Genomic DNA, 287,500 nt, shown 5'->3' on the forward strand with positions numbered 1-287,500 from the left:
ACAGAGAGAGAGAGAGACAGAGAGAGACAGAGAGAGAGAGAGAGACAGAGAGGGACAGAGAGACAGAGAGAGACAGAGAGAGAGAGAGACAGAGAGAGACAGAGAGAGAGAGACAGAGAGAGAGAGACAGAGAGAGAGAGAGAGAGAGAGAGAGCGCGCGTATGCACGCCAGAGAGGGAGAGAGCGCCGCGCTCGCGCTCCTCTTTTTATAAGTTTTCTTCCCCGTGGGCCTGTCCTATGCAAATTGGGCTCAGCCAGGAGTGCTGTTTGTTCTACCTGAAGTCCTCACTCAGGTCCTCAGACCTTCCTTTGACCTTCTTCTGTTCTATTTTTTCGGGCTTTTCTCTTCCTTGTCTTTTAGCCACCATCATTTTGGACTTCTTTTCCCTATTCTAACTACCTAACATTCCCCCCTCAAGAGATGGGAGGCCCAATTCTTTGGGAATAGGGCGTCAAGGTCTTTCTGGCTACTTCCTACTGACCTGCCATGGCAAGGGGCATTGGGCCTCCCCCCTCCTGCTAGTCTCAACCCTCAGAGTCTCATAGCGGGATCCATCTAAGGGTGAGTGACATTTTCCATGGTCGGCTGTAGTTGTATCTTTGTTGAACTGGCATTGCATGTTGTAGCTTGTTGACCTGAGCAGAGACAAAACAGGTTAGACAATTGATACTACATGGAACAATCATAAGCAGCATCAGTATGGTGTAACAAGGACTAGTAGGGGCATTAGCCAATTCTAAATTCACATCGCCAGGATGGCTCAAGTCCCTCCATTGTTCAGGGATCAGAAGATTTATCTCCTGTCTGTTTTGGAGTACAATCTCCCGTCAAGCCATGTTGGCTCTTTAGAGTTATCCTGAGAAATATTATCCCCTGAAACCAGATTTTGGGTTTGTTCATTAGAAGGGCACTCATTTGTAGTTCTGAATAGGTAGGTATCTGAGACCTCCCAGGGGCTCAGAGGTGGATTGAGTGTCCTCTTCTGTTTTCTTCCATGGCTTGACTCGTGAGTAGTGAGTCCAGGAGTCATGTCCTGGCACCTTGACTGCTGTGGAGTAGAAAGTATTACAGGGTAGGGGCCCCTCCATGTGGGCTGGAGTTGAGGCTTTGGGGACCCATCTTTACAGACTTTAATTAGGGCTTGAGTCCCTGGGGCATATAGTGGTGGCTCTTTAGAATCTTTTGGGTCCTGGTTGACACTACAAGCATATATCTGTTGGAATCGCCCAATGGCCACGGCATAAGACTGGAGGTCTGAATCTCTGGATCTAGGAAGAGGTCATTGACATAAACAAAAGGTCTCCCATATAGCATCTCATAAGGACTAAGACCAACCTGTCCCTTGGGGCAATACAGGTGCAGAGGAGAGCTATTGGTAAAACCTCCTTTCATCCAGGGAGGTCTCCTGGGTTATCTTTTTTATCACTGATTTTAAGACTTGATTGGCTCTTTCTACTTTTCCTGAAGACTGAGGCCTCCAGGCACAATGGAGACAATAAATAATGCCCAAATGGTCAGGAGGGGCGCGGCCGTGAGAAGATATCCCTCATCCAGGTAAGGAGCAGTGGCCGCCCTTTGCTGGAGCAGCCGTGAAGAGATACCCCACACCCAAGCTAAGAGAAACCCAAGTAAGACAGTAGGCATTGTGAGAGGGCATCAGAGGGCAGACACACTAAAACCATAATCAGAGAAAACTGGCCAGTCTGATCACAGGACCACAGTCTTGTCTAACTCAGTGAAACTAAACCATGCCATGCGGGGCCACCCAAGACGGTCAGGTCATGGTGGAGAGTTCTGACAGAATGTGGTCCACTGGAGAAGGGAACGGCAAGCCGCTTCAGTATTCTTGCCTTGAGGACCCCATGAACAGTATGAAAAGGCAAAAAATATGACACTGAAAGATGAACTCCCCAGGTCGGTAGGTACCCAATATGCTATGGGAGATCAGTGGAGAAATAACTCCAGAAAGAATGAAGGGATGGAGCCAAAGCAAAAACAATACCCACTTGTGGATGTTACTGGTAATAGAAGCAAGGTCGGATGCTGTAAAGAGCAATATTGCATAGGAACCTGGAATGATAGGTCTATGAATCAAGGCAAATTGGAAGTGGTCAAACAGGAGATGGCAAGAGTGAATGTCGACTGATGATGAAGCTGAAGCTCCAATACTGTGGCCACCTCATGCGAAGAGTTGACTCATTGGAAAAGACCCTCATGCTGGGAGGGATTGGGGGCAGGAGGAGAAGGGGACGACAGAGGATGAGATGGTTGGATGGCATCACCGACTCGATGGACATGAGTTTGAATAAACTCCAAGAGTTGTTGATGGACAGGGAGGCCTGGTGTGCTGCGATTCATTGGGTCGCAAAGAGTTGGACACGACTGAGCGACTGAACTGAACTGAACTGAACTGAATGCTTTAGAGACCTTTGGGTGACCTTAGAAGTAAATGATGTCCCATTGTCACTTTGTAATGACCTGGGCAGACCAAATCTTGGAATGATTTCATGGAGCAGTTTTTTTTACTACCTCCTCAGCCTTCTCAGTCCAGGTGGGAAAGCCTTCAATCCATCCTGCGAATGTATGTATCATGACTAATAGGTATTTATACCCTTGAGAAACTGTCATCTGGGTGAAGTGCATCTGCCAGTCCTCTCCTGGATAGGCCCCTCGTCATTGGACGGGCTTGGCCAGCTCGAAGGAGGTCTTTGAGCTCCTTGAGGGTTGTTTAATTGGCAAGTGGGACAAGAGGAGATCACTTGTCTTATCGTTGTTTGGAGGCCTGTTCCTCTGAAGGACCTTTTTAGTAATCCTTGGAGGGCCTTTTCCCCTAAATGAGTGGTGACATGTAAGGAGTTAACCAACTTCCATTGGAGGTTCCCAGGCAGGAGAAGGAGTCCCCTCCTTTTGCAACCACCCTGTATGATCTTCTTGAAAGCCCTCACTCTTAGCTTTAAGAGTCTCACCTTCAGTATATGAAGGAGTTTCTGGCAAATTAGTGGAACTAGGGTGGCAACCCCTATTAGGTCATTGTTCTGTAACGCTGCTCTCTTTGCTGCCTGATCAGCTGCTTGGGTCCCTTGTGCCACTTCCATGCCCAGTTTTTGGTGCCCTTTACAGTGGGAGACTGAAGCCTCAGCGGGCAGATGGACTGCCTCCAAGAGTCTAAGGATTTGATCACCATATTTGATTGGGGAGCCTCGGGTGGTCAAGTGGCCCCTTTCCTTCCAAATAGCAGCGCGTGCATGTAGCACCAGAAAGGCATACTTGGAGTCAGTGTAAATAGCTATTCTTTTTCCTTTTCCCAGCTCTAGAGCTCGGGTCAGGGCTATGAGCTCAGCCAATTGGGCTGAAGTACCTAGTGGCAGAGACTTAAACTCTATGGTCTCAAAATTGGAGACTACTGCATACCCGGCTCTTCTTTTTCCATCCAAGACAAAGCTGCTTCCATCAGTGTACCAGATTTCCTCAGGGTTGGTCAGAGGATCTTCTGACAATCACTCTCGGGGTTTTGTCCAGTGGTCCAAGGTTTCTAGACAGGAGTGAAAGGGGAGAGAGCCCTCGGGGGTAGGCAGGAGGGTGGCTGGGTTAAGAACCTCACAAGGGGATATAGTGAGGCCTGGATTTTCCATCAGCATTACTTGATATCTGAGGATTCTTTGATCAGACATCCATAAATTGAGTCTCCCATTTAGGAGTTGTTTTACTTGGTGGCTGGTAAAAATAGTTAGTTTGAAAAAAAAAAAAAATAGTTAGTTTGCCCCTAAAGGAGAGTTTTAAAGCATCTTCTATCATGATTGCAATAGCTGCAAGATTTCGAAGGCAGGGGGGCCAGCCTCGGGCAGTTGGATCGAGTCTCTTGGATAAGTAAGCTACAGGCTGGGGCTCAGACACCAGCCTTTGAGTTAACACTCCCAAGGCTATTCCCTCTCTTTCATGGACATAAAGTTGGAATGTTTTTTCTGGGTCTGGCAACCTCAAGGCAGGTGCCTGAGTTAAGGCCTGTTTTAGTGTAGCCTCTGCCTTCTTCTAAGGAGTTCCCCACATCAGTGGCATTGAATCATCCCATCCCTTTAAACTTTCATATAAGGGCTGGGCAATTAGACCATAGTTGGGTATCCAGATTCTACAATACCCTGTTAGCCCCAGGAAAGCTTGCAATTGTTTTTGAGTCGTGGGGGAGGGCAACTGGGGGATTCCTTGTACCCAATCAGAGGACAGCCTCCTGGACCTGTGTGTAATCTGAACTTCCAGGTGAGTGACCTTTGTCTCGACCATCTGTGCCTTAGCACGGGAGACTTTATATCCCCCTTCTGCCAAAATGTTTAGAATCTGAATTGCATTTTGTTGGGCATTTTTCTCATCTGGAGAGCAGATTAGTAGGTCATCTACATATTGTAATATTTTCCCATTAGGTCTCAGGTCCAGATCTAGGAGATCCCGGCTAAGGGCCTGTCCAAACACGTGGGGGCTATCTCTGAACCCCTGAGGTAATACTGTCCAAGTCATCTGTTGGTGTTTTTCTCCTGGGGCCTCCCACTCAAAGGCAAAAAGAATTGGGATTCTTTAGCCAGTGGTATGCAAAAAAAATGCATCTTTGAGATCCAAGACTATAAACCACTTGGCACTGGGTGCGATTTCTCCCAGGAGTACATAGGGATCGGGTACTGTGGGATGGAGGGGGACTACAGCTTCATTTATGATCCAGAGATCTTGAAACATTCACCAGGTTCCGTCCTTTCTCTTTACTGAGAGGACTGGGGTGTTACATGGCGAACTGATGGGACCAATAGCCCACAAGCAAGGAATTTATTCATTAAAGACTGTAGTCCCTCCTGAGCCTCTCTTTGAGGGGATATTGTTTCCGGTTAGGAAACTAAGTGGGATCTCGGAGGACAATGATGACCGGTTCAACTTGGTGGGCTCGTCCAGGAATCCCCTGGTCCCACACCTGGGGGTTAATTTTGTCCTCCCATAGTCTTTGTTCTCTCTCTATTGGAGAAGGTGTAATGGGTTCCTCAGTAGTAACCAGAAGCTGTAGGGCCCTAGGGGCTGAAAAGCTTCCCATCACAAGGGTGGTCCCCAGTTTAGTGACTATGTCTCTTCCCATTAAGGAAGTAGGACACTCAGGGACCACCAGGAACTGGTGGGAGAATATCTGCCCATCCCAGCAACAAAGAAGTGCTTGGGTGAATCTTCTAGTAGTTGCTTTTCCTGTAGCACCCAAAATGGTACAGGTTTGGGAGGAGAAGGCTCCGGAGTAGGAGATCAAGACAGAGTAGGGAGCCCCTGTGTCAACCAAGAAATTCTCGGACCTACCTGCCACATCCAGTCGCACCCTTGGCCCCAGCCCTGTGATGGTTATCTGGGACAGGTGGGCTGGCTGGAGCGGGCCGCCTCAGTCCTCTTGAACCATCGTGAGGGAAGGCTTGGCGCTTGACCTTGAGGCTCTTGGGTCTCGGGGGCAGAGTGCCCCCAATGTCCCAGTTGATGGCATTTGTGGCAAGCTGTTCTAGGAGACTTGTCACGGCTAGGACACTCTTTGGCCCAATGCCCCGCCTGTCTACAGATGAGGCATTTGCCTCGTGCCTTGTCCTTCAAGGAATCGGGGTGTGCCATAGGTCTTCCCTGGAGGGCAGCCAGCATCTGAGCATGCCTTTCTCTCCCTCTCCTGGGCCTTGGCCTCCTTCTCCTGTTCTCTGTTATAAAAGGTATTGGTGGCTGTCTGGACCATCTCGTCTAAAGAGGAAGCAGGGTCCTGCTGCTGTAGCTGTCGTAACTTAATTCTGATGTCTGATGCACATTGGGACAGGAATCTGTCCTTTAAAATCACCTGTCCTTCGTAAGAGTCTAAGTCCAAATTGGTAAACTTTTGGAGGGCCTCTTTTAGCCTTTCCAGAAAGGCAGTGGGTTCTCACCGGGCTCCTGAGTTATTGCTGAGACTGGGCACAGTCCCACAAGTAATAGGCTTCCTTCTATTTCCATGGGTGGGCTTCCTTAGGGGTGAGTCTTTCTGAAGCTTATCCTACCCAGTACTGTTGCAACCCGAGAGCCAGGTGTCCCCGGGTCAGGGTGCAGATCCCCAGGCAGGCTGAGGCGTGACAGCCTCCTAGAGATCGAATCCCCGGGCAGGTCGAGTAAGGATAGAAGAACCCCCGCCGGCTTGGGTAACAGCTACTGGGACCCGGCAGACAGTGCCTCTGGGACGTACCGAGGGGCAGCCTCTGCAGAGTCCCTCAGTTGCACCCACTGCCGCCCCCTGTTCGCGGCGGGTTCGAGGAAACGAGAAATGGGAGACTGTAAAGGAGTTAAGATTTCGTTAAGCATATGTCCCTCCAGCTATAGGATCGAGGACCTCCTACCTTAACCGGAGGTCTTCTGGAATCTGAGGCTGAGCCGCGTGGGCTTTCTGCTGAGTTCGCTTTTCGCTGTCAGGGTTTCCCGCACGACGGGCCTTCCCCTGAGCTGGGTTTTCTTCGCGTCCCGCTTCTTGGGCTCCTGCGGTGCTTGGCCTCTTCCGCGTGGAGGTTGTTTCGGCCAGGTTACACCGGAGTCACGGCCCCACAGGTGTCAGGTGAGTGTACGCTCCTCGGTTCTTGTCTCATCACAACAATGATTTGGAGCGACGGACGTTAAAGCCCTTGGCCGGTCACAGCTCTCCGGTCTGGACAAACCGTGTCGTAGCTCTTAGACAAATCAGTGTTACAGCTCTATTTTATTTAGAAGATAGCAAGAAAATCCATCCTCGAAGAAGAGAAGAGCGTGGAGGAGCGTGCCAGCGCAGGGGGCTGTTAGACGGGAGAGAGAGAGAGAGAGCTGTTTCTTTTCTTTGTTTTCTTTGTCTTCTTGTTTCTTTATGTACTATCTGTACATAAACTTTGCTGGGTTTATGTATATTTGTGTATAGGTATGTGTATTTATATAAAATATGCATTATAGTTTTATTTATATCTTTCATATTTCAAAACTTTTGTTCACTTGATCTTTTGAGGTGTGAGAAATGTAGACAGATCAAAGGAACAGAATGGAGAGTGCAGAAATAGAAGCAAATGCATGTGGGGATTCAGTGAACAGCCAAACGTGGCATTTCACTTCAGTAGGAAAAAGATGGATTATTTTTCTTCCTTAAAGTGTTCAGAATGACTGCTAGTCACTAGGAACAAATAGAGCTATATTTCAACATTATCATTTTTAACAAAATATATTTTAGATATATCAAAGTAGAAAATATGAAATTCTCATAGGAGATAGAAAAAGATAAGCATATTTATTCATTATATTAGAGTTGGTTATGACTTTCTTCATGAGAAACACTAGAGAGGAAAGGACTACAAAGGAAAATATTGCTAAATATTTTAATAATCTTTAGCAATTTAGAGGAAGCTATTGACGAAAATGGGTTCCCTGGTGGCTCAGATGATAAAGAATCTGCCTGCAATGCAGGAGACCTGGGTTTGATCCCTAGGTCAGAAAGGTCCCCTGGAGAAGGGAATGGCTACCCACTCCAGTATTCTTGCCTGGAGAATTCCATGGACAGAGGAGCCTGGTGGGCTACAGTCCATGGGGTCGCAAAGAGCCAGACACATCTGAGTGACTAACGCTTTCATAGAGGAAAATGTTGTTAAAGTTTTATATAACAAAATTATTAAACATCAATCCAGGAAAAATATTATGAAAAGGTAAGCATAGCAAGTGATAAACTAAAAATAGGGCTATGTTTCCTAAAGATATAAAACATTTCTACACATTAGAAGAAAAACTCAATAATCCTACAGATACATATATAGATTATATAAAGAAGAAATACCACCAATTTATAAACCTCTTTCATAATCAATAGGATGCACTTTAAAACAAAAGTTTGATACCACCATTATCTCCCAAGATGAAAAAAGTGAGAATATTTATGAACATTCATCTAAAAATTTCAAATCCTGGTGAAAATTGGCTACATTTCTTTGGAGAACAATTTGGCAATCACAAAATTTTAAGGGCAGATATTTTCTGATTTAGAAATTTTACTTTTTGGATTTATTCTTATGTATACATGTGCACACAAATGTATGCACTGACATTTATTAACAATGTTGTTTGCTTTCACTATGTTGTTAGTGAGGAAATTAAAGAATTGGCCAAGAGGCAGGTAAGGTTCCTGTTTGTGTTGATACGTGGGACCCAGACCTAAAATGGAATGGAGAACTTCTTTCATTGCACATGTGTTCAAATGTTACTATTTGAATTTATTTAGTTATCAATAATGCAGGTAATAATAGGACTTTTACTATTTAATCCTGGTACTTCATATTATGATGGGGTTTCACCAGTATCAGTTGGACTGATACCAGGAGTACTGAAGTTTTAGCCTATACTATATCATCCTTCTCATGAGGCTATACACAATGAACAATGACAAATGGGAGAAAGAAGCTTTGGGCAAAAGCTACATTTGTCCCTGAACCTCAAAGCTTGTAATCATTTTATATTGAGACTTCTGAAGTTTAACCTGTCACCTTCTCTATTTCAAACTCTCCTCCCACACATACCCCCTCAACCTAAGGCAGATTCTCAGTATTATCACTTTCTAATTTCATGGCAGGAAGATACAGAAGATATTCAAAGAAAGAAAAAGAAAGTAAAGTCAGCTCCAGGGCTGCTGAGATGGCCAAGTTCGTGAACTCTGAGTTAGGGAGGCATGAGAGAGACTTCAAAGGGAGCTAGCCACTTAACCCGCTGGTTAACTTCATTCATCGCTTGTTATGGCCTTTTCAGTATCTGACATCTGATGAGCAGATTTCTCCTCTAGAAGAAAAAAGAGTGTGGGGGCAGAATCGTGAAATCTTCCTTTTCCCCCAGAAACTACAAAGCTAACAGCTTGTAAGTCTATATTGCAGAGTCATTCCCATATTCACAGGCCCAGACTACATTTCTAACTCAGCTAAATTTCTTAGTTTGACTATCCCACCACCTCAAAATTAACTTGTCCCAAACTGAACCTATCATTTTCTCCTAAATCTGTTCCTCTTGCTATGATAATCCCTATCCTGCTTAAGAGCCTGCCAGAAGCCTAGACACTTAAGGTAAAAATGTCACAGTGGTCCTCCAAGCATCACTGAACCAGGGAAAGAGAAACATTTATTCTTATCCACCCACTCCAGTATTCTTGCCTGGAAAACTCCAGGGACAGCAGAACCTAGTGGGCTACAGTCCATGAGGTCGCAAAGAGTCAGCCACGACTGAGCAACTGGGCACACACATCTTAAAATACATTCCAGGCTCTCTCTCTCTCTCTCTCTCGCACAAACACTCTCTCTTTCAAAGAAGTCATGGGCATCTCTGTCTTTCTGGGTCTGGCACACAGATTGGCACAAGGTGAATTGTGCCACTGATATCTTTTCTCTTGGCTAGTACCCTTCAGTTTCCACGACAACGTTTCATATATCTTTTGTCCTATATTTTTGAAATAAAGGGAATTACTTCTGAATGATGGGAAGGTGTGAGAACTGTGTCACTACTAACTTCAGAAAGGGGCCTTGCCAAAGAGAACGATGAGGATTTAAGCTGTGGACGTGCCAAGGTAAATGAGAAGACAAATTAATGAACTTGTCAAAATGTTCCTTCAGCAGGCATGGGTACAACGGTTTCTTGCAGTAACTTCTCGGGCTAAGCATCCATATTCATGTTCTCTTCATGTTCCACTTCGTAGTTCCACAGGTGCACAAGCATTAGCGTCGTGTTGCTAACTGTTCAGTGGAGACTGTGGAACATTTATCAATGTTAAGAATTCTTAATATTAAATTTGTACGAGTAAAGGTCTGTAGGAAACAGGCATGAAGTATGATACCGACTCTTCATATCGGCAACCAGGTGACATTAAATGCTAGAATTGACCTTAAATGGAATATTCTTTATAATTTACATTCCACATCTTAATTTCAATAGATGATTGGGTTGCTTTAGGTGAAAAAATCCTTCCCCAAAATATGAAAAGTAATTTTTAAAGTTTATAATTTTATCAAAAATATATTAAATTACATATACTTAGAGCACATTTTAGCTTTTAAGCCATTATTTTCATGAAAAAAATGCTGACAAAAACACTCAGATATGTACTATATAGTAATTAAATTAATTAACATTGATATTTTACCAACATTGTTATATAAAAACCATAAATTAGCCCTATAGTTAATCTGTCATTACAGATTTATATTTTTCAAGATGAGAGGACAGGATGTGTTTTAATTACTGGATTGTCAACTTAAATAAATTTTAAAAACCTGTGATTATCTTGACCTACAGTGACTCATGCACTGGGCTCTAAATGTCAGAGGCCAATCTGTTCTTTCTAGTCCCCTCCGATTCTCTCACCAACCCCTCACCACGTTTTGCGGGCCCAGCTCCTTATTGCTTCTTGAACCCTTCCCCTCTCTTTATCTACACACTCATGGATTTAACTTGGATGATAACAACAGTTCTCTAATTTATTTCACTTCTGCTCCTCTCATCCTAATCAAACCTATTTCTCACAATACCAAGAGTGTATTTTCTACATATATATCAAATAAGTGATGTCTCTACTTTGCTTTAAATACCTAAACACCTTAAGAACATGATGTTAAGCGAGATGTCAGGTGAAGAAGGACAAATACTGTATGCTATCACTTATACACGGCACCTAAAACAGCTGAACTTGTAAAAACCGAGAGTAGAACAGTGGTGAGCAGGGGTTGGGGAGTGGGGGAATTGGAGCGATGCTGCTTAAGGGTACATACTTGCAACTTGTAAACAAATGGGTCCTAGAGATCTAAGGCACAGCATCGTGATTACAGATAACACGATGTTGTTGTTTAGTTGCTAAGAATGCTGGAGTGGGTCGCACCCTAGAGCCTGGGGGCCGTAATTACCAAGCCCACCTGCCACAAGTACCGCAGCCTGACTGCCCATGCACCTCGACTAGACAAAAGCCCCACAGCAACAAAGATCCAACCAGCGAAAAATAAATAAAATTGAGTTAGTACACCTTTTTAAAAGACATCATGATTACTAGGAATCGGTGCAAATAGATGTAAGAAAAAAACATGACAAGCCTGTGTGTCGTGGCATGGCGTGGTCAGCCATGTCCATAACTGTGCAACCCCGTGGCCCGCAGCCCGCCAGGCTCCTCTGTCCACGGGGTTCTCCAGGCAAGCATGCTGGAGTGGGTTGCCATTTCCTACTCCAGGGCATCTTCCTGATACAGGGACTGGACCTGTGTCTCTTTCATCTCTTGCATTGGCAGATGGATTCTTTACCACTGCACCACATGGGAATCCCATGACAAACATAGACAGTGTATTAAAAACCAGAGACATCCCTTTGCCAACAAAGGTCCACATAGTCACAGCTACGGTTTTTCCAGTAGTCCTGTATGGATGTGAGAGCTGGACCGTAAAGAACACTGAGCACCAAAGAACTGATGCTTTCTGACTGTGGTGTTGGAGAAGACTCTGAGAGTCCCTGGGACTGCACGGAGATCCAACCAGTCCATCCTTAAAGAAAGCGCCACTGAATATTCATTGGAAGGACTGATTCTGAAGCTGAAGATAGAGGGCAGGAGGAGAAGCGGGTGACAGAGGATGAGATGGTTGGATGGCATCATTGACTCAATGGACATGAGTTTAAGCAAACTCCCGGAGATAGCAAAGGACAGGAAGCCTGGCATGCCGCACGCCATGGGTCATAAAGAGTCAGTCATGACTTAGCAACTGAACAACAAAAACCGATTTCCACTGCAGCAGCCGTGGTTGTGGTCGTAGTGGATGATGGAACTATCTTCTGTCACTTTTCTCGTATTCATTATTCTTGGTAATGCTAGGTTCTGCCCCCCACCCCCAAAGGCTCTATTTTTTACAACAGCTTAGTTTCACAGCAAAGTTGAGCAAAAAGTACATTTCCTATATACTCCCTGACCACACACATGCATAGCGTCCTAGTTATCAACAACCCTCACCAGAGTGGTACATCAGTTATAATTAGTGAACCTACATTGATATAATATTACCACCCAAAGTCCATAGTTTCCATGAGAGCTCACTCTTGGTGTTGTACATTTTCGGGGCTTTACAAACATACAGTGAGAAGCATCCAGCTCTCTAGTATCTTCCGGAGTAATTTCATTATCTAAAAATCCTCGTGCTTTGTCTGCTCTGCACTGTCTCTTCCCTGATCCCTGGCAATAACTGACCTTTTTACTCTCTGCATTGCTTCGCCGTTATAGAACGTCATACAGGTGAAATCATAGAGTATGCAGCCTTTTCTGATTGGCTTCTTTCATTTAGTAATATGCATGTAAGGTTCCTACATGTCTTTTCATGGCTTGATTTCTTATTTCCTTTTTAGTCCTGAATAGTATTCCATTTTATAGATTTACCATAGTTTATAATCTGCCTGCAATGCAGGAGACCTGGGTTCGATTCCTGGGTTGGGAAGATTCCCCTAGAGAAGGGAAAGACTACCACTCCAGTATTCTGTCCTGGAGAATCCCACGTACTGTATAATCCATGGAGTCGCAAAGAGTCGGACAGAACTGAGTGACTTTCACTCGCCATAGTTTATTTATCCATTCACTTACTGAAAGACACTTTGGCTACTCCCTCCCAGGTTGTGACGACTGTGAATAACGCTGCTATAAACATTTGTGTGCAAGTTTTTGTGAGCATGTTGTCATCTCATGTGGGCAATAACCAAGGGATTGTGATTTCTGAATCACATGGTAATAGTAAGTTTAGTGTAAGGCGCCCCCTAAGTCTGGGTCTCCTTTACTTTTTAAATCTCAGGCTTGCCTACACTGAAATGCTAGCATTTTTGTCAATTACAGTTTAGATTTCTGCTCTAGTAAATTGCGATTTTCTGTGTCCTCTTGTCTATCCTTCTAATCTGGGGGGCAACAACTTGCCCTATGGCCTCGGTTCTCTGGTGGATCTAAGAGCAGTGGATATTCAGTTTGTTCAGCTTTTTACTTGTTTTTAGAACAGAGGGACAACGTCCATGCTCCTTAGATGCCAGACCTAAGCCCTCAAACGGATTTGCTTAATGTGTCCTAGCATCTCTCTGAGCTCTCTGCCTTCATCCAAGTCGCAGATACACCCGGGCTTCTGTGCACTCACTGCCGCCATCTGCAGTAGCCTACCCTGGGTGGCAAGGGTTTCTTTTTTGTTGTTGTTCATTTCACGTGAAGATGGAATCTACATATTCAGAGTCTGCATAAGGCATCAGGACACAGTTCCTTAACAAAAAAACAGAAACTCAATCCCAATTAGCTTAAGCTAAAACAGAAACCTATTGACTCATTTAATAAGAAAATATATGTGGCTGTTCTTGCCTTGGACTTGGCTGTATCCAAAGGTTCAAATATTATCAAGAAGCTGCCATCATTTCATTCTCAAATGGATTATTCATATCTTAACAAAGATGCATAGTCTGGGTTTGCTGTCTCCTTATACCAAACATTCCTGCCACAGAAATAGAATATTCCTTTTACTATTAACATCTATATTAATCCTTTGAAAAGTTTTGGAGTAGTTACTGTTCCTAACAGTAAGGGCTATTCTTACAGGTCAGCCTAGATTATTTTTTTCTTCTGTAGCCAGGAATGTCTCATAGAGAAGAGGAACTCACCCAAAGGAAGGAATACAGGCAAGATGTAAAGGTCATAGATAAATTCCATGGTTTGTAACTAAGAGAGTCTCAAAAAAATATTTATATAGACTTTTGGCAATAAAAATATATGACTTAAATGACCCCTAACTTCATCTTTTAATTTAGTTTTTGCATATAGAGTTCAAATTCACTGAAAATTTATTTTCTCATACCTAGTTTGAAGTGTCTACAACAGCTTCTAGCAAATATATATCCCATTAACAGTTAGGAAAATGGAATGTAAATTAACAACAGGTGCACTTGCAATTTTCCCTGAATTATCTTTAATATGATTCTAATATTGCTTTTACAATTAAAAAGTTTCAAAGGAAAAAATTCTTGCCAGAAGAGAATAACTTTAAAACATTTTGAAGGTTGTTTTATTGCTATAGGAACAATCATAACACCTGCTATTTAAAGAAACACTAACTTTTGCAAGCCTATCTGTCTTGAATGTGAATTAATACTCTTTCCATTATGTGTGATATCTTGATAAGAACTGCTTGTATTTGCCTAATTCTGTCTTGAAGCATTCAGACCACTTTTGAAAACATTATCAATCAATGCGTCACCTTGGACGCATGATTATTTTCAGCAGTATAGAATATTGGAACAAAAGGAGAGTTCCTTATCAGCCTTTATACTTACCAAACCACAGAAAAGACTGATGGGAGGAAGAGGTGCCGTCACCAGCCGTGTCTTCAGTCCTCTGCTTGGCCGTAATTCCCTGACTCATTCATTCACCAGACACGTATGTGGGGACAGACTCTAAGCAGGCGCTACAGTAGAGACTGCACTTCTCTGCATCCTTTGCAATTGTCTTCCCTATCCCTCTTGAGCTAATAATGTAACTGGGCTTCCCTAACGGCTCAGGGGGAAAGAATCTGCCTGCAATGCAGGAGATGTGGGTTCAATCCTTGGGTCAGGAACATCCCCTGGGGAAGGAAATGGCAACCCACAGTGGTACTCTTGCCTGGGAAATACCATGGACTTGGCAGGAGCTTGGCAGGCTACAGTCCTTGGTGTTGCAAAGAGTTGGACATGACTTAGAGACTCAACAACATTAATAATAAAACTATTATTATCCTTGCTACAATTTTCTTTCCTTTATTCTTCTATTGTTTATGATTTAACTTTAAAATTTGGCAACATGCAAAACCATAAGTAGATAATAAGAGTATTCACAGAAAACTAAAAGTTGACTGGACATTCTAGGCATGGTCTACACTACAAAATTTCTAAAACAAAACTAGTGGAGTAGCTTTGATATGGAACACATCTTGATTTATTACAAAATTCTAAAATGCAAGCGTTACATATCATGATTTCAAAAATCAGCAAAAGATCCAAGCAGATAACTTGTGAAAAAATAAACAAAAATAGACAAATAAAATTTTAAAAATTCAACCTTCTTAATGATGAAAGGAAAGCCAAGTAAAATAAGATGCAGCTTGTATGTATGAAATTGGCATTTACAAAAAGTTAATATCATGTTATGTGGAGAAAATGGTGTGATAGGTCTCTTATATACTGCTGATGAATACATTTTTTGGTAAAACAATTTGGCACATGAATTGTGAAATTTAATATTTTTATAGACTTTGATTCAGAATTTTTACTATGACGATGAAATCCCAAGGAAACAATGAGGAATGGGGCAGAGATTATGTAAAGAATCCCCAGTGTGGCATTATTACATCAGTGATTAAGGTGAAGGCGTTTTACACTTTAACCGTGAGGGAACAGTAGATTATATTATGATATATTCATGTACACAATGGAGAAATTTTTCCTTCAAAATTTGTTTGAGTAATTATTATGTACATGAAAAATCCTTACCATACACTATTGTGGTCAAAGCTGGACCAAAGCTACAGTACAGCTATAGATACAGAAGTAAAAATGCAGATTTGCAAAAAAGTAGCAAAATGTCATTATAATTCATAATGAGATGATTCTTTATGGTTATCTCCTTCCTCATATGTTCCTGAGTATTACGGGTTTTCTTCAATGATTGCTGTTGTTGCTCACTCGCTAAGTCATGTCCAACTCTTTGTGATACCGTGGACTGCAGCACACCAGGCTTCCCTGTCCTTCTCTATCTTCCAGAGTTTGCTCAAACTCATTGTATAAATGATGCCATCCAACCATCTCATCCTCTGTCGCCCCCTTCTCTGCTTGCCCTCACTCTTTCCCAGCATGAGGGTCTTTTCCAAAGGGTCGGCTCTTTGCTTCAGGTGGCCAAAGTATTGGACCTTCAGCTTCAGCATCAGCCCTTCCAATGAATATTCAGAGTTGATTTCCTGTAAGATCAACTGGTTTGGTCTCCTTGTAGTCCAAGAGACTTTCAAGAGTCTTCTCCAGCACCACAGTTTGAAAGCATCAATTCTTCAGCTCTCAGCCTTCTCTATGGTCCACCTCTCACATCCATACATGACTGGAAAATCCGTAGCTTTGACTACATGGACCTTTGCTGGCAAACGATGTGTGTGTGTTAATTGCTCAATTACATCCAACTCTTTGCAACCCCATGGACTGTAGTTACATTATGATCCTCTGTCCTTGGAATTCTCCAGGCAAGAATACTGGAGTGGGTGGCTATTCCCTTCTCCAGGGGATCATCCCAGCTCTGGTATCAAACCGGGGTCTCCTGTATTGCAGGCAGACTCTTTACCCTCTGAGCCACAGTGCTTCCAAAGTGTGTTGGCAAAGTGATGTCTCTGCTTTTCAATACACTGTCTAGGTTTGTCATGGTGTTTCTTCCAAGGAACAAGTGCCTTTTAATATCATGGCTGCAGTCATCATCTGCAGTGGTTTTGGAGCCCAAGAAAATATAATCTACCACTGTTTCCATTTCCACTGTTTCCCCATCTATTTGTCATGAGTGATGGGATTGAATGCCATGAACTTAGTTTGTTGAATGTTGAGTTTTAAGCCATCTTTTTCTTTGATCACTTATTTGTTTTAAAATAAAATGCAGTAAAATTTATTTTAAAAAGTAACATGATTTCTGGTTCAGGACAGCTGATAAAATGCAAACACTTTTCTTCTCTTAAGATCTTCAACAAAGGTCAATAAAGAGTAAAAAAATATATAGATGACTATAACAAAGTGAGATAAGAGCTTCAGCAGACAGATTTACCAAACATGGACAAACAGAAGAGGACACACCCACCCTAGAATTTAAGAAGAACCTAGAAAAGCAGGGAGCTGACCTTTTAAATACAACACCTCAGTGTTAATTTTTAGAAAAGTCAAAACAATCCCCATTTATCCTGACTTCTAAATAAAGCAAAATCACCCAAAGGGTTGGGGTTAGAGGAAGAGGACTTCATTCTAGTGAAACTGAAGTGGCTGTCTGTGGGTAAACTGAGATAAGTGGGCATTTGCCTCAAAAGCAACATGGCTCAAATTCTGCTATTCAGAAAAATTCCAGTTCTCTGCTCGATTATTCAAAACGAAGTCTGCCAGTACACAGGCCCCAACCACACACCTTACATTGACAGTCATTCTCACTATGAAAGAAATATGCTAGAAATTGAAGAAAAATCTGTAGCAAGGGAAAAATCAAGCTAAACAAATTTGCAAAATTTCCCAAAGGAGAAAGACCAATTATCAGGAAACTGAAGTGAGCTTTTTAAAAAACAAAGAATTTTAACCCTAGTACACAGATTTGAAAAGATTTTCTAATCTCCAAAATGAGAACAGAAAATATTGCTAGATACTCATTTATCATTCCCAGGTGACTTAGGGGTGAGGAATACACCTGCATGCAGGAGATGCAGATGTGGGTTTGATCCCTGGGTCGGGAAGATCCCCTGGAGGAGGAAGTGACAACCCACTCCAGTATTCTTGTCTGGAAAATCCCATGGGGAAAGGAGCCTGGTGGGCTACAGTCCATGGGGTCACAAAGAGTCGGGGATGACTGGCACGTGCAGCATCCATCATACAAAGATATGCAGAGACAAAGGCTGAAATAAATTAATCAAGAAATATCAATGCAAGTTTATGATGTAGAGCTACAAGAAAAATTAGCAAACAGAAAATCAATTAGAAAATGGTAAAAAGGTCCTAATGAAAGAGAAACTGAAGATGGAAGGAAATTGTGTGGGAGACTACTTTTTTTTTTTTTAAGCCCTCTACATTGCTAGAGTTTAAAAAACCATGTACTTGTACTACTTTGTTACAAATAAAAAATAATGTTAAAAATAAGAAGAAATCTGTTTCAAAATGTTCCTTCTCAAAATAACAAGATTTCCAAACAAAAATCAAGTTTCTAAATTCACACTTGTTTTAACTCTCATTCTGAGTAGTGAAAACAGAAATGGAGAATCATCTCAAGTTTTAATGGGAATGATTTATTTTGTTGCTGTCACTGAAATTCTTTAGTCAAACATGTACTTGATGTGAGTTAAATATTGGGATTTAACTTTGTAATTTCAGTGCTTTAGATAAAGCTATGTCTCTGAATGTAAATCTCCAAGCATCTTGCTAAATATCTCCTATGCCATCGTTAAAGACATAGTATGTGGTGGGGTCTGGCTGTTCACTGCTCAAAATGCCAATAAACAGGCCAAGTTGGTTGAAATGAAAGTTTGCTTTATTTCAAGTGCTGGCAACTCAGTGGGGACAGGGAGGGCAAACATCTGTCTAAAGGTTGCGGGCCACATGCAGAAACAGCACAGTCATCTCTAATAGTCATCTTCCAATTGGTCATCAGCAGTCTGACCAGCCTCATCTTTGTGTTAGGTACAGTCAGTCTTCAGTTCCAGGGTCTATTTGCTCCCATTTCTTGCAGCCAATGCTCAGAATTGTGGCAGCTCAAGTCCTGGGCATAGTCTAGTCAACACGTAGTTAACTTCTCCATCTGGTGTTTTAGTATCTACAGGATAGCTCACAGGATATGGTTCAGAATATTTTCTAAAGGTCTTTGACTGTGCTTAATGACTACATTATTATCATTTAGTCTCCTTTGACTGTTTTCCTTTGTTTCCTCATTTCTTACATCTCTGATTAACTTTTTCTTCAACTAGACAAAAGGAAGATAGCGGACACGGGGCAGGTTAGAGGGGCAAGGGCCATAGGATCCTGCTCCATCTCAGCAATGCCAACAAAAATTAAAACTTGCTTTGAAAGTGTTGATTTTTTTCAATTATTTCTCCTCTGTCTTTTCTACCGAGAACCTATTTGCATCCAAACCAAGTGTTCACACTGAAAGGCGTTGGTGATTCTCTCCTCTCAAGCTGACTTCCGCAGCCTTTAGACTAACAGTGCTCCTTGACAACGCCAGGAACCTTCCTGCTGAGATCAGGTACTTTGACAGCCAGGATTCTTCAACCAATTCGGACTACAAAACAGCCTTAGAAGAAGTTGGTCCAGCTCTGCACTGCCTAGAGAGCAGGTGTTATGACAACATTTTCCCAGCCTAAATTGGAAAAGAACTTGGTAAATTTGAGGTTCTGAAAGGAAGTCAGTTGACTAGAGCATTTGGGGCAAAGGGGAGAATAATGGCTCAAAACCTAACCCACTAGTGCACAGTCTGTGAATGTTTCTCTGATGTGATCCCCAAAGACTGTCCAAGTGAAAAGGCTCATTGGTAACGGTAAAAGGAAATGATTGATGAATGATTACATCAAAATTGAAAAAAATCACCTGTCAGAAATATCGTGAACAAATATAAAGAGCAAACACTAAAGTAAGAAAATATTTGCAGGACATATGACTGAAAACAACTGGTATTTTATGATTATCAGAAGTCTTAGAATTTAAAAAGACAAGAATGTCAGTGAAACAAACAGAGGCTTCCCCTGGTAGCTGGGAGACATGGGTTCCATCCCTCATCTGGGAAGATTCCCTCACGCTGGGGAGCAACTCACACACATGCCACAACTACTGAGCGTGTGCTCTAGAGCCCAAGCGCCGCATCTACTGAGCCCACAGGCGCTCCCTGCAGCCTGGGACCCACAGCAAGAGAAGCCACGATAACAAGGGACCCACACACCACAAGGAGAGAGTGGCCCCTGCTCGCTGCAAGAAGAGAAAAGCCAATGCAGCAATTAAGACTCAGCACGACTGAAAATAAATAAATCTTTATATAAAAAAAAAAACAGATGAAGGAAACTAATGGACAACACATATATACACATAGTCACATAATACAAAATTATCTTACTTTAAACTGTCTTATACTATTAACAATTAAAGAAATGAAAATTAACATACAAATGGCATGAAACGGCTCAGGTTTCAACTGGGCTTTTTAAAAAATGAGATTACTAAGTGGAACTCAAGTGTACTGAACTCCACATAATACTGGAACTGTTATGTAAAACTGGTGGAAGTTGACCAAGTTTTTCTGAAAAAGGATTATTAACCAATATCCATATCAATATATAACTAAAGTTTCAAATGTTTATACCTAGTAAATTTTTTAAGATTCTTCTTTTTTTTTTTTTTTTTAATTTTTTTATTAGTTGGAGGCTAATTACTTCACAACATTTCAGTGGGTTTTGTCATACATTGATATGAATCAGCCATAGATTTACACTTATTCCCCATCCCGATCCCCCCTCCCACCTCCCTCTCCACCCGATTCCTCTGGGTCTTCCCAGTGCACCAGGCCCGAGCACTTGTCTCATGCATCCCACCTGGGCTGGTGATCTGTTTCACCATAGATAGTATACATGCTGTTCTTTTGAAACATCCCACCCTCACCTTCTCCCACAGAGTTCAAAAGTCTGTTCTGTATTTCTGTGTCTCTTTTTCTGTTTTGCATATAGGGTTATCGTTACCATCTTTCTAAATTCCATATATATGTGTTAGTATGCTGTAATGTTCTTTATCTTTCTGGCTTACTTCACTCTGTATAAGGGGCTCCAGTTTCATCCATCTCATTAGGACTGGTTCAAATGAATTCCTTTTGACGGCTGAGTAAAATTCCATGGTGTATATGTACCACAGCTTCCTTATCCATTCATCTGCTGATGGGCATCTAGGTTGCTTCCATGTCCTGGCTATTATAAACAGTGCTGCGATGAACATTGGGGTGCATGTGTCTCTTTCAGATCTGGTTTCCTCAGTGTGTATGCCCAGAAGTGGTATTGCTGGGTCATATGGCAGTTCTATTTCCAGTTTTTTAAGGAATCTCCACACTGTTTTCCATAGTGGCTGTACTAGTTTGCATTCCCACCAACAGTGTAAGAGGGTTCCCTTTTCTCCACAGCCTCTCCAGCATTTATTGCTTGTAGACTTTTGGATAGCAGCCATCCTGACTGGTGTGTAATGGTACCTCATTGTGGTTTTGATTTGCATTTCTCTAATAATGAGTGATGTTGAGCACCTTTTCATGTGTTTGTTAGCCATCTGTATGTCTTCTTTGGAGAAATGTCTGTTTAGTTCTTTGGCCCACTTTTTGATTGGGTCATTTATTTTTCTGGAATTGAGCTGCAGGAGTTGCTTGTATATTTTTGAGATTAATCCTTTGTCTGTTTCTTCATTTGCTATTATTTTCTCCCAATCTGACGGCTTTACAGATAAGCAAAAGCTGAGAGAATTCAGCACCACCAAACCAGCTCTTCAACAAATGCTAAAGGATCTTCTCTAGACAGGAAATGCAGAAAGGTTGTATAAACGTGAACCCAAAACAACAAAGTAAATGGCAACGGGACCACACCTATCAATAATTACCTTAAATGTAAATGGGTTGAATGCCCCAACCAAAAGACAAAGATTGGCTGAATGGATACAAAAACAAGACCCCCATATATGCTGTCTACAAGAGACCCACCTCAAAACAAAAGACACATACAGACTAAAAGTGAAGGGCTGGAAAAAAATATTTCATGCAAATGGAGACCAAAAGAAAGCAGGAGTCGCAATACTCATATCAGATAAAATAGACTTTCAAATAAAAGCTGTGAAAAGAGACAAAGAAGGACACTACATAATGATCAAAGGATCAATCCAAGAAGAAGATATAACAATTATAAATATATATGCACCCAACATAGGAGCACCGCAATATGTACGGCAAACACTAACGAGTATGAAAGAGGAAATTAATAGTAACACAATAATAGCGGGAGACTTTAATACCCCACTCACAACTATGGATAGATCAACTAAACAGAAAATTAACAAGGAAACACAAACTTTAAATGACACAATGGACCAGCTAGACCTAATTGATATCTATAGGACATTTCACCCCAAAACAATCAACTTCACCTTTTTCTCAAGTGCACACGGAACCTTCTCCAGAATAGATCACATCCTGGGCCATAAATCTAGTCTTGGAAAATTCAAAAAAATTGAAATCATTCCAGTCATCTTTTCTGACCACAGTGCAGTAAGATTAGATCTCAATTACAGGAAAAAAATCGTTAAAAATTCAAACACCTGGAGGCTAAAGAACACGCTTCTGAATAACCAACAAATCATAGAAGAAATCAAAAAAGAAATCAAAATATGTATAGAAATGAATGAAAATGAAAACACAACAACCCAAAACCTATGGGACACTGTAAAAGCAGTGCTAAGGGGAAGGTTCATAGCATTACAGGCTTACATCAAGAAACAAGAAAAAAGCCAAATAAATAACCTAACTCTACACCTAAAGCAATTAGAGAAGGAAGAAATGAAGAACCCAAGATTCTTCTTAAAAATACCAAAAGTGAAGCTTCAAGATTTGTGTATAAGACTGCCTCATACAGTATTATTTCTAATAGGAAAAAATGAGGAATTTATAGGTCTAAAAGAAAATAAATGTTCAAATAGATTCTGCATAGGAGACCCTGAAATCACACAAGCTTTCCAAGCACGATAAAATGCATTTAGCTAATAAAAGTTTTACTTCTTAGAATAGTCAAAGATGTCAAATAAATACTCAAAGTCCTTAGAACAGTGCTTGGTACATAATGATAACAGACAACCATTATTATTTAATAATTATTAAATATTAATATCAAAAGAACTTATTCACTGACAAACTTGAAACTGAAATTTTTATCACCTTTTACCACTAATTAGAATGGCAGAGAAGCAAATAGTTGTGAGGATAAAGGCTTTGAAATCAGGCAAAATGGAAATACTTATACAAATATCACATATTTACTGGGGAAATTTAAAGAAATAAAGCATTTAAAGCACATTTAAGCATCACAGTTCTCAAATGAAATGTTCATTGTCATTATTATTAATCACTATGATTATTAGCAAAGATACTATAAACACACTAAATGTACTTACTTTTAATTTTGAAAAATGTAAAAATAATATATAAATATACAAATAGAAGTAATAAGAAAATGAACTCCTATGCACACAATTCTAAGTTTTAATAGTTTTCAACAAGTGGCCATTTTCATTTTATTTATGCCTCCCTGCCCCCAATATGCACACTGGATTATTTTGAAGCAAGTTCTAGGTAGCAGTTTACTTAAAAGTGTCTCAGGGTATATTTCTAAAATACGAGCATTCTTTTACTTGCAACACAACCAAAATATCATTGTTACATCTAAAAAAAAAAAATTCCTTAAAATCATCACATGTTCAGGCCAGTCAGTGTTTAAATTCCCAATTTTGTTTGAATCAAAATCCAAGGAAGGTCCATACACTGCAATCTGCAATTCTTTTGCCTCAGGTTTCACTTTATATGTTCCCACCCACTCCCTCTTTTTTTTCTCCCTCTTTTTTTTTCCTTGCCAATTATTTGCAGAGGAAACTGGATATTTGTCCAAGTCTTGATTTTGCTTAGTGCATCTCCCATGGTGGTATCCAAAATGTTTCTCTCTCTTATTATTTCCTATAAATCAGTAGTTAGAATGACATTCAGCTCTGGGAATTTTTTTTGGCAAGAGTAGTTCAGAGATAGTGTCTGTACTCTCGCCAGTAGGTGTATATTGTCTGATTTTCTCTTTTTTTGTGATATAGCAGTCACTAATTACTTTGCTTAGATCCATTCGTCACTGGTTATATTCTCATTTTTTTCTTTACTCATTAGCTAGAGTAATATGAAAAGAGACTTCTTGCCATTTGTTTACCCGTTAGTTGAGTTCATAGAGAAGAGGCAGGATGAATACTAAAATTTTTTATTCCAGTCTTTGGAAATTATGAGATGGTTTCCTAAATTCTCCAAAGGGAGCATTTAATTCCATTTTCGAGGTTTCTAATTCTCATAGAGGGACATTTATTATGCTATCACGGATACCAAGCGGCCCGTGCCTGCTGGTCTCCCCTCATCGGAGGCCTGGATGCCAGCTCCTCAGGACTCCGAGATCAGACGCCAGCGCCGCCCAAGCAGTGCCTTCCTTAGAGGTCTGAGCACCAACTCTGCTACCTCCCTTTTCTGCTTGCAAGTTCTCGTAACTGCAGACTGTTCGCGCCTTTGTTTCCCTGGTCATAGGTGGTGTTTTTCCCTGCAGTTACTACCTGTGTGACACATAAGTGTTCCCATTTTCAACTTCATTTTTAAAATATTTAAATCTCAGAACAATCTGGAATCAAACCTGTGGAGAGGGTCATAAATAAAATCAGTTTTATCTATTTTTCCTGTGGTTCACCAGCTAGTCCAACACAATTTATTAAAGTCCAGGTTTTCCTGGATATTATTTGTTCTTCCAAATGAACTGTATTACCAACAAGTGAAGCTTCAGCCAAAGCATTTACCATGTGATAGAGGCAGCATCTGAATCAGTGGGGAACAAGTTCTCGCTGTTGGAGGGAAGAAATGTTGCTGTTGAGACACTCAGAGAAACCGCAGGCAAAGCACCTTCAGACGTTTCGGAAAAGTGAGCGTTCTTTATTTCCTCTTCTGGGTTTCTGGTTGTTACAGAGTCCCCTGCAGACAGAGACTCACAGAAGCGATGGAGCAAACAGACCCGTGGTCAGCAGAGGCCCAGACTGCAAATCTGGTCCGTTATACAAGTGTGGATTTTGAAGCTGAAAATAAATAAATAAAGAGTTCAATAACAGGCTATTTTTTTTCCTCTTTCAAAACTGTTGCTATAAATAGCATTCTGCTTATACTTTTTCATGTATTTGTCAGGGCATTTTGAGATCGATTTCTAGAACTGAGATCTCTGGATCAAAAGATAAATGCAAAATATAGCTAAATTCTCCTTCAAGGAATGTTACCATTTTCCATTCCCAATAGCAATCTATGAAAGTGCTTGTTTTCCCTCATCCTCATCAACATTTAGTCTACTTTGGGATTTTTGTCAATCTGATTGATGAGAAACAGTATCTCAGCTTAGCTGTAATTAGCACGTTTCTCTTATGGAAAGCTGTGAATATTTTCATATATAAGAGCTATTTGCATTTCTTCTTCTGTGAACTATCTGTTCATATCTCTTTTGTAAATTGGCCTTTTATCTCTCTACTTTCAGAAGACTTTTATTTTTAACTTTTTATATTGAAATATAGTTGATTACAATGTTGTGTTAGTTTCAAGCGTACAGCAAAGCGATTCAGTTATATGTGCACATGTATCTATTCTTTTTCAAATTATTCTCCCACTCTGCTCAATATTATGTAACAACCTAAGTGAGCCGAAGACTTTTTTTAGGGATAATAGCTCTTTAAAATGACATAATTTTCAAACAATTTTCTCCTATTTGTCATTGCAATTTTTACTTTATTGGATTGTTTTGCAATGTAAAAGTTATTTCTTTATATGATTAAATTTATCAGCATTTTTTCTCATTGTATATGGATTTTGACTTATTAAACTTTTGTCACTCATAATAAAATTTCCCCATGTTTTCTTCTTGATTTATATTTTCTTTCTTTTTTTTTTTTTTTTTTCATTTACAGACCCAAACCAGTTGGAATTCATTCTGTATTAAGTGTCAGAAGTGGACACACTTTTATCTATTTTCCTTGTGAGTGACTAGTTATCCCAAGACTATTCATTAAAAACTCATCTTCTCCCCACTGTTTAAATGCTACCTTTGTCAGATATTAAATTTCCACATAAAAAGTCTATTTACGGATTCCCTATTCCATTATATTGGTCTGGCTTCTATTTATATATGATGGAACAGTGCTTTAGAAATAAAGACTATGAAAAATGTTTCAATAACTAAGAGAGACAGTCACTACCTTCCAGGATATTCATGTGTCCTGATTATTATTTGCTCTGTTAAATGAATTTTATAATTAACTTGCCAAGTCCTAAAGAAATACAGTTTACTAATATTTCCTGGAAAACCTTTAATGCTAAAATTATCTCAGGGAAGATTAAACTCTATATGACTTTGAGGTTCTCTGTCCAAGAACATGGTATGTGTTTTCATTCGTTCATACAGACACACACACATAGGCTGTACATTTTTCTGCATATGGATGTTCTATGTGCTCATTATTTTTCCGTGGTAAGTGGAATTGTCTCAACCACATTATCTTTTCAAATGTCAACTCTGATTTTATAATCTGATCTCACCTGGAATTCTTTTATTGTTTGTAGTTACTCCATCAGTTTTTTCCCCCCATTTTCCACATATACAATTCTGTCATCAGCAAATAGGAATTAACTCTTTCCAACTCCTAAGCTTCTAATTGCATTTTTACTGACTAATTGTATATACTACTTCCTGTAATTAAAATTTTAAATAATAATAGAAGTTGAGAACATATGTGCTTTTTGCTTTATTTTAATCAGAATGTCCCCAACGCTTTTCCATTATGTAAGATGCTGACTGGGATTAAGCGTTGTAGGAATGTGTGTGTCTGTGTGTGTGTGTGTGTGTGTTCACATACATGAGTATTTGTGTTATTTTTAAAATGAAAAAAATTTATACATTGTTCAATATCATTATACATCTTTGAACCTGAGGATATCATTTACCTCCCTAGTTTCATTAATATAACATGTTATATAAATGTCAATATTTAGTTATCATTGCACATTGCATTCCTGGAATAAATCCACATGATCATTGTGTATTACTCCCATATTGATATTGAGATTGAATTTTAATTTAGGTACATTCTTTTTTAATTTGAGGGTCTATAATAACTCATTTATTTCCTAAAATGAATTTGGAATTTTCCTTTTTTCCTGTTCTATAATAGTTTAAATAGACTGAGGATTTTCTTATTTTTAAAGTTTGGCAAAATTCTCAATTGGGCCTATTCAGGGTTTTCTTTTCTTTTTCTTTTTTAATTGGAGTCATCTCTTTATACTGAGGTAATTGGTCTGTTTATATGTCCTTTAGAATAAATGAACTTTGATAAATTATATTTTGCTAGAAAATTTTTCATTTAGATTTTTTAATATATTGAATATAAATATATATAAATGATATATATAAATATAAATAATATATATAAACAGAATATAAATAATCTGTTATATTTTTTCAATTTGAATAAAACATTACCATTTCTAAATTTCAGTATTTGTGTCCTCTCCCACACATTTTTAAAAATTCATATGATTATTTATTGATTAGTGATCGCTTGTTTCAAACGGGTGAGTTCACTTTTGGATCATTAGCTATTAACGGCGCTTCACTGCGTTTCCGTCTCAGAGCTGACTGAACTCTTCTGACTTGAGCTTTACATAGTTCTAAAGTTTCCTGTTTACCGAGCCGCTAGGTGTTTGATTCACTTTTCTCTTTTACTTTCATAAATATTTAATCTAAAAATTGTCATCTAATACGTAATTTAGCTGTATCTCATCAATTCTGACACATTGTGTTCTCTTGAACTTTGAGGAAGATCTGAAATTTGGGATGCTCCTCCTTTTGAGACTGAGCGGGACCCTATGATCCTTGCCCCCTCCCCCACCCGAACCACAACGTCCTCTGCCTGCCTTTTGCCTGTGGAAGCCTTTAGTCAAAGAATAAGTTTAATCAGAGAAGTGAGAAACACTGAAACAAAGGAAAACAGTCAAAAGGGATTAAATAACAAACGTAACATAAATATAGTCACTAAACACAGTCAGGGACTTTTAGTTCCTTCCCTGGGTCTGTAGATAATGTTCTGGGCCACATCCTGTGAGCCATCTTACGGATACCAGAACACCAGGTGGAGGAGTTGACTACATGAGGACCGAACTGCACCCAGGACATGAGCTGCCACAGTTCAGAGAACTGACCTCAAAGAAACGGGAACAAATGGACCCTGGAACCAAAGATTGTTTAACTGTACCTAAAACAATCAAGATGAGGCTGGTCAGACCACCGATGACCGGTTTGCAGGTGATGATGGAGAGGACAGCGCTGTTTCTGCATGTACCCCCCCACCTCTGTCTATAAAAGCTGACACCCCCTGCTTGTCAGGGGCGAGTCTGCCTTTGGACAGATGTCTGCCGCCCTCCCCCACCCCACCCCAGTTGCCAGCATCTGAAATAAAGCAAACGTTCCTTTCCACCAATCTGACATGTTCATTGGCTTTTAAGCAGTGAGCAGCCAGACTCCAAACACATACTCTTTCAGTAACACTCTGATCCATGATAGTTAATAGAGTGAAAATTAGTTTTATGTGCCCAGATATTTGGTCAAGTAGCATCATGGTAGGTCTGAGAGGCTGTTTTAGAGTGAGATTAACATTTGAAATTCGAAATTCGTAGATTGAATAAAACTGACTGCCCTCCCTAATGTTTGTGCCCTCATCAAATCAGTTGAAAGTGTGAAAAGAATAAGAAGCTGACCTTCCTGCAAATAAAAACTCCTCTTGTTTGAGCTGGGACACTGGCCCCTGGAATCAGGCTGAAATATCTGCTTGCTTTGGGTCTAGAGCCTGCCTGACTTTCAGACTGGAAATTACATCATTAGCTCTGCTGGTTCTCAGGCTGTTGGAGTTTGACAGGAACTACACTTTTGCTTTCCTGGGTCTCCAGCTTGCCCACTCACCCTTCAGATCTTGGGATTAGCCTTCATCACTGCATGAGCCAAACTATCCAGTTCAGTTCAGTTCAGTCGCTCATTTGTGTCCGATTCTTTGTGATCCCATGTACTGCAGCACGGCAGGTTTGGCTGTCCATCATCAACTCCCGGAGCCTACTCAAACTCATGTCCATTGAGTCTGTAATGCCATCCAACCATCTCATCCTCTGTCGTCCCCTTCTCCTCCTGCCTTCAATCTTTCCCAGCATCAGGGTCTTTTCAGATGAATCAGTTCTTTGCATCAGGTGGCCAAAGTATTGGAATTTCAGTTTCAGCCTCAGTCCTTCCAATGAATATTCAGGAATGATTTCCTTTAGGATGGACTGGTTGGATCTTCTTGTTATACCAAGGAACCAATCTATACCTGATTTAAAAAACTCATATATACATACACCAGGTGGGCAGGGCTTTCTGTTTTAAAATTTGAGGAATTTTTGTTTGTTTGTTTTGGTTTTAATTGCAGTATGGTCATAGAGTTTGCACTAATACAATTATGCACACACACACACACAATCTTCCTGCTCCTATAACCATACCATTTTGGGAGAAAACAGGGAACCTGAGCTGCTTTGGGGTAAGAGGTGTGCTATCCCCTTCTTCCAGTGCGTGCTTCCTATTTGTCCTCGAATCTCCAGCGGCTTCTGCTGTTGCTATGGTGTTGCTTCCGCCCTCAACTGTTTGCCTGCACAGAACTGCTAAATCAGAGAGACACAAATTTCAATTTTCCCGAAACCGCGTTCTTTAAGCTTAGGCTTATTTTATCTAACTAACTACAGACAAATTCACCAAGTTTATAAAGTTTATCTGAAGAGAGACTGGCTTAGTGACAGGTTACTTTACAAAACAGTTAGTTCCAACTAACACAAATAAAGTGTGGCATGCGTTTTGGACTAACTCATAAAAGAAGATACTCCTTTTTGTTACTTTGCCACTCTCTCTCCCACAGTCATTTCAAATGCTAATAATTCTGTCCTACAGACTATTTAATTACATTGTATTCTGAGGAGATTTACAGTACAACCCAATAAATTAATAATTTTGAATGAGCAAAATATACAAAGCATCTGTCTTAGTATATTCAGGCTACTATGACAGAATCCCAGAGACTGAGTGGCTTATAAACAGCAGCAATGCATCTCTCACCATTCTGGAGGCTGAGATGTCCGAGATCAAGCTGCTGTCAAATTCAGTGTCTGATGAAATCCTGCTTTCTGATTTAAATATAGGTTCTTCTGATAAAGTTCTCACATGTCAGAAAGGCAAGTAAACTCTTTGGGATCTCTTTAGTAAGGGCACTAACCCCATTCACGAGGGCTTCATCATCATAATCTAATCACTTCCCCAAGATCCCACTGCCAAATACCATTACACTGGGAATTAAGTTTCAAAATGAATTTTGGAGAGCCACAAACACTCATTATGAGAGCAGTCTATTAATTAAAGAACCATCACGGTCTTGTTACGGCAAAGAAGCTTGTGTGATGCAATGAAGCTCTGAGACGTGCTGGTCAGGGCCACCCGAGACAAACTAGTCACCGGGGACAGTGTTGACAAACATGTACACAGGAGGAGAAAACGGCAAACCACTCCATGATTCCTGCCACGAGAATCCCATGCACAGTGCGAACACAGAAAAAGATGTGACACCAGAGGTGAGCCCCCCAGGCTGGAAGGTGTCCAATATGCCACTGGGGAAGAGGGAGAGGCAATAACCCATAGCTCCAGAAAGAATGAAGCAGTTGGGCCAAAGCGGAGATGACACTCAGCTATAGATGTATCTGGTGGTAAAAGGAAAGTCTGATGCCGCAAAGAACAGTACTGTGTAGGAACCTGGAGTGTTAGGACTATGAATCAAAGTAAACTGAATGTGGTCAAACAGGAGAGGGCAAGGGTGAACATCAAAATAAGTGAACTAAAATGGACAGGAGAGGGCAAATTTAATTCAGATCATCACTATATATGCTACTGAGGGGAAGAATCCCAAAGAAGAAATAGAGTAGCCATCACAGTCAACAAAAGAATCTGAAATACAGTATTTGGGTGGAATCTCAAAAATGACAATGACCTTGGTTCACGCCCAAGGAAAACCATTCAACATCACAGTAATCTAGGTCTCCAGGCAAGAATACTGAAGTGGCTTGCCATGCTCTCCTGCAGGGGATCTTCCAGACTCAGGGATCGGATTCATGTCTCTTGCATCTCTTGCCTTACAGGCAGATTCTTTACCTGTTGAGCATCAGGAGGCCCATAAGACCATTTAGAACCGACACACACACAGTTATACTTTTCGTCATAGAGGATTGGAATGCAAGAGTAGAAAATCAAGAGATACCTGGAGTACTGAGGCAAGATTGAGTTTGGAGTACAAAATGAAGCAGGAAAAAGGCTAACAGGATTTTGTCAAAAGAAGACACTGGTCACAGCAAACACCATCTTCCAACAATATAAGAGATGACTCTACACATGGACATCACCAGATGGTCAACACGAAAATCAGACTGATTATATTCTTTGCAGCCAAAGATGGAGAGGCTCTATATAATCAGCAAAAACAAGGCCAGGAGCTGACTGTGCTCAGATCGTGAACTCCTTATTGCCAAATTCAGACTTAAACTGAAGAAAGTAGGGAAAACCACTAGACCATTCAGTTATGACCTAAATAAATCCCTATGAGTATACAGTGGAAGTGACAAATAAATTCAAGGGATTAGATCTGCTAAACAGAGTGCCTGAAGAAATATGGATGGAAGCTCATAATGTTGCACAGGAGGCAGTGAGCAAAACAATCTCAAAGAAAAAGAAATGCAGGAAGGCAAAGCGGCTATCTGAGGAGGCTTTAAAACAGCTGAGAAAAGAAGAAAGAGGCAAGGGAGAAAGGGAAAGCTACACCCAACTGAATGCGGAGCTCCAGAGAAGAGCAAGGAGACACCAGAAGACCTTCTTAAAGGAACAGCGCTGCTAGAGGACAACAGAAGGGGAAAGGCTACAGATCTCAAGAAAACTGGCGACATCCCGGGAATATTTCAGGAAAGAACAGGCATGATAAGGGACAGAAATGGTAAGGACCTAAGAAAAACAGAAGAGATAAGGAAGAGATGGCAAGAATAAACAAACAGACAAAAAAAATACTATATAAAAAAGGTCTTAATGACCCAGATAACCATGATGGTGTTGTCACTCACCTAGAGCCAGATGTCCTAGAGTGTGAAGGCCAGTGGGCCTTAGTTCAGTTCAGTTCAGTTCAGGTCATTTCAGTCGCTCAGTCGGACTCTTTACGACCCCATGTACCGCAGCACGCCAGGCCTCCCTGTCCATCACCAACTCCCGGAGTTTACTCAAACTCATGTGCATCGAGTTGGTCATGCCATCCAGCCATCTCATCCTCTGTTGTCCCCTTCTCCTCCTGCCCCCAACCCCTCCCAGCATCAGGGTCTTTTCCAGTGAGTCAACTCTTCACATGAAGTGGACAAAGTATTGGAGTTTCAGCTTCAGCATCAGTCCTTCCAATGAACACCCAGGACTGATCTCCTTCAGGATGGACTGGTTGGATCTCCTTGCAGTCCAAGGGACTCTCAAGAGTCTTCTCCAACACCACAGTTCAAAAGCATCAATTCTTCAGTGCTCAGCTTTCTTCACAGTCCAACTCTCACATCCATACATGACCAATGGAAGAACCATAGCCTTGACTAGACAGACCTTTGTTGGCAAAGTAATATCTCTGCTTTTTAATATGCTGTCTAGGTTGGTCATAACTTTCCTTCCAAGGAGTAAGTGTCTTTTAATTTCATGGCTGCAATCACCATCCACAGTGATTCTGGAGCCCAGAAAAATAAAGCCAGCCGCTATTTCCACTGTTTTCCCATCTATTTGCCATGAAGTGATGGGACTGGATGCCATGATCTTAGTTTCCTGAATGTTGAGCTTTAAGCCAACTTTTTCCACTCTCTTCTTTCACTTTCATCAAGAGGCTCTTTAGTTCTTCTTCACTTTCTGCCATAAGGGTGGTGTCATCTGCATATCTGAGGCTATTGATATTTCTCCTGGCAATCTTGATTCCAGCTTGTGCTTCTTCCAGCCCAGCGTTTCTCATGATGTGCTCTGCATATAAGTTAAATAAGCAGTGTGACAATATACAGCCTTGATGTACTCCTTTTCCTATTTGGAACCAGTCTATTGTTCCATGTCCAGTTCTAACCATTGCTTCCTGACCTGCATACAGGTTTCTCAAGAGGTGGGTCAAGTGGTCTGGTATTCCCATCTCTTAAAGAATTTTCAACACTTTGTTGTGATCCACACAGTCAAAGGCTTTGGCATAGTCAATAAAGCAGAAATAGATGTTTTTCTGGAACTCTCTTGCTTTTTCGATGATCCAGTGGATGTTGGCAATTTGATCTCTGGTTCCTCTGTCTTTTCTAAAACCAGCTTGAACATCTGAAGTTCACAGTTCACGTATTGCTGAAGCCTGGCTTGGAGTAATTTAAGCATTACTTGACTAGCATGGGAGATGAGTGCAATTGTGCAGTAGTTTGAGAATTCTTTGGCATTGCCTTTCTTTGGGATTGAAATGAAAATGGACCTTTTCCAGTCCTGTGGCCACTGCTGAGTTTTCCAAATTTGCTGACATATTGAGTGCAGCACTTTCACAGCATCATCTTTCAGGATTTAGGAAGCATTTAACCAAATAAAGCTAGTGGAAGTGATGGAATTTCAGCTGTGCTATGTCAAATCCTAAAAGATGTGCTGTTACAGTGCTGCACTCAATATGTCAGCAAATTTTGAAACTCAGCAGTGGCCACAGAACTGGAAAATGTGTTTTCTTTTCAATCTCAAAGAAGGGCAATGCCCAAAATGTACAAACTACCATAAAATTGCACCCGTTTCACATGCCAGTAGGGTTATGCTCAAAATTCTTCAAGCTAGTCTTCAGCAGCATGTGAAATAAGAATTTCCAGATGTAGAAGCCTGGTTTTGAAGAGGCAGAGGAACCAGAGATCAAATTGCCAACATTCACTGGATCATAGAGAAAGCAAGGGAATTTCAGAAAAACATTCTGCTTCATTTACTATATGAAAGCCTTTGACTGTGTGGATCACAATAAACTATGGAAAACTCTTACAAAGATGGGAATACCAGAACACCTAGCCAGTCTCCTGAGAAACTTGTATGCTGGTCAAGAAGCAATAGTTAGAGCCAGACGTGGAACAACAGACTTATTCAAAATTGGGAAAGGAGTATGTTAAGGCTGTATATTGTCACTCTGTCAATTTAACTTATATGCAGAGTATTTCATGGAAAGTATTGGGTTGGATGAATCACAAGCTGGACTCAAGATTGCCAGGAGAATATCAACCTCACATATGCAGATGATACCACTCTAACGGCAGAAAGCAAAGAGGAACTAAAGCGCTTCTTGATGAAGATGAAAGAAGAGAATGAAAAAGCTGATCTAAAACTCAATATTCAAAAAACTAAGATCATGGCATCCAGTCCCACCACTTCATAGCAAATAAATGGGGGAAAAGTGGAAGCAGTAGTAGATTTTATTTTCTTCAGCTCCAAAATCATTGGATAGTAATTGTATCCATGAAATAAAAAGATACTTTCTCCTTAGGAAAGCTATGACAAACCTAGACAGCATATTAAAAAGCAGAGACATCACTGTACCAACAAAGGTCCATATAGTCAAAGTTATGATTTTTCCAATAGTCATGTATGGATGAGAGAATTGGACCACAAAGAAGGCTGAGCACCAAAGAATTTATGCTTTTGAGCTGTGGTGCTGGAGAAGACTCTTGAGAGTCCCTTGGACTGCAAGGAGATCAGACCAGTCATTCCTAAGGAAATCAACCCTGCGTATATTCATTGGAAGGACTGATGCTGAAGCTGAAGCTCCAATACCTTGGCCACATGATGTGATGAGCCAACTCATTGGAAAAGACCTTATTGCTGGGAAAGTTTGAAGACAAAAGGGGAGAGGGTGGTGGAGGATGAGATGGTTGGATAGAATCACCGACTCAATGGACTTGAATTTTATTAAACTCTGGGAAACAGTGGACAGGGAAGCCTGGCATGTTGCAGTCTACGGGGTAGCAAAGAGTCAGACACAGCTTAGTAACTGAACAACAACATAAACATGTGACACAATTACAGACAGAGCAAATAATCTTGCTTAAAATTTTTATGTAATATACCAGAATAGTTGTGTAAAATATAAAATTACTCTTTGCCCAATTCTCTTCGAAATTGCCTTCTAAAGGCTACTAATAGCATTTTTTTTTTTCATTTTACAGAAGCAAAAAGTGAAAGTATTAGTCGCTCAGTCCTGTCCAACTCTGCAATCCCATGGACTGTAGCCCACCAGGCTCCTCTGTCCATGGGATTCTCCAGGCAAGAATACTGGAGTGGGCTGTCATTTCCTTCTCCAGGGGATCTTCCCAACCCAGAGATCAAACACAGGTCTCCCTCATTGCAGGCAGACACTTTACTCTCTGAGCTACCTGGTTTCTTCACTTGTCAGGTAATAACTCAAGAACTGAACACTGAAGTTGGATAACATTTAGCAAGTAAAGAAAACTCTATTTTTCTTGTTACTCTTATTCTTTAATTAGTCAAGTTGTAATGTTATTTGTTTCAACACAGTAAAACTAAATTATTGCTATTTTTAAATTTATGGAATAATTATCATGCTCAACAAATCATTCTATGTTGTCAGATTAGGAAAATAACAAATTTATTTGTATTTAAGTTATAATATTGTGAAAATACATTGAAGATTTTCATTCATATATGAAGTGGGTAGTTTCTTACTTATAAACTTAACTTATAAGTAACTTTTAAAAAATAAGTGTACAGTCAGAGGGCTTCCTGGGGGCTTAGAGGTCAGGAATCCACCTGCAGTGCAGAAGATGCAGGAGATGCGGGCTCAGTCCCTGGGTCAGGAAGATGCCCTGGAGAAGGGCATGGCAACCCACCCCAGGATTCTTGCTGGGAAAGTCCCACAGTCAGAGCAGCCTGGCAGGCTACTGAAAACAGGGTCACAAAGAGTCAGACAGAACCGAAGCGACTGGTATTCACTTGTGGTCAGAAGCCATTTATTCCACCGGGGATAACAGCTTTGAGTGCTGTAGTTTTCAGTATCATTAGAGAGTAATTTTTAGAGCTATCAGAACAGAACATTTTCTTGATATCACAATTTAGAGAATGAATGAAGTAAACAAACTTTGGCAGGATGTCATATAATCCTAGCCAGCATTCTCATAACATTAAGTGATGTAAAAATTAAGTAATGTCTTTATTACTAAAGTCCTAAGAGTTAAAAACTCAGATTCACAAATTATTTAGTAGGTAGGGGAGGTAGATATATAAAGAAAAAGAAAGAAATTGGAGTGGATTTAAGGTTTTCCTAGCATACACCTTTTACACATATTAACATGTAAATTTATTTGAGATAAAAAGGTGTGTGGTCAAAGGCAATGCACTGGAAATTGTAACATAACTGAAAGCCTATCTTAACCTAAAGTAAGCAAAATTTTTTAAATGTAAGTCTTTAATAAACATGCTGCTGCTGCTAAGTCGCTTCAGTCATGTCCAACTCCGAGCGACCTGATAGACAGCAGCCCACCAGGCTCCTCTGTCCCTGGGATTGTCCAGGCAAGAATGCTACAGTGGGTTGCCATGTCCTTCTCTATTAGTATACATGAGGTAAATATAAATTATTATACAGCTAATGCATGTTTCATTATTTCCTTAAAAAGTTTGATCATTCTATAATCAATGAAATTTTGTGTGTTTAAAATACTTTTATGAATATCCATGACTTCTTTTTTCTTTTTTTCTGGTGTTTATTTTTTTTTATTTTTATTTTCTTTATTAGTTGGAGGCTAATTACTTCACAACATTTCAGTGGGTTTTGTCATACATTGATATGAATCAGCCATAGATTAACACATATTCCCCATCCCGATCCCCCTTCCCACCTCCCTCTCCACCCGATTCCTCTGGGTCTTCCCAGTGCACCAGGCCCGAGCACTTGTCTCATGCATCCCACCTGGGCTGGTGATCTGGTTTGCAGATGACATGATCCTCTACATAGAAAACCCTAAAGACTCTACCAGAAAATTACTAGAGCTAATCAATGAATATAGTAAAGTTGCAGGATATAAAATTAACACACAGAAATCCCTTGCATTCCTATATGCTAACAATGAAAAAACAGAGAAATTAAGGAAACAATACCATTCACCATTGCAACAAAAAGAATAAAATACTTAGGAGTATATCTACCTAAAGAAACAAAAGACCTATACATAGAAAACTATAAAACACTGATGAAAGAAATCAAAGAGGACACAAACAGATGGAGAAACATACCGTGTTCATGGATTGGAAGAATCAATATTGTCAAAATGGCTATTCTACCCAAAGCAATCTATAGATTCAATGCAATCCCTATCAAGCTATCAATGGTATTTTTCACAGAACTAGAACAAATAATTTCTCAATTTGTATGGAAATACAAAAAACCTCGAATAGCCAAAGTAATCTTGAGAAAGAAGGATGGAACTGGAGGAATCAACCTGCCTGACTTCAGACTCTACTACAAAGCCACAGTCATCAAGACAGTATGGTACTGGCACAAAGACAGAAATATAGATCAATGGAACAGAATAGAAAGCCCAGAGATAAATCCACGAACCTATGGACACCTTATCTTTGACAAAGGAGGCAAGGATATACAATGGAAAAAAGACAACCTCTTTAACAAGTGGTGCTGGGAAAACTGGTCAACCACTTGTAAAAGAATGAAACTAGAACACTTTCTAACACCATACACAAAAATAAACACAAAATGGATTAAAGATCTAAATGTAAGACCAGAAACTATAAAACTCCTAGAGGAGAACATAGGCAAAACACTCTCCGACATAAATCACAGCAAGATCCTCTATGACCCACCTCCCAGAATATTGGAAATAAAAGCAAAAATAAACAAATGGGACCTAATGAAACTTAAAAGCTTTTGCACAACAAAGGAAACTATAAGTAAGGTGAAAAGACAGCCCTCAGATTGGGACAAAATAATAGCAAATGAAGCAACAAAGGATTAATCTCAAAAATATACAAGCAACTCCTGAAGCTCAATTCCAGAAAAATAAATGACCCAATCAAAAAATGGGCCAAAGAACTAAACAGACATTTCTCCAAAGAAGACATACAGATGGCTAACAAACACATGAAAAGATGCTCAACATCACTCATTATCAGAGAAATGCAAATCAAAACCACAATGAGGTACCATTACACGCCAGTCAGGATGGCTGCTATCCAAAAGTCTACAAGCAATAAATGCTGGAGAGGGTGTGGAGAAAAGGGAACCCTCTTACACTGCTGGTGGGAATGCAAACTAGTACAGCCACTATGGAGAACAGTGTGGAGATTCCTTAAAAAACTGGAAATAGAACTGCCATATGACCCAGCAATCCCACTTCTGGGCATACACACTGAGGAAACCAGATCTGAAAGAGACACGTGCACCCCAATGTTCATCGCAGCACTGTTTATAATAGCCAGGACATGGAAGCAACCTAGATGCCCATCAGCAGACGAATGGATAAGAAAGCTGTGGTACATATACACCATGGAATATTACTCAGCCGTTAAAAAGAATTCATTTGAATCAGTTCTAATGAGATGGATGAAACTGGAGCCCATTATACAGAGTGAAGTAAGCCAGAAAGATAAAGAACATTACAGCATACTAACACATATATATGGAATTTAGAAAGATGGTAACGACAACCCTTTATGCAAAACAGAAAAAGAGACACAGAAGCACAGAACAGACTTTTGAACTCTGTGGGAGAAGGTGAGGGTGGGATGTTTCAAAAGAACAGCATGTATATTATCCATGACTTCTTAACTGACTTAACATGCATGTTAACATGCATGCTCCTTTTGCTTTTCTTATTTTTGGAAAAATAAAATTCTGGATACACCCATAGAAGTTTGTTTTCTATCACTGAGCATGTGTTGCAGCATAGGAAGTTTACAACCTGCTTAATTTTAATATCGCTTCCATGGTAACACAGTGGAGTCACATCACACATGTGTTTAATTTAATCAGATTCAGCTCATAGGCTTGCAGACAGAAACAGGAGGACACGGAAATGGACAGAGGCGTGGGGAGAGGTTAGAGAGTGGAGCACAGCCACACACAGACACAGTGAATGCAGAGCGGAACGCCCGCCTGTCGCTCTGCTCAGGAAGTCTACGTGTTCCTGCGTGTTGTTTTGGTATCGCTTTGCTCTCATAAAAGGACATGCCCTCACACTCTATGGAGGTATATTGTACAATTATATTTGTCCTGTGTATGTCTTGGTTAATGTGTATTACTGTGTATTTTCTTTATGTAACAGACCCCATTAAATGGACACTGAATTTTACATGTAATTTAAGATACTTTTGAAAATATGATTTTTAACTTACGGGCTTATTTTAGGGCTCACTCCTATAATATGATGAAGTCCCTTCTCCACCCCATTCATATGGCCCAAGCTCCAAACAGCAATCTTAAAAATAATTTTTTGGAGATTATTCAAATTTTGAATTAGAAATAGTCGTTGTATTATTAGAATTAAATCATTGTCAAAACTCTTGACATTACTATTTAGTCTCTTTCACTTATTTAGTCTCTTTTCACCTTTCATCTCTTAACCATTCATTAAGAGGCTGATATAATCCTCAATCTCACCCTCATCAATACTTCCATCACTCATTTATTCATTTAAACAGATAAAAATTCATAATTGCTTATTAAGCATTTAGCATAACCCATTAGCAAACAAAACCTATAAATCAGGTATTATTTTCCTCAACTTTATAATAAGAAAATTAGGAGTGAGAAGCCAGACAGCTAAAGGGCAGAGTTATGCTATGAATACAGATCTTTCTGAATTCAAAGTCCATACTATTTTAGGAAGTTGCCTTTTATGCAAAAATCTAGAAAGAACAATATTTAAATAGAGAGACAGAACGTTGTTTTCAAAACTGTATTTTTATTTCTTTAGTTGGTATCACACTTACCATTTAAATGTCCTCATTTACGAAGTAGTTTTAAAACTCTTCCAAATGTATTATCTAATAAAAATATCCATGTACTTTTTGTTGGTGGTGGTATATTTGTCAGACACACATCAGTTATGGTTGTGTCTGATTGGAATATCTTTCATTTCAAGAAAATGTGAAATGTTTCCATGGAGATCAGCTTGAGATAGCCCAGTGACGAACTTCTTAGCTGTAATTTCGCATTGGTTTCTATGGTTTCCAGATAGGAGAAGAAAATGAAGTTGCAGATATTTTTTTGTGTGTGTAATGTAAAAGGTTATTGGCAAATAACAGATAACTGCTCAAATTAATGTACACCCCCTCCACACTAAGGAAAGCAACTGCTGTTATTGCAAAACATGAAGGATTTTATGATGTAGGTTGACCATCTATGCTATTTTCTATGCTTGTAACTAACATGATACTTAAACAGTTCTAAATTTAGCAGAAATTTCCCTTAAAAGGGGGAATTTTCTACTGAAATCTGTTTTAACAATGGCTGCTAAGAACTAGCTTGCCGTCTCCACTTAATTTTTCTTACGTCACATCTTTGAAGATGGCACACGTTGCATCTGTTACATTAATTAGTGATGTGAGTGAAAAATGTAGCACAGGGATATCTCTTTACTTGTTGTTCATACTTTCTGGATAGCTTCTGTCATTTCTATTGATTAGTAAATGCTGGCCCTCATATTCAACTCACATTAAAGTGGGTGCGTGCACATGAATTAGACTGATCACACACACCACCCTCTCAGCCCCGTTCTCCAGCCTGACTCTAAGGTACCAATCTTCCCAGTAGTTGGCATGTAGCCACTCCAGTTATTTATCAATTTACCATCATCCCAAGGGACGAGACCAGGGTTGTCTTTCCTTAGAAACATGTGAAATCCTAATGGAACAGCAGACCAAAGGCCAAGAGATGTGGGTTCTATCTCTACCTTTAATTTTGGATGAATCCAAACTTAACCAACCCATGGCTAATCACGGATACAGATTCATTCAGTAGGATGCATGACAAGCTTATGTATTCTATAAACTTCAAATAAGAAAAACATTCAAAGTGTCAACAACTATAAGAGCATGTATATATAGAAAGCTTTGATTGTTCTAGCTTCACTTATTATTCATACTTGAGCCCAGGAGCAAAGTGTAGCCTCACTAGCCCAGTTTTTCAAAATAGAGAGAGAATGTGTCAGAATGAAGTTCTCCTCCTTTGATGGAAGCAAGCAAATATATTCAGTAATTTCCAAGTAATATCTTCCCATAATAATTTACACAAGATGGAGGAGTAGAGGACGGTGTGCTCACTCTCTCCCTGAGAACGCAAAAACCCCAACTAGCTAATAATTTATGCAAGATGGAGGAGTAGAGGACGGTGAGCTCACTCTCTCCCTGAGAACGCAAAAACCCCAACTAGCTAATAATTTATGCAAGATGGAGGAGTAGAGGACGGTGTGCTCACTCTCTCCCTGAGAACGCAAAAACCCCAACTAGCTAATAATTTATGCAAGATGGAGGAGTAGAGGACGGTGTGCTCACTCTCTCCCTGAGAACACAAAAGCCCCAACCAGCTGCTGAACAGCCGTCAGGAGGAAGATGTTGTTACCCACCAAAAACGATGCCCCATGTCCAAGGACAAATGGGAAGCCACAATGAGACAGTGGGAATCACAGCAAAAGGATGTTAAAATCAAACCCCATATCCACCAGAGACTCTTGGAGAACACAAACAACACCTCACACGCACCAAGACCCGGGGAAAGGGGCAGTGACTCCCGCAGGAGACTGAGCCCGACTCGCCGGCCCGCGTCTGAGGTCTCCTGGGGAGGCGTGGGCCAGCAGGGGCCACCAGCAGCCCTAGGAGGGTCGGCGTGTGGGCAGACGGCAGGAGGGCGCCATGAGCCCTGCCACAGAGCTGCAAGGTGGGGGACTCATAAACTGGAGAACAATTATACTACAGAACTTGTCACATACCCGGAGCAACAGGCAAGCTGGCCTTGGATTATAAAATGAAGCAGAGTAAGGACTAACAGAGTTTTGCCAAGAGAACACCCTGGTCATAGCAAACATGCATTTCCAACAACACGAGAGCTGACTCTGCACATGGACATCATCGGATGGTCAATACCGAAATCAGATTGCTTATCATCTTTGCAGCCAAAAATGGAAAAGCTCCATACAGTCAGCAAAAAACAAGACCTGGAGCTGACTGTGGCTCAGATCATGAGCTCCTTGTTGTAAAATTCAGACTCAAATTGAAGAAAGTAGGAAAAACCACTAGGCCATTCAGGTATGATCTACATCAGATCATTTATGATCATACAGTGGAGATGACAAATAGACTCAGGGGATTAGATCTGATAAACACAGTGCCTGAAGAACTATGGACAGAGGTTCATAACATTCTAAAGGAGGCAGTGACCAAAACTATCACAAAGAAAAAGAAATGCAAGAAGGCAAAATGGTTGTCTGAGGAGGCCTTACAAATAGCTGAGAGAAAGAAGTGAAAGGCAAAGGAGAAAGGGAAAGATAAACATAACTGAATGCAGTGTTTGGGAGATGAGTAAGGAGAGATAAGAAAGCCTTCTCTGGTGAATAGTGCAAAGAAATAGAGCAAAATAACAGAATGGAAAAGACCAGACAGAAATAGCAAGGATCTAACAGAAGCAGAAGAGATCAAGAAGAGCAAGAATACACAGAGCTGTACAAAAAGGTCTCAACGACCCAGATAACCACAACGGTGTGGTAACTCACCTACAGCCAGCCATCCTGGACTGTGAAGTCAAGTGGGCCTTCGGGAGCATCATTATGAACAAAGCTAATGGAAGAGATGGAAATCCAGCTGAGATATTTCAAATCACAAAAGATGATGCTGTTAAAGACTTGCACTCAATATGCCAGCAAATTTGGAAAACTCAGCAGTGGCCACAATCCTGGAAAAAGTCAGTTTTCATTACAATCTCAAAGAAAGGAAATGCCAAAGAATGTGCAAGTGAAAGTGAAAGTCACTCAGTCATGTCTGACTCTGCAACCCTGTGGACTGTAGCCTGCCAGGATCCTCTGTCCATGGATTTCTCCATTCATGAATACCAGAGTGGGTAGCATATCCCTTCTCCAGGGGATCTTCCCCACCCAGGAATTGAACCCAGGTCTCCTGTATTGTAGGCAGAATTTTTATCATTTGAGCTACCAGGGAAGCCTAACAATACTGGAGGGGGTATTATATCCCTTATCCAGGGGATCTTCCCAACCTAGGGTTCGAATCAGGGTCTCCTGCATTGCAGATTCTTTACCAGCTGAGCTACCAAGAATGTTCAATCTACCTTACAACTGTGCTCATTTTACATGTTAGCAAGATAATGCTTAAAATTCTTCAAGTTAGGTTTCAACAGTAGGTGAACCAAGAACTTCCAGATGTTCAAGCTGGATTTAGAAAAGGCAGAGAACAAATCGCCAACATCCGTTGGATCATAAGAAAAGCAAAGGAATTCTAGAAAAAGATTAACCTGTGTTTCATTGGCTACACTAAAGCCTTTAACTGTGTCGATCACAACAAACTATGGGAAATTCTTAGATTTAGAGATGGTAATAACAGACCACCTTACCTGCCTCCAGAGAAACCTATATGCAGGTCAAGAAGCAACAGTTAGAACAGACATGGAACAACACACTGGTTCAAAATTGGGAAAGGAGTTTGTTAAGGCTGTATATTTTCACCCTGCTTATTCAACTTCTATGTAGAGTACATCATGTGAAGCGCCAGGCTGGATGAATCACAAGTTGGAATGAAGATTGTCAGGAGAAATATCAAAAACCTCAGATACAAAGATGATACCACTCTAATGGCAGAAAGCAAAGAGGAACTAAAGAGCCTTTTATGAGGGTGAAAGTGAAAGTATTAGTCACTCAGTTGTGTCTGACTCTTTGCAACCCCATGGACTGTAGCCTGCCAGTGTCCTCTGTCCATGGAATTCTCCAGGCAAGAATACTGGAGTGGGTAGCCATTCCCTTCTCCAGGGCATCTTTCCAAGCCAGGGATCGAATCCAGGTCTACCGTGTTGCAGGAAGATTCTTTACCGTCTGAGCCATCAAAGAGGACAGTGAAAAAGCTGATTTAAAACTCAACATTCAAAAAACTAAAGTCATGGCATTTGGTTCCATCACTTCATGCAAACAGATGGGGAAAAAATGGTAACAGTGGCTGATTTTATTTTGTTGGGTTCCAAAATCACTGTGTATGCTGACTGCAGCCATGAAATTAAAAGACACTTGCTCCATGGAAGAAAAGCTATGACAAACCTAGACAGCATATTAAAAAGCAGAGATATCGCTTTGCTGATGAAAGTCCATACAGTCAAGCTATGGTTTTCCAGTCGTCATGTATGGATGTGAGAGGTGGACCAAAAAGAAGGCTGAGTGCCAAAGAATTGATGTTTTTGAATTGTGGTGCTGGAGAGGACTCCAAGAGTCCCTTGTACAGCAAAGAGATCAAACCAGTCAATCCCAAAGGAAACCAACCCTGAATATTCATTGGGAGCCTGGATGCTGAAGCTGAAGCTCCAATACTTTGGCCACCTGATGTGAAGAGCTGACTCATTGGAAAACACCCTGATGCGGGAAAGAGGGAAGGCAATAGAAGCAAGCAGCAGAGGATGAGATGGTTGGATGGCCTCACCGATTCAATGGACATGAGTTTGAGCAAACTCTGGAAGGACAGGGAAGCCTGGAGTGCTTCAGTCTACGGGGTCTCAAAGAGTTGGATATGACTTAGTGACTGAAACAGCAACATTTCAATAATATAAATTAATTTTCTCAGAAGTGTATGAGATACTATAAAAAATTACATTGTGGCTGAAAATTTGATAAATGTATTCAAAAGTTAAGTTTTAAGACATATGGAGAATAATAAAACAGCCTGAATCTGATGTTTTATGTATGATCAGATTATAATAATCCAGTGGGAAAAGATAGAAATAGCAAAAAATTCAATATTTCAATTTCTCATAAGAGACCAATGGTCACAAACTTTAATATTAAAATAAAGCTTATTTATATGTATGAAAGTGAAAATGAAGTTGCTCTGTCGAGTCCAACTCTTTGCGATCCCATGAACAGTAAGCCTCCCAGGCTCCTCCATCCATGGGATTCTCCAGCCAAGAGCACTGGAGTGGGTTGCCATTTCCTTCTCCAGGGGATCTTCCTGACCTAGGATTGAACCCGGGTCTCCCGCATTGTAGGCAGACTCTTTACCATCTGAGCCACCAAGGAAGTCCATTTATGTGTACAGACATTCCTTATAATAAAATTTTAAAATATGCATGTATGTGTGTATATTGATATACATGTGTGTCTATATCTGTATACCTAAATATGCACACTCCACACCCCCCCACACACACATTCCCATTCATGCGTGCCCATACTTACATATGCATATATAAGTCTAAAGAGATAGGCTTTCATTCTCATTTCAAATTAGAAAATATTCAAGGTGAACATAAAGTAATTGCCATCTTAAGTAATAGTATCCATGGCATACTTCATGTATTCCCTATACCTGCTTCCTTGTTGATATGTGTGTTTGTGTTGATGCGTGTTTCAGACACTCAGTCGTGTCCCACTCTTTGCGACCCCACAGACTGTGGCCCACCAGGCTCCTCTGTCCATGGAATTCTCCAAGCAAGAATACTGGAGTGGGTTGCCGTTTCCTCCTCCGCCTTGTTGATATACTCTCTTGATAATGTTTTTCACCCCCATGGTTTTCACAACAATCTATGATAACTCCCTATCTTCTCTAGCTCCAGTTTGAGTCCTTCTCTGGAACATCCAAGCTGTACACTTTAAGAAACACTGAGAGACAGTGTAACTTGGAAGTAAAATAACATATTCTAAAGTTTGACTCCAGGTTTCACTGTTCACACATTGTAGGTTTGGGAAAGTCTCATGTCACCTCAAAATCTAGGATTTATAGGTTCATAAGCTATTTGAATGAAGAAAAAAGAATTCAGATCTGGTTCTACAAAATATGCTGGCCCTTCCTGAAAGCAGACAGCTTCAGCAATATAGTTTAATTATCAATTGTCCCTGAAGAATGGAAATCTTCTTTGTAGGCAGTACATGAAATAGTACCCAGAGTTGTTGCTTCGTTGGAGGTACAACCGTACACCGGGTCATGGATCCCACCTAATGGTTTGGCAAGCTGGTCAGGGAATGAGAAGCAACACTATTGGAAAGCTGGTGGCAAGTCTGGGAATGGATTATGTAACAGATCTCTCTAAACAAGCACAGAATAGGAAGACACTCAGGCCCTGTATAAACGCTCACCAAAAGGATACTTATCAGAAGTGCACCTACCTCAGCGCTCAGGTGGACAGGATGATCCCTTCCTCTGGCTATCACGCTCAGCCAGCCTGTGCTTTCACGACGGCTCAGAGACAAAGTGGTCTGAGAGCAGGCAGGGAGACTGTGTGTGCTCAACAACGTGGACCTGCGCTCATCAAGGCTGGTCTGGCTATAGTCACTGCTGAGTGCCCAGATGAATAGACCAACACTGCACCTACACTGGACACTAATTCCTTAGAGGAAAGGAAGAAGTCAGCTAGCTGTCAGTGCTAGGTTGATTTCATTAGACATTTCCATCATGGAACAGGCAGCCTTTTGCTCTCATTTGAATACACACTTGCTAACAATGTAAACTCACCTCCTCTCCCTGTGGCTCTCCTGTGAATACCATCATCCATGAACTTACAAAGTGTCTTACTCAGTACCATGGTATGTAAAGCAGCACTGATTCCGACCAAGAAGCTTCCTTTATAGCAAATGTAGTATAGTAATGGGTTTATGCTTCTGGGAGTCACTAATATCATGTTTCCCATCATTTATAAAATGGTAACAGAACATTTTTGACGTGTTAGTGATTGCAACAGTTGAGCCACACTACCTCATCAGGCTGAAGTAACGTCTCCCAAGAGGTTGGGCTTGTCTAAATAACCAACAAATATATGGTGCTATTTCCCAGAGCTGAGATTCACAGCCTGGAAATCAAGAGGTGGAGATTAGAGCTGCTTTTCCACAATCACCCCCAGCGTTACACCAGAGAAGCACTTGTTTCCTGTCCCTGCAACTTTAGAGTTTTGCTGGCCTAGAAGTCTTAAGTTTCCAGCAGAGATCACAGCAACGGTTCCACTAAACTGGAAGCTGAGGGTGCTGCCCTGCCACAGATAAAGGGTCTTTGTGGTGTCCTCTTTTGAGGACAGATCAGTGTACTAGTTTTAAGAGAGACAGTTGCATTATATTAGGTGAAAGCTTAATTTTGCTACTGTCTTTATCTGAAATACAAGTACTGGCATGGATGGCAAGTTGACGAGTGGTGGATCACCGTAGCTTTTTAAATATGTCAACTTAGCTAAGATTGAACTACTTTTTGCAGAATTCCCTCTCCTCTATGGTTTCAGGTTAGGACTGGCTACAAGAGAGAGCTGCTTGAGATAGGGAGAGTGGACATGAACCAGCATCCATTTTACACTTGGAAGGTTGGTGTAGAGCAAATCCTGAAAGATGATGCTGTGAAAGTGCTACACTCAGCATGCCAGCAAATCTGAAAAACGCAGCAGTGGCCACAGGACTCGAAAAGGTCAGTTTTCATTCCAGTCACAAGGTAAGGCAATGGCAAAGAATGCTCAAACTACCGCACAACTGCACTCATCTCACACGCTAGTAAAGTAATGCTCAAAATTCTCCAAGCCAGGCTTCAGCAATATGTGAACCGTGAACTTCCAGATGTCCAAGATGGTTTTAGAAAAGGCAGAGGAACCAGAGATCAAGTTGCCAACATCTGCTGTATCATTGAAAAACCAAGTTCCAGAGAAACATCTATTTCTGCTTTATTGACTATGCCAAAGCCTTTGATTGTGTGGATCACAAAAAACTGGAAAATTCTTCAAGAGATGGTAGTACGAGACCACCTGACCTGCCTCTCGAGAAATCTGTATGCAGTTCAGGAAGCAACAGTTAGGACTGGACATGGAACAACAGACTGGTTCCAAATAGGAAAAGGAGTACATCAAGGCTGTATATTGTCACCCCACTTATTTAACTTATATGCAGAGTACATCATGAGAAATGCTGGGCTGGAGGAAGCACAAGCTGGAATCAAGATTGCCAGGAGAAATATCAATAGCCTCAGATATGCAGATGACACCACCCTTATGGCAGAAAGTGAAGAACTAAAGAGTCTCTTGATGAAAGTGAAAGAGGAGAATGAAAAAGTTGGCTTAAAGCTCAACATTCAGGAAACTAAGATCATGGCATCCAGTCCCATCACTTCATGGCAAATAAATGGGGAAACAGTGGAAACAGTGGCTGACTTTATTTTTCTGAGTTCCAAAATCACTGTGGATGGTGATTGCAACCTTGAAATTAAAAGATCCTTACTCCTTGGAAGGAAAGTTATAACCAACCTAGACAGCATATTAAAAAGCAGAGACATTACTTTGCCAACAAAGGTCCATCTAGTCAAGGCTATGGTTTTTCCAGTGGTCATGTATGGATGTGAGAGTTGGACTATAAAGAAAGCTGAGTGCCAAAGAATTGATGCTTTTGAACTGTGGTGTTGGAGACTCTTCAGAGTCCCTTGGACTGCAAGGAGATCCAACCAGTCCATCCTGAAGGAAATCATTCCTGAATATTCACTGGAAGGACTGATGCTGAAGCTGAAACTCCAGTACTTTGGCCACCTCATTCGAAGAGCTGACTCATTTGCAAAGACCCTGATGCTGGGAAAGATTGAGGGCAGGAGGAGAAGGGGACGACAGAGGATGAGATGGTTGGATGGCATCACCAACTCAACGGGCATGAGTTTGGGTAAACTCTGGGAGTTGGTGATGGACAGGGAGGCCTGGCGTGCTGCTGTTCATGGGGTCGCAAAGAGTTGGACGTGACTGAACGACTGAACTGGACTGAACTGGCCCTGCACTGTGGCAGCTTGTGTATGCGGTTACGGATCTTCTGGCTTGATTGATGAGAAGCAGCATCTGGGCCTGTAGCTACTTAAACGCCCACCTGTTTTTCTCCGGCTCTTCCGAGCCCTGAGCCAGGTGAAGGTGCAGGTCCGCTGTGAAGGGCTCTAGCGTCTCCCAGAAGGCATCCTTGTCATCTTAATCAAGACACAGTGAGGAAGAGGCGCAGTTTTCAGTTTACAGCCATGGTTTCAGGGCATCCTTCTCAATTCCTGCTGGCTCCACACTCCCTTAAATGATGTTCAGCTTTCCTCCTTTACTGAGAACTTGTTCAGTACCAAAGACAACAGCCTTGTAAAAACTTCTCTTCTAGCTCCTAAAGTCTATACTATTCACACTGCTTCTGTCTCTCTGATTCAATCCTGACTGATACAATCATTAATAGTATGAAGATATACAAAATTTTCTACATATGATTAAGGTAAATAACAGAAAAACGGCAAAAAGGAACATATAGAAAGTTTATATACGCAAAAAATATCCCAAACACAAAAAGCTAACACAAGATGTTTGACCTCATCAGTTATCAGGAAAACATAAAGTATGAGCTATGATTTCATGCTCAGCAAAGCAGAAAATATTAAAATGTAGGAGAACTCTAAGAGTGAGTTTGGATGTGAAACAAGAAGTTGTACATATCATTGCTTAGAATGTAAACTAACCACTTTGGGGAATAACTTAGTAATACTGACAAAACTGAAAATGGACATTCCTCAAAGACCTATAAATTACACACTTCGGAAAGATTCTAGAAAACCCTCAAACAGCAATAATGGGGAGGAATGTGTCCTTTATCCAGAGAATAATGATACCAACATGCATGTGAGCTTGAGGAACTGTCCACTTACCTTGAAGTTGATCATCCAGGAGTAGGAGGTGGTCTAGTCACTCTAGTAAGAGGTAGTAAGTCTCTCATAAGATAGTTCTAGTGATCCTTGCCTTGAGGCAATCATGGCCTTGTAAATTTCCCTCCCCTTTTGTACGGCTTTGCTTTAGTGTTTCACCTCTAATAAACAAAATAGGGTGCAGGTGATGGAATGTTACTTGCAAGATTAGGTAATAAAAAGACTGAAGTTTCTGTCTTGGACACCCTCTCTTATTCTGTTACATTATAAGCTCTATGGAGAGACTGATATGACAAGAAAGTGAGGTGTCTCGCCACAATCCAGTCAGGCCCTCAGACCAGTAAACAGCCATAGGAGTGAATTTGGATATGGATCCTCCCTCAGTTGTGTCTTAAAATAATAATAGCCCTGTCTGATACTTTGAAGAAGTCTAGGATCCTGGACCTGAGATATCCAGCTAAGTCATACCCAGATTCTTGACCCACAGCAACTGTTGAGATAATAAATGTTTGTTGTTTCAAATCACTAAATTTTAAGGCACTTTGTAAAGAAGCAATAAATACTAATAAAATCTCCAATAATCACTGCAAACCCACAGTGGTAAACAAATGTATTATTTTCAGACCAAGAAGACGACTTCAATTATCTCAAATCAGTCATTAATTCAACCAGTAATTACTGAAGACCTAATTTATCAGGCCCTGTTGTAGGGATAAAGTTATGAAAAAAAAGTCCCTGACCTATGCTTTTATGGAGTTTTATACACAGACAATAAATAATAAAATATATCCTACGTGTCAGATGATGAAAATCCTATAGGGAAAAATAAAGCAAGTAGACAGGATAAACAAAGTTGGTCTAAGCAGGGTTTGCAATTTTCAAAAGTGTAGTCAGAGGCCTGCTCTGAAAAGACAGTATGCAAACAAAACCAAGGAAACGTGTGATGGAGCGAGTCACACAGGGTCTGGAGGAAATGCATTCCAGGAAGAGCGAAGAGCAAATGCAGAAGTCCGACGCAGGGCTGGGCCGAGCAGCGCAGCCTCCAGGGTCCCGGGTGCTCTGGAGGGAGCGGGAGCCGCGGGGCTCTGAAGAAAGGAGTAGGGCCACTGCGTGCTGCTGAGCCGCTCAGTAGTGTCCAATTCTTTGCGGCCCCACGGACTGCAGCCTGCAGGCTCCTCCACCCGTGGGGATGCTCCAGGCAAGAATACTGGAGTGGGTTGCCATGTCCTCCTCCAGGAGATGTTCTTGAACCAGGGATTGAACCCAGGTCTCCTGCACTGCAGACAGATTCTTAACTGTCTGAGCCACCACCAAAGCCCACCTAGACTAATGTTTTAAAATGATCACTCTTGCTGTTGTCATTAAAATAGTGTGTGATTGGGTTGGGGGGTGCAGGGCAGGCTTGGCGGTCATCAAGTGTAAAGAAAAGGAGACAGGCTAGGAAGTTTTAATAATCATCCCAGTAAAAGTATGGTGGTTCAGATCAGGGAAGGAAAAATGGTCAATTATAAATTGTTTTAAAGTAAGATTTAATAAGATTTGCCAGACAATTAACTTTGTAAAGTGTATGTGTGTGTGTAGATGCTCATTCATGTCCTACTCTTTTGCGACCCCATGGACTGTAGCCCCGCAGGCTTCTCTGTCCAGGACATTCTTCCAGCAAGAATATGGGAATGGGTTGCCATTTCTTCCTCAAGATATCTTCCAGACTCAGGAATCAAACCCAAGTCTCCCGCACTCCTGCACTTGGCAAGGAGATTCTTTTTTTTTTTTTTTTTTAAATTTTTTTATTAGTTGGAGGCTAATTACTTCACAACATTTCAGTGGGTTTTGTCATACATTGATATGAATCAGCCATAGATTTACACTTATTCCCCATCCCGATCCCCCCTCCCACCTCCCTCTTCACCCGACTCCTCTGGGTCTTCCCAGTGCACCAGGCCCGAGCACTTGTCTCATGCATCCCACCTGGGCTGGTGATCTGTTTCACCATAGATAGTATACATGCTGTTCTTTTGAAACATCCCACCCTCACATTCTCCCACAGAGTTCAAAAGTCTGTTCTGTATTTCTGTGTCTCTTTTTCTGTTTTGCGTATAGGGTTATCATTACCATCTTTCTAAATTCCATATATATGTGTTAGTATGCTGTAATGTTCTTTATCTTTCTGGCTTACTTCACTCTGTATAATGGGCTCCAGTTTCATCCATCTCATTAGGACTGATTCAAATGAATTCTTTTTGACAGCTGAGTAATATTCCATGGTGTATATGTACCACAGCTTCCTTATCCATTCATCTGCTGATGGGCATCTAGGTTGCTTCCATGTCCTGGCTATTATAAACAGTGCTGCAATGAACACTGGGGTGCACGTGTCTCTTTCAGATCTGGTTTCCTCAGTGTGTATGCCCAAAAGTGGGATTGCTGGGTCATACGGCAGTTCTATTTCCAGTTTTTTAAGGAATCTCCACACTGTTTTCCATAGTGGCTGTACTAGTTTGCATTCCCACCAACAGTGTAAGAGGGTTCCCTTTTCTCCACACCCTCTCCAGCATTTATTGCTTGTAGTCTTTTGGATAGCAGCCATCCTGACTGGCGTGTAATGGTACCTCATTGTGGTTTTGATTTGCATTTCTCTAATAATGAGTGATGTTGAGCACCTTTTCATGTGTTTGTTAGCCATCTGTATGTCTTCTTTGGAGAAATGTCTGTTTAGTTCTTTGGCCCATTTTTTGATTGGGTCATTTATTTTTCTGGAATTGAGCTGCAGGAGTTGCTTGTATATTTTTGAGATTAATCCTTTGTCTGTTTCTTCATTTGCTATTATTTTCTCCCAATCTGACGGCTTTACAGATAAGCAAAAGCTGAGAGAATTCAGCACCACCAAACCAGCTCTTCAACAAATGCTAAAGGATCTTCTCTAGACAGGAAATGCAGAAAGGTTGTATAAACGTGAACCCAAAACAACAAAGTAAATGGCAACGGGACCACACCTATCAATAATTACCTTAAATGTAAATGGGTTGAATGCCCCAACCAAAAGACAAAGATTGGCTGAATGGATACAAAAACAAGACCCCTATATATGCTGTCTACAAGAGACCCACCTCAAAACAAGAGACACATACAGACTGAAAGTGAAGGGCTGGAAAAAAATATTTCATGCAAACGGAGACCAAAAGAAAGCAGGAGTCGCAATACTCATATCAGATAAAATAGACTTTCAAATAAAAGCTGGCAAGGAGATTCTTTACCACTAGTGCCATCTGGGAAGCCTCTTTGTAAAGTACCTGTGTATGTATATCTGCTGAAGGATATGTAAATCATTAAACCAGAAAAGTACATGTTTCACTAATTCTACTTTCACATATTTATTATTCATAATGCCCTGGAATCTACATACCACTACTGCCTTGCTTTCACGCACAATAATGACTATTTTCAATGACTTTTCAACAGTTTCACATGCATTTTATTTCTTCAAGTATGCTATATTTTAATGAGCAACAGAGTGCTTAATTAACAAGTTGATCTTGAAACAATTCTGTATTACAGTAACTGTGATGGTTACTCTTCATTCCACTCCTGTGGGGTAACTCTGCCAACAGGGGAACGGCCCCACTGTATGCCAATCTGTGTGACTAGAAATACCCATGTAACAAGACAGAAAGAGGCTCCACTGGCTAGTAGGATATCACCATATTTGTCATGAAAATCTGGTGAGTGTTTTGAGTGACTCTGTCTAATTTGTTGAATCCTTCGGATCCTGAGAGCACTTAGCGCATTTCTGACCAAGGGAAACATCATGAAGGTATGACAGAGTTGAAGTTGATTGAAGCTGCTGGTTTATTTCCTTGCAAAGAAACCTGAAAAAACAAAAAACGGACAATGACATCTGATCTACATTTAGTTCTTCCCAGTTTGAAGGTCCCCACACCGCCTCCGGCAGTGTGGCCAGGCTGGTGAGTTTTGATATCATGACGTCTGGATCTGAGTCTTAGCTCTGCCACTGATCAGTTATATGAACTTGGGCAGTTCATATAGTTCTTTTTGCCTTAATTTCTTCAATGGCAAACTGAGGCAAAAATGTCCAGCTGGCAAACTGAGACAAAAATGTCCAGCTGATAAAATGGCTAAGATTTCCAACATGCCCCACTAGTCCAATGACCTGCCTGTGTCTACAGTAAAACTCTAGTTTCAGTCAGAATTACAAGGCATTCACAAGTACATCATATCTTTTTTCTTGCTCCTCTCCTCCCTTCTAAACCTCCTCCTCATTTCTTCACCTCTACCTGTAATTCTTGCCTTGCACTTTCCTACAGGGCAACTTCCATTTACCTTTAAATCCCGGTCCAAAAGCCATCGGTTCTATGAAGTCTTCTTGAAACCCCCCTAGGCTGAATAAGACCCTCTTCTCTGGGCTTCTATACTTCTTACAACCCTTCTTTCATACCATCTGGCATGATGCATTGGTTTAATCATTTTTAAAAACAAACTTAATTTCTTTAGTTTTAAGTTCACAAAAAATTGAAAAGGAAGTATAAAGTCTCCATATAATTCCTGACTCCACGCATGCATGCCTTTACCATCCTATACCAGCATAGCCCATTCGTTATATTTGTTGCAATGAACCTATACTCCTTTATCATATATGTCTTTTGCAAATATTTTCTTCTGGCCTGTGGCTTGTCTCGTCATTCTCTTAAAGAATTATCTTTATATTCTCCTCCAATAATCCGAAAAATCTTCAAGAGCAAAAAATGTAATTTTGCATACCCAGTAGCTGACATGAAAATTAAGAAAAAACATTTTTGAGTCAATCTGAAATATAAACGAACATTGGTTTTCTCATAAGAAGTTAAAATCAACTGAGAACAAGACCCCAAATCATGGAATCAGATGCACATGACCATAATAGCCCTAATAATTCTATTTTTCAAACAGATAGTTATGCTGAACAAGAGCTAGAAAAGCAGAAATGCAAGGAGGAGTCCTTTCTGTTCATTTCTCTTCTCCGTGCAAGCTGTCAAACGGTGCTCAGGCTCTAGCAGTGACATATGCTAACTGCACCCCAAACGCAGGCAACATGGGTACAAAAGGGCCTGAGGTCAGTACTCGTAAACTTTTAACTGTTCACTGAGATTTTCCAACTCAAATTACTTTATTCCCAACTTAGAAAACAAGACCCTAAGGTTCTCTTTTATTTCCTACCAGATGGTAAAGTGGTACTCTTCGTGACTGTGACAAACAGTGTAAAAACAGAACCAAATGCATTTCCTCTGATGTTTCAAGCAGTCATAGCTTTTTTTCCTGTTAGTCATGACTCTCTTCACCAAAAAGCACTGCAGCTTTAATCTGAAAGGCGTTCAGAGAGGTGGTTGAAGGTGGAATGGATCAGAGTATGGCAGGCGCAGCCTTAACCCAACACAGAACTTCCAGTCTTCACGAAGGCGCAGAGCTAGAGAACGATTTGCGATCACAGGGTCTCCTGGGGTCATCAATTCATGCCTGCTGCTTTATGACAGACTGCTTTCATTATTCCTATCCTCTCAATGTTAAGTTGAAACTCAAATACTTTGTCTCTAGTGACACGGGTTGCATCCCTTTGCTGCTTAGTTCATCCTTTGGCTATCACCATATCTGTGAAACTTTTTTCCATCTAGTCTGAATTTTCTTGTACCAGTAAGTGTCCATTATGAGACATAATGGACATGAGAAATAGAAATGAGAAACAGACATGAGAAATAGAAATGAGAAATAGACATGAGAAATAGAAATGAGAAATATAAGAATTTCATATTAGGAATGCTTTCTGTAGCTTTATGTAGTTACAGTCATTTCATTCTATAATAAAAAAAAAAAAAACTGCCACCTTTTCATTCTTTTTTGTTTTTCCTTGTAAGCATCAGCTAAATCAGAATCCATCGCTTTCATATCTACCTTTGATCTATTTTTGTTTATAAAACACATGTAAGGGCTGGGAACCCACTGATTAGAGAAATTTTCCATGTTCCTGAACTCCACATGACTTACTTTTACAATAAATTTTGTGTTATCTAAGAGCCTTAAGCCTATTACCCGAAGAACTGAAGCTATAGATTCCAATAACTGTATGAAAGCATAAAAAAGGAAAATTCAATAATATAATGCAGGTAAAGAAAATGCTTCTCAAAGTAGATGCTTTTTGATGAAAATGGACTGCAAAGAGAAGGGAGAAGACAGATTTTTCTAGGTAATAAGAAAAAAGTAGAGGTTCTCTCATGCCTGTGGCAATAAAAGAAAAAAAAATATGTTCTGAATAAATATAAATAGTTAAAGGGAGTGAGGTATCCTGTGAGGATGAAAAGGAAAGATGGATTGTCCCATCTATTGTATACAGTAAAGCAGAAGCACAGTTCAGGAAAAAATAACTAATACTGGACCTCAATCTAACTATAATAAGGAGGTATATAAATTTGAAACTTCACTGCTAACAATAACTTTAAATAACTACAGCCCATAAAAATAAGTAAAGCAATAACATAGGAAACAAACTAATATTTATGGCATATATGCCTGTTTGACAAATATTATGCCAAAATTTTGCACATCTGTAAAAAGAGTATGAGATGGTGATTATCTATCTCCATCTTACACACAGGAACAAATGACAGGGCAAGATGTGAAATCAAGTCCTTTGACTTTAAATACTGTGCATTTTCACCTATGCCATGTTGTCTTAGAGTACATTCAATTCTGAGCATTGGAAACAAACATACATACAAAGAAACAAAAGCTAGCCTGGTTACCAGAGACAGGTCTTCAGTTGAAAACGGGTCACTTCAGCTTACTATAAATACATACATGCATACATACATACACATACCTGTGTATTTCTGGAGTGACCCCTGGTGTGACAGGACCTGGGCTAGCGGTACCATCTCTGTTCTTATTACAGCTCTGACAGAGGGAGGGATGGACAGAGCACGGTCCCAAGGGAGGAGGCAGTTTAGGGAAGGTCACCGGGTACCCTTGATCCACAGAGGACAGGCACATCTCACCCTGGGGTTCTAGAAACGGTTTTAGAGGAGAAGACACCTAGGCTTGATCTTGAAGGATGATTAAGAAACATAAATACATGTAACTCCATGGCTGATTCATGTCAATGCATGACGGGACCCACTACAATATTGTGGAGTGATTGGCCTCCAACTAATAGAGATAAATGAAAAAAAAAAAAAAAAAGAAACGTAAGAAACAAAACTGGCAGGAAAAGAATGTAGACCGAGTTCCACCAGCAGAAGCGCAGAGCGGGGGACAGGACGGAGCGGGGCGTCTGACGCGCTCAGCAACACCAAGTGATGAGGACTCAAACAGCAAACACTGCAGCTGAGCCTGGAGGGAGGAGGAAAGGACCGCAGTGTGTGCTGAAGACTTCAATGCCTTGCTGTGGCAACTGGACTCAATTCTATAGGTCAGTCTTTCCCATTGTTGAGGAAACAGTGCTCAAACACAAAGTCTTTCCTGTAAGTTAACAAGAATTCTTAATTCTGTGATTTTTCCCCTTATAATAATACAATATGAAGAAATACAAGAAAATAATATGAGAATTGACTGATGTAGCTTATCAATTTCTAGTACCTGTGTTTATCCTTGTTTTGCATTTCGATTGCACTCATGTACATTTATCTGTCCTGGGCTAATATGAAAAGAATAGAGGCAGGTTTTATATTTAAACAATGCACTGATTTCAGGGACAGAATAAAGAATTAGATGAACAGAGTCACCCACAGCTTACCATACAGCACAGGCACCTGAGAATAATGAACACTCGGCCGCTGAAAGCAATGCTACCATTTCAGGACAATATTAACTGTCTTACTGACTTATATTGCAAATTTGAATTTTCTTTGTCGAATAGTTTGGTTTCTTTTTTAATTTGAAAATTCGTTTTGGTTTCATAGTTGTGTTAAACTTTAAACATAAAGAAGAATTTGATTTTATGTTTATACATAAATACATGTGATTTTGCAATCAAATAATTTAAGCAGATACCAGTTGAGATAAAATGATTTCTTTCCTCTTTAAAAAGATTCCATATGTAATCCACAATTGAGAAACACTCTATTGATGCAGAGAAACTACCTATTGGTTTAATCAGGAAAAATTTAAGGTGGGGGAAAATCTGGAGGAACAAACACTTTACAAAATAGATTAGGTGAAAAAATGGTAAGAAAACAGCAAAAGTGGCAGAAAAGTTAAGAGGTTAGTTAAGTGTTTCTTTCAATGGTATACTAAAAAGATGATGAGGATATGAATTAAGTACTGACAACAGAGACAGAGAGGAGATAGAATTGAGACATATTAGGGAAAAAAAATCATTGATTTTTTTGAAATCAAATACTGATTTGAAAATAAGTTACTCTAAGTAAATTGTGTATTCTATTCACTTAGCCTTTAGGTTAAGATTATGCCCAAAACTGTCTCAATTTCTGTTAAAACTCAGCAGACACTGACACTGTAGCTTTTAGCTGATCCCATGAAACTAGAATTTGGGTGATACAGAATTAGAATTCTTGATACAGAATGCAGAAAGGTCAAAGCAGACATAATTGAGGTGTACTAGGAATGACAGGTATAGATATTTGAGTAGATGAAAGAGAAAGAATCCTAAAAGGATTTTACTGCATGGTCCTAAAATTAAAAAAAAAAAAAAAAAAAAAAAAACAACGATTTCACCCAGCCTAAGAATAGCCTGACATGGGTCAATAAATGACCTGCTTAACTTTGGTATAAGGCTTTCTAATTTCAGGAAGAAAATTGGAAACTGTATCCTACTTCTCAAATGTGCCCAGGTAGGACTATTAAGTATCTCAAAGGGAGATAATGCTCAAGAAGCAATTAATACCAGGGTTTCCCAACTTGGACACTATAGACATTGTGGTCCAAATCATTCTCTGCTGTAGGAGGATGTCCTGTGTGTGGCAGGGTGTTTAGTAGCATCCCTGTCTCTATACACTGCACACCAGCAGTACCTCGTTTTCTTCAGCTGTGACACCAGACATTGCCAAATGTCACTTGTGGGGCAAAACCATTCCTGAGCACCACTGACACATACAGGGTCAAGTATCTTCCATCACTACTGCCACAATCTTCTAAACAGCGCTGTTCTATTCAACACAGAAGGCTTAAATTATAAATTACATTCTCTACTATGAGATGCATGTAAGTTGCCCATCACAACTTTTTTCCTCAACTAATCTCAATTTTTCAAAATATTCTGTGCAGTATAACTTAGATAAATCATTTAATCTATCTAGGCATCTGCTTCTTCATCCGTAAAATTAAAAAGTGGAACTAATTTGGCTTTTCCCAAACCCGCCTTAGTTATTTGGAATCTTCATTACAAAATGTAGATTCCTGGGCCCCATGTCAAATATATTGTAACGGAGTATCCAAGGAAGAAGCCTGAGAATCTCTACTTCTGAAAACAAGTTCTCAGGAGAATCTTGTCATCAGACAAGTTTATGGAACACTGAATCAGATAATCTCTAAGGTCCTATTCAGCCCTAACACTCTAGACCTTTCAAAGAGAAAAACATTTTAGGAAGACATTTATTCTTTTAGGCCACTGAAAGAGTACAGTACTAATTGAATTCAGCACCAGGGTAATTTAGAAGCAGCACCTGAGTGACCTGAAAGAGTTGCAGGGAACCCCTGTGAACACATTAGTCAACAAAACATTCGGCAGCATTTAAAAACATTAAAAGCACGAGTAACACAGGCGTTCTGCTGTATAGCGAATAATATTCTTTCAAAGCGAAGGCTCCTAGACTCCATTACTCAACTGCAACAGTTTTATTTCCACCTTTTATTTCTACTCTTCTTCGACAGCTTCAGAATGCTGACGCAAAATAAGAAACAGTAAAAAGGTAATTGTCTTGAAATGAAAATGCAGCGAATCGGCAGTGTCTTCGTTCATTTATGTATTTCTCAGAAAATTAGGCTGCTCAAGGAGGGATTAAGTGTACACGATGTGGTGTCACCCATCAGAACTACTGAAGCCTTCAGCCTTTGTGTGACAGGAGATCTGGGAACCCTACATGAAGCAGTGCCACTGAAGGAAATGCTGAACAACAGCTCTACTTCACATGTAACGACATCGTCTCCTGAGTCACTCAACCATGGATGGTGCAGCCATTCGTTTAAGGGTGTGGGTTATGTCACTGTATTAAAGGGACACAGACGGGGTCACCTGAACAAACACAAAGGCAGATTACAGTGGTGGATGATCGTGCCGGGAGGGCGACATGACAGACTGGACAACTTGCCAGTCGATGCCCGCGAACGGCAAACGTTGCCTGAAGAGTGAAGGGACGGAAGGTCTGTACTCTCCCTCAGGTGGTGCTTCTCACAGCCAAAGTGAAGAGACTGCTTCTATCTTATACAGGATGCTGAAAGGACTCAATTCCACCCATCCTCCGAATAACCACAGTGTTCCTTCAGGCAATTCCTTTTATGTAACTGATCACATTAACACGCTTCACTCCTGAAGTGCCCGTTATATTCTCTACAGTCACAAAGCACTCTCATCTATCCTCCTTTCTCCCTTTCTGACAGCTACGCGTAACAACAAAACTGCTACAGAGCGGTTGGGGGCTCTTCTCCATGCCACACTACAAGTCAGGGGCATGACTGTTCTCTGTTAAACTTTATCTTGTTTTCTTATTAAACTTTAGCGGGTTGCATTTCCTCTTCCAGGGGTCAAATCTAAGTCTGCCACATTGCAGGCAGGTTCTTTACTGCTGAGCCACCAGGGAAGCCCTGAAACCCTAGTAGTTCCAGAAAAGTTCCATGGTATTTTTTTTTTAACCTAGCAATCATTTTATTATACTTCACAGTTTTGTGGGTCAGAAATTCGAGCAGGACTGAGCTTGCAAGGATGACTCTACTGTTGATGTTGATAAAAATCAATTGGTGGTGTTCATATAGCAAATGGGCTGGTTCAGTGAGTCTAAAAGTGACTGGAATACAAAATTTATCTTTTAACTCAACTTGCCTGACGCTGATTTCAGTAGTAAAGTGACCTTCTATCAGCATTTCCCCAAAGATATACCCATTTCAGTAGCTCTGTTTGATGCTAGTGAGTGTTATTTATTTAAACAACTTCAGTGTCATCTAAGTTTGGGAAATATGCAGGTAATAAAGTCGAACTCTTTTCTTACTGAAGTATTTCCTAAACCTGCATGGTGCTAAGGCATACCGTGATTCTCTGAGAGGAACGCCATGTGGAGATTCCCAAACTTAGCTGAGCCAGCCATACTTTCTTCCTCTGGAGCATATTTCCATACTAGTGTTTTCCAGAACACACTTTGGGGAACACCAAAGGATGTCTCTGGTTTTCAATGCTGTTACCTCACTGTACTCACTTTAAATGGTTTAATAGCTCCAGGAGGCATCTTGCAAACTACATCACTTCCTTGTGGGGACTTGCAGCATACGACTCAAGAGAGTGTAGAGTGTGTTAGCCTGGGCCTATCTTAACACTCTCAGCAGTTAACTCTAGCTTTCATTATGTGAGTTTGACTTCCGCAGTTTTAATATTTTGTGTGTTTTTCTCCTTTCTACATCTCTAAATGGCCATTAGAGTTGCATCAATGACCCCTCTTTGCATAATGTGAAACTTTCATTTAAGTCTTGAAATAAAAACTTGCAAGGTATTCTTGTCTTTATTTATTCATATTCATATAAAAGTAGAGAAAAATTAAAATCTTAATGTTTAACTTTTAGATATCAACCACATTTGAGTTTTGAAAGAGTGTCTCTATTTTTCATGAAAATTGTTTTCAGCTACTGGTCAAAAATTAGGGCAGTAACAGTCTATTCCAGAAGTTAATTCAGATCATATCCACATTTAGATTGGAAATATTGAGTGCTGAGAAATAATTCTTTCATCCTTGTTTCTGAAAAATCCAGATTTTATTTCCTACTTGGACTATCTCTGTCCTCCTAAACTCTGTTCAAAATATATCTGCAAATACAACCTTTATGAAAAAGACTTTTGTTATTGCCATCACCTGGGCAACTTACAGAGCACTTGCAGAGAAATATCATTTGATGAGAAGAGTACTTCACAGCCCTCAAGTAGTAACTGTGATCACTTAGCAAGTTGTTTTTTTACCAGTCCTTTCAGTATTATTTATTTTTTTATTTTTGCTTTCATACAATTTTGGAAACTTTTAACAAGATGCTGGTATTCTACTTTTTTCCCTTTCCATTTAGAATTCATTATTTGGAAGTGAGAAAGACTTTGGCCAGAAGGGCTGACTTTAGTAAACTGATTTTTTTTTTTTTTTCCCCTTGCAGATGCCTCAGAAGACACAGTAAGACAGGATGCATTTTGCCAAACCTTGGGGCACGGTGCCTGCTTCAGTGAACTGATATTTCATTTCAGTTTTTCTTTTAAATCCCTGAAGGAAAAAGGCTAAAGAAGAAAGCAAGTCAAGGAGGTTACCCATCTAAGCACATGCAATAGAAATTCAGAACACAGATTCTTGTTTTGAAATCTTAAGGTTTCCAATTAGAATTCTGGTTTCAAAGAGGTTACTTTCACTTTCTTTTTCTTTAATCTAACAGAGTCTAAAATTTCATAGACTAAGTGGGCATTCTTAAACTAACCTGGCATAGTTTAAATAATTTGAACATCTGTTAACTCGAAAAGTAAGATTAATATGCAAATAGGCCATAATTTGATTATACATATAATTTATGTGGGCTTCCCTTGTGGCTCAGCTGGTAAAGAGTCTGCCTGCAATGCAGGAGACCTGCGTTCAATTCCTGGGTTGGGAAGATCCCCTGGAGAAGGGAAAGGCTACCCATTCCAGAATTCTGGCTTGGAGAATTCCATGGATTCTACAGTCCATGGGGTAGCAAAGAGTAGGACAGGACTGAGTGACTTTCACTTTCACTTCCATAATTTATATATAGCTTAGAACCTAGCTGATGAGGATCTGTGGGCTTCTTATATAGACTATGTATATCTATTATCACATTCATTGAATCCAAATCATAAGATCTGAAAGACCCAGACATCACTTTAAATTGATATTTAATGCTTATAGTCAGCTTTTGGTGATTGGTCATTCATGACTTAGTACTATAAATAAATGTTAAGGAAAAACATGGGTAGCAACAGGAAGACAGAGTGGAGTAAATACAGAGATTAAGCTACTCCTTTCCTGAATCCACATCTAACTGAGGGAGAATCAAACACATGTATGCATTTTTCTAGTGTAAGCTATTTACAAAAGAGGCACAAAGATCAAAGCATAGACACAGGAATGAATCCTTTGCCCTCCCTTAGATCAGGACACTGAGTAAGCAACGGGATGCTGTTACCAGAAGAAGGTGGAATGCATACTGAATGGGCAACGGCACACCAAAACAACAAACAAACAAACCCAAAACCAAACACGACCTCCACTCGACTGAGAGAAAAACTGATCCAAATGCAGGTCCACTGGAAAGGGAGTGGAGACAGCAGTGTAGTCATTAAATGACAGGGATCCATGGACTAGATTCTCTCTAGCTTTTTCCATCTATAACATTTTATTTCTATTATCAAAAGTTTCAAATAAATGTGTTGCACTGGCACAGAGAAGTCAGTAAAAGGAGCAATGAGACTGTGTTAGGATGGGAGCATGTACACTCTTCTTTCTGCTGCTTATGTACAGAACTGAAAATTTCCATTTCAAGATTTTTGCATAATGAAATGATCCTCTAGAAAATCCTAAATAGTATTACCACTGTTTTGTGCTTAAATATGATTCAGTTAAGCTCCTATTATGTGACTGCAGCCTGCTATACACTGGAGTTACAAAAATGGATCAGAAAGGTCCATTCTTCCCAAGAATGCTCAGTGGGAAAGACAGATAATGATAAGGTTTCAATATGAAAAGTTCTATAACAGATATGATCAAGATGCTAAGCCACCAAAAAAAAAAAAAAAGGCATAGACGCCAGCCAAAGAGCTCAGTAAAAGCTTCCTGGAGTAATGGATGAGTGAGCTAAAGTTCATAAATAAGCTCAACTAGATGTAAAGGAATGGTGGTAGAAAGCTTTATTGAGGGTTTTTCTCCAACTAGCAAGACTAAAATTTAGTTTTCAAACATTTCCTCTTTAAAGGTGATCTTCAGGTCTGATCATATACAGATTAAATTCCATGGAAAAGAGATCTAGTTTCAAACAATTAATGAACCCTGAAAAATTCCTGAGCTTCCAGTTTTTTCTCTTGTGCCCCATCTGGTTCCCCCTCATTCAATATAAATAGATATTACAAAGAGCAATAATGGCTCCTATGTCTCTAAAATGATAATAGTAAATCCCTTTTCCTGACTTTTCTGCTACAATAAAATCCAATGATGCACCCCTCTTCTGAATACCTTCTCTTCCATTAGCTTCTATAATATCGCTTAAGTTTTCTTTCTATTTCTATGGCTATTTCTTCTTTACAAACTCATTGTTCTCCAATAGGTCCTTCGTGAAGGAGTACTTCAAGGATCTATATGCTCTTTCTCACTCGCTAGGTACTCCTAGGCACACTAATAAACATACCATCAACGGGCAGTTAGATGACTCCCAAATTATGTCTCCACATATAAGCTGTCTTCTTAGATACAGGGCAATACATTAAACTGCCTTCTTTATATCTCTCCTAAGATAATTCAAATTCAAAGATATTATGAAATAATCCAAAAATAATTTGATGTCTACAAAATCAACAGGTATAAGTGTATTCCCTTCCACACTCAAACCTGGTCTTTATTAATGCTTTTCCTAACCTAGCAAAGATTACTTCCACACATGTGGTGGAGCAATTTAAACTTAGAAATGATTCTTGATACCTTCAACTCCCTTGAAACATTTAATACAGCACAGGATTCTTTTAAATTTTCATCCTAAAAACACCTCAAATTCATTAATTTCTTTCTATCCAAACTGCCTCTATCATAGCTCAACTTTTCTTCATAGGATCTCCATAAATGGTGTCTCCACAATGCATCTGCCATCCCACATTCTCTATCTATTCTCCCAACTACTCATAGGTGATTTCTCTGCCATCCCACATTCTCTATCTATAGGTGATTTCTTTCTGCTTGAGATTTTTTTGTGATTTTGTCTTCCCCAGTTTTATTGAGGTATAAATGACATATGGCATTACATAAATTTAAGTTACATAGTGTGACAATTTGATGTATGTATACTCTGCGAAATGAACTACAATAATTACATCCTTCACCTCACATAGTTGTCACTGTGTGTGTGTGTGTGTGCGTGCATGTGTGTGTGAGGGAGAGAAGAAGAGAGAGAGATGAGGGCATTTAAGATCTACTTTCAAATTTCAAGTTTACAGTACAGAATTGTTAGTATACACAACAAGCTATCAATTAGAGCTTCAAAACTTACGACTGGAAATTTGCATCCTTGAATACACATCTCTCAATTTCCCCCATCCCCTGTCCCTGACAACTACCAATCTACTCTCCGTTGCTATGAGTTCAGTTGTGTGTGTGTGTGTGTGTTTTCCAGTTTCCACTTATAAGTGAGATTATGGAGTATTTGTTTTTCTCTCTCTGACTATTTCATTCAGCACAATGCAGTCTAGGTTCTTCCATGTTGGCCCAAATGGCAGAATTTCCTTTTTTGTTATAGCTGAACATACAACACGTTTTACTTATCTATTAATTTGTCAACAGAAGGGTTATTTCCACACTTTGGCTATTGTGAATAATGCTACAATAAACATGGGGGTACAAATATCTCTTCAAAATACTAATTTTGTTTCCTTTGGATGTATACCCAGAAATGGGATTTACTGGATCATATGATATTTCCATCTGTATTTTCTGAGGAACCTCTATAGTGTTTTCCAACCCAATGTATATTCCCACCATCAGTGCACTAGTGTTCCCTTTCCTCCAAATCTTCCAAGACACTGGGTCTCTGCTGCCTTTTTGATAGTGGCCATCCTAACACGGGGCTTCCCTGTGGCTCAGACGGTAAAGCGTCTGAGCAACTTCTCTCTCATCCTAACATGTGTGAGGTGATATCTCACTGTGGTTCTGATTTGCATTTTCCTAAGTAGCGATGCTGAACACATTTTCATGTACCTACTGACCATATGTACAGCTTCTTGGGATACATGTCTATCCTCATTCTTTGCCCATTTTTCACCTGGGTTGTTTATTTGCTATTGACTTGCATAAATTCTTTGTATCCCCTGTGTATGAATCCCTCAGCCTGTATGTGCTTAGTCCCTCAGTCGTGTCTGACTCTTCGTGACCGCATGGACTGTAGCCGGCCAGGCTCCTCTGCCCATGGGATTCTCCAGGCAAGAATACTGGAGTGGGTTGCCGTGCCCGCCTCCAGAGGATCTTCCCCACTCAGAGATCGAACCCAGGTCTCCTGCATTGCAGGCAGATTCTTTATTAGCTGAGCAACAAGGGAATCCCTTATCCTGTATATTATCCCTTATATATACATCCCTTAGATATATGGTTCTCAAATATTTTCTCCCATTCCACAGGTAGCCTTTTCATTTTATTCCTTTTGCTTTGCAGAATCTTTTTGATACAGTTGTATTTTTTTAATTTTGTTGCCTGTGGCTTGGTGTCAAAATTTAAAAAAATCACTGCCAAGACCAACAACTTGGAGCTTCTTCCATATGTTTTCTTATAGGAGAGTTTCATGATTTCAGGTCTTACACTTAAGTCTGTAATCCATTTCAAGTTAAATTTGACAAGTGATATAAAATAGGGCTCTAGTTTAATTCTTTAGGATGTGAATATACAGGTTTCCCAATGCCAGTTATTGAAGAGACTATCTTTTCCCCAGTGTGTTTTTTGTGCCCTTGTTAAAACTATGGGATCATATATGTGTAGGTGTATTTCTGGCTTCTCTTTTCAGTTCCCTTGGTCTGATGTGTGTGTTTTTATGCCAGTACATATTGTTTTGATTACTATAGGTTTATAATACAGTTTGAAATAAGTGAGTGTGATGCCTCCAGTATTGTTCTTTCTCAAGACTGCTTTTGGTCATTATGGTCCTTATAGTTCCCATAAAAATTTTAAGATTATTTTTCTATTTTTTTGAAAAATACTATTGGTATTTGGGAGGGATTGCATAAATTATATAGATCACTTGGAAGGGCAGACATTTTTATAATATTAAGTTATTCCAATCCATAAACATGTGATATCTTTCCTTTCATATGTGTCTTCCTCAATTTCTTTCATCAATGACACAGTTTTCAGAGGTCTTTCACCTCTTTAGTTAAATTTATTCCTAGATATTTTATTGTTTTTAATGATATTGCAAATGGGATTGTTTTCTTCATTTCTTTTTCAGATAGTTCATTTTTAATACATAGAAATGCAATTGATTTTCACATGTTGATTTCATATCCTGCAACTTTACTGAAAAAAATAATTAGGGGAGGATTCTACAGGATTTTCTACATGAAGTACCATGTTATCTGAAAATAGAGACACTTTAACTTCTTGGTTTCCAACTTGGATGCCTTTAATTTATTTACATTTCCTGTCAGATTGCTTTGGCTAGGACTTCCAATACTATGTTAAATCAAAGTGGCAAAAGAGTGCACCCTTGAGCTGTTCCTGATCATGAGGAAAAACTCAGCTTCTCACCTTTGGGTATGATAGCTGTGGGCTTCTCATACATGGTCTGTATTATTTTCAGGTACATTACGCTATACTCAACTTTTTGAGAGTTTTTGTCATAAAATGATTTCAAATTTTGTCAAATGCTTTTTCTGCATCTATTGAGGTGATCATATGGTTTTCATCTCTCATTTTGTTAATGTTCTGTATCACATTTTTTTACTTGTATATGTTGAACCCTCCCCTTCACAAGTGGTCTCTAAAAGCAGAACAGGACTGCAGCACATCCACACTGACAAATCTGTATTATACTCTCAGATGATTTACTTTTAAAATGTTTAAATAAAAATAGTATAATATATATCTGAATAAATAAACCTCAGTTTATATCCTAGGGGATGTTATCATTTGAACTGTATTAATAATAAATGCATGGGTTTCCTAGGTGGCGCTAGTGGTAAAGAACCCACCTACCAATACAGGAGACATGAGAGACATGGGTTCGATCCCTGGGTTGCAAAGATTCCCTGGGGGAGGACACGGCAACCTGCTCCAGGATTCTTGCCTGGAGAATCCCACGGACAGAGGAGCCTGGTGGGCTACAGTCCATAGGGTCACAAAGAGTCAGACACGACAGAAGTAGCTTAGCATGCATGCAGTCAGAAATGCACATTTCAGGAATAGTTACATATGCACCTGGCATATAACCACAGAGATGTATATCCGAGGGCTTATTTAGAATAAAATATATTAGAAATAATTTTTCAATGAAAATATGAATTAGACAGTGACTGCTGCCATGAAATTAAAAGACACTTGGCTCCTAAGAAAAGGTATGACAAACCCAGACAGTGTATTAAAAAGCAGAGACATCACTTTGCCAACAAAGGCCTGCAGAGTCAAAGCTATAGTTTTTCCAGTAGTCATGTACAGATGTGAGACTTGGACCAGAAAGAAGGCTGAATGCCAAAGAATTAATGCTTTTGAACTGTGCTACTGGAGAAGACCCTTGAGAGTCCCTTGGACAGCAAGGACATCAAACCAGTCAATCTTAAAAAAAATCAACCCTGATTATTCATTGGGAGAACTGATGCTGAAGCTGAAGTTCCAATACTTTGGTCACTTGATGCGAAGAACTTACTCATTCGAAAAGAACCTGATGCTGGGAAAGATGGAGGGCAGGAGGAGAAGGGGGTGATACAAGGTGAGATGGTTGGATGGAATAACTGACTCAATGGACGTGAGTCTGAGTAAACTCCAGGAGACAGTGAAGGACAAGAAAGCCTGGCATGCTGCAGTCCAAGGGGTCACAAAACGTTGGACACAACTTAACGACTGAACCACAACAACAAGATACATGGTTCACTAGAAATGTTATATTAGGTCTAATAATACTCTTGCATTGATGAAGAATGAAATTCTGGCACACACAGTAGCCTGATAAACTGGAAATAGTCCTTTAATTTTAGAGTTCTATTTGCCCTGACTCTATCTACTGTATACAGAATTCTATTCTCTAATTAAACTATCTGGTTGGCTGTTCCTGCCTTTAAAAAGAATATCACCCTTGTTTTAATGTAAGAAGTGTGCCAAAGTGCCTAAGGACATTGCCCTGAATTTCTGTTCTCATAGCTTCTTTCTATTCAATCCATATATGAGAATGTTAAGTTAAAGAATTTCTTTCATCATAATACCATCCATGTGAACAACCTACTGAAACTATTAGTGAATACAAATATTTAAGTGAATACAAATATTTACCAAAGGAACATGAAAGGCCAAATTGTCTTAGGTCAGAACACAGTATCAATAGTCACTTATTGTTTTTAAGATAAAGACTTACATTGGATATGACTATCCCAGTCTGCGCAGGCTGCCATGAAAAATACCACAAACTGCCTGACTTACGCAGAGTTTTACTTCTCACAGTTCTGGAGGCTGGAAATTCTAAGATCAAGGGCAAGCAGGGTTTGTTTTCTGGTGTGGGCCCTCTTCCTGGCTCACAAACAACTGGCAGAAAAAGAACAAGCTCTGCTATCTCTTTCCTCTTCTTATATATATATTTTTTTCTCTCTTCTTTTTCCTCTTTGACCAGTTTGTTGGCATGCATGTGAGCTCATCCACTCAGTCATGCCCTACTCTTTGTGACCCATCGATTGTAGCCCGCTAGGCTCCTCTGTTCATGGAATTTTCCAGGCAAGACTACTGAAGTGGGTTGACATTTTCTACTGAATCTTTCCAACCCAAGGATTGAATCTGTGTCTCCTGCATCTCCTAGATTTGGAGGCAGATTCTTTACCAACTGGCCATCTGGGAAGCCCTTTTATAAGGACACCAGCCTTATCATATGAGGGCCCCACCCTTGTAACCTGATTTAACCTTTCTTACCTCACAGGTCCTATCTCCAAAAACAGTCAAATTGAGGGTTAGGGCTTTCATGGGACACAAGTATTCAGTTCATAACAATGACCTATAAGGCTAGTATGATACTTGATTATTTAATCAGCAACATCTCACATCACTGCTTCATCAACATCTATTCACTGCTTGCATTCCAGTTACACAGACACTTCTTTCATTTTTTTGAAACTCCTATTCATTCTCTCTACTGAGTTTCCTGAATTTTCTCCTCTTACTTCAGGTAGCCAGTTTTAACTCATCCTTCTGTTATAAACTCAAAGTATCCTCAGAAAGACCTTTATATTTTCTCATTGACCATTTCAACTACTTAAAAACAAACAAACAAAACTAGCTCTATGATATGACTCATCTGGAATTTTACTGAAGCACACGTATGCATCTGTAATTGGTGGTGGTGGAGTTCATGGCAGGCCATTTAGTGAATATTTGTATGTCTACTTTAGAATCTACTTCTTATGCCAACATTTTCTTTTAACTTCCACTCGAAAATGTGAAAGTTAATTATTACTATTGTTTTAGAGCATACAAAACTGAGATTTTATGCTATGCTGTTATTTGTAAATTTGAGTATTTATTGAAATACCAGTAAAAAACTGGACACATTCTCTGGCCTCAAGGAGCTTACATAAGTCAATGGGAAAGAAAATCATTAGACAACCACAATCAGATATGATTTTGATATATGATGGATCCTATAAAAATGCAAAGTATTAATAACTTAAAAGTTATTTTAAATCGGTGGGTAGGAAAAATGTCTGAGCAAAAGACATTTATGGTGAGACCAGACAATGACTGGAAATACTCCAGCAGAAGAGAGGCCAGGGAATTCTAAGAAGGCTCAACACACATAGAAGCCTAAGGAGGAGACTGAAAGCTCAAGGCAACTCGAGGATTGTGAAGTGAGGGAAACCAGCACGTGAAAGTTAAAATATGCTGGCAGAAGCCAGTGACGCAGAACTCTGCATGCCTCAAGGGGATTTTGAATTTAATTTATAAGTACAATATTTTATTTTACAATGTAACCATTTGCTATAGTATTATTCCCCCCAAAAATGGGGTACTATTCAATCAGAATTCAGTGATACTTTTCATATAGCAATTAAGATAATCTAGTCTGAATATACTGCTATCTAACGTTCTAAGTTGAGAGCTATAGCGCACAAAATATCTAGAGAAGGGGCTGGCTGTCAGGGCCCTTGGAGACAGTCAATCTCTTTCTCAAGAAAGCCATTATCTCAGCCATTTATTAATATTTGCCAGGAATTAGATAACAAGTCCATTCATGTCTCTGCATTCAGGCAAATGCCTAAACATACAACTAGTTTGTATGTGTTTTCTGATGAAACATTAATATATTCTCATCTCTAGAAGTAGAGATAACAAACCTGAAACTACATGAAGGAAAGAATAATGAAACATTCTACCTCAGCAAAAGAAAAGGAAATTATAAAAATAAATGCATGTTGAGTCAAAATCTCTTTCACGGAGTGTTTTTAATTGATTCATGTTTTCAGTAATATGGCAGGATACATGGAAATGTATACAATTCAAAGCAAAGGTTTAGTGATAAAGGAACTCAGTCAAATAAGCACAGGAGGTTGGGCAGCATTTATTCTGAGATCTTTTCCCCAAAAAGTGAATTTGAATTTCAGTTTTTATGGTTTCACTGTGTATGGAAACTAATATTCAAAGCCCAAACCTGTCCCAGGCAGAAATTTATCTTCTTACAACTGAGATTCTAAAGGGTTTTATATTCAGGGAAAGGGTAGGCCAGAAATAATCCACACTGCTGAAGACTAAGAGAAAACGAACTCACTTAAATCTTGAAACTAGAGGGCACTGGTTAGAAATGGTGATTAGGATTTCAGAACCACAAACTGGTTTCCTGAGGTTTACAGCCCAGTTTCACATGGTCTTGGTAGTCTCAAAGTCCACAAACTGAGTATATAATTTAGAGAGCCGAGACTCATACAAGTAAATATAAATCCTTTCTGGAAGAACACACATGTCTCCCAGATCCCAGAGGTTTTTCACAATTAAAACTCTAAGGAAAATGAGCAGTTCATAAACAAGTACAAATCACAAAGGAAACAAGGAATCACAGGCAAGAACCACAAGAAATGATAGAAGAAACTGACTCATGAGCACTTCAGATGTGGGAATTATCAGAGACTGTCTCCATGGTAAACATATTTATAACACTCAAAAGAATTTTCTGAATCTTCAAGTGTATACTGTGAACAAGAAACTATATATTGTAGGATGACTAAGAAGATTTGAAAAGAAACCAAAAAGAATTTCTAGAAATATAAATGATTAAAAACCCAGTGTATGGATTTAATGGCAGTTAGTCACAATTAAAGAGAAAATCAGTGAACAAGATGATAACTATGAAGAAATCATTCAGAATTCAGCAGAGAGAAACAAAGAAAACAGTATGAAGACAGGTTTTTTATCTGTTCAGATGCCTAGAAGAGAATTCAGAACCACACTGGTGAGTGTACAAGCAGTAAATTGTAGTAGAATACATTTTCCAACTTGGCCTCTCAGAAATTTGCTCCTTCTTTTGACCCTTAAAACCACTCTGACCCTTAATTTCTCAGTCACTTGAGCTGCTGGCAAATCAAACACAGAAAAACTTCTTGGAAGGAAGGTGAGTTACTTATATAGCAAACTAAGTATTCTCTTAGCAGGGTCTTAGCCTTTCCTCAATAAGAGCTTTTTTTTTTTGCCTTTTTTTTTTCCCCCCCTTTTAGGGCTTCCCTGTGGCTCAGCTGGTAAAGAATCCACCCACACTGCAAGAGACCTAGGTTTGATCCCTGGGTTGGAACGATCCCCTGGAGAAGGGAAAGGCTACCCACTCTAGTATTCTGGCCTGGAGAATTCCATGGACTACAGTCCATGGGGTCACAAAGAGTCAGACATGACTGAGCGACTTTCACTTTCACTTTTTTTTAAGTGACTAGAAGCAGCTTTAAAAAGAACACTAAGCCAACAGAAGCCAGAGCTCCCTGAAAAATAGCCCTTCCTTCTCTGTACACAACTTGCTTGTCAACAGAACCAGCAGCAGGGGGCCAGCTAAATGGTAGCATCTGAGTGCAATCTGGTCCCTGCTGCTCTCACGCAGCCGTGGTGTCCATTAAAGATCAGGCACAGCTACCAGAGGCACATTAGAAACGGCCTTTACTAAATACAGTCTCCTCTTCCTTCCACATATAGATTACACTGCTTTAATTGGTCAATCATTCCAACTGTGCTCTCCTGGTCCCAAAGAGGGGAGAGAGATGAACTGTTCCTGTATGCGTTTTCATACCACTGCTTCTTGCTGAGAAAGTATGAATAGAATTAAGGCTGAGAATGCATTTTCCAGAGACTATTACTTCCTTTTAGTTTTACGTCTGAAATCAGAATGCTTGGACTCAATATCCCAAGCAGTTTGAAACTCAAAGGTTCATTGCTTTGCCCCAGGGAAATATGGATCTCTCCTGGCCAACATGATGAATTGCTTTCTGTTATGCCCTTCTCAGACCTTTGGAAGCATTCAGGATTAAAAATCGAGAGCGCCCAGGAGAGATCAGAAATTCTAACTATAGGTCAAAGTTGTTGAGAAGAGTGAATTATAAAAGACCTAAAAATTCCATCATTTATTAAGGCACCTTACTGATATCTTTAATCATAACTGTCATATATTTATCTACTGCCTATTTTTTTAGACTATCTTGCTGAGACTGCACATAGCCACATGAATAGTATGATTCTGGATGCAGGATTCAGGAAATTCTAGTCTCAACTCTGCAACTTTATTAACTATGTGACCTTGGGAAGGTTGTAAACTTTCCTTGCTTAATTTTCCTAATATATAAATAAGGATAATAATAACTGTTGCAGTCTTAGTGGAAAGAGTTTATAAGAGGTTTAATTAGCATAGAAATAGGTGACAATGGAATACAGTGTCCAACAGAGAACAACAAGGCTCTTAGCTCTATAGTTACACATTCTAAACTTTATTAATAAGGCCTGCCCTCTGATATTTTCCCACTTAATAATAAACTTACTGATAATAGGTAGTTTTCAACTCATATTTGAATTACTAGCACCTATGGAGTATCTTGCATATAAAAGTTCTCAATAAATCCTTGCTGAGTGAATAAATTCTGATAGAGTTAGGTCAATAAAGGTGTCCAACTATAGCACCTTAACAGAGATGACAAGGAAGTGGGGATGTATACATCACAGTTTTCACGCCATGTCAGGAAAATGGAAACATACGCATATAGACATATATAACAGCTTGCTTCAGTTTCCTTTTCTATAAAGGTTATAAGTTCATGAGCTTAAAAAACATGTCCCATTTCCTCCTTTTTGTGCATATGTGATCCTTATACTAAATGGTCTTAGAGTAGACCCAAGGACAGAATCTTATTCCAACCAACAGTGACTCAGGTGGTCTAGTTGGACTTCAAATTGTCTTTAATATATTTTCTAAAGGACTGCAATATTTAAATCTTCAAGCACAAAATAAGGTCTTTCATTCTCCTCCTGACCATTTCTATCAGAGTTCATGAACATGATCTTAATTCAACCAAATTTCACGCTAACTTATTCAGACTCTATGTGCACCTCAGTAATTATGTCTCCACCCCTGCCAAAGCATAGGAACTTAAGAGGCAAGATAGTCAGTCCAAGACAGCTATGAGGTGTACACGCTATATGATTTCTTAAATGGAAAATCAACATTTCAATTACATGAACTAAATATGAAGCCATCAGAGAATTCAAATATCATTTATATTTGAAGTTACACTCATATATGGGTTTATAGTTAAAATACATTAATACATGCATATACACATACAAACAAAATAGATAAATGACTAATGACATTGGCAACAAATTGATTCTCTATCCAAGTTATACTTGAGTGACTATCTGAATGTCTTCACGTAGTCTGAATATAATTTGGCTACACAAAGAAGGTAATTCAAACACTTGTGGTATGTTAGGGAGGACAAAATAGTTTGGAGATAAAAATATAGCCAATGATAATATCTCAGGTCAGCCTCACTCAGGAGTAGGTAACCATCTACATAATTGATTTAAAGTGGTCTGAAAGATTACCTTTCCAAAAAAATGTTTCCTTTTTTTAGCTACTGCTATGTCAGAATTCTTTAGCATTTTTTTTCTTACTATTTAGGATCTTTAAGTGTATATATTAAGGCAATGAGCATTTTTTAAATTTCCTCTTTGCTTCGATGGTCATCAAATTCAATAACAATTATTTAAAGATTAAAAACAATATTGCCACATCAAATATACACATTGATGTTCAGATAAACTTAAAATTCAAAACATAATATGCATTTTTTTCACTTAAAGAAATGTCAAGGAACAGAATAACAGTCAGCTATATTATGTGCTTAAGTGGAGTGATCACAATCCAGTGCCTTACTTTCATTTGCACAGGTCTTTTTTTCCAACAACGCGTATGCAGATTGTTCAGGTTTCAGATGTTCAGGATGATTCATTTCCAGTGCCTCCTTCGTGCACTATTTAGAGTCCCTGACTCAAGGACACTGAAATCACCTAATGACTCTGTGTTGTGAACTTTAAGTAAGATTGTTTTTTAAAACTTTAGACTATTGAGACCACTACACAAGGCATAGACTTAAATGTCCACAGAAGCTAGAAAAATAATGGCAACATGACAGAGTCTAAAGATTTAACACGAATCAGGCACAACAATTTCACATTTCAACAAAAGTAAGTGTGGTGGTGGTGGTGATTTAGTTGCTGTCATGTCCGACTCTTGCAATCCCGTGGACTGTAGCCCGCCAGGCTCCTCTGTCCATGGGATTTCCCAGGCAAGAACACTGGGATGGGCTGCCATTTCCTTCTCCAGGGGGTCGTCCTGACCCAGGCATCAAACCCGTGTCTCCTACATTGCAGGTGGATTCTTTACCCCTGAGCCACCAGGGAAGCCCCCCAAATATACATATTCTCCGTTTCCTTGTAACATATGAAATACAATGTTCATTTTCACACTGATTAGATTTTCCATTCTAGATAGAGATGTGGGCACAGAAAAATATTTCTATACTGTTACAAAGAAAACCCATGGTGTAAGCATGATTCAAATTGAGAACTGCCACCAAGTTTTAGTGTTGCAGAAAAATAGCCTATATTGGAAACCATGGTAAAGTAATGAAATCAAATCCTTCCCATAAATGGAAACTGTATTTCACTGTTGCCTTGTTAGGACTTGAGATGCTTTTCCAGATCTCATTTTTTTAAAGAGAAGCTGAACATCCAGATTATGAATGTGAAATATTCTGACTTTCAAGAGTAGGTTTAATTTTTAAAACTAAGGTGTAGGGCAAACAAAACACATTTGCGGGCCATATTCAGTCTATGGACTGCCTCCTTAAGACCCTATCTAGAGAAATGTTGCTATGGTCTATATGCTTGCATCCCCCAAAATTTCATGTTGAAATTCTAACCCCCCAAAGTAACAATATTGTAAGATGGAGCATTTCGGAGGTGCTTAAATCATGAAAGTGGAGCCCTCGTGAATGGGATTAGTACCTTATAAAAGAGGCTCCAGCAACATCCTCAGCCCTTTCAGTATTTGAGGACACAGCAAGAAGCTTGCAGTCTGCAATGCAGGAGGTCCTTACCCAACCATGCCTGTACCCTGATCTCTTACTTTCGACCTCTACAACTGTGAGAAATAAATCTCAGAACTTCTGGTCTCCAGAACTACTGCTTATAAGCTACGCCATGTGTGGCCCTTTGTCATAGCAAGCCGGATGGACTGAGATGGATGTTACAGTCAGACAGCGAGTAAGCTTCATTTCATGATCCCGAGAAGGCTATATTTCCTATAGTAAGTGGAAACACGTACCTTCTAATTTCCTCATCCAGTTTTTCTCTTTGAACTGACCTGGATATTTGCTCTTAAGCATTGCTCTTTCAGGAATCTAGCCCATTAACAGTGTCTAAAAAGTCTGTTACAGATTTGGTTAGGTTATGCTTTCATGGCTGTCTTTCAGTTAAGGCGTTCACCTTTTATTGTTTTCAACAGCTCAAACAGCCAATAATCCCTTCTTCAAAGATGCCTCCAATTTTTGCAGATGATTTTCTTTAAAAATGCATCCTTCCTTACTTGCGTTGACTAACCATACAATTATAACTCATTATTTTAGGACTCAATTTTTCTATTAATGGCTACTTTCAAAGATTCTGTACTAGATTTTAAATTTGCCTTACCATGTCCTCATATCCAGAGAAATTATACTAACTCCCCATTAGTCTATACAAATACTGCTCCAGTGCTTTAGTTTTATTAATTTTTCATGCCTATCACAAATTTTCCACTCTAAATCTTTTGTGGATAGTCTTATTATGTTGGCACAAAACGGAATACTTGACTTTAGGAGGAAGGTGATGTCTATCTTACTCTTTTGTCATTGGTATACTATTATCTGTTTCTCCAAATTCCATGTGAACTATGATTTGCTGGGCTGATGACTACAGAGAGTTCTCTATGACTGACTCTCTCCTCCTTCTGTGCACACCTGCTCCTCCCTCACGTCCCCTCCTTCTGAGACACACCTGCTCCTCCCTCACGTCCCCTCCTTCTGAGACACACCTGCTCCTCCCTCACGTCCCCTCCTTCTGAGACACACCTGCTCCTCCCTCACGTGCCCTCCTTCTGTTACACACCTGCTCCTCCCTCACGTGCCCTCCTTCTGAGACACACCTGCTCTTCCCTCACGTCCCCTCCTTCTGAGACACACCTGCTCCTCCCTCACGTCCCCTCCTTCTGAGACACACCTGCTCCTCCCTCACGTGCCCTCCTTCTGTCACACACCTGCTCCTCCCTCACGTCCCCTCCTTCTGAGACACACCTGCTCCTCCCTCACGTCCCCTCCTTCTGTGCACACCTGCTCCTCCCTCACGTCCCCTCCTTCTGAGACACACCTGCTCCTCCCTCACGTCCCCTCCTTCTGAGACACACCTGCTCCTCCCTCACGTCCCCTCCTTCTGAGACACACCTGCCCCTCCCTCACGTCCCCTCCTTCTGAGACACACCTGCTCCTCCCTCACGTCCCCTCCTTCTGAGACACACCTGCTCCTCCCTCACGTCCCCTCCTTCTGTGCACACCTGCTCCTCCCTCACGTCCCCTCCTTCTGTGCACACCTGCTCCTCCCTCACGTCCCCTCCTTCTGAGACACACCTGCTCCTCCCTCACGTCCCCTCCTTCTGTTACACACCTGCTCCTCCCTCACGTCCCCTCCTTCTGAGACACACCTGCTCCTCCCTCACGTCCCCTCCTTCTGAGACACACCTGCTCCTCCCTCACGTGCCCTCCTTCTGAAACACACCTGCTCTTCTCTCTCTTCTATTCTGAAAGCCCCATCTGACCTGAGCCTCTCCTCTTCTCAAATCCTATCACTGGTGAGTAAAAACAGTAGCTGATAATAAACTCTCTTGAGAGTAGTGAAGGGACTATTTTTCCTAAGGCTGATCTTAACTCCAAAAGGAAAACAGTTTAAATGCATCAGAGATTTAACTACATGTCAAATGTACACTTTGAGTATTCAATTCACACAGCAAGTTATTCACTCAGAAACACAAGGCATTATATAATAAGCCAGGTAGGTTATTTTTACTTGGAAATATAAATAAAGAGTTACCATTTAACTGTCAAATATGCAAGTGATGTTCCTATATCTTTGAAATAAAATTAGACTTCTGCAACTTTTAATATTCTGATTTGTTACCTCAATTACATAATTAGCCCTACTCTAGATATTATATGTGATACCACTTGATACTTAAAAATATACAGCAAATATACATGGTTTGCTAGTCATTCTTTATTACTATTAAGGACAATGACTAAGACAAGACAAGCTATATTCTTTATAGGAAAGTACCAAGAGGATTTCCAGTATGTTATGCAAAGCCTATATTATAAGACTGTATTTTGCAAACCAGAGTATTGGGCCTTCTGGAGCTAAATTTTGGCACCATAGTCATGTATTGTTAAAGGGATCATCTCTATTCAGTTTGGTGCTCTAATGCAACTGCAAGAAGTCACTGTACTTTAGGATGACTTTACATCTTTCATCATGGAAATCATAATGTCCAGTTTTCAGAATCTTACATTTCCCTCATATATATTGCACGTAACTGTGCACTACTTTTATTAGCATAATCTCTTACTGTTCAGTGATAAATATGTTATTTAAATGCTTTGGTCTCATTGGGTCATAATGCAATGAACAGCCCCGTGCATTACGTACCGATGTATAATATGAAGCTCCTGAATAATGTCATTTTCTCCACACACAAAGTAAAATCTGTTACAGCAGTAAGATACATAGAGAGCCAAAACCTTCCATTATTTATGAGGTCTGCAAAAATAGTAGATGGGCTTCAATGAGGAAAAAGTAAGACAAATTAGAACAGAACTTTAGAGATAGATTTTGGCTCAACACAAGGAAGAGAATTATAAACATTAAAGCTATCTTATGAGGAAATAAGAACCTTGGGAGGTAATGAGATCCCTGTTTTCTAAGGTGTTAAAAGAAGCTTGAAGTTGATGGAAAATCCAAGCACTAAACAGGACAATGGCTATCATTATTTCCAAGTTGTGGCAAAAGACAAGATGCAATTATTGGCAATTTTAGAAAAGACAGTAGAATATTTATGTTAACTGGAGAAAACTTATCCAAAGATATATTTACTTCCCGTTAGGAATTCTCCTGTGCCCTGAAGATAAAACAGTGCTACAAGAGAAAATAATGTGAAAGCTTCTTGCGGGGAGGCAAAGAATGAGCGAGTGAGTGCGACACTATAGTGTATCACAGATTATATATTTGCATTTAAAAATCAAGACTAGATGAGATCATCAAATGAGTGCAGCAAAAGAAGTGCAATTCTTAGGAACTGAGCCCAGCTCATGTTACCATTAGAAGGATGGCCAGATGAAGAAAAACGGATACAAGAGACTGAGAAAAAGCTACCACTGAATAACAAAAGAGAAGAGTGTATTCAGCTGGAAACTAAGTATAGAAGGAATTTCAAGGAGAAGAGAGTTATTATTTGTGTCAAATGTCAATAACTTGTGTCAATAATGACACAAATGTCATTGTGTCCCAGTCAATGGGAACTGACAAATGACAACTGGATTTAGGAATTTGGAAGCCTTTGGACTTAACACAAGGAAACGTCAGTGTGAAATAAGAGTGATAGCTTGAATGTGATGGTTTTAAGAAAATGTGGAAAAAGTGCAATTGAATATAACCAGTATGGATTACTCAAGAGAAATTCTGCTTTTAACAAAGAACAGATAAATGAACCAGTGACTGAAGGGTAAACTGAGGTAAAGAGAATGTGTACCCATGTGCATGCATGCACATGTGTTTTAAATAACAGAAATAATAGACTTTATGTCTTCTAACTGAGAATGATCCAGTAGACACAGAAAGAGAGGAAAACACTAGTGCAGGAAAGGAGGGGAATTCGCGAGAACAAGGTCCCCAACTAGACAAGAGCAGAGGGGCCCTGGGCACACACGCAGGGGCTGGCCCCAGAAAACTCATCTGTGTCGTAAGAGTGCAGACAGAATACGTGGGTAACAGATGCTGCCACGGAGGAACTGCAGTGTTCTTGAGAAATGAACAGGGCTGTAAGGGAAGAAGCAGTAGGCGAGGAAACACAGAACATCATGGTAGAGCAAGGCGCTGCAGGGCTTCAGTTCCTGGGCTCAGTCCTAAAACAGCCACTGCCTAAAAGAAATGCAGAGAACATCATGAGAAACACTAGGCTGGATGAAGCACAAGCTGGAATCAAGACTGCCGGGAGAAATATCAACAACCTCAGCTATGCAGATGACACCATCCTTATGGCAGAAAGCGAAGAAGAACTAAAGAGCCTCTTGATCAAAGTGAAAGAGGAGAGTGAAAAAGTTGGCTTAAAGCTCAACATTCAGAAAACTAAGATCATGGCATCACTTCATGGCAAATAGATGGGGAAACAGTCACAGACGTTATTTTGGGGGGGCTCCAAAATCAATGCAGATGGTGACTGCAGCCAAGAAATTAAAAGATGCTTGCTCCTTGGAAGAAACATTATGACCAACCCACAGAGCATACTAAAAAGCGGGGACATTACTTTGCAAACAAAGGTCCATCTGTCAAAGCTGTGGTTTTTCCAGTAGTCATGTATGGATGTGAGAGTTGGACTATAAAGAAAGCTGAGTGCTGAAGAATTGATGCTTTTGAACTGTGGCGTTGGAGAAGACTCTTGAGAGTCCCTTGGACTGCAAGGAGATCCAACCAGTCCATCCTGAAGGAGATCAGTCCTGGGTGTTCATTGGAAGGATGGATGTTGAAGCTGAGACCCCAATACTTTGGCCACCTGATGCAAAGAGTTGACTCATTTGAAAAGACCCTGATGCTGGGAAAGATTAAAGGCAGGAGGAGAAGGGAAGGACAGAGGATGAGATGGTTGGATGGTATCACCAACTCGATGGACATGGGTTTGAGTAAACTCCAGGAGTTGGTGATGGACAGGGAGGCCTGGCGTGCTGTGGTCCATGGGTCACAAAGAGTCGGACACGACTGGGTGACTGAACTGAACTGAACAGAACTGTGTCTGCCGTCACCCCTGCTCCTCCAGACCCACAGCACAGCTACAGGCCCGCCACGCTCCTCTGCTCACGGAACTCTCCAGGGTAGAATACTGGCGTGGGTAGCTATTCCCTTCTCAGGAGGCCTTCCTGACCCAGGGGTCAAATCTGGGTCTCCCGCATTGCAGGAAGATTCTTTACCATCTGAGTCACAGCATTGTGGGTTTTTTAAACCTCCATTTCTTCAGTGGTAGAAGATAATACTGGAACCAAATGAATAATGCTGGGAAGGACTACATGACACAGCCATCTACTTTGCAATAAATTCTCAATGAAATATAAGCTCTTTGAGGACATGGATTTCCATCATTTTTCCATTTTTATGCTATATTCCTAGTTCTTAAATGTCCAAAACTTAGTAGGCACAGAACTAATGAATAAACAACACCTGCAAAGTGCTTACATAGTACCTGACATACAATAAGTATTCAAAAAGGGTGACCTATTACTATTACCACCAGTTACTAATTTTAACACTATCTTCATTGATTCAGAGTGAAATGATTCCTTCCCACAACAAAGACAAGACACCTTCCCTGTGGTTAAAGTGGCTATGAGGTGAGGGGAGAGCAGGTGTGAGAGACGTGATATAAAAATCAAATTTTGTAATAGATTGAAAAGGTCCAGACTCCTTCTCAGGAGTATCCATGAACAAGGCTAAAACCTTTCCAATCACTATCCTTACTGTTTGTATTTCTTCTAAAGGGATTTGCAAAATCTGCTATTTTCATTAATTTTTCTCTCTCAATATAAAGTAACCATGACAATAACTTGCATTTGGCAAAGCAAGTTGTATTCTGAATTCTCTGTGCTATCAGTATTTTCTCCTAGTAATACCATAGTTACAGGTAAATGTGTGCAAATCTTAAGTTCCATTATTTTTCATGACTACCCTACCAAAATATTTGTTGACTAGCAGAACAAGAAAAATAAGCACTATATATCAAATTCAATTATGAATGACATATTTAAACAGCTTGCCACTGTAACACTCAAATTTAAAAATATGTGGTGTTAATGTGTGAGATGAAGCATATAGAATTAGTAGACATTTTTAAATATCACTTACATCTTGCATATTTAATCACATCAGCTGATGATCCACTGAATAGTTTGATATATCAATTAGCTCCATCAGCATTAAGATATTTGCTAGTATTTATAGCATCTGTTAATTCACCTAGCAGAATAATCAGTGAAACCAAACCTTCACTGTAGTAGTTCAATGGTCCCTGTGCCTATTTTATTAAATTACAAGACTCATTCTTCTTATGTAACAATATTTTATGCAGTAGCATGTATTCTCATTCAACAACACTGCGTTTTTATAACTGTATACATTCAAAAATACTATATCACACACAAGATAATACTCTTGCATTGTAGATACTGGAAATATTTACATTCATTGATAAAATTTTTTAGACCAAAAAAAAAATGGCTTTTACCAAGAAGAATTAAATAACCATTCACTTAAGAAGCCAAAAATGTTTATTGGATAACCAATACTACTAGCTATATTTCATCTAAAATTTATATGTCAAAACTGTGATTAGAAATTTATTTACATTATCACATCTAATTCTCACATTACCCAAAGAGGCAATGTTATTCCCAGATCACATATAAAGATCTAAACAGACATTTCTCCAAAGAAAACATACAGATGGCCAACAAACACATGAAAAGATGCTCAACATCCCTCATTATCAGGGAAATGCAAATCAAAACCTCAATGAGGTACCATTACACGCCAGTCAGGATGGCTGCTATCCAAAAGTCTACAAGCAATAAATGCTGGAGAGGGTGTGGAGAAAAGGGAACCCTCTTACACTGCTGGTGGGAATGCAAACTAGTACAGCCATTATGGAGAACAGTGTGGAGATTTCTTAAAAAACTGGAAATAGAACTGCCATATGACCCAGCAAGCCCACTCCTGAGCATACACACCAAGGAAACCAGATCTGAAAGAGACACGTGTACCCCAATGTTCATCACAGCTCTGTTTACAATAGCCAGGACATGGAAGCAACCTAGATGCCCATCAGCAGACGAATGGATAAGAAAGCTGTGGTACATATACACCATGGAATATTACTCAGCCATTAAAAAAGAATTCATTTGAATCAGTTCTAATGAAGTGGATGAAACTGGAGCCCATTATACAGAATGAAGTAAGCCAGAAAGAAAAACACCAGTACAGTATACTAATGCATATATATGGAATTTAGAAAGATGGTAACAATAACCCTATATGCAAGACAGAAAAAGAGACACAGATGTATAGAACAGACTTTTGGACTCTATGGGAGAAGGCGAGGGTGGGATGATCTGAAAGAACAGCACCAAAACACATATATTAACAAGGGTAAAACAGATCACCAGTCCAGGTTGGATGCATGAGACAGGTGCTCGGGGCTGGGGCACTGGGATGACCCAGAGGGATGGGATGGAGAGGGAGGTGGGAGGGGGGTTTAGGATGGGGAACACATGTAAATCCATGGCTGATTCATGTCAATGTATGGCAAAAACCACTACAATACTGTAAAGTAATTAGCCTCCAACTAATAAAAATAATTGGGAAAAAAATAAAATAAAATAAAAATGTAATAAGCATGATTAGCGTCAACAATTTACCCCTGGTTACATGGCTTGCACATGGTAAATCCAATAATCAAACAGCTTTCCCTAAAGCCAAAACTTATGTGCTATGTCTGTGACCATTATGTTCTGTGTTGTCACATCCTAAAGTAAAGAGTAGATTATGAGATATATAAATGAATGACAGTCTCTGCCTCACTGTGTGGTAGGGGGACAATTACATAAAACCAAAAATTTCAGAATGAATACAATAAATTACTCTAAGGAAACAGTACAGAATTATCCAGGCATATAATTTCTGGCAGAATTTCGTTGGTTCCCTAAGAATTAAAACATCAGATCTGTGATTACCTATACCTGAAACATAAATACAACCCTAATTGTTTTGAGTTTTTCTTTGTCTTCAGGTTAGCATGCTTACACAGCTATGTGCTATATAGAGACCCTCTTTTGCTCCCATTTATCATCTAGTTGAACAACTGCAAAATCTTTGTTTATACATTATAAGTAATTTGGAGGCAATCCATACTCATCTTCTCTATAAAATTAATAAAATTAAAATAGCGCATTACTCCAGAACTTCATATCATTTTTATTATGTTAAGTCAATGTCTTCATTTATTATACTTAGAAAAATAAACATAAAACATATGAAAATATTTTTACTGTAAATTATCCTTGCAAAGGAGATTTTATAGCTTATGATGAATTTCAATATGATAGACAAAGGATGACTATTATCATTTTGAAATTAGAAACAGTCACCCCAGTAACAGCCAGATTTGCTTATCAATAGCTCAGATCATATGTTCAACCACAGAGCTAGGAGAACAGACTCTCTATTATTAAATGGTGGGCAGCAGGGCAAAGAGGGAGACACAAAGGAAACATCCTGAGGAAGCAAAAGTAATAGATACTACAGTCCAGCCCTTGGATGCCTGATATTTAAAATACTTCTTTCTCCCCATATTTATCACAGGAGGAAGCACAGACCCAAACTAAGCCAACCAGATTCTCCCCTCCAGAAATGTTAGTCTCTGAAAACACACACACACACAGAGAAACCAAAATTAGAGCTGAGATTCTGATGACAGTGCCTTAGAGATTCAGTCAGCATCACCTACTGTAGACAAACACAGAACTGCTCTAGTTTCTGAACATCTCAAGGCTTGGTTTTCAAGTCTTCCCTTCAATCCTTTCCTACATATTCTGTGTTTAGTTCAGTTTAGTCACTCAGTCATTTTCGACTCTTTGCGACCACATGGACTGCAGCATGCCAGGCTTCCCTGTCCATCACCAGTTCTGTGTTCAACTTAGTTCTTTTTGTACTACTGAAACAGTTATAAGTTCTAACTTGGTACCTCAAGTGGGATTCATGAAAAGACCAGGGAACCCAAGGCCTTGGTCCACTACATCCCTTGTTCCACTGTGAAGTGAAACAGAAGATGAAAGATGATTTGTGTGGAATATTCTGACAATATTTAGAACATTCAGGAAATCCATGAATAATGGATCTGACAGAAACATTACAGGCAGGAAAACAAAAGCAAATTCAAAATACGTATTTTTGAGATTGTAGACTACTGGCATTTTAAAATGAAAGAAATTCAATGTAGTTGACCCATAACTAGGTAGCTGGCTGATCTCCTAGAAAAATCATTTCATATTAGGTCCCTGATGCTTGTCAACAATTTGGGAAAATTAGGCACTCTCAGTGGATGTACCCAGGTCAGTCTGGGTAAGGGGTAAGTCCATGTTACTGAGCACACCAGTGTCTCCATGCTCATTCTGTTTTTCCACTTTGTAAATGAGCCTACTGACAAACCCCGAGGTGACAGAAGACGCAGAACGACTGCACCTACACAGTAGGTCACTCTGTTTACCTTTCTGTGAAGCAGGGTCTCACTAGTGAAAAGTCACATGCATCGGGGATATTTAATGAGGTCACTCACATTGTGTGTGCAAATAATATGAAACAAACTAAAAAATAAATTACCAATTTACTTCACTGGGAGGTTAGAAATGCTACCTATATCAGACATAGTGATAAGATAGAAATGCCAGGTCTCAGGATTTGTTAGCTTTGCTTCTCTCCTTAGTTTCCTCACTCTTTATCTTTTCTACTAATGGTTGGAATCCTCTCTCTGGCAGAGGATATGACTGAGACAATATCATAACTTATCTTCTATTTCCCAGTGTTTGTATATAGTATCTCATTCAACGTTAAAAATGTCCTCATTGTAATCACAGCCAGATCTCCGGTACCTGACAAGCCTCCTACACTATCAAACTGCCGTGGAGAAGAGCAGTCCCCCCAGAACCTCATGGAGCAGAGTGGTAAAATACAAAGAAGATGGTGCCAGTATTGGCAAAGCTGATACTGGGCAGACAAAAACAGAACTGTGGATTAAAAACATACTACACTGCAAAGCATAAAGTACCGTATAAATTTAGGCTTACTCTCACACCCATCCATGACTACTGGAAAAGCCATAGCTTTGACTATACGGACCTTTATTGACAAATGATGTCTCTGCTTTTTAAATACACTGTTTAGTTCTGACATAGCTATTCTTTCAGGGAGCAAGCGTCTTTTAATTTCGTGGCTGCAGTCACTGTCCACGTTGGTTTTGGAGCCCAAGAAAATGAAATGTGGAAGGACTGATGCTGAAGCTGAGCTCCACCTGATGAGATGAGCTGACTCACTGGAAAAAAACCTGATGCTGGGAAAGACTGAAAGCAAGAGGAGAAGGGGGCGATAGAGAATGAGATGGTTGGATGGCATCACTGTTGTTGTTGTGAACAACAACAGCCGTATAAATTTAGGCTTAGGTAGTAAAGATAGTTCACATCACCGGCTCAATGGACACGAATCTAAGGAAACTCCAGGGGATAGCGGAGGACAGAGGAGCTGCTGCGCTGCAGTCCGTGGAGCTGCAGAGAGTCAGACACAGCTTAGCAACTGAGCAACAACAGTGAAGACTGAATAGACTCATACAAATAAAACGAGCTATGCGAATCAAGTGAAGGATCTATTTCTATATATGAAAAACCAAGTGGAGTGAAATTTTCAACTCCAAGATCTATGTTAGATATACAAGGATCAATTAGACCATGACAGGTTGTAATTCTCATGACTCAATGGGTATCTTATCCATATGCCTCCCCTTCTCCAGGGGATCTTCCCAACCCAGGGATCGAACCCAGGTCTCCTGCATTGCAGGCAGTTTCTTTACCATCTGAGCCACCAGGGAAGCCCAGTATAATATGCTTATTAAGGTACATGAAAAGAATTTGGCATAAAATTATAAACATAAAAGAAATTAAAAAATATTGCAATAAATTTTCAGAATCTATTACTCTGATTTTTAAAAATATATTTCAGAAGAATTAAAAATCATCAGTTAAGGCGCATATTTTATCACTTTATGTCTCACTGCTTGTGCAGCTTTTTGATTTTCCAATCAGTACAGCTTCACTCACATGCCCATTAAATGAGTGGATGATACATTGGTAAGGAAAGTTATACCCATCACTGATTCAGAAAATACTACCAAAGGTGTAGAACTAACACAATGCTGCTTTCCTGAGAAATCTATCCTCTTGCTGGGAAACAAATACATGAATTCCATAAAATCTAATTCAGCCATTTGTGTGGAAATTCCTCCACCATTAAATTTTTAAAAATTAGATTTCTTCTTCTTACTCCATACCTGGAAGTCCATTTGCTCTCCCTTCATCACCACATTCTACAGCAATAGCAAGTATGTCAAGATAAAAATCACAGAGGAAGGAAAAAAGAAAGCCTTGGGAGGAGGGTTCTTCTTCACCTACCCACATGGATGGAGCAGAAGAGGGGTGGCCTGTGACACAGCAACCCTGCCCAGGAGGAAACAGGGCTTTCCCATCTACCAATCTGATTAGCACTTCCTCTTCCAGAAACAAATAAAGGAAATGAACAGGAAAAAATTCCATTTTATACCAATTCTTAACACTGGGGAGAAAAATAGAAATAATCTATGTAAAGTGCCTACCAAAGTGACCACACACAATAAAGAATTACTAGATAGAAGCAATTAGATCTTTTTGAAATTCAAAATTGTTCATTAGTTTTATTTTCATGGTTAAGAGAAAATACACATTCCTTGGAGAAAAATTTTTAAATGCAAGAGAACAAAAAAGAATAAAGCTGAAAACTGCTGAATTACCACTAAATGGACTACTTAGTCATAACCACTGGTGTAACATGGGTATGTATCTTGTCAATCATATTCTTTGTAAACTGTATTTTGCATCTAAATATATATTTCATTTTCTAACGTCAATATCAACATCACTTTAACGCCCATGTACCCATGCAGTACATCCTTTTACAGATGTAACTATTTGAATACTCTCTCATTACTGAGCACTAATAGCTATGCCTTTTTTCTAATAAGTGACTCTGTGATAGGCATGCCCAGCCTGCATGCTAAGTCTCTTCCGCTGTGTCCCTCTCTCTGTGACCCTGTGGACTGCAGCCCACCAGGCTCCTCTGTCCATGGGACTTCCCAGGCAAGAACACTGGAGTGGGTTGGTGACAGACATAAATGTAACTAAATACTAGTGTGTTTGATTGTTTGGGGGAAACAAATCCTCCAAATTTATTGGGTAGCTATAACTAAAATTATTTTTCTCATCTATAATAGTCATTTGTTCAATATCTGTCTGGCAAGTAAATTTTTGAGAACTTCAGCTATATTTTCTCTTTTCTCTTCCCTCATTTTACTGAGATAATCAGGCTTTGTAATTCTCCCCCTCAGGGTTTACATCTGGATAGAAAGTAGAAGCAACCTAAGAAGCCTGTCCTTTATAAAAAGCCTAAAATCACTCAGGAGACTATATGAGATATCCTAGGGAGGAAAGCATTAAGGTAAGAATACCTGCTTGTAGAAAAAGCTGTCTGCAGCCACAAATTAAAGGACGCCTGCTCCTTGGAAGAAGAGTTATGACCAGCCTAGACAGCACATTAAAAAGCAGAGACATTGCAAACAAAGGTCCGTCTAGTCAAAGCTATGGTTTTACCAGTAGCCATGTATGGATGTAAGAGCTGGACTCTAAAAAAAGCTCAGTGCCGAAGAACTGATGCTTTTGAACTGTGCTATTGGAGAAGACTCTTGAGAGTCCCTTGGACTGCAAGGAGATCCAACCAGTCCATCCTAAAGGAGATCAGTCCTGGGTGTTCATTTGAAGAACTGATGCTCAAGTTGAAACTCCAATCCTTTGGCCACCTGATGTGAAGAACTGACTCCTTGGAAAAGGCCCTGAAGCTGGGAAAGATTGAAGGCAGGAGGAGAAGGGCACAACAGAGGATGAGATGGCTGGATGGCATCACTGACTCAATGGACATGAGTTTGAGTAAACTCCAGGAATTGGCGATGGATAGGGTGGCTTGGCGTGCTGCAGTCCATGGGGTTGCAAAGAGTCGGACACCACTGAGTGGTGAGGTAACTTTGGTATTATAGACCATAGTCGGTCCCCAAGGTGACCATATCTAAGAGGGTATTGTTGCAGGACAGCATACCTTAGAAACTTGAATCCTCGAAAAATATATGAAAACAGATAAAGTTTCTGGATTTCAAGTGTTTGCTGTGGGCTTGGAAAAGAAGATGATACTAACAATAATGACAAAGAGACCAGTCAGAAATCTTCTTTCATTTTCTAATAAGTGCAAATTCTCCTTTTTGATGTTAGGAGGGAACAATGTGCATGCATACTCGGTCATGTCCAACTCTTTGTGATCTCATGGACCCTGGCCCACCAGGCTCCTCTGTCCATGGGATTCTCCAGGCAAGAATATTGGAGTGGGTTGCCATTTCCCCCTCCAGGGGATCTTCCCACCCCAGGGATCAAACGTCTCCTGCATGGCAGGCGGATTCTTTACCACTGAGTCATCTGGGAAGCCTTAGGAGGAAATGGGAATTCAATAAAAACTGACAAAGTATTTCCTAGCAGAATGTCTGAAACATTGTAGCCACTCAATATTTATTAAACTGAATTAGAAAGTGAAAATACAACGGGAATATTGGTGGAGTGTTGAGGGGATATATCAATTGTAGCTTAGGGGATACCAAAGAGATTTCATCGAAGAGAAACCATCTGAGATGAAAATCGTAGAAGGCAGTGTCTGGCTGAGCCAGATCTCAGTAGAAGCAGAACTCAGTGCCTGCTCAGCAGGACTTCACTGAACTGCAGGGACGCTAGAAATGAATTCTGAAAGTACTTTCACACCCCGCGCTGGCTCAATGCACCTGGTGTCCGCCCTATTTTCTTTCCTGGGATTTTAGTTTACTCTAGTTTTAGTGGCTTCAACCTAGCCAATTCCTGACCACCCAGGTAATTCCATCACTCAAAGTGTATCTTTCTTTTTCCAACACTCTTGAATGGCTTTTTAGTCCTGACATGTGTGACCTGTGATCCCCAAATCCCTTTTTTAACTCTCTCCCTCCTGCTTTTTACAAACTACTGTGCTAAGAATATTTAACATGAGATCTACCCTCTTAACACATCTCTATGTGTACCCCACAATATTGTTTACATATGATATCAACTCTATTCTACAGCTATCTCTCTTATAGCTTAGGACTTCAGAGACAAGGCTTTCAACAAATTGAGCTGGGTACTTGGACTTAGAATACGCCCAAATTGTGAAAACAGCACAAACAAAAGCCCAGGAAAGAAAAGTAAAGGAAAAGTTGTAGAACAACACTGTAGAACAAAGTATCTGATAAGAGAGAAGCCCCCAATTCCATAGTTTAACATGTTCCATATTCTTGGTCACATATTCAGTCTAGTTATATTTAAATCAATACATATGAAACCAAGCAAGGCTGGATAGTACATAATACTTAAAAACTGAACGGAAAAACCAATTTTATTTCTATGTCATACAATAAAAAATTATATATAACAGATAACAAAATGCAAAAGTTGCCTTTTGAGAGTTTTGATGAGATTAATGTGTCCTTGAAAAGATTTCTCTATTATTTAATGCTATTTTTTAAATACCAAAGAGTCATTTCTTAGCTAAAAAATCCATATCAAGTGAAATGGCTGTTTTTAAGGAGTCAAAAATCTAAAATAGGGAGTCAGAATTTCAAAACAGAATTTCTAACCAGCATGCTTTGACCTAAATGATAATTTTTAGGATCCTAAGAATCACCAGGACTGATTGATTCTTGTCATGTTAATTAGTAAATAAAACTTACTAACAAAGTCACAAAAAACAATCTATTAGTAATCTATTAATAAATTCATATTGTTCCAATATGATCTAAATTCCAAATTGATCCAATATGTTCCAACTCTAATAATAAATTTATATTGTTCCAATTTACTGAAATGATGCTCCCCACCCCCCCAAGAAAATGTGTTCATGGAGAACATGATTTTGCCTATTCCCAGGTGATGCTAGTGGTAAAGAACCTGCCTCCCAATGCAAGAGAGACAGAAGAAATTTGGGTTCGAGCCCTGTGTCTGGAAGATCCCCTGGAGGAGGAAATGTCAACCCACTCTAGTACTCTTGCCTGGAGAATCCCAGGGACAGAGAAGCCTGGTGGGCTACAGTCCATCAGGTAGCAAAAAGTCGGACACGACTGAAGTGACTTAGCACACATACAAGTTCAAAGCAGAGAAAAGTGTTGACCTAAGTCAGCCCACGAATGATCCATGGAACAAAACTATTTATCCTCAGGGCTGCAGAGAGACTTTGGTGTGGAGGCTACCATTTCTAATGAGCACTGTGCTGACTCAGCTAGTTTCCCCAAATATCTGCTTTGCTATTTTCTGCTTTGGGTTCTAAGTCATCTCCGGTGTGTTCTAACTTAGTATTTGATTTCTGAACTTCACAAAGTTTTTCACTGGGAAGCAAAAATAAGTTGAAGTTCAGTTAGAAAAACTTTACAGGACTCTATTTCACGCCCTGTGAATCCAATCAACTCTCAAAAATTAGGTGGATGATTAGCTAGTGTATGGATTATCAAGGCCATTTACCTTTCTTCCTCTGGTTGCCTCTCCTTTAACTATTCAATTGTCTACTTGCATTTCTACCAGATAAGACCGAAATACAGAAAAGTCCAAAATAAGTAAACAAGACAACTGAATCAGCAAACAGATCAATACTGTGCCTCTCCTACCTGTTATGTGACTACCGTTAAAAACAATCATTACAAAAACCAAAATCTCACAACGAAAAACAGGCTTAAAAACTGTATTCTCTAGGAATGTTGAAATTGTTTATTGAATAAGAAAACCCTCTTGAGTTACCTGTCAATTTCATTGATCTAACAATGTTTACCATTACTCTGAAAACTCTAGAATGAACTATTGCCAGTGGGCATATATTACTGTTCACAGCTTTAATAATGTCATGATCCTGAAACACTGGGGAAAACTATATAGAAAGAAATGAAACAATGTGTTTCATCAAATCCAAGGGGGCAACAATTGTCATCCAAATGAACCACTGAGGCTTAACCCCCTCACTTTTTCCTCTAAATATTAAGCTGAGCAAAAGAAGACTTGCCGTTTTTCAGTGTTGTTGCTGTTGTTTCCCTCTCTCTCTGTAAACCCTGAATTGGTTTCTGTAAACTAGTTGTAACTATACTCTAGGGGAATTGCTTTTATAGATCCAATTAAAGCACATCCTACTAGTAGAAGTTCAGGTTTAGCAAGTGGAAAAGTGACACATCTTAGAATTTTAAAGAAACCTGAGGAAAGTGAGACCCTCTGTGTAACTGTCTCTTAGTAACTAAAATAAACAAAGGTTATCATATATTTTGCATCTAAAAACTACTTTTAGGTTTGTTTTAAAAGAGGTAGCAAAAATAGATATTGGTTTGGACCAATACTATATCTTAAAATCAGATATACTTTTGGTGAAAAGATGTAATGTCTTTAACTTTTGTGTCTGTCATCTAAGCATCCTTTATACATTGTCTACTTACAATCAGGAACATTGGGACGTTTGAGGCAGAAACAGAGCAAACAATTTATCTGTCTTAGGTGTGTTCTTTGCGATTCTATTAACTTACTCTGCAAATATTTATTAAGCCCTGGCCTACGGTTAAGCTCTATAGATGACTCATAGTTTGTACCCTAAATGTATGGGTTTACTTCACTTGGAGGGGGCAGCTAAACACCCCTGAAGAGCCCGATTCCTGAATGTCCTAGTATGTGTCTAAGCCTGCAGCGCTTTGAGCGGCGTTTCGGGGACTTCATGCTCAGACGCCACAGTGCGCGTGCGCGGTTCCATCATCGCTGCGCCTGTCTCGTCTGCGCTCCCCTTTCACTGTCACTACTTGGTCCCAGATCAAGACCGTGCCATTGCAGACAAACACAGACAGGGTCAGCCCAAACTACACTCTCTGCCCTTGGTATCGCACTTCCCAATGCACTTTAATTATTTTCAGCCCGTGTCTGTTCTAGTTCCCTATATCCTCCTGGAATTTCTAATAAGCTCAGACTCACTATTCCTAACAAATCCGTCCAAAGGAAGCAACGCCTGATCAGTCTCAGTAGGATCTGCTGAGATAAAGCCTCCCAGGTGAGCTCTGGGCACATGCCTTACCGTCTATTATGGTTCCATCTACCATGTGGAACCATCTATTATGCCCCCACTCTATTTATTAAAACACCCTATTTTTGTGTGGGAGACCTGGGTTCAATCCCTGGGTTTGGAAGATCCCCGGGAGAAGGGAAAGGCTATCCACTCCAGTATTCTGGCCTGAAGAATTTCATGGACTATATAGTCCGTGGGGTTACAAAGAGTCAGACATGACTGAGTGACTTTCACTTTTCACTGTCATTCTTGTTGCTTATTAAGCATCAAGCCCCAGCCTGTTCTCATTTTTCTGTTCTTTTCTTTCCCTGAATGTCCTCAGTGAGAGTGTAATTCCATTGTACAAAAAAAGTTCAGTTTGTTTCAGAAGGATACTTCATCTCACCCTCAGTCCAATGGGGGAAAAAAAAAAGTGAAAAGTGTTAGTCTCTCAGTTGTGTGAAACTCTATACTATGTATTAATTAATTACCTAGTTTTTTGAGTAAAAATGCTTCCCCAGTGGCTCAGCAGTAAAGAATCTGCCTGCAATGCACGCCACTTGGGTCTGATCCCTGGATGGGGAGGATCTCCTGGAGTAGGAAGTGGCAACCCACTGTAGTATTCTTGCTGGGAAAATCCCACAGACAGAGGAGTTTAGTGAGCTACAGTCCATGGAGTCACTAAGAGTCTGAGGAACTGTGTGACTGAGCACCTTTTTGAGTGGAAACAGTATCAGGAAACACACATAATGTTTCATAATTCTAACAACTTAATACTATTTTGAACAAGAGTGATGGATTTTAAGTAGATCTGTAGGTGAGTCATGACTCACCTGCAGAAATCCATTTGTCTCTTTTACTTCATGTTAGATAGGATAATCTAGTGAATGACACTGGGAGGTTCCTCTAGACTGCTTTGTGGTTAGGTATCTAGGACCAAGTAGCTCTCCTTCTTCCAAATTAAACTCCCAAGGGGACCAGGAGCTTCCTAGATCCCAAAGGGCTGGGCATCTGGCTTTCTAACACTCAATTAAATGCCCAGCACCTAAGTCCAAATTGTCCATTTCTTCCCATGCAAAGCTGTTCTCACATTTGCCCTATAGAAAGAAAACGACAGCTGTTAAGAGTCCCTCTCCTGGAATCCAAACCCACGGAGCATCACAGTTGCACTCATACCCAGGCATTCCTTTTCACAGGACTCAAAGAACAAGAGACCTATCTGCTGACCCTCCTGCCTGAATTCCAGCTTGCACCCAGGGATGGTTATTGGTATCACCTAAGTCTTCAGACACTGCAAGAAAAGATGATATGACAATTAACAGCTGTTTTCCACTCTGACTTTAGAACATACCAATGAAATGCAATAACACTGTTCAAATGCATACAAAGAGCACCTCAAATTCCCCCAATATTTCAGCTATCACAAAGATCCAACGAAACATGCCTGATTAACTTCCAGAAGTAGGTTTCAACATGAGAGTCAGAACTCCTATGTGTGCTTGATAGATCAGGGATCCTTTAAGAGGTCAAATACTTTGCTTAGAACCTTCCAGCTTCCCAGTCAGATTGCCTAAGACTGTGACCTTCAGATACTTAAACAAGAATCTAGTAAGAGACTTGAATCTATACTGACCCAGAGATGTCATTGAAGTTGCTTCTATATTTTTTGAACCGGGTGTTTTTGCAAGATATTCCCAAGACCTATAGTTCCTATCCCAGATTCTAAGAAGCCAAAGAGAATATGATTTATTAGACATTGTAATCTTTAATATATTGCATGCATGCATGCTATGCATGTATGATAAGTCACCTCAGTCATGTCTGACTCTTCACAGCCCCATGCACTGTAGCCTGCCAGGCTCCTCTGTCCATGGCATTCTCCAAGCAAGAATACTGGAGTATGTTACCATTTCCTCCTCCAGGGGATCTTCCGATCCAGGGATCAAATCCACGTCTCTTACACTTCCTGCATTGGCAGGCAGGTTCTTTACCACTAGTACCACTTAGGAAGCCCCATGTTTTAATATATTGCATAACTCAAATGAAGTATTTGGCACGGCCATCACCCAAATCAGATTTTAAATACTCTAACATCCATTGCTCTACCAGATAGCAATGAGTTACTCACTTTAGAAGTTTAGTGAATTTTCTAACCTTCACCATCCCATCTGACATAATCAGTTGAGAAGGCTGAGGAACAACCCAGGCCCTAAATTAAGTACTTAGTACTTTCATTGCCTCTGAGTTCCCCATTTGTTTTCTTAACATAAAAGTATTGGGGCCTTTGCCAGGAAGATCAAAGAACTCATACAAAATTTGCCTCAGGAAGCTCTGAATATATCCCTTGTATGCACAGGTCTTTAGAGCTTAGAGCAGATATATTTATTCTAAGCACTGTGAGTTCCATACATGATGTTAATAGAGACAGCCCTTTTCTGAATATAGTTCTTTCCTACTTTAAGAGGACCTCTTGACAGAAAACAACCAGCACAGGAGTTACCTCTGTATTAGAGCTGAGAGCTCAGTCTGAGATGGTTCCCATTCATTTGGTTGGAACAAACCAGGCAGCTCTGTCAGTCTAAAGAGCCAGCGCTTAGATGGAGAGGAGAACCCCAGGAGCTCAAATGATTGCTACTGCTGTTTAATTGCTACGGTTGTGTCCGACTCTTCTGTGACCTGCATGAACTATATAACCTGCCAGTTTCCTCCATCCATGGAATTTCCCAGGCAAGAATACTGGAGTGGGTTGCGATTTTCTTCTCCAGGGGATCTTCTTGACCCAGGGATAAAATCTGCTTCTCCTACATTGAAGGTGGATTCTCTCTATTGAGGCACCAGGGAAGCTCAAATGATTGTTAGGGTTATATTAAGTGATTTTGGCTACATGTTACATGGAAAAGTCTATTAGTTTAAAGGAGACATGCAGGAATAGACAAGGGAATTAGGTTGAATGTGCATGAAACATCTTGGAAAGTGTCCTTCAATATGACAAAAACTTGCTAATTTTAGCTAACTTCTATGGCTTCTTTCATGGAATGAGTAAAATGGTTTTATGGAAGTGCTGACATTGAAAAAAATCATGCATAATAGAAAATTTTGCAGGATATTTTAAAATGTCCTTTTTCAGGCACATGGCTTTAATTATAAGCCAGATTATTCACCCCACCCTCATGCCCAGCAACATTACTATCATTTTATATGTTATTCAAGCAACAAAGAATGAATTACATTTTGCAATCTATTGAATGGAGAGAGGAATGGCAACCCACTCCAGTATTCTTGCTTGGGAAATTCCAAGGACAGAGGAGCTTGGTGGGCTACAGTCCATAGGGTCTCAAAAGAGTCAGACACAACTTAGTGACTGAACAACAACAATCTATTCAAGGGATTCCTCCTTTGAGTTAGTTCTTCAAAGGTTAGCCACAAGAGCTTCTAACCCCAGGAGAGGCTGAAAACCAGGCTGTCACACTTACAAAATGTCCCACGCTTGGGTTATTTTGTAAAGTTGTGGAAAAGGAAATTGAGGGAAAATGGGACTTGCTTAAATTATCCCCACAACTATCTGTACTGAAGTTACTGGAACTTCAGGGATTGATGAGCTGAAAAACTTAGTCCTATAAAACTGTGAAGGGATTATACCTCAGGGGAATTCTGGTAAGGCTTAAAAATAGGCTTCCAGAGCAAAAAGGTACCTGGAAGAGTTTATCTTCCATTCCCACAAGCACAAGAAGGATGAATTTTAAATGGTTTTGAATCATCTACAATAAAGGAGAATCCATAAACTTTCTTAGCAACCAATAACTGTGGCAAACAACTTTCTATATCATTATGTTCTGTCTTGGAGAAGCCAAATAATTCATTTTCCTCTTAAAATTAAGGGATTTTCCAGATTTCACACAGGAGTTCCTTTCAATTTTGTGTTTCTAAGGATTCTAACTTAATACACTTGAGAAAACCCCTGAAGTCAAGTCTGTAAGTAGTGCTGGGCTGTGCTGCACTGGTAATTTCTTTATTCCCTATTTCTTGTATAATAAGAGGGGGGGGGAAATGGACCCAGAGAGTCATTGGGGAAAAAAATGTCTAGAAGAAGGCTTTCTAGGTAAAATATCTTATATATACTTACACTAAAACATTATTCATTGTTTATCTAAAATTCAAATTTAACCAGGCGTCCTGTATTTTGGGGGCTTCCCAGATGGCTCAGTGGTAAAGAATCTGTCTGCCAAGCAGGACACACAGGTTGGGAAGATCCCCTGGAGAAGAAAATGGCAATCTCCTCTAGTATTCTTGCCTGGGAAATCCCACGGACAGAGGAGCTTGGAGGGCTACAGTCCATGGGGCCGCAAAGAGTCAGACATGACTGAGCAAATGAACATAACAAACTACTTCAACTTCAGGTCCACTCAATAGCGATATTAACGATGTGACCTTTACTTGAGCACCTCTAGAGATGGAAGTTTCACTACCTTCTGGGCTAGACCATCAGATTTTCAGTGACTGAAAATTTATACCACTTTCCACCTTTCATGGTGCCTCTTTTGGGGTAACTTTTCTACTGGTTCTAAATATGCTGTGTGGAGAAAAGGGATTCTATGTTCCAACCACTTCTACTTACTGGAGAAGATCGAATTCAGATAAAACCATGGTGTTACCACTTTTTGCTTCATGTGTTAACATCATGACATCCATACCTAGAGTTACAATCCTGTCCAACTTTTCTTATTACAAATAAAATTTCCTGCTTCTTGTATTTAGCACTTTTCTCAAATCACAGCTCATTCTGAGCTGTTTGGTATTCTTTCCCAATGCTGTGTGGTTGACTGGGCCTCCTTTAGTCTTTTCTCTGGAGCTTCACTCTCAGCTGAGCTGGGCACCTTCTTTCCGTCTTCTCTCTTTGCCCAGTGCTTTCAAAAGTCACGATCATTCTCGCTCTTTGTCCAAAAATTAAACCTCACTTACTTCATGGCTTTCTCTACTTTCTAATATATAAAGCTGTCCACAAAGTAAAGTATTCATTATAGTTTACACCCCCCTCGTTTAAAAAAAAAATCAGAGTGAGACTTTCTTAAGCTATCTTCCCTGTGAATCTTGCCTTTGTGCTACCTTGGAGGTCTCTGTTTGGAAAATACCACTACACTCCTCCCAAAAAAACTCAAGATGTTACATGTTAACCAAATAATATACTCCAAAACCTACCTATGTAAGACTTTGTTATAGGTTGTAAAGTTCTTTGACACCCATTATCCTATTTCGCCTTCATTACAATCCTACAAGATACATACATCAAGAATTCTGGTTTCCTCTTCACAGATAGGACTACTAAAATTAAGAATGGTGAAATCAAAGGTTATATGAACAACAAATGGACAATGTAGGGGCTAACCCTAGAATTTTTAAGACTTCAAATATTACAATGGGATATTATTCAGCCACAAGAAAAGAATGAAATAACGCCATTGCTGCAACATGGATGGACCTAGGGGTTATCATACTAAGTGAAGCGATCCAGACAGGGAAAGACAAGTATCATATGATATGCTTATATGTGGAATCTAAAAAGGATAATACAAATGAACTTATTTACAAAATAGAAATGAGACTCACAGACACAGGACATAAACCTACCGGTACTAAAGGAGAGGGCGGGACGAATCAGAAGTCTGGGACTAAGCGATACACACTGCTACAGATAACACAGATGAGAACCACAAGGGCCTACCGCACAGTCTGGGACTCAGCGATACACACCGCTAAAGACAACACAGATGAGAACCACAAGGGCCTACCGCACAGTCTGGGACTAAGCGATACACACCGCTACCAATGACACAGATGAGAACCAGAAAGGGCCTACGGCACAGTCTGGGACTAAGCGATACACACCGCTACACATAACACAGATGAGAACCACAAGGGCCTACGGCACAGTCTGGGACTAAGCGATACACACCGCTACAGACAACACAGATGAGAACCACAAGGGCCTACCGCACAGCACAGGGACCTACACTCAGTATCTTGGAATTACCTGTAACAGGAAAAGAATGCAAAAATATATATATATGTATATATATAAAATTAACTTGTGTACCCTTGAAACTAATGCCTGAAATATGGTTGTAAAACAACTATATTTCAATAATCTTTTAATTTAAAAAAGACTTCAAATATTTTAATGATGTCATTTTTATTTCTCCTTTTTGTCATTTCATGTTATATTCATTTATCTTCTTGCAATGTCCTCTTCCCCCCCATATTTCCAGCCACTTTTTAGATTTTCATAGGTAGATAAGATCTTTTATATGTTTTAACTCTTTTATGCTTGTATTAGATATTGTTTCAAAAAAACAAAAGGAAAAAAAAAACCTTCCATGTCTTCATGTAATCTTTAAATATTTGAAGGAATTGGAAGATACAAGCTCATTACCAGATGTCTTGAATAGCCTTATAATGTGATCACCTGGAGTCCTGATCTTTTACTTCTGCTTCCTTTGTATTTCTATTTCTTCACACAGCATGTATGCTTAGTCAATACGGACAGGTAGGTGCAAGCATGCACATATCCACATGTACATACACACACACACATCTCAGAGGCACTGTTTGTGCCTTTGTAATTTGCCTCATAAGAAATACTTGTTTGGTTCAATTTCAATCTTCTTGTCACTGTGTATTCATCTTATTTCTTTGCTGCTATTTTATGTTACATGGGTTTATGCTAGTCCTTAATGTACTGACCCTAACTATACCCTTGAAATCATTCTCCTTTCATTCATCTCAATTGTAACAGATTATCTATATTTTAATACACCATTTTAATATTTCATGTTCTAATAACCAACCAAATCAAATGACAAGAAGCATGGCTTAGGGCCTTAATTGGAAAAATAAAATCACAGTGCTAATGACTGACTTTCCATATCATGAAAAATAAAAGGAAAAGTAAGAGGAATACCCTTCCATATTTTCATGTAACCATCATGGGCTAGATCTGTTTGCTGTTGTTGTTGCTCCTTTTAATAAATGTGGACTTAAACTGGATGGCTCCCCTATCTTCAGTACTGAACCAGAATAACATTCTATTTAATTACTATAATACATATTTATATAAGTTAGGATAGTCTAATGGCTATAACAAACATACTCCAAAATATAGTATGAGTGAAGCATATTAGAAATTTGTTTCTTGTGCACATAAAAGCATTAGATGGGTAAACAGCAGGGCTGACCTCCCATGCAAAATGGAGTCTCAATTCCAGGCTGTTGAAAAGGGTCATAAGCAGGGGATCACAAACATGAGAAGTTTAATTTCCTTTCCAAGTGAGTCAGTGGCGTGTTTTGCTTTTGCTCCCCTCCCACCTGGTGGCACTCAGTCACACGGCACACCTATTCACAGGAAGGCTCGGCAAACATGCCAGTGTGGCTAGAAAGACGATTAAAACATGGATTCTGATTAGCGACCAGCAATGTCTATAACAGTATCATTAGCTACATGTGAATTTTGAGGTTAATTTGATGATATTTATTTAATCACATGACAAACTTTAAAAAATATTTCTTATTGCCTATTAGTCTGTCATAAGATACCAAACTTGTAGCATTGCAGATTTCAGAAGGAAACTTCCATTTTGCTTTCTGTAGTTCACCAGAGAAGTTGCCATGTGAAAGAAATACATCATCTGTTTTCCTCTAGGTGGATCAACCTGGGGAAAGCGACATGCAATATGTATCTTTAAGTGCATCCTCCCTGGACAGAATCATCTTCCTACTGAAAAAGTACTACTAAAAATGCATAGTTGATTTCAGTGCAAATTATGGAACATTTATAAAATAACATATTCCCTTTAGGAAATGAACTAAGCCGATAGCGATTTTTCAATGAAAGCAACTTTAAGAGCTTCCTTCTTTAAAGGTATGTATATGTAAAGTTCAGTTCAGTCTTCTTTAAAGGTATGTATATGTAAAGTTCAGTTCAGTTCAGCCTCTCAGTCGCGTCCAACTCTTGTGAGCCCATGAATCGCAGCATGCCAGGCCTCCCTGTCCCTCACCAACTCCCAGAGTTTACTCAAACTCATGTCAATCGAGTCGGTGATGCCATCCAGCCATCTCATCCTCTGTCGTCCCCTTCTCCTCCCATGCTCAGTCTCTCCCAGCATCAGGGTCTTTTCAAATGAGTCAGTTCTTTGCATCAGGTGGCCAAAGTATTGCAAATTCAGCTTCAACATCAGTCCTTCCAATGAACACCCAGGACTGATCTCCTTTAGGATGGACCAGTTGGATCTCCCTGCAGTCCAAGGGACTCTCAAGAGTCTTCTCCAGCACCACAGTTCAAAAGCATCAATTCTTTGGCACTCAGCTTTCTTTATAGTCCAACTCTCACATCCATACATGACTACTGGAAAAACCATAGCTTTGATTAGATGGACCTTTGTTGGCAAAGTAATGTCTCTGCTTTTTAATATGCTGTCTAGGCTGGTCATAACGTTTCTTCCAAGGAGCAAGAGTCTTTTAATTTCATGGCTGCACTCACCATCTGCATTGATTCTGGAGCCCAGAAAAATAAAGTCAGCCACCGTTTCCTCTGTTTTCCCATCTATGTGCCATGAACTGATGGGACCGGATGCCATGATCTTGTTTTTCTGAATGTTGAGCTTTAAGCCAATTTTTTCACTCTCCTCTGTCACTTTAATCAAGAGGCTCCTTAGTTCTTCTTCACTTTCTGCCATAAGGGTGGTGTCATCTGCATATCTAAGGTTATTGATATTTCTCCCAGCAATCTTGATTCCAGCTTATGCTTCCTCCAGCCCAGCGTTTCTCATGATGTACTCTGCATATAAGTTAAATAAGCAGGGTGACAATATACAGCCTTGACGTACTCCTTTTCCTATTTGGAACCAGTCTGTTCTTCCATGTCCACTTCTAACTGTTGCTTCCTGACCTGCATACAGGTATCTCAAGAGGCAGGTCAGGTGGTCTGGTATTCCCAACTCTTGAAGAATCTTCCGCAATTTATTGTGATCCATACAGTCAAAGGCTTTGGCATAGTCAATAAAGCAGAAGTAGATGTTTTTCTGGAACTCTCTTGCTTCTTCAATGATCCAACGGATGTTACCAATTTGATCTCTGGTTCTTTCGTTGTTTCTAAAACCAGCTTGAACATCTGGAAGTTCACGGGTCACGTAATGTTGAAGCCTGGCTTGGAGAATGTCGAGCATTACTTTACTAGCGTGTGAGATGAGTGCAACTGTGCAGTAGTCTGAGCATTCTTTGGCATTGCCTTTCTTTGGGATTGGAATGAAAACTGATCTTTCTCAGTCCTGTGGCCACTGCTGAGTTTTCCAAATTTGCTGGCATATTCAGTGCAGCACTTTCACAGCATCCTCTCTTAGGATTTGAAATAGCTCAACTGGAATTCCATCACATCCACTAGCTTTGTTCATAGTGATGCTTTCTAAGGCCCACTTGACTTCACATTCCAGGATGTCTGGCTCTAGGTGAGTGATCACACTATCGTGATTATCTGGGTCATGAAGATCTTTTTTGTACAGTTCTGTGTTATTGCCAGCTCTTCTTAATATCTTCTGCTTCTGTTAGGTCCATACCATTTCTGTCCTTTATTGAGCCCATCTTTGCATGAAATGTGCCCTTGGTGTCTCTAATTTTCTTGAAACTATCTCTAGTCTTTCCCATTCTACTGTTTTCCTCTATTTCTTTGCAATGATCACTGAGGAAGGCTTTTTTATCTCTCCTTACTATTCTTTGGAACTCTGCATTCAAATGGGTATATCTTTCCTTTTCTCCTTTGCTTTTCACTTTTCTTTTCACAGCTATTTGTAAGGCCTCCTCAGACAACCATTTTTTTTTTTTTTTTTTGCATTTGCTTTTGCACTTGCATTGTTTCTTTGCATTTCTTTTTTGGGGGGATGGTCTTGCTCCCTGTCTCCTGTACAATGTCACAAACCTCCATCCATAGTTCATGAGGCACCCTGTCTATCAGATCTAAATCCCTTAAATCTATTTCTCACTTCCACTGTATAATCTTAAGGGATTTGATTTAGGTCATATCTGAATGGTCTAGTGGTTTTACCTACTTTCTTCAATTTAAGTCTGAATTTGGCAATAAGGAGTTCATGATCTGAGCCACAGTTAGCTCCTGGTCCTGTTTTGCTGACTGTACAGTTTCTCCATCTTTCGCTGCAAAGACTATAATCAATCTGATTTCAGTATTGACCACCTGGTGACGTCCATCTGTCACAGAAAACACCCTCTTTGCTGTGGGAAGTTCTAGTTACACTAACGAGTGGTGCTATGTTACAAGGTTGTTGGCAATGAATAATTTCAAAGATCGTATTGTACGTTTTGTCAGTCGTTTTTTACGACTGTGTATTACTGATGTACTGCCATTGGATTCTTTCATTGAAGAGATATCAGCATGAGTTATGATTTCCTACAGTAGTTATCATATTTTAGACGTTAGGGAATTTGGATGCATTGGTAAAACCAATTCTGCCAATCCTATCGTTCTTCTATTTATTAGTATATAAATTTAGTTTTTAAAAATGTCATTGAGAGATATATAAATTATTCAGATAGTGAATAAAAATCATCTCCAGTTGGGGCTAAGGGTAGACTCTTCTTTTAAATGATAAATAAATGGTCAATTAATGTTGTAGAATAAGTATGAGTGAATTTATGCCTATTAAAGTAAAATTATGCAGACTCTATTTAGATATCAATGGAAATCATGATAGTCACATTATGGCTTCCAAAGTGATCACTAACAACCCTACTTGCTAGCAATTCCACTACAGCCTTTCCCCATTTAGTGTACATTTTGTATATCTGAGCTCTGGCTTCCCCATGTTCCTCTTCAGTGCTAACCAAGAAGATGTCAGAGCTTAGCTTTTGAAATTGAAGACTGCCCTGACTCTAGTAAAAGAAATCTCAGCAAAGTAAGAAAACAGACACATTCTGCCTTCACTTACAACTGCAGAAATGCAGATTCAGTTCTGCTTAAACAGTGAATTAAGAACTTAAAAATTTTACTTTCTTGTTTAGGTGAGAGGAAGTAATCATGTTCTTCTCTGAATTCTCATAGTATGTTATTAGAAACTTTGAAATGATCTAGTCTGGCTTATAATTATTTAACAGTTATCCTGTTACTATACTGTAATCACCTTGAAGTCATGCTTGGTATCTGTACTTTTATTAATCCTCTGTGAAATATCCTGTACATGGCAGAAATGCTAATCAAATGTTGAAAATATTATTTAATTTTAAGAGATATTTAATTTCAAAATAATGTATTATTTTCATTGGGATGATTTTCCACAACTAGAAAAATTAGTTTATTGCATAATAATAAAAATTCATACAATAGCACAGTGTTCCCTTTCAGTAGAATGCTTCACATTTCACTGACCCATCTTCACCATGACCCTGGCTGTGTGTGGGCTGGAAGTGGACCTTCACATGCGGCATCTAGTGTGTTATTTGCTGTGCTGTTGTCAGTTTACTGGCAACCTGCTTTGAATAGCTTTCTTTGAGCCTCAGAGAATTTTGTTTTTTAAATGGGGGTTAGATTCAAGATTTTGCTTCATTTTGCCTTTTAGATTTAGTGTATGGAGAGAGAGAGTGATAAAACCTTAGCTCAAGGCTTTAAGCTCATAACATAAATGGGAAATTAAAATAAGACAAGAAGAAAGGGGATAGAGGGAAAGCAAGTAAAGTTTAAACCTCAACTACACAGATTAGGTGGTTAACTAATAACATGTCATCATTCTTTGCTAGAGTCTATCTGTGTGTGGAAAGAAGAGAGGCAAAGTAAGAATCAGAGAAAAGTTAACATATTAGATATTAGCAAGAGCCAGGCATTCTGCTGAGTGATTTACAGGAATTATTTTATTCCATTCTAACATCAGATAGAATCATCTTCCTTCTTCTCATTGTTGAAGAAACTGAGGCACTAGGGATTTAAGTATACCTACAAAGTGAGTAGACAAGCCAGGTTCACAGTTCATCCCATCAGTTCCTCAAGTTTATGATCTCTCTACTATAGTATGCCGAAAAACTCAAGTACAATCTCAGTATCGACATTTTCACTATCACTGTGCTTTTTTATTACTTCTCTCTGACATTCTTTAATTGGGTGGCTCTAATTCACTAACTGCAAGCTCTAAACATTCTGAATAATCACATAATCAAAGCATAATCCTAGGTCACAGAGTAAAAAGCACTTTCTGAAATACTTTCCCATCTTGAGGAAACAGGATGAAGTTAAAGAAGCCTCAAAGAGGCTTAGAGTCTGGTTGCAGAGTCAGGCTCAATGAAACTTAAAGAAAACCAGGAGATAGGGGGGGAACCCTCAAACTGGGGCAGCTGAAAAAGCCCAGACACTCTAATCATCTCAGTAGATTAGAGTTTCGGTAGTGAGCAGAGTTGGAGGGTCACCTTATTGAGACCTTCTTCAAACACATTTTATCCCTCAACTTTAGAACTTGCTTTGCACATGAGATGTCTGAATAACTCTTTGAACCTACGCATTTCTCAGTAGAACAAAGAAAAAGAACTGATTAGAAATTTAAATTTCAGAAAAATTCAAAATTGCAGAAGATAGACTTCTTCCCAAAATAGTATGCAGTGGCTTCCAGTGTCTTATTAAGCCCCTTACAAAGGATAACTGCACTGGTACCTGTGCCAGGATGGACTGTTTGAAAACACCCAGAAAGCTGTACAAGTGAGAATAAATAAAGAGAAAAATTATGTCATTCTCAAATTTTTCAATGATCTTGTCCTGTACTCAGTAACCTTCTCCAGGTGATCTTCCCAACTCAGGGATTGAACTTGCATCTCCTACTTTGGCAGGATTCTTTACCACCGAGCCACGAGGGAGGCCCTTGTAAAAACAATACAAGCGCGTAAGGCTCAGCGGTAAAGAATCCGCCCGCAGTGCAAAAGCCACAGGAGACGTGAGTTTGACCCCTGGATCCGGAAGTCCCCTGGAGGGGGAAACGGCAGCACATTTCTGTATTCTTGCCTGGGAAATCCCCTGGGCAGAGGAGCCTTGCAGGTTACAGTCCATGGGGTCGCAAAACAGTCACACATGACTTAGTAACGAAACAACACCAACATTCTTTATGAAGTTCACTGGAATACTCTGAACAGAGTGGAACTCCAATAAAACAAACAAAAGCAAAACAAAACAAAAAACCAAACTGACCCTTCCTACCTTCTGCTGGAAGTGCAAAGGATCAATAAGACAGTAAATTCAATAAAGGTTACTGAGTACTACAAGATCATTGAATAATTTGAGAATCAACATAATTTTTCTCTTTACTTATTCTCCTTGCACAACTTTCTGGATGTTTTCAAACAGTCCATTCTGGCACGGGTAGCAGTGCAGGAGAAACCACATGGACAGAGGAGACTGGTGGGGTTGCAGAGAGTCAGGTGTGACTAAAGTGACCCAGCAAAGCATGGCAGACTTTAAGCACCTTTCAGGGTGATGTTTCCAAGTACACAAAAGTGTCCTCATTACTAGTAGCAGCTCTCTTAGACATGGCATACATATGTGTTATCATCTGTGTGAAGTAGACCACAGATTCCGTATCTGTCTTATCTATGCCATAAATCTGGAGGCTCTGTTCTGTGATGCTTCAGATATCTCAGTGTTACAGAAAGCCCCTCCTTTGTTTTACCTACTCATGTGGCTGTCTTTCTTCCTCCAAACAAGCTTCAAAAACGAAGTGACCATTATTTCTACCAATTAATTTACATGTGTTGATTTATGTAAGTGCTCAAAAACTATTTTTTAATGAATGATAAAATGGATACAATGTCCTCAGAGTCACTTTGACATGTTCACAATCACTTCAAATTTTGCCCTTTTTAAAACAGTTTTTTTTAATAGCATGTTAGCTTCTCTTGGCTGACAAGTGATAAGAGTTCCTTGCATAATAGGGATTATTAAATGAGTATTTTTGATAGAAAAAAAATTGCAAAATGAGGGCAAATTTGATTTGGAAAACTTCTTCATTGAAGTTTTCATCAAAAATCCCTTTGGTGGTACCATTTCACAGTCACACCTCATTCATTCTTTCTACATATGAAATTAAAGCTCCCATGCTAAGGGCTGAAAGGAGAACAGTAACAAATACCTCACTCTCAGGAATTTTACAATCCACAGGTCTAGAAATCAATCAAAGCAACAAATAAGAGTTACAAACCATGATTAAATGCTAAAGTAAAGCAGAGTAGTGACGGGAAATTCTGATCTAGTCCCAGATAGAAACTAGATCAGGGTAGAATTCCAGATCTTTCAACTGTCTGCATTTCAAAAGGCAATTGCACTGATTCTGCAAGATTGACTGCTAGCTATTCAGCTTAAAATAATTCTCCATCTAAACTGATGACTTGCTTTTTGTTTACTTGCTTTTGGTTTATACAGAAGAGTAAGTTAGGCAGCACATCTCTAAAAGGTAAAAATTTAGATGCAATAGCCCATCACAGAAAGCCAACCAGAATCACTACAGCTGAAGGCTAGGAATCTGAATTTTAACAGGTCTCTCAATTAAGTTTTCCACATGCTAAAATCAGATCCACTACCGTATGCTGACTTTTGCTTACTTAAAAATCACCTCTGAGTTTCATACCTAGTTGTTCTTGTTGAGGTTCTTCTGCTCTGAATTCAACTCAAATACAGATTTCTAATTATTCTTTAACAAGATGTCATAAATACAACAGGAAAATGTGAAGTCAAAGTCATGAGAGGTACTTTGAAAACTGTACCAGACAGAATTCAGTCACTCTCATCAAAGAAAGTAATATCAGTTAGCATAGACCTTCTGACAGAAATTACTTTTCCAGAAGAAAATATGAACTGTATTTGGCAGAAACATTCTTTAAAGTTTTCAATGAATCCTTAAGTATTTTTGACTCCATGTTATAGCTTGTATCAAATAGGCAAATTAAGACACAACATAAGCAGCAAAGAAGGGTGATCACATGCAGCAGCTTTTTAGCAATACCAGGACTGGGTTTGGAATATAAAGATCTGGTGGTTGCTCTACCATTTACTTTTTTATATTAGGGAGATCATTTAATCCCATCTGAACTTCAGATTCTCTAATCTTAGATATGCAGACAACAGTATCTTAGCTCACACTTGCAGAAAAGAGAATCAATTGAATGTATAAATAATATAAAACCTGAAGTGTTACTTAAATGTAGGAGCTGAATAATAATCACTGTCACAAGTATTTATTATCAAGGTCAAATACTTGGGATTATAATGGAATATGGAGGGACCTCTGTTGATTAACCACGTGTGTGTGCCAAGTCGCTTCAGTCATTTCCAGCTCTTTGTACCCTATGGACCATAGTCTGCCAGGCTCCTCTATCCAGGGGATTTTCCAGGCAAGAATACTGGGATGAGCTGCCGTGCCTTCCTCTAGGGGATCATCCCAACCCGCGGACAGAACCCACATCTCTGACATCTCCCGCATAGGCAGGCAGGTTCTTTACCAGTAGTGCCACTGGGGAAGTCCACAAACGAAGCCTAAGAAACAGCGATCACGAAGTATGTCTCTCTCACACTGCCAAAATAGATGTCAAGTGTTTAACATACTTCAAGAACTCAATTTCTTCTATTTTTTAATAAAAATGATGAGAGATTCTGTCTTTCAAGGAAAAGGCCACTAACATGAACTAGATCCCGTCCACAAAAACAACATGGTATAAGCTTCAAAAATGGGAAGGAAGGATTAAAAGAGCCCAGAATATAGCACGAAAACTACAAGAAACATCTAGGGAGACAAAAGATAACATGAAGGAGGTGCAGGTGGAGAGAGGACTATGCGGGGGGGGGGGGGGGGGGCGGTAGGGAGAAATATCTATTTATGTGTAATTTTTTTTCCTTATGATGAAATTTTTGCCCAACCCATCATAGGCAGGAAAACAGGAGCACTGTGCAAAATTGGAACAAAAATAGAAAAACTTACACAAAATGAAATTTTATTAAAAGGAATGTTTTTCCTTATAAAAATTTTAAAAATCCTAGATTTTCCACAATCATATTTTTAAAAACAGATAATATCTATGTCACATAAATTCCTACAGAAAAAAAAAAATGATGCTACCAACTTATATTATGGAACGACCTGCAGCCATGAAATTAAAAGATGCTTGCTCCTTGGGAGAACAGATATGACCAACATAGGCAGCACGTTAAAAAACAGAGACATTACTTTGCCAACAAAAGTCGATCTAATCAAAGCTATGGTTTTTCCCATAGTCATGTATGCAAGGAAGAGTTGGGCTATAAAGAAAGCTGAGCACTGAAGAACTGATGCTTTTGAACTGGGGTGTTGGAGAAGACTCTTGAGAGTCCCCTGGACAGCAAGGAGATCCAACCAGTCAATCCTAAAGGAAATCAGTCCTGAATATTAATTGGAAGGACTGAAGCTGAAGCTGAAACTCCAATACTTTGGCCACCTGATGAGAAGAACTGACTCACTGGAAAAGACCCTGATGCTGGCAAAGACTAAAGGCAGGAGGAGAAGGGGATGACAGAGGATGAGGTGATTGGATGGCATCACTGACTTGATGGACATGAGTTTGAGCAAGCTCTGGGAGTTGATGAGGGACAGTGAAGCCTGGCATGCTGCAGTCCATGGGCTTGCAAAGAGTCAGACATGACTGAGCAACTGAACTGAACTGAAAACATATATTCTAAAACAGGATAAGGAAAGTATTTATGAAAGCAAACATAGATTATTGGATACAATCAGTTCAGTTCAGTCATTCAGTTGTTTCCATTGTTTTCCCACCTATTTGCCATGAAGTGATGGGACCAGATGCCATGTTCTTGTTTTTCTGAAGTTAAGTTTTAAGCCAACCTTTTCACTCTCCTCTTCACTTTCCTCAAGAGGTTCTTTAGTTCTTCTTTGCTTTCTGCCATAAGGGTGGTGTATCTGCATATCTGAGGTTATTGATATTTCTCCTGGCAATCTTGACTCCAGCTTTTGCTTCATCCAGCCCTTTATTTCGCATGATACCCTCTGCATATAAGTTAAGTAACCAGGATGATAACATACAGCCTTGACATACTCCTTTCCCAATTTGGGACCAGTCTGTTTTGACAGTTCTAACTGCTGCTTTCTGACCTGCATACAGGTTTCTCAGGAGGCAGGTCAGGTGGTCTGGTATTCCCATCTCTTTCAGAATTTTCCACAGTTTGTTGTGATCCACTCAGTCAAAGGCTTTGGCATAGTCAATAAAGCAGAAGTAAATGTTTTTCTGGAACTTTCTTGCTTTTTCTATGATCCAGCAGATGTTGGCAATTTGATCTCTGGTTCCTCTGCCTTTTTTAAATCCAGCTTGAACATCTGGAAGCCCACAGTTCACATATTGTATAATATACTAGTATATTAAAAATAATAGCTTAGAGTTCAAGAGAACTAGAAAGAGCCTCACTCCTAATTTACATGAGAGAAACAAAAATAAGACAAACAGCAAACTAAAAATTATCTTTAATCCACCAAAGAACTGAGGTCTCAACACAAACGTTACAGGAATACCTCAAATATATTGATGATTTGGAGCCAGATCACCAGGCAAGCAAGTAGACAACAGAGTGGTATCTTCTTGTGTTAAGAGAAAACAACACAAGCAGACAAAAACTTGCCAACAAAGAATTCTATACCAAACAAAAATATCACATTACAAGTGAAGTCACATACTGCAAGTGCACGGGCTTGTGTCTGGGTTTTTCATCCTGTTCCATTTAGCTCTGTCATACGGCCATTTTTGTACCAGCGTTTGCACCTGTTTCTGCACCAGCACCACGCTGTGTTGATGACTGTAGGTCTATAGTGTCGTCTGAGGTTGGGAAGCTTAACCCCTGCAGCTCTATTCTTTTTTCCCCGACACTGTTTTGGTTATTTGCAGTCTTCTGTGTTTCCACAGAAACTGTACATTTTTTCTTCTAGTTCTATAAAAAATGCCTTTGAAGCAAAAAGAGTACTCATTCATTGACAGTGGGAATTCAAAATGATATTGGCTCTTTGGAAAATGGTTTGGCATGTTCTCATAAAGTTAAACATATATTTACCATATGATCCCACAAGTGTTAGACTAAGCAAAACAGAATATTACTAACAATATACAAATTTTGAATGACTCTATTAATAAGCTGGGCTTCCCTGGTGGCTCAGAGTGTAAAGAATATGCCTGCAATGCAGGAGATCTGGATTTGATCCCTGGGTTGGGAAGATCCCCTGGAGAAGGGCATGGCAACCCACTCCAGTAGTCTTGCCTGGAGAATTCCATGGGCAGAGAAGGCTTGCAGGCTACAGTCCAAGGGATCACAAAGAGTCAGACATGACTGAGAAAATTTCACTTGATCTAGATGACATTTATGAAACTTTCTACCTAATCATTTTTAAAAACATCATATATTGTACCATAAAACTAGTCATTTAAAGGGTTCATATCGCAAATATAGTCAGTTCCATCCTTCAGTCTCATCTGACTCTTTGTGACCCATGGACTCACTCAGGGACTCTCTGTCCATCATCAACTTCCAGAGTTTACTCAAACTCATATCCATCGAATCAGTGATGCCATCCAACCATCTCATCCTCTGCCATCCCTTTCTTCTCCTGCCTTCAATCTTTCCCAGCATCAGGGTCTTTTCCAAGGAGTCAGTTCTTTGCATCAGGTGGCCAAAGTACCGGAGCTTCAACTTCAGAATCAGTCCTTCCAATGAATATTCAGGTATGATTTCCTTTAGGATGGACTAGTTTGATCACCTTCCAGTCCAAGGGACTCTCAGGAGTCTCTCCAACATGACAGCTCAAAGGCATCAATTCTTTGGTGTTCAGCCTTCTTTATGGTCAAACTCTCACAACTGGAAAAACCATAGCTTTGACTACATGGACCTTTGTCAGCAAAGTAATGTCTCTGCTTTTTAATATACTTTGTCATAGCTTTTCTTTCAAGGAGCAGTGTCTTTCAATTTCATGGCTGCAGTCACCATCTGCAGTGATTTATGAACCTAAAACATAAAGTCTCTCACTGTTTCCATTGTATTCCCATCTATTTGCCATGAAGTGATGGGACTGAATGCCATGATCTTCTTTTTTTGAATGCTGAATTTTAAAGCCAGCTTTTTCACTCTCCTCTTTCACTTTCCTCAAGAAGCTCTTTAAATCCTCTTTGCTTTCTGCCACAAATGTGGTGTCATCTGCACATCTGAGGTTATTGATGTTTCTTCTGGCAATGTTGATTCCAGCTGTGCTTCATCCAGTTCAGCATTTTGCATGATGTACTCTGCATATAAGTTAAATAAGCAGGGTGACAATATACAGCCTTGACGTACTCCTTTTCCAATTTGGAACCAGTCTGTTGTTCTATGTCCAATTCTAACTGTTGCTTCTTGACCTGCATACAGATTTCTCAGGAGGCTGGGAAGGTGGTCTGGTATTCCCATCTCTTGAAGAGTTTTCCACAGTTTGTTGTGATCCACATAACCAAAGGCTTTGGTGTAGTCAATAAAGCAGAAGTAGATGTTTTTCTAGAACTCTCATGCTTTTTCAATGATCCAATGGATGTTGGCAATTTGATCTCTGGATCCTCATGACTACAATACAATTAACTCAAAATTTGTAGTAAAATTAAATAGCCCTCTATATACTACGGAAATTGCATTTGTAACTTAATAAACTCCCCACAAAGAGTACTATAGGATAAACTGCTTTACTGACAATTTTACCAAACACATAAAAAAGAAACAACAGCAGCCCTGCCAAAACAATATTACAAAGAGAGGAAGAAATACATCTCTGCTCATTTTTTACTCCATAATTATCTTGAAATCAAAAGTAGATTAAGACATTATTAGAGGGAAAAAAACCACATAAAAATCAACATTAATACTTTAACAATATATCAGTCAATCAAATCTAGAAATACATAAAAAGGAAAACAAATCATATATAAATGGATTTTATACTTGAAACCAACCAATGTAATGCACAATGATAAGATAATAAAGTGAAAAAAAAATTATGTCAATAACTAAAGACAAAGCAGACAGACTGGTAAAAAGCTAACAGAGCCCCAGACTCTGAGCATAAACTCTGCACGTGAGATACTTGATTAACTACTAAACTGCACGCTCAGGTTAGAGCCGGGAGGTTCGACAAAAAGAGGAAGAAAGAAAAACGAAGGAAGAAGAATAACAAGGAGAGAACAAGAGGACAAAGACGCAGTAACAGCTGCTAGAAGCCAAGAAAAAATCAGCTGCTGCTGAACACTGAAGGAGAAACAGATTTCAAAATTTGATTCCAAACAAATTAACTTATAAGGGCTTTCTCCTTTTTTTCTGATGTACAAAATCATAATCACCATCATCATCATCAGGGAAAGAAAAAAAGGAGTTTCTGAGTCATTAAAGCATATTACTTACAATGTCCACTTTTCTACCAAAAATTACTAGGCAAGCAATAAAATAACAATAAAAGCAGGAAACTATGACCCCTGTTCATGAAATACTCATCTAATGTAATCTGACTTTGAACAGGCACAGATGCTAGACATACCATGCAAAGAATTCAAGGCAGCTATTACAAACATGTTCAAAGAATTGAAGAGAGATACGGTAAAGAATTCACCCTCCAATACAGGAGACGTGGAGCACACAGGTCTGATGCCTGGGTGGGGAGGATCCCCTGGAGAAGGAAACGGCAACCCATCCCGCATTCTTGCCTGGGCAATCCCATAGACAGAAGAGTCTGGCAGGCTACAGTCCATGGGGTCACGATGAGTCAGACACGACTTAGCGACTAAACACCACCATTCAGAACTTAAAGGAAAACACACTTCAATGCGTGAACAGATACGGAAACTCAGCAGAGAAACGGAAACTATAAAACGAATGAGATGGAAATTCTGGATTGAAAAGTAAACTGAAATTGAAATTTTACTAAATGTGGTCAACACTAGTTGAAGAAGAATCAATGAATTTGAAAGTAGATCATTAGAATGGATACAATTTGAAGAAATGAGACAAAAACTTTAGAAAACAAATAAAGGCTCAGAGACTCTGAGTAAGTGAAAGTCACTCAGTCATATCTGGCTCTTTGTCACCCATGGATTGTAGCCCACCAGGCTCCTTTGTCCATGGAATTCTCCAGGCAAGAATACTGGAGTGTATAGCCATTCCCTTCTCCAGGAGATCTTCCCAACCCAGGGGTCAAACCCAGGTCTCCTGCATTGCATGCAGATTCTTAACTGTCTGAGCCACCAGCAAAGCCCCAGAAACTCTGGGGTAACACCAAATTATTCAATGTACCAGGAGAATAGAGACCAAAAAAATGAAAGAAAAATATTTCAAGAAATAAGGGCTGTAATCTTCATAAACTTAATATAAAGGAAAAAAGAAAGAAAAAAGTAATATTAACTTAGGTATCCAAGAAGTTTAACAAATTCCCAGTGGGGTAAACACAAAGAAAATCACACTCAGGTACTACATAGTCATCTTCTGAAAGCTACAGATAAAAAAAAAAAAAGCTCTGGAAGCAGGGGGGAAATTGACACATTACATAGATTTCGATAGTGATTCAATCAACAAAGGGTTTTATATCAAAAACAGTGGATTCCAGAAAAGAATGATGTGTCCGAAGTACAAAGGAAAAAACAATTCAGCTAACTACTAATCTATATCCAGTGAAACTACTCTTCCAAAATAAAGCTGAAAAACATTTTTAATGAGTTAGCAGCAGATGTTCACTAAAAGAAATGCTAATGGAAGTCTGAAGAATTAAAAAGAAATGATATATAAGATACACAAGAAGAAATATACTGTACGTAAATGCATAGTATGTATACATCTAACTGTGTATGCGTACACACACATATATATGTATGCATGCATATATGTGTGTGTATGTATAGATGTGTGTATGTATAGATACACTTTCTTCTTTTAATTTCTTTAAAAAACATTATGTTGAGTATAAGAAGTGAAAAAGAATGTTTTTCTTTTGATTCCATTTATATGATATTCTAGAAAAAGCAAAACTAATCTTTAACAACAGAAAAGAGAACATTAGTTGTCTGGGGCTGGAGACAAAAGGAAGAAATTGACTGCAAAGGGTCACAAGGGTAGTTTCTGGTGTGATGGAAATTTTTTTTATCTTCATTGTCATGGTAAGCACACAGATGTATATACTTGTCAAAATTTTCATACTGTATCCTCAGCATGGGTGCATTTTACTGTATATAAATTATACCTTACTAACTTTGATTAAGATATATATAAAGCAAAAAACTACTGAATTTGACAAAATATGCAGAATTTCTGTTCAATGAAGAATACTATAAGCAAAGTTAAAAGATATTAAAGACTAGATGTTTCAAAGTATTAACTGAGAATATATAAGAGTCTCCTAATAATTGTCAAGGAAAACGTAAGAAACCCAAAAGAAAGAATGAACAAAGGCTACATATGTGAAAAAGAGCCTCATCTTCACTATTAAATAATACAAATTTCAAAATACCAATTTTCAAAGTGACAAAAATCAGGAAGTTGCACAGTACAAATGTTAGAAAGGATAAGGGTGAAGTTAAGCTTACAGGTTTTACTGCTAGGCCTATAAACTATTTCAGGGAGGCAATCCGGAAGTACTTAGTAAAATTATATGCACATGTGACCTACAGAATCCCCTTTTGGTAATACAAAGTGTCAATCATAAGAGATAAGATGAGTAAAATGTGGTATATGCATGAGATGAACTCAAGGCAACAATCAGAAGAATAAAATTAGATGAATACTAATAAGAGGATTAATAAATCACAAGAAAAAACAGGGCTGACCAGAAAACCTATTAAATACAATAAGTAAGTAAGTGAAAGTCATCGAGTCATGTCCGACTCTTTGCAACCCCATGAACTGAGTGACTGACTTTCATTTATTCTCTAGGCCAGAATACTGGAGTGGGTAGCCTTTCCCTTCATTCAGGAATCTTCCCAACCCAGCGATCGGACCCAGTCTCCAACACTGCAGGCGGATTCTTCACCAGTTGAGCCACAAGGGAAGCCCAAGAATACTGGAGTGGGAAACCTAGCCCTTCTCCCGCGGATCTTCCCGACCCAGGAATTGAACCAGGGTGTCCTGCATCGCAGGCGGATTCTTTACCACCTGAGGCATCAGGGAAGCCCACTGGTGGTAATTTATGTAAAAGCTAAAAACACATGAACACAGACACACAGAGTAACACTATACAATTTTCAAACACACATTCCACTCAGAATCTAACCTGAGAGTGGAGGGGAGTGCCGGTGGAGACGAGGATCCAGTAAAGGCGGTAAGAAGAGAGGCCTGACACGCACTGCTGCTTTAAAGGTACGTGATCTGTAATTACCTAACTGATGAGCTTGTTTCTTTCCTACCTGACGCTAAAGCACCCTACATTGGTTCTGACAGTTTGTATCTTTAGCACTTCATTTCTTTTTTTTAACTCATAAAATTATTTTTTTTTTTACATTTGAAACCTATTTATAAAGTCATATTTAAAAAAAAATCAAGTGTTTTTTAAAATAGGTTTATGGGATAAAACACAAGTCTCCTACTGTTTCTGCCCTGTTCCTGATTCTCACTCCTCTGAGTACACTATCTTGATAATTTTAGTGCTCCTTTTTTTAATCTCTTCCATGTTTTAAATTTAGCACTTTATTTCTGAGAGGTCTATTAAGTTTTAATTTTCCTCAAGTTTTAGAACAAGCTTAACTAACAACAGCAATAATAATAATAAATACAATATGTTCCAGTTGATAATAAAATAGAGCAATTTTGTTTGCTATTGCTCTGAACACTCACATCCACATACAAACACACAAACTCATGTCAATTTCACAAATATATCAATTTTCTAGGCTGTTACAGAAACTAGACTATATATATTATACAGCAATGAGATTTTATGTGTATGCTTATACACATTTAACTCAATGCCCAGCACAAAATAAGTATTTAGTACTGCACAGTGGTATATGAAGAACATAAACTATAGATAGAGCTCCATTTAGACCTCCACTAATTTTAAAAAGTAGTGTGCAGAATCAGGATATATCTTTAAATATTTTAGACTATATCAATCTCCTAAATCCTCTTTTACAAAATTCTTTCTCTAAATTAATGACTATTATGATGAATAAACACCTGTAACAGTTAAGATTTAAAAGTTTTTTCAATAAAATCAACTTGAATTATTTATCTAGACTTCTCTATATTCCATTAATAACATAATGTGGCAAATCACACAAAGGTAATGTCAGAGTCCCATTACAAACAACTATGGCTCTTAATCCTCATCCCTTGATAGTACTGTGGAATGAGAACCACGCTTCAGGGTAAAGTTTCCAAAAGCAAACAATTCAATCCTGATTACATTAAGGGAGAGCAGATAAGGATAACATTTTAGTGATGATAAAGTTGTCAGCAATGGCTGAGTCACAAAGAACATTCAGCTCAACTTTTATCAAAGATCCAATTAAATTAGAACAATGTCTCTCTAGGCATTCTGCTTAACTATGTTTTTCCATATTTAAATTTAGCTATAGGATATATCTGCACTACATTTTCCAAACATTCTGTTTCCTAATGGATCATCTTTTCTGTAATGCCTACTATTGGTCGTTTGGTTACATTCTTTATTGAGGCAGCTCTAAGTTTAGTAGTCAACTTTAGTTAGAAAAAGGTATTTAAATTTTCAATTTATTTCTGGCTTCCAATTCATACCATATTAATCTGTTCAGGCCACTGTAACACAAAATACATAGACTGGATTGCTTGAACAATAGAATTTCTCACTTCGGGAGGCTGCAAAGTTTCAGATCAAAGTGCTGGCAGATTTGGTTCCTGGTGAGAACTCTCTTCCTGGCTTGCAGTGTATCACAAATCACTGTGTCCTCACAGAGAGCTCTAGTTTTTTCCCCTTCTTATATTAATTATTTTAATTATATATTAATTATATTAATTATCTTTTATTGATAATCTTCTAACATCTATCACTGTTCCCACTATGGGGTCTCCACTCTCATGACTTCATCTAAACTAATGACCTCCCAAAGGCTCCACCTCCTAATACCATCACATTAGAAGTTAAGGCTTTAACAAATGAATTTTGGGGAAACACAAACACTCAGTCCACAACACATACTTTGCAATTATATTTAATTTGAAGTCAACACACAAACCTTAAACATATTTTTAAGTATCTGCTCATTATAATAGCTGTCACTCTGCATACTTTTATTGAGTATTTTAGAATGTTCTTATATACTGACTGGTGTGCATCAGACTCGCCTGGGGAAGCCTGTGCAACATAAAAATGAGATCCAACCCAAACACACAAGTAGAGGCACAAATAAATGAAACTTGGGTTTTCTATAGGTGAAAACCCTTGAAAGAAAAAAATATATCTTCCTATATAAATAATCTAAGGAAGATACTGAGAGGTTAAAAACAAAACACTTCTTTAAATAAAACTTCTTTGCAAATTCATAATTAATTCCCGATTATTATATGACCTTGATCTCTTCTGGAAATCTAACATAATTTTCAAGTTATATTCATCAAATATTAATGACTCACTATAATCATAACCTTGTTTATCAAAATCAGGAATATATAATCTGGAGATAGGTTTCATCAGCAGGAAGAGATAGTGCTCTTAGAAGAGCAATGATGATTAAATACCCACCGAGAGCTTTTATAACATTCTGGTTTTGTGTTTCTATGCAGCCTCACAGGCTTCCCAGGTGGCTCAGCGTTAAAGAACCCACCTGACAGTGCAGGTGATGCAGGAGACCCGGGTTCGATCCCCGGGTCAGAAGGTTCCCTGGAGGGGGAAATGGCAACCCACTCCAGTATTCTTGCCTGGAAAATCCCATGTATAAAGGAGCCTGGCAGGCTGTAGTCCATGGGGTCACAAGGATCGGACATGACTGAGCAACTGAGCATGTATGCACACATACAGCCTCGTGCTGTTTGCTGCATTTCAGAAATACTAAAAGCAAGGGAAGGATTGGTTAAGGACAATAATAATAATAAGCCAGAGAACAGATTTATAAATGAAAAAGACACCACAGGTCAAAACTCCTCATTCTGAGACTGAGGTTGAAATAACTGAAGCTACTGCAAAAAAAGAAGATATGAATAAAGTGAACATAGGCATTCACTGAATTCTGGATGCCTAGAACATAAATCTAGAAAACAGTTCACTCTCTGAAAGCACAGTAGTGTTTCACAGATGAAGCAAAGGGGTCTGCCAACTACAAGCAAAATAGTTCCTAGAAAATTTAGATGAATTTGCATATTCTAGATAAGCATCAAATTATGAAGAAAAGGGTAAAAGGTATTTAGGCCAAACCCCTATTCTGTGGCATTTGACATCATGCAAAATAATCATGCTTCCTCAGAGGCAGCAAGCACTTTAAAAGTTATAAAAAAAACAAAATCATGAATGAACTATCTATATGTCTTACATTAGAAATAATTTGTAATAAATGATTTAATATATTTCAGATATAAAAATATATAAAAATGAAATACACACACCATAAAATCACTCTTGATCAAATTTCATTACACAAGGTAATTAGCATCCTTCATTAGATGAAGAATGCAGATGCAATATGGTCATAGAAGCCAAAATATCTGTTATTTTTGTTAGTTATCCTCCTTTTTCTTTTTCAGGAAGACTGGAATTGTGCCACAAAAAAGTGTCTATAATTTTTTATCAGACTCTGGGAGTCATCTACCAAAGCATAACTTGGTCCATTAATCCTGAGTAGAGCAAAAGTACGGAGCATTCTGTGATCACACAACATGCCTTGTCGCCTTATTGGTATTCACAGCTTCTCTCAAGTGTGTGGTAGACTAGAGATGGCCAGTCCTCATTATTCAAACCTGGATCACTGGCAGCTTTCCTGTCATTCATCTTCTGGGAAAACCCTGTGTCACAGTTAGATGAAATAGTAACGTGCTCAAATTTCCTTCTGTAGTTTAGCCCAAGACCTGACAATTCTGAATGGCATTTGGCCCAAGCCCAGAAATGTTATTCCACATTGATTTTTGCCTTTCCTGAACATTTTTTCATTTCAGAATCTGCACCAAATAAACATCACTTCTAGACGGAGCCCTGAAATCAGTGCCAATGCCCCTGGACTCTCTTTTTGAAGCAAGTCCTTTTGAGTGTTCAGTGCTTTTCAAAACACTGACTGATTAAAATTTTTATGCTCTGTTTTGAGACCATTTTCTCATTTTAACTCCTTTGAGTTGCTGTAATTTTATAAATAGTGTCCTTATTATGATCTGCTGCTGGCTTCCCTCACAGACTTTGCCGAGAGTCCCGGAGAAGAGCAGCCTATTTTTTGTGCTCTCTTGAAGAGGCTTGTTCCCTAGCCCTCGCTCATTGTGAGTTTGTTCCGGGCCGCTGGCTGCCTGATGTTTGGATGTCTCTCTCCATTAACTAACTCTTGCCTTTCAGCCACTGAGCTTCAGTTCCTTGTTTACTGCCATCCTCGTCACGGCTCTTGGCTTATATTCTGGGTCCATGGAACCCTCGGCAACTTCCTGCGTCATTTCTTGCCCCTCCTTCTCCACAGAGGGCTTTTCACCAATTTTGACTTTCCAAAGGTAGCCTGTCAGCAATTCAAAGTGGGGATTTTTATCTCTGGTTTCATAGACTGTGTTCATTTTAATTATTAGTTAAGAGTCAGAAGGCAGACACATAAAGGTAAGTAACCACCCACACTGTCCTGTCCAGGGTGCCTGAAATCCCAGATTAGAGGTTCATTTCTCTGATTTCAAAAATTGCAGCTTTATTTTTAGGACAGCTTGATCAAATTGTAAATACTGTCTTCTGTATACACTTAGGCTTTCTACATAAACTGCTGAGAAGTTTACCATATTATATATTCTATTTCATATTATATATTCTTTCTACTAAACTGCTGAGGAGTTTACCATATTATATATTCTATTTCATACTCTATTGTCATAAGTCATCATAGTTCATATATAACATCACAGTTAATTGTGTGTTTCTATGCACCTATGAGACCATGAGCCACCTGCATAGGAATGGTGTGTCAGACCTTATATGTTAGTGTCCAGGGTAGCACATGACGACAGCAGGTCTGAATACATGGCTTTTGACTTACCAGATACAAAACATATGTGGAATAGGTGGAAAACTTATACTACTAACTTCCAACACATTCATTTCAACCGTAAAACGTATCAATTTGGGAACTGAGTCAGTTGATGCAACAGAAAATTCAAATAACAATGACTCAAACACAAAATGGTGAAACTTGTCTCACATAATAAGTTCAAGGAAAGAAAATTACTGATATTGATTTGGAAGTTCAAGTAAGTCATGGCTAAAATTTCAGTAATATTCCTAATCTTTCAAGATAGTAAGGTTCCAGTCATCATGTGCACCTTCCAGGAACAAGGAAGAAAGAAAAGGCCAGAAGGAAGACAAGATAACATCAACATCAAGAATGCAGAAATTTCTCAAGAATTTCATCAGATTTCTGTTTATATTTCATTAGACAGAATTATGGCAGATTGTCTCCCACAGCAACAAGGAGAATGAGATAATGGGGAATTTGTGGGGTTTTTTCTCTTTCTCTTGACTCCACAAGTAAGAAGAAGAGAATGAATACCGAACAAATCACAAGAAATGGCTGTCACAGAGGGGTACTGAGAAGTGCATGAGTGCTGGGAAAAAGTTTAAGTGAAAATGTAAAAGATTCAGTGTAAATGAAAGAGAGCATATAAAGTCAGCTGATGGCTGCTTCACTATCCTGCCCGGCTGACAGAAATCAATCAGATCCACAAGCCTGAAAACCTGACTGAGGCAGGGGATCTTCATGGGAATCCTAACACAATATTTATTTTTCATCAAGCCTCTTTATGGACTTTATAAATAAAGTAGTCCTGAGCATTTTCTAAATATCTGGCTCTGTGGTATGTTGAGTAATATAACACAATACTTGCTTTAAAGCTGCCCACCCTAATCTAAATAACAACAGAAGTGAGCATAGTATGTTGCAATAGTCCACTAAAGAAGCATTTAGACTCGCTATGTGCTTGTGGGGTGAGTTTTGAGAGGGAAGGACTGTCAGAGAAGAGAAAGTGGCGCTCACCAGATGACATGCAGAAGGGTGTTACCAGCAGAAAGGCAAATGCATTAATGCACAAAGGCTCAGGGAGACAGAGAAAGGGAGCAGCATGCTGGGACCTTAACGTTTTCAGGGTGCAGAGCAGAGAATTCAAAGGGTAAAGACAACGGTAATGAGGCAAATCAGAAGAACCAAAGAGTCTTTTTGAACAATGAGACAATGAATAATTTGAAGCTGCTACTAACTCTAAGTTTTAAGAAAATTATTCTGGTGCTACTAGGGACAGTTTATTGGAGATAGGTAACACTGGAGAGAGAATTCAGTTAAAGGAGTATTCTGATTGCTCCAATGAAAAATATGATGTTCCAATGAAAAATATGAAAAATAAAGGAGTATTCCAAGTGTTACAACGAAAAATATGTTCTAAACAATACTAGAGGATTTGGGGGGAAAAAGAGACTGGATTCCATGAACATTAAACAAGTCAAAGAACAAACTCACCAAATGCTCTGTGTGTGTGTGTGTGTGTGTGTGTGTGTGTGTAATGGGCGGGCAGAGAACTAAGTTGTGTGTGTGTGTGTGTGTAATGGGCGGGCAGAGAACTAAGTTCAGAAATGGGACAGAAATGAGGGTAGAAAACTAAAACAACTCCCATTTCTTCACTCATTCATGGATTCAATAATGATGATTTTCCTAGAGATAGTGTTCCAAAAGAACAAGCCTGTTCACACTGTTTCCTTAGTGAGTTATTTAGTAGCCTTCAAAACAACTTATTAGCAAAATGAGAAACTTATATTAGCTTCTATAGCAATTAAAGAATAAAATCTGGTATCTAAAACATGAGGGAAAATTCTTAAACCATAAGGAAAATGATGCAACCTTCACAAAGCCATTCCTAGTAATTAGATACTTAAATACTAATAAGAACAATAAGGCACAAAGGAATAGATTATGGTTCCAGCTCCAGAGAAAACCAGCAGAAATGGTGAGTTGGAAGCAGGCAACAGTTCCTAAATTTAGCATTTATTACTTTATAGTATGCATAAAAGTACCTTAAAGTTCACTAAGCCAATAGTCCTTGTCACTACTATCAGCTCAACTATGCTAATAACCTCTTAATGCATTGCCCGGTTTGAAAAATTTGTGTAGAAGAATAAATCCCCAAAGTAATTCTGTTTTCCAAATATGAAGAGCATCCATATTAAAAGATTCAGCTCTTCTTTTTCAAAAGATTGGATTCTTGTACATTTGTATATTGGGAGATTATTTGACCTTAAGGACAATAAAATCAATGAATAAACAGAAATGAGTAAGTATGATTACAACAAATACAAAGCATAGTGTTTACAAGCTCATTTTAAGTCAGAAAGACAATAGAAATCTTGGCCTAAGCCTCATCAATAACATAGAAATAATAGCACCCACTTCACAGAATTATTCTGAGAATGAAATGCTCATAAGGCAGCCAGCCTTAAATCTGGCAGATAGTAAATCTTAAATGCATATTAATATAAATGATGAATTAACAATATTCTGCAAAGTAGGAATCTGCATTCCCGTTTTACAGAGAGATTAAGGCTCTGAGATGGATACTGACTTATTCGAGGTCACAATGCTAGTAAATTTCAACAACAGATTCAAATACAGGTCGACTATCATAGGTTCACTGTTCTGATTTTTTTTTATTCTATATTTCAGAAAATATCCTTTTAACAGGCCAGGACATAATACAAATCCTGTGCTGAACTTATGACTTCAGAATTCAATGAAAGCAGTACCACATAGAAGAAAATGAAAGTAAAATCAGTCTACTCCAAAGGGTTCAGTGTGATAGCCCTGTAAATGATCATGTTTAGAACAAAGAACCTACAAGAAATGGTTAAAATCATCATGATAATTTAAGTTTGGAGAAGAGACAGTAGGGGGAATATAACTGCAATTACCAAATTTACAGAAATGTAGTTTAGAATATTATACCCATTTTCACTTTGCAAGGATGGTTTAATTATTCCCCAAGGACTAAATATTAAATGCAAGGAAAAATGAACAGTTATAAAATAGACAATCTGGTGCCACGTTTGAATGATAATTTATAGGAGTGAGGGTGATTTCAAGGGACGGGTAAGAGTTCTGTTTATCATTCAAGGATGAATTATTATGTTTACATTTGGAATTTCTATGGTTATAGGAGGGTGCTGGAATATAAAAACAACTTAGAACTTAAGATCAATTTTTTCACACAATGAATATTTCAAAACCAAAATGTCTTAATTCTCATATTTAATTATAAAACTGTTCATGAGTTTACCAAAAAGAAACTGTTCATAGAAATTTGGCACTTAACAAAGCTATCACCATCAAAGAATTTGACTATCCTGTAAAATTTTATCTCAGTATATAACTTCATATTTACCAAAGCATATACTACTGATCATCAACTTTAACTTAAGGATTTTATGGCTTAGTATTTGCAGATGCTACATTCAGGTTCACCACTGATTCCAGATATAATAATGGATAAGCGGGCAAGGAAAAAATCAAATTCACATTTCTTCAGATAGTTACACACCATACTGGTCTGGTTGGCATAGCAGGAAAAGAAGTCCTATCACCATATAATAGAAAAATGAGATTTAAAAAACAGTATATAAAAAGGTAACAAAGGATATTGTACAGGACATGGAATTTTAAGTTTTATCTTTTAATAACTTATAATGGAGTATAATCTACAAAGATTCTGAATCACTGTACTGTATACTTGAAATTAAGATAATATTAAAAATCAACTATGCATCAATAAAAGGGTATGCAATAAAAACATTTAAAAATGAAAACCAGTGCCTAAATTTCTCATAAGCATGATTATACAGTCACACCAGGGGGCGCTCTTAACACTGAAATGATGGATGGCATTTTAAATGGTGGTCTTAGCTGGCTAAAAAAAAAGATTTTTCTAAGCCTGTACAGTACTTGCAATAAGTGTTTACCTCTCCAAAATGTTTGCTGGCAATAAACACATTTTATTTTTCATCCAACTGCTTGCATTGTTAAGATTATCAAGTTAATCTCTCAAGTAAAACATTTTTGACTGATAGGAAATAAACTTATTTTGGAAACATTTACCTGTTTGCATATGCCCCCATTCTTTCTGTGGTTGGACTACTTCTGAATAATAAATACACTGCTTAGGAGTACGTACAACCTTTCACCCTGGCTTGGTTGTCAATTTCATTTGTTTATAATTTCTTACTAGCACTTCAGCTTTTTTTTCTTTTTTTTTTCCTTAAAAAAATGGGTTCCTTAAAATAATCTAAAATTGATACTCATAGTGAAATTCTAATCTTGGCACTCTGGGCCTTTTCCATATCTTGTCATTACCTGACAGGAACACTGAAGCTCAGATGCTCTCCTCAGAAAGTTCAAGATTCAGATTCCTAAAAATATAATTAGAGAATTAGTGTGAGGTTTCAAGGAAACAGAAAAAGGCAAAAAGTAAAGACTGAGCTATAGTATCCAGAGAAAATCACCACAGACGACTCCATCAACAATAAATATTTTACTCAAGTGACACCTCATTAAATAAACCTGAAGAAATAAAGTACAAAGAGAAGAGCTGCAAACCATGTGAAAGGAGGGGACATGCCTCCTGTCTTCCTATGGAGATACAGGAGGAGTCTGTAAAATTTTCTAAACCCATGTAGTCAAGATCACACTCTCTTATCTGTCAGCTGCCTCATGAGTCACCACTTACCTGTGTCCAAGCTCAAACAGGCAGAGCTCTGATCCAGGCTCACTTAACGTGTAAAGAGTACAGGCAGCGACCTCATCCAGGCAAGTTCAAGGAAACAACTGTGAGCGCCCCTACTGTTTGTGCCCTAAATCAAACTCACCATCACGTGAGTGCCTCAGACTCTAGTCACAGGACCACTGTTCTTCTGTTCTATAAAGTAAAAATACACCTGGAGAAAATGATGTATTTATTCACTGCTTTCGACCACAGTGTAAGCAGATGATGGGAAGCCCTACCTAACCAGAAACAGATAATAAGACAGTTTTCCAAAATGTGGGTATGAAAGAACAAAAAGAATGTTGGAAGAAAAGCAGGAAGGCCCAAGAAGAGAAAACCCTGCAGAGACAGTATGTTAAACAGGAGGTATGTGACTCCCACTACCTGCACCACCTTCTCTTTGTACTGAGAGGTTCATTAAGGCAAAAACAGACCTGTTTTGTGAGAGACAACTCTGGCACACTGTAAAATCACAAGAGTTTCCACCAGCAGCAGTCAGAAAGCTGAGGGGTTGGATTGTCACATGGTCAGTCCATCCTGGTAGAAGCAGGCTGGTAGAAAACACAGATAGAGGTTACTTCTCACTACGACTCCAGCTGCCAGAGTTGCCAAGTGACCTGTATTTTAGATCAGGTCCCAGTGCTACCTGAACATAAGGATCAGGTCCAAATATTTGTGACCCCATGAATCACAGCACATGAGGCTTCCCTATCCATCACCAACTCCCAAAGCTTGCTCAAATTCACATCCATCAAGTCGGTGATGCCATCCAACCATCTCATCCTCTGTTGTCCCCTTCGCTTCCTGCCTTCAATCCTTCTCAGCATCAGGGTCTTGTCCAACGAGTCAGTTCTTTGCATCAGGTGGTCAAAGTATTGGATCTTCAGCATCAGCCCTTCTAATGAATATTCAAGACTGATTTCCTTTAGGACTGACCTGTTAGATCTCCTTGCAGTCCAAGGGACTCTCAAAAGTCAAAAAGATTGTTCTTAGCACCACAGTTCAAAAGCATCAAACTTCAGTACTCAGCTTTCTTTATAGCCCAACTCTCACATCCATACATGACCACTGGAAAAAACTAAAGTTTTGACTAGACGGATCTTTGTCAGCAAAGTGATGTCTCTGCTTTTTGATGTGCTAGGTTTGTCACAGCTTTTCTTCCAAGGAGCAAGCATCTCTTAATTTCATGGCTGCAGTCACCATCTGCAGTGATTTTGGTGCCCAAGAAAATAAAATCTCTCACTGTTTCCACTGTTTCCCCATCTACTTACCATGAAGTGATGGGACTGGATGCCATAATCTTAGTTTTTTGAATGTTGAGCTTTAAGCCAGCTTTTTCACTCTCTTCACTTTCATCAAGAGGCTCTTTAGTTCCTCTTCACTTTCTGCCATAAGGGTGGTGTCATCTGCATATCTGAGGTTACTGATATTTCACTCTGCAATCTTGATTTGTTTGTGATTCACCAAGTCCAGCATTTCTCATGATGTACTCTGCATATAAGTTAAATAAGCAAGATGACAATATACAGCCTTGACATACTCCTTTTCCTATTTGGAACCAGTCTGTTGTTACATGTTCAGTTCTAACTGTTGCTTCTTGACCTGCATATAGATTTCTCAGGAGGCAGGTAAGATAGTCTGGTATTCCCATCTGTTTAAGAATTTTCCACAGTTTCTTGTGATCCACACAGTCAAAAGCTTTAGTATAGTCAATGAAGCAGAAGTAGATGTTTTTCTTGAATTCTCTTGCTTTTTCTATGATCCAACAGATGCTGGCAATCTGAACTATGGTTTCTCCATCTTTTCTAACTCCAGTTCGAACATCTGGAAATTCTCAGTTCACATACTGTTGAAGCCTAGGTTGGGAAATTTTGAGCATTCACTTGCTAACATGTGAGATGAGTGCAACTGGGTGGTAGTTTGAACATTCTCTGGCATTGTGCTACTTTGGTATTAGAATGAAAACTGACCTTTTCCAGTCCTGTGGCCACTGCTGAGTTTTCCAAATTTGCTGGCATATTGAGTGCAGCACTTTCACAGAATCATCTTTTAGGATTTGAAATAGCTGAACCGGAATTCCATCACCTCCACTAGCTTTGTTCATAGTGATGCTTCCTAAGGCCCATTTGACTTTGCGCTCCAGGATGTCTGGTTCTAGGTGAGTGATCACACCACTGTGGTTATCTGGGTCATGAAGATCTTTTTTGTATAATTCTTCTCTGTATTCTTGCCATCTCTTCTTAATATCTTCTGCTTCTGTTAGGTCACACTGTTTCTGTCCTTTACTGTGCCCATCTTTTCATGAAATATTCCCTTGGTATCTCTAATTTTCTTGAAGAAATCTCTAGTCTTTCCAATTCTATTGTTTTCCTCAATTTCTTTGCATTGATAAGGATACTAATCAAGAAATGGCCAATTAAAAAGTAAGAGATTTAATAAATTGGGTCTTGGATAAGAGAGAAGAGTCAAGAATGACACAAGTTTATGATCTGAGAACTGAAAGCACAGAATATAGCTGCCATTTAGTGGGACTGTGAAACCACTGGTGAAGCAGGTATTTTTACTATTAGGGAAATAATTATTTTGACTTTGGGTATTTGAATTTTGAGGTCGCTACCAGACATACGCCCGAGGAACAGCATACAGAATGCAGAGTCTCATCAGTGTGGCGTTCACAGAAGGATGTGTACGCCAACTCAGTCACGTTTGCCTCCTGTGGCCCTACAGACGGCTAGCCTGTCAGTCTCCTCTGTCCACGAGACTCTCCTGGCCACAACACTGGATTCTTTACTGCTGAGCTACAGGGGAAGCCCCTTACAGAAGGATATCAAGTTTTAAATATAAAACAGGGTTGTCAACTCACTGATAGTATAAAGACATGAGATTCAAGAGGAAGTGAGTACAGACAGAGAAGAAAGATGACAGGGACTAGCCTTAGGGGCGAGTAGATTCTTAAGGCGCCTCACCCCTTCCTGCCTCCTGGGAATCACGCTCTAGTTTGATAGCCATTCCCTAGAACGTGGGCAGGACCTGTCACTTGTTTCTAACCAACAGAAAACACGGCAGTGTGCACATGCCTGACACTGTGACCACAGTATTACAATGAAGTCTACGGTGCCCAGTGTTGGAGTTTGTCCCTTGCGAGGTGATTCCCGTGAAGCAAGCCATGCTGGGGAACCCACTAGGCAAACACTGAGGGCAGCCTCTAGCTGGCTTCTTGTCATGTCTCTAAACTTCAGCCGAGAAATGAAGCCCTCACTTCCATAGCCTTAAGAAAATATATTTTGCCAACAACCTATTTAGCTTGGAAATAAATTCTTCTCTAGTAAAGATTCAGATGATACCTCCACACCAGTTGACACCTTCTCTGCTGTCTTTCAGAAGACCTAGCTAGGCTGTATCTAGACTTCTGACACAAAGAAACTGTGAGATAATATATGTGTGCTGTTTAGAACAACTGGAGAGTGTCAGCTGCCCAGTTTTTTCTGAGTCTTTGTGGCACACAGACCAAGGACCCCAAACAGGGCCCACCATGCTCCTCTGTCCATAGAGTTCTCCAGGCAAAAACAATGGAGTGGGTAGCCATTCCCTTCTCAAGAGGATCTTCCCCACCTGGGGATCGAACCTGGGTTGCCTGCATTGCAGGCAGATTCTTTACGATCTGAGCCAACTTTGAGGTAATTTTTCTATGCATCAGTAGAAATTTCTGCAAGTCCTGAGTTACTACAAAAGTTAGAGGCTAGGGAGTTATGAAAAAGCCAGGGAAAAGACAAAGGAAGAGAGACCAGTGAGGTAGGAGGAAAACCAAGAGAAAATCATTACTCCAAGAGAAATTTCTCCAGATTCTTCAGACAAATCTGACATGAAGACAGAGCAAAGAGAAAGTTGAGTCCTCTGACCTACTAGGGGTGCAGGGGTAATCATCACTTGTAGGAACAAGGAAAGCAGGTGGAGTCATCTCCATTCCAGCCTTGGAATCCTCTACTTAACCCCTTGCTGGCAGAAAGTGGTAAGAGGCAGTGATTCTGTGTGGACACTGGTAGACGCCAGTAAACACTCAGTTCCTTCTGCCTTAGGAGGTCATTCACCAACAATACTAAGTCCTTTCAATGAAAGAGTAACATTTTTCTAAGCAATAAAGTGTCCCTGCAGATGTTTCTGAGGAGGTGGGTCTCAGTGTCCTGGCCAGCTTACAGGGGATCACCACTGGAAGGGACAAGCCGAGTCCCAGCCACCCTCCCTCCAGCCTCCATCTGGGCAGAAAGCGCTAAGCAGCATTGCTAGGTAAAAGACACTCAGCCTTATTAGGCTCCCAGGAAGACCCAATTAGTGCCAGAGCTGTGCTATTTCACTGTTTACAGGGCTTTGAAAGTTGGTATTTCAAAACTCGTTAACACTTAATATTAATCAAAGTCAGTTCACTTTAATTACTAAGTAGCTAACACAACATATTTTTAAACTTTTGTTTTTAGACATGCTTAGATTAGATTTTAACGTGCATTTTAAAAAAAATTAATACAACCAAATCTAATGAGCATGTATTATGTGAAAGGCCCTGAATTAACTAGGTATGGCTCAGTGAAAGAAGCTGCCCTGCCACTTTTTGAACATCTATAATTTGTATGCAGACTTATACTATTTATAAAACACTGTCACATAATCAAAGCCTACTTTGTGCCCTAGTGTGATTAGTATTCAGCTTTTATCTACATTTATCTACAGTGAGCATCCTATTTTCCTATAATGCTTTGAAAGCAATTTCTTTCTTGTTCATTTATTCACTGAAGATATATTGAGCACTTACTTAGTTAAACAGAGAGGCAAACTGTATAAAAGATACACAAGTACTCCTTATTCCTGTTCTACTAGAACAATACTATCCAAAATGTGCAAAATGTTTCCCTTTTCTTTTACATGTTCAATATGTGGTATCTACGTATATGTGTGTATACATGTGTTATGTGTGTGGGTCTATCATACAGAGCTGGCTCTCTTAACCAACACAGGAGTTAGGGTGCCAACCATCAGCCCAAGTAAAAATTCTTCTATACCTTTACAGTCTGCCTTCTGTATTAATGGTTCCACCATATTCTCAATTTCACATCTGTGGATTCAACCAAACTCAGATTATGTAGTATTATAGCATTTACTATACAAAGAAATCTGCCTATAAGTGGATCTGTGCAGTTGAAATCTGTGTTGTTCAAGGATCAATGATATCTGTAAACATATACATTATATATGCATTTACTCTGCCTAACCTATATATATGTGTGTGTGTGTGTGTGTGTGTATATATATATATATATATTTAGTGTATATACATATGCATGTGTATGTGTGTATATATATATTTATTTATAGTATATTTCTCTATAGATATTCTGCTAAGCTAGCAATACAACTCTCCACCTTGCACCATCAGCTCTTCCTAGGTTTTACTCTATTATCAATGCTAAAAGTTAAATCAACTGCTGATATACTTCATTTTGTTCAGGTTAGCAGGTTTCATTATTCTCAGTAATGTCCTTGGCACTATGAAGCAAAGGGATTTATATCATGGCATGGAGGAGTTTTCAACTCATTTTATTACTAATAGATTTCCTAATCTTTTTTGTCCAATCCTCAGTAGAATGTATGTCCCTCCATAGTATTTACTCCTATTAGCTTTCCATTGAAACACTTCTGAACACACAGTATGTGCTCAGTAAGATTTACTTGACTGGAAAACTACTTTCCAAAATGACTGAGGTGGCTTGCATGAAAATGTAAATATGCATTTACACAAGCACCATTAGATACCATTACACCATTAGACAAACATACACAAACTACAGCTAAATGTAAGGGCCTACAAAAGGCTTAACCCACAGTTTTGTTCACTCAATAATTTGTCTAATGAATTGAAGACAATAATTGTTTTTAAAAATATGCCCATATAATTATATTTGAAAATTAAATCCAGCCCTGTGCTTTCTCACAGCTACTACAAAGACAGAAATACAAGTTCTGTAACCTTATTTCCCACAAAAAGAAGTATTTCATTTTCTGAAAGAAAACATTTTTCCCTAGGTGATTAATTCCAAGAATTTATTGCAAAGATAATTAGATTAAAGCAAAAATCAGAGCACATATTCCTTAATGATCTAAAGAAAGATGAATAAATGGACATAGCATTGTTAAAATGAAGATGTAGAATTGAGTGGGTATATAGCTCTTTCCAGAAATTCTATCAACTATGTCATTCTATCAACTATCATTCTTGGTGTTAACTACTCCTACATCCAGGGGTAATTATTATATATTAGAACAAGTTAGTGAGCCTTTTCAAAAAAAAAAAAAAAAACCAGATTGCTAAATGAACGTAAGTATCTTGTAAATTTCCCAAATGTAGAATAATCTGTATAGTATAGATATCATACATGGAAAACATATCTCAATATTAAGATCCATTTTCTATTCCCCTAAAATGTAATATGAAGTATCACATGAAATTATAAGTGAACACAATTTTAGCCTGTGAAACACTGCAGAAATGTAAATTAATTACTAACGTTGTAAAAAAATAAAAGTATAGTTTATTTACCAAGTCATATATTAGTGAGAATAAATTGCTGTTCTCCATAGGCCAAAAGCATTGCTTGCCAGTACCACAGCAAGCTGCTAAAACCATTATCCCTGATGAGTGCAATTATTAGGCACCCAGGCTTTGTACCACATTTCCATGTCCCCATAGAAAAAGATGTCAGTGGTCTTGGGCCAGGCATCTAATCCAAGGGGAGTGAATCCATTGGGTTGGCTTGTGACAATAAATGAGAACTGGTTCAAGTTTAAAAAATGCTGGAGCCAATGTACATCTTACTCTTTGGATTCAAACTAAGAAATAACAAGGAGATTGAGCAGTAACAGAATTGAAAATGACAGAGGAATAAAGAAGCAATAAATGTTACCTGGGAATATAGGCATTAAGGATAGTAGAGTTTCCATTTGAGGTGTTTTGGTTTATGACAGGATCCAACAAAGTAGGTAGCCCCCAAGAGCACCTGCTTTGCAGTTCAGTACAAATTCATCCAGGTTCTAATAAGAAGATACCTTTTTTCCCCCAGCTTTGCTGCTGCTGCTAAGTTGCTTCAGTTGTTCTCCCAGCTTTAGTGAAATATAATTGACATACAACAAAGTGTAAGTTTAATGGCTACAATGTGCCGATTTGATAGACACATATATTGCAAACCCGGTGTGTGCAAAGAGCCAGAGAGGATTGAGCAACTGAGCAACAATACATGGCAAAACGATCAGCAGAGTAAGGCCAGTGAGCGCAGCCACCGCCTCACACAGCTGTGCGCGTGGGGCGGGGTGGGGCGGGTGTGGGAGAACGTTCAAGATGCACTCTCAGCAATTTCCAAGCACGGCCAGTATACCCCGATTCACTCATCTGCTAACTGGAAGCGTGCGCCTTTTGACCATGATCACCCAGTCCCCTCCCCCCACTGCGACTCCACTCTGAGTTTATGTTTTTTCTTGATCTCACATATAAATGAGATCATTCAGTATTTGTTTTTCTCTGACTTAAGTCACTTAGCCCTCAAGATCCATCCTTGTTGTTTGAAATTGAATTTTCTTCTATTTATAGCTGAATAACCATTTATATTATTTAGAAAATATTATATAATAATTATATTACACATCAATGTTTATATATTAATTATGAGTATCAATAATCAACATACTATCTTAGTGCATACTGTGTGCTAAGTCGCTTCAGCTGTATCCAACTCTGTGCAACCCTACGGATTATAGCCCACCAGGCTCCTCTGTCCATGGGATTCTCCAGGCAAGAATACTGGAGTGGGTTGCTATGCCCTCCTCCAAGAGATATATATCCTCCAGGATGTATATATATCTCCTGCCTTTTCAAAGGTTTGCTTTACACCACTTGGCTTTTAGTACCAGTTTTTGTTAGTTAAAAGAAATCCAGAGAACACTTTTCACATATATGAAAAAAGGCAAAAACTGAAAATAGCGTTCAGCATCTGGTTTGCACTAAGGCTGTTATATAAGCAGTGTGTACCTGCAACAGGAGGGGCACCACCAAGCTTCTTCCCCATTAACTACACTCAGTATCTTAGATCAAGTCACCATAGTTTGAACTGTGTGTAAGCATCTGTGCTTTATCTAGATTTATTTCATGCATCTGTTAGTGAGATGTGTATATCGTAAGGTAATTGCTGCTTCACTTTAGGCCATTTCAGCTTAAGAAAGGTTTCATAGGAACATTTTTCTTTCGAGTAGTGAGAGAAACCTATACAGGATATTTTCCTTATCCATTCATCCATCAACAGATACTTATTTCCATACCTTGGCTATTGTAAATAACGAAACAATGAACATGACGGTGCAGCTATCTTTCCCTATGGAAATGATTTCGTTCCTTTAGGATATACACCTAGAAGTGGGTTGCTGGATCATGAAGTGAAATGAAGTGAAGTCATTCAGTCGTATCCGACTCTCTGCGACCCCATCAACTGTAGCCTACCAGGCTTCTCCGTCCATGGGATTTTCCAGGCAAGAGGATTGGAGTGGGTTGCCATTTCCTTCTCCAGGTTATCTTCCCAACTCAGGGATCGATTTTTAATTTTTTGAGGAATCGCTAAACCTTTTACATATAACTGCACCATATACAAAAATAAACTCAAAATGGATTAAAGACCTAAATGTAAGACCAGAAACTATAAAATTCCTAGAAGAAAACACAGGCAGAACATTCTTTGACAAAAATTGCCGTAATATTTGTTTTGGATCCACCTCCTAAGGCAAAGGAAACAAAAGCAAATATAAACAAATGGGACCTAATTAAACTTAAAAGCTTTTACACAGCAAAGGAAAACATCAACACAACAAAAAGACAACCTAGTGAATGGGAGAAAATATTTGCAAATTATATGACTGATAGGGATTAATATCTAAAACACACAAATAACTCATACAACTCAATACCAAATATAAACAGAATAAAAATGGGCAGAAGAACAAATAGACATTTTTTTCAGAGGACATGCAGATGGCCAACCAGCACATGAAAAGATGCTCAACATCACTAATCATCAGAGAAATCAAATAAAACCACAGTGAGGTATCACCTCACACCTGGCATAATGGTTCTCATCAAAAAGAATACAAATAACAAATATCAGCTATGACATGGAGATAAGGGAACCCTAGTACACCGTTTGTGGGAATATAAACTGGTGTAGCTGATACGTAGATGTATGGAAAATAGTATGGAGGTTCCTCAAAATTTATCTACCATAAAAATGTAGCTATCATATGATCCAGCAATTCCATTCAGTTCAGTTCAGTTCAGTGGCCCAGTCGTGTCTGACTCTTTGCGACCCCATGAATCGCAGTGCGCCAGGCCTCTCTGTCCATCACCAACTCCCGGAGTTTACTCAAACTCATGCCCATCGAGTTGGTGATGCCATCCAGCCATCTCATCCCCTGTCGTCCCCTTCTCCTCCTGCCCCAATTAATAGGTATATATTTGAAGAAAATGAACACACTAATTCAAAAAGATACATGCACTCCAATGTTCTTAGCAGTGTTATTTACAATTTGCATCATATGAAAGCAACCTCAGTTTCCACCAACAGATGAATGGATAAAGAAGATATGAGATATATATAATGAAATATTATTTAGTCATAAAAAATAAAATGTGGCCATTTATAAAAATATGGATGAAACTGGAGGGCATTAGGCAAAGTGAAATATGTCAAGAAAGAAAGATAAGTATTGTACCATTTATATGTGAAATCTAAAAAATAAAATAAATAAATAAATAAAAATACATTAAAAAAAAAATAAATGAATACAGAAACACAAAGCAGAAACAGAGTCACAGACACAGAGAACAAACTAGTGGTTACCAACAGGGAGACAGAAGGGGGAGGAGCAAGACAGAGACACAGGACTAAGTACAGATTATCATCCACAGAGTGAATAAGATACAAGGATATAATGTACAGTGCAGCATGTACAGCCATTATAATAATTTTAAATGGAGTATAATCTATAAAATTGTTCAATCACTATGTTATACAACTAGAACTAATATAACACTATAAATATACTTCAGTTAAAAATGAAGAGAGAAGATGCAAAAGCAGAACAACAACACACTCATTACCACAGAAGAAAACATGACAAAGACATTAAAAACCCCTTTGAGCAAAATACTAAACACTGAACATGTGCAAACTCGTCACGTATTTCATGCTCCTCTGACTCCTGGGCTAAGTGAGAAAAAGTGACCTAAAAATAAACAAATCACACATAAACAATACGACCCTGAATTTGTTGAACATACAAAGGCAACAAAGAGGCGGTCAAACAGTTAAGCACAAAGACCTGGGAAAAGAGATAACTAACTGCTTACAGTGGATTTCTCTGGGTGTTGGATGACAATATTCTTCTTCACACTTTTTATAGTTTTTAAATATTCACAGTTAAGTCTGGTTTTGTTTTCTAGTCACAAAAATAAAGTGTCACAAAAAAAGATAGCCCAGAATCTGACTTATGTGTCTCCTCCAATTTCTTACAGATCAGTAAGAAATGAAAGCCAGGCAGAGGGTGTGACTACAGAACCAGAACCGGATGGTACTTTTTTCCAAAGCCCATGACTAACATCACCTGACTCAATCGTGCTTCACTTCACACATTCTCTTTAGAGTGTAAAGAGCACTAGAGGACTCAGCACAGGACTGAACACGGACTTTCACTGTTCAGGGTCACCTTATATGGATTCAAGTTATTTAACCAATTGTTCATATGTTTTAATTCTCAACTGTGAAGTCCAACTTCCAATCCTTTGGTCTCCTACAAAGTGCCTCATCCAGCACTGGATATAGCTTTTGTAAAAATGAAGACATTAGAAAGTTAAGTGGAAAACCTCTCTTGAATACCAAGTACACAGCTTTGCATCCCATCAGGCACTCTTTACATAAAAAGGGTGAAATTAAAAGTTGAAAATCAAAACTATTTCTACGGGAAACGAGATTTTTTTGTGCAATCAAAAAAAGGCTTGAGGCATACTTATTAAAAGAATTATTTTGCTCATCCAAAGTCATCATAGCTAAAGTGTTTTTGTTTGCTTGTTTTTAAAGTGGTAAACATCAGTAGAGATATTTGCAGAGGAAGAAAATCACCACTATAGCAATTTCAGAATTTCACAGGTAGGTGAAATGGTGAATCAGAACAGTAGAGATACAGTTTGATAGAACTGTGTAATGAAGGTAAAAATTTTTAACTTTAGAAGTTAACATTCAAACAATCACAGATAGACTGAAAACTTTGTCGTTGTATCAGTTCTTACACATGAACATGACAAATGCAAGACAGAATAGAGAAAATAAGCACATGACAAAGTAGGTGGCCTAATGGTTATAGACGTGGGAGCTGAAGTCTGATGGCCAGAGTGGATAACTCACATCCACCATCACCAGAGTCTAACTCTCAAAAAGTCACTCAGATTTCCCTGCTGTAAGATGAGATAATAACAGTATATTATCTATAGCGAAACAGATCACCAGCCCAGGTTGGATGCATGAGACAAGTGCTCGGGCCTGGTGCACTGGGAAGACCCAGAAGGATTGGGTAGAGAGGGAGGTGGGAGGGAGGATCAGGATGGGGAATACATGTAAATCCATGGCTGTTTCATGTCAATGTATGACAAAAACCACTACAATATTGTAAAGTAATTAGCCTCCAACTAATAAAAATTAAAAAAAAAACAGAAAGCCATAAAAAAAAAAAAAGAATACACACCCAAATCATCTTAGGTGATCTAAGAAATCCTTTTCAATATTTAAATAAACTTAAGCAAAGGAAAAAAAAGTATATATCCCACACAGCTCTTGTGAAAACAAAACTACATAGTAAGTTTAATAAATACTAGTTGATTCAGATTATGAGGTTGAGAACATAACTATTTCAGTGAAATCCATTTTATTTGCTTCACATCATCATAAAGAGCTGAATTACTATTTAAAATTTAAACATTAGTTGGAACAGGAGTCTGGTATGCTGGGCCCTAGTTGAGGCTCTTCAATCTAGAGGTGAGCTGTGGACATTTTCTTTCCAGAGCCCCAGTGGAGTCATGAGGAGGTCTGTTGGTTTACAATCTCGGGCTGCTTTCAAATCCCTATGATCTACATGGCTAAGAGAAAAAAATGCACTTTAATACTGCTGCTTACAAAATATTTTCACAGTAGGAACTGAAATAGTGGAGCATTTCAACATATTTATGTAACAGCTAAATTAAACAAAGAGCAAGTACAATTTCCCAGTGGGAGAGCTACAGAAGTAAAAACTGATCAAAACAAAGAATTTTCAGAATGTATGCATACTAAAGTTTCAGTGAACAGAATTAAATCCCTGAAAAACCAATCCTGGTGCTGAAAAGAGACAAAAATAAGCTTTTTTCCCCCTCTGCATGGATCTCCCTTCATAGTCTCAGAGATGGAAGGTATACTGATGATAGATAAAATTAATTCCACGGACACATTACATCTTTACACCTTTTAATCTTATACTATAATTTAACCAGTATTTATTAACTTACAATGTGACGTAACAACTAGAAGCTGGTAGAGTTTTGAAGATTTTTTAAAATCTCGGATGTGCCATCTAGGAATTTATTTATGTCTGTCTGTGTGCTCGGCACTCGGTCGTATCCGACTCTTTGCGACCCCATGGATTGTAGCCCGCCAGGCTCCTCTGTCCATGGGATTCTCCAGACAAGAATATTGGAGTGGACTGCATTCCCTTTTCCAGAGGATTTTCCCGACCTAGGGATCAAACCCTGGGTCTCCTGTACTGCAGGCAGATTCCTTACCGTTTGAGCTACAGGGAAGTCATTAAAATTGCTCAGTCATGTCTGAGTCTTTGCAGCCCCATGGGCTGTACAGTCCATGAAATTCTCCAGGCCGGAATACTGGAGTGGGTAGCCATTCCCTCCTCCAGGGGATCTTCCCAACCTGGGATCGAACCCAGGTCTCCCACATTGCAGGCAGATTCTTTAGCAGCTGAGCCACAAGGGAAGCCCAAGAATACTGGAGTGGGTAGCCTATTCCTTCTCCAAGGGATCTTCCCAACCTAGGAATCAAACCAGGGTCTCCTGCATTGCAGGTGGATTCTTTACCAGCTGAGCTATCAGGGTAGCCCCATTTATATATTTATAATATATAACAGAGTAAGGCAGACAATATACATTATATATAACAAGGTACATTAAAATTTATGGTATTTTTATACACTATAGACTATGATGGGCATCGCCGGTGGCTCAGTAGTAAAGAATCTGCCTGCAATACAGGAGACCAGTGTTCAATCCCTGGATCAGGAAGATCCCCTGGAGAAGGAAATGGCAACCCACTCCAGAATTCTTGCCTGGGAAAACCCACAGACAGAGGCGCCTGGGGGGCTACAATTCATGGGACTGCAAAGAGTCGGACATGACTGAGCAATTGAGCATACATGCACAGACTATGAAATACACATATACATATAGTTAAAGATGAAAGGTAGAATATATTCAAATACAAAAATAAATGGCTTAACACCAGGATAGCAAATTCAAATGATGATCAGACCCAAGAAAGGCAAGTAAGTGAGCGCAACGGGCAAAGTAGACAGTGAGCTGCACTGAAATGTTCTCTCAGAAAAGCTGCCATGGACTGCCGCCACTTACTAACAGGTCCAGGCTTCCTAGATCTGCAAAGTTTCCAAACAGAAGCAAGAATTTAGAGGTTTATTTAAAATATCAGTAGTTTTCTAGTGCTGGAAATTAATGTAAACATTATAAAACAGGGTAAATCAAACAGACACAACTTTGAGTATACGCATCTTGTGAGCTGCTACTTTGGATTATTAAATGCTAGAGAAAAATACGTTAACACTTTATGAATCTTCAGATGATTAGCATGTTGTAATATTTTCCTCATGAAAAGTGAGGCAATTATTACACCAGCTTTTATGGGGAAATGGAGGATCAGAAAAGCTAAAATTGTCTACAGAGTCACATAAATAAGCAGATTTGGTTTCAAAATCAAGTTTCAGTTCAGCTCAGTTGTGTCCAAATCTTTGTGATCCCATGAATTGCAGCGTGCCAGGCTTCCCTCTCTATCATCAACTCCCAGAGCCAACTCAAACTGTCCATTGAGTTGGTGGTGCCATCCAGCCATTTCATCCTCTGTGGTCCCCTTCTCCTCCTGCCTTCAATCTTTTCCAGCATCAGAGTCTTTTCCAACGAATCAGCTCTTCGCATCAGGTGACCAAAGTACTGGAGTTTCAACTTCAGCATCAGTCCTTCCAATGAACACCCAGGACTGATTTCCTTTAGGATGGACAGGTTGGATCTCCTGGCAGTCCAAGGGACTCTCAAGAGTCTTCTCCAACACCACAGTTCAAAAGCATCAATTCTTCACTGCTCAGCTTTCTTTACAGTCCAACTTTCACATTCATACAAGACCACTGGAAAAACCATAGCTTTGACTAGATGGACCTTTGTTGGCAAAGTAATGTGTCTGTTTTTTAATATGCTGTCTAGGGTGGTCATAACTTTTCTTCCAAGGAGCAAGTTTTAATTTCATGGTTGCAGTCACCATCTGCAGTGATTTTGAAGCCCCCCAAAATAAAATGTCACTGTTTCCACTGTTTCCCCATCTATTTGCCATGAAATGATGGGACCAGATGCCATGATCTTAGTTTTCTGAATGTGGAGTTTTCAAAACCAACTTTTTCACTCTCCTCTTTAACTTTCATCAAGCGGCTCTTTAGTTCTTCTTCACTTTCTGCCATAAGTGTGGTGTCATCTGCATATCTGAGGTTATTAATATTTCTCCTAACAATCTTGATTCCAGTTTGTGATTCATCCAGCCCAGCATTTCTCATGATATACTCTACTCATGACGTACTTTAACATATAAGTTAAATAAACAGGGTGACAATATGCAGCCTTGACGTACTCCTTACCCAATTTGGAACCAGTCTATTGGTCTATGTCCAGTTCTAACTGTTGCTTCTTAACCTGCAAACAGATTTCTCAGGGGTTTGTCCACCTCTAAAGTCCATATCCTTTCTAATAGGCAATATTTTTTAACTAAAAAAAAAAAAAAGTATGCATGAAAAAAGAGAACTTTATTTTAGACTCTGGAGAGTAGGAAAGATCTGGGTATCCAAAGGGGAGACATGAAATGGTTTCAGTTATAGGCAATATGTGAATACTGGAGGAAGGAATGAGCATGGTATTTTTAGAGATAAACTTGGAAACTGGACTGGTAGACGTTTCAAAGTTGGAACTAGGAAAAGTAGATTATATATAATACATAAATAAAATTTAATTTAACATTTGACACAAAACAGAACATCAAAAGCTAGTAAACTTAAATTATTCTTTTCTATTCCTGCTAATCCTCAGTGTCAAATAATGATCAACAACATATTTTAATGTCATTACTATTTTAAAGTTACATTTCTATATTTCATCTAGCAATTACTCAGCCTCCCTACAAAGTGTCTGACAATGGTAGCTCAAGAGAGTATGACTTTTCCCCAGCCAAAAGTTTAAGAACTGCCTTGATCTCCACAATGAAACAAGTCTACTTTCTTAAACAAATAATGTTAATTTCAAAACCACAAAAAGAAGGCACTGATCCCTTTAAAAATCAAATTATACTATATTCCTTAAAATTATCTAAACTTTGTGTGAAAAATCTAAAATAATATTCTCATGAGTAATTATTTATCTCAAATCTAGCCTTGGAGAGATAGTCCAGTGTTGTTAGAACTTCTGATATTCTTCTTAAAAAAAAAAAAAAAACAACTGGAAAGCAGGGGTTATTAAATGTAAAGTCTCAATTTTTAAAATCTTGGCTCAGTTAAGAAAATAACTTATATGGTTAGAAAAATAAAAAACCAAAAGTCTGCAGACTCCCTAAAGGAAATTCAGAAATTAGCCATGGCTGGGTCAGAGCAGGGAAGATAAGGAGTAACGTTCAAGCACTGCTATAAGAAGCTTTGTGTAGGAATGGCTTATGCAAAGGTGAGGAGGAAAGAGACTGCTAATTACAATTGGGAAACAGAAAAATCACTTGTTAAGTCTCCTTAATACAATACTCTGCTCCCCTTACCCAATCTCCCATCAAAATGAAGAAAATATTGTAGCATCACTTAGATTTTAAGATATTTTAATATACCAGCCCAAGCACCATGTGGATTTCAGGCCATTTTTCATTCATAAAAAGATTAGCTCTGTATTAATACATTTAAAACAGAGAAAGAGAAAAGATATAGACATTATTCTAGAGCTTTAAAATACTGCCTCATAAATACAAAAGCAAGACTCATACATATGATATCTACAAGAGACCCACTTCAAGCCTAGGAACACATACAGACTGAAAGTAAGGGAATGAAAAAAGATATTCAATTCAAATGGAAGTCAAAAGAAAGCTGGAGAAGCAATACTCATACCAGACAAGACAGACTTTAAAATAAAGACTTTTTTAAGAGACAAGAAAGGACACTACATAATGATCAAGGGATCAATCCAAGAGGAAGACATAACAATTGTAAATATATAAGGATCCAACATAGGAGCACATCAATATATAAGACAAATGCTAACAGTCATAACAAAGAGCAACCAGACAGGAATTTAATAAGGAAATGCAAGCCTTAAATGATACATTAGATCAGATAGACTTAATTAATGTTTATAGGACATTCCATCTGAAAGCAGTAGAATACACTTTCTTTTCAAGTGCACATGGAACATTCTCCAGGACAAATCACATCTCCAGGATAGCTCACAAATCAAGTCTTGGTAAATTTAAGAAAACTGAAATTGTATAAAGCATCTTTTCCAACCACAATGCTGAGATGAGAAATCAATTATGGGGGAAAAAACTGTAAAAAACACAAATACATGGAGACAAAACAATATGTTATTTAATGATCAATGGATCACTGAAGAAATCAAAGAGGAAATCAAAAAGTACCTAGATACGAATGACAATAAAAACATGACAACTCAAAACCTATGGTGCACAGCAAAAGCAGTTCTAAGAGGCAAGTTTACTGCAATACAATCTTACCTCAAGAAACAAGAATAGAAGAAAAACAACCTATCCTTACACCTAAAGCAACTAAAGAAAGAAGAGCAACAACAAAAAACCAAAGTTAATAGAAGTTAAGAAATCAGAGATCAGAGCAAATCTACAGTGAAATAGAGATCAAGAAAACAACAGCAAAGATCAATGAAATTAAAAGCTGATTCTTTGAGACAATAAATAAAATTGATAAACCTTTGGCCAGACTCATCAAGAAAAAAAGGGAGAGAATACAAATCAATAAAATCAGAAATGAAAAAGGAGAAGTCATGACAGACACCACAGACATACAAAGTATCATAAGAGATTACTACAAGGAACTATATGCCAATAAAATGGACAACCTAGAATAAATGGACAAATCTTAAAAAGATACAACTTTTCAAGACTGAACCAGGAAGAAATAGAAAATATGAATACATTCAATCACAAGTATGAAATTGAAACTGCGATTAAAAATCATCCAACAGGAGGTTCCCTGGTATCTCAGTGGTAAAGAATCTGCCTGCCAATGCAGAAGATACAGGTTCAGTCCTTGATTTGGGAAGATCCCACAAGCTGTGGAGCAAGTGGTCTATGTGCCACAACTACTGAGCCTGTGCTCCAGAACCCAGGAGTCGCAACTACTGAGCTCATGTACCACAACTGCTGAAGACCATGTGCCTAGAGCCCACGCTCCGCCACAAGAGAGGCCTCAGCAATGAAAAGCCCACAGCACACAAGCAGAGAGCAGCCCCCACCCACCACCACGAGAGCAAAGCCCAGGCGGCAACGAAGACCCAGCACAGCCAAAAATAAATAAACAAAATTACTTTAAAAATCTTCCAACAAACAAAAGTTTAGGATTGGATGCCTAATACAGGACTAGATGGCATCACAGGCAAATTCCACCAAACGTTTAGAGAAGTTAACATCTACCCTTCTGAAACTCTTCCAAAAAACTCCAGAGGAAGGAACACTTCCAAGCTTATTCAACAAAACCCTGATACCAATACCAGACAGAGAAATCACAAAAAAATAAATTTGCAGGCCAATATTACTGATGAACATAGATGCAAGAATCCTCAACAAAATACTAGCAAACTGAATACTCCAGTCTCCCATATTTCAGGCAGATTCTTTACCATCTGCTGCTGCTGCCAAGTCGCTTCAGTCATGTCCGACTCTGTGTGACCCGATAGACGGCAGCCCACCAGGCTCCACCATCCCTGGGATTCTCCAGGCAAGGACACTGGAGTGGGTTGCCACTTCCTTCTCCAATGCATGAAAGTGAAAAGTGAAAGTGAAGTCGCTTAGTCGTGTCCGACTCTTCGAGACCCCATAGATTGCAGCCCACCAGGCTCCTCCATCCATGGGATTTTCCAGGCAAGAGCACTGGAGTGGGCTGCCATTGCCTTCTCCACTTCACCATCTGACCACTATCAAAGCCCAGTTGAATCCAGCAACACATTAAAAGGATCAAGTGGGATTTATCCTAGCTATGCAAGGATTCTTCAATATGCACAAATCAGTGTGATACACCACATTAACAAGGAGCATGGTATCGGTACAACAACAGAACAGAATGGAAAGGCCAGAGATAAACACAGGTGATTATTATCACCTGATACAAGACAAAGGAGACAGAATACACAACAGAGAAGACAGTTTCTTCAACAGGTGGTGCTGGACCGGACAGCTACATGTAAATCAACAAAATTAGAACACATCCTAACACCATACACAAAAGTAATCTCAAAATGGATTAAAGTATATAACACTTTTAGAGGAAAACAGACAGAGAACACTCTCAGTTATAAGTCACAGCAAGATCTTTTTCAATCCACCTCCTAGAATAATGAAAAAAACAAAAATAACAAATGAGACCTAATAAAACTTACAAACTTTTGCATAAGAAAGGAAACCATAAACAAAACTAAATGAGAACCCTCAGAATTGGAGAAAGCATTTGCAAACAAAGGAACTGGCAAGGGATTAACCTCCAAAGTATACAAACACCTCAAGCAACTCAAAATCAAAGCAACAAACAACATAATCAAAAATAGGTGGAAAATCTAAATAGCCATTTCTCCAAATAAGATACACAGATGGTTTAAAAGTATATGAAAAGATGCTCAACATCACTAATTATTAAGAGAAATGGCAATCAAAACTACAACGAGGTATCACCTTGCACAAGTTGGAATGGCCATCATCAGAGTCTACAATGACAGCTGGAGTGGATGTGGAGGAGAGAGAACCCTCCCACGCGTTGGTGGGAGCGCAGACGCTCACAGCACCGAGGAGGTCCAGAGTTAACTGTGGAGTCAGCCATCCTGCTCCAACAGCATATGGAGGTTGCCTTTTGTTGTTCGTCGCTCAGTCGTGTCCAACTCTGTGCAACCCCACGCACTGCAGCAGTCCAGGCTACCCTGTCCTTCACCATCTCCCAGAGCTCGCTCAAACTCATGTCCATTGGGTCAGCGATGCCATCCAACCATCTCATCCTCTGTCATCCCTTTCTCTTCCTGCCCACAATCTTTCCCAGGATCAAGACCTTCTCTAATGAGTCAGCTCTCCACATCGGGCAGCCAAAGTATTGAGCTTCAGCTTCAGCATCGGTCTTTCCAATAAATATTCAGGGTTGATTTACTTTAGGATTGACTGATCTAATCTCCTTGCAGTCCAAGGGACTCTCAGGAGTCTTCTCCAACATCACAGCTTGAAAGCATCGATTCTTTGGCACTCAGCCGACATTATGGTCCAGCTCTCACATCCATACATGACTACTGGAAAACCAGAGCTTAGACTATAGCTATAGTTAAACTAAGTTAAACTATAGCTTAGACCATACAGACCTTTTTCAGCAATGTTATTTAATATGCTGTCAAGGTTTGTCACAGCTTTTCTACCAAGGAATAAGTGTCTTTTAATGTCATGGCTGCAGTCACCATCTGCAGTGATTTTTGAGCTCAAGAAAAAGAAGTCTGCCACTGTTTCCATGTTCCCCATCTATTTGCCATGAAGTGATGGGACCAGATGCCATGATCTTAATATTTTGAATGCTGAGTTTTAAGCCAGCTTTTTTCACTCTCCTCTTTCACCTTCATCAAAAGGCCCTTCAATTCCTCTTCACTTTCTGCCATAAGGGTGGTGTCATCTGAATATTTGAGATCATTGATATTTCTTCCAGCAATCTTGATTCCAGCCTGTGCTTCCTTCAGCCCAGCATTTTGCATGAGGTACTCTGCATGTAAGTTAAATAAGCAGGGTGACAATGTACAGCCTTGACGCACTTCTTTCCCAATTTGGAAGCAGTCCATCGTTCCATGCCCATTTCTAACTGTTGCTTCTTCATCTGCATACATATTTCTCAGGAGATAGGTAAGGTGGTCTGGTATTCCCATCTGTTTGAAAATTTTCCATGGTTTGTAAAATCCACACAAAGGCTTTAGTGTAGTCAATGAAGTAGAAATAGATGTTTTTCTGGAATTCCCTTGCTTTTTCTATGATACAACAGAGTTGGCAATTTGATCTCTGGTTCCTCTGTCTTTTCTAAATCCAGCTTGTACATCTGGAAGTTCTTAGTTCAAAAAGCTAAAAGCAGAATTACCGTAAGGAATTGGCAACCCACTCCAGTAATTCTGCCTGGAGAATTCCATAGCCAGAGGAGCCCAGCATGTTTGCAGAGTCCATGGGTTTGCAGAGTCATTATGACCTAGAGCCATTATGACCTGAGCCATTATGACCTAGAAATCTCACTCCTGGGCATATACTCAGAGAAAAATCCTAATTTGAAAAAATACATGCACTCTAATGCTCACTTCAGCACTATTTACATTAGCCAGGACACGGATAAATATCCATCAACAGAAAGAAAGAGAAGTCGCTCAGTCGTATCTGACTCTATGCGACCCCAAGGACTGTGGCTGACCATATTCCTCTGTCCATGGGATTTTCCAGACAAGAATACTGGAGTGGGTTGCCACTTCCTTCTCCAGGAATCTTCCCAATCCAGGGATCAAACCGGGGTCTCCCACACTGCAGCCACCAGGGAAGCCCCCCTCAACAGAAGAAAGGATAAAGATGACATGGTACGTATGTACATACAATGAGATATTATTCAGCCATGAAAAAGAACAAAGTAATGCCATCTGTAGCAACATGGATGTACCTAGAGATTCTCATATTGAGTGAAGTCAGTCAGACAAAGACAAATGTCACATGACACAACTCAGATGTGGAGTCTTAAAAAAGGCTACAAATGAACTTTCCTACAAAACAGAAACAGAGTTAAAGATGTAGAAAGTAAGCTTATGGTTACCAGAGTTACGGCAGGGACTGATAAACTGAAAGACTGGGATTGACACAGACACACTACTATCCATAAAACAGGCAGCTGCTAAGGGCCTACTGGACAGCACAGGGAGCTCTCCTCAGCGCTCTGTTAACGGCCTATATGCGAAAGAATCTAACGCAGAGTGGGCGTATGCATGTGTGTAACTGATTCACTCAGCGGGACACCCGAGACTACCACAACACTGCAAATCAATTATATCCCAGTAAAAATCTAACAAAATATAGAACTAAGAAAAAAAATAAAATAAAACACTACATCTCAAACTTATCTACTTATTTGGTTTGGTATAGTTAGACATGCTGTGCTTAGTCACTCGGTCATGTCTGACTCTTTTGTGACCCCATGGACTATAGCCGGCCAGGCTCCTCTGTCAATGGGGATTCTCTAGGCAAGAATACTGGAGTGGGTTGCCATGCCCTCCTCCAAGGATTGAACCCAAGTCTGCCACATTGCAGGCAGATTCTTTATCAACTGAACCACCAGGAAAGCCCACAGTTAGACGTGCCCAAGGGAATATCTAAGAATTCCCTGGGACCAGGAGACTTTACCAAACAATACAGCTCTGTTTCCCCCAATTCTTGAAGATTCTGATGGGTGCCGTGTGTGTGTGTGTGTGTGTGTGTGTGTGTGTGTGTGTGTGTGTGTGTGTGTGTGTGTGTGTGTGTGTGTGTGTGTGTGTGTGTGTGTGTGTGTGTGTGTGTGTGTGTGTGTGTGTGTGTGTGTACCTTTGTTTGGGTTCTGGAGGTTGTAAGGATTGACAATCACTGTCCTAGACCTAAGCTAGTCATGACAGCAACTAACATGTATGACATGTTGACGACTTTCCTAAAGTCATTTCACAAACATTATTGATTGCTCCTTACTTCAACCTTGAAAGATGAATGCTGAAAAGTGTGTGTTTATGATATTCCTCATTATTATATAGTAGCTGGAAGATTCAGAACCTCATCTTCGATCTGCTGATTTAGGGTGGAAAAAACACTCATAGAGAGTGTGTTGTCTTTAATACATGTGGATGGATATGTTGAGGCGTGCATGGTTAGATGAATTAGCCCTCACACTGGACTCTATAAAAGGGTGAGATTACAAAAAGCCCCTGTCTCACCAGAAATGTCTCTTCCTGCCAATGAGATTGTCTCCACCCTAACAATCCATATTCCAGATCTACCAACCTCCTCCTTTTCCTTACTGCCCTTGCCACAGATAAAGCACCTACCATTTTTCCTAAATCTTTATTCAGCTCCTTTTTTTTTGGACTCACAGGTTCCTATCAAAAGGAACACAGATTTCTGGAGTCAGAGATCTGTGTTTAAACTCTGAATCTGACATTTACAAGCACTGTGATCCTAAAGAAAGTATATAATGTATCTGAGTTCTAGTTTCTTTATCTGGAAAATGGTGCTGGGGAAAGAAAATAAGTAAAAAGCTCTTAATTAAGTATGATAACCTAAGAGGTATGTCTAGTAGCTATTGCTGTTATATTCTATGTCTTTAATGACATTTTGTATCCTCAGGTTATCTGATTCTAGGTAATACATATCTGTGTTTCTTATTTTTATCTCAGAAAGATAATTCTTCACAAATTATGTCAGACAGAGAAGTTCTATAGCATGAGAAAAGGAAATGAACTCAGAGGTCAGAATGTCAGAGTTTCTGTCTTCATCTGCTCCTAGCTGTGGAAACTTGGACAATTTACTGACTCACTCTGTGCCGAGAATAGCAACAGCAATGCTACCCACCTCATACAGTTTTGGTGTTAATTTAATTAAATAGAAAATAAAAGAATAATGATAATAAAAATGATCCAAAAATCTTGAAAACAAAATGGAGTTACAGATAAATAGCCTGGAGACAAAGATTGAGAAGATGCAAGAAATGTTTAATAAAGACCTAGAAGAAATAAAAAAGAGTCAATTAAAAATGAATAATGCAATAAATGAGATCAAAAATACTCTGGAGGGAACCAAGAGTAGAATAATGGAGACAGAAGATAGCATAAGTGAGGTAGAAGATAAAATGATGGAAATAAATGAAGCAGAGAGGAAAAAAGAAAAAAGAATCAAAAGAAATGAGGACAACCTCAGGGACCTCTGGGACAATGTGAAACGTCCCAACATTCGAATCATAGGAGTCCCAGAAGAAGAAGACAAAAAGAAAGGCCATGAGAAAATACTCGAGGAGATAATAGCTGAAAACTTCCCTAAAATGGGGAAGGAAATAGCCACCCAAGTCCAAGAAGCCCAGAGAGTCCCAAACAGGATAAACCCAAGGCGAAACACCCCAAGACACATATTAATCAAATTAACAAAGATCAAACACAAAGAACAAATATTAAAAGCAGCAAGGGAGAAACAACAAATAACACACAAAGGGATTCCCGTAAGGATAACAGCTGATCTATCAATAGAAACCCTCCAGGCCAGAAGGGAATGGCAGGACACACTTAAAGTAATGAAAGAGAATAAACTACAACCTAGATTACTGTATCCAGCAAGGATCTCATTCAGATATGAAGGAGAATTCAAAAGCTTTACAGACAAGCAAAAGCTGAGAGAATTCAGCACCACCAAACCAGCTCTTCAACAAATGCTAAAGGATCTTCTCTAGACAGGAAACACAGAAAGGGTGTATAAACGTGAACCCAAAACAACAAAGTAAATGGCAACAGGACCATACCTATCAATAATTACCTTAAATGTAAATGGGTTGAATGCCCCAACCAAAAGACAACTGGCTGAATGGATACAAAAACAAGAGCCCTATATATGCTGTCTACAAGAGACCCATCTCAAAACAAGAGACACATACAGACTAAAAGTGAAAGGCTGGAAAAAAATATTTCACACAAACGGAGACCAAAAGAAAGCAGGAGTCGCAATACTCTTATCAGACAAAACAGACTTTCAAATAAAGGCTGTGAAAAGAGACAAAGAAGGACACTACATAATGATCAAAGGATCAATCCAAGAAGAAGATATAACAGTTATAAATATATATGCACCCAACATAGGAGCACCACAATATGTAAGGCAAACACTAACGAGTATGAAAGAGGAAATTAATAGTAACACAATAATAGTGGGAGACTTTAATACCCCACTCACAACTATGGATAGATCAACTAAACAGAAAATTAACAAGGAAACACGAACTTTAAATGACACAATGGACCAGCTAGACCTAATTGATATCTATAGGACAATTCACCCCAAAACAATCAACTTCACCTTTTTCTCAAGTGCACACGGAACCTTCTCCAGAATAGATCACATCCTGGGCCATAAATCTAGTCTTGGTAAATTCAAAAAATTGAAATCATTCCAGTCATCTTTTCTGACCACAGTGCAGTAAGATTAGATCTCAATTACAGGAAAAAAATTGTTAAAAATTCAAACATATGGAGGCTAAATAACACGCTTCTGAATAACCAACAAATCATAGAAGAAATCAAAATATGCATAGAAATGAATGAAAATGAAAACACAACAACCCAAAACATATGGGACACTGTAAAAGCAGTGCGAAGGGGAAGGTTCATAGCATTACAGGCTTACCTCAAGAAACAAGAAAAAAGTCAAATAACCTAACTCTACACCTAAAGCAACTAGAGAAGGAAGAAATGAAGAACCCCAGGGTTAGTAGAAGGAAAGAAATCTTAAAAATTAGGGCAGAAATAAATGCAAAAGAAACTAAAGAGACCATAGCAAAAATCAACAAAGCTAAAAGCTGGTTTTTTGAAAAAACAAACAAAATTGACAAACCATTAGCAAGACTCATTAAGAAACAAAGGGAGAAGAACCAAATTAACAAAATTAGAAATGGAAATGGAGAGATCACAACAGACAACACTGAAATACAAAGGATCATAAGAGACTACTACCAGCAGCTGTATGCCAATAAAATGGACAACTTGGATGAAATGGACAAATTCTTAGAAAAGTATTAACTTTCCAAAACTGAACCAGGAAGAAATAGAAAATCTTAACAAACCCATCACAGGCAAGGAAATCGAAACTGTAATCAGAAATCTTCCAGCAAACAAAAGCCCAGGACCAGACGGCTTCACAGCTGAATTCTACCAAAAATTTAGAGAAGAGCTAACACCTATCTTACTCAAACTCTTCCAGAAAATTGCAGAAGAAGGTAAACTTCCAAACTCATTCTATGAGGCCACCATCACCCTAATTCCAAAACCAAAGATGCCACAAAAAAAGAAAACTACAGGCCAATATCACTGATGAACATAGATGCAAAAATCCTTAACAAAATTCTAGCAAACAGAATCCAACAACATATTAAAAAAATCATACACCATGACCAAGTGGGCTTTATCCAAGGAATGCAAGGATTCTTTAATATATGCAAATCAATCAATGTAATACACCACATTAACAAATTGAAAGATAAAAACCATATGATTACCTCAATAGATGCAGAGAAAGCCTTTGACAAAATTCAACACTCATTTATGATTAAAACTCTCCAGAAAGCAGGAATAGAAGGAACATACCTCAACATAGTAAGAGCTATATATGACAAACCCACAGCAAGCATCACCCTCAATGGTGAAAAATTGAAAGCATTTCCCCTAAAATCAGGAACAAGACAAGGGTGCCCACTCTCACCACTACTATCCAACATAGTTTTGGAAGTTTTGGCCACAGCAATCAGAGCAGAAAAAGAAGTAAAAGGAATCCAGATAGGAAAAGAAGAAGTGAAACTCTCGCTGTTTGCAGATGACATGATCCTCTACATAGAAAACCCTAAAGACTCTACCAGAAAATTACTAGAGCTAATCAACGAATATAGTAAAGTTACAGGATATAAAATTAACACACAGAAATCCCTTGCATTCCTATACACTAAATGAGAAAACAGAAAGAGAAATTAAGGAAACAATACCATTCACCATTGCAACAAAAAGAATAAAATACTTAGGAGTATACCTACCTAAAGAAACAAAGGACCTATACATAGAAAACTATAAAACCCTGATGAAAGAAATCAAAGAGGACACAAACAGATGGAGAAACATACCGTGTTCATGGATTGGAAGAATCAATATTGTCAAAATGGCTATTCTACCCAAAGCAATCTATAGACTCAATGCAATCCCTATCAAGCTACCAACGGTATTTTTCACAGAACTACAACAAATAATTTCACAATTTGTATGGAAATACAAAAAACCTCGAATAGCCAAAGTAATCTTGAGAAAGAAGAATGGAACTGGAGGAATCAACCTGCCTGACTTCAGACTCTACTACAAAGCCACAGTCATCAAGACAGTATGGTACTGGCACAAAGACAGAAATGTAGATCAATGGAACAGAATAGAAAGCCCAGAGATAAATCCACGAACCTATGGACACCTTATCTTTGACAAAGGAGGCAAGGATATACAATGGAAAAAAGACAACCTCTTTAACAAGTGGTGCTGGGAAAACTGGTCAACCACTTGTAAAAGAATGAAAAGAATGGTGTTAGAACACTTTCTAACACCATACACAAAAATAAACTCAAAATGGATTAAAGATCTAAATGTAAGACCAGAAACTATAAAACTCCTAGAGGAGAACATAGGCAAAACCCTCTCTGACATAAATCACAGCAGGATCCTCTATGACCCACCTCCCAGAATATTGGAAATAAAAGCAAAACTAAACAAATGGGACCTAATGAAACTTAAAAGCTTTTGCACAACAAAGGAAACTATAAGCAAGGTGAAAAGACAGCCCTCAGATTGGGACAAAATAATAGCAAACGAAGCAATAGACAAAGGACTAATCTCAAAAATATACAAGCAACTCCTGAAGCTCAATTCCAGAAAAATAAATGACCCAATCAATAAATGGGCCAAAGAACTAAACAGACATTTCTCCAAAGAAGACATACAGATGGCTAACAGACACATGAAAAGATGCTCAACATCACTCATTATTAGAGAAACGCAAATCAAAACCACAATGAGGTACCACTACACGCCAGTCAGGATGGCTACTATCCAAAAGTCTACAAGCAATAAATGCTTGAGAGGGTGTGGAGAAAAGGGAACCCTCTTACACTGCTGGTGGGAATGCAAACTAGTACAGCCATTATGGAGAACAGTGTGGAGATTTCTTAAAAAACTGGAAATAGAACTGCCATATGACCCAGCAATCCCACTTCTGGGCATACACACCAAGGAAACCAGATCTGAAAGAGACAAGTGCACCCCAATGTTCGTCGCAGCACTGTTTATAATAGCCAGGACATGGAAGCAACCTAGATGCCCATCAGCAGACGAATGGATAAGAAAGCTGTGGTACATATACACCATGGAATATTACTCAGCCGTTAAAAAGAATTCATTTGAATCAGTTCTAATGAGATGGATGAAACTGGAGCCTATTATACAGAGTAAAGTAAGCCAGAAAGATAAAGAACAGTGCAGCATACTAACACATATATATGGAATTTAGAAAGATGGTAATGATAACCCTATATGCAAAACAGAAAAAGAGACACAGATGTTCAGAACAGACGTTTGGACTCTGTGGGACAAGGCGAGGGTGTGATGTTTCGAGAGAACAGCATCGAAACATGTATATTATCTATAGTGAAACAGAGTGAAACAGATCACCAGCCCAGGTTGGATGCATGAGACAAGTGCTCGGGCCTGGTGCACTGGGAAGACCCAGAGGGATCGGGTAGAGAGGGAGGTGGGAGGGGGGATCGGGATGGGGAATACATGTAAATCCATGGCTGATTCACGTCAATGTATGACAAAACCCACTACAATATTGTAATTAGCCTCCAACTAATAAAAATAAATGAAAAAAAAAAGAAAATAAAATAGAAAGCATTTAAATTATGATAAGAATTCAATAAATTGTTATTATTTGTTAGTAGAGATATTATTTCTTTGTTTACTTACACCACAGCCACATCTTTTTGGTCAGATTATCAGGAAACTGATACCTGATAAATTAAAATATTATAAACTATAAAGAGAAAAAATATATTGTCCTTTCAGATTACATTTACTTTGTATCCAAACTCAAACAGAAGCAAGTCTTCTCTTAGCTTGGAAACTGTAGCTTATCCATCTATTTTGTTGCTTTAAAAAAAAAATTGGCCTATGTTTCAGAGAAAACTAAATTCAATGTATAATTTACAACCTACAACCAAAAGCCAACATTTAATTTTATGTTTTATTCAAATAAGAGCAACAGACCTGGGAGGGGGGAAAAGTTGGAATTTGCTTAAATTTATGATACTTTTAAGATTCACAAAATATACTTAAAGCAAATATTAGGTTATTTTAGTTGCAGTCAAGATACAACAAGAACCGAATGAAATGCAGCAGTGAGTAGAATTTCACCCCTAAAATCTTCACTGAGAATATATTTTTTTCAGTTGCAACATTCAATATATATAAAACTAAAAAACAACTGAAAACTAACTAGCCTTCATTTTATGTTTCATTTTATAACTACCAAATAATATATGGCCCATCATATTATTTCTTTTTTTTCATTTATTTTTATTAGTTGGAGGTTAATTACAATATTGTAGTGATTTTTGCCATACATTGACATGAATCAGCCATGGATTTACACATATTGATTCTTTGGGTGTTATTTTTGTTCCAAGAATAGAATGTATTTTCAGCTATATTAATATTTCAAAATAAAGATTATGCTTTGATAAGTAGGTTTTATATAGTCCCTGATGCCCTCTTGAAACCACAGTACTTTTTGCCTATGTAGACTTCTACACGATGTTTAAAAGAAAAAAAAAAGAGAAAATTGTAAACTTAGCTGAATAGCTGCAAATAAAGAAGATGCTTCTTAGATTTTCTCTCAACACTGATATTTTTCTGTATTTTGTAAGACTGACACATGCAATTCTATGCTGGTTGCTTCTCTTCTGTGTTTGTTTGTACATAGATATAATCATATTACCACCTACCAAAGGGCTCCCGTCCTGATATATCAGCTGGTCTCTTAAGTATTCTCTAAAAATTATGGGTTCAATCCCGCCTCCAAATGCTTATTAAAAATATTTCAGATCTCCCATCTGCTTCCAAGACTATGGCTGGGAACTAATGCTGCATAATATATCTTGAACATGTACCTCCTATGGGTAACTGCTACACTGCATATAGATAGAACTTCTGTTCATGTATGTGTTTTGGATTTTTAATTTTCCTATTTTGCTTTTTAAAATGAACATTCTGCAGATTTTCTGGAAAGTCATGGATTAAAATAATTACTAAACAAGGAAGGTAAAGAAAAGCATTTAAAACCCAGCAGCGAGCGCAGAATGTTGGATGCTAACGTTTCTCTCAGAGGATGAGCTGTCCACTCGTTTCGCCTGATGTCTTCTGAGGCTGCTCTTTACCCTTCATTTTCCCATTTGTTTCATTGTGTTCTCAGTTGTTCTTGAAAAGAGCTCTGAGTTGTTTCATCTTTTCCATCCTCAGTCTCATAGCTGAATTTTAGGCTCGGGACATTCCCAATTCATTTTTAACTGCCTAATTGACAATCTTCCCCAACTCTAATCCACACAACATAGAAACAACCTCTAGATTAAATTTCCTAAAACACAACTTTCATCACGTCGTAATATTGCTCAAGATCCCACTGTGGTGCTGCTGCTGTTGCTGCTAAGTCGCTTCAGCCGTGTCCGACTCTGTGCGACCCCATAGACGGCAGCCCACCAGGCTCCCGTCCCTGGGATTCTCCAGGCAAGAATACTGGAGTGGGTTGCCATTTCCTTCTCCAGTGCATGAAAGAGAAAAGTGAAAGTGAAGTCACTCAGTCGTGTCCAACTCTTCGCAACCCCATGGACTGTAGCCTACCAGGCTCCTCCGTCCATGGGATTTCCCAGGCAAGAGTGGGTTGCCATTGCCTTCTCCAACTGTGGTTCTAGTGATTATGAAAAAAGACCATAGTCTTTATACTGACAGGTTCCAAGGTCTGAGAAATAGTCCCCATTTTAGTTATCAATCTAACCTCCCATGACTTCCTCCTTTACTGTTGCTCCCATCAGAATAAATTTATTTGCATCCCCCATGAGCCATGCTTATTCCACCTGTGGTTTTCCTGATGTTCGCCTCTTCTTTTTTCCCCATCCATTCATCTCTCTGAATCCCATTTGCTGTTCAAAATCAACTGAAGTGATGACCCTTTAGACATTTCCTATAAGAAAATTCAACTGCTCCAGGCCACAAGTCATATTTTTCTTGGACTTTACACCATACTTACCAACTGACTAAGTTAGACTAATTAGAAAAGACCCTGATACTGGGCAAGATTGAAGACAGGAGGAGAAAAGGATGACAGAGGATAAGATGGCTGGATGGCATCACCGACTCGATGGACACGAGTTTGAGCAAGCTCTGAGAGTTGGTGATGGACAGGGAAGCCTGGCGTGCTGCCCTCCATGGAGTCGGAAAGAATTGGACACAACTGAGTGACTGAACTGAACTGAATCTTTTGAATGCTTTTGATATAGTGGCCTGCAGTAAAGAATAAGAATCAAATTGTAGACTCTGCTCATTTCCTTGAAAAGTCCCATAACTTTGGTTCTTAATCATTTTTTGTATGCAATTATCATTATTATCACATATCTGTACTATTCCTAGTTTTGCAATGGGGGAAAGACATCTAGTAAATATCCTTTACTCAGGGTTTTATGGGCTTCCCTGGCAGCTCAGACGCTAAGAATCTGCTTGCAATGCAGGAAACCTGGATTCAATCCCTGGGTTGGTAAAATCCCCTGGAAAAGGGAATAGCAACCCAGTCCAGTATTCTTGCCTGGAGAATTCCATGGACAGAGGAGCCTGGAAAGCTACAGTTCATGGTGTCCCAAAGAGTTAGACAAGACTGAGTGATTAACACTTTCACTTCACTCAGGATCTTGGGCAACCAAATCTGAAGATTATAATAGTATAAAAAATAAAGTCAATTTCCTCTTATTTTTGATAGGTAGTAGGAAATAAAATCTCCATTTTAAATGTTTGGTAAAGAAAAAGTCAAGGGGTATTATATTTTCATACTCACAGTTAAATCCTAGATAAGGCTAGTACTTAATCGTGAGTATAATTAAATTGATATTACATCTGAATTAAAATTTTTGATTCTAGAAGACAATTTTTAACCACGTGAAAGATGTTATCAATTGCTCTGAATTCTGTTTATTTTCTTCATGCTTTCTTCAAATTACTTCATAGATTTAATGTCTTGGCATATATCTTGGTTTTTTCACTTAATTTAGAAAACAATATCTCAGATTTGTTTCCTTCTGAATTCCTCATCATTCCACATTTTTTCATGCTAAAAATTTTCTCTAAAAATAATTTTTATCTACCAATTTATAAACATTTAATTGCATTGCCTGAATATCAGCTTAAAATTCTTGTCAGGATCTGTCTTAGCCCATCTGGACTGCTACAACAGACTACCATAAACTGGGCAGTTTATAAACAATAAACATCTATTTTTCATGGTTCTGGAGGTGGAAGTTCAAGGTCAGGGTGTGTGGCTGGTTGAGGGTTCTCTTCCTATTACAAACTTCTTATTGTATCCTCACATGGTGGAAAAGGCTAGGGTGCTCTATGGGGGTCATGTCTATAAAAGCATTGATTTCATTTAGGAAAGCTCCACCCTCATGACCTAAGCACCCTGCCTAAGGGCCCACATCCTAATACTTTCACATTGGGCATTAGGATTTCAACATATGAATTTGAAGGGGACTCAAACATTCAGATAGTATAAAGGTCTCAAAATTTAAATCTGCTTTCAGAATGAAGTTTCCAGCATTATCTTTTTTCTTCTCCCTGTATCATCCTAGAACAGGATTATCATAACTAGTATGGAGAATTTTCTAATCCCTGTCCTTATAATTGCTTAAAGTATAGGAAGGCAATTTCAGTGTTATATAAAAGAAATCAGAAGAGCTAGGTTTGAATTATTTTTGTAGCATATGATTGGATAATTTATATAATATCTTGTTCTTGATTATTTCTAAGTATTGTTAGTCCCATTTTAGAAACTGAGAAACCTGAGGCTCCAAGAGGTTCAATGACTTGTACAGGGTCAGGCAGCTAATAAAAGGAGTCATGAGTCAAAACTGTACCCGCCTGTCTTAAATATCTGTGTGTGGGTTTAAAAAATATTCTGTTTCTATAATGACATCCTTAATTATTCTGCTTAATAGAAGGTTCTAATTCAAGTTATTTCAATTTTTGAAGTGACAGAACACATTCTGTTCAGCTATACCTCCAGGTTTGATATCAGATACTAAGATAAATATAAAGACGAGTAAGATACAACTCTTTCGACAAATTTATAAGCTAGAATAAAAACAGCAAAACTGGTCTCGATTATACAAGAAAAAGGCTGTCTTTTCTTGACAAGCGCACTCTCCCCGGGTGCAGTGCGCCTTAACCCCTCCGCGGTCCCAGCCTCAGTTTCCGCCCCGCCAGTTGGGTGCGCCTTGTGTCTGTTCTGAGGAGCTGGTCTCTAGTCGTGACCTTCCCGGCGGATGTCAACCATCCAGAATCTCAGGAAGTCTTTGGTTAGAAACTGGAAGCCTGTTTGCAGTTTTGTCTTTTCTTTTTCTACTTATCTTTGACATTTTCATCTTTCACTGGAGGTGGAACATATAACATATGTAAAGGCAATGAATTACTAGAGAAATTTGGTTTCAGATCACATGCTATCCTCACTGGCTCAGTCACAGAGAAAGAGCACACAAAGGTTACCTAAATGAAGCTTTTCCTAAATTGGATTTCCATTTCAAAAGATTTCTCTTTCATGTTGACATAAAAGTATTAAATCAACTACTGTAATTTTCATGCATACAACATCTATGTCTATAAGTACATGATATGATAAGATTTTCAAAGAACAAGGTAAGAATTTAGGGACAAAGACAGACATAACTTAAAGTTAGAATTTGCACTTGTCCCAGAGGCATAGAGAAACTGCTAAAAACACCTGACTTCAGTCAGCCTAGGGGCAGTAACTAGTGGAAGTTTCAGGGACCGGCTTAAAAATGACCCAAGTGCCAGACTCCTTGTTGAAAAAACCATTATAAAAAGTATTTACTACAGAACAATGTGAAGAAAACAACTATGGAGACTATAAAGTGATTTAATCTCATAACAAATGTAATTATTAGTCCTTGGTGTCAATTTGCATTAATCATATATTTGTATACTGTGGTGAATATAAGCACAGAAATGCAGTTTAAGAGAATCCAGTGATGATGAAGTTTAGTTACTGCAAAGAAGCTCTGACTTATAAATAAAAAATGTCAAGATATAGACTAAGACAAAAATGAAATTTAAAAAAATAACTAAAGATGAAGTCATTTCTCAACAGGAATAGGCAGCATACCAGAATCTATTTTCAGCCTTTCAGAAAATAAATTGGTGAAATCAAAAGTTCAATACGAGGAAATGCTTTTTCACAGATTTGAGAAACACTTGATTAAAGGAAAAAGAAAACCCCTATATGTGCATGAAGGAGTCCACCTACTGGACAGAACTGTTAATTGGTGTGGGGAAAAAACTCACAAGCAAGTGTCTTATACTCGAGGCAGAAATCCTCTCAACAACATGAAAATATAATTGGCTTTTAAAAAAACAATAAGCATTACAATTCTAATAAGAGGTAGGAGCCATTAAGTGTACCTCAATTTAGGAGGGTTTAATATACATCAAACTGAGAGGAAAAAAGGGAGGGAGGAAAGAAGAGAGAATGGGAGGAGAGAGGGAAGGAAGGAATGAATCTCATCTCTTCTTTCTAGACTGTTCAAGCTTCATTTTGTTCATTTTTTGCTGAGAAGCATCTTAGGGCATAGATTTTCATGTGCATTTTCCACAAAAAGATACTATGTCCTCCCAGCCCAAGAGTATTAACAAATAACAACATCAAAATGCAAATACATTCATTTAAGAAGCAAAATTTCATTCTAACACTAACCAGTTTGACGTTTATGAGAAAAGGTTCTTATGTCCTTCGTCTGTACACTGTCTGCCACCTAGGACTCAAAGGTTTCATCTAAGATCATGTGTGTAAAATTACTTTACAAAGTAAGTATCTCATACAGATACAAGACAGTTGAGGCTTGTGTGACAATTTTTACCAGCTAGGAAAGAGGTCTTACTATCTGACTATTCCCTAATTGCCTCACCAGAGCAGTTAGCCTCTGCATACTGGAGGCAGCTTGAAGAATAAAAACAAAGGAAGCACTTAGCCTGGTCCAGGAATTCTTTGGCCACCTCTTGGACACAGCTCACTTCTGTTTGCAACTATTAATCAGGCCAGAACCAGTGGGCTGCTGAGCCCTGCGGAAGGCACTGATGTTCCAAAACGGAAGCCTTGCTTGCTGTGCTGACATCACTCTTAATGACTCAAACATCTGGAGAACATTCCACAGTGACACTAAGAGCTTCTCCGATACGCAATAACTCACACTCTGGGTGCTGTGAATTCAGAGCACAATGAGAGTGACAAAGTGACAAAGTGGCCCCTTAGAAGGGGCCACAAGAGACCATCGCTTTCCTCTGAGGCAAAGACTTAGGTGTCTCAGAAGGGTGCCCTCAGGGATTAGACACTGCATTCCACTAATATTTCAATGAATTCTTTTAGAATTATAGGAAATAAGTAGCATTTAAATTCTGGTCTATTTCCAGCTTGTTAATGCCAGTTTAAGAATTTAAGTGTTTTTTTAAAAGTAATAGATTTGACTCAAATCACAAAGTAATACATAACAAGTCAAGTAGCAGGGACGGACAGGTTACTATATTTATAAAGATGACTGATTACTACTTCTTTCTGAATGATTATATTGCAATGATGTACTTCCCTATTCATTTCTTATATACTGAAAGTTGCTCAGTCATGTCTGATTCCTTGTGACCCCACAGACTGTAGCCTTCCAGGCTCCTCTGTCCATGAACTTCACCAGGCATTAATACTGGGGTGGGTACCCATTCCCTTCCCCAGGGGATCTTCCTGACCCAGGGATCAAACTCGGGTCTCCAGCATTGCAGGGAAATTCTTTACCATCTCAGCCACCAGGGAAGCCCTACTTCTTCCAATTTCCAATTCTTTCTCTAATCTCCACCCTAGACATAACTAATATCACAAAGCAAGCACCAAAAGATATTTTCAGATAAGTGGACAGCTACTTAACTGCACTTTCTAGTGTTTCTATAATGATCATATATTAATTTAATAAACCCAAGGAGAAAAGTCCATTTGGTAGAACTAGCTCATCTACCTCTATAAAATGTCTCCACATCTCCATTATCCATTATGTTCACTATCTGCATCCTCTCTGGCAAGGACTTCACATCTTCTCTGTTAGGTCTGGCCTTAAACCTACCATCTGCTCCCGGAATTTAGGTTCAGTCACAAATATTCCTTAACATTAAACTCTTCTCCATATCCACCAAGCCTGACACAATACTACTTGACTCTTCTTCAAGTCAGTGACACTCTCACATACTTTTCTCCTGTTTTCACTGGAATTCTGTTTTCCAACACTGCTCCAATATATCTAAGCAGGCTTCTAGGGGTATTATCTCTCAGAGAGGGAGAAAGGATAGATAGATAGATAAGAAAAAGGACAAATGTACATTCAGCACAGGGTAATGATAACATGGAAAGACTAAAGTCTAATTTCATGTGGAAGGAATGCCTCCTGAAGAGTATTCATATTAAGGACAGAAAGTCAAACCCCTCATTTTTTTATTAAGATCATTAGGACAGGGACAGAACACTCTGAACAAAAATGTGTGTGTGAGTCACTCAGTCATGTCCGACTCTTTGAGACCCCATGGACTGGGTCTTGCCAGGCTCCTCTATTCATGAAATTCTCCAGGCAAAAATACTGGAGTGGGTTGCATTCCCTTCTCCAGAGGATCTTCCCAACCCAGGAATTGAACCCAGGTCTCTCTCATTGTGGGCAAATTCTTTACTGTCTGAGCCACCAGGGCAACAAAATAGTGCTCAGTAAATACTGTTGGCTTACCCCGACTGTGTAAACATACAAACATACATACATACACATACACATATAAACAAACACTAAAATAAAGTTAATGAGAAACACATCAAGTAGTGGAATTTTGAATAATTATTTCTCTACTTTTTTCTACAATTCTTGTTTTGCCAATGTTTCCTCATTCATCTAGTCAGTGTTACTTTTATAACAAAGGAAAATTTATTTCCACAAAGGAATAAATTCCAGCAGCATTTCTTACAGAAAGTCACCTAAGCCTTGAGACCTCCAACCCACACAGCCAGCTGTCCCTGCTCTGAAAATATGACTTCCAGCTGAAGATAGTAGGACAGCAGACTTAAGTCTCCATTAAGAAGAATCTGTAATGAGCTCTGAAGCTTTATGTTACTCTGGTGTGTCTGGGCAGAAATGTAGCCTAAGTCTAGGCCTTCCTCAGTGCATGCCATGTTTTCATAATCACTAGGATTTGGCATCTGTTCTAGAAGAGATCAGCTACTAAAAGCCAGAATTGGAAACTGGCTGGGAACGATCATGGACCTGACTGCAGAGCAGAAAGGATGCTGCTCTAATACAAATGGAGCCCCCCAAGAACATTAGTGATGACTTATTCATTCACTCTCCAATATTTACTCACTGACTACACTATGCCCGGACATCTGACACTTTGGGCATATGAAAGAAGACAAATCAGACCACAAATCTCTTTCCACATAGACCACACATTTTACTGGGAGATGCAGACAACAAAGATTTAAAGAAAAATAAAGCAGGATAAAGCTGCTTCCTCGAGCAAGACAAGCAGTGAAGTTTTCTCTGACAAGCTGACAAAGACTGAAAGAAATAAAAAAGCAAACCACATGGACTAAGGTCACTCTGGACAGGAGAACAGCGAGCACAGAGGAGCAGCAGAGCCGCTGGAGAACAGGAAGTAAGGACAGAAACGAGGGAGTCTGGAGGCACAAAATGTCAGGCCTTTGGGTGAATACAGATTTTCCACTTCATTGAGTATGACAGCAATGCACTCAAGGGCTTTACTCAGAGGGTCGTGGCATGTTTACATTTTAAATGGAACTTTTGGCAATGTAAGACATATAGCTAAATGGAGGTAAGGGAAGACATAAGGGGTAGGAGGATTAAGTAAACGTCCAGGCAGCAGATGATGGTGGCTTGAATGAAAGTGGTGACAATAGAAATGGAGAGAAGTGGTCAGATTCAAAAGTGTGCAACCAACAGTTTTGCTGATGTAGGATATGAAACAGAGTAATGTCAAGGATGATGCCAAATTTTTTGACCTGAGCAACTAGGTATTATCATTTGCTTGAAGGGGAGTACTATGAGAGAAACAGAGTTGGTAGAGAAAAATTGAGAATTCAAGTTTGGTTACATTAGGTTTAAGCAGACATTTGGATATGGGGCTGAAAGATTCAGGCCATAGATGGAACCTAAGGAGCCTTCAGCGTCAGAGTGGTAATTAAAAGATCACCGAGCGAGTGACTGTGTCTAAACAAGAGGCAAGGTCGGGGGATGGAGTCCTGGGACACTTCAGCATTTAAGGCCGGAATGAGGAAGAGGGTCCCAGAGAGGACTGAACGGGGAGAGCAATGAGACGAGGAGAAGATCAGAAGACGCCCCAGAACCAGCTGAGAGGGTCTAAGAGGACGCACTCTGAATAACAACTATGTGAAACTCCCTTGTCTTGTCTCTGACCTCAGCACCTTGGAGAAAAGACAGTAGTTTACATCAAGTCTCAGTTTCCCCCAATTCTTATGGGGGAATCTATGTAGTAGACTAGTAAATACTGTGCAACCTCATTATGGATTAGTTTGCTTACTCTGAGCTCACTCTTGTTTCTTTCCCTTCTCCTCCTGCAACTAGAGAATGACTCTGGATTCAGCAAAAGCTGAAGAGACCACAGATTTTTCAGAATAACACGTCCTGAAAGCCAAGTTTGATTGTGAGCACTGTAAAACCAAATTAAATTTCAGGCATGTTATTCTGATGCAGTGAAGAGAAAATGAATCTCAGATGTAAGTAGGTTTCTTTTGTTCCAGCTCTGTGCAATGGACCTCTTATGTGTTCATTTTATTTCCTTACTCTTTCACCCTATTCAGTTAAATTTATTTTTAGCTATTGTTGGGCATCCTTTAGGAGAGGCAAATACTAAGGACTATAATTGAGTACAACCCAAAGGTTCCAAAGAACAGCCTACTTAATGCATCAATGTCAAAGGAAAGAATACCTTTCCTCTCAGGAGGGTCAAGGACTTCTTGCTAACTCTGGTGGCCTGAGTCTTCCTGACTTTGATATTAACTGCAGGGACTGTTGGCATTACTGTTATAGGTTAGAATATAGGCTAACAAAAGAAAAGCAGTGTCACATGTGGTATCAGACTTAAGTGGCACTTTTCATAATGTTACTGGGAGAAGCCTGTTGGAAATGTCACACACGGGTAAACACATGGGTGAGCCTCTCTGGAGTCACTGTCACGTCACCATTACCCCCACAGTCCTTTATGGACTTTACGGGTAAACACATGGGTGAGCATCTTTGGAGTGACTGTCACGTCACCATTACCCCCACAGTCCTTTATGGACTTTACGGGTAAACACATGGGTGAGCATCTCTGGAGTCACTGTCACGTCACCATTACCCCCACAGTCCTTTATGGACTTCGCGATGCGTCTCACAAGCAGTGCTCACCGCCTGGCCGTGACTCAGGGAGGAGGGCGAAGACGCGCGTCCTCGCTCAGGAGTCACTCTGGGGCTGCCGCCAGCTTCTGTGAGAGGCAGAGCCTAGTGCTCTTGGAGAGGTGGCTTACTCAGTGGTGCCCGACTCATCTCAAACTTTACCCATCTTCCCCACATCAGTTTCCATTATCAGAAAAAAATGACTCATTAGGAGGAGAGAAAATCAAAGTAGTCCCTACATCTTCAGAAAATCAGAATAGGTCACTATATCCCAAGACCACTTGTTATTTTGGGAAGGCATTCTTGTTGTTGTCATAGAAAAATTTTTATGGACAAATATGATTGGTGAATGCCCAATAAAATTTATTTTCCTGAATTTTGTTGCATTTGTCACTTATAAACTATGATTATAAATATTCACTTTATTACCTAAATGTATAGACATGGCTTTGTATTTTTCAAAAAAGAGTCCTCTAAATTGCATAAGCTCAAGCTGTACCAACACCACATCTCCCTGAGGAAGACATCATTTATTAAAATCACATAGATGGAAAATAATAAAAAGTGGACTTGAAACTAGGGCTGCTTGGTCTCACAGAACCCCCTTAGCCATTTAAACTCCAGTGGTAATGCATCTCATCTCCTCTTGAGAATAAGTAATTTTGGAGGGGAGAGAAAATAAATGAGGCTTCTGGAGAAGGAAATATTAATAGGTACACAAAAAGGAGTCTAGAAGCACCTAAAGTTCAACTATTCCAACTTAAAATTTTGCCTAGACTTGTGCTAACCACCTATTACAGGGCTAGCAGTAAAGAATTATTTTGAGTGTACATGAGTATGAACTTCATTTTGCCCTTACCCATGTATTTCTATAAATTTGACTATGGTTTCACAATCATCACGCCCATGAGATGTCTGATGGGGGAAAAGAAAAGTTTGCAGTATGCCCTTTATTTATGGAACTCTCTCTCTCAGAGGCACCAACCTACTTTTATTTTTGGATGCCTTTTATCATTGTGGTGGTTGTGCTGTTGGTAAACGTACCCAGTGGCAATTTCATGACTTGCATACCCAATAAATGCAATAAATAATTAAAGCTAGCATTAAGCATGCTAATAAATTTACAGGGTTGTTTCCTAAAATAATTACACCAGTAAATGTAAAAAGGTTACAGTGAGCAGATAGGCAAGGCAATCATATTTGAGATCTGATCATATTTCTAGAAAATTCACAGCAGCTCTGCTATTAAAGCTAGTGGGAAAACCTTCCTCTAGGGACTATTTTCGTGGTTCATTTTGCACCACGCTAGCACTGACCCAAAAAAGAACTAAAAGCAAAAGGTTCTGTAATAGGAATAAACCACAACACACCTAATACATGGTTTTGGGCAACTGAATATTGTATATTTGCCCCTTTTGCTTTTATTAATGCAGTTCAGCTGATATGAGCAGATAGAATTGAAAAGAGAGGAGAATATGCTTTATCATCTGTTGCCAAATTTCAATTTTCTCTTTCAAGTGCAGTTGAATGCATTTTCTTTGCAACCCAAAGACAGAAGATCTTGATTACTGTTGCTAGAATAATGTCAGCATTTGTGTGAAGAAGATAGGAAAAATAAATATTCTCTCTGGATGATGTGTCAGCTTGCGAACTTACAAAACAAGATATATTCTTGGAGGTAGGGAAATTAAATTAAGGTGAAATAGTAGACCCATTAAAATGACAACTGAAGGCTTATTTCGTGAGCCAGGGCTGGCTTCCCAACTGTCCTTTGTCCTTAGCCTCACCCCAGGGGCACAGACAACAAACCAGAAACAAACAGGTCAAGACAGGGGCAACTGTCTGGAAATACAGGTCACTCAAGCTGTGGGCCCTGTTAAGAAATGCTAGCTTTTTTGTAAAATTAGGTTTCCAGCTCTTTTCTCCCCTGCCTTCACCTACCCCCATGCTTGTTTCAGGTCTTTAAAAAGAAAAAGAGGTGATATCTCTCCTGGCTCAGTTGGCATTCTTTCTCTCTATAACAAGAAAATGCTAAGGCAGAAAAATACCACTTGGACTTCTGCTAAGAAACAAAGTAGTTATTTACCTCCAGTAGTACTAGAAGACACTAATTTAGGAACCAACCTAGTACTGTCCACTCTCAAGTGATGGGGTTCAAGGCAGGCCATCCCAAAATACAAAATTAAATTTTATAATTTTAATTTTTATAATATTTTAATATTAAAACATTAATATAGGGATTTTTCCCCTGTATATAGGCACTGACCAACATCCAAATGTATATCAAGATGAATTTAACTACTTCTCTGTCAAATTTCTATACCTTTTTACAAATCCTGAAGCTCTGAATGACCTCTTTCATTCATAAATTAAACCTAAAAGAACTACTGATTCTTTTGAATTCTCTGTTGAAAAAGTCAAAATTAAATTAGGTGTTATTATCATTTATTGCTTAGATTATTCTACTATTTCCCTAATTGACTGACTGACTTATATCTCTCTCCATTCAATTTACCAATGACCAAATTTCCTAAAGTATCGTTTTTCATGCTTTCACTTTCTGGTTTAAAATCTTTGTTGATCCTACATAATGCATAGCATCTATCCTAAACTCTTTGGTCTAACCTGGTAGGTTCATTGCTGACAGCATATCTCCTTTGTCCCCTAATCATAGGAATAATCAGTAAATCACAGTGTATGGTAAAATTACCATACTGTAAAATCACGGAAAAGGGGCTGTTCATAACTTTTTGTTTATTGCTATACTTCTCTACAGCTGGAGAAAAAAGTCATTATATGTTCAAGAAATGGCTTTAATTCATATTAATATCCATACCTGAAATGCTTTCTTTTTTACTTATAAAAGGCAACGTCCAAATCATGTACCATCTCCTCCAATAAATATTATCAATACTTCAACCTGTATTTATCCTTCTCTTTTTTCAACTACTATAGCCTTATAATATCCTATATTACCTCACCTGAAGTAGCTTTGTTTTTCTAGCTAGACATTATAGTACCCTATTTGAAGAGTTGTCACTGTATTATACAGGAATAAAATGAACTTGAATCCTTATAAGTAGAGTTTAAAAAATCAGTTAAGAAAGGCAAGTGAATAAGATATATCCCAACTATTAGGTTTAGCTACCAGTAGAGAATAAAGTCTCAGTGCCTAAGAAAGCACAAGATCCATTGTGATTAAGCTGTAGAAAGACCAAAAACCTAAGTGCAATTGAAGGCATGCCCATGTGTGTGTAAGTGTGTATGTGACATTTGTACACATATGTATGTTTGTGGGGGTGGGGATACTCTTTTTACCAAGGAGAGAAAGTGAGCTGTGAACCAAACAGCACTCTTCCATGAGGAAAATGTTGATTCCTCTCTGCAGATTTCGAAGCTCATGACAGATACCATTCCACCTAAATTTCAACCATAAATTCATTTTATAACTGAAATAAATGACTTTAAAAGTTATTTCCATTTCAATGATTCCTTCTGCAACATATATAGAGGCATTTTTAAGATCTCAAATTAATAAGCATAATTATTCTAATAGCTATCATTTATGAAGCATTTGTTATGCCCCAAGTACAGTATTAACATCTTTATCCAGCAGAAATGACAGAAAAATCATGTAAGGGATGTATGGGGAAATAAAACATTTATGGATTTCTCATATTTCCTATGAAAAGTCCAAGCTTCCTACAACATGAAAATGAATTCACTATAAAGTTAGAGAACCTTCTTTCATTTTTCCTAGAAACATTTTCATAAATCACAGGATTAAATCTGTAGTCATTTATTCCCCTAATGATGGTGCTGCTGCTGCTGCTAAGTCGCTTCAGTCGTGTCCGACTCTGCATGACCCCATAGACGGCAACCCACCAGACTCCACTGTCCCTGGGATTCTCCAGGCAAGAACACTGGAGTGGGGTGCCATTTCCTTCTCCAGTGCATGGAAGTGAAAAGGGAAAGTGAAGTCGCTCAGTCGTGTGTGGGACTCTTCACGACCCCAGGGACTGCAGCCCACCAGGCTCCTCCGTCCATGGGATTCTCCAGGCAAGAGTTCTGGAGTGGACTGCCACTGCCTTCTTCTCTAATGATGGTACTAAACTGCCCTTATCCAGAAGGATAATAACACTTACCTTCTCCAAAGCCAAAGGTTACATCATAGGATAGGTATGTAAGTACTAGACGAAAGTACTGTGGGGACTACTCCTAGGTATTTACATTTCAAGGAGGAATGAGACCCACTACTTAAGAGACATCACCTCTATGTCTGAGCTGTACAAGGCTATCTGACTTCTGCAGAGATTTTACTGACAGACCAGTGTTTTATAGTTGAGTCAGGCGCAGTAAGTTTCCAAGGAGACTCCTTTAGGAGGGGAGGAAGACAGCTACTTCCTTACATCTTAATAAGTAGAGGAACAAACATCTTATCATGTTCTTCACCTATGAACAAATTGGCGACTTGACTAAAACAACTAACTTGGCTCTTACTGTGTCACAAATGTTAAGGTCAGGGGTAGGGGTAGTGCTTTTATTATTTACAAAAATCTGTCACTGATGAAAAACATCCAAGTGCTCATTCAGAACAAAATTAATAAAGATGAATATTAAAAACCCAAAACTCAACATGATGTGACTTCATAGTCTTGGCAGTTCTAAACACTCAGGTGTACAATATATAACTTACTTTATTTCTACATCTCAGTATTTCTGCTTCTGAGAATGTCGAACACAAAACTTCAATTTTAGTTTTAAATTTAGACTTTTCTGTTATTTCACATTTCAGAAAAATTATATGCAACATTAAATCATCAAGGCTGGTATGCAAATGACCCTTGTTCATTTTTCTATACATATCTTATGGAGATATAACTCATATATATTCCCTCCACACAGTTATTAAACAGATTGCTACTGAGCATGTATTGAGTGTACTGAATGGTGATGTCCTTGCTGACTTGATTCTCAGTTCAATTATGAGGCAAAATCCAGCATCTGAAATTTCAGTTCAACCATCCCATTGTCCTTATCATGCACTTTTCACCTTGATGGAGTTGGAGGTGAGGAAGGTCAATAATTGACATTCCTACTCAGTTTTTGAAGAATTACAAAAGGGCTTACTGAATTGGCTTAATTGAGAGATCCAAATATTACTTTTGGGTCTGATTAAAGCAGATAGTGGAGACTGCAGTTTACCTATTAATATGTTTTCTAGTACTGAATCCAGAATTATGCTGTTTCCCTTTTAGTCTCAGGAATAAGGTACTGGCGACAGTCCTTCTTCCACCCTTGTAAAACAGGAAAGCAGAGCAGCTTCCTGAGGACAGTTCAATTCCAAAAACAAGTGAAAATAAAGGGGTTCCTAGTTTCTCCTTCTCAATTCAACAATCAAATAACTCCCTGAACTACTCGGCAGAAGTTAGGTTGAAAGGTCAGACATGTTATGACAGCGGATCTTTTACATAAAGGAAACATCAGCGGTGGGCAGAAAGCATTCTACTGTCCCTTCCATACACCAATATGCTGCAGCATTCTTTCTAAACCTCTAAGCTTAATTGTGAAGCTTCAGCTCAGCTTAAGGAGTGACTTTCCCCTAGACAAAGGAATGAGTATCTTATCAAGACATTCCTGCTCCCACCATTGAGTCACCCACTCCAACTATGACTTTGGGAATTCTTCTAGAGCCACTGTTGCCAATTTAGATTTTCAAGCCCAGAATCCTTCAAAACAGGTCAAAACCCACATTAACTGAAGTCAATCTGTAGTCATTCTAAATCTAAAGCTGAAAATTTAATCCCAATTCTATTTCTTATCCCAAATTTTGACCAGCACATTCACCATTTTTATCAACAGTCCTGTAATTATATCAAAAGGCTTAAGTTCTAAGAATAAAATTCTGACATTATAGACATATTCCAACTTGAAAATAACCTCTTTAAATTATTAAATTCCCAAGGGTAAATTAAAGTCCAAAAATTAGATCACCGTGAAAGTTTAAATACAAGAAATTTTAAGGTTCAAAGAAATTTAATGTCTATGGTCAAATTCTCAGGCCTTTGTGAGCTGCAGTTTGAAAATATTAAAATCAAATTGCTAGTAGAAAGTCCAAAACTCATGTTGATGAATTTATTCTACTTTTTCTCACTCAGAGGTATTCTCAGTGTCTGAAATGGGTATAGTTTCTTCAAGGATTCATAAATTGTACCATGTCAAAGACAGGTAAAAAGACATGTTTTTACTATAGACATCTTAAAGAATCCAAAAAGTAGTCATCTGAAAAAAAATAAAGTTGAATCTGTATCTTACTTCATGACCACTGACAAACTCAAAAAGAATCAAAGATTTAATGTACAAAGGAAAAAAGGGAACCATGAAAGTACTAAAGAAAACAAATTTCTTTATAAACTTGGAGAAATACATTTCCAAGTATGACTCAAAATTCATAAAAGAAAATACTGATATATTTTACTACATTAAAAAAATAAGTAGGGTCAAAAGACAAATGACTGACATGGGAAAAACATGTGAAACTCACATCAGAGACAAAAGTAATATCTTCTTCATATAAAAAGAGCAGCTGGATACCAAACAGAAATAAAACACTAAGGTTTCCCTAGAAAAAGGACAAAAACCAAGAGCCAGTTCACAGAAAAATTCAAGTGGCCCTTAAACAAATGGAAAGATATCAAACTCATTTGTGTCCTATTATTATACAATGAATGCAAATTAAAACAACACTGAAGTAACATTTTTCACTTATCAGATTGGCAAAAATCTCAACATTTCATAATATTATTAATAAGGCTATTGCGAAGCATAAAAGCAGAATGCAAAATGTAAAAGACTTACGAGATTTGGCAATATATAAACAATGATATCTACATGAAAATACTGTAGGAACATCTACGAAATATAATTTTATTGCTCATACTTCATGAGAAAAGTTCAACAGTGGTCCATCAGACAAAAACATTCATGTGAAGAATTGGATATTAAGTGCTTAAGTGTTGCCAACATTGGTCTCTTGAAATGGAGAGCATTAGTTTCTGAATAAAATTCCATATATAAGATCTGGATGAATTTGGTAGCCAAGTTTAACATATATTTGATGAATAATGGAAGCTGTAACTGATTGGATACATGGTCCATTGGCAATATTTGAAATCGTTTATTCATAGCTCAGTCGGTGGGGAATCTGCCTGCAATGCGGGAGGACCTGGGTTTGATTCCTGGGTTAGGAAGATTTCCTGGGGAAGGAAATGGCAACCCACTCCAATGCTCTTGCCTGGAGAATCCCATGGACAGAGGAGCCTGGCAGGCTACAGTCCACGGGGTCACAAGAGTCAGACACAACTTAGCGACTAAACCACCATCACCAAACAATGTTATATATGCATTTAACTTTTGATCCAAAAAATCAAGTCTCAGAATTTATACTACAGATAACTTGCCAAAAATGACAAGTATATAAGCTTATTACCACACTATTATTTTTAATTGCAAAAGAAGAGAAATCACAAAAGTGTCTATCAACAGGGGAATATTTAAATAAACTATGATACATTCACATAGCAAATATTCATGCTACAGCTATATTCATATTTTATACCATGAGAAAGAAGCTCTCTACCTATTGATATGGAAGTATTTCTATAATGAGCAACTAAGGGAAAAAACAGGATGGAGAACAGCATATAAAATTTGACTTCTTTTGCAGAGAAAAGGCAAAATTAAAAATATGTATTCATATATGCATGCAATTGCATTTAAAAAATGAAACAGGAAACATACATAACACGGGACCTAATAAAGAGTTTAGCTAACTTCCTGTTGTTCAGTCACTCAGTCATGTCTGATTCTTTGCAACCCCAGGGACTGCAGCACACCAGACTTCCCTGTCCTTCACCATCTTCCAGAGCTTGCTCAAACTCATGTCCATTAAGTCAGTGATGCCATCCAACCATCTCATCCTCTGTCGTTCCCTTCTCCTCTGTCTTCAATCTTTCCCAGCATCAGGGTCTTTTCTATGACTCAGATCTTTGCATCAGGTGGCCAAAGTACTGGAGTTTCAGCTTCAGCATCAGTCTTTCCAATGAATATTTAGGATTGATTTCCTTTAGGATTGACTGCTTTCATCTCCTTGCAGTCCAAGGGACTCTCAGGAGTCTTCAATACCACAGTTCAAAAGCATCAATTCTTCAGCGCTCAGCCTTCTATATGGTCCAACTTCCACATCCATACATGACTACTGGAAAAACCATAGCCTTGACTAGACAGACCTTTGTTGGCAAAGTAACATCTCTGCCTTTTAGCATGCTGTTTAGTTTGGTTATAGCTTTTCTTCCAAGGAGCAAGCGTCTTTTAATTTCATGGCTACAGTCACCATCTGCAGTGATTTTGGAGCCCAAGAAAAAAAAAGTCTCTCACTGTTTCCATTGTTTCCCCATCTATTTGCCATGAAGTGATGGAACTGGATGCCATGATCTTAGCTTTTTGAATGGTGAATTTTAAGCCAGTTTTTCACTCTCCTCTTTCACTTTCATCAAGAGTCTCTGTAGTTCCTCTTCACTTTCTGCCATAAGTGTGATGTCATCTGCATACCTGAGTTTATTGATATTTCTCTCAGCAATCTTGATTCCAGCCTGTGCTTCATTCAGCCCAGCATTTCACATGATGTCCTCTATATATAAGTTAAATAAGCAGGGTGACAATATACAGCCTTAATGCATTCCTTTCCCAATTTGGAACCAGTCTGTTGTTCCATGTCCGTTTCTAACGGTTGCTTCTTGACCTGCATACAGGTTTCTCAGGAGGCAGGTAAGATGGTCTGGTATTTCCATCTCTTTAAGAATTTTCCACATAGTCTGACTCAAACCAAACTACCTGGGTCTGTCTCTCGCACTTACAAATTAATTCAACTTTTTTAGACAATCTATAAAATGGGAATTGTAGGAATTCTTACTTTATGGGATTGATGCACAAAAATAATGAGTTAACAACTACAAAGTACACAGGACAATATTGGGCATTTACGAACGATTATCATAATGTTTGTTAAACAGTTGCTGCTTCTGTTCAGTGGCTAAGTTGTGTTTGACTCTGCGACTCCCTGGACTGTAGCCTGCCAAGCTCCTCTGTCTAAGGAATTTCCCAAGCAAGAATACTGGATTGGGTTGCCATTTCCTTCTCCAGGGCATCTTCTCTACACAGGGATCAAATCAGGGTCTCTTGCTTGGCAGGCAAATTCTCTGCCCCTGAAGCACCTGGGAAATCCAGGTTAAACAAGTAAATATTATAAGTACAACTTGCAAGGAATATAACAGAAATGACATTTATAAATGTATATTTTTTTTAGTTTTTGAGTTTGGAATGTATGATTCAAAAATAATAGTAAATTAACATATAAACTTAAAACTGGCCCACAGCACTAAAATTTAAATATAAGACATTCCCAGATTCTAGACTAGATATCCCCCTAAAACACTGTGTTCTTAAAAATCAGAATTGGTGGCACAAGTGGTAAAGAATCCACCTACCAAAGCAGGAGACACAAGAGATGCAGGTTCGATCCCTGAGTTGGGAAGATCCCCTGGTGTAGGAAATGGCAACCCACTCCAGAAGTCTTGCCTGGAGAATCCCCTGGACAGAGGAGCCTAGCAAGCTACAGCCCATAGGTCACAAAGAGTTGGACAGGACTGAGAGACTGAGTATGCACGAAAAGGAAGAAGTATACCTAGAAATATTCTTGGTTTTAGCTTCATCTGGATGCTTGTAAGTCTGTATGAGCAGTACAGATTCCAGAAAACTATTAGTACATTAATTATGACACTATGGACTCATCAATCTAGGCACAAAAATGCATTTAGCATACCACTGCCTCTCTTGGACTGACATTTGAGACATTCCTGACTTGCAGAAAAGTTTAAAATTCTTCAATCAAGATCAACAGATTTTATTTGAAGTATAATTTTTCCATCTGCAACATACTTTTAAAACCTCTTCATTTCTGTTCTCTCCTTTAACTTCCAGTTTTTGACACTCTGTTACTACTGGAAGTGAAAACTCTATCTCATGAAATAAGCCTTACTGTCTCCAGAAAGCAGGTATTTTCAATCCTGTATGACAGTGGCTCTTTCCACTGCCTCTTGCCACAGAACGGCTTAGCTGGTGAAACCTGTATCTCAGACAGGGTTTCCTTTCTATCTTATTTATTTTGGCTGAAAAATCACTCTCAACAGTTGATTCCTGAAGTGAAGCTGCAATTGATGCTTCTGAAGCCTGAGAGCCTAGGGGCCCACTGAGAACTAACAGCCCTTCCATATGCTCCCGCAGGCAGTGTCTTTCATCACTGAAGTGTTCAGGCCTTGAATAGTATTTTTTTTCTGCTACACATTTTTCTACAGCAATAAAATATGCCTCTACTTTTTATTTTCCTATACCTTTCAGAAAGTTGTAGTTAATTTGCTAACCATTTAATCTGTTTCAAAACTTGAGTTTCTAACTGCTTAACCTGCTTATTAATTTGGTCTCTTCTCCAAAATATAAAGGATTATTGCCGTTTGCTAGAAATGAATACTTGCCTTCCTTTTTATCTTTTCTAGACATCAGGGTTTGTTTTTTTTTTCTTCTTCTAATTTCTTCCCCCATTTCTTAAATTCCAAAATCATTTCAACTATCAGTGATGAAATCACTATATTCTGAGTTTACTACAAGAATCTGCTGTTTAAGCAAATTTCTCATCCCCCACTTCTCTGAGATGGATAATTTCACAAAAAAGACTTTTCCCCCATCAGACTGATATCAAGTCCATGCAAACTTAAATTTCACTCATGTTCTTGCCTTGCTCCTTGCAATATGCCTTATCTTGCTGAGCCTTGTCTTGAGTCCTAATTCTTGGGCATATTCCTTTAAGGCACAAACTAAGTACATCTCTCTGCAAACCTACAAAGATTACAGTACCTGAATATCACCTAATGATACTTTGTATATTCTACACATCTTCCTACTTTTCTCACTGTTTAAGATTCTGTTCTAATGTACTTAACATCATTTTCTTACCTCAATTGTTTCTTGACTCTCTTCGAAGGAAACATTTCATTTGAGACCCTGCCTCTTTCTCTTTTTGATTAATTTGGGACCTGGGGACCTATTTCAATCTAGTAACAACTAAACACCTCTCCCTTTTCCTATACTCTATTGAACAGCATTTACATCCCCTTGCCTCTCTATTTCTCTCTTAGAGATGTCTATTGGAACTTCAAAGTGTTATTTTCTATGTCACCTTTGTCAATTCACTCCATAATTTCTCAAGTTTTCTTCCAAAATAAGTTTTATTCTCCTCCAGTTTTCTTTTGTTTCCATGGTTCATTTGTTTCCCTTGTTCTATATTAACCTGAAGCACAAATTTTAAATTACTTGAATACCTCAAGCTAAGCAAATACAATCACTAGAACCAGAGAATCCCAAGCACAAGCCTATCTGACTTGTTTTGTTACACACTATTTTTGCAATAGTTTTATCGAGTTAGTTTTATCGAGTTATCTCTCCTTCTGAATTTAAGAAGTTATATGCTCTTTATCGGCTTCCCTAGTGGCTCTGCTGCTGCTGCTGTCACTTCAGTCGTGTCCGACTCTGTGCGACCCCACAGACGGCCGCCCACCAGGCTCCCCCGTCCCTGGGATTCTCCAGGCAACAACACTGGAGTGGGTTGCCATTTCCTTCCCCAATGCAGGAAAGTGAAAAGTGAAAGGGAAGTCGCTCAGTCATGTCCGACTCTTCGTGACCCCATGGACTGCAGCCCACCAGGCTCCTCCATCCATGGGATTTTCCAGGCAAGAGTACTGGAGTGGGGAGCCATTGCCTTCTCCGCTCTGGTGGCTAAGCGGTAAAGAATTTGCCGGCAATGCAGGAGACCAAAGCTCGATCCCAGCATCAGGAAGATCCTCTGGAGAAGGAAGTAAGAACCCACTCCAGTATTCTTGCTTGGGAAATCCCACAGACAGAGAAACCTGTCACAAAAGAGTTGGACATGACTGAGGGACTAAACAACAAGAAGATACACTTTACAGTAAGGAGTACCCCCCCTTTTTTTTTTTTTTTTAAATTTTGATATCCATCAACCTCCTATTGGTGGAGTCACAATTTGAATCTCAGCAGTGAAAAGTCATGGTCAGACTGTATGAAATTATCAAATTTAGAGCCACTTGAGATCAAGAGATAAGTGGTGGTGGTTTAGTCACTAAGTCCTGTTGTATCTCCCCGAAGAGATAGAAGCAATTTTTAAACACAGAACAAGTCACATGACTCCTAGATTTGTCCCTCTGTTTCCTCTCTTGACTCTGAAGGGGACTCAAAACAATATAAAAAAATAACCAGAATTTCAGCATATTTTCTCTGCCACAACCTAAGCCTAGCACTAAATACATCCTGCAGATACTGCTGATTACAGTAGAAATACTTCGAGACCTAAAAAAGGCTGGCACACAAACAGACTCTCTATAATCAAACCCTTGTCTCTGACAAGGCTACTTAGAAATAATCAAATATGCAGAATTTAAGGTCAAGCAGCAGCAACTATTTGGCAAGGGTGCATTTAATAAGGATATCTCAGTGGTACTGATCAGATGTTCTTGCTGAGCCCTTGAAAGCTTGCCTACCTTTGCTTACACCCCAAAGTATGCAAACTTGCCCGCTACAGAAATCGGCGTCTGCTTATATAAAAGCAGCCACTCTCCTGTAAACAAAATTGCCATAAGATAGAACGGCCCCTTACCACTGAAAATATGTGATCACAGCTCCCTACAGCCGAAAATATGTGGTCAGTGCCTAGTCCAACACTGACCAATACCTCCCACTCTAGCCATGCCATAGGCATGCGCCCGAAGTGTTACTTCATAAACATTCTAAAACACAGGATTTCTCTTTTTCATTTTCTCTTTACTCCCATTCTATATTCTAGATGTCTGCATGTGAGAAGGGTACCGTAAGTAACGTCTCTCTCGTCCCTTGAGAGAAATGAGAAAAAAAAAAAAAAGTGGCAGGAAAACCAAAATATTTCCTTACAACTGCTAGAGAAGGTACTTCATTAAGTGTGGCTTATAACCGTAGGCTTACTGATACTGAACTCCAGAATTAGACTTACCAACCACTGCCCAGACAGCATCCAACGGAAGATGGCGCAGAAGCGAACTCCCCGCCTGCCACCTTTACCGCCTGGGGGTCCGGGGCCGAGTGAGGTGGGAACCTATTAGAGATCGCTCCTCCCTAAAAGGAAAGGAATGGGCGGGTCCAATCCCGACTTCCTCTTTCAGTACTGACCAATCAGATAGCTAATTGCTGCAGGCTATACAGGAAGACGTCCGAAAATAGAGAACCGTTAAAGGTGTTGTTCTTGTATGGGTCCCTCCATAGTAAAGGAAACAGCATTGAGACCAGAGTTACTGTTCCTCAGCATAACGCATGGTCTTTCCAGTGGGAATCTTTTCCTTTTTTGTCACAGCGATCTTTTGGCAAGCTCTCTGGTTCTTTCTTTCGGTTACATCTTAATCCCACCTGGCCATGAGGGAAATTTGAAAGTGCCTGTAATCAGAGAATGAGCCACAAGTCTTGCAGTGTATCTGACCTCTCCTAAGCATGCCAGGTTATTAATGATGGCAACCATATGTTTTCCAAGCTAGGACCCCTGAAAGTGAAAGGGGACAATAAAATAAATTAAACTTATAATTTTTTGAGATTTTATATTGGTGAATTTAGTATAGAGAGCAATTCAAAATTCATTTTTTAAAATAAAATTATTTCTCAAAGTTAAACTATATTTAAGCAAAAACTTTAAGATGTCTTCATTATAATATGAATATTAAAAACAGCAAAATGGTAATTCTTGACAAACCTTAATGTATTTTAATTAGTTTCAGCCTATATTGTCTGTAATACTGTGTCACTAATATTTTCCTGAAGAATACATTTTTAATATGGTGTTACTGTTTTAAATTTTTTTAATTGCCTACAGTCTTGTCAAATATGTGTTTTATGGTTGATATATGGGAAATTTTGACATCTTTAATTTAGTCCTCACTGTGGATAATATTTTAAATTTAGAAAATAAACTCAGAGAAATTATGCTAAACAGAAAATCTCATTTCCAGTTTTTCTTAAAATATATAATTTTCAGTCCAAATATTTTCCCAAGTACTGTCTTTTTTGCCTCTACTCAAAGTAACAATCTTCAGCAAACATTTGTATGACACAAGTTTCATAAAATAAGCTTTCCATTATTTATGATCTTTTTGAAGGTTTTGCCAAACTTAGATGCTGCAAATTGGAAAGCCTCTTAAATTTCATTTACTTTCTATAAGAATGCAAATTTATCCTGTTTTAATAGGCACTCCATCAAAAGATTCTTCACATGAGTTAAAATATCCCAAGGAATAATTATAGAATGTCAAAATTAAATCTTATATTATGCATCATTTAAAATTCATTAGAACTTGATTAGGTTATTCCTTTATTTTGGAGAGGTAAATAAAAATGTCTTTCTTGTGTCACAAGCTCTTTTTCAATAACTGTAATATCTTCAAAATCTGAATTCCATTAGCACAGCTTTTGAACTGTTTAAAATTTCTAAATGAATTTTAAATAATGCAATAAAATTTTTAAATTTGGTTTACAGAAAATTGAGTAGCTTTGTAGATAATTAAATTTATTTAAAAATGTATTTTTAAAGAATTAAATATTCATAAGGAGAAACCAAAGAGAGAAAACATATGCTATTGTGTTTGAGTGGTTTTTTTTTTTTTTGGTAACCAATTCTGGTTTTATCACAAAATGTTTTGCAGTTTAATTCATTAAACTGCTATATACACTAGTAATTCATGGATGCTCTAGTTCCTCATATAAAACCCCATAGTATATGCATATAACCTAACCTATGTACATTCTCTCATATACTTTAAATTATCTCTAGATTACTTATAATATTTGAAGCAATGTAAATGCTATATAAATAGTTACCTGTGTATCACAAATTTAAGTTTTTCTTTTCATAAATTTCTGAAATTTTTTTTCAAATATTTTCAATCTGTGGTTGGTTGAATCTGTGGATGTGGAATCTGCAGATACTGAAGGTCAACTATATACAGGCATATCTCAGAGATATTGCAAGTTCAGCTCAAGACCACCAGAACAAAGCAAATATCAAATAAATCAAGTTACACAAATTTTTTGGCTTCCCAGCACATATAAAATTTATGCTTAAGTACTCTGTAGTCTATTAAATGTACAATAGCATTATATCTAAAAAAGACAATGTGTATACCTTAATTAAAATTTAAAGATACACCTTAATTAAGAAATATTTTATTGCTAAAATATGCTAGCCATCATCTGAGCCTTCAGCAAGTTGTAGTAGTAACATCAAAGATCACTAATCCAGATCACTATAGCAAATATAATAAAATGAAGAAGTTTGACATATTCCCAGAATTACTGAAATGTGCCACAGAGACACGAGGTGGTCAGATGTTGTTGGAAAAATGTCTCCAATAGATTTGCCCAAAGGAGAGTTGGCGCAAACCTCCAAGTTGTAAAAATCTCAGTATCTACAAAACACAATGACATGAAGCACACACCCACAGAAAAAACCAAGGTATATCTGTACCTAACAATATTTGTGAAGTTAGACAATTAACAGCTTACAAATCAGTTGCAGTTGGGATGCGTTTATGAATTATGTACGTACCACAGCCAATTCTGAGGATATAGTCATTGCATATATTTCTCAGTTAAGAATTTTTATCTTTTACTAGGATCTTACGACCTGCCCAATTTAAATTCATATCATTGCAGATAATTTTATTTTAAACATAATCCTTTTAATATAAAATTACATTCACAAAAATAGTATATGTTTTACTTTTGAGGAATGAATTTTCAAGTTTTATTTATTTATTTTTTTTCAAGTTTTAATGTGATTCCACAAGCTGAATAGTAAAGAAAAAGCATGGGAATTTACTTATTTTCTACTTGAAGCACCAGAAAGTAATAAAATACAAAACCGGCCTTATGTAATAGCCAATATATCAAACTGCATACACTAAAAAATTTGAGATTAAAAATAATAAAAACTAACTAGATAAATAGTCATTTGCTCTAAAGGAAAATATCTATTTCACAATGAAATGTGTGCATGCACCTTCTGAGGCCATGTGTGGGTTAATTTTTTATCTTCCAGTACAGTCTTCTTAAAATAACTGTAACTGGACATGGAACAACAGACTGGTTCCAAAAAGGAAAAGGAGTACATCAAGGCTGTATATTGTCACCCTGATTATTTAACTTATATGCAGAGTACATCATGAGAAATGCTGGGCTGGAAGAAGCACAAGCTGGAATCAAGATTGCTGGGAGAAATATCAATAACCTCAAATATGCAGATGACACCACCCTTATGGCAGAAAGTGAAGAGAAACTAAAAAGCCTCTTGATGAAAGTGAAAGAGGAGAGTGAAAAAGTTGGCTTAAAGCTCAACATTCAGAAAACTAAGATCATGGCATCACTTCATGGCAAATAGATGGGGAAACAGTGGAAACAGTGTCAGACTTTATTTTTCTGGGCTCCAAAATCACTGTGGATGGTGATTGCAGCCATGAAATTAAAAGACGCTTACTCCTTGGAGGGAAAGTTATGACCAACCTAGACAGCATGTTAAAAAGCAGAGACATCACTTTGCCAATAAAGGTCCATCTAGTCAAGCCTATGGTTTTTCCAGTGGTCATGTATGGATGTGAGAGTTGCACTGTGAAGAAAGCTGAGCGCCAAAAATTTGATGCTTTTGAACTGTGGTGTTGGAGAAGACTCTTGAGAGTCCCTTGGATTGCAAGGAGATCTAGCCAGTCCATCCTAAAGGAGACCAGTCCTGGGTGTTCATTGGAAGGAATGATGCTGAAGCTGAAACTCCAATACTTTGGCCACCTCATGCAAAAAGTTGACTCATTGGAAAAGACTCTGATGCTGGGAGGGATTGGGGGCAGGAGGAGAAGGGGACAACAGAGGATGAGATGGCTGGATGGCATCACTGGCTCAATGGACATGAGTCTGAGTAAACTCAGGGAGTTTGTGATGGACAGGGAGGCCTGGCGTGCTGCGATTCATGGGGTCCCAAAGAGTTGGACATGACTGAGTGACTGAACTGAACTGAACCTTTGAAATAAATGCTGATGATTCTTTTGCAAATCTATCACTTCTGGCTTTCGTAGTGATATCACTAATGTTCTCATTATGGATGATAAATGGTGACAAGTATTTGTGTACTTAATATTTATAAGCTTTCTTAAAAACAGAAATTTAATATTTAAAATCTCATTTAATATGCACTCTCCTTTTTTAAGTCTGATTTTTTTTATGAAAAGCCTTATTGCAAATTAAAATTGTACTAAATAATAAAGTACTTTATTATAATATATAATAAATGACGAAACAACTGTAACAAGAAAATTCAGCTTATTATGCAGGAGCTCAAGAGTAGTATAAGTTAGCCTCAGTTGCCCAGGCTTGTTTTGTGTACCTTATCTGCAACGTTTCACTGAGTACATCCTTTGGCCTCTAAGGGAGGACCACTGTCTCTCAAAGGCCTGTTGAACCAGGTCACAGCAGGATGGTACCCCAACAGAACAGTAAGCAGAACAGCATCAGAAAGCTTGCTCACCATGACCCAAGACCAGAAGAAGTTAGTTCTCTTAGCTGCCCTGAGCTGCTAATGTCCCAGATCATGTTGCTTTATTAGTATCTTACCTAATATTCTTAATGGAAAGATGTTGGTTATATTGGGTCTAGAAAGACAAGAACCAGAGACAATCTACTGCTGGTTGTTTCTGAGGTTCAATCATGCATAAGAAACAAAATCAGAATTTTGTTTATTATACATGTTTCACATTTCTAAATGAGACCATGGTAGAAGTCAGAAGAATAAAGCTAAGATCCAACAAATCGCTGATTTATTTTAGCACAAACAAAAAGACTAATTTTTAATCAAATATTAAAAATCTGGGATCAATACTATCTTGGACAAGATGCCATGAAATGGGATATACAATCTTTTCTGTGGCACACTTCTGTGAGCCTGACACTTTCAGAAAGTCTTCAGAAAAGGTGTGGAAGCAATCCCCTTTGAAAAAATCTTCTCCAACTCAACTACATATATTTTGTGTACATTCCTCCCTTTACAGTTATTTCTAACCATGTAGATTTTTTTTGTGTTCCATCATAGAGCTTAACTTTAGAAGTGAAAATTGGCACCCTGTATTACCTCTCGTCTTTTCCTACATTTTTATTTTCTCTATCTCTCTGACTAACCTAGAATATAAAAAGCAGAGACATTACTTTGCTGACAAAGGTTCATCTAGTCAAAGCTATGGTTTTTCCAGTAGTCATGTATGGATGTGAAAGTTGGACCATAAAGAAAGCTGAGCACCGAAGAACTGAAGCTTTTGAACTGCAGTGTTGGAAAAGAATCTTAAGAGTCCCTTGGACTGCAAGGAAATCTAACCAGTCAATCCTAAAGGAAATCATTCCTGAATATTCACTGGAAGGACTGATGCTGAAGCTGACGCTCCAATACTTTGGCGACCTGATGGGAAGAACTGACTCGTTGGAAAAGACCCTGATGCTGGGAGAGATAGAAGGCAGGAGGAGAAGCGGGTGACAGAGGATGAGATGGTTGGATGGCATCACTGATTTGATGGACATGAGTTTGAGTATGCTCTGGGAGCTGGTGATGAACAGGTAAGCCTGGCTGCTGCAGTCCATGGGGTTGCAAAGGGTCTGACACAACTGAGCGACTGAACTGAACTGAACCGAACCTCCGAAACCAATTTAAAAATATCTTTGTTTCAAATTGCCACTTTAACCAGTTCAAGTGCCCGTTCACTAAGGTCTGGAGTCAGTTAGTTAAATAAAGGGCTGGTTAAGGGGATGGTGCAACAGGAGCAGAAAAACACATCTCCACTGTCGCAATCCCAAACTCTGATGTCCGTTTACTTAGCTGTGCTGCCATTTTTAGCTAAGGTTTAGGAAGAAGCCACCCTGCCCCAGTAATTCTTTTCCCTGGGACCTGAATGACCTCTAATTTTTACACCCTGTTGAGAGCAACATATGTGACCCAATTCTCTCACAGTCTTGTTTCGTGTTTTAAAACAAAGATATGTACCCTCGATGGATTTTGTGAAAGAACAAGTGTTTCTTCCTCCAGGTCCTCTCTGAATTGATCTTTAACTATTAGGTAATGGTGGCATATGCAACAGCATTCCAAACGATGCAAGCCAATGGGGAATAGAGCTGGGGTGTCTTTTTCATAGGTTGGAATTCTCCACTGATTATAACGCTAATTGTTCAAATACCATTTTTTTTAGCATTGTAATATTGAGAATCTAGGGCAAATGTATCTAAATTCCACAGAGGTCATCAACTGCCAAGAAGGCATGAAATGTTGGGATTCATTGAATAGGCCCCTGAATAGTGTTAATATATGTGACAGATTAAAGATGGCTATAACCCTTTGACACAGCTCCCACTGAGAGGCAAGGTTTGAGTCCCCTCTTCTTGAACCTGAAAGGACTCCACTTTGACCTAGAGAATACGGCACAAGCATCATAACTGTGCCAGTTTGTAGGATGCACATTGATAGACTTGCTGCTTCCACTTCCTATCTCTTGGAATGCTTGCTGCAGGGAAAGCTAGCTGCCCTGTATAAAATCTGATTTATGAGACTACCTTGTCATGGCAAGGCACAAAATGGCCACATACAGAGAGGCATCCTCAAATAACCACCGTAATTGTGGGCCTGTCAGTCTAGGCATTAGGCCTGTGAGTATGAAAACTTTCCTATGGCCCCATCTTCACCTGCCGTGTGACTGCAACTGTATCTGAGACTGCAAGTGAGAACTACTCGGTTGAGCCAAATGGACAACAAAGGTAAATAATAAATTGATATTTATAAGCCACCAAATGTCAGGGAAGTTTGTTAGCCTCAGTTGATAACTGAGAATAAAACCCATCATTTACTGAGCATTTAACTATGAGCCAGGTATGTTTCAAAACATATTCACATGAATCAGGTCATGAGGTGAGTTGATTCACATCAGAACCACTCTTCAGGTGATTATTGTCATTTGACTGACGAGGAAACTGAACAGCAATGAGATTAAATAATATGTCTAATGTCACACACCCCTAAGTGATCCACAAACCTAGAGCTCCTGAACTGGCACTATGTTAACCTACTTCTAGGCAGTAGATTGTCACTTTAAATATCTTAGTTCATTGTCTCTCACTTACAAGATTGTGTTTGTATGTATATGTGGGTACCTGCTTAATAATTTGTGCCAGCATGGATTGACTTGATTGAAAATATTTTCAGCTTCATCATATCAGATGACAAGACATATATAAACTCTGAAGACACTATAAATCTTAAATTTAAAAGTAAAATCAATAGTATTAATACAAAAATATATCTATATTGTACACATATGTTTCCATTACTCACATAGTACCAGACATGTTACTTTCCTCAAGTGAGTAAAGTAAGTGAATAAAAATCACAGGTATATAAGTGCCATCCATATATCATGTAGACTTAAAAGTAATATTAACACATTGCAAGTAAAATACTGGATCAGCCTGGCATGCTACAGTTCATGGGGTCACAAAGAGACGTGACTGGGAAACAAACATTTCATTTTATTTTCATCTCTGCCCTTCCTCTGTTTTCATTTCCACAGTTTCTATCTTTGTGTGTGTGTGTGCTCCGTCGTGTCTGACTCTTTGTGGCACCATGGACTAGAGCCTGCCAGGCTCCTGTACCTGGGCTTATCCTGGCAAGAATAATGGAGCAAGTTGCCATTTCCTTCTCCAAGGGATCTACCCAACCCAAGGATCAAACCTGTGTCTCTTGTGACTCCTGCATTGTAGGCAGATTCTTTACCACTGAGCCACAGGGGAAGCCCAGCTTTCTATCTTTACATTGTTATTACATAATAATATAAAAATCAATTTGTGTTCCTACAAAGTCATTTCTTGCCAATCAGGCAACAGGTTGGAGAAACGATTGATTTAATTTTCCATTTATATCCACAAAGCCAACAACACCCAATACAGGTAGCTAGGTCAGCAACAATTTGATTTTTCCACACCACATGGTGGCTCAGAGGTTAAAGCGTCTGCCTCCAATGCGGGAGACCCGGGTTCGATCCCTGGGTCAGGAAGATCCCCTGGAGAAGGAAATGGCAACCCACTCCAGTACTCTTGCCTGGAGAATCCCACGGACAGAGGAGCTTGGTAGGCTACAGTCCACGGGGTCACAAAGAGTCGGACACGACTGAGCGACTTCACTTCACTTCTTCAAACATCTATGTCTCTGTGCAAACAGTTCAGAAATAAGAACAACAGCAAGCTTGAATATACATCATGTTATATTAACTGAAAGAGACTCTTCTCATTTTATCTTCTCCAATTTATTGCTGTGGCCCAAGTTTAACTTTTAATTTTGTAAGATTTGAAAACTGATCTAAATGTAGTAGAATGGCATCCCTGCTATATAAAGTATTTCATTTTGCTCCTGGCCAATTTCAAAAACTATTGTTGAACTTCGTTCACAATGCTTCTTACCAGGGTTTCTAACTTTTTTTTCACTCTCTTACATCTCTGATACCACTTTTCTCATCCTATTCTCATTATAGGAAGGAATTTGGTACACTCAATGAGTAGTGCACTAAAGTAAGGTTTTCATAGAGTGACAGTGTATGTCAGTGTTCTACTTCTAAAACCAGTGGAATCAACCTATTCTACTGTTAGTTAATAGAACATTTATGTGTGTGTGCATGCTCAGTTGCTCAGTCATATCCAACTCTTTGTGACTCCGTGGACTGTAGGCTGCCAGGCCTCTCTGTCCATGGGATTTCACAGACAAGTATACTGGAGTGGAAGGCCATTTCCTTCTCCAGGGAATCTTCCCCACTCAGATATGAACCCAAGCCTCCTGCATTGCAGGCAGAATCTTTGCCCCTGTGCCACAAGAAATCCCATCAAAAGTTTACAACCAAGAAATGAGTGTGAAGCTGATGCTCAACATCACTAAACACCAGGGAAATGCAAATCAAAACTGCAATGAGATGCCACCTCATGCCTGTTAGAATGACTATTGTCAAAAAAAGAAAACCAGATAAAACGTGTTGACCAAGACGGAGAGAAAAGGGAATCCTCTTGCTCTGTTGGTGGGAATACCAATTGGTGCAGCCACCATGGAAAACAGTATGGAGACTCCTCAGAAAAGTAAAAACAGAATGACCATATGATCCAGCAATTCCACACCCGGGTATTTATCCAAAGACATGAAAACAAAAATCAGAAAAGACATACACACTCCTCTGTTCATTACAGCACAGTTTATAATAGCCAAGACATGGAAGCAACCTAAATGCCTATCAACAAACAAATGGATTTAGAAATATGAGATATGTAATTGTATATAGATACATATATCAATCCACACACAATGAAATATAACTCAGCCATAAACGATAAAAAAGAAAGAAATCTTGCATTTGGTGACAACATGGATGGACCCAAAGGATATTATGATAGGTGAAGTAACTCAGACAGAGACAGAGAAAGACAAATACTATATGATTTAATGTATGTGTAGATTCTGAATGACAAAGCAAAAGAAAAAAAAAGAGAGAAAAAAGGTTGTACAGAGAATAAAAAGGTGACTGTCAGAGGAGAGAAACATGGGGAGAAAGGTACAAATTTCCAGTACAAAATAAATGAGTCATGGTTATAAAATATGCAGTATGGGAAATACAGTCAATAACTTTGTAATATCTTTATATGGTGACATATCTTAACCACACTTTTCATGGTGATTATTTTGAAATGTATAGAAATATCAAATCACTATGTTGTATAATAGAAATTAACATGTTTCAGGTCAATTATACTTCAAAACAAGACTGAGAAACAAGATCAAAAGAAGGCAAAAAAAGAGGTCGCATTTGTGGTTACCAGGAGTGGAGAGTGTGGTGGAGTGAGAATTGGGTGAAAGCATTCAAAAGGTACAAACTAGGTACATTATAGAATAAATAAAATAAAAAGTACTAGGGATATAATGTAGAACACAATGAATATAATTAACACTCCTATTAATTCATTATATTTAAAGAAAATTCTTAAAGAGATGGGAATACCAGAACTCCTTACCTGCTTCCTGAGAAACCTGTATGCAGGTCAAGAAGCAACTGTTAGAACTAGACATGGAACAACAGACTGGTTCCAAATTGGGAAAGGAGTACGTCAAGGCTGTATATTGTCACCCTGATTATTTAAATTATATGCAGAGTACATCATGCAAAATGCAGGATGGATGAAGCCCAAGCTGGAATCAAGATTGCTGGGAGAAATATCAATAACCTCAGATATGCAGATGACACCGCCCTTATGGCAGAAGGTGAAGAAGAACTAAAGAGCCCCTTGATGAAAGTGAAAGAGGAGACTGAAAAACCTGGCTTAAAGCTCAACATTCAGAAAACTAAGATCATGGCATCTGGTCCCATCACTCCATGGCAAATAGATGGGGAAACAATGGAAACAGTGACAGACTTTATTTTCTTGGGCAAAATCACTGCAGATGGTGACTGCAGACATGAAATTAAAACATGTTTGCTCCTTGGAAGAAAAGCTATGACCAACCTAGATAGCATATTAAAAAGCAGAGACGTTACTTTGCCAACAAAGGTCTGTCTAGTCAAGGCTATGGTTTTTTCAGTAGTCATGTATGGATGTGAGAGGTGGACCATACAGAAGGCTAAACACCGAAGAACTGATGCCTTTGAACTGTGACATTGGAGAAGACTCGTGAGACTCCCTTGGACTGCAAGGAGATCAAACCAGTCAACCCTAGAGGAAATCAATCTTGAATATTCATTGGAAGAACTGATGTTTTAGCTGAAGCTCCAATACGTTGGCCACCTGATGCAAAGAGCCAACTCATTAGAAAATATCCTGATGGTGGAAGAGATAGAAGGCAGGAGGAGAAGGGGATGACAGTGGACGAGATGGTTAGATGGCATCACTGACTCAATGGACATGAGTTTGAGCAAGCTCTGGGAGATGGTGAAGGACAGGGAAGGCTAGCGCGCTGCAGTCCCTGGGACAGCACAAGTTGGACACGACTGAGGGACTGAACAACACTGCTGTTTGTTGTAGATCCACGTTGTTAAGAGTTCTCATCACAAGTAAAAAGCTTCCCTATTTCTTCAGCTTTGTGTCTTTACGAAATAATGGCTATTCATTAAAATTGCTGTTGTAATCATTTAATGGTGTATGTAAGTCAAATGATTATACTGTACACCTTAAATTTATACAGTCCTGTACATCAGTTATATTTCAATAAAACCGTGGGGAGAACTTTTCAACATTAAAAAAGGATGTTTTCATCATAGTACACAACCTTAAGTTGGAATTACATGAAGGAATTTGTTTCATACTATTTTTTTAGGTAATAAATATTTTATCATTATGTATATAAAAAGCGAAATCTGTTGGCCTACTGTCCTCTTTGGCAATCAACTAATGCAAATTACTGAATGAAAAAAAAAAAAAAAAGTATCAGTTGCTGAGAGGAGCGTTGGCAAATCCCAAGGGCTTAGCGATGACTTCAGCCTCTGAAGTTTGAGGCAGACACCAGAGCAAAGCTCCCTTCATCTCTTAAGTTGTTTGAGTGCTACAGCAACTGCAGCCTCAAGGACTTGAGAGTGAGGCGTGTTTTACGGCACAGAATGTGGTCTATCTTGAATCAAGCCCTGAGCCTTGGAGTGGAAGCACTGACTCCAAGACCCTGGACTACCAGAGAACTCCAGAACTAACCCTAGGGAGTATCAGATAGTGAGAACTCACAGAAAGGAAACCACTTCAGTACAAGACCTGGCCTCACCCAGCCAGCAGTAGCACCCTGTGCAGGACGCCTCATCTGAACAACAAACAAACAAAAGCATAAACCCAGTCATCAGCAGACAGGAGTGCCCCCTCACGCAGCCTGTACCACCTCACGCAGCCTGTGCCCCCTCACTCAGCCTGTACCCCCTCACTCAGCCTGTACCACCTCACTCAGCCTGTGCCCCCTCACTCAGCCTGTGCCCCCTCACTCAGCCTGTGCCCCCTCACTCAGCCTGTACCCCCTCACTCAGCCTGTGCCCCCTCACTCAGCCTGTACCACCTCACTCAGCCTGTGCCCCCTCACTCAGCCTGTGCCCCCTCACTCAGCCTGTACCCCCTCACTCAGCCTGTACCACCTCACGCAGCCTGTACCACCTCACGCAGCCTGTACCACCTCACTCAGCCTGTGCCCCCTCACTCAGCCTGTGCCCCCTCACTCAGCCTGTACCACCTCACTCAGCCTGTGCCCCCTCACTCAGCCTGTACCACCTCACTCAGCCTGTACCCCCTCACTCAGCCTGTACCACCTCACGCAGCCTGTACCACCTCACGCAGCCTGTACCCCCTCACTCAGCCTGTACCCCCTCACGCAGCCTGTGCCCCCTCACTCAGCCTGTACCACCTCACTCAGCCTGTGCCCCCTCACTCAGCCTGTACCACCTCACTCAGCCTGTGCCCCCTCACTCAGCCTGTACCACCTCACGCAGCCTGTACCACCTCACTCAGCCTGTGCCCCCTCACGCAGCCTGTGCCACCTCACGCAGCCTGTACCACCTCACTCAGCCTGTACCCCCTCACTCAGCCTGTACCACCTCACGCAGCCTGTACCACCTCACGCAGCCTGTACCACCTGACTCAGCCTGTGCCCCCTCACTCAGCCTGTGCCCCCTCACGCAGCCTGTACCACCTCACTCAGCCTGTGCCTCCTCACTCAGCCTGTACCACCTCACTCAGCCTGTGCCCCCTCACTCAGCCTGTACCACCTCACGCAGCCTGTACCACCTCACTCAGCCTGTGCCCCCTCACGCAGCCTGTGCCCCCTCACTCAGCCTGTGCCCCCTCACTCAGCCTGTACCACCTCACTCAGCCTGTACCCCCTCACTCAGCCTGTACCACCTCACGCAGCCTGTACCACCTCACGCAGCCTGTACCACCTGACTCAGCCTGTGCCCCCTCACTCAGCCTGTGCCCCCTCACGCAGCCTGTACCACCTCACTCAGCCTGTGCCTCCTCACTCAGCCTGTGCCCCCTCACTCAGCCTGTACCACCTCACGCAGCCTGTACCACCTCACTCAGCCTGTGCCCCCTCACGCAGCCTGTGCCCCCTCACTCAGCCTGTGCCCCCTCACTCAGCCTGTACCCCCTCACTCAGTCTGTGCCCCCTTACTCAGCCTGTACCACCTCACGCAGCCTGTACCACCTCACTCAGCCTGTGCCCCCTCACTCAGCCTGTACCACCTCACGCAGCCTGTACCACCTCACGCAGCCTGTGCCCCCTCACTCAGCCTGTGCCCCCTCACTCAGCCTGTACCACCTCACGCAGCCTGTACCACCTCACTCAGCCTGTACCACCTCACTCAGCCTGTGCCCCCTCACGCAGCCTGTGCCACCTCACGCAGCCTGTGCCACCTCACGCAGCCTGTACCACCTCACTCAGCCTGTACCACCTGACTCAGCCTGTACCACCTGACTCAGCCTGTACCACCTCACTCAGCCTGTGCCCCCTCACGCAGCCTGTACCCCCTCACTCAGCCTGTACCCCCTCACGCAGCCTGTGCCCCCTCACTCAGCCTGTACCACCTCACTCAGCCTGTGCCCCCTCACTCAGCCTGTACCACCTGACTCAGCCTGTACCACCTCACTCAGCCTGTGCCCCCTCACTCAGCCTGTACCACCTCACTCAGCCTGTACCACCTCACTCAGCCTGTGCCCCCTCACGCAGCCTGTGCCACCTCACGCAGCCTGTGCCACCTCACGCAGCCTGTACCACCTCACTCAGCCTGTACCACCTGACTCAGCCTGTACCACCTGACTCAGCCTGTACCCCCTCACTCAGCCTGTACCACCTCACTCAGCCTGTGCCCCCTCACGCAGCCTGTGCCCCCTCACTCAGCCTGTACCACCTCACGCAGCCTGTGCCACCTCACTCAGCCTTGCCCACCAGAGGAAAGACAAACAAACAAACAAACAAAAACTCAGCACAAATCTCACCCCATACAAAGCTCACACAAACACTGGACCAACCTTAGGAGGGCAGAAACCAAAAGGAAGAAAGAATTGAACTTTGAAACCTCGGATAAGGAGACATCAAACACAATAAGTTTTAAAAAATAATGAAAAGGCAGAGAAATACTACACAAATGAAGAAACAAACTAGAAATACAGAAGTCCAAATAAATGAAGAGGAAACAGGCAAACTCCCTGAGAAAGAATTCAGAATAATGACAGTAAAGATGATCAAAAACCTTGAAAACAAAATGGAAAAAATGCAAGAATCAATTAACAAAGACCTAGAAGAATTAAAGAATAAACATACAGAGACAAACAACACAATTACTGAGATTAAAAATACTCTAGAAGGAATCAATAGCAGAATATCTGAATGAGTGAAACAAATCAGTGAGCTGGACGATAAACTGGTGGAAATAACTTCTGAAGAGCAGAATAAAGTAAAAGAATGAAAGGAACTGAGGATAGTCTCAGAGACCTCTGGAACAATATCAAATGCAGCAACATTTGAATAATTGGGGTCCCAGAAGAAGAGGAAAAGAAAGGGTATGAGAAATTTTTTGAGGAGATTATAGTTGTAAATTTCCCCAATATGGAAAAGGAAATAGTCAATCAAGTCCATGAGGCATGGAGAGTCCCATATAGGATAAACCCAAGGAGAAACACGCCAAGACACACCAATCAAACTAACAAAGACTGAACACAAAGAAGGAATATTAAAAGCAGCAAAGGAGAAGCAAAAAGTAACATACAAGGGAAACCCCATATGCTTAACAGCTGATCTTTCAGCAGAGGGACTGGCAGGATATATTTAAAGTACTGAAAGGGAAAAATCTACAATCAAGATTACTGTACCCGGCAAGGATCTCATTCAGAGCTGATGGAGAAATCAAAAGCTTATCAACCAAGCAAAAGTTAAGAGAATTCACTACCACCAAATCAACTTTACAACAAATGTTAAAGGGACTTATATAACCAAGAAATACAAGAGAAGAAAAAAGATCTATAAAATCAACCCCAGTTAAGAAAATGACAATAGGAACATATACATCAATAATTACTTTAAATGTAAGTGGATTAAATGCTGCAACCAAAAGACACAGACTGGCTGAATGGATACAAAAACAAGACCCATATATATGCTGTCTACAAGAAACCCCACTTCAGACCTCAAGACACATATAGGCTGAAAGTGAGAGGATGGAAAAATATATTCCATGCAAATAGGAAGCAAGAGAAAGCTGGAGTAGCAATCTTCTATCAGACAAAATAGACCTTAAAGAAGATTACAAGAGATAAGGAAGGACACTACATAATGATCAAGAGATCAATCCAAGAGGAAGACATAACAATTGTAAATATCTATGCATCCAACATAGGAGCACCGCAATACATAAGGCAAACACTAACAGACATAGAAGGAGAAACTGACAGGAACACAATAATAGGAGGAGACTTTAACACCCCACTCACACTAATGGACAGATCATCAAACAGAAAATTAATAAGGAAACACAAGTCTTAAATGATACATTACATGAGATGCATCTCACTGATATCTTCAGGATATTCCATCCAAAGCAGAAGAATACACCTTCTTCTCAAGTGCACATGGAATATTCTGCAAGATAGACCACATCTTGGGTAACAGATCAAACCTCAGTAAATTTAAGAAAATTGAAATCATAACATGCATCTTCTCTGACCACAATGCTCTGAGACTTGATATCAACTATAAGAAAAAACTGTAAAAAACACAAACACATGGAGACTAAACAACACGTTTCTAAATAACTACCAGGTTACTGAAGAAATCGAAAGGGAAATCAAAAAATTTCTAGAAACAAATGACAATGAAAACACAATTCAAAACCTATGGGATGCAGCAAAAGCAGTTCTCGGAGGGAAGTTTACAGCAATACAATCCTACCTAAAGAAACAAGAAATACATCAAATAGACAAGCTAACTTTATACCTAAAACAACTGTTATAGATAAACAGAGTGCCTGATGAACTATGGACAGAGATTTGTGACATTCTACAGGAGACAGGAATCAAGATCATCCCATGGAAAAGAAATGCAAAAAAGCAAAATGGCTGTCTGAGGAGGCCTTACAAAGAGCTGTGAAAAGAAGAGAAGCGAAAAGCAAAGGAGAAAAAGAAAGACATACCCATTTGAATGCAGAGTTCCAAAGAAGAGCAAGGAGAGATAAGAAAGCCTTCTTCAGTGATCAATGCAAATAGAGGAAAACAATAGAATTGGAAAGACTAGAGATATCTTCAAGAAAATCAGAGATACCAAGGGGTCATTTCATGCAAAGATGGGCACAAGAAAGGACAGAAATGGTATGGACCTAACAGAAGCAGAAGATATTAAGAAGAGGTGGCAAGAATACACAGAAGAACTGTACAAAAAAGATCTTCATGACCCAGATAATCACGAAGGTGTGATCACTCACTCACCTAGAGCCAGACATCCTGGAATGTGAAGTCAGGTGGGCCTTAGGATGCATCACTATGAACAAAGCTAGCGGAGGTGATGGAATTCCAGTTGAGCTCTTTCAAATCCTGAAAGATGATGCTGTGGAAGTGCTGCACTCAATATGTCAGCAAATTTGGAAAACTTAGCTGTGGCCACAGGGCTGGAAAAGGCCAGTTTTCATTCCAATCCCAAAGAAAGGTAATGCCAAAGAATGCTCAAACTATTGCACAGTTGCACTCATCTCACACCCTAGTAAAGTAATGCTCAAAATTCTCCAAGCCAGGCTTCAGCAATATGTGAACCATGAACTTCCAGATGTTCAAGCTGGATTTAGAAAAGCCAGGGGAACCAGAGATCAAATTGCCAACATCTGCTGGATCATTGATAAAGCAAGAGAGTTCTAGAAAAACATGTATTTCTGCTTTATTGACTATGCCAATGCCTTTGAGTGTGTGGATCACAAAAAAACTGGAAAATTCTGACAGAGATGGGAATACCAGACCACCTGACCTGCCTCTTGAGAAACCTGTATACAGGTCAGGAAGCAACAGTTAGAACTGGACATGGAACAACAGACTGGTTCCAAAAAGGAAAAGGAGTACGTCAAGGTTGTATATTGTCACCCTGCTTATTTAACTTATGTGCAGAGTACATCATGAGAAACGCTGGGCTGGAAGAAGCACAAGCTGGAATCAAGATTGCCGGGAGAAATATCAATAACCTCAGATATGCAGATGACACCACCCTTAGGGCAGAAAGTGAAGAAGAACTAAAGAGCCTCTTGATGAAAGTGAAAGAGGAGAGTGAAAAAGTTGGCTTAAAGCTCAACATTCAGAAAACTAAGATCATGGCATCTGGTCCCATCACTTCATGGCAAATAGATAGGGAAACAGTGGAAACAGTGGCTGACTTTATTTTTCTGGGCTCCAAAATCACTGTGGATGTTGATTGCAGCCATGAAATTAAAAGATGCTTGCTCCTTGGAAGGAAAGTTATGACCAACCTAGAAAGCATATTAAAAAGAAGAGACATTACTTTGCCAACAAAGGTCCATCTAGTCAAGCCTATGGTTTTTCCAGTGGTCATGTATGAATGTGAAAGTTAGAATATAAAGAAAGTTGAGCACTGAAGAATTGATGCTTTTGAACTGTGGTGTTGGAGAAGACTCTTGAGAGTCCCTTGGACTGCAAGGAGATCCAACCAGTCCATCCTAAAGGAGAGCAGCCCTGGGCATTCATTGGAGGGACTGATGTTGAAACTGAAACTCCAATACTCTGGCCACCTGATGTGAAGAGCTGACTCATTGGAAAAGACCCTGATGCTGGGAGGGATTGAGGGCAGGAGGAGAAGGGGACAACAGAGGATAAGATGGTTGGATGGCATCACTGGCTCAATGGACATGGGTTTGGGTGGACTCCAGGAGTTGGTGATGGACAGGGAGGCCTGGCGTGCTGTGGTTCATGGGGTTGCAAAGAGTCAAACCTGACTGAACTGTACTGAACGGAACTGAATCAAGGAAAAAGAGAGAAGAATCAAATCAACAAAATCAAAAATGAAAAAGGAGAGTTTACAGCAGACAGTGCAGAAATACAAAAGTTTATAAAAGACTATTATGAATAGCTATATGGCAGGAAGTGGGCAACCTGGAAGAAACTGACAGATTCTTAGAAAAGTTCAATGTTCCAAGACTGAACCAGGCAGGAAGATATAGAAATCATGAACAACCCAATTGCAAGCACTGAAATTGAAGCTGTGATCAAAACTCTCCCAAAAAACAAAAGTCCAGAACCAGATGACTTCACAGGAGAATTCTATCAAACATTTAGAGAAGAGTTAATGCCTATCCTTCTAAAACACTTTCAAAAATTGCAGAGGAAGGAACACTTCCAAACTCATTCTACAGGATCACCATCACCCTGATACCAAAATCAGACAAAGACAACACAGAAAAAGAAAACTATAGGCCAATATCACTGAGGAACATAGATGCAAAAATTCTCAACAATATTTTAACAAACTGAATTCAGCAACACATCAAAAAGCTCCAACATCATGATCAAGTTGGGTTTGTTCCAGCAATGCAAGGATTCTTCAATATATCAAAATCAATCAATATGATACAACATATTAACATATTGAAAGATTAAAACCCATATGAGCATCTCAATAGATGCAGAAAAAGCTTTGGACAAAATCAGCACCCATTTATGATTAAGACTCTTCAAAAGATGGGCATAGAAGGACCCTACCTCAACACAGTAAAGGCCATATATGATAGATAGAAAGAAAGAAAGTGAAGTCACTCAGTGGTGTCCAACTCTTTGCGACCCCATGGACTGTAGCCTACCAGGCTCCTCCATCCATGGGATTTTCCAGGCAAGAATACTGGAGTGGGTTACCATTTCCTTCTCCAGGAGATCTTCCCTACCCAGGGTTTGAACCTGGGTCTCCAACATTGTAGGCAGATGCTTTACCATCTGAGCCACCAGGGAAGTCTCATAAATGATAAGCCTACAGCAAACATTATTCTCAGTGGTGAAACACTGAAAGTATTCCCCTAAGATCAGGAACCAGACAAGGGTGTCCACTTTCACCGCTATTATTCGACATAATTCTGGAAGTCCTAGCTTTGGCAATCAGAAGAAAAAGAAATAAAAGGAATCCAGATCAGAAAAGAAGAAGTAAATCTCTCACTGTTTGCAGATGACATGATACTGTACATAGAAAACCCTAAAGTTAGTATCAGAAAATAACTAGAGCTAATCAGTGAATTTAGCAAAAGTTGCAGGATACAAAATCAACACACAGAAATCATCTGCATTTCTATATAGTAACAATGAAAAATCAGAAAGTGAAATTAAGGAATCAATCCCATTCACCATTGCAAAAAAAAGAATAATAATTAAATATATAGGAAGAAACTTACCTAAGAAGACAAAAGAACTGTACACAGAAAATTATATGACACTACTGAAATAAATCAAAGACTACATAAACAGAAGGAGAGATATTCCATGTTCCTGGGTAGGATGAATCAATATTGTGAAAATGAATATAATACCAAATGCAATCTACAGATTCAATGTGATCCCTATCAAATTACCAATGGCAATTTTCACAGAACTACAACAAAAAATTTCACAATTCATATGGAAACACAAATGACCCCAAATAGTCAAAGCAGTCTCGCAAAAGAAGAATGGAGCTGGAGAAATCAACCTTCATGACTTCAGATTATACTACAAAGCTACATCATCAAGACAGTATGGTACTGGCACAAAAATAGAAATATATACCAATGAAACCAGACAGAAAGCCCAGAAATAAACCCATGCACCTATGGGTACCTTGTTTTTGACAAAGGAGGCAAGAATATTCAATGGGACAAAGACAACCTCTTCAATAAATGGTGCTTGGAAAACTGGACAGCTACATGTTACGGATGAAATTAGAACACTTCCTAACACCATACATAAAGGTAAACTCAAAAGTGGATTAAAGACCTAAATGTAAGACCAGAAACTATAAAACGCTTAGAGGAAAAGAAAGGCAGAATACTTGAAGACATAAATCAAAGCAAGATCCTCTATGACCCACCTCCTAGAGTAATGCAAATAAAAAAAAAAGTAAACAAGTGGGACCTAATTAAACTTAAAAGTTTTTGCCCAGCTTTTAAGCTTTTAAAAACCTTGCACACCTACAAGCAAGGTAAAAAGACAATCCTCAGAATGGGAGAAAATAATAGCAAATGAGACAACTGACAAAGGATTAATTTCCAAAATATACAAGCAGCTCATACAACTCAATGCCAGAAACACAAACAATCCATCAAAAAATGGAAAAAAGACCTAAACAGACATTTCTCCAAAGATACACAGATGGCTAACAAACACATGAAAAGATGCTCACCATCACTCATTATTAGAGAAATGCAAATCAAAACAACAATGAAATATCACCTCACACTGGTCAGAATGGCCATCATCAAAAAGTCTACAAACAGTAAATGCTGGAGAGGGTGTGGAGAAAAGGGAACACTCTTGCACTGCTGGTGGGAATGTAAACTGATACACCAACTATGAAAGATGGTATGGAGATTCCTTAAAAAACTAGGAATAAAACCACCATATGACCCAGCAATCCCAGTCCTAGGCATATACCCTGAGGAAACCAAAATTAAAAAAGACACATGTATCCCATTGTTCATTGCAGCACTATTTCCAATAGCTAGAACACGGAAGTGACCTAGATTTCCATCGACAGATGAATGGATAAAGAAGTGGTGGTGCATATACACAATGGAATATTACTGGGCCATAAAAAAGGAACACATCTGAGTCAGTTCTAATGAGGTGGATAAAACTAGAACCTATTTTACAGAGTGAAGTGAGTCAGAAAGAGAAAGATAAATACTGTATTCTAACACACATATACAGAATCTAGAAAACAGTACCAAAGAATTTATTTACAGGGCAGCAATGGAGAAACAGACATTGAGAATAAACTTATGGACACTGGGAGACGGGAGGAGAGGGTGAGATGTGTGGAAAGAGTAAGATGGAAACTTACACGACCTTATGTAAAATAGACAGCCAACGGGAATTTGCTGTCTGGCTCAGGAAACTCAAACAGGGGCTCCTTATCAACCTAGAGGGGTGGGGTGGGGAGGGAGACGGGAGGGAGGGTTAAGAGGGAGGGGACACATGTATATCTATGGCTGATTCATGTTGCGGTTTGACAGAAAGCAACAAAATTCTGTAAAGCAATTATCCCTCAATAAAGAAAAGAAAAAAAACAACCTGTGCATTACCAAGCAGTACGCGATGATCCTGTTTGTTTAAAGCAGTAAGCGTGTGTGATGCTCAGTTGCTTCCGTCGTGTCTGACTCGGCCAGGCTCCTCTGTCCACGGGGTTCTCCAGGCAAGACTACTGGAGCGGGTTGCTGTGCCCTCCTCCAAGGGATCTTCCCGACCCAGGGACTGAACCCACATCTCTTATGCCTCCTCCATTGGCAGGTCAGTTCTTCACCACTAGTGCCACATGGGAAGTCCATATGGCAATATACACATGAATTTTAATCCTGTTATGAGATAAGATTGAACTTGTGATCAAGGAGCAGAGCCCCTCCACACCATTATCTAAATATAGTTACTTTATAAATTAAACACAGAAATTAAAGGCAAATATTATCAAATAATCATAATTCCATATGAAAGTTTCTACAAAAATAGATGTAGGAAATATGGGGACGTGCCGCATGAATTCATTCTACTAATGAGAATGAGAAATGGACGTCCTTGTGTTTCCTACATCTATTTTTGATGTTAGGGCTATTACTTATCAGAGGCCATCAATAAGACAAGAGCATAAGAAAGGCAATCAGAACAAAGAATTTAGGTTGAAAAGACACCAATTGTCTGCATTTATGTCCAGAGAATTCCATGCTGTCCTGGGTGGCTGGATGGTAGAATAGGTGGAAGGAGAGGATAAAGGTGACATCAGAACTGGATCCTGAATGTCATGGTCAGGATTAATATTTTATCACATAGGTGATGAACCAACCAATAGAAACTTGAAGTGAAGTGAAAGTTGCTCAGTTGTGTCCAACTCTTTGCGACCCCAGACTTTACAGTCCATGGAATTCTCCAGGGCAGAATACTGGAGTGGGTAGCCTTTTCCTTCTCCAAGGGATCTTCCCAACCCAGGGACTGAACCCAGGTCTCCTGCATTGCAGGCAGATTCTTTTACCAGCTGAGCTACCAGGGAAGCCAGACGTAAGTGTAAAATGAGCTGAAATATTCTGACATCAGCATGTAGAAGGGTGAGACTATACAGACATTACAGACTATACAGACATTAAGATCAAGGAGCTTAAATAAGGCCATCACTTAAGCAGAAATGCAAGGAGTAATTGTGTAATGAAAAATGGATTACATATCACTCAACTTTGATGATGAATGCCAGCATTTTAGATCTGCTCTTTAAAGGATGTATTTGAATAATTCAGTTAGCACAAGTCTCTACAGGGCATTTTCAATTCTATGGTTTATTCTTAGAGTGGCCAGAAGGTATTATTCTATTCACAATGCAACCTTCTCCAAAATAAAAAGCAATAGCTTTTCCCCTCACATTTGCTTTTCTGCTAAAAGAAACATTAAACCAAGTTTTACTTCTGAGCAAGAATGTATTGTTCTCATTTATGGGGGAGTATTATATGATGTATTGGTTAAACAATTATGCACACAAAAATAGAATGATGCCTATACCCTTTCCATTTTGTATTCAGGAGAAAAAGATATTTTTTAAAATCTCTTCTCTATGACACTAATAGGAACACCATAAACTATGAGGGAAGGAGTTTGGGTACCATAAGTTTACAGTAATGAGCAAGGAGGCAAAATGTAGGAGACTGAAGGAAGAAATGGAAATGTATGGGAATGTTGGAGTAAATGCCAATTCAGATATTTCCTTCTGTTAAAAGTACCTGTGTATCAGTTTGTTTAGTTTTAAGCTGATAGATGCATGTGGGCATTTTAACAGTGTTATTATTTCCAAAGCAGACATAAGGGTCTTACTTAATAAATGATACCACTGATTAGCATTTATCTTTACGCTAATGATAACAGATTCCTGAATTCATTTGCTTAGAATACCAAGTTGATGAATGCTACCCTGAAGAGTTTTTAAATGAGAACATAATCCAAAACAACATTAAATGAATGACATTATGTTACATCCTCTGGAATAAAATGAGAGGGATAACATTTAAGAACTCACATGATGGATGCATATTTGACATCAAGAAAACATATGAGAATATAATAGCAAAAATTTAATATAATTTTCCTCAGGAGAGAGGTTAATTTTCAAAAGGCACAGAGAATGTTAATACAGATTAGGTAATATTGTAAACAAGCTCACAATTACTGAATTGCCCCAGGGTATATTTTCATATCCACGTGGCCAGCATTGCGCCTCTGCTTCCAATTAGTCAGAAAGAAAATTAACCTTTAAATATAAGCTATGTAGAAATTTTTCATAGAAGATTCAAACAAACAAAATAGGTATAATTTAAATAACTGATGCCATAACAATTGAAAAGTCATAAACTCTATATGTGGCATTATCACCTTGTGTTTCAGAATAGCTTTGTTTGTTTGATTTTGACTTTGACTTTCTTTTGCATCAGCTGTACTTCTCTATGATCAATATTAACTATAAAAGGCAGGTATTTTCTAACGAAAATTCATTTCAATTGGAAATAAGATCTGATGACCAATACAACTTTCAGTTGTTTTTTTTTTTTTTAAAGCAGAACACAAATCACTACACAATAAAGGGGCTACATATTTAAATATCGGGCTTCTCGGGTGGCTCAGTAGCAAAGGATCCACCTGCCAATGCAGGAGATGCAGGAAACATGTGTTCACTCCATCCCTGGGTGGGGAAGCTACCCTGGAGAAGGAAATGGCAATTTCCAATATTCCAAGTTCCAAACTCCAATATTCTCGCCTGGAAAATCCCATGGACAGAGGAGCCTAGAGGGTTACAGTCCATGGGGTCACAAAGAGTCGGAAATGATGGCGAGACTGAACACCCACTCAAACATATCTAGATATTAAAAATTTAATAGAAATATTCTCCCAAGAGTAAGGAATTGCCTTAGTCAGATTAGGCAGCCACAACAGAATAACATAAACTGTGTAAAGAATCTGCATACAATGCAGCAGACCCGGGTTTCATCCCTGGATCCCCTGGAGAAGGGAATAGTCACCCACTCCAGAATTCTTGCCTGGAGAATTCCATGGATAGAGGAGCCTGGCGGGCTATAGTCCATGGAGGTCACAAGAGTCGGACATGACTGACGGACTAACAGATGACGGAGTGGGCAGCTTAAACAACAGAGATGCACTCCTCACAGTTACGGAGGCCGGAAGCCTGTGATCAGGGGCCCACATGGTCCAACAGACTGCCGAATTCTCAATGTATCTTCATGCAACAGCAGAGAGGAAGCAAACTCATCTGACTCTTATAAGGGCACTAATCCCATTCATAAGGGCACTAATCCCATTCATAAGGGTTCCACTCTTAACCTCATCTAGCCAAATTCTCTCTCCATAGCCCCATCTCCTAACACCATCACATGGAAGGTCAAGGTTCAACATGTGCATCTTGGGTGACGCAAATATTCATTCCACAACAAGAATCACATTTAACTAAATAAATACAGTTAAGTACAAGGGGACTGAATCAATATCTTGTAAAAGTGAACATCCAAAACAAAAATACTATGTAATTTATTAGTATACATTCAGATATGCACATGTGCTTGTACATCGTGGAAAATCTGTGGTCAACTTTTTATCTCTCAGGTGTGTTCTCCTTTTTAAAAGGTATAATTCAGAAAGCTGAATTTTTCTTCAGAAAACAATTGCTTTAGAGTAAGAAGGGTTACATAAAAAGTGCTTCAAAATACATTATATTTTTTAAAAATTTCATTAAAGACCATCAGAACGTTCAAAGTGTTTCATCTCATCAAAATAATTACACTATTATTCTGAGCTAAATATTTAAAAACATAAACACACATATTTTTATAAGTTGGCATTGTTTAGTTTCTCAGAATTTTACTTTGTTTTCACAAGTTAGAATTAAACCATAGAGAGCTATACTTTATTTTGACTTATCAGAAAAGTTGATACCTCTTTAATCAAAACCAACTAGTTAAAGACTTTTATTGTGCTATATCAGATCTCATGGCCTTACAAATTTTCTTCAACCACATCACCCACAAAGAAATTCCCCAATTATGAGAGCTTGGCAAAACTACAACCTAGATGATGGAATGAGTTATGCAGGGAACTAAAGGTAAGAAAAACTAGAAATACTCATGACATGGGCAGGGCTTCAAAAGTGACATACCATGTCACTAACAATACTATGACCAATTTAAAGAAAAGATATTTACAAACAGGAGAAAGTTCTTAAGCACCCCTCAAATATTCCAAAGATATTTATATTTATTGTTTTAAATTTAAATAGAAAATTGCATTAGAGAGATACAATGTTTGTATTTTAGTGATTGCAGAGTTCAACTCCAAAATATGTCTCTTACGATGTAAGTACTGTGATCAAATTTTATGAAAATGTTAATCCTTAATATTTTAAATACTCACTCTCCAGTGGAAATTGAAAACTGAATTATTCTCCATACCATGCTCAGGTATATTGTTTTTTAGAAGCAAAGGAAAGGTACCACTAGTAACAAGTTAAACTTTGAGAAGCAAGGGAAGTTTGCTTAAAGAGAGTTTTAAAAACTCATCTCCTGATGAATTATTTAAAAATACTAAACCAATATTTGATATCCCCTTTTTCAAAAGAAATCTGCCCAAACAAAATCATAACGACGATGTGCTCTTCCTTGTATTGTGCTCATTAAAATATATAATACACTTACAGGAGTAAAATCATCAGTTTCAAAGGGGCAAATGTGGTTGCTATAAGCTCCAGAAGTGGGTACTTTGTAAGAAAACTGCATCCCCATGAAATCAAAGCATATGTATCTATTACAGAATTTTGAGCTGTTTTAAATACCACACTTAACTATCTGCTATTCTGATTAAGAAAGAATAATGAAGCTCAAAGGAGGACAAATTTAGTTTTTTATGATAAAGTAAAATACGTATTATTACTACTCTTTACTTTCATGATAAGGAATATTTTCAATTGTACAATTAAGGAAACAAAATCATTCAGAGAACAAGCAGATAAGCTTTTATTCCTCAATTTGTGCAACATTCCAATTGAAAAACCAGACAGAATATTTAATTTCTTCTTCAGTTAATTGTTAAAAGGTTTTTATCATTAAGGATAAACCAATGGAAAATTTGGCGTCTTATTACTATGGCCATTCAATGTCTTATAACACAGAGTACGGTTTGGCATGAACACTTTGGATTTTAATTCAATTTATAGTAACGCTTCCTTAAAATCATAGACTTTAACCTCATTGACCAATACTAATTTATATGTATGTTAAAAAATGAAAGCTCTGGTTTATTGTATATTAAACTGGAAAACAGTATACGGAATCAGTAAAATGACAACAAACACATTCCATTATATCAGCAAACATCTGCAAAGCTGGAATGCAGACTACCGCCCACAAATACAAACGGCTGAGAAAGACGGTCAGTCAATGGTAACTGTGATAATGCTTATTTTCTAGCATTATGGTTTCTTTTCCTTCCCCCAAAGGGAAGTGTTTTCTATCAACACTGTCATAGCAGATTTAATCTAGGTTGAATACCTGATTCCAATGACACCTGATAAGCAGAAGGGAAAAACCAGGTAGCTCTGGTTGTCAGTAAATGATATGAGCAAAAGGTAATCTGGTCAATCTTGATCTAATGGAAATAAAAATGAGATTCAATTTAAAAGGGTGAAATATAGACATTTATAATGCACTTTGCTCCTAAGAAATCCTTCCAAAAATAACATAATAATGAAAAATTGGGATGAAAACCATGTCTATAATTACAAGTAATTGACCATAAACTATAATAAATAGCTTTCAAATGGAGAGACATTTGTACTCACAGGAGAAAGAATATTGACTGGCACACATATCTTGATGGGATGTGGATTTCGCTGAATGTTACAGTCCTACAATGTCCTCCAAAGACTGAAGTCACCATAATATGGAGTGTGAAAAGGTAAGAGAAAAACAATCCTGTCTTCGTAAGTTTCCAGTTGTTCATTCCCAGATGGTAGAACACGGGGGCAAAGACAAAACTGCTGGTAGACTCTGATAGCCGTGACGCAGACTGTGGCGTAGTATGGACCACTGGCCTCACAGTGGGGAGCTGGGGAAAGCAGCGATAACCACTAAAACGGCAGCAACACGGAGGAAGGACAGCTGGGGGTCCGGCAGTGTGGCCGCACTGACTGCCCAAACGTCCACAGCAGAGAGACAATGCGGTCTCTAGGCAGAAGGCAAGACAAATCTGGGAGATGGGCTTGAAACCTGAGGATTTAAAAGCTGCTGTGGGCTAACCTGACTCATTCTACCACCACTTCCCACACTATAGTTTGGTAAACAGCTGACTTCATTCAGTGATTAACAGAAATCAGCCCAGAAGACAAAGAACAAAAGCACACTGAAAATGCAGATGAAATTCATACCAGAGAAAACACTTTCGGGGTGGAAAAGAAGGAAAAGTTTATATAGGTAATTCTCTATAGCCTCAAATAAATTATAGACATGATCTCATTAAGAGAGCCTGAAACTAAAAAGAAAAAAAAAATTTAACAGACTATAAAAACAAGAAGAGAGAAATGAAAAAAAATGAAATGACACAGAGTGGAAAAGGAAAGGAAAAGAAGAAAACCCAAACCATTATAAAGTTGAAAATTGTAACAGAGGGTTAAAAAACAAACACAAACAGAACTAAACACTTTTAGAGAAACAAAAGAACACTTTGAGAAAACGCAATTTAGACACATAATAGGGGAAAAGATCCTGAAATAAAGTCTGAAATCTGGGCTAAAACGATATGGCATCTCTCAAATCTTTTGCTTTGACTATCTATATTTCAATAATTTCTTCAGTTTTATCCTTGTATTTCTATCTTAAGTTGAGATAAATATAAATGGAATATTTTTTAAATTATTTAAGAGCATTAATTTATGGAACATTTGGCTCAAATTTACAGAATTCTGTCTTTTAATCAATCAGTCTATTCTTCAATACAAATACTTGTACAAAAGTATCTGGCACAATATTCATGAAATATTAATGTTATGCCCGATGTCCAAATCCCCAAGTGGGAAGAGAGAAGACTTCCAAGACAATGCAACTCGCAAAAAAGGGAAGTTTATTGCTGACTCGAGTCAGGGCTCACTGCCGCAACCAAGCAGTGGTGCAGGGTCAGAAAGCGCTGAGCCCGAGCTGTTACACAAATTTATAGGGTGAGCATAAGCAGTTGGTAGCTGGCTTAAGCGGATTGGTTACATGTTTGCAAAGTAATCTTATTGGCTCAAACCTTCCTGGGTTTTTTTCAAACTTGGGCATTCGTGGGCTTTTCAGCTTTCCCCTGATAGATTCCCTTTTTCTTACTGGGCGCATATTGATTGGCTGGCTCCAGGTGGCCTGATGGGGGTAGGGAATCTTACCATTTCAGGGGAAATCTAAACTTAGGTCCGGGCCGCCTGTCATGGTGTTAGCCCTGGCAGCCTCACAATTAACAATTTCTCTGCAGTGGGATTTTGAGACAGTTCATAATTTTCTGTGATACCTATATTTATTTTTTAAAAATCACATATTTTTATGAATGACAATGAACTCATTGGGGTAAAAAAAGAAGAATTAGACGACAAAGATTGAGAGAGAAAAGAAAAATGAGATATCACCATTCTGTTAGTAATTCTAGATTTATGGTCATCTATTCCATAGCTCATATGGCAATCAGATAATTTCCCTGAAACAGAAGCATAGCATGTTCATTTTCATCTTATTATCCTGCAAGATTTTCATTAAACTGCCACTAATCCAAGATCGTATCTATTCTCTTTAGTAATTTACACAAAACCCTCTCTTCCCAGCAGGTCTTTCCAACTTCCTCATGTTTACCTGCTTCCCAACACTGTGAACTATCTGTTAAAGGTTCCTCTTGAAGTTCAAAATCTGTATCTCTTTTCATGCCTCAGATGGTGGTAAAAATATGCTTTTGTTGTTTGTGGGAGTTGGCAGAGGGATAAGAACTCCCAGTTATTCTACAAAACTCAGTTTAAGATCTCTATGTCACCACTGCAACAAAAAGAATAAAATACTTAGGAGTATATCTACCTAAAGAAACAAAGGACCTATACATAGAAAACTATAAAACACTGATGAAAGAAATCAAAGAGGACACAAACAGATGGAGAAACATACCATGCTCATGGATTGGAAGAATCAATATTGTCAAAATGGCTATTCTACCCAAAGCAATCTATAGACTCAATGCAATCCCTATCAAGCTACCAATGGTATTTTTCACAGAACTAGAACAAATAATTTCTCAATTTTTATGGAAATACAAAAAACCTCGAATAGCCAAAGTAATCTTGAGAAAGAAGAATGGAACTGGAGGAATCAACCTGCCTGACTTCAGACTCTACTACAAAGCCACAGTCATCAAGACAGTATGGTACTGGCACAAAGACAGACATATAGATCAATGGAACAGAATAGAAAGCCCAGAGATAAATCCACGAACCTATGGACACCTTATCTTTGACAAAGGAGGCAAGGATATACAATGGAAAAAAGACAACCTCTTTAACAAGTGGTGCTGGGAAAACTGGTCAACCACTTGTAAAAGAATGAAACTAGAACACTTTCTAACACCATACACAAAAATAAACTCAAAATGGATTAAAGGTCTAAATGTAAGACCAGAAACTATAAAACTCCTAGAGGAGAACATAGGCAAAACCCTCTCTGACATAAACCACAGCAGGATCCTCTATGACCCACCTCCCAGAATATTGGAAATAAAAGCAAAACTAAACAAATGGGACCTAATGAAACTTAAAAGCTTTTGCACAACAAAGGAAACTATAAGCAAGGTGAAAAGACAGCCCTCAGATTGGGACAAAATAATAGCAAACGAAGCAATAGACAAAGGACTAATCTCAAAAATATACAAGCAACTCCTGAAGCTCAATTCCAGAAAAATAAATGACCCAATCAAAAAATGGGCCAAAGAACTAAACAGACATTTCTCCAAAGAAGACATACAGATGGCTAACAAACACATGAAAAGATGCTCAACATCACTCATTATCAGAGAAATGCAAATCAAAACCACAATGAGGTACCACTACACGCCAGTCAGGATGGCTGCCATCCAAAAGTCTACAAGCAATAAATGCTGGAGAGGGTGTGGAGAAAAGGGAACCCTCTTACACTGCTGGTGGGAATGCAAACTAGTACAGCCATTATGGAGAACAGTGTGGAGATTTCTTAAAAAACTAGAAATAGAACTGCCATATGACCCAGCAATCCCACTTCTGGGCATACACACTGAGGAAACCAGATCTGAAAGAGACACGTGCACCCCAATGTTCATCGCAGCACTGTTTATAATAGCCAGGACATGGAAGCAACCTAGATGCCCATCAGCAGACGAATGGATAAGGAAGCAGTGGTACATATACACCATGGAATATTACTCAGCCATTAAAAAGAATTCATTTGAATCAGTTCTAATGAGATGGATGAAACTGGAGCCCATTATACAGAGTGAAGTAAGCCAGAAAGATAAAGAACAGTACAGCATACTAACACATATATATGGAATTTAGAAAGATGGTAACGACAACCCTTTATGCAAAACAGAAAAAGAGACACAGAAGCACAGAACAGACTTTTGAACTCTGTGGGAGAAGGTGAGGGTGGGATGTTTCAAAAGAACAGCATGTATATTATCTATGGTGAAACAGGTCACCAGCCCAGGTGGGATGCATGAGACAAGTGCTCGGGCCTGGTGCACTGGGAAGACCCAGAGGAATCGGGTGGAGAGGGAGGTGGGAGGGGGGATCGGGATGGGGAATACGTGTAAATCTATTGCTGATTCATGTCAATGTATGACAAAACACACTGAAAAAATTAAAAAAAAAAAAAAAGATCTCTATGAAGCCTTCCCTGCTATCACTCTTTTCTTCCCCATCAACAGTCACACAATTACATGCATTCTTTTCTCACCGTGTATACCAGTGCCATGCCAAGCAATATTAGTAAAGTCGCTCAGTGGTGTCCAACTCTTTGCGACCCTGTGGACTGTAGCCTACCAGGCTCCTCTCTCCATGGGATTCTTATTAGAGGCTGATGCAAAAGGATAAATTATTAATACTAATCCCATATTTATTTAAAATTTAGGAATTTTGTTCATCATCAATTTTTGCATTAATTTTGATTTTAAATGATGGAAAAATGACCTTTCAAAGTTATTTTCAGCTCTTTGCTTTTATCTTGGTCACTAATTTCTCTATGATTCATGTCCATTTGTAAAAGAGGCTGATTCTACTCTCTGCCAACTCAAATTCAAGGTTTGTGAGCTTCAATTTAAAGTACACATTATTCAAATACTGTGTATATACACAAAATGCAAGCCCTTTTCAACTGTGGATTAATCATGTAAATATATTATCATCCCTAGTCATACCTGGAAGTTGGAAGTAATTACGTAGCAGCTAGTGAATATAGACCCTGGTACTGAAGGAAACAATTCTGAATTTCATCTTTAAATAGTAGAGACAAGTACTTCTTTGGTGGTCCAGTGGTTAAGAATCTACCTTGCAATGCAGAGGACGTGGGTTTGATTCCTGGTTGGGGGACTAAGATCCCACAGGCTGCAGTGCAATGAAGCCTGTTTGCCAGAACTGTATACTCTATGCACTGCACCAAAAGTTCCTGCACAATGCAATGACGATCCTGAGTGCTGCAACTAAGATGCAGCCAAAAAAAAAAAAAAAAAAGAGAGAGACATTAAAAAGGTGCCACTTATGGCCATTCTTTCCACAAACTGCCAGGATTTGGGCTCTCCTGATTGCAGCCATGAAATTAAAAGGTGCTTACTCCTTGGAAGGAAAGTTATGATCAACCTAGATAGCATATTAAAAAGCAGAGACATTACTTTGCCAACAAAGGTCCATCTGGTAAAGGCTATGGTTTTTTCAGTGGTCATGTATGGATGTGAGTTTGACTGTGAAGAAAGCTGAGCACCGAAGAATTGATGCTTTTGAAGTGTGGTGTTGTAGAAGACTCTTGAGAGTCCCTTGGACTGCAAGGAGATCCAACCAGTCCATCCTGAAGGAGATCAGCCCTGGGTGTTCATTGGAAGGACTGATGCTGAATCTGAAATTCCAATACTTTGGCCACCTCATGCAAAAAGTTGACTCATTGGAAAAGACCCTGATGCTGGGAGGGATTGGGGGCAGGAGGAGAAGGGGACAACAGAGGATGAGATGGATGGATGGCATCACCAACTCGATGGACATGGGTTTGAGTAAACTCCAGGAGTTGGTGATGGACAGGGAGGTCTGTCGTGCTGCGATTCATGGGGTCGCAAAGAGTCGGACACGACTGAGCGACTGAACTGAACTGAACTGAATAACTCATGATATTTTCTCATTGTGAAACATGATTGGTTCTTCACAAAAGTGTTCCATTAATGTAGCTCTGAGTTATTGAAAAGATAGAAAAGATCATTTAAAAAAGATAGCTTTGAATTAATTTGATAGAATTGAGTTAAGGAAAACAAATTGTATATTTTTACTACCAACATTGTGGGTAATAGAAATAATGCCTTTTTACAAGAATGATTAAACATTCTGGTCAATTTATTCTTCCATTTAACAACTAAGAATCCTTGGTTAGTTTTGTCCATTCTCTTCGCTTGGCTACCTGAATTATTTTAAAAATCTTCTTCACATACAAAGGTAAAGACAAAATTATGAACCCACCTGTATCACTGATCTACAAATCTAAAATCATTTCTTTTTATTCTGTAAAAATCTGAAAGAATTTATAGAAGAAGAATTTCTTTTAAAAAAAGAAAGCCAATGAACTATTCTTAAGAATAGGCCAACAGACAAGCAAGGAGAATTTTCCTCACCAAAGAAATAAGGTCATTTTGTTGGAATAAAGAACAATCATAGCTTCTGACCACAATTTCAAACATCATCCTGAAGGCTAGAAATCTACTCACATTCATGAAATAATTTATTATCAGCTTTTTTGTTATAAGTATTCTTTATTAAATATATACACATATACAAACTTTACTGGGCTTCATACTACTGGCATCAATTTGTAAATGAGGATTTTGGATTGGATGATTTCTAAAGTATTATTCTGCCTTAAAATTATTGATGATTCTAAGAAACACCTATAGACATAGCCAAGAAGGAATTCTCAGATATGATTCAAATTAATATTTAGTATTTGCATGTTTTATAGGTCTCATATACAACCACTTCAAGGCAATTCAACAACTAAAAAACTAATACCAATTAATATATATTTTTTTTCTAAAAAAATAAGAAATACTGTTGACAAGGTGGCCATTTCTATCAAAATATTCCCCAAACATCCAGAACACATTCATTCACATACCCCAGATCAGGAAGAAAGAAGTACAGAAGAAAAATCTTGGAAGTAACACAACAAAAAAACTAGGCCAAGATTTAGAGGCATAGGACTGCTGAAAGAAAATTAATTAAGCTGTTAACCCTACTACTTAATAAAAAAAGAGAAAAATAAGCACATGAAAACCCTGATAAACAGCATAACATCCTCAGCAGCATCCTACCCCCAGTCATGATTTTTTTTTTCCTTTACTCCATTCTTTTACTCTTCTTATAATTTTAAAATACTCACCTTCGTTATGAAACTGTACAAAAACTCCCCCAAGAATAAACATAAAACTGCCCATAAACAGGAACTATGGACACAAAAACTCCCTAGAAGCTTAGTATTTCACCAGCTGATATAGCTCTATGTTGGGGAAAGCATCTAAAAGGCTTTGTACTGAATTCCTGATTCTGATGATTCTGTGATTCTAATCAAATTCTATTCTCATTCTATGCAACTTCTATATGTGATTCCGATCAAGTTTGAGACAGGTCATCCATAAGGTCTTACAGTGCCCAGATTACCACTTTGAGGTACACCGTGCTTTTCCCTAAGAGAACAATCTTTACCACATTTTCATTATACATTGAAGTCACTTGCTGAAGTTGCATTAATGTGTACTAATCTCAAAAGTGGCTACGTGAATAATACACCTGTTATCCTCTATCAATATAGCAGAAACGAATATTGTGTCATCAGACTCTAAATAAACCTCCTCCACTAAAGAATGCAATGGCCTCTGCTAGCTGACGGTTCACGAGCATGCACTCACTCTCCTGTTGAGGAGAAGTGCAGGTAAAGGGGAGAGCGCTTTTCTAGAGAGACAGTGTCTAACACAGTGCCTGGAACACGGGAGGCTCTGAATAACTGTATGTTGAAAGGATATATAACTGAATGAACTGTTATCAAAAGGAGTTCATACAGGAAGTTAAACTTTGGCTCCAAGTACAAATTTTCAAGTCAACTGTTAGCTCCTGTTCAGCCAGCACATGGCAGGAACACATTGCTCCTGGCCTCTGACTTTGCCACAGCAGAGGTTTCATCTATTGGTCAGTATTTGCTGTGTTCCATTTTCCTTTTAAAAATGTTTCCTATGAGAGGAAAAGTCCTTTTCTTGAAGACACTAAGAGGATCTCCAAAAGTTACTGTGGCATATCATATCCAAAAATTCTGATTAAGAGCAGTGCCACTGGGAAATTTATGGTGGTTGGTTGATATTCATAGTGTGTATTAGAAAATATCATAGACTGTTTTCAAAATTCAATGCATAAATATGCACCATGGATCTCTAATAGCCCTGTTTCGCTTGTCCCAACTTTTCAGGGTAGTCTGTATTCCATCTAATTTGAATGCTGAATTGATTCTATTTAAATCATCTTTCTGAAATGAAAGATGGCTCACTTTCCCTTCACTAAGGAATTAATTAACTCTCCCAATGACTGGCTTGAATTTTTTAAATGGAAAAATTACATGGAATTTTTATTTTAGTAAAGAACAATTGTTTATCTTTAAAAACATTTAAAAAGACATTCTGTGTGAAGTTCATCATCTTTTAGGAAACTACTATAGCAACAAAATTACATTAGACTTTCTGATTTCTCCATAGTGTCCTTAGATAAGTAAACAACCCAATAGACCATATTAAATGCCCCAAATGTTACTGGAAAGAGAATGCGGGCATATTTGTCTATTTTACTCGTGCCAGATCCAGACGGTGGTGGAGCAGAGGGGGTAGTGGTGGCTGACAGCTTCCCAGAAGTCCCTATGCTATTAACTGTGGTCTTAATTCGCTGCAGTCTTGATCCAAACACAGGCTGGGTAGAAGCAGATCCAGCTGGGACCTGTCGGGGCACACGCCCAGTTCTTCTAGGAGTAGAAGGTAGAGCAGATGGGATCGCTCTTGCGGCAGATATAGTTTCAGCTGCATTTGCACGGCTAAATGGGTTTGGACTGGAAGCTAAGTAAGACTGTGGTGTGGCTTCAGAAGATCCTTGAGCAATCGTGGAAGACTTGCTAGAATGGTTCCCCACACCGGCTCTGCTGCCAACATCAGATTCAGAGTGAGCCAAGGCATTGGCTCTTTTTCTCATGCTTAAATTGGCATTTGTGTTCTGAAAAGGTATATCGAAAATTATATTGGTTACATAATTTTATGCAGTTACACAAAATTTCAATGGATCAAATACTTACAAATTAGCTGTTTTCATAAGCCTTTATTAATGTGCTACAGTCATTCAGCTTTTTGTGTACGCTTAAGAATATCTAACTTAAAAAGGACACATAGATATTTGAAACTCTGAATGAAGCATCTTCTATTTCAAAATATTCTTATGAATAATTAGAATTTAAATCTATGGAAGTATTAGGCTTTTAGAACTTTGAACTAGAGTTATACTTGATTTTACTTTAAGGGTTCATGATGATAAATATAACATCTTTCTCCAGTTTTACTGATATGCTGTATACATTTCAATGAGTTTAGTAAATGTTTGCTTTATGAACAAGAATGATATCTATTTTTGTGCACAGAATAAAAACAATAGCCATCTATATGTGTATGTATATAGACTCCTTTAAAAAGACAGGAACTCCAAAACCTTAATTTCTAAATCTCTGGGAATTATTTTCATAATCTTACATTGACATTATTATATACAATCCAGAAGTCCTAATGCATTTCAGTTTTTCACCACAATTAATAATGTGAATAGAAAGGAAAATCATTTTTAAATAAACTGTTGTATTATAATATAAATATCACCACCATATCATTGCATAAATATCTGAGTTCAAACTACTTACCAATAGTGGTTAAATCAAAATGGAATTCACCATTTTCCATAAAATGATTTTCTGTATAGAACAAGACTGTATCTGAATACAGATGGTAAGCGTTAAAATTCTTATATTTTGACAGGCCACAGAGCCAACCATAGATTGTCCATACTAATGAAGGAAGGCGATTGCGCAAATGATTCCCAAAATAATCATGTCTATCTTTAGAAGACACTGTGACTTTTTGCAACAATCTTTCCTCTTTAATCATGTTTATTCTAAGTTATATTAAGGGTATATTGTAATTGCTTTTTCCACCCTCTTTTCCCACCATTTTATGAAATAAATGGGTGGGTAAGGAGATGGAGAAGTACAGAGGAGAGAGAGACATGATGAAGAAAAGCTCACAAGTGGATGATTAGAAGGAGCCAACTTGCAAGGAATTTTATGGATAATATTACACAAAACTACTTGTGAGCTCCCTTTACAGAGAAATGTTTTATTCCACATGTAAAATATTTTTCCAATACTACACTTATTGAACAGGTTGAAAGCGTTCAGTCCACACATATCTCATAGACTTGTGAATTATGGCCTCAAGTTCCCTGAGTAGAGAGAGAAGAAAAAGCCTTGCAACATGTAGAGCCAAAGCAGGATCTGAAAAGCCTCAGGAAGTATTTTTCATGTCAGCCTGAAGTATTCTTCTACAGAGGTTGCAGCTGAACTCATGAGAAACTGTAGGCTCACATATGTTACATCATTTGAGTGGAAACAAGTGAAACCAAAATTAACATCAACCTAAAAGCTAAAGGTATCATTATTGCCTTGTACTTTTCCTATACAAAATACATTATAAACATCACCTGATTAATCCTCAGATTTTGAATCCCTCTTTACAGAGTTAATTTTAAGATGTTATATTCAAGATGAAAAATATAAAGAATGATAAGGTATATCCACAACATTTAAAGAGTTTACACTACCATTGGGAAGACAGTACGCACTCTCACACACATGATGCAATCAAAAATATAAGAAAAAGTAAAATAGAAAGAAGGGTCAAACTGTGGCAAAATATTAAATATACTAAGAAAAGAAGGGAAGAAATTAATAAAGGGCTGATTGGATAAGCAAGAAAGAAATACATATTTTCAAATACAGCATGATATTTGCCTACTGCCTTCTTCCACCAAAAGTTGGGTTGCCCATAATCTTTAGAAACTCCTATTTTCCCTCAGACTAAATTCTAAGAATTGGAGATTTCTCCTTCTGGCCAAAATGGAGCAACAAGAACTGAATTTACTGTCTCACAGGAAATGACAAAAAAAAACACACACACACACACAAAATGAAAACATTTGTAAAACAACCGTTTTTAAAGAGATTGAGCACTAGAGGACACAGGACTCAATCAGAGAGAGAAAAGCGAAACGCAGTCTGCAGGCTGCGGTGGAGGGAAGGAGCGCGCAGGGCCATCTGACGGACCCCTAGACGGAGGAGACGAAGCTGAGAACGTGGTGAAGTCAAGGTGGCTAGAATTCCCGGGAAAAAATAGCAGAGAATTTGATACTGGGGGAAAAAACCCAAAAATTCTGAAGAGTCCCCAGTGAGAAATTTGCTATGCACAGGTCCACTTTTGAGTATGCGATAACTACCCAAGGCAAAGAGACCCCCTGACAGGATTAGAAAAAGCAGTGGGCAGCACATACCGAGCCAGGGACAGGGCACGTCCCCGCCAGACACGGCGGGAAAGCTCAACACTTAGGTAGCGTCTGCTGCAGTCCTCAGAAGAGCCTTGCCCCAGTGCCATGGGATAGTTAGCCCCACAGACTGTTCCAGTCCTGCCTAATGGATTTTAAAAGTGAGACCTTAAAAGACGAAACTATAAGTGACTTAACTGTGCCTCAGAAGGAAGCACAAGAGCCTTTGTAGGACCCTGTCTTCCTTTCTTCCAGATTAGAATCCTTCTGAAATATTCTGAAATACCAACTGTGAGTTCTGTTCTAATATAACTGATTGCTTCCCACATGGCACTAGCTCTAAAGAACCCGCCTGCCAGCGCAGGAGATGTAAGAGATGCGGGTGCAACTCCTGGGTCGGGAAGATCTCCTGGAGGGGTCAGTGGCCACCCACTCCAGCATTACTGCGGGAAATCCCGTAGACAGAACTGCCCGGCGGGCCCGGCCGTGGGACACATCCCAGCTTGCTGCGGGTCCCAGCAGGAGACGAGAATGACGGAAGAAGGGTGATGGGGGTGAGTCACGGATCGAGTGAGTGACTGAGCGTTCTGCCACGTACAGCCTCTGGATATCAAACACGGGGGAGACATTAAAGAACCTCATAAACCACACCTATAGGAGTCAGTCAAGTATTTGTAATAGTCAAGTATACTGTTTAAAAATTATTCAAGACTTGGAAATCAGAAAGGAATACAGCATGTCCCTGCAATGTCATTGTGAAGCATGGTTTAAAAAGTCTGCCCAAGGATTAAGTCTCTAGGAGAGTATACTTGAGTTTGATTTTGCTGTTTAATATTGGATTTGACCCCAAACACTGTTACATATTAACTTACAGATTACTGTTCAGTAGAAGGAGCACCAAAGGTTATGGTTTTGACTCCCCAAAGGATGTTAACTACTTCTGTATCCAATCTAGCCGTCTCATTCTAGTATTCTTTTCAAATAATAATAATAATGGTTACTTATAGGCATTCCCCCCCAAAAGATTTTGAGCCAGTTTTATTAATAAGTAGTATCCACCTTAATGAATTAGACAAAACCTTGACATAGATTCATTCCATATTTGTATGACTCACATTTTTGACGTTTTGAAAATTATATTGACTCTATCCACTACTAGGCAAGTTTAAAATATCAAAGTAACGTCAGCATAGACTTGAAGAATATGTCTTGAGAAAACAGTGACTTCAAGTCAAAGAGGCGGGATCAGTCTGTGATTGGAAAAAAGAAGCAATGAAGCATGAGGCTTTATGAAAGCATGCCACTCAGATTACCATCTGAAAAAAAATCTACTCTTCTTATTCCCAGCTTCACAGTATTAGTGAACTTCTGGGATAGAAGGCTATCTTATTAATCATAGCAGGCTAATGCACATAGCAGGCATCGACTTCATTTTTTAATACATTTCACTGAAGTAGATATAATACAGAGTCAAGATTCTTTTTCAGATTAAAGAGGAAGTTTAAGAAACTTTCTATCTGACCTTCAGATGACTATTTCTTTGCTTATGGACATATGTCTATAATGTTACAGACAACACCTAAGGTGTATAAATTATCTGGACTTGAACCCAGGTCTGACTAAGAATGCCTAAGAAGTCTCAATACTCTAAATATCATAACCTACGAAAGCAGAGAGGAATTAGACTGATTCAAGGCTTAACTCTTTGCTCTTGGCCAGGCAGTCAAATGATACTGAAGTTATTTTGCATTGCTGTCTCAAGGCCCTCGATGTAAAAAGTAGTTGTCATTTCCCCTGAAGACAAACTCTAAAAGGATTGAGAAATCTGCTGACCTAACTGGCACAGGACTCGCTAGGGATAACACCCACACGGCCTTCAAGCATTGGAGCCACTAATGTGTCAGTCAGAGTGACGTCATGCTGCATACACAGGGCTGAGTGTCTCCATCAGTATTCAGCAGATGTACAGTGGTTACAAACAAGAAAAGCACCTAAGCTTCATTTGAATTTTAAAAAATGATTTAGTTTGAGATCATTTTGTCATTAGTCACAATAGCCTGAAGCAAGGGAAACTGTCGGATAGAGATTCGAGGTGGCAGATTTAAACATTACCAACAAATTAAAGCAGCAACAGGCAAACAGGAGCAAATCCAAGCAATTCGTCAATCATGACTGTGATCTGACATGATTTCTAAAGAAGTATTATCAACTGCAAAGAGAAAATTCATCTCAACTTATTACTCTAGCAGCAACGAGATAAAGTGACTATGCAGAACGCAAGCTACATTTCATCTTGCTTATTTGAAAAGCTAATGAAGTTTAATAAAATGTAATTTAACCCTTCTAAATTAAAAACAAACAAGGCTAATAATGAACAGGTTTATCTTCTAGAATATCAATGAGTCACATACCAAAAAAAAAAAAATCCAATAATGCAAAGACATTTATTCAAGGCCTGTTCTGACAGGGCTTCAGGGGTTAGACACACATCTTATTTAATAAGGAAATAAACAATAAATGGTAAGAGCAGATGAAAAACTAAATCCCAAAGTAATAATTCATGGAAGACCCTCAGTAGTGTTTTTTTTAAAATGTTACCAAATAAAAATGAAAAACATTCCCTACAAATAAACATGCTAAATATTTCATCAGTTGTTACCACGGGATTCCAACACAAACTGAACAACAAAATGTAGAAATGAAAATGCCAAGTTCTCTATTTATTGTATTTCATTTCCTCCCAATGTTAGCTTTTAATTCAGTGTTTGCATTTCCATAAGCTGTAGAAATATTACTTTCAATATCAGGCACTGGGAAAAGAAATTTATGTCTTCAATTTGGAATCACCAGAGAACACGGTCTTACAGAATTCATTCATTTTGTCTTGCATATTTAGAAGTTGAAAGAAGTAGGGTTTCTTGAAGACAAGTGATCTTTGGTTAGTTTTATTTCACAGTGATTCCTAGTGCTTCTTTTTATTTGCCAAGACTTTGTAGGTTAAACAGATGGCTGTAGGAGAGGAAATTTCTTGGTCAGACACTTCACCAATCAGAGCAGAAGTTCTCTGCTTGATCAAGTGGTCTTGAACTGGACCAGAACGCTGCCTGGAATTGCTCCAGACGTGTTCATCAATACTGCCAACATAGAAGTGGAGAGGGTGGAGGGCAAAGCATACTCCGCTCACTTTTCCAAATGCAAACACTGAACGGGATAGATCTTCTCCTGCTCAGTGATGAAAGTAGCATTAAAATCACTCCAACTGTTCATAGGAATAACCTGGGATCTAGATAAAAACTCAGCATCAGGCCCGATTTGGAGGAAGTGCTATTTATTAGTCATGCTACCGCCAGTCATCAGGGATCAGAAAATGGGAAACGTTGGCTAAACTGAATTGTGAGCCATCAAATCAGACTGTCCTGGACTTGAATACTGAATTTGCCATTTATCAACTGTGGGATATTTGACAACTTACTAAATCTCTTGAAACCTCAAAGTTCTTATTAAAACAGGAGTAATAATGGTACTTCCTCATAAGGAATAAATAAGATAATGCATGCAAGGCACTCAGTGCCTAGTAGGCATCAAAGGATATTATATAGAAATAATCCAGAAGGCAGATAACAAGATCCTGTCTCTGAAATAAAAAGATATGTCATTCAAGAACACATTATCACAGACAACAAGATTTTAGAAAATTTGTTCTATGTTTCTATAAAAATAATGTGCCTGCTTTGAATAATCAGAAAGGTAGAGGGAGCTAAAGACAGTCTGTGATGAAATCAGCCACGAAAAGGATGTTGCTGGCAAATATAAGAATAAATACAAGGAAATATAAAATGCAATAATGAAATTAAAACGCATTTTAAAGAATTAACACTAGAGTAAATCCTACGGTGTAAGACAAACATAAAAAGCTCACCTAGGAAAACAGCAACGCAGCAATAATGGTTAATTTTTACTGCGTGGTTCTTCTGCACCTGACACTTAGCTAACATGCTTTTAATCAACCAACTACCACAACCAATCCTGGGCTTCCCTGGTGGCTCAGACGTAAAGAATCTGACTGTAAGACGGGAGACCTGGGTTCAATCCCTGAGTCAGGAAGATCCCCTGGAGAAGGGAATAGCAACCCACTCCAGCATTCTTGCCTGGGAAATCCCATGGACAGAGGACCCTGGTAGGCTACAGTCCATGGGGTCACAGAGTTGGACACGACTGAGTGACTCACACTTACACAACCAATCCTAAAGGAAATCAACCCTGAGTATTCATGGGAAGGACTGATGTGCAAGATGAAGCTCCAACACTTTGGCCACCTGATGCTGGGAAAGACTGAAGGCAGGAGGAAAAGGGGGCAACCGAGGATGAGTTGGTTGAATGGCATCACCGGCTCTATGGTCATGAGTTTGAGCAAACTCTGGAAGATGGTGGGGGACAGGGAAGCCTGGCATGCTGTAGTCCTGGGGGTTGCAAAGAGTCGAAAGTGACTTAGGGACTCAACAACAACCACCACCACAACCATATGTCAAAGCTGTATGTAAGTAAAATAATAGCCACAAGTATTTCAATGTCCAGAAAATATGTGAGTTATATTTTTTAAAATGCATCTCATGTACTAACGTATCAGGTCACTGATCTCTTTCTGGAACATTCCAACTACCAGTGAAGTCTAGAAACCGGTAGCCAGGGAAAAGACCAGAGGAACAGTTGTAATCCAACCTATAAAATGATATTCACACTTCATTATGCTATGAAAAGACATACCCAGAATGTTGGCTCACAGTTAGAACTTTGGCAACTCAGTTTGGCTGGCCCACTTTCTCATTATAATGGAATATTAAAAAGAGTTGTATCTGTGGAAATACTGGTCTGGCATTATAGTATCACTCTTTTTATTTTATCTTTTATTTCAATGACAGTAGCCAAAGGACTTTTTTCCACATTTAAATTAGAAGAAATGAGACAATGAAAGACACCAAACTGGGGATAGCAGAAGGCAACAAATGTCAAAAAAGGTAAAGAGTGAAACATTAAAAAGTTTTAATCATTGCTATGGACTGAATTATGGCCCCTCAAAATTCCTGTGTTGGAGTCCTAACTCCTCAAGGTGCTATACTGGAGATGCGATTTTTAAGGAAGTGATATTAAATGAGGTCGTAAGAATGAAGCCCTGATCAGACAGAACTAATGTCCTTACAAGAGAGAGACACCAGCAAACCCTTTCTCTGTGTCATGTGAGGACACAGCAGGAAGGCAGTCATCTGCAACCAGAAAAAGAGCTCTCATCAGAAACCCGAATGGCCAGAACCTTGATCTTGGATTTTCTAGTCCTTAGAAATATGAAAATAAATTTCTTTTATTTAAGCCAACTGATTTATGTTATTTGGCTATAGCAACCTCAGAAATCTAAGACAATCATCTAACTTTAATAAATTTAAAACATACATCTTAATATTTTAGAATAATAAACATTAACTTTCTCATAGGAAAAAAAATAAAACCTAAACAATTCTCTCTTCTCAGGTATTTTGTTTCTAGTCTGTTCTCTCTTCTCCACTGGGTGAGCATCCTCTTTTGATAACCCCCAAATCCTAGGTTAAGTTAAGATACTAGATATGTAGAGAAATTGAGATGCTTTTAACAGGAATTAAGCATCAATTTCTTTGTAACATTTTAAATTTTGTCCTTAATGAACGAAAACACTTCCGTAACATCCACCAGGGGGGCATCTACGTCATCTTTCTAAACCGTCGAAGTTGCTTAGATATGAGTTCTCCAGGATGTCTCTTGAGTTCCTTTCAGTTTTCCTTAATCCTAATCAGAGGACTTGAGTCAACCAGGATTTTCATTTAAGCTTCTAATTTGGACTTAGCTCCAGGTCCTTCTTTAACTACTCAATATTTTTCCCTAAATATTTTTGTTTTCCTTTCAGATTATGATTTTCATGTGACAATGTATGTACATGCATCATGGATTTCAAAACATACGTTTGTTTAAGTATTGAAAAAATGTCATTAAAATAATTTATAACTTTTGCTCATATTTTATATTAAGGATAATTTTAATCCTTAAAAGTAAAGGTAATATATGTAGATATCTGATAAAATATTGCAAAAAAAATCTTACCATGTTTTTTAATTCCTAACTTGGGTGTCCAGACAAATTCATTTTTTTAATCAACCACATCATCCTATGAAAATGATTTGGTTCAGCTTGAAAATATTCAGAAAATTGTATTTGAACTTAGAAAACATTTGGACAATGGTTTTCTTAATATAGACTTCATATGATTTGATCAAAATGAAACTGTGCTATAATAAATAGCCATGCAGAAAAATTCAGATCCCTGCCAATCCTATAGGAGGCTGGCATAGCAAGCAGTCTGAGTCACAATTTTATCTGCATCAGCAAAGGCAACAGGGGCAATGTCTAAAGAGAAATAATTTATCAGGACTAGATCTGCAGTATACTTCTGCTTGGGGAGAAAGTTCTAAAGCTGAAGAATTAGCAGCCAAGTCATTTTGCAAAATCACAGCTATTCTGCATTAAGGACGTGTTAGATGAGCCAATAGCCTTACCTAAAGCAAGACGACTTTCTTTGGAACATTAGATAAGGTTTACCCACTGAATCCAAACATTCACTATGACTTTAATAGATTTATTTTTAGGAAAAAAGGCTCAGGTTGCATGCTTCCTCTCTTGTTGGAAATGAGTAACAGAATATATACATTTAAGTTGAAAAGCAATGAAGGGCTTATTAAAGGCACTGATTTACACCATTCATTCATTCATTGAACAATATGTATCGAGTATCTAGTTTTTCAAGTATCTTGTTGGACACGGGGAGTACAGCGGTGAAAAGGCACAGGTCTTACAACTTCTACCAAGAATTCTTAAGAAGTTATAACAAGCAATAAATGCTACCAAGGACAAATTTTAAATTAGGGAGTACATGATGTAGCCTGACTGCTGGGAAAATCTCTGTGAAAGTAACACATAAGCTGAAATTTAGGGATGAGTAAGTCTTAACCACATTCCTAGATGGCAGTTAAGACTTGGTAAACTTTGGTAAACAATCCACCTGTCTATGCAGGAGACGCAAGCTCAATCCTGGGGTTGGGAAAATCTCCCGGAGAAGGAAATGGCAACCCACTCCAGAATTCTTGCCTGGGAAATCCCAGGGACAGAGGAGCCTGGCGGGCTACAGTTCACGGGGTCGCAAAGAGTCGGACACGACTGAGCACGCTCGCATGCACAGTACTAACCATGGGGAGGAGGGACGCTGGAGGAAGGAGCAAAGTGCCCGGTAGCAGGACAGTTTTCAGAGATTTCTCTCTGTGGTGTAAGGATAAAGAAGGCCAGTGACCGTCTCTGTCAGTTAACATCCGAAATCCCTTGAGGATGTTCTAAAATCTTCCTTTTCTTTTTTTACCCTTATATTTTCTTGAAATAAACTGTTAAAGCAATGCTTCACATTCACGAGCTACTCAAATGTCTGATATTAGCACTTGCCAAACAGAAATCTTGAATCTTTAATCAACATCTCTACCATGTATTGAGCACTTACTATGGACCAAGCCCCACACTAATAACCTCACACATTATCTACAACCACCCAGGTAATAGTATTAATATTCTTATTTTCCCAATAAGGACACCGAAGCCTTGGAGAGTTGGTTACTTCTAAGACCAGACAGTCAATATGAGCTACAGTCATAATTTGCATCCCAAACCAACAATTTTAGCCACTTCAGGAAGTTGCTTACAGCATATATGTTAATTTGCCATGTTAGAAAGCTACCCTAATGGAGCTGAAAGCATAACTTACCTGAAATATGTGCACACACCCTAGCCAGGTTAAGCGACTTTTACAAGCAGCTTGGTTTTTCATTTTGGATTTTAGTTACATTAATCCAGTTTATGTTATAAGGTAACTACTGTACTAATGTTTGACCCACATTATCCCACAAAAAAATCTTCCTCTGATTAATCCTTCCTTTCCAGTATGTGTAAAAATTGTAAAATTCTTATGAATTTTTCTGTTCTTCCTAATATTTGCCCTACTTCTCTGGTGCTTAGTTGTCATAATATGCTTACAGATATTACTTTGTTTCCCATATACCTTCTACAGTCTACAGTCAGACCTAAATAAATATTTATAAATAGGCCCACATTTAGGTGATTTACTCTATAGAAAATTTTATCTTAACCACAAAGGTAAACTAGCAGTGCCAAGTTTCTTTTTAATTGAAGAAAACGTCTCTTTGGGTTGTGTGGAAATAAACCATCACCATCATTCAAAATACACGTCTTCTGTATGATGAACCATTTTTATGAAGTTCTTCTGCAAAAAGGAAGCTGTGTTCCAACTTCCTTCCATAGACTTTACCTTCGGTTTGAATATATAATTTTCAAAAGATGCTTATAAAATTGCTACTCAAAATTATGGAAAAAATAAAACATCTCCCCCTCGGGTTCATAGGACACTACAATTTCAACTTTAATTGTAATTCAGGGATGATGTCAACATAAACACTAGCTCTCGTTTCTGACTTGAAAATGACTCTCCAAACTGTACTTAGTCGCTCAGTCGTGTCTGACACTTTGTGATCCCGTGGACTGTAGCCTGTCAGGCTCCTCTGTCCATGGGATTCTCCAGGCAAGAATACTGGAGTGGGTTGCCACGCCCTCCTCCAGGGGATCTTCCCAGCCCAGGGATCAAACCCAGGTCTCCCAAGTTGCAAGAGAATTCTTTACCGTCTGAGCCACCAGGGAAGAGAACATGTAATTATCTGCAAATAATTAAAGTAAATGAAGTTCAACAACGCATGTGCCAAATTATATATAAAGTAAATGCGTGCACACATGTGCATGTAGCAGAAAAGGACTCATTAGGTACCTACTGCATATGCTCTTGTATTTTAAACATCAATCCCATTCCCTAGACTTTACGAATGGAAGCACAGTCAATTGGTCATAACGTGTATGTTGAATTACCTTTTTAACACAATTCGTTACAAATCTCCATCTATAGTAAAACGGCATACTCAGTCAGCAGAACAAACTGGTAGTCTACCACAACACCAGTTGTCAAACAGATAACCCCACAAATCGCTGACACCATTTTGCCTTTCTCCAGGAAATAATGACTTGTCCTGAGGAGGAAATGCCATGCTATTATCTGTAGTTTCCAATGAGGCATTGGCAAGACCATTTGGCATTTAATAAGGCTCTCATGTTGAAACAGCTGTTCATCCGAAGTGAAAATTCTAAAATTTTCTCTGAGCCTAGATAATCTTACTTGAGCTAGAAAATAAGGTATCAGACTCTTTTGCATGTTCTACCACTTTAGGACAAGAAAGCCAATTTTGCGCTTCAGGAAAGGCAGATTGCAAATTTAGGAGGAATTAAACCGGTAGCTGACTTGCAATTTATGGTGAATGGCTCGTCAGCACATTAATGTATATCACCAACGTAGCCGCTTCAGCCTCGCAGGCCCAGAACCAAGACACAAAAGCTGACGCGCAGCAAGGGAAGCGTGCCCTTTATCTGTTGTTGCCTGGCTGCTAAGACGTGCCCAACTGTTCTGGGTCCCCATGGACTGTACCCACCACATTCCACTGTCCATGGGATTTCCCAGGCAAGAATACTGGAGCGGGGTGCTGCATACTTCTCCAGGGGGGATCTTCCTGACCCAGAGTCGGAACCCACGTCTCCTGCATTGGCAGGCAGATTCTTTACCACTGGGCCACCAGGGAAGCCCTTGCCCTCTACAGACATCTATAAAACAGATTCTAAAACCGGAAGCTGCCAAATATCTATCTTCATTTTTATCCTTGTTAGCAGTATATTGAAAGTTAAAAACCAATGTCAGAACTGTAGGTTCTAAACTCAGGTAGATTCCAGTTTCTGGACTCTGCTAAATACTAGCTGTGTTACCTTGGGGAAGTTATTTAGCCTCTCTGTGCTACATATTTCTCCTGGGTAAAATGAAGATGATAATGATAACTTCTTCGAGTTATTGATGGAGTAGTATTCATAAAGTGCTTAACACTTTACCTGAAGTTGGTGTGATCAATACTTGTGAAATATCATTTTGATATTGCTATTCATATTCTAGAACAAAAATGCAGATAATCCCTGTGAGATGTTATTATAATAGAAGTTTCCGTTATTTCTATACTCAGATATTCATTGTATTTTTTTCAATAGAACTAAATGTTGAATGAACACTGTAAATATCTACCTCAGAAAATGTTGGGAATATATGGGAACACCACATTGGGTGTTCTTTTCAAAATTCATGTTATTTCCTATTCCTCAGTGAAGACAATCATCTCCATTTCTTGGAGCAATGCTAAGAACCAGTTAAAACCCAACTTCCCTAGACCTGACAGTTGTAGGAAGAGATAAGTAAGGACTCTCATTTAAAAGGTTTCTTTCTTGGCTGATGGATGTTTGAGGAGAGCATAAAATCAACAATCCTGGAAATAGTGTTTGACTTAATCATGCTAGCAATTAAAAAATATTTGCACTTTCTCAACATAGAACATACTAAAATTTTATCATGTTACAAAGAAGGGGATGAAAATATCAAGTCCCACAACTCCTTAACCTTTGATCCCTTTCAGCTTCCACTCTATCATTTCCAGTTTAGGGAAACATCGTCTACACTTAATAAGTTTCCACTTCTCCCTGGTCATTTACTCTTCAACCCACTGTTTATTTATTTTCCTTCCCATCTTTCCCTTGCAACTTTTTTTGTTTTAATCGAGTAAGAACTTTGAAAAATCTGCATCTTACATACTGTCTTGGCAGCATCTGACACTGCTGATTATTTCTTCCTCCGTTAAATGGATCCAATAAATTCCACAATCCAGGCATGTACCATTTACCTACTATCTCCAGTGTGGAATGCTCTACCTCTACCAAATCCTAAGATGTTACCTTTCCACAGGGCTCAACCCTCAGACATTTCAGTACTTTCAGTCTTCAGGTAAATGAATAAACCTGTCCAGGGGCTTAGATTATCATCGTTACATCTGTATCATAAAATCAACGCCTACATCTCAAATTTTTCTCCAACTTGAAAACCCATCTATCCAGCAGACAGGAACCAGGAGCATAACAAAGTTTTAATTTATTCATTCATGTATTCATTCAATTCAGTTCAGTTCAGTCGCTCAGTCATGTCCAACTTTTTGCGACCACATGGACTGCAGCACTCCATGCCTCCCTGTCCATCACCAGTTCCTGGACTTTACTCAAACTCATGTCCATTGAGTCGGTGATGCCATCCAACCATCTCATCCTTTGTCCTCAATTCTCCTCCCGCCTTCAATCTTTCCCAGCACCAGGGTCTTTGTCATTTCTTCACATCAGGTGGCCAAAGTATTGGAGCTTCAGCTTCAACAACAGTCCTTCCAATGAATATTCAGGACTGATCTCCTTTAGGATGGACTGGTTGGATCTCCTTGCTGTGCAAGGGACTCTCAAGAGTCGTCTCCAACACCACAGTTCAAAAACATCAATTCTTCGGCAGTCAGCTTTCTTTATAGTCCAACTCTCACATCCATACATGACCCCTGGAAAAACCATAGCCTTGACCAGACGGACCTTTGTTGGCAAAGTGATGTCTCTGCTTTTTAATATGCCGTCTATGTTGTCATAACTTTTATTGCAAGGAGCAAGTGTATCTTAATTTCATGGTTGCAGTCACCATCTGCAGTGATTTTGGAGCCCCCAAAAATAAAGTCTGTCACTGTTTCCAAACACCATTGATGTGCAATGAAGTGATGAGACTGGATGCCATGATCTTAGTTTTCTGAATGTTGAGTTTTAAGCCAACTTTTTCACTCTCCTCTTTCACTTTCATCAAGAGGCTCTTTAGTTCTTCTTCGCTTTCTGCCATAAGGGTGGTGTCATTTGCATATCTGAGGTTATTGATATTTCTCCCAGCAATCTTGATTCCAGCTTGTGCTTCCTCCAGCCCAGCGTTTCTCATGATGTACTCTGCATAGAAATTAAATAAGCAGGGTATACAATAACAATACAAAGACAATATACAGCCTTGATGTACTCCTTTTCCTATTTGGAACCAGTCTGTTGTTCCATGTCCAGTTCTAACTGTTGCTTCCTGACCTGCATACAGGTTTCTCAAGAGGCAGGTCAGGTGGTCTGGTATTCCCATCTCTGTCAAAACTTGCCAGCTTGTTGTGATCCACACACTCACAGGCTTTGGCATAGTCAATAAAGCAGAAATAGGTGTTTTTCTGGAACTCTCTTGCTTTATCAATGATCCAGCAGATGTTGGCAATTTGATCTCTGGTTCCTCTGGCTTTTCTGAAACCAGTTTGAACATCTGGAAGTTCACGGGTCACATACAGCTGAAGCCTGGCTTGGAGAATTTTGAGCATTACTTTACTAGCGTGTGAGATGAGTGCAATTGTGCAATAGTTTGAGCATTCTTTGGCATTGCCTTTCTTTGGGATTGGAATGAAAACTGACATTTTCCAGTCCTGTGGCCACTGCTGAGTCTTCCAAATTTGCTGACATATTGAGTACAGCACTTCCAAAGCATCATCTTTCAGTATTTGAAAGAGCTCAACTGGAATTCCATCGCCTCCACGAGCTTTGTTTGTAGTGATGCTTCCTAAGGCCCACTTGACCTCGAATTGCAGAATGTCTGGCTCTAGGTGAGTGATCACACCATCGTGATTATCTGGGTGGTGAAGATCGTTTCTGTACAGTTCTTCTGTGTATTCTTGCCACCTCTTCTTAATATCTTCTGCTTCTGTTAGGTCCATACCATTTCTGTCCTTTATTGAGCCCATCTTTGCATGAAATTTTCCCTCGGTATCTCTAATTTTCTTGAGATCTCTAGTCTTTCCCATTCTATTGTTTTCCTCTATTTCTTTGCCTGATCAGTAAGGAGGGCTTTCTTATCTCTCCTTGCTATTCTTTGGAACTCTGCATTCAAGTGGGTTTATCTTTCCTTTTCTCCTTTGCTTTTCACTTCTTTTCACAGCTATTTGTAAGGCCTCCTCAGACAGCCATTTTGCCTTTTTGCATTTTTTTTTCTTGGGGATGGTCTTGATCCCTGTCTCCTATACAATGTCACAAACCTCCATCCATAGTTCATCAGGTACTCTATCAGATTTAATCCCTTGAATCTATTTCTCACTTCCACTGTGTAATCATAAGGGATCTGATTTAGGTCATACCTGAATGATCTAGTAGTTTTCCCTACTTTCTCCAATTTAAGTGTGAATTTGGCAATAAGGAATTCATGATCTGAGCCACAGTCAACTCCTGGTCTTGTTTTTGCTGACTGTACAAAGCTTCTCCGTGTTTGGCTGCAAAGAATATAATCAATTTCAGTGTTGACCATCTGGTGATGCCCATGTGTAGAGTCTTCTCTTGTGTTGTTGGAAGAGGGTTTTGCTATGACCAGTGCGTTCTCTCGGCAAAACTCTATTACCTTTGCCCTGCTTCATTCTGTACTCTCAGGCCAAACTTGCCTGTTATTCCAGGTGTTTCTTGACTTCCTACTTTTGTATTCCTATCCCATAAAATGAAAAGGACATCTGTTTTTGGGTGTTAGTTCTAGAAGGTCTTGTAGGTCTTCATAGAACCATTCGGCATCTTCAGCATTACTGGTCACGGCATAGACTTGGATTGCTGTGATATTGAACTGTTTGCCTTGGAAATGAACAGAGATCATTCTGTCGTTTTTGAGATTGCATCTAACTACTGCATTTCAGACTCTTTTGTTGACTATGATGGCTACTCTATTTCTTCTAAGGGATTCTTGCTCACAGTGGTAGATATAATGGTCATCTGAGTTAAATTCACCCATTCCAGTCCATATTAGTTCTCTGATTCCTAAAATGTCAATGTTCACTTTTGCCATCTCCTGTTTGACCACTTACAATTTGCCTTGATTCATGGACCAAACATTCCAGGTTCCTATGCAATATTGCTCTTTACAGCATCGGACCTTGCTTCCATCACCAGTCACATCCACAACTGGGTGTTGTTTTTGCTTTGGTTCTGTCTCTTCATTCTTTCTGGAGTTGTTTCTCCACTGATCTCCAGTAGCATATTGGGCACCTACCAACCTGGGGAGTTCCTCTTTCAGTATCCTATCTTTTTGCCTTTTCATACTGTTCATGGTGTTCTCAAGGCAAGAAAACTGAAGTGCCATTCCCTTCTCCAGTGGACATTTTGTCAGAACTCTCCACCATGACCCGTCCGTCTTGGGTGGCCCTACACAGCATAGCTCATAGTTTCACTGAGGTAGAAAAAGCTGTGGTTCATGTGATCAGATTTGATTGTTTTCTGTGATTGTGGTTTTCAGTCTGTCTGCCCTCTGATGGAGAAGGATAAGAGGCTTATGGAACACAAGAGGCATTAGTCAACAAATATTTAAGTGCCTATTTATATGTCAGGTACTGTCTGACTCTGGTGATACGAAAGTTGGAGAAAAGCTCCAAGTTCTTACCCTTAAGAAACCCTCTTGACCAAAGTCAAACCTAGGTACAAATTTATTCATATCCAATGAGTTCAGTTATATTTATCCAAACAAACACAACCTTCCTACTCTATGCTAGATCTTAGAGACTAGCACACAATCCAGTTAACTTTGCCAGCCACAAAACTTTGATTTTTGCCTCTCTCTGTGTTATTCCTTTCTATCCAACTTCCTCAGGATTTTTCCAACCTGCCTATTCTTCAAAGGCACAGAATGGCATTCAACATTTCTCACTTAGCTACCACACAGGCTATTAAAGTTCTCAGAACTAATATCCTTATGAACCTATTGTTTTCCTGAAACACGCACACTTATATAACATAACATTCCCCCTGACCTGGTCCTGCCTCCAAGCCCAGGTGCGTCTCCCCATTTATTTCCAAACCCTCCTCTTGACCCACTCCAGGGGTCCTGGTGTAGCACAGGCTATGAGAGCCTGGTCGCACTCGTTTGGTTGACCCAGACATCACTGATGCCTTACTGCCTTTTCCTGCTCTAAGTAATGCTCTGCCTACAGGAGCCTGACTGGGATGGGGGAGAGGGTTTAACCAGAAGTAGAAGAAAGTTAATATCTCCTGAATAAGCTTAATGAGCAGGAGGCAAGAGCAGATAAATAAGCACCTCAGCTTCTCCGCCGCCCAGCAGGGCAGCTCCGAGGTGTGCCCCACACATCCTCTGGGCGAGCCTGTGGTGTGATGAACACACAGCAGTAAATCTGCTCGTTAGTCATACTTTATTGGATTGTCTTCCTTGCCACCTCACTTTCCTTGCAGTGCTTCTTGGGATCACCTCAAATATGAATTGCTTGCACACAAATTCTTGAAACAGAGTCTGCTTTGGGGGAAACCCAATTAAAACACCTGGGCTCTAGCCAGGATGTCTTCATTTAGTCCTACAAGGATGAGCTGTATTGTCTTGCTCCTGGGTCTTGGCACGTTCTCTTCTCACTCGCCGCCTCATCTCCTTCCCCTCCATTGTGTGTTTCCGATATCGTCCTTAGTCGTGGCTTCCTCCGAGAAGTCTAACCCGACAGCCCCACCACCCTCTTCAGAACCTCCCGCCACAGAGATGGCTCATCTGGGCTGGGACGGCTTCAGGCAGCATCCGATGCTCCTTCCCAGCCGAGCCACGCAGCGTGCTGAGTGAGAGTCCCTCTCTACTGGTCCTTTGGGGCGGCAATACCGTCTTCTCATTTTCTTCCCCCCAGTGACTAGCACCGTACCAAGCACGACGAATATTCAATAAATAAGTCCAGTGAAGAAATAATAAATAAATAATGAATAAACTGTGTTGAAATAAATCAACAACACAATCATTCCCTCCTGTACACTCAAAACAGCGAAAATGAGTCTCACACAATATGTCTCGAGAGATAAGTAGTTGGCAACGCTATATAGCCAAAAGCAGCCCATTTAAATCCACTTGAAAACCAGATGACAGTCATTTATTCTATCCAGATTATACTTCCCGGGCCACTACAGTAGTTAATGGACTGCTTAATGAGTCAGTCCTGGAATATTAACTGATAACCAGAATTAAATGCCTTTCCTCTCCCATCCCGTGAAGTCGCCTGGTTTAAAGTGTGGCTGAGTGATTCCTGTGAAGCAGTCATCTCCCAGCCCCAGCCCCACCTTCCGCTCGCCTTCTGCTGCCACACAGAAAACGCAGGAGGGCCACGGGCACCAACCTGCCTCTCTGGGAGCAAAGTGATGAGGTATGTGAGCCTCTCTTTCTTCAAACGGTTTGAAGCATGCATCCAGTAGCTGAAATAGCTTGTTTAACAAGGACTGGATTTTTCCTCTCAATCACGGCTCTAAAGCTATCAGTTATTGAAAAGCTGATTTTCAAAGCACACACAAGAACAGCTTTTCTGTACAGCTGCAATGCTATTTAAATCTTCCATGAATATATCCACAAATCCAAGAAAATTCTAAGCTAAAATATTGCTCTTAGAGAGGGACATAGTAAAATAAGACCCTAGGGAAGAAGAATCCAGGAAGTGAAATCTGGTTTTTAATTTTAATGCTGAAATTATAAAATCAGCCATATGGCTTTGACTCCTTAGAGCTAAAAGAACACCTGAAATCACTATTTAGTATAGTCAGCCTAGAAGGCTTTTCTTGTGAGATTCTTTGGCAGACATTAGCTGTCTATTTCATAGTCATTCTTTAATAGGTCTCAGAAATGTGAATAAATGCCTCACCTTCTGCTGTGATGAGGTAGGGAGTGAATATAGAATTAGCAGGAAAGGCCACATTCTGGAGATACTGGGTAGATTAATGGAAGGCAAGATCATCTTTGGAAAGCACTGACTCTGGAATGCAGGTTTCTGTTCCACAGTCCTTCCCTGCAGCACCACTGTGGACAAATTCCTAGGAGCCCCTTGGTGATCCTGGCGGCATCAACGTCAGGCTTTAATCTCATGTCATCCATGTATCATTCTCCTGCAGTGATCAAGCAGTCTCACTGCAACTGTGTTGGCTGCCCCTGTAGCATTCTATCATGTTGATACCTCTTTGGATTTCATCAAGGTGGAAACTACAACTCTAGCCAGCTATATTGCAATCTGAATTTCCTTCATTTAAGACATTCAATTTAATCAAATCACCTACCAAATGAAATTATAATGAGCATGAGTCACTATCATAAATATTTTTGAGCCATTGATGAAAACAAGCTGACTGCACCTAGGAAACTTCCCCGAAATCACTGAGAAAAGAAAAGCCATGGTGAGATCCCATCAATAGTGTGAGGCCATGTGGTTCATTTCTGCTATCTCCTAGCTCCTATGTAATAATAAGCTCTCCAGGCTGAGGCTAAATGAATGTTGGCTCAATTAGAGTCACTTCAAAGAACTCCCACAATAGTCCGTGAATATGGCAGGACGATGTCATCAGATGTAAGGCAAGGGGTTCATGGAGCCTCAGTCCCCAGCACCATGCCTGGCACAAATTAGACACTCCACAAATATTTGTTGAATGAATAGATAAATGAACATGAATAATGCTGACATCCTAATGTTTATGAAAGACTTACTACACACCAGGGCATTGAAAGTTCCACACAGATGTTTGGATTCATCATTTGATCACAAAGCATGAATAAAAAGTTCAGTGTGGTCAAAACAAATGTGGATCTCACCCATATTCTAAAGCACCAAGGAATTAAATGAAAATTTAATGCCATTTTGAGTTCTGGTTCTGCTGCGGAAGCCTGCTGGTCCCTCAATTTTAAAATACTTTCTCAGCATACTAAAATCAGAACTCTTTTTCTCATGTTGTTCTTTCCTTTGTTTCCATAGGAAACAGTGACTTCCAGGCATCTGAGACGACACAACATAGAGGGCCAAATCGCATGCCTCCCTGCAGTTGCCAAGGAGATAATGTATGTCGTTCCTGCAAATAACATGTTGCTCACACCTTCATTTCCTTTATCTAGCTTTTAAAGATATTCTTCGCCTGAACTGAATTCAGATAATGTTCACTGTGAACTGATGGAAACATTTCTTTTTTAAAAAATGTGTTTACCCCACTCCCCCAAGGCACTTGTTCATACCACACACACTGTCTGTGGAAGGTCTGAGCATATTTTCTGCCAATTTTTGGAACCAGTGATTCAGCAGTTTTCACCAAAAAAAAAAAAAAAGCATCCTGAATTCTGCCTGCTTGCGTTTTAAGTAAGGGTCCGATTAAACCCACACCTGGCACTAAGATATTCCAATCTAAAATGTCCTACCACGAAAGCAGCTGCACTCGATTAAATTTACATGGGAAGGGCGGGAAGGAAAGGGGTAAGCAAGCAAAAAGGAAAAGATGGAAGGAAGAGAAGAAAGAAGGAAGGGAAGGAGGGAGAGAGGGAGGGAAGGAGGAAGGGAGGGGAAGAAGGGGGGAAAACCAGAAGGGAGAGGTGGGGGGAAACTCATGTTCATTGAACACCTGCAATATTCCAGATTAGACATCTGTAAGAGGAACAAAAAGAACGAGAGAAACTTGAGATCTTGGCTGACGCATCTCCCTAGCAGGAAGTAGAGTCAATATTCAAACTTGGGTAGGTCTGACTTAAAAGCATGTGTTTTCCAGCCATCTAGTGCTGCAAAACAAATCACTCCAAAGGATCGTGTCTTTAAACAACGGCGATCATCTCAACACCGTCTTTCACGGGTTTGGAGGTTGGCTGGACTCAAGCGGCTCTGTCATTCAGCATCTCTCCCCTGGCTTCAGTCCAAGCAGCTGGTACTGGGGTCTCCTTCCTCACGTGTCTGGCCCCTGATGCTGGCTCCCTGTGCTCTCTGCCTGTGGCCTGGATGTCCTTATAGCACAGCATGCTGGCTGGATCCAGACAGCCAGCCTCAGAGTCAGAAAGCACCACTTCTACTGTGGCCACAGGTCCACCCAGGTTTTGAGGGTGTGGGAGCAAAGAGCCCACCATACATTGCAAGAAATGCATGTGGGATGGATGGCCAGTAGCGGGAGTGGGGAGTGGGGTTCTCATTACAACCATCTTGAAAAATGATTTCTGGCCCAACACAATTTTTGCAATATTCATTAATGTCTCAAAAAGCCTGGGAGTGAGGCTTCACAGGCTCTTTTTGTCTGCATGGTGGAGTAATTAAGGACGGAACAGTTAAAATGATCAGTCTAAAAAGAGGAATGGAACAACTTTTAATGCCATCTTGATGAATTATGGGGGAAAAAAAGCTGAACATTGAAATTAAACTTTGGAATGAGTTTCTGATTAATTTTTTTGTCCTTAACAGAGAGTCTCTTTGCTCATGCACTGTCAACTTTGAAAGCATTTGGATATAAACACTGACTGCACTAAAATTATATTGTGGCGTATTTATATATGTTAACACTCTACGGCCTTACCAAAAAGTTGCTTTTACCTAATTTAGCGTTTCGGGCTAAATAGATAGAATAGATGTGAATAGATGTGAGTTTACTACATGAATTACGGGCATATCTGCTTGGCATAGGGCTTCCCTGGTGGCACAGTGGTAAAGAACCCTCCAGCCAACGCAGGAGACACAAGAGATACAGGTTCCATCCCTAGGCCAGGAAGATCCCCTGGAGGAGGGCGTGACAACCTACTCCAGTATTCATGCCTGGAAAATGTCACGGACCGAGGAGCCTGATGGGTCACACTTCACGGGGTTGCAGAGGATCAGACACGATTGAGCGGCTGAGCTTGGGAGTGCATACGTGGACACGGTATCACCAAACGAACTGTTAAAAGGATAACATAGTCCACTAGGCCATTTGTTCTTGTCATCTTAATCTATCATCTACCATTAATATATCAGGAGGCTTCTAGCTAATGTCTTTATCTTTTCAGCACTCTTTAACATTACTCTAATAGTGAAGCTAGCTGGCTTTAGGCCATGAACATATCCAGCTGATCTGAAACAGCCATAAGACTGCCACTCAACGCCAATTTGTACTTGAACCATTAAAGTATTCACATTTGTTTATCCTTTAGAAACCTAACAAATTATTATCATAAATAAAGAGAACCTCGGCCAGAAAATAGGATACTACTGACACCAAGAATGAATATCACGGAGTAAACACAATAACCAGATTGCAGAAAGCATTCAAATTGGAGAAGTACGTCATGGCAAGCTAGTGAAGAAACAACAAATTCTGTATCATTGCTTGTCTTGCTGAGAGTGTATGACTGTGCCTGCTTTACTGTGCTTGTAGATTGGCTGAAAAAAAAGTATAGAGTGGCCATATTTAATACAGTTATTGCTAAGATGAGCAGCTCTATAACTGATCAGGCTATACTACTCAGGCCACACTCAGGTCTATCTGACAGAATCCCAGAATCCCAAATAACAGCAGTGTTCTACCCAGAACCTGACAACTGGATCTGTGCCTCCCTCTTCCCATTACAAGTCCAGCATTCCGTTCTCATTCGGGTCAACACATATGCTGAAACTTCAGGGTTTCCTCAGTTAGTGCTTCAAGGGGAAAAAAAAAATAAAACTAAAAATTGAAGTGCTCAGAGGATAAACCATCTGCCTGCAAAGCAGGAGACCCAGGTTCAATCCCTAGGTTGGGAAGATCCCCTGGAGAAGGAAATGGCAACCCACTCCGGAACCCCTGCCTGGAAAATCCCATGGACGGAGAAGCCTGATAGGCTACAGTCCACGGGGTCGCAAAGAAGTGGACACAACTGAGCGACTTCACTTCCACTTTAGGGGATATATGGGCTGAGGAGCCCAGCAAGTGACGCAGAAGAGAAGACATTTTATTCAGTATTTCTCTTCTAATTTTCACACTTCTGATTTCACCCCACATATTTCAGCTCCAAATTTTACATCTTTCTGCATATTTTCTTCCCCTAAAACGAGGAATATACTCTGTTAACAAAATCCTTGAGAATAAAGCCACAGTATCTTTTAGGACAATTGTTACCTACCTTACACCAACAATGAAGATTTGAGATTTTTTTTCCCTCTGTTTTCTTCAATTCTTAGTTCTTGGAATATAGAACTAAGAATTTACATCACTTAGATGCTATAATTTCTAATACTCTGAGTACCTAGCTCCACTTAATGGCTTTAGAATGACTGGATAGTAACCAAGAAGTTAACTATAGCCAATGATTATCTCAAACCATCTCATCAGATTCTGAAATTCCTTACGGGTTGTAACTTTAACCTTTAACTCCATTTTAGCATGCCTATTATACTTGTTATACTGCAAGATCAAACCAGTCAATCCTAAAGGAAATCAATCCTGAATATACATTGGAACAACTGAGGCTGAAGCTGAAGCTCCAATACTGTGGCCACCTGATGTGAAGAGTGGACTCATTGGAAAAGACCCTGATGCTAGGAAATATTGAAGGCAAAAGGAAAAGAGGGCGACAGAGAACGAGATGGTTGGATGGTATCACTGATTCAGTGGACATGAATTTGAGCAAACTTCGGGAGACAGTGAAGGACAGGGAAGCCTGGTTTGCTGTAGTCCATGGGGTCGCAAAGAGTCAGACATGACTTAGCAACTGGATAACAACAAAATACTTAGTCAACACATGTCATATATACTAAGACTGCCATTTGGAAGCATTTGACTGAAATACTTTACCAGTTTTCAATGCTAGAGGAAGACTGCTCTTTATATTTGCTCTATCATTAGGGTAACTATCCACTCTATTGGACAAAAGCCAGGAAACTTCTGTCCTGAACGAATGTTAGCTGGTAGGTCAAAGGGTATAAACTTGGGTAGTTACACGCAAAGATGACCTATCCATCATAGGTTAACTGCAAAAAATAATCAAAAATTCCAATCTGTCACACAGGAACTTGAAGGTCACACAGTAAATAAATGCAAGTTTCACTTTAAAAGTTATTTTTAAATCATCCCAAATTTTATCTAATTTGGTGCTTCTGTACACATCTTTAAAGAATATGTAATAATAAGTTTGATCAAATAAATGTGACTATAGTACAAACCCATCACACATGTGCAAAAATGAATGATTTATGGAGTTTTGAAGGATGAATGCAATTCAATAAAGAAAACTGAAAAAATAAGAAAAAAACTTAAATATTGAAAGCTACTAAAGGAGAGAGTCTTTAATTAAAAAAACAAACAAGAGTCACCACATAAAAGTCCCTTCCTATTTTTATGAATTGCTCAGGGATACTAATATAACTTCCTGTCAGCAGATCAAGTCTCCATTGACCATAATCTATTTCAGTCCCGAAATGTATTCTTGTTCTGTGGATAATAGGTAGCCTCCTTGGTGCCATTTTTAGATCAGCCCGTTGGCAAACATTAAGCAGAGAGCATGTTAACACTTTTCAGGATCAGCTGAGGCTTTAGCAAAGTGGTTTCTTGCTGCAGACGCAGCCAGAGTGAGCTCAGCACGGGGGAAAGTGCCTGTCGACCCGCCTCCTCTGCACAAGGCTGAACGGCTTCAAGTCAAAATCAAACAAACAGGCCAACAGAACAACCCACCGAGAGCATTCAGAGGCCCAGGGGATGCGCCCCCACCAGCCCCAGGCACACCAAGCATGGCTCCACGGCTTTGGCATCCTTAGCTCCAAACTCAAGATTTGTCTTGAAAACAGACTAATAAATTTTAAAATGCTAATCACCATAATCACTAGCACAATTTCTTATTAATTACCTGTTTTGCTGTCAGAAAGAGACAGCTGGTAAAGGAAATTAAAAGTCAGATCTTCACTCATCTTCACTTCAAAAGATCATTTTTGACTTGCTAAAAATCGTTCTGTTTTTTAAAATTTCTTTTTAATTGAAGGATAATTGCTTTACAATATTGCGTTGGCGTCCCCTATACAACAACGTGAACCTGCCATAAGTAACACACGTCCCCTCCCTCTTGAGCTTCCCCCAACCCCTCGCCCAATCCTACCCCTCTAAGTTATCACCGAGCACCAGCTTGAGCTCCCTGGACCACAGAGCAGCCTCCCATCAGCCATCCACTCCACACACGGTAACGTGTATGTTTCAGTGCTACCCTCTTAATTCGTCCCACCCTCTCCAAAGTCTGTTCTCTGAGTCTGCATCTCAATTGGTACTCTGCAAACAGGTTCCTCAGTGCCATTTTTCTAGATTCCATATGTATGCATTAATATAGGAAATTTGTTTCTCTCTTTCTCACTTACTTCACTCTGTATAACAGGCTCTAGGTTCGTCCGCTCGTGAGAACTGACCCAAATGTGTCCCTTTTTGTGGCTATGAGTAATATCCCATTGTATGCATGGATCCATAACTTCTCCACCCATTCATCATCCATCGATGGACATCTGGGTGGCTTCCTAGATGTCCTAGCTATTGTAAATAGTGCTGCTACGAACATTGGGGTACCTGTATCCTGTCTCAAGTATGGTTTTCCCAGGGTATATGCCCGTAGTGAAACTGCTGGGTTACATGGCAGTTTTGGTCCTAGTTTTTCAAGGATTCTCCACACTGTTCCATTCCCACCAAGAGGACCCCCTTTTCTCCACACACTCTCTAGCATTTATTGTTTGTAGATTTTTTTTTGACGATGACCATTCTGACCGGTGTGAAGTGAATCTCAATGTAGTTTTGAAAGCTATAGCAATCAAGACAGTACGGTACTGGTGCAAAAACAGAGCTACAGATCAATGGAACAAGTCAAAAAGCCCAGAGACAAACCCATGCACCTATGGGTACCTTATCTTTGACAAAGGAGGCCAAGATACACAATGGAGAAAAGATAGCCTCTTCAATATGTGGTGCTGGGAAAACTGGACAGCTACATGTTAAAGGATGAAATTAGAACACTTTCTAACACCATACACAAAGATAAACTCAAAATGGATTAAAGACCTAAATGTAAGAACAAAAACTATAAAACTCTTAGAGGAAAAGAGAGGCAGATCACTTGAAGACATAAATCAAAGCAAGATCCTCTATGACCCACCTCCTAGAACAATGGAAATAAAAACAAAAGTAAACCATGGGACCTGATAAACTTAAAAGCTTTTGCACAGCTTTTAAGCTTTTAAAAACCTTGCACACCTACAAGCAAGGTGAAAAGACAACCCTCAGAATGGGAGAAAATAATAACAAATGAAACAACTGACAAAGGATTAATTTCTAAAATATACAAGCAGCTCATACAACTCAATACCAGAAACACAAACAACCCAATCAAAAAGTGGGAAAAAGACCTAAACAGACATTTCTCCAAAGAAGACAGACAGATGGCTAACGAACACATGAAAAGATGCTCAACATCGCTCATTATTAGAGAAATGCAAATCAAAACAACAACGAGATATCACCTTACACCAGTCAGAATGGCCATCATCAAAAAGTCCACAAACAATAAATGCTGGAGAGGGTGCGGAGAAAAGGGAACACTCTTGCACTGTTGGTGGGAATGCAAACTGACACAGCCACTATGGAAGACGGTATGGAGATTCCTTAAAAAACTAGGAATAAAACCACCATATGACCCAGCAATCCCACTCCTAGGCGTATACCCAGAGGAAATAAAAATTTAAAAAGACACATGTATCCCAATGTTCACTGCAGCACTCTTTACAATAGCTAGAATGTGGAAGCAACTTAGATGCCCATCAACAGATGAATGGATAAAGAAGTTGTGGTGCATATACACAATGGAATATAACTCAGCCATAAAAAAGGAATGCATTTGAGTCAATTCTAATGAGGTGGATGAACCTAGAACCTATTATACAAAGTGAAGTCAGTCAGAAAGAGAAAGATACATATTGTATACTAATACATATATATGGAATCTAGAGAGATGGTAGGATGAAATTTATTTGCAAGGCAGCAATGGAGAAACAGATATAGAGAACAGACTTACGGACATGGGGAGAGGGGAGGAGAGGGTGAGATGTGCGGAGAGAGTAACATGGAAACTTACATCACCATGTGTAACATAGATGGCCAGTGGGAATCTGCCATGTGGCTCAGGAAGCTCAGAGCGGGCTCAGCATCACCCTAAAGGAGTGGGATGGGGAGGGGGGCGGGAGGGCGCTTCAGCAGCGAGGGGACACACGTACACCTGTGACTGACTCATGCTGACGTTTGGCAGAAAACAGCAAAAGTCTGTAGAACAGTTATCCTTCAATTAAAAAATAAATATTTTTTAAAAAGAATGAAATTAGAACATTTTCTAATACCATGCACAAAAATAAATTCAAAATGGATCAAAGACCTAAATGTAAGACCAGAAACTATAAAATTCTTAGACAAAAACATAGAACACTCTTTAACATAAATCACAGCAATATCCTCTTTGATCCAACTCCTAGAGAATGGAAATAAAACCAAAAATAAACAAGTGGGATCTAATTAAATTTAAAGGCTTTTGCGCAGCAAAGGAAACTATAAACAAAATGAAAAGACAACCCTCAGAATGGGAGAAAATGACTGCAAATTAAACAACTGACCAAGGACTAATCTTCAAAATATACTAGCAGCTCATGCAGCTCAACACTAGCCTGGAAAATCCCACGGACGGAGGAGCCTGAGAGGCTGCAGTCCGTGGGGTTGCGAAGAGTTGGACACAACTGAGCGACTTCACTTTCACTTTTCACTTTCATGCATTGGAGAAGGAAATGGCAACCCACTCCAGTGTTCTTGCCTGGAGAATCCCAGGGACGGGGGAGCCTGGTGCGCTGCCGTCTACGGGGTCACACAGAGTCGGACACGACTGAAGCGACTTAGCAGCAGCAGCAATCAAAAAGTGGAAGACCTCAAGAGACATTTCTCCAAAAAGGACATACAGATGGCCAATGAACACATGAAAAGATACTCAACATCGCTCATTATTAAAAATCATTTTAAACCAAGCAAAAATGTTGCTTTTACATGGTTCAAACGAATAAAACCTGGCTTTCCTCAAAACAAACCACAGGCTCATTACTTCTTGGAAGAGACAGCCAGGGAAGGTCAAGTGCCCAGCTGCCAACTCATTGCCGCTGTGAATGCTGCTTTAGTTAAGGATCGGCTCTGAGACTATAGCTAGCAAGTTTCTAAATGTTTGTTAGACTCTCGCTCACTTTCCAGGGGCGTACCTTCCAAGCTCCACAGAGGCTTCTTTTTACCACTTTCCAAGCAAGATGCTCTTCCCAGAGCTTCTCCATTTAAACCAGTTCGCAGGAGAGTATTGATTATTCCCTTTTTTCATAGGCAACCAGAAAACATGCCTAATATAGCCTAAACAGGAGAGTTGAGCACGATTCTAATCTCCCCTCTGGTAGCCCATCTACATTAGGACACAAAGATAACCCAAGAACAAAACTAAGAGTCAAACGCATGGACAATTAAAAGGCAGGATAAGCAGCTCCTTCACAGGGAAGAGTTCCAAAGAAACCAGGTAGTTTGAGGTCAAGTGTTATCCAGATTTCCTTCAGTAACCCCAAAGCTCTGTGTGAACCTCAAAAAATAAAAAGCAATGCTGGGATGGGTTTATGGGATTTTTCTCTATTACCGTTATCATCTAGGACTTCTCTTTCCTATCATTACTAGTAGGAACAATATTTCTAGAGACTATATTGAATTCATTCTTTCATTCGTTAACTCAGTATACAAATGTTGGAGGGTCACTTACTGGGTGCCAGGCTACGTGCTAGGCATTTGTCTTATGATTTCTATTCTTCACATTGCTTCTTTAAAAGAAAATCTCTTCAATAGACTAATCCCAGATGTACACAAATGTCCACAGTTTGATAAGCTGGACAGGATAACACACTTGTTTTAAATATGAAGAGTTGACTTTCTGCTCCTTGGCTACAAAGGTCTCACCACCTTTGGCTAAGCCCTCTTTGGGAAGTTAATCCTCAGGTGGCAACAAACTAGGGGCTTCCCAGGCGGCACAGACAGTAGAGAATCTGCCTGCCAGTGCAAGAGACACAGGGTCAATCCCTTTGTGGGGAAGATGCCCTGCAGTAGGAAATGACAACCCACTCCAGTGTTATTCGATGGAAAATTCCAGGGACAGAGGAGCCTGGAGGTCCATGGGATCTCAAAGAATCGAACAGGACTGAGCTCTCACACATGCCAACAAACTGGCCAAAGAGGAAATGCAGATGTCCTAAACAGTGGGGTACCCCCTCCCTCTTCCTTTTGTCTAATATTTTCATGGTATGAGATTTTCTACTTTCAAGTGATCCCTTGATATCCATACTAAACTGCCTGGACTCAGTAAAAACTTTTAAAGGAGGCAAATAGGAGCACTCTCAGGGAAACTAATCCCCAACCTCATTTGCAAACCGATCACAATAAACTGTAGGAAAATTCTGAAAGAGATGGGATTACCGGACCTCCTGACCTGCCTCTTGAGAAACCTGTATACAGGTCAGGAAGCAACAGTTAGAACTGGACATGGAACAACAGACTGGTTCCAAATAGGAAAAGGAGTACGTCAAGGCTGTATATTGTCACCCTGCTTATTTAACTTATATGCAGAGTACATCATGAGAAACGCTGGGCTGGAAGAAGCACAAGCTGGAATCACGATTGCCGGGAGAAATATCAATAAACTCAGATATGCAGATGACACCACCCTTAGGGCAGAAAGTGAAGAGGAACTAAAGAATCTCTTGATGAAAGTGAAAGAGGAGAGTGAAAACGTTGGCTTAAAGCTCAACATTAAGAAAACTAAGATCATGGCATCTGGTCCCATCACCTCATGGCAAATAGATGGGGAAACAGTGGAAACAGTGTCAGACTTTACTTTTTTGGGCTCCAAAATCACTGCAGATTGTGATTGCAGCCATGAAATTAAAAGACGCTTACTCCTTGGAAGGAAAGTTATGACCAACCTAGACAGCCTATTAAAAAACAGAGACATTACTTTGCCAACAAAGGTCCGTCTAGTCAAGGCTGTGGTTTTTCCAGTGGTCATGTACGGATGTGAGAGTTGGACGGTGAAGAAGGCTGAGCACCGAAGAATTGATGCTTTTGAACTGTGGTGTTGGAGAAGACTCTTGAGAGTCCCTTGGACTGCAAGGAGATCCAACCAGTCCATCCTAAAGGAGATCAGTCCTGGGTGTTCGTTGGAAGCTGAAGCTGAAACTCCAATACTTTGTGCACCTCATGCAAAGAGCTGACTCACTGGAAAAGACCCTGATGCTGGGAGGGATTGGGGGCAGGAGGAGAAGGGGACAACAGAGGATGAGATGGCTGGATGGCATCACTGACTCGATGGACATGAGTGTGAGTAAACTCTGGGAGTTGGTGATGGACAGGGAGGCCTGGTGTGCTGCAATTCATGGGGTCGCAAAGAGTCGGACACGACTGAGCGACTGAACTGAACTGAACCTTCTTTTTGAATTCCTTATAGGCAGACTTTTCTCTGACTATGGAATCTACAACTGTTTTCAATTAGCCAAACAAAAAGTAAGTGAAAAAGCTGGCTTCAGCCAAACTACTCCCAAAAGAGGGAGAGAGTTTGGGAGAGAAGCAGAATTCACTGGACTACATTGTTAGGGAGTCATGAGACTGGAGGGGATAAAGAAATGCCAAAGCTAATTGTCTACATGAAAACATTAGATTTTTAAAACTTACGCATGAGACAAGTGCTCGGGGCTGGTGCACTGGGAAGACCCAGAGGGATGGGTTGGGGAGGGAGGTGGGAGGGGGGATCGGGATGGGGAACACATGTAAATCCATGGCTGATTCATGTCAATGTATGGCAAAAGCCACTAGAATATTGTAAAGTAATTAGCCTCCAACTAATAACAATAAATGAAAAAAAATTACTCAAATCATAAAAAAGAACAAAATAATTCAATTTACAGTAACATGGAGGAACCTAAAGACTAGTATACTGAGTGAAGTAGATCCAACACAGAAAGACAGTATATATGGTATCGCTTATATATGGAATCTAAAAAAAAGTGTATAGATGAACTTATTTACAGAAGTAAAATCACAGATGTACATAACAAACTTAGGGTACCAGAGCAGAAGCAGGGGGAAGGATAAATGGGGAGTTTGGAATTGATATATATACACTACTGTTTATAAAATAGATAATAATAAGGACCCACTGGCCAGCACAGAGCGCTCTCCTCAATACTCTGCAATGGCCTAATGGGAACAGAATCTAAAACAGAGGAGAGATTATATACATATGTATATATATGTATACATCTGGGTATATCTGATTTACTCTGCTGTATAACTGAAACTAACACAACATGGTAAATCAGCTATAATCCAATAAAAATTAAAAACTAAAATAAAATTTAAAAACTAAAGATACAGCAAATGAAGGGGAAAGAATAGAGTTCTACAGAATAATTAAGCAAGAGGCATGTGAAAATTCAGGCTCACTAATAAAAGCAGCAAAAAAGACATGGGGAAAGAATTTGACACGTTATTCAAACAAAGAAGTGAGGTAGGGTAAGAGTCTCTTGGAAGATGAGATAGTAGCAAATACTAAGAAAAACACACCACACCACACAATCTGAATAGAAAACGCTCTCTCCTTTAATTGGCCAAAATACATAACAATTTTCCTCTACCAAAGACATTTATATGCATAATATCTTCTGGTTTATTTAAATGAAATGAAACAAGTAATACCCAAACTGATGCATCTTGAAACTTCTAAATTATCAGAGGCTGAGAGAAAAACTGGAGATTTAGCGATGTATATTATGTTGTGGGAAAATTAGCCTCTCAAAATAGCAGAAGGGAAATTGGCAGCTTAGCCAAATAAACCAGAAGGAATGAATACTCTTACTCAGTAGCTGAGGGAAGAGAACTTGATGGATAATATAGCCAAATATTGAGAGAATTTGTTTCAAGCATCTGCATATTTTTGAAGCTGACAATGTCCCCCCCTAAAAAGAAGTGCTGGCCCACTCACGTAGTAACACAGAAGAAGATTCACCAAGTTAATAAGAATGGGAAACACCATTAAGAAAAAAACTGATAGCAAAAATTTCACCTGGGGAAACGGATGGTCCTTCACGTACTGCTCTCCCTGACAACTGAGCACCTATCTCAGTTATATGAGGAGTGAAATTAATCAGGAGCTGTTTCTTGAGCACCTGCTAGATTCTTAGCAGATCTGTGCCAGATGCACTGGAGAAGGAACGGGGTAAATGGAGAAGTAAAAATATCAACAACGTGATAGAAGTTTACTAATTACAGAGCAATTCTACAGCGGTCCTTAAGCCAACGCATAAAAATCACAAACCAAACTAATGATATTTATAGTAATGAGGTGGCTCATTTCCTTGATACTCTCCTTTATCTGCTGACCATCAGTAAAATACACCTCACTGCCAGGCTAGGTTCTCTCACCAGCCCCTCCCAAAATTCATCACATTTTTTACATCTCTTGGTCCCTACAGAATACCTATGCTGTCACCTGACAGTATAAATTCAGTAAGGGCAAAAACTCTCTTTTAAGACCCTTTAAAATTTTCCTCTCCACCTTTACAATAGAATTCTTTTGAAATATATTATAAATAAATATTGTTAATTAAATGTACTAGTACATTTCAAACCAAAAAATAAAAAACATACCTTTTAACATTTTTTAGATGTTTAAAATGTCAAAAAATTGGGAAAACTATGGATTGGTCTATAGTCAAAATGACTGAGCTAAATCAACTGGTGATTTTTAGCATTGAGGAAATCCACATATATTTTATGCAAAGCTAGAAATTTGGAGAGTGTGGCTAATTTTCTGAGACCTTAGCTTTCTATGTAAACTGAACTGCCAATCCTGAACTGCTTGGGCTTCGTTATAAATGGGATAGAGTTTTACAGTCTGGTTCACAATTTCAACAATACAAACATTGACAACCTTCAGAAAAATGGGGAATGGGGTAGGGAGTGAGGGTGTGGGGGTAGGCACAGCAAAGAGTCACCAGTGGTGGTATTTGGTTTTAAGAGAGGGGAAACAATTTATATGGGTTGTAAATCTAGACTTTGGAGCCAGACTTTGGGGTTTAAATCCCGGATCAGTTATTTAAGAGGTGTGTGCTTGGACAAATCACTTCCGCCTCTGGGTCTCAGTTAGCCATCTATAAAAGAGGGTGAGGCTGGAACAGGACCGCTGTGCCGATGATATAAGTGAATACATGCAAAATATGTAAAATACTCTCTGGTGCTACTAAGCACAGGATCAGTTATGTTCTCATTGCCGTTGGAACAGTATGGACTTTTGCTAGGTAACAGCACATAAAATAACCTGAATGTTTAGTTTGCCCTGACTCAGTGAACCCAAAAGGAACCATCCTTCTTTGTAGCCATGCTTATGAAAGTAAACATAAGCTAAACAGCATAAAGCAAGCTAGCATTAGTTATAGATACGGATAAGTTTGTAGTAACAGGTTTTTAAATTAGAAAGGAACTTGGATATAATCTTGGTCAACATCATCAGGTAACAGAGAAATGGACACTCAGATATTAGGTTGTGTGATCAAAGAGAAACCAGAAAACTGGGAGTAGAGACAAAAATCCCTCGATACCTGCCTGTTTCTCTCGCTGAGAGTCAGCACAGTGCATCTGGAAGCATCCAGAACACTCTGTGTCCTCACCATAAACCGCATGTGTAACAACACGGCCGTCTCAGGGTGTCGCGGGCAGAGATCACACACGTAAAGCAACCAGCACAATGCATACACACACGGCACGTGTGTGTGTGCGCTAAGTCGTTTCAGCTGTGTCCCACTCTTCGCAACTCCATGGACGCATCTTTCACGTCCCCTGCGTTGGAAGGTGGGCTCTTTACCACGGGGCCACCTGGGAAGCCCTGCGTGGCACACAGAAGCGACAGGGATGGGGACTTCCCCGGTGGTCCAGTGGTCAGAACCCACTCCCCAGTGCAGGGGATGTGGTTTTGATCCTTGGTCAGGGAACTGAAGATCCCACACACCAAGGGGCAACTGAACCCACGTGCCACAATTAAAACCTGACACATCAAAATTAATAAATAAAATTTTTAAAAAGAAAAACTAAAAAAATAACAATGATGATTATAATGGTGACAAGCTGAATCCTCAAATTCTACATACTACATAAATACACTTCCAGCTTCTTCCTTTGTCATACTTGCAAACATAGAATAAGCGAAAATAAATGGACAAGTTTACTAGCAATCTATATCCATACCACACACACACACTCCTACACTGTATTATACTAGGTTTACAAGATGCCTTAATACTTCCTTAAATACTAGCTAACATATTAATATCTAGCCTTCCTGATGTAGCATTGAAATTATGGCATGTCCCCTTCCGGAAAAGAAAATAGCTTAAATTTTCAATCATGATGCTAATGTTAGCATTTTTCTTCCCATGTGATGTTATTACAAATAATTACCAAGATATGCACAGTATTACTTCAATAAGCTACTAAAACTGATCGCATCTTCTCCCTTTGTCATTTTGAATAATGTCTCTTACCTTGTCACTTTTTGCATTCCAAAGACTAATCTGAAGTCTCAGCTTAACTCTCTCTGATATAATTTATCATCACCCTCTCAAACATCCTTCAAAGCATTTTTCACATTTATTCATTCACGTTCATATTCATTTATTCACATTCACATACATATCATTATTTAAATTTCTGAAGTTAAGTGTTGAATGTCACCCCCCACACTACCCTCAGAGTATTCCCAAACTACTACACTTAACAAGTGTTCCATTAATATAGCCATAAATAAATAGGTTCCCAGTAGGTAACTGAATTCATAGATCCATATTCCAGCACACAGGTCTAAGGTAGCAGTGAATATTTGAGAGTAAGCTTATGCTACTATAAACATACTTGAATTATTCTAAAACCAAGATTCTATATATTACATATAGCCAATTATAAGAGTAATATCCTGTCTCCTTCACTTTAAGACTATGCTCTGATGCCTAGCGCATAGTAGTTGCTCTGGAAACACTTGTTAAATTGCTAACTGAGATGTGGCTCTCTTGCTTTAGCAAAATGACAATTTCTCATGAGTCAGCAGGTGACACATAATAAAAGTAACAGATGAAAAACATGGTCGGAAATTAAACATAGTTCTGATACTCATGACACTTAAATCATCCAGTTTAATAATTGTGCGATTAAACAATTACTCATTGCCTAAAGAGCATTACTAACTACAGAACATTCAGTACAGAAAAAAGTATGACTTCAGAGAGGTACAATTTATATAAGACTTAAAGAAGTCATTAAACTAGGACTGTCACCAACAAACCGAAATGTCAAGTGAAATGACAGTACCTCTTCACATCCTTGTTCAAACTGCCACGGAAAGAGATTTTAAAATAAGTTAGGAAATGAAAGAAATAAGGATAAATGAGAAAACAAGGTGTGTTTTTTTTTTGCATGCTAGCTTAAACTATTCAAAGCACAGCATTTCTAAGAGGAATTTTGAGAATGACTGAGATGAAAATCTGAAACCGGCCTAGTTTATAGAGCCTGTTAGAATGCAATGAGACTTGTGTATTACCAAGCACTGGGAAATCATCGCACTTAACACTGGTGTTGCTCACAGACACCGATATCTGTGTGGGCTTCCCCGGTGGCTCAGCTGGTAAAGAAGCCGCCTGCGGTGCAGGAGACCCCAGCTCAATTCCTCGGCTGGGAACGTCCCCTGGAGGAGGGATAGGCTCTGCACTCCAGTATTCTTGGGCTTCCCCGGTGGCTCAGCTGGTAAAGAATCTGCCTGCAATGCAGGAGACCGGGGTTCGGTCCCTGGGTTGGGAAGATCCCCTGGAGAAGGGAAAGGCTACCCACCCCAGCATTCTGGCCTGGAGAATTCCAGGGACGGTATAGTCCATGGGGTTGCGAAGAATCGGACAAGACAGCGACTTTCACTTTCTGTGACAGAGATGACAAAAAGGATCCCAGGACAACAAACTGTACTCTCCTCATAAAGCATGGTGCACTTATAAATTTACAGGGACTTTTCATTTTGCTTGATTTTGTTTTCAAAGTGTCCTCCTCAGTTCCCTGCAGTTGCCCACTAACTAAGGCCGACTGTTGACATCCATGTCTCAGAATGACTATCTGCTGTTCCTGATCCTCACGGTGACCTGGCTCTAGCTCACCACTTAACATCCACCTGAAGTTCACACTTAACTGTGGTAAGGAGGAACATTACATTAAAATGCAAGTGCTTTTGGAAATCGGTGATAAACGTATTGGTTTTTAGAGGCACCACAGTTCCTATTGTCTGATTACTATAGCTGGCTGATTATAATAAACAACTGTGACTATCAGACACTGGGTTATGTGTTGTATGGGAAGACAGAATGAAGCCACAATCAATCTTATTAAGGAGTTCTCCATCCATGTAGGTAAATAGAGTAATCACATATGAAACAATTTATTCAAAATACTTTAAAATATTATAGATAATGAATTATGCGTGGTGCATGTGTTAGATGTCAAAGATGCTTCAAGGAAATAAACAATAATAGTGATCACAGCTACAGTGACCATCAGGGAAATGCAAATCAAAACCATCTGAGGTAGCACCTCACACTTGTCAGATGGCTATCATCATAAAGAGCACAAAAAAATGCTGGAGAGGGTGTGGCGACCCTGTGCAGTGAGGCGTTCTGTACACAAGTGGGGGGGGGTACATCGGCACAGCCACTGTGGAGAACAGTAAGAAGCTTTCTCAAGAAACTAAAAACAGAGCCACCATATGATCCAGTAATTCCACTCCTGAGCATATTTCCAAAGAAAACAAAAACACTAATTTGAAAAACTATATGTACCCCCAGGTTCACTGCAGCCCTATTTACAGTTGCCATGATATGGAAGCAACCTAAATTGCTTCCATCAACAGATGAATGGATTAAAAAGATGTAGTATATATGTGTTACATATATATGTGTTACACATAAAATATATATATACACACACACACACAATGAAACACTACTTAACCATCAAAAGAATGTTGCCATTTGCTATAACATGGCTGGGTCTGGAGGGTAGTCTTAGTGAAATAAGTCACACAGAGAAAGACAAACAGCCCCTATTTTCCGATCCTTTCTTCTGTTGTCCTGTCATTGCTCCACTTTGCAGGTGCGGACTCTTGCCACCATGTTCCTGAGATCCTTAAGGTTGGTCAAAATGATCCTCATCTGGGAAACAGGGCTAGAGTTTGACTTTGAAGAATAGATGGTAAAGAATTACTAAATCCAAGGTGCATCTTGAATTATTTATATACTCTTTTAATATCGTCTTTTTCTTAAAGATTCTAAGCGGAGCAAATAGCTATTTAATTTACAAATATCCTTGTAAGAATCTATGAGCACTTTAACAGTGAAAAGTCCATGAAGAGTGGCTAAGTGAAATGGAAACAGTCAAAGCCATTAGGTAGATGGGACAGGAAGGGTGCGCAGTGGAGAAGTATGCACTTGTGTTCAGAAAAGTATCCATTTACACTCCCTCCTATCATGGGATAGGAGAAAATGTCTCGCTATGGAAAAGCCCACCTGTCTGAACTTGAGCTAATTAGCTTCTTCCTTAAACATGCTTCACCGCTCTTCTCTATTCTAATGAATGACGCCACCACCATCTATCTCCTCCTTCAGTTCCCTGTCCCAGCATCTAATCAGTCAGTAAGATGTGAAATGAGAAGTTTGAGGTTTGCAAGCCTAGCCCTGCCACTTACCAGACAAATCACTTTGGGCAGATTGCTTGATTCCTAACTAGCAATATCCTCATTGGTAAAACATGGACAAAAATAGAACATATTTTATAAGTTGTTAGAATTAAAGTGTATCTACAATGTCTGTAAAAGTTATTACTAAAAGCATTTGGAATATTTTGCTGTTGTTATTTAGTCATAGAAATACAAACAAATGATTCTGTGTTAGGCTCATCATTTTATACACATGTATTTTATATATATATATATATATATATATATATATATGCACACATACATTCTAATGTCTATCTGTATAGCTATATTATAAATTAAATACTATAAAACAGAATTTAAAAGAACAAACCCTACACTCAGACACAGCTAAATTAAGGTAAATATTGGGTCTACAATTTTCTAGTTGTGTTATCTTAAATACATCACTTAACAGCTTCAAGGGTCACTTTCTTCATCTATAAAAGTTATTGTGAGCTTGCAATTAATTAGCACATGATAAGCATATCACACAGTACCTGACACAATGCAAAAGTCCAAGGAATTTTAGTCATTATATCATGGGATTTTTCACAATATACAATGTGCATACATTAATGTATACTTTCTGACTGAACAAGAACTGCAGAATATATTTTCAAATAATTGTTAAAACATGATTTTACTAAGAAATCTCCACATTCTATAGTTACTTATTTTCCAAACCATCCTGTTAACCCAGATCACCTGTGTCAGTGAGCAAGCAGGCACTCCAAGAAGCAGTAAGCGTGCGGAAGGATAGAACCACGAAAACAGAGCTCAGCTTAAGTACTGGAACGGCAAAGGCAAAGCCAGAATTACAGTAATGTCGCAGAAGCAAAACATCCACTGTCCCTCCTGATGCCTAAAAACACACTCAGGCTGCCCCCGGCTGCTCTTAGAGTCTGCCGATCGGCCTTTTCTCCTTGCTTCATGAATATTCCATAAACCATAAGCTTTCCAATTCCCAAGAAATAAAAATGGTAACCATAAAACTCTGCTAGGCCATTAACAGTCCATAGGTCATATACAGTGACCATGAATCAAACTACTAGTGAGCTTTCCCAAAGGACCAGTGAATTATCAAATATTGTGAGGAGTTTAAACACATTTTAAACCAAGGCAGCATTATTCAAATAAGCAAACAGCTACACAAGTTGGAACACATTAGAATAATAAAATTTCAACTATTTGATTAAAATCTATACTGAAAATCCAAACTTACTAAGATGATTAGAGTATTTCCTTGCAGCAACATATTTTAAACTCTTGCTCTTAACATACTCTTTCCCCTTCTTGATTTCCTTCTCCTTATTTATCTGTGTTTTTCTCTGTCTCCTTCCCTTCCTCAGTTTTAATGCATTCTCAACCTTCAAAGCTAAACTTACTGAAAGTATTCAATGACAGCTGAAGCCCCAACGCCAGGTGTGTCCTGGCAGCAATACGTACGCTGGAGGACGGATGGCCAACTCATTCATCACTGTCCTCAGAACACAGACTCCTCAAGGAAACTGCTCTGGAGATCCAAGTTATAATACACACATGGTTACATGCTGGAGAGGATGTGAAACATACATTTTGATGAAATTTATTATAAATTCCCTCCAAACCTGTAAAGACCATGACTCTATGCCCTTCACAAACAAATTTCATCATCTGATTCTTTGTCAGGCCGCTTGCACACAGAGTGAGGCCAGTGCTGCCAAGAGGACTGACAGAATCCAAGCGGACTTAGCCAACCGGACGCGGCAACGCTAGCATTCATCAGCGATGACAACTGTTACAGTCAGAAAACACGCTTCAAGGCGGTATTGCTTCTCATCCCACCTTGGGAAACTCTGCAGAATAGCTTTATGCTAGTCAAGCAGTACTTTCAAGTATATACAATAACACTATGCAGGAGTCTTATCACCTTGCAAAAATGAAAAGAGAACCACATCAAATCATTATAAACAGAAAAAAACTACATATATATGTATATATATACACAATGTCTCCAGATGCAGAATCTTTAGACTTTAGCAATCCTGGGATCAGGGGGAGTTGATAGCTACAAGGAAAAGTCAATATATTTAATAACTTCCACAATATTAGAAAATTATAAGTTGAAATATGTTGTTTTAAAAGTTAAAGATAAATACTGGTTATATAATAATAGGACAGATAGCTTTCAAAGTATATGAAAAAATAAAGAATGTGAAAATTTAGCAATAAAAATGCACTATAAAAGTTAATATTAAGAAAGAATATAAAAGTTAATGAAATCAGACCAAATAGAATTCAAGGAGCATTATATGGAATATCCCCAAAGAGGTTATTTTATGATCAAATTCACAGAGTTAAATGAAAATAGGGCTGTTATAAATCTTTACATGTTGAGTATCATAGCATCAATATGCACAAGACAAAACTAGTTAAAATGCAAAACTAACACAGACTCATTTTTGGAGAATTTTTCTTAACTTTCTTGGTATTTGAAAGATCAAGAAGACAAGAAGTGATTTATAAAGTTATTAAGAGGTGACATAAGAATGTTTTAGGTAAAATTAGTAACTAATAGTCGACTCCTTAATTTCCATCAAACATTTATCGGCTTTAGTATAATTCAGACCACAATGAAAATATCAGAAACATTCAAATCTATACAGGTAACATTTCTGAACATAAGGTGGGTTCAACTAAAAGTACAATGAAGCTAGATAAACAAACAATATCCCTTTTGGAACTTACAATATTATCTTCCAAATAATTATGAGCTTATATAGAAAAATAGCAGCATAATTGCAGAATATTTAGCAAATAATTATGATAATGTATCATTAAAAAGTTATGAATTATGGCCAAAGCTGTATGCAAAGGAAATCTCATTGCAATGAAGGAAACTTTATTATTAAATAAGAAACAATGGAAATAGATTAAGAACTAAACTCAAAATGCTAGAAAAAGAGTAACAAAATTAACCTGCAGAAAGATGAAATTAAAATAAATCTTAAGTCAACAATAAGAATAAAAAGTAAATAAATAAACACAGGATAGTTTTTTAAAGGAATGGTAGATAGAATTATTCTACCAAGGCCTCAATACAACAAAGCAAAACAACAAACACAACAAAACACAATAAAAGGCAGAAAGGACAGAAAATTACTTATGGGGAAAGGGAAAGGGAATAAAGCTGTTGATAATGAGTTTTCTATCTGACAACAGTAAACAAAATTCATCCTAATAATTTTGAAAATCTTGATGAAATTGATTTCTTTAGAAGAAAATGTAAGCTATCCAACTTACTTTAATGGAAGGACAGTAATTTTTCTATCCGCTCATCTGTCATTCTTAGAGAACCAGTGCCCGTATCCCTGTCCTGGGAAGGCGAGCTATAAACTGAGGGACCCTAACCAGCTCATACCTACCCTGTAAATGGCTAACCTAATTTGTTCTACTGGCATCTTCCCTGGGAGGACCTCCTGACTGCCTGTTCTCGGAACTGAATTCCACTGTTGCCACAAGGCCCTAACATTTCCTTCCCACTTTGGTGATTCAGCACTATCGAAGCAATGCACCATCTAACGTGCCTGTTTTGCTATATATGTACATTTTTTGTAAATTTTCTGTCTCCCCTGTCCTACATACTTAAATGTAAGTCCATAGAGTAAGATAATTGTCAAAGGGCTTTGTATGCCTTTGTTTCTCAGATCATCAACAGTGTCTGGTGCATAGTTGGTTTTACATGTGTATTTGGTGAATGAGTGAAAAAAAGAATGAATGCATGTTTGAATAATTAAGGGGATGAGTTATTACCTATAGAGAATAATGTTGGTGACTTACATACACTTTGATTTGGGCACATGCAGACAAAAGGAGCTTTAGACTCATTTGTGGCAGCAACTACAATAAGGCTGTGTATAAGTGACCATAGATACTTCTTTGATTCAGGAAAGAAAAAGAGAGAGAGAGAGTGGAGTCTCAGAGGAGGGGGAGGAGAAAGGAGAGGAGGAGGAGGAAGAGGAGGTGATGATTGCTTGCTTTCTCATTTTCATGATGATTTGCTATTTTTGTACAACTGGTATCCAAAAGTCACTTTTTAATTTTTTTTATTTTTTAGAATCACTTATGTGCCCAAAGTAAATTACAGTAGCTCTTATATACTTTCATATCCTTTTAGATCTGGCTCTTTAGGACAAGACTTCTCAATCTTGGATGGATATCACCTGCACCTACGAGTCTTCTTGTTTATTGGTTTTCTTTTCTTTTTTCATACAAGGGCACAGCCCCGTGGGGGCAGTTCTAATGCAGAGCCATGCTAAGAATCGCTGCTTTATTTTGTTCAATGAACTCTACAAAGATGCTTTTCCAACCTGCTTAAGGGTATCTACAGGTTTCTCTTAAGTGCATACATAAGATTTTGCTCCCTAAATATTGAAAAGTTTTAAATTCTGAACTTTCATTAGAACTAGCTCCGAGTACATCTGTCTCATCCAGAGCTGTTTAATTTTTAAGCCATTAATCATAGTTTCAAAGTTGAAATTTATGATTATCCTTTAATTTTTTTTTTTGAATTTTTAAATGAGTTACAAATTATCATTGGGATTTTCAACTTCCTAGCTTTTCCCCTGGCAATGGAAATTTCACCAAGATGCTAAAATCATGAGCTAAAGGATATTAAGTCAAATACCTGCAGAGGTGTTTCAAGATGCTTTTCTCTCAGCACTGGAGCAGCTGAAATTTCCTGGGGGGCTTTTGATGCCTTCCTTTTGGCTTTTTCCATTTGGACATTGGTAAAGTAGTTGACAGCAGCAAACTCAATAAGGGCCGAAAACACAAAAGCAAAGCAGACAGCTATGAACCAATCCATGGCAGTCGCATAGGACACTTTGGGTAAAGAATGCCGTGCACTGATGCTCAGCGTGGTCATGGTCAGGACTGTGGTTATTCCTTCAAAGGAAAAGAGCAAAGAGAAAAAATACTTTCTGGTTACTTCTACACAGAAAAAACAACCAAACGAAAAGATCTGGAAATTTGGTGGGGTGGCAGTAACAAAGTTTATAATAACTCAAAACAAACCATCTTTCATATGATTCCAATCCTAATGGTTCAGTGAAATTAGCACAGGCTTTGGAGTGAGAGACAGATGTGGTTCAAATACTGACTCCTCCAATCACTGGCTCAGTGTGAGTTGGATTAAGTTAGGAAAACACACTGGGTTTCACCTGATACCCACTTACTGAGTTTACTATGAAGATTTAAAGTATGTAAGGCAACTAACATACCTTGGGTTGACATTAGCACCCAGGCCAATATACCTGAGAAACTGAACACCTAACAGGAAGTGTGACTCACTGAAGCACTGGTTCTCAGCCAGCAGTGGGAAGATGGCAGCACTGGAAATTAAAGGATCAGAACTTCACGCCTGGGGTAGGCATGGCCCATGTGATTGAAACTCTCTACCAGAAAAACCACAAGTTATATACACTCAAAATCTTTACCTGAATATTACCTATTGAATTAAAATAATAAATGTACTAGTTATAAAATATTCAATTTATATAAAACAGAAGGAATGCTCCCAAGAAACAGATTTCTAGAACAATTTGGTTTTAAAAATATTGGACATCTCAGTTCAGTTCAGTCACTCAGTGATGTCCAACTCTTTGCGACCCCATAGACTGCAGCAAGCCAGGCTTCCCTGTCCATCACCAACTCTCAGAGCGTGTTCAGACTCATGTCCATTGAGTCGGTGATGCCATCCAACCATCTCATTCTCTGTCATCCCCTTCTCTTCCTGACTTCAATCCTTCCAGGCATCAGGGTCTTTTCCATCGAGTCAGTTCTTCGAATTAGGTGGCCAAAGTATTGGAGCTTCAACATCAGTACTTCCAATAAATATTCAGGACTGATTTCCTTTGATTGGACATCTACGGCCCTTCAGTTTATGGTTGGCAGGAAAATACTGGTAACAAGAATAACAGTATTTCTCTCCCATCAATAAGCTTCTGAAGCATATCATCTCCAGAAAAACCTTTTCTGCAGAGCCTGGAAAAATGTCAATCCCCATTCTCAATGAAAAAAATCCCACTTGCCACTGAAACTATAGAGAAATGCATGATTTAAGGATGTTAAATATTCGCACAATTGGCCCTCTCTGCATCTCTGTGGATCTAATCCATGTTATGTAGTTAAGTTTGGAAAATTTATTTGGAGATTTATCATATCCATTTAAATCATTCTATGTAATACTTAGGAAATCTCCTGATTTGACACACTCAGATGCTTGGGAATGATGATGATGAAGACAATAACAATGATGAAGGCATAAACTATTTATTCCAATCCATGCCAATCCCTAGCCTAAAGTCCCATATTAAACTGAAGAGACAGTGAGCCCCATGAAATAATGAAGGAATAAAAATATTTTGATGTAGGGAGAAATAACATTGTCTCTTCAACTGGGCACTTAATTATATCCTACCTTGTATTGTTCCCTAATTGTTCCATTTGTGTGAGCTTTGTTTCCACAACTTCATTAAGCGTTGACTCCTTAAGGACAGAAATGTTTAACACCGCTTTGGGATTTACCATATTTCACATAGTGCCGAGCACATGAAAAATGTGTAGTAAATAAAAATACATTTTTCAGCTCTTCACCAATCCATTTTCTTTCTAATCCTTTCTGAATTGTCAGTTTTAAAACATGAGAAATTAGAACAACTGTGTAGCTTCTGAACTATGGATCTTTCAAAAATATTCCATAAACTATACAGAGGGAACAAGTTGAGAATTTGGTTGTATTCTCTTTTAAAAGAAAGGTTTGTGATATTTTTAACATTTTATAAGTTTAAAACAGACTTAAAATATGTTTATTCAATCAAATATATAAATACCTAAATGCCTATGAAAATGCAATATTGTGAATTTATTAGACTTTGTTTCAGAAAGAGACCTCAGGACTTTTAGGCCTCTATTTTATTTTATTTTTATTTTTAGGCTTCTATGTTAAATTTCAGGAAAATGTCACCATCCCCATGGTCATTGTGAGATAGTGAATAAACCCTAGATTAATTCTGAAAACTTCTAGCTGCAAAATTTAAATATAAATCAAAGTTTTTCTTCTTCTTCATAGCAAGTTAAATGGCCTATTAAGAATTCAAAACTGTTCTACAACTTTATTAGGTATATTTCCTCTAATAGTATAGAAATTATACTGAAAGAGCTTGAAAATAAAATATAAACAGTGCCATTTAAATAAGAATACTACTCAGAAATCAGAAAGTTTTACAGAGACCATAATGTAATCAAAAAGGAATCTGAAACTCAAATATAAACAACTTAAGATTATCCATGTTGCTTTGAACATTTTTTTGGTAATAGAACAATTTCTCCTGAGGATAAGCAGTAATGGTTTTTTCTCTCCTGCATTATGAGAAGAAATTCCATCATTAATGACAAGTAAGCAGAATATTAATGCAATTATCGAGCTGTGAATCCAACAATGACTTTCTGATTGTTAAGGAGGGTAGGTCACCAAGTTTATGAATATGTTCAACAATATATGGCTATGTGGCTGCTTTGCATTTCTTTTTTATTGTCTAGAGTACACTTGATTTACAAATTCGCAGAAAGGTCTTTCAGATATTATGGTTCCTATTTTAAGACTGTTGGCAAAATTAAGAAAGTAACTGGCATAAACAGTTGGCTGAGTGTTTGAAATTGCCATCCCTTTAGACATTAAGAAGTTTCTCTGTCTGGAGTTCAATTTTAAGAAAGAACTAGCATGACAGGAATGGGCTTTTTGCACCTGTGTCTAGTGAAGCAGTTGGTTAAATGGACACCAGCAGAACAGCAGACAGATGCTAACCTCTCAGATAAGAAGCCATGCTTCTTCTGCATCTGGGAAGACGGTACATCTGTTACCACATCTACCCCGAAAATACCTTAATAACCATGGAACTTTTTTGACAAGTTCAGATATTGATGCCAGGCCCTGTTTTTAGAATGCTGAATATGCACCATATTGGCTGGCCCAGGAGCTGGAAGAGGACATTTAAGAGTAGGCTAAGACTATACACAGGAGTGAATTTTGGGCCAGCCACTCCTAGAAAATGAACTAGCAATGATGTAGACATGCCAGCTGGCATTTACTCAGATTTCATGTTTTACTCTACTGGAATAACTAGAAAATTTAAGAGGCATACATCTTTAGAGATAGACCTTTCCAGAGAATTTGGCATACTCTACTTCTCATATTTACACTAATTTTTATTCATTTTTGTTTTTGCATGATCTTGAGTGACATCTCTTACTCAGCAAATTCTTTCTTGAGTAAAGAGAAAAATGAGAATTGGGACAGATAAATGCTAGCCCAGAATTATTTATTTTTTATTTGAATTTCATACGAAATAGACTGTTCACCACCCCCCCCCCCACCCCACATACTTAAAACTTAACTTCCTTAAGAAAGTACCGTCGAAAATCTCACAAATTAAATAGTTACTGTTCTGGCACATCTTAGGTCTTAGAAGACTTCATTATTGGGCATAATTTTCAATCCAAACCAGTCTCTTGGTGCCCGAGCACAATCAGAAGCAAATGGAAGAGTCCCCACAAAGTACGCAGAGCACACAGCCAGACAAACCCACCCAGCAGCTCCGAAGTCGTCTGCAAGCTCCCGGGTCCCCAGACAGCCTCCCCCACCCCCAGCCCCACCACATAAAGGCAGAGTGGCGGATGGACATGAGCGGGTTCTCAAAGTGAGGCAGAAATTGTTTTGGGTTTATCACTTCAATATATGATTTTATACAAGTTTCTTAACCTCTTTGTGTCTATATCCTTATCCATATAAAATTACTAATGCCTAACTTGGTGAGTTATTCTGAAGATTAAATAAGATGATCTCTATCAGTACATGGCAAATTTTATTATCATTATTATTAGTGTTACCAGTATCCTTACTGTATGATACATAATTTCCTTATGTTAGCTTATCTGGATAGGAAATATTGAATGGATACAGCTATAACCAACGCTCTCCCCCACACATACCACTGGGAATTTCTATTATTTGGGGACAAATGAGACAGAACAGTGGCTATGAGTTTGTAATCAACCAAGAAAGCATTCAAAGCTCATCAACCAATCACAATAACTATAAAATAAAGAGAACAGTCACATGGGATAGTATCAAGTAGCAAGTCTCAAAATGAGAGAGACAGCAGCTCGGACTGTCAGAATAGTATCCAAATAAACTCACCGAATCCTCACAGCGACCTCACACAGTAGTGACAACTCACCCTGCTGTAACACTTGGGGAAACAGGCAGAAATAACTCACTGAAGGCTCACAGCTAACAAACGGCAGACTTCAGGTTACAACCTAGGCCCTCTTGCTCCAGAGTCTGCACTTTTGACGTGGATGCCTCTTAATGAAAGGCATCACTAATGGGGCAATATTTTCTGCTGCAGAAATTATTTAGGAGCATAGGATAAAGATGGTAATACATGTGGAAGTGATTTTATTTTTATTTTCAATGATGATAGTTCCTGAAACATTAATATTATTTGTACAAGGGAAAGTTAAGGGACTTTGATCTGGTTCTCAGCCTCTAACTTTCTGCCCAGTCAGGCTGTCTTTATACATAATGTACACACCCAAGGTTAATTGAGTGTTCACTGCACTTAATGAGACAATGAACACCAAGCATTTAGCAAATGAATCTTTTGTCAGTAACACGGATGGACCTAGAGATCATCATACTGAGGGGAAGTAAACCAGACTGAGAAAGAAAACTATATATTAATAGGATATCACTTACATGTAGAATCTAAACACTGATAAAAATGAACTTATTTATAAAACAGAAACAGACACATAGACAGAAAAGAAACTTATGGTTACCAAAGGGGAAGAAGATGTGGGAGGAACAAATTAAGAGTTTGGGATTAACATGCAAACTACATACATAAAATAGATAAACAACAAGGGTTCACTGTATACTCAGTATTTTGTAATAATCTGTTAGGGAAAAGAATCTAAAAAATCATACATATATGTTTATAGATATGTCTACACATATATACTGAGTCACTGTGCTATATAACATAAACTAACACACTGTTGTAGTAATACTGTAAAGAGCAAGATTGCTTAGGAACCTGGAATGTCAGGCCCGTGAATCAAGGGAAACTGGACGTGGTCAAACAGGAGATGGCAGAGTGAACGTCAACATTCTAGGAATCAGTGAACTAAGATGGACTAGAATGGGTGAATTTAACACAGATGACCATTATATCTATTACTGTGGGCAGGAATCCCTTAGAAGAAATGGAGAAGCCATCAAGGTCAACAAAAGAGTCCAAAATGCAGTACTGGGATGCAATCTCAAAAATGACAGAATGATCTCTGTTCATTTCCAAGGCAAACCATTCAACATCACAATAATCCAAGTCTATGCCCCAACCAGTAACACTGAAGAAGCTGAAGTTGAACAGTTCTATGAAGACCTACAAGAGCTTCTAGACTAACACCCCAAAAAGATGTCCTTTTCATTATAGGGGACTGGAATGCAAAAGCAGGAAGTCAAGAAACACCTGGAGTAACAGGCAAATTTGGCCTTGGAATACAAAATGAAGCAGGACAAAAGCTAATAGAGTTCTGCCAAGAGAACGCACTATTCATAGCAAACACCCTCTTCCAACAACACAAGAGAAGACTCTACACATGGGCATCACCAGATGGTTGACACCGAAATCAGATTGATTATATTATTTGCAGGCAAACATGGAGAAGCTCTACACAGTCAGCAAAACAAGACCAGGAGCTGACTGGCTCAGATCATGAACTCCTTATTGCCAAATTCAGACTTAAATTGAAGAAAGTGGAGAAAACCACTAGATCACTCAGGTATGACCTAAATCAAATCCCTTATGACTATACAGTGGAAGTTAGAAATAGATTAAGGGACTAGATCTGACAGAGTGCCTGATGAATTATGGATGGAGGTTCATGAAATTGTACAAGAGATAGGAACCAAGACCATCCCCAAGATAAAGAAATACAAAAAAGCAAAATGGCTGTCTGAGGAGGCCTTACAAATAGCTGCAAAAAGAAGAGAAGCGAAAAGCAAAAGAGAAAAGGAAAGATATTCCCATTTGAATGCAGAGTTCCAAAGAATAGCAAGGAGAGATAAGAAAGCCTTCTTCAGCGATCAATGCAAAGAAATAGAGGAAAACAACAGAATGGGAAAGACTGGAGATCTCTTCAAGAAAATTCGAGATACCAAGGGAACATTCATGCAAAGATGGGCTCAATAAAGGACAGAAATGGTATGGACCTAACAGAAGCAGAAGATATTAAGAAGAGGTGGCAAGAATACACAGAAGAACTGTATAGAAAAGATCCTCAAGACCCAGATAATCACGTTGGTGTGATCACTCACACTCACCTAGAGCCAGACATCCTGGAATGTGAAGTCAAGTGGGCCTTAGGAAGCATCACTACAAACAAAGCTAGTGGAGGTGATGGAATTCCAGGTGAGCTATTTCAAATCCTAAAAGATGATGCTGTGAAAGTGCTGCACTCAATATGCCAGAAAATTTGGAAAACTCAGCAGTGACCACAGGACTGGAAAAGGTCAGTTTTCATTCCAATCCCAAAGAAAGGCAATGCCAAAGAATGCTCAAACTACCCCACAATTGCACTCATCTCACACGCTACTAAAGTAATGATCAAAATTCTCCAAGCCAGGCTTCAGCAATACGTGAACTTCCAGATGTTCAAGCTGGTTTCAGAAAAGGCAGAGGAACCAGAGATCAAATTGGTAACATCCACTGGATCACTGAAAAAGCAAGAGAGTTCCAGAAAAACACCTATTTCTGCTTTACTGACTATGCCAAAGCCTTTGACTGTGTGGATCACAATAAACTGTGGAAAATTCAGAAAGAGATGGGAATACCAGACCACCTGACCTGCCTCTTGAGAAATCTGTATGCAGGTCAGGAAGCAACAGTTAGAACTGGACATGGAAGAACAGACTGGTTCCAAATAGGAAAAGGAGTACGTCAAGGCTGTATATTGTCACCCTGCTTATTTAACTTATATGCAAAGTACATCAGGAGAAATGCTGGACTGAAATCAAGATTGCTGGGAGAAATATCAATAACCTCAGATATGCAGATGACACCACCCTTATGGCAGAAAGTGAAGAAGAACTAAAGAGCCTCTTGATGGAAGTGAAAGAGGAGAGTCAAAAAGTTAGTTTCAATCTCAACATTCAGAAAACTAAGATCATGGCATCCGGTCCCATTACTTCATGGCAAATAGATGGGGAAACAGTGTCAGACTTTATTTTTTTGGGCTCCAAAATCACTGCAGATGGTGATTGCAGCCATGAAATAAAAAGACACTTACTCCTTGGAAGGAAAGTTATGACCAACCTAGACAGCATATTAAAAAGCAGAGACATTACTTTGTCAACAAAGGTCCATCTAGTCAAAGCTATGATTTTCCCAGTAGTCATGTATGGATGTGAAAGTTGAACTATAAAGAAAGCTGAGTACCGAAGAGCTGATGCTTTTGAGCTGTGGTGTTGGAGAAGACCCTTGCGAGTCCCTTGGACTGCAAGGAGATCCAACCAGTCCATCCTAAAGGAGATCAGTCCTGGGTGTTCATTGGAAGAACTGATGCTGAAGCTGAAACTCCAATACTTTGGCCACCTCATGGGAAGAGCTGACTCATTGGAAAAGACCCTGATGCTGGGAGGGATTGGGGGTAGGAGGAGAAGGGGACGAAAGAGGATGAGATGGCTGGATGGCATCACCGACTCAATGGACATGAGTTTGGGTAAACTCCGGGAGTTGGTGATGGACAGGGAGGCCTGGCGTGCTGTGGTTCACGGGATCGCAAAGAGTCAAACATGACTGAGTGATTGAACTGAACTGAACACAATGTTGCAATCAACTGTACTTCAATTAAGAAAAAAGAATTTTGCAGAGTGTAGGACATTACATAATAGAAAGATGCATGTTTTCTTTTAAAAACAGTTAATAATCAAGGCAACAAAGTCAAAACAAAATTAATCCCCCCAGTATAATAGAGCATGTGGGAGTAACAAGTATGGCTAAGTGTACCATACGCCCTGTAATGAGTATCACACATTATGCTAAATCCTCACTAGTCTCGGAAGGAGAGACGTGTTATCACAATTTTATGGATGGAGAAATTAAGTGGCAGATGTGGGTTTTAAACCCTGACCTACTGGAAAATAAACTTGAATGTGTTGTTTTCTCTCTTTCATTTCCCATCTATTTTCAATAGCTAAATTTTTTCAACACTTGCAATGTGCAGTTATTCTTTAATTGAACCCTCGCAATGCTATGAAGTAGACAGTCCCACTACACCTGCTCAGTGACTTCTTGGGGTCACTCTGCCCAGAGCACTAACCCACCTCTAAGAGTTTCCCCAGTAGGATCCCAAAGCCTTCTTGAGTAAACCTAAGATTAAAGCAGTGGGGGTGTCCGTGGACTATGTCCCCACATTCAGACACTAAGATGGCCCTCATCAGAAAGTCTCTAAATGGATCGGGGTGGGATGAGAGGTTCCCACTCTCTTCAGTTCCTTCTTATCAGCATTCTTTCAGCTTTTATGTGATGAGGGGTATTATATCATGGCTTCAATCTGACTTTCTACCAAAGAGAAAAAAGCAATGGGAAGCTGGCCTCTGTCATGGGGACTATACCTCCATTCCAGAGCAATTCTGATCATTTTCATTCTTGTCCTACAACTGAATGCCTTTTCCACTCACAATCAATAGAAAAAAAAAATAGAGAGATATTAAATTAAATATCATTATAACTAATTGTAATATTTAAAAGCATGGCTGATATGCAAAGGCTTATTAACAGCTAAAAAAATTAAAACTCATGTGTTCTGGATTTGATACATTGACAAATGATACATAGGAAGCCAGTATATAAACAAAAAGAAAAAATGTGGCATATTCAGAAAATAAGGTGTAGATAGACTACAACAATGAGTTAATAAACTAAGCATATAATACTTTAAATTCAATGCATTTAAACCTTTTGTTCCTCTTCATTAAAAGGCAAATATTTCTAAGGCTTTCATATTCATTCATCCATGACTTTTGTTTTATTTTAAGCTCCCAGTGCATTTCATTTTAACACCTGGACATGATTTTAATTCAATTACACAGCATTAAGCTAGGCACCCAAGAATATCACCCACAGTGAAATTATATTCAGATTCACACTTGGTCTTCACCTGCCAGTTCACAATAAAGGCAATCTGATGGGGACCTAAACGAAAGGATGGACTGCACTTATCCTCTCAAGCTTTATTACTTGGTATTAGCTGATAAAAATGAAATCTTACGTGACTCTTTACTTAGCACAGCCAGATATATTACAGTTTAATATTTTCTCAGAGATGATATCTAAAGGCTAGTCCCATGAATCACAATCAAAATGTAAGGTGGACAAAAATAACCAAGAAATGAATTATAATTACCAAATACAGTCCTAGCTGGAACTGATTCCTTATTTATCCAGAATGAAACTTGAGAAAGAATTACTGTCATAATACAGGGAATGTATGTTTGAATCATAAAGTAACCCATCTTCCGTCTGAGGTGAAAGTAAACCGTCATGACAATATATTCACCTGTGAACGAAGCATGAGGAAAATTGTTATATTAATAGGTTCTGTGAGCAAATATTCAATGGCTTTATAATCATATTTCAAAATAACAAACAGTATTCTAGGCAAAGAAAGTATCTCCTCTGCATGACAGCACAGGCATTGAGAAGTGTGAAGTTCCCAACGAGGGTAAAACAATACTGAGCATCATTACACAGAAGGATATTTCTGTTGCTACATCGTGATTAAGCAATTTAGTAAGCTGGGCTATAATTTTATAAAAATCCTTGCAGTGCTTTCTATTTTAAAGATCTAACACTGCAAAAGCAATTAGACTTCATTTTCAGCATTTTTAAGAGCAGAATTTAGAGTTAGCTTTTATGGAAAATCGCTAGGAAAAAAACATGAAAATACACACACCTGTATGAAAATATAAAGCCTCATTTTAGAAAGAACTGTAATACACAGCTATACATTATATATACATATATTCTTAGAGAAAGGTTGCCTTACTGTCTTAGTTTCAGGAAAAAACTTTCTTTCTAAATGTGATATATGTGAAAAAAAATATAAAGAAACACGTTTAGACCCATCCATAACATCCCTGAGTTCAGGTATGTTTTATTAGCATTTAGACAAAAACCTGAAAAAGATAGTAAGTAAATATATCATAAGATTTCTGGTGGCTCTTGATAATATTTTTAATATTACATCTGAAAGTAACACATTAAGAAAGTAACTCAGGAAGCAGTAGTCTTATCCTCAGACTGAAGACTCAAATCTTCCCAAAACATATTTTTAATACCACTTACAGGCTGGAAAATAAATGTTTTCAAAAAATATTTTCCTGGGGATACATATACATAAGGAATAGTTTAATAACAAGCAATAATCAGCTATTTTTCTCCCATTGAATGTGACAAAAACTAAGTCCTATGATTCTTTCCATTCACATCCCCAAAACAAATACAGACCAAGAATCCTCAATAATAACCATTCATCTACTCACATGACAGCTTTAATATATGCCCGTAACATATTTTATAATTAAATTTTATATTTTGCCTTTATTTTTGAAAAGAAGATAGAGTAGCACCACAAAAATTGGGCAAGATGAAGAAAACAGATTTGGGGAAAGCACTGAAGAACAGAGAAAATTCAGTGTTCAAAAAATCAATGATCAGATTTCCTACCTGCGAATTCTGTTGAAAATAGTTTTGATATATTTGACAATTGACTTTTTTTCTGAAAAAGAAAACCAGTTCATTTCTTGCATCTCACCAACTCAGAATTTATTTTAAACTAAAACAAGATTTAAATATAAATAAAGAGAATTCTCAACTGTGAGCTATGCATCAACTCTATTTCTGGAAACTTTTAGCTGGACCCTGAAAACACAAGATATTTCAATGAAGCAGCTAGTGCCAGGTTGCATATTGGTTTAAATTATTGAATGTCTTACCCGTGATGGATTTGATAGTTTCACTTGATACGGTTTGCCCAATCAAGTCATATTGAACTAAGCTGGAAGACTCCTTTGGAACTTCTACTGATTTCTCAGGACCTTTTGTCCAGGTATAAATCATCTCACTCTTCGGATAGGCATCTGGAGGACAGCAGAGAAGGTGGTTAGGATCAGGGCACCTTTTCCCTCAGCAATGACGGTCAATGATTAAGAGCATTACACATGTTCAAGAAAGATGGAATAAATGAAAACAAGTATCATTATGACTTATTCAAACATGTTTAAGATTGAGAAAACTGTAGAGATAAAATAAGCAGTCTTGCAACTGGGCATATCTCTCATTTTTATGCCAAAGGTTTACAGGAGGAGAGACTAAAACTAAGGCAACTAAAATGCGATCTATGCATCAGTGCCCTTGGATACGTTTCCACACTAATAGGATAAACAAGTGAAAAGGAGAAATAATAACCCCCACCCAAAGTACTGTCCAACTGCTATTCCTTTCCCTTCTAACTCACTTCTAATACCTGACTGATACTGACATCTTCCTTCCTCACGCAGCTCTCTCAAATACCAGATGCTCCTATAATAATATGACAACGAAAACAAAAAGCAAATCCGACTTTGGAAGTGCTCTCCATGGGTCACCTATTCCAGACTCTGCCTCTGGGCAATATCCATGCTGTTTGGGAACCATTCTGCGGGTGACAACTGGCTATGCAGTTTGTAGAGCTCTCCAGGGAACGTACTTACACAACCAATTCCACTACCTTTAAACTCTCACAATCAGAACATTTTCCCTTCCATCTTCAGCAAATCCCTCCCAGCGGCAATTCAAGCCCATTTTCTATTATTTGGTGATCAGTGCACATGCAGACCAGCTGCCTGCTTACCAGCCTCCCCAGAACAGACAGCTTGGCTCACACACAAATGAGTTCAAAAGAACCAGGATGAATTGTGTGCTGCCCTCTGCAAAGCTTCCTAAAATGGCCAGAGCACAGTAGGCCCTCAGTGAAAATGTCTAATTCTACGAAAGGGGTTGGTACGTAGGAAGACCATCTCTACAAAAGACTTTGCAAAACGAGCTATAAGGCTTGCATTGTCATTTAGTGGTGTGCAATCAGGTCTAAAGGTTTATCTTCTGAAGTATATTCATGCTTAAACCATGCATTTAAAGTCTCAGAATGCTATGACCCTGTCCACGATATTTTAAGTCAGGTATCCTTTCTGTCCGCGTATTTTTCTGTTTTTATCTTTTCTCATCAAATCACTGGTTGGAGAGCAAAGGACTCACTCTAGTTTCAAGTTAACCCAACTTGAATGTTGTGATTACTGAGGGTTATAAAAAGAATGGTGACTGCCAAGCCTCATTAAGTTAAGCAATAAGCAATAATAACAGCAGGCGACAGTTTCACAATCATTGTGACTGGGAATCTGAAGCAATAGTAAAAGTCAGCATCTATTTTTGGTAGATTCTGATTGAGTCAAATACTTGAGGCAGACGTGAGAAGAGGCAAGCACATTTTGCTGCCGTCTCTGAGAGGGGAGCTTGGGTGAAAGAGACTCCTATTCTGTCCTACCCATTCATTTCATCCTTTTGCCTTAACGACCACAAAGTATCCCAAATCCATGCCTTACACCTCCTCTAATCTAGTCTAAGTCACCACCATCCGTCTATTAAGACACACAGCCTCCAGCTCTTCTGTTTCTACAGTCCATTCTCCCCAGAATGAACAGAAAGCGTGATCTTACTGGGGCTAGAAGTGAAAACTATTTGTACTATAATAATTTAAATTTCACTCCAGAAAGCTCTAATCTAGGTAAAGTCCTTTCTCAACTACCCTTAGTAAAACCTTCCAAAGGCATCCAACAGCACTGAGAGTAATACCCAAGCTGACTGATGTAGCCCACAAGGTACTATCCTGTCGTGTTCTGCCCACGTATCAGACCATCCCTCCTAAGGGGTGTCGGTCACGCTTCAGCCATGTTCATACTAGGCGTGCCGCTTATGTTATTCTACCCCATGTCATGTCAGGAAGCCCTGAACGTTCTTTTGCTTTTTTCAAGTCTGCCATAAAGGTTTCTGCTTGTAACAGAAGCTGTTAAATTTAAAAAATGAAAAAAAGCATTCACTCCTTCCCTGATACACCACCATCCAAGGCGTTCTGCTGCTGCCGCCGCCGGGTCACTTAGTCGTGTCCGACTCTGTGCGACCCCAGGCTCTGCTGTCCCCGGGATTCTCCAGGCAAGAACACTGTGTGGGCCCTGAGTTTCACCACTGATCACCAACCTATTAACTATGCCTCGATCTACCTAGGCTTTCTAGGCAGCAAATAGAAATAACTTTTGCTTCTGGTGAGGGAAAAGGGGTTGTTTTTACCTCTTAATTTAAATATATTAGGTAATAAACTGTCTCCTAAAAGTCAAACCTCGACAAGTCATTGTCATGGACAATGATTTAAATGTTAGACTATGGAAAATCATGAACATACGAAAACATCAGCTTGCATGAGGTAATCATAAATCCTAACCACAATCTGATTGTAACTTACAACTCCCAAATTTCAAAGGGCAGGCATGGCCATCCATGGGGAAGTCCACCAATCTCATGGGACATTCTGCACTTATGGTGAGTCTATGATCGAAAAAAGGCAATTAAATAAAATCAGAACTTTAAAAAAAATAATTTTATAGATTCCTCAATGAGTGGGAAGGAAGAAAGGAAGGAAAAAACAAAGACAGGAAGGAAGGAAGGGAAGAAAGAAAAAACAGTTAAAAAATTTAAAAAATGACTACCTCATTGTGTATAAAATTGTGCCATTTCTCATAATTCTAAAAAGCTTATTTGGAGCTGTCATATTATGTGAGACAGATTTCTTTCCATTCCTGAAGAAAGTATCAGGAGTCCATACTTTTGTTACCATCATATTGTTCAATCTCAAAATTTCGATGGGGCCATCATATTTTAGTCTTTTGTCAATCCATGTCTGTCTGAAGAACACATCCATTGTGTATTCCTAGGGAAGTTAGTTTGTGATATATTCAATCACAGATGATTACACATAAATATGCAGAAAAATGCATTAAATTCTAGATTTGCCCTCAGAAAAGACTACCCCAGATAAAAACAAATAGGAGCAAAAGGAGTGTCAGCAATTAAAGCATATTATGTCCATCTGATATGTTAATCTTTTACATTTGTTAGATAAATAAATTATCATACATATTAATCATTCAAGAATAGTTACTCTAATTTAATAAAACTGCCAGCCACCAGGTAATTACAGTTGTACTTTGTTTTAAATCAAGTGGCAAAATTAGTTAATGTGTAACAAATAACATTGCATAATTAATCATAAAATTGTAGGCATCTCTTTAAGACAAAGTATGTAAAAGAGAAATCTTATATCCACAGAATTTATTTACGTTCACCTAGGGTCATTTATTTGACCAGGAAACTGAAAATATTTAATATTAGAAAGAAAAACTGAATTTATCCTGACCAGGGCTTGATGTTCTATGGAAGTTCTACGGGAGGAGAGGTGGTGAGCAAGTGGGCCAACAAGGAATTCTAAATGCAATTAGGACTACAATATAGTTTCATACCAAAACTAATGACACTCTCTAATTTTCTCCTCCTCAATAATTTTCTAAGGGAAAAAATATTACATACAACATTGTATTGTGGGGAAAGAACGTTCTTTTCTTTGTTGAGAATGACTCCAAACCAGAAAAAAACCTCAAATATTACAGCTGAAATGCAAATTAAAATGTCTCACTTTTTAAAACTTTTTAGGCTGTTCTTTCACTTTGTAGCTCTGTGCAATCGATTATAAGATAAATGTTAATTGCCCTCTTATGCATGTTTTCTCCAAACCTCAAAAAGTACATTTAATTTCCCAAATACCTACCATTTCAACATCAGAAACAGGTCCAAAGCTAGTGACATATATGTCAGTTTTCACTTCTGTAACAGGACCTAGTAGGCATGAATTAAACAAGTGTGAAAAGATAATTACCAATCCTACAGGCAAGGAGGGTTTGATAATTAAAAAGTAAAGACAGATAAATCATGGTTTTATAAGCATCTTATGTTTTCAGTGAGATTATGCATCTCTCCAAAAAATGTAGACAAAAGACCAACAAAACCAGAAAGCAATATTTACTTACAGGCAAAAAGAAACCCCAAGTACTTACTGCGAATCTTAGCTCTTCAAAGATACATCACCCCCGGGCACTGTTACAACAGGCAGTGTAGGGAACAAAAGCTTTTAGCCTTTGTGATTTTTTTTATAGCCCAACATCTGATTGGCTTTTAGTAAAGAAGTGAGCTGTTAAAAAGAGGGAACTTAACCACAAGAGTGAAGTAGAGGAAAACCATAATGGCTGTAAGGAACACATCTTCAGTGAGTTGAGGATATTGGTAAATAAACACAAAAATGATTCAGGTCACTGTTAACAATTGGAAGATCATCTACTGGTAATTAGGATCAAAGACAAGCTCTCCTAAAAGTCAAACCCATGTATGTTCTGCCATCTACTTGCTGTGTGGTCTTGGGCAAGTTACTTAACTCCTCAAGGGCAGCAACCTTACCTATCAGATAAGACTATTGATGGGGACCAGATGAAATTTCTCCTAAGAGACCCTGAACACAGTTACACTTTCATGAAAGTATTTATCAAGTATTAGCTTTTCTTTGCTATTGAGATTCTTTCCTACATCTAAATAAGACTTTCAGGAACAAGTGTACGGGTGTGTTTGGCAGAAGCAAAAACATGGGAGCATCACGGCAACAGGGCTGACACAGATTTCAGACAGAGGAAACTGCGGCGATCCAGGTTTAGCATGCTGCTTAAAATAGGAAATTCTGGAGTTCAAATTCAGCGCTAGTAGTTTCTAATTGCATGATCTTGGTCAAGTCATATATCATCAGATACAGAGGAGGTTTTAATGGTTATTAGCTGAAATAAGACATGTAAATCACTTGTCCCAGTCTCCAGAACATAACATGCTCAATAATGATAGTAATTATTATTGTACATAGTAGCAATTTTAATTACTAATAAAAAGTTTAAATTGTTACACTCTTGAACATCATTTCTTATATGATGGTTTATAACACTGGATGGCCAGGGGCTACCTATTCCATACTGGAAAGAACAACATCCGTTATCAAGATGGACTGTTTCTCTTGAATACTGGGTAGGCAATTGGACTTCCACCAAAAAGGACACAGAGCAGTTGGAATAACTTTATGCCCTAGGTCTAAAGTTATCCTCATAAAACAGATGAGAGTATTTCTCCCTCTACATGGTGAAGATTGAACCACAGAAAGAAAAGTAGTCTGAAGGAGAAAGAAAATTCTTTTTTGAATAAGTATCCTAAGAAAAATATATCCTTTGGAAGTACAGTGAGAGAAAAAGCATAAATCTGGCTGATCTGCCATGAGTTTTCATTTTTTAAAAATAACATTTTCTAAAATGTTTAAAATTTTTTTCATTTTTAAAAAAATAACCAAAAAACAGAGAGACTAAGTGTGAGAAGTTGACTGAATTTTTATTTGAATGAGAAATTGAAATCAGCAACTACAAAAATATGATAATAATAAGCTTATGAAAGTCAAAGTGCTTCAGGAATAGACAGGTAATCCAGGAAGCAAATAATGTGTGTCAAACCCTAGTAGATGAAGATTTCATTTAAAAAAATTCAAAAGTGGGAGAAATCACTCTGCTAGCTTCTTAAGGACAATTGCTAAAGTGTTAAAAACATTACTTCAGTGCAAGTCAGGACAAGGAGTGATAAGTCACCCAGAACAATTAAGGCTGAGTAGATCTTGACAATAAGACTGTTTGATGAGAATCTTAAGAAATTCAGTTACTTTGAAGATCAATTTAGGAAACTGGTTCTCAAACTTTAACTGGATTAGAACCACCCAGAAGGTTTATTAAGGCACACATTGCTCGCGCCTAGCTCAGACTTGCTGCAGAGTAGGTCTAAAGTAGGGCTTGAAAATTTACATTTCTAACAGTTCCGAGGGGATGCTGTTCACTTTAGTTCACAGAAAATGTTTATCCGTTTCCTAGAACAGTATTTATTTAGCTAACTGTGTCCTGCAAAATATTAATACCACAGGTGTTCTACTGACATGCAGGAAAGGTAGGAAAGGGAGGGATTAAGCCAATCATATTTTTCCTTATACATTTATTTTAAGGTGCGTGGGTTTATGCTAATTCTTAAAGTTATAATGATTCCATGATAATAATGAATCTTTTCCAATTCTGATATAACATTGTTACTTTTTCAATGATTCTTGAAAAATGCTTTATGTTCAGAATTACAACCTTGATTATTTGTGACATTATTCAGTATTTACTTTACACAATCAAAAAGGTCTGAGATTGAATGAGAGCCTAAAAATATATAATTGATAGAAAAATGGCATTTGGACATGCATTCATTCAACATTTATTGAGTGACCACCTAATGTACACCATTACATGCTAGGCTCTGGTGTTACAGTGGTAAATCAGAAGTTTCCTGCCTCAGGCACTTAACATGCTATTGGGGGAGTCAAAGCATAAATAATAAGGAAATGAATTAAATGAAACAATGCCATCATTCATAAGAGAAACAAAACAGGCTGGTAATAGTCTGGGAAAGCCACTGCAGATTTTTTAGCCACTCTTCAATGCAGTGACTTATTTTTAATTTCTAAATTCTATTTTTCTATTAAGGTGTAGCTGATTTCCTGTATAGTGGGCTTCCCTGGTGCCTCAGATGGTAAAGAATCCACCTGCAACGCAGGAGACCTGGGTTCGATCCATGTTGGGAAGATACCCTGGAGGAGGACATGGCAACCCGCTCCAGTGTTCTTGCCTCGAGAATCCCCATGGACAGAGGAGCCTGGTGGGCTACAGGCAATGGGTCGCAAAGAGTCAGACACGACTGAGCGACCCAGCACACAGCACACAGTTGATTTGTAATGTTGCACCGATCTCCAAAGCAGTGACTTTCAAACAGATCTGAAGAATGATCACAAGACATTGGAAAAGCTGAGAAAATGCATTTCAGGTAAGAGAATTTCAAGGGGAAAAACTCAGACAGAACACCTCCTTCGCTGTCCATATTCTGAAAGTTGTATCTTTTAAGCAACTTATTTATAATACATGTTAAGTTCACTGTTTTAAATTTGTAGAAATCCCAGTGAAAGAGATTGTTATGAGCTGAATTATATTCTCCCAAACTCACACGTTGAGCATCTAGTACTTCAGAATGTGATTATATTTTGAGATAGGGTCTTTACAAGGGGAATAAACTTAAAATGAGGTCATTAGGTTGGGCCTGAATTTAATATGATTGGAGTCCTTACAAGAAGAGGAAATAGAACACAGATACCCACAGGAGAAAAGCTATGTGAAGATACAAAGAGAAGACAGCCTCTATAAGCCAAGGGGACAGAGCTTAGAAGACATCAGCCTGCTGACACATTGATCTTGGGCTTCTAGCTTCTGGAATTGTGAAAAAATGAACTTGCTGTTATTGAAGCCACTCTGTCCATGGCACTTTGTTATGGCAGCCAAGGCAACTGAATGCAGAGGTTAATCATTTGTCCTGTCGTTTTCCCCCAAGTTGTCTCCCTCTGATAGGCAGTCCAGCTCTGCCTCTGTTTATAGGCTATGGTAAGAAGTTTGATTTGTATTCCTTAATCACTGGGAGACCATTGAAAAGTTTGATGTAAGGAAAATACATGATCTGAATTACTCTGGCACTTGTATGGACACTGAATTATAGGGAAGCAAGAGTAGAAGAAGGTTTCCCTGCTGGCTCAGGCAGTACAGAATCTGCCTTCAGTGCAGGAGACCCAGGTTCAATCCTGGGGTCTGGAAGATACCCTAGAGAACAGAATGGCAACCCACTCTAGCAACTTTGTTGGAGAAATTCATGGACAGAGGAGCCTGGAGGGCTACAGTCCATTGCATCACAAACAGTTGGACATACCTGAGTGACTAACATACACACACAACCAGCTGAAGAAATCTCTTCCAAGAGGCCACTGTGCTAAGTCAGGTGACGGATGACAGTGTCCTGGACAAGGGGTGCGGCAGCGGGGGTGGGGAGTGGACGAATCCAGGGGCGCGTACATGAGGAATTGCTCCCGAGCAGTGGGGCTGTTCCCCAAGAACAATAAGCAAAGACACTAGTATTTATTGAAGGCCTGCTATGTGCCAGTGGCCTACTCCAGTGGCTCAGCGGTAAAGAAGCCACCTGCAATGCAAGAGATGCGGGAGATGCAGGTTTGGTCCCTGGGTCGGGAGTACCCCTGGAAGAAGGCATGGCAACCCACTCCAGATGCATCACCTGGAGAATCCCACGGACAGAGGAGCCTAGTGGGCTATAGTTCGTGGGTCACAAATAGTCGGACGCAAATGAGTGACTGAGCAGGTATGTCTGCATGTGCCAAGCAGGGTACTAAATTCTTCCCATACGCTATTTCATTCAAGCTTCATAACATTCTCCAGGACTGGTATTTTAAGAGGACTTTATGGATATGGAAACTGAGATCACAGAGGTTAAATGTTATATTCCAGAGCCAGAATCATAAACTCCCTGGTTGATCTACAAGACATATTCTAGATTTACTATGTTAGTGATGTCATTAAATAGCACATCCACGATTAATAACATACACATGATTTTCTATCTAGTACATAACATGCCATACCTATCTTTCTTGCTTTGTTTCATGAGTAGTTTCTGAACTACATTCCTGCAGCTCTTCTTATGCATTTGCTCTTCTTCTCATTACAGCCTGCTCGACTCTTTCTCTCTTTAACAGCAAAGGTGAATCTTAACTCTCTCGGAAATCCCAAACAAGCTCAGTGTCTTTCACATACTAGGTGGTAAATAACTATGTGTTTGATTGTCTTCCCAGTATCATCCTAGTAGTGGTTTAAAACCTCCCCAAAGGAAAAAAATTCTGGGATTCATTTGTTACATCAGCTAAGCTACAAATATTTCCTGATTAAAGTAGAATCCATGTTTTATTTATATTTGTATCCTCTTCCTGAACAAATTTTAGGCCCTAAATGTAATAGATTTCTAATAAATCAGTTCTCAATGAACAACGGTCACTATGCAATTAAGAATAATTCTAGGAGACGCTTCCTCTAACACTGCTGTTTAAGATGTTCGAATGAACCTTCCTAAGAGTATAATTACATAGAATCCAGATAATTTGGTCTTGGAAGGACTTCGCATAATTTTATATGCATTTGTGTAACACAAAGGAATCTTTTATTTTAAAATCTTGCTTCTTTGATAATAAGGAAATAGTTTTTAATCCCCCCAACACAGTGGACAATTCCTAGGGCAAAGGGATCTTCAACAGTTTTGCAAGGGACCAAGGTCACCAGGATCAAATTCGTAGGAACACTCCCATCTTATTAATGAATCAAACTTGCTTGGAAAGTGGGAAAGCAATTAACAATGTCTTAGACAGTTTCCCACTCTTTAGCTTTAGAGACCTGGACAAAAATATCACTTTTTAATTTCTTCTCTAGTAAAAGGGTCCAACGTGTTGTCACACCGAGGAAAAAAGACATAAGCTGTTTTGCAGATACTGAAATGAGTCAACTCCTGTTCTCCAAATCGCCTTCTGAGCTATGCACTTGAAAGTTTTCTGGGTTTTCAGTCACCTAAATCCGTGCATCCAGCTACATCTCATAAAACACTATTAATGTCTCCCCAAATCAAGCGACTTAAAATATTTAAGATGCATGATAACAACAATGAATCTTGATGTAATATGTAAAGAAATCTCTAATTCTCTCTGTCACCTACAAAATATAGAAAAACTAGCCTTCCTGCATATTAAAGAAGGAACAGATATCTATTGATACTGTTGAGAAAGCAAACAAGTACAGAGCTTTACTTTGACATTAAAGATTAGTGCCTCCTTTATGCTATGATCCTTCTATGAATCCAGCTTTACTTTTTAAATATTAAAGCCATCAAATAAACAAATAAGAACAGTACCTAAACAACAAAAAATATGAGCAAAAGATGAAAATGCTATTCATAGAAGGAAAATTCTTGTGAGCAATAAAATTTTGAAAAGATGTTCAATCAGAGTAGAAATCAGAAAAATACAAGTCATTTCACATTAAAATACCATTTCTGTTCTAAAGTGTTGAAAGGTTTGTGGATCCTGAATCTCATATTCACTGTAAATGGGTTTGAATTTGTAAAACTACCACAGAAAACAGTTTGGCATTATCTCATCAAATTGAACTCCCACTTACACTAAGATCCAGAAAAATCCACTCTTGGATATATATGCAAAAGCAACTCTTGCACATTTACAGCAGGGAATTTGGGCCAGAATATTCACAGAAACACAATCTTGGAAACAAGCAAAATGCCTTCTGCCAGCAGAGCAGCAGATGAATCAGCTAGTTCCTATGCAATGGGAATATCACACAGCAGTTAAAATGAATGATCCATAGCAAGACACGATGCTAAGAATAGATTTTAGAAATACACAGGTGAAAAAGCCTCAAAAGATAATAGCATGTTCAAAACAAATGAAATTTTTTAAATTTCAATGTCTTTATTAAAAGAGTAAATTTGAGCTAAAGCAATATTCAAATAAAGCTATGTGATAACTTAAAAAGGTCTCAGAACCATGGTTATTTTGGGTGGGGAAAACAGGCAAATAGGATGAGGGAGACCATATACCAGAGTAAGTTATCAAGGTTGTGCTGTTTAATTATTTAAGTGGGTGTTTATTTTATTATAGCAAATGAATGAATAGATGGATAGATATAAAGAAGGCTATCTGTGGACCAATAATGGAAATGTGTCATGAACCAAGGATTATTAATCCAGAATCTAATTATGTGTAGCAGAAGCTTTTTAAAACAAATACATAAAAAGGCTTAGACAATAAAGCAGCTATTTGCTTAATGATATACAAAATACAAGTTGATGCAATTTTTCATCTAAGAGAAAACGAACATCTCAGTGAAATATCTAAATGTCCACCAAGTTATTAATAACCAAATTTTTAGTGCCTATCTTAGGAAACAAAAAAATACATTTTGCATATTCTTGTCCTAAGGAACCTACGTGTATATTAGCACTAGTACATCTTTTTTGTTAAATCAAGAGCATAAGAAAGTAAATTTGTGATTTGGATTCTACAGTCTCTTGCTGTCTCAAGGGCATCTTTCTTTCAGTTATCCCTTCCCTCCACTCTAATATTAAATTATTCTCTCCTCGTCTGTTTCCAGTGGTACACAAACAGCTCATGGTATTTCTAATTCTTTGGAAAAGGTAACCTTCCCTCTTCCTCTTCTCTTTCATATGTAAACTTTGAGGGGAAAAGAAGACTATGCTGACTGCCTGGAATTCTCTTTTTATTCACCCCATCATCTATTACAATCTAGTTTTCATGTTTAGGATCCACTAAAATTTCTTTTGTCAGTATCATCAGTTTTTTTTCCCTATCTACAGCATCGTTCCTTCAAAGTTTTAAAATAATCTTATTTCTCTCATTTTAAAAAAAGATCTCTTGATGCTACTTCTCCCGTTTACCAGCTCATTTCTCTGCTTCCCTGTACAGACGCCCAGAAAGAAACTCCTCTCATTCTTTCCAGAACGCACGCAATCAGACTTTCACCTTCATCACGTCACCGAAGCTGCCTTTGTCAAAATCACTGGAGATGTAGATATTGCTAAATCTAGCGGTCCACTTGATGTTCTTATCTTTATCTGTCAGAAGCATTAGACATAATTGATCAATCTTACCTCTACTTTGAAATACCTTTTTTTCTTTACATCCAATCTAAACACTCTCTTTGATGTGTTCTTTCGACCTCAAAGGCCATTCCTTTTCAGTCTTCCTGAGACAGAAATTCCTCCTCCTCTTCCTCTACCTCTTAACACCGTGGACTTTGGAGCTCAATATTTGTACTTCTTCTCTATCACCATTAATTCCTTGGTTTTCTCTGTAGTCTTATAGCCTTATATACCATACACATTGACATATCCAATATCCCTGCCTTCCAAGACCATCTTCATTTTGCATCCAGTAAGTAGCTCAAATGTAACATATCCACATGCAAATTGTTCAACTACATCCCCAAGCTGCTTCAGTCAGTTTTGGCAGCTCCGTTCTTCTAGCTGTTCAAGTCTAAAACTCTTGAGTCAGACCTGACGTCTCCCTTTTTTCTCACATCTCATAGTCTAGCTGTCACCAGTAGACTAGAACTTTGAAAAATAGCCAAAAGCCAACCATTTCTTACAATTTTTCAGGCTTCTCTGCCATCAACTTGGTCAAAATGGCCATCAGTTTTTGCCTGGTTGATCATAAAAACCTTTCTGCCTTTGACCCTGACTTATGTTCTCAATCCTCAACCCAGCAACCAAGGTGAGCATCTGAAAATTAGCCAGTTCAGGTCTCACCCCTAGTGGAATCCTTCCAATTACTTCTGATATGATTCAGAGTAAAAGCAAAGCTCTCACCAGCCTGCGAAGCTTTGTACAACCTCATCCTTGTATCACACTGACCCCCTCACTCCTCAGCCTTATTATGTTCATGCAGGGACACAGCCGTTCTCAGCAAGTTCCTTCTTACCAGAAGGCCCACCTAAAGACAACTTAGGCTTTTATCTACTTAGAAGCACCGTTCAAATACCCACACATGATCTCTAAATTCCACCCCCTCCCCTTACTGTTCCTCCTCCAATCCTCTCCAATCTAAATAACACTATTCTCCATCCATTTTCTCAAAATAAAAAATCCAGGACTCTTTTTATTTCTCCCTCTCCTTTACCACCGATATAGGAATCCATCACCAATTTTTTGTTGAATTATGCCTCCAAAATATATCTCACCTTTATCTATTTATATTCATCTTTGTTGCATCTACCGTCTTATTCCAAGCCACCATTAACTAAATGGAGACAACCAGAAAATAAAAGGTTTTTTTTTTTCCCCCCATTGGTCTCCTTGCTTCTAACATTGTCCCAACTCCATATCTAGGCCTTTTTATTATGCAGCAGCCAGAGATACCATATTACAATCTAAGTCATAATGTCATTCCCTCTGCCTAAAAAACTCCAACGGCATCCAGGTTCATAAAAGAAAACTCCTTTATGAAAGACCTTGCCTAATCTGACCTCCTCTAACGACACTAAGCTAGGCCTATGAGATTCTTCCTCTTGCTTTCTGACTCCAGGCAACTGGACGCCCTTCACTGTCTGAAACTCATTAATTTATTACCCAACTTAGTCTTCACGTTTGTTTCTTGTTTTTGTTTTCTGCCTGAGACAAGTTTTACTTACTCTCCCCCTGTCTGTCACCTTTAGGTCTCAGCTTAAACATCTACCTTATCCACTGTATCTGAAATAGATCTCTCACCCAATTTATTCCTTATCTTAGCATCTGGATTGTTTCATAGCATTATCTTTAATTATTTGCTTCCCTGTTATTTTTATCTCTCTACACTGCTTAGCCTGTGTCTGATTCAGAATTATATCTTTACAACTTCACATCGTTCTTAGCACATAACAATTTCTCACTATCTATTGATTTAACCAATGAATGGAAGTGACAAGTTTGAAGAAAATGAAGCTTTATTTTTCTGTTGCCCTGTGGACTTCAAGTGTTCTTTTCATTTATATATTTTTAAAAATATATTCTCTGTCAACATTCAATTAATAAAGCTGGCATGATATATCAATTTAATTTTTAGCTTGAGATGTGGGGTTGCAAAGAGCAGGAAACAACTTAGTGACTGAACAACAATACATCATTTTAAAACATTTCAAGGATATTTGCATTTCTGTGGGAAAATTATTCCAAATTTACCTAGGGTATATCAATCCTAAAAGATATCAATCCTGAATATTCACTGGAAGGTCTAATGCTGAAGCTGAAGCTCCAATACTTTGGCCACCTGACGCAAAGAGCCAACTCATTAGAAAAGATCCTGATGCTGGGAAAGATTGAAGGCAGGAGAAGGGGGAGAAAAGGACAAGATGGTTGGATGGCATCACCAACTCAATGGACATGACTTTGAGCAAGCTCCAGGAGATGGTGAAGGACAGGGAATCCTGGCCTGCTTCAGTCCATGGAGTCGCAAAAAGTCAGACGCGACTAAGTGACTGAACAACAATATATTCCCCCAGTGTTTGCTTTCCCATTTAAAAATACTATTAAGTCTTTAAAATAAAAGTTCTCATTTTACTCCTCTGGGGGAAATGGCGTTTTGCTTACTGTAATGACCTACTTAGTAACAGGAAGGTATGTTCATGAAAATTTGACTCTTGGTCAACAGAAGGATGCAAAAAATGTCTTAGAAGTGGTTGAAGCAAAAGACCAGCTGCCTGACTAAGGTTTTAAAGAGTCAAGTGTGAGTTCTGATCTTGTCTTCTCAATTAGAAGATGCAGGATTCTTGGGTAATTCCTTGCAATTTTCCCAGCCTCCTCTCTAAAGAGAAGAATGCAGCATGCCCTGCTTATCTTTTTGCATTGTTGTGATCATCTTATTAGAAATCGTTATGTGAAAATGTTTTCAAAGCTGCAGAAAACCTTACTCACATGAAGTCCTACAGTGTTTCTGAACATCCTTGCAAAACCCTCCTGTTCCACTGCCATTTCAGAGAGATTGTGGAAGATGAGCCAAGGCAATTATCTCTATCTATACGTCTCTAGAAGCATTTATTATTCCAGATCATGTGCCTCAATTATTCCAGATTTTGTGCAGAGATGCACAAAAAGATTGTGTAATCCTTCGATCAATGGAAGTGGATAAGGGCTGGCTTCCTAGGCTGTCTCCAGGTGGTTAGCGCCTTAGCTATGCATTTTTAAGAGCTTGTGTAACAGTGCTGAGGGGGACAGAGGCCCCGGGGATGGCTCTCTAGCTCCTTTGTGGGATGGTTTACTGTGTGCTGCCTCTGGTTGGTGCAAGCTCCTTCCAGCTGGTAGCAGGCTGGAAGAACTCTGCCTTTTCAGATGTCCCAGTCTAGCTGCCCTCACTCACTCTGCCTCCATCCTTCCCGTCTCCCCTTCACCCTTTCCTCTTCCAACAGAGACAAGGGAGAGGGGATCCTGGAGGGATGAAAAGAAAGAACCATTTCAGTTCCTTTTACTTCCCCATTGCAAGCTGTGCTGCTGAGTTAAAAATACGTAATTTCATTTCCAAGTCTATTTCAACCCTTGCCTGGCCTACTGAGCAATCACAAACCTTCCCATTTCAATTCAGATCTTTGCTTTTAGCTTTATTTTAAAGGGAACACTGCTAAGTTGTATAAACAGATATAAAGTAAACGATCTACAAAGAGCAGAAGTAGGATTAAGGGAACCAGGAAGTAAATCTGTATTTATAGCACAATGGTCAAATTCTGAATTATTTTCATTTCATTTCAAAAATGCCAAATTTTCCACAAGATATAAAATGTCAAGAAAGGCATCAAACCTGTGGCATTCAAGAGTTTCTGCTAACAATGAATTTTCTCATTTTTCTGTGATGCTCATTTATAACATCACGTAAACAGATTACACATTTTTCTGCAGGTGAGAATTACTGTTCCTCTGTTACATCTGGAATACTACACATTTACAGAGAATGACCCACTTCTAAATAATGAATCACATTCACCACAAATATTTATGAGCAACAACCCCCAAAATTGTGCTACATGGTAAATTATTAATAATGAATCAACTACTAACACTTAAAATAATGTGAATTCAACCCCTTCCCATAAAGGTATAAAAGAACCTCCAAGTGGGCAATGAATGTCACTCGGCAGAGACAAACAGGATGACCAGTGCCCTTGAAACATTTCAGCAGTCCTGCAGCTAACCAAAATCCAGCAAGGGCTTCTATAGGTGGGTTTCATTTATTTTATTGTCTATATACTATCATGGGAGAAGGTAGTTGGTAAAAAAATGATGCATCTACAATGGATCCCTTCTTCCTTTTGAATTATAACTTGCATTACAACCAACTGGGCAGATGTGTTTTCAATTTTCCACATTTAATCATAAAATCATACAGTTTCAATAACTTTTTGCTTTAATTTATGTTCAGGGACATCAGCTCACTAATGAATATTTAAACTACATGTGATTTGATACTTCTATTATTTTTTTCCTTTACTTAAAATGTCAAGTTTAAAAACTTTATGGGCAGATAAATCCTCTTTTATTGATATAATATAGCCTTAAATAGCAGCACATCATCTGAAACCTTCTCCACACAGTTATTTTTGATCTAAAGTGATAATTTCCCAGTCACTTATGAAAGATCGTGCATTGACAAATGATTCACTTCTGTAAGGAAGCCTTTTTTCAGATTTGCATGAAGGCGAATGCAGGGCTAAGCACCCTACCCATAGAGAGGCAACATGAGAAGAACTGGGAGAATCTTTCATCCTCTCACCCACCTTTATCACTGTCAAAATGCAAAAAAAAAAAAAAAGAATTAAATCCCTCAATGGCTCCCAGTAACCTTCTCAATAAAATCCAGGAATAAGGAATAAAGGGGGCTCCTGGTTCCAGAAGACTGGATTCCAGTCTATCATTAATATGTTATGTTAGTCATTCAGTCATGTTTGACTCTTAAGGAACCCAAGGACTATAGCCCACCAGGCTCCTCTGTCCACGGAACTCTCCAGGCAAGAATACTGCAGTGGGTTGCCATTCCCTTTCTCCAGAGGATCTTCCCAACCCAGGGACCGGACCTGAGTCTCCTGTGTCCTTTGCATTGCAGGCAGATTCTTTACCACCAGAGAAGCCTAGTATGTTCTGTTCCTCAGTATAAATCACTTTCTCTTTCAAACATTCTCCTTTGTTACATGAGAAGAACAAGACTGGAGAGACTCCTAAAACCCATCCAATTCTCTTTTATTTTCAACAATTCTTTCTAAGCTGGGACCAAACACCTCTGGAATAATATCTAATTCTGTTCTTTTTCCCAGGAACATCCTGCTCCCATTTACTTTCTACACTCCCCATCCTTATCTCCTAAAACCCTCAAAAGGAAGCGCAAATGCCTCAGTGCTTCTAATACTATGATATTCATCAGAGAGTATCTGACAGCACCCCCATGTTTGTGGGTTTGTCTTTTAAGTACACAACTTGATCTGGGTTCCAATATTGCCCATGCCATTTATTAACTGTGAACTTGGACCAGTTGGTTATCTTCCCAAGCCTCAACTTCTGCATCTGTAAAACAGGGGTAGTAATTAATGCCTTTCTCTCGGGGTTGTTGTGAGGTTAAACAGTGAGGTTCTTTATCCTTTAAGGTAGAGCCTGTGTCTTACTCGACTCATTTCCCAAGAAGTAACTAGATCAGAATAGTGGAAAGAACAGGAACTCGGTGGTCAGAGACATGGGCTGAGGCTTTAGGTAAAGACTGTTCTCACTGAACTGGTCTGAGAGGGTGTTTGAGGTTAACAATCGTATCTTGAGATTTCTGTGAACCTGGTGCCTAGCAGGATGCCTGAGGTTCTCATTACATAAGCAAAGGGCCTATGAATAGGGAAAAAAGAGCAACAGTGCTGTGAATGGACGTGCCTCTATTAGACCCTTATGCATATTACTTCAGGAAGAAATAAAGCAGAAGCATCCCTAACTTCCAAGTCTTGGGAGGGAAGTAAACAGCCACCTCTCCAAATAAAGTACAATTTGATCCCAGGGTAGAAAAGAATAGGCAAGGACGGGGTTCTCTAGGAGAGCAGACAGCTTCGTGCCCTAGATTCCTGTCCTAGGTAGAACAGGGTCGAGGTTTTGGCTGAGGAAGTAACACCACGTGGGGGGACAGGGGACTTAGAGCCGGCTGTCCAAGTGCAACCTGCTCTGAGCACGGTGGCCAAGTTGGGAGAAGCCCATTCTCAGGACGCGGAGCAGCGGGCCGGCTGAGCCCCAGGTCCGCGTTTTTGACTCCTTCCCTTCACCCTCCCCCGCCCAGCAGTCAGGTCCCAGGAGGTAATTAGTGTGGGGGCCGCGAGCTGCCGAGGGGGCGGGGGGATGGAAAGTACCGCGGGGGCGGGCTTCTCGCCGGAGGTCTTGTCAAACGAGGGGAGGGGGGGGGGAGGAGAAAGAGAGAGACTAACCGATTTTTCATTTTCGCATTCCAGGCATACCTAATGATATTCCCACAGACAGACAGGCAGACGCAGAGAGAGACATACAGAGGACACACTTGGGCGATTGAAATCGTTCATACCCCCAAATCCGGGACGCAGCCTGTTGTCATAACCATCGAGTAAACTGTCCAGGATGCGGGTAAAATTTTCTGGGCATAATTTCTCCTCCTTTTGGTTCTGTCCTGGGGATTCGTTTAAACTGCAAACGCACACACACACACCAAAAAAAAAAAAAAAAAACAGGCGGAGGGGTTATTTTAAGAATTGATCAACGAACAGGTGGAAACAGGTTTATGTTCTAGGAAGAATCTCTTGCTCCAAACTAAAGGAGCCAGGGCCGAGGGATGGGGGAGAGAGAAACGGCCCGGGGAGGCGCAGCCCGCGCACGCGGACCCCAGGACCCACTCTTCTCGGACCCCGCGCCCCTGCTGCTCTTGGCGTTCACCGGTCAGAGCTACGCCGGGCTCCGCGCCCCTGACGCTACAGCGGAGACCAGAGGGTCTGG

General features: G+C 39.0%; 2 protein-coding genes and 1 non-coding gene across 3 annotated transcripts in view; all 3 read right to left on the reverse strand.

Moving 5' to 3' along the window:
- Window positions 1–52,982: 52,982 nt before the first annotated feature.
- On the reverse strand, window positions 52,983–178,953 carry LOC122673383 (cytochrome c oxidase subunit 7B2, mitochondrial). The gene is made up of 3 exons (XM_043871114.1): window positions 178,838–178,953; window positions 126,063–126,118; window positions 52,983–53,399 (listed from the first exon to the last, which is right to left on the reverse strand). The coding sequence occupies exon 3, from the start codon at window positions 53,338–53,340 to the stop codon at window positions 53,101–53,103; it is 240 nt and encodes a 79-aa protein (XP_043727049.1). The 5' UTR covers window positions 53,341–53,399; window positions 126,063–126,118; window positions 178,838–178,953; the 3' UTR covers window positions 52,983–53,100.
- Window positions 178,954–197,811: 18,858 nt separating this feature from the next.
- Window positions 197,812–197,883, reverse strand: TRNAC-ACA. The gene has a single exon. It is a non-coding gene; the product is annotated as a tRNA-Cys (tRNA).
- A 14,287-nt stretch (window positions 197,884–212,170) lies between these two features.
- Window positions 212,171–287,500, reverse strand: part of GABRA4 (gamma-aminobutyric acid type A receptor subunit alpha4) — a 75,533-nt gene continuing 203 nt past the window's right edge. The window contains exons 2-9 of the mRNA XM_043871484.1: window positions 287,076–287,194; window positions 272,748–272,815; window positions 271,633–271,853; window positions 271,389–271,471; window positions 268,834–268,977; window positions 267,243–267,395; window positions 257,398–257,657; window positions 212,171–214,681 (exon numbers count right to left, since the gene is read on the reverse strand). Of these exons, the coding sequence (XP_043727419.1) occupies window positions 214,148–214,681; window positions 257,398–257,657; window positions 267,243–267,395; window positions 268,834–268,977; window positions 271,389–271,471; window positions 271,633–271,853; window positions 272,748–272,815; window positions 287,076–287,194 (1,582 nt within the window). The 3' untranslated portion in view covers window positions 212,171–214,147. The remainder of the gene's footprint in view (window positions 214,682–257,397; window positions 257,658–267,242; window positions 267,396–268,833; window positions 268,978–271,388; window positions 271,472–271,632; window positions 271,854–272,747; window positions 272,816–287,075; window positions 287,195–287,500) is intronic.

Source organism: Cervus elaphus, chromosome 17, assembly GCF_910594005.1.
Source record: "Cervus elaphus chromosome 17, mCerEla1.1, whole genome shotgun sequence".
Lineage (NCBI taxonomy): Eukaryota > Metazoa > Chordata > Mammalia > Artiodactyla > Cervidae > Cervus > Cervus elaphus.

Bases quoted from the DNA above. Each gene is read 5' to 3' on its own strand.
- LOC122673383 (XM_043871114.1), bottom strand. From the start codon at position 53,340: ATGATGTTTCCCTTGGTCAGAAATGCGCTAAGTGCTCTCAGGATCCGA.